Source organism: Mustela nivalis (assembly GCF_964662115.1).
Source record: "Mustela nivalis genome assembly, chromosome: 10".
In the NCBI taxonomy this organism is placed as follows: Eukaryota; Metazoa; Chordata; class Mammalia; order Carnivora; family Mustelidae; genus Mustela; species Mustela nivalis.
In genome coordinates this window covers 26,934,610-27,219,473 of record NC_139029.1, presented here as the reverse complement: position 1 = coordinate 27,219,473, position 284,864 = coordinate 26,934,610, and the positions used below count along the sequence as shown (strand labels likewise).

Genomic DNA, 284,864 nt, shown 5'->3' with positions numbered 1-284,864 from the left:
AGCTCCTCTCTTGGCTTCTGGGACACCTACTCTTCTTGATTCCTTCCCACTTCATGGCCTCTCTTCAGTCTCTTTGGCAAGCTACTCATCCTTTACTTATTGGATGACCACTAACTCCCCACACAATGTCCTCAGCCTTGACTGCCACTGAGACTCATACTCGACCTGTCATACCGCATAGTTGACAGCTCTCCATGGATGTCTGTCAGACCTCTGGGATGGCACATAGCCAAAGCTGAACTCTTAATTTCCTCACAAAAACCTGTGCTCCGTCTTGGGAATGGGATCACCACCCTCCCCAGTTCTCAAACCAGACACTTGGGAGCCACATTTGACTCCACCCATGTTCTGTTCTACAATGAGGCCAACTATGAGTTCCACTGGTTCTACCCAGAAATGATATTTTGGTTCTGTCCGATGCTCCACATTTCTCTAGCCACCAGCTCTAGTCGATGCCATAACATGCCCAGGCACTTATTCCTCCAGTGGCTTAGTCCTTCTCCAGGAATTCCTCTCAGCTGAAGAGAACCCTCTTGCCCAAGGCTGTGTTCCCCCCAGGCCTACATCCCACCATCCAGGGACTGGTTGATTCTAAGGTGTGAACACCTGACCCTCTGTCCTCCATTCAGGACAGCCCTGCAGGGGTCTCCCAGCTCAGGGGGCATCTTTTGCCATGGGCCGAGGGCTCTGCTGTAACTTCTTCACAGCTTGATTTCTCCCTGTGCCCAACCCTGTTTTTCTCACTCCCCTACAGGGGTCACACCTGAGTGCAGTCCCCAGAAAATTACCTGTATGCAAATCACAGAATTCCAGAGTCTGTCTCCTGGGAAACAATCTACACCATTCTAGTCAAGATCACTGACTTTCCCCCACAGCAACCACTCAATTAGTCTCTCTGCTTTGGCCCTTGCCTCCCTATAATCTATTCTCCGTGTAACCACCAGACTGTTCTTCGTAAAACAAAAATTGCATTGACTCCCCTGCTTAAACCTCTTTCCATTCACTGTTGCACTTCTACTAAAATCCATCCTTCCCACAACTGGGCCCAGAATGGTCTGAGGTTAATGACATCTCTAGCCTCATCTCCCACCACTCAGCTGCTCATGCAGCTCTGCTGCAGGCAAGCTGGCCTTCTTTTCTTCTTTAGACATCCCAAGCTGTTCCCCACTTTAGAGACTTTGCATTAACTGCTCCCTTGGCCCAGAATGCTCTTCCCCCGATCGCCCCATGTTTTATTCCTTATTTTCATTGAGACCCCAGCTCAAACGCCACCTCTCTAGAGAAGCTTTCTCTGACTACCTGGTCTAATGTAGGTTCTCTATGTAGGATGCCTTCCCACCCTGCCTTATTATCATCATAATACTTACACACATGAAATCTTACCGTTTGTCTGTTTCTTGACCTAATTTAATCAGTGCCCTATGCCTCAAATGCAATCTTCATTGAGGGTGAGGACTGTGGCCATGTCATTGAGTGTTTTAGTGCTGTATCTACAATACTCACAAGTGTGCAAGGGGTAAAAGGATAAATGAACAAATGAGTGAATGAAAGAAGGACAATTTCCAGGAGCCAGCATGCCAAGATCTAATCACTCTTGAGTCCTCCCAAAGAGGTTTAGATACAATGAATGTCTCCCTAGGACAGAGCTCTAAGCCCCTTTGGTCACCAACATCTAAGGCCACAGAGAAGTTAAGTACAGTAAGGACACAAATCATTCATCAGATTCAGTAACTAGGAGATTATTGGTGACCTTGAGAAGAATAGCTTCAGTGGAGTAGAGGAAGCAGAGGAATTAAATTGCGGCAAAACGAGAGGGCAAGAAATGAATACAGAAAACTCGTAGAAGGAATTTGTCAGGGATGGAAAGTAAAGGCTTACTTGTTTCTGTTGATTGTCTGAGATGGGCTTTGCTTGGTTATAGTCTAGAGGAAATTTACTGACTTGGTACCTTTAGGAGCATCCACTAACACTCACAGGCTAGTGGGCAGTGCCAGACTGTCTTCTAAGCTCTTTATGTGTGTATTTGTTTTCTGTTACTATGGAACAAATTGCCACAAATTCAGCAGCTTAAAACAACACATATCTATCATCTCATAATTTCTTTGGTCAGGAGTCCTTATATGGCATAGTTGGGTCCTCTGCTCTGGGTCTCACCACCTACAACTGAGGTGTCAGCTGGGTTGCATTTTCATCTGGAGGCTCAACTGGGCCAGAATTCACTTCTAAGCTCACTCAGATGGTTAGCATAATTTATTTTCTTGTGTTTCTTATTTATTTGGATTCCTGCTGGCTATTGGCTAGAGACTCCCCTGAGGTCCTAGAGGCCAAGTGCAGTCCCAGGTGACCTGAGGATGTGCAGGGTTCCCTGATGTGGCTGCTTACTTCATTGAGCCAGCAAAGAAAGTCTGTATCTCAAGTCTTCTAAGACAGAGTATTACGTAATGTGACATAATTATGGGAATGACATCCCATCACCTTTACCAAATGCCGTTGGTTAGGAGCAATTCACAGGTCCTGCCCCTACTTCTGGAAGGGGATTTCATGATGGCCTAAATAGTAGGAAGTGAGGATCTTGGGGGACCTTAGAGTCTATCCACTTAACTCATTTAATCCTCCCAAAGCACTATGAAGTAGATCTTATTGTTACCTCATTTTATGGAGGAGAATGCTGGCAGTGAGAAAGAAGGGGTGACAGGCAGAGCAAGACACCTCAGGCAGCAGGGATGGGGACAACACAGAGCATAGCTGGAGAATTCTTCTGTAATTGGAAGAGAAATTCCTTGGCCACTGATCCTGGAGAAGAATGAGGGAAGGATCCAGATTAGTTTATAATATTGGGGTAAATTCCTAGGTGTCTACCCAAGAGAAATAAAAATATGTGTCCAAAAGATGTGTATCAAATATTCATAGCAGCATTGTTCATAGTAACCAAAAAGTGAAAACAACTCAAATGTCCATCACCTGGTGAATAGATAAACAAAATGTGTTTTATCGGATGATGGAACACCATTTTGCAATAAAACAGAACCAACTTCTGTTGCAGGCTACACCATGGACAAGACTGGAAAATGTTATGCTCAGACACAAAGGATTACATATTGTATGATTCCACTTACATGAAATGTCCAGAAAAGTCAAGTCTATAGAGACAGCAAGTGGATTTGTTGTTGCCTAGGGCTGGGGGGAGGGATGGAGCATGACTGGAAGTGGGCACAGGATTTCCTTTTTAGGTGAGGGTAATGGTCTAAGATTAGAATGGGTGATGATCGTACAATTCTGTCAATACATTAAAAATCATTAGATTGTACACGTCAGCAGATTAATTTTATGCTACGTAAATTATACCTCATTAAGCTGCTAAAAAAAAAAAAAAAAGATTGGGGCAATGAGTTGGCAGAGTACTTCCCACCCCTGCCAATTGGTCTTTTTCTTTGCCATGGAAGGAAGGTCATAGGCTGAGAGTGAGGGGTGTGGTGTGGGAGGGGCGGGGGGAGAAGGATTATCCAGAAATCATGAAGGAGTGGCAGGGGCGCCTGGGAGGCACAGTCATTAGGTGCCTGCCTTTGGCTCGGATCATGATCCTGTGGTCCTGAGATCGAGCCCCACATTCGGTTCCCTGCTCGAGGGGAAGTCTGCTTCTCCCTCTCCCACTCACCCTGTTTGTGTTCCCTCTCTCACTGTGAAATAAATAAATAAAATTTTTTTTTAAGTCTAGATTAAAAAAAAAAAAAAACAGGCAAGCCAGGAGTGGAGACAATAGATGAAGCTGATGTGTGGAAGGTCATCACCAGCAGAGCTTAAGGTCCAGCCCTGGGGGAGACAGTCAGTGGTCATGCCCCCGTCTACAGTATATTTTACAAGTCCCTAAGGGGAAAAGCAAGAGTCACCGGATTAAACTGGTGGCATTTTGCTGGATGAGATGGGGAAAAGGACAAGGAGGTTGAGGGCATTGGAAGAAGGGGATCGATATGATGGTGACAGCATCTCAGATAGACAGGGAAGGAAGAGATGCCTGGATTCCAGTAGTAGCTGATGGATGGGACCCTGCGGAGAGTTCAGACATAGGGGTTGCAAGAAGGCCAAGGGCCAAGCACAGTGGGAGTGGGAGTCTGCAGGGGCAATCAGAGGTGGTGTTGCATATGTTTTTCCTTTCATGAGGCCTGGGTGTCCCATCCCAATGTGCTGTAACCCAGACAGAACAGAACAGATGGCCACTTCCCTTAGGATAGGCCAAGTTTAAATAGTCTTTTTGGCAGCCCAAGCAATAGGCTTTGCAGCCAGCTTGGGTATATTTCAAACCCTGCTTCCACCACTTTCTGGGTTCCTTGGGAAAGTTGCTGACCAGCTCTCAGCTGGTTTGTTTCCTGGCCTGCAAACTAGGAATAATATAGTATTGTGTCTTGTAGGGCCATTGTGAGGAGCAGATGGGACTTGGCCAGAAGCGCGGAGTATGATGCTGGCCTGAAGGGCACCCTTACCAAGTGTGTGTTGACACCAAGTGTCAGTCACAGACTCAGAGTTACATGGTGGGGGCTGCTGTAAGCCCGCAGATGGGCTTGGGACCCAAGAGCAAATTGCACACTTATGCTTGCGACATTCATCTTCTCAATCTCAGCCTGTTGGTCCAGCTTCAGGACGTCTGTCTGATCCCAGCTCCTCGGCGATGGGAGACTCCGTAGTCTGCGCAGACTCCCCCTGCCTGCAAGCAGGTACCTTCTGGTCTTCTCTGTCACTGGTGGAAATGCAGGCTCCTGGGCCGCCAGGGCTCTTCATGCTGACTGTGGCTGGGGCCCTTGGATCATCCATCCGAGGAAGGAAAATACAAAAAGACACAAGCCCTTGGATCTTCAAATGCTTGCTTGGGGAATGGGGTGGGGTGGTCTCCCATCAAATGCCTCCCTGGGGCTCAGAATCTCCTCTTGCCAGCCAGCTGGGCTTTGGAGGAGAAGGCAAGTCCACCCAGCCTCCCTTTCACGCTCCAAGTCCCACAGGAAGGAGGATCGATGCTTTTTGCGTCTCCTGGAGACAGACCGCACATTCCTGCAGGCTATTGACAGCCTAGCCGCTCTCTCGTATCTTCCATACTTCATTTGTGAAAAGAACTGTAATTACCCTCAAGGAGTCATTGGAGAAAAGTGTACAAATTGAAAAGGACTGGAAATGGGCACCTCTGGCTGCGGAGAAAACACTTTCCATATTGAACCGTCCTCTCCCGGGCCCGTGTGTTCCCATTTGCTCGGCCCTTAACATTTCTGCCGAAAACTGTGGCAGCCTTTGTGCAGACCCCAACAATGGGCGTTTGACATGGAGGGCAGCGAGATTAATGAAAGACCCGAGTTTTCCATTTCTCCCTTCCACAGCTAACTACTTTCCTTTCAATTCCTACTGCTAAATAGCTCGGACAATTAATAAAGCTCTGGTTGTGCTTCTTTTTTTTTTTTTTTTTGTTACTCCCTTCTTTTCTTCCCACAGAGTTGGTTGTTGACGCTGCCTTAACCTGACCATTCAGTGGCCTTGTTAACTGGTCCAGAGACTCAGGTCTTGCCAAGTGTGGACAGTTACAGGATCTGGGGAAGAAAAGGTCCCTGTTACGGGGGCAGTTATCTGAGGTCAAGACTCTGAGAGTCCTGTCCCAGGTCCTGAAAGGTGACCTTGGGCCAGAGCCAGCCACTGAACTCCCAAGCCAGCTGCCTGGCCTCACAGTGCACTTGGCCTTGAGACTTTTCTGTTTGGGAAACTGTATTTGTTTCCTGGGGATGCTGTTAACAATGGACTGCAAACCTGGTGGTTTACAGCAACAGAAATTTATTCTCCTGAAGTTCTGGAGGCTGGAAGTCCAAAATCAAAATGTCGGCAGGGCTGGTTCCTCCCGGAAGCTCTGAAGGAGAATCTGTTCATGCCTTTCTCCTCACATTTGTTGCTGCCCACAACCTTTGGTGTACCGAGACTTATACCAATCTCTGCTGTCCTCACATCACACCCCCCCTTCCCACCACCTCCCTACTTCTCCATGTTTCTCAGAAGGACATTCGTTTGTGGGTTTAGGGGCCACCCTGATCTAGGATGATGATCCCATCTTGAGCTCATTACCTTCATCACTTCTGCAAAGACCCTCTTTCCAAAGAAGTTCACAATCAGAAATGCCAGGTAGATGTATATTTCAGGGGACATGACTCAAACCATGGTAGAACCCACACAACTCCTGTGCCCCTGGAATTCAGAGATTGAGCTGCTTCCTACTCCATTCCTTGCCTGCTGCCCCAGGCGAAAGCCCATCATGTCACAGCAGCCATCAGTGAGAAAGTGGGGCCGGCTGTGGGACAGGCTCGAAAGGAGGAGTGCAAGTGCAAACCACCACAGTGGATCCCCGTTCCTCCTCCTGCTCCTAGGCTGTCTACACTCCTCCAGCAAAGCCTCCAATCCTGCTAGGAAGTTGCTCAGGAGCCCTCTCCTAACCCTAGTTCCACTTCATCCTCTTTCCCCAGCTCTAAAAGCTCAGCTCCAGGACACTGAGGGCAACCTTCCTTGCTTTTGACTTCTCCCTCATTTCTGTCCTTGGACCTCTTCTTGTAGGCTCTCTGGGCTCTTTCCCCTCGCCCTGTGCCCTCCTCCTGCCCTGGGTGACAATCACAGCCTGAGTAGCCCACAGGCAGCATGAGTAGCTACACCAGGCCCTGTTCTAAGCACTTGGTCTACATTAGCTCCTTGAATCCTCACAACAGCCCTGTGAGAAGGGTGCTGGCTGTGCTGGTCCCATTTCAGTGATAAGAAAACTGAGGCACAGTCATGTTTGGTAATTTGTCTTAAGCAGGGTTTCCCAACCTAATGATTCTTTGTTGTGGAAGCTCTTCTATGTGTTGTAGGATGCTTGGCAGTATCCCAGGCCTCTGCCCACTAGATGCCAGGATTACCCACAATCCCCTCAGTTGTGATGATCAAAAATGTCCCCTGGGGGAGGGGGCGAAAGCACCCAGGCTGAGAACCACTAGCCCAAGGCCATATAGCAGTGAGAGTCAAAGCCGGGATGAAAACTTAGCAAGCCTACACCTGGTTCTCTACTTACCTCTATTTGATGTCCACTCTGGATTTGAATCTGTGCAGACATTCCATGTTCAAGGTCCAGCACCTTAGTTCATATTGCATGAAATCTAATATCTGTCCTTGTCTTTCATTTCACACCAAGACAGGCTAACCAGGCACAGGGAGGAGGGGGGCACACTCTTTAGGACAACTACAGGTCTCCAACCCTGCACAGTGTTCCTAGCTGTGGCCGTGCCCCTTAGCGGCCCAAATGGCTCAGCATTTGGGTGTGAACACCTCAGCTACATGTGCTCCCAAGAACTCGGATTTCCAAGCACACCCCGGGATTCTCCCTCATCTCCTGTTCTCAAGACAGGGTGTAAGGGGCTTTGCCCTAACGCTGGCCTCCTAGGGAAATTCAGGAACTCCACCTGTTCTCCTTAAGAACATGAAAGATTCCTGCTTGTGCTCACTGCGGGAAGGGATGGCCTTTCAAGGTCCCTTTAATCCTGGCTTTTGTTGATTCTAGAAATGGTGAGGGTTTGGGAGTCTTCAGAGAAGGACTAGCGATTAAAAGACAGAGTTAATTGCCCCTGGTGGTCATGACTACTGCCCTTGGCTTATGTCCATTCCTTCTTCTACAAGGAAGAAAGGAAGGTAATAAATGAGGAGAGCCAGAGAGGGTGGATTGTTCTGGGTCCCCTCCCCTCCAACACGAGCGTGTACAGTGATGGCGAAAATCTCTGCATTTCTTTAACAAGAGCTCCTCTCTGCCTGATTTCATAATGAAGGAGAAAGGACCAGATCGTGTCATTCTCGGGGGAAATGTACCCACTCTCTCTAAACATACAGTGGCTCCGAGGCGCTGGCTGCTTTTCATCGTCTGCTATAATCGCTCGTTTTTTATTGGCACATAAAAGGCCTTCCTGTAAAACATATTAAAGCTTCCAATTCTGAATGAAAGGCACTTGATGTAAAAATCTCTCCGTGAACAGGAACCACAGTCAACGGGGGCTGGTGGCATCTCCCCTGTGCGGGAGGGTCAGAGCAGCCCGGGGCATGACCTGCGCCCCCCACCCTCGTCCCAGGAGCTGGGGGCAAGGAACCCATCCTGGGGAAGACACAGCCTGGCCAGGCCCCCCACAAACCTGGGCTTCTGCTCCCTCTCCTACAGCAGAGCCCTCCCCAGAAGTGTTCAGACACGTACCAAGGAGGATCCGAAGCCCCAGGCAAACATGATACATGGCTCCCGGATGCCTGTTTTATTAGAAGATTCAGGGAAAAAAATGTTATTATCTTTATGTGCAAATAAACATGGCAATATTAGGGAGTAGAATACAAAATATGTACGCATTTTTAAGATTCAAACGCAGGATTTCAGAGAAACCGCCTGGCTCTGGGCAATCCTCCTAACTAGAAGGGGCCGTTTAGCGAAAAAGTTTGAGCAGCATTGATGTTTGGGCCCAAGCTCTAATTCCTGAGTGTTCAGAATCCTTTATGGTCTGGCTTCATAGCTGGGGTGGATAAGTCCACTGCCTAGAACAGAAGCTTCCTGAATGCAGGTCTATTTTTTTCCAGTTTAAGAGAACTCTGGCTTGGAGGGAGAAAGAATTCCCACATCACACAGCAAGCAGATCACTGAGCTGTCTCTGCCCTCACTGAGGCCCCCTGCCACAGGCCAGCCCCAGCTTCCCTGGTGTCACAGTTAAGAGCTCTGAGCTAGGGACGCCTGGGTGTCTCAGTTGGTTAAGCAGCTGCCTTCGGCTCAGGTCATGATCCCAGGGTCCCGGGATCAAGTCCCACATCGGGCTCCTTGCTCGGCAGGGAGCCTGCTTCTCCCTCTGCCTCTGCCTGCCTCTTTGTCTGCCTGTGCTCGCTCGCTCTCTCTCCCTCTGTCTCTGACAAATAAATAAATAAAATCTTAAAAAAAAAAAAAAAAGAGCTCTGAGCTAAAGAGATGTTCGGGGATGCCTGGGTGGCTCAGTGGGTTAAGCCTCTGCCTTCGGCTCAGGTCATGATCTCAGGGTCCTGGGACGGAGCCCCGCATCAGACTCCTTGCTCAGCAGGGAGTCTGCTTCTCCCTTTGCCTGCTGCTCCTCCTGCTTGTGCTCTCTCTCCCTCTCTCTGACAAATAAATAAACAAAATCTTAAAAAAGAAGAAGAGGAAGAGGAAGAAGAAGAAGAAGAAGAAGAAGAAGAAGAAGAAGAAGGAGAAGGAGAAGGAGGAGAAGGAGAAGGAGGAGAAGGAGAAGGAGAAGAAGAAGAAGAAGAAGAAATAGAAATAGAAACACATGTTCTCGGTCCGCACCGTGGATCTCCTGAATCAGAAAACCCAGGGCTGGGGCGCCAGGGTGGCTCAGTGGGTTAAAGCCTCTGCTTTCGGCTCAGGTCATGATCCCAGGGTCTTGGGATCAAGCCCCGCATCGGGCTCTCTGCTCAGCAAGGAGCCTGCTTCCTCCTCCCTCTCTGCCTGCCTCTCTGCCTACTTGTGATCTCTGTCTGTCAAATAAATAAATAAAATATTAAAAAAAAAAAAAAAAAAAAAAAGAAAACCCAGGGCTGAGGAGCCGGTGTCTGTGATTTAGAAAGCCACCCCAGTGGTTTCGTTTCCTGCTAAAGTTTGAAAAAAATCACTGCTTTGGAGGGTTAAAATGAAATAATGTTTACAAAATTCTTAGCACAGCATTCAACAAATGTTGGCTATTATCATGACCGGCTTTATTTGATAAGAGTGAAAAAACTGTTGTGGGGAATATAAAAAAACACCTGCCTCCTTGGTAAAGCGCCATAGAAAGCAACTTACACTGGCAGAAAAAGAGGAAAAGTATTCAAGCGCGCTGGGGAAGAGAGAGGCCGACAAAACCATCGTGGCACACCTGCCACCTGGAACTAGATCCAGTCCAGAGAGAGGCAGCCCCTCCAAAGGGGCAGAGCCCATTTTGTCATTTGAAGGACGCCGACGCCTCCTCCGTGAACCCAATGTGATTTGCTTAATGTGCTGGCCCGCTGAATCGCCGGCTGGCTGCGGCGCTGGACCCCAGTCCCGAGTCCCCTCCTGGGCACCCCGATCCCTGCCCGTATGGCGTGCCAGCTCAAGACACGGATGCCACACCCCTTAGCCCCCTATGCTTGCTCAGATATCATGCAGTCCCTTCCCTGTGGGCGTGACCTGTCCCTCAGTAGGGTGATGGGACTTTCTGTCCCTGGGCCGGGTGTGTAATTGGCCTGGCATTCCCCAGCCATCTCCTGGGAATTGCTTCTGTCAGGAGCGGAACAAGCTTATCTGTTTAGCCTGAATTATGTCACCATGTGCTCAATGTAAATCTGACCGCCTTCCCGAAGCGCTGGTCCTGGATGGATTTGTGAATAATTTTGCCACCACAATTATTTTACAATTTTGAATCTTCGCTGGCAACTTAATGCATAGTTTGCAGCAAGAAGCTGCATAAATCAGGACTTCAAACAAAGGCTCTCCAATCAGGCGAGGAGCTCCCAGTGCTGGGAGGGGGACAGGGCGGGGGCGGGTGAACCTCGAAACTCAGGGGGCGGGGGCTGGGCTTCCGGGCCCACACTCCCCCAGAGGCGCCAGGGCGTGGAGCTTCCATGTGCCCATGGGGCCTTTCCAGTGCTCTCCAGACTAGCTTTTTCTTGTGATCTTAGTGTTTAAGTTGATTTCCACTTTTATAAATGGGAATGCGGGGGGGAGGGAGGGTGCCTCACCTTTCTTTTTCCTGCTTCTAGAGTTGCCTTTCCTAAGCTCCTCACCCTCCAGGACAGAACCTAGCCCATAAAGATTTCCAGCATTTAAAAAAAAGAGATTTATATATTTTAGAAAGAGACAGGGGGAGGGGCAGAGGGAGAGGGAGAGAAGGAATCTGAAGCAGACTCCTGACTTGAACTGGGGGCCCGGGCTTGATCTAACGACCTTGAGAGCGGGACCTGAGCTGACATTAAGAGTCAGTCACTCACCTGACTGAGCCACCCAGACACTCCTCCAGCATTCTTAAATGTCTGTCCTCCAAGGTCCTAGAGGTGCCTCAGGGGCTGTCCTGGGGACAAGGGCAGTGGGGGAGAGGCTCTGGGCAGTTCCCTTTGGATTTATTTCACACATTGGGGTTTTGTCTGAATAAAAGTGTTCAGCTGCTAAGCCAATGCTGAAAACCTCTAGTCTAATCTAACCCTTTTGTTTTACAGAATAGGAATCTGAGAAAGTGACATTGCTAAGTGCATTTGCTGTGAGAAGTACGTTCTCACCCAGGGGAGAGACGCAGGCTCTGGCAAAGGCCCCCTCCGCAACCAGCTTCTTCTATTTCCTGGCTTGTGTGACCTTGAGCTCAGGCTGCTTCCCCCACTCTAAGACTCTGTTTCCTCATCTGTGAAATGGGAATAAGGGCAGATTTGTTCTGTAGACGGAAAGACGTCCCATCCAGAGCGCCCAGCCTAGGGTCGGGCATACGGTAAGTAATCAACAAATGGATAAATGTGAGCTCAGAGTATAACTTGGGTGGGCTAAATCCCCACTCCAAGAACACACGTGGGAAACTGTGTGTCAGGAAAGAAGAGACTGGCATGAGCAGAGCACCTGCTGCCTGCGCGGGGCCTGTCATTTCATCTCCATGCCTCTGGCCTGGGGGTCTCCTCTTCTGCGATTTGCCGGGGAGGAAACTGCACTCCACAGGCAGACGGACTGGCGCAGCCTCCTGGACGGAAGTCCACCCTCCTGAGACCAGACATGGGCTGGGCAGGGCTCTGCAACCATTTCAGTAAAAGGATTTGGCTGGCACCCAAGCTGCGTTGTTAGCGGTTTCTTGAAACCCCGTGAGCTGTGCTCCTCAAGTACATTTATTAGCAGACTTCGGTGTCTCTGCCGCCTTCTGACTGTGTTTACTTTTCTAGCATTCTTTTCCGGCAGTATGTTGTTCTACTAGCTCCCTCTCCTCCCTAGTTTTGTTTTGTTTGGATACTCTCTCCACTTTCCTAAGCGATGAAAGAGACCCGTGAGGGGCCTCTCACTGGGGAGGGAGCCCCGGGAGAGTGGATGATGCAGAGGTTTACAAGGTTCAAGGCTGGAGACACAGGAAGGGTATTCTTTCTCCGCACAGACAGAGAAATTCATTCCATTACTTAGCAGGTCTTCGTCAAGCCCCTCCAGATGCTCCTTGCAGGGGTAGACAGAACAGACCTGGAACTGGGGGCCGGTGGGGAGTGGGGGAGGGCAGATAGTCTAGCTGCAGGTAAACGGAGCCGTGTAGCTGGGAGGAGGAAAGTCCTTGGTGTGGTTCGGGGAGCACCTCACGGGGGCCCCACCTCTCACCCAGCTCAGGCATGGACCAGAGGAGGTCTCAGGAAAGATGCTGAACCAGGACTTGTGAGAAAATCCTAATGGCATCAGCTCCTCACCTGTGAGCCCAGACCTTTCCCTGGGGTCCACAGGGGGTGTCTGCTCGGGCTTAGAGGCATCCAGGGGAGCCCTGGATGGATTTTTGCTCTGCTTATCTTCAAGCCAGTGTCCCGTGCTCAGGCCATTCTGGGGACCTTGACTTTCCTTCCCTGGAGTCTGCTGGACATCTGCGAGATCCCAGCTAGGGCAGGGTAAGCCAAAAAAATAAAATTCCTGCCATTTCTCATACATGTAGACACACTTACATACATGTATGCGTCTCTCCTAGCTGCACAGACTTGTCACTTAATTCTTCTTGAAAACCTGCATACACCAGACTCCATTCAAGGCACAGGGAATAGTGGGGTTTCAAAGAAACACGCCATATCCTCACAGAAACAAAGAACAGGCTAGTTAAGGCAGAAATAAATGTACAGTAACCAATGCGCCTAAGTGCCTTGAAGGAAAATAATAGAACGCAATGAGAAAAAAATTGCAGGGACCATGTTCTTTAAGTTGGATGAGGAGGTAAGTAGCAGAGGAAGTATTTGGGGCATGGGAGCATACAAGCAGAGGCCTGAAGAAAGAAAGAGTTCTGTACATCCAAGGGGTCAAAATACAGAATCAGTGTTCATATGAACAAAGACCATGCATACATACGTACATACGTACATAGGAGTCTACACAGGTGAACCTGTGCCCCAACATGGACCACACACACATAGACAAGGGCATGGAGCACTCACGCCAAGTCTGGTGTGCGTGTATCAGTGGGGATGAGCACACGCATCCACACACCTATGAGTATATGCGTGCACCTATGAGCACACGTGTACACACACCTATGAGCACACACACACGCACTCACCTATGAGCACACACATGAATGTACCTAAGAACACACACACCTCTGAGCACACACAGGCACATACCTATGAGCACACGCATGCATGCACCTATGAGCACATGTATGCACATGCCTCTAAGCATGCACATGCCTCTGAGCATACGCATGCACCTATGAGCACACACACGCATGCACCTGTGAGCACACACACACACCTATGAGCACACGTGTGCACGCACTTATGGGTACACAGGCACATACCCATGAGCACACACACGCACACACCTATGAACAGACACATGCACGCACCTACGAGCACACACATGCACGCTCCTGTGAGCACACACACACACGTATCTACGTATACACACAGAGCAGTACAAAGCAGTACACGGAATCAAGTGTGTTGCTGGCCTTGGGACAGACATGCACAAATGGACAGAAGAACGCACCTAGAGATCCTAAGCACATACACAGGTCTGCCCACAATCACCCCCCGCCATGTGACATGCACACACAGGCACACACAATATGTTTGAGGAAAGAGCACGTGCTCCAGAGTATCAGAACGCATGGGGGTTCCCGGCCCCGGGTCACTAACGTCAATGGCCATTAAGTAGCTGATCCCTCATTTAATTCCATGAGCACTTGAGGAGGTCATCGGTGGCCCCCTTCCTTTCTACACAGCTTTGGAAGGATTTTGGAGGGTGGGACGAGGGAGGGAGATTGGGGTCTCAGAGCATGGACATTGGTAAGCCTTTCCCGCGGCAGCTCTTTACCCCCTGCTGCAGGCAGAGGAGCTCTCGTGTTCCAGAGCGGGCTTGGTTCCTTAATCCATTTTCCTTGGCCTTTCTGTGGAGATTAGCCAAGTGCCCTGTTGGCCATCGAGGTCAGCTAACATTCCCTGGGAACCAGAAGCTTTCTTTTTCCAGCTGGGGAGGTATTGCTTGAGCGTCTAGACATCCCTTTCCACTGCTGGGGGTGAGCAAGGTGGAATCTGGGAACCTTGCTTTCTGGGGACATGAGGGACCCAAGAGAGGCAAAGTTCAATTCTCAAGGTCAAAGAAGTGGCCAACGTTTAAAATGAACCTTAACAAAATCAAGTGAGCCCTGTTTGGGAGCTGCGGTAGGAGCGAAGTGTCAGCTGAGCAGCCCAGACAGAGTCCCTTATGCTTCCTCGCCTTGGTTTTGTCCCCTGTAAAATGGATTTCTTCATCTGATACCTTGGCTCTCACCTCTGCTAAGAAGACTGGAGGACAAATGGGATAAAGGACCCCCAGTTTCTTTGATGGACCTTCAAGGACCCTCTATGACCCAACCCCTCTTACTGTCCTCCTCAATCTCAATGCTAACCTCTCCCTCCCACTACAGTCCAGTTACACAAAACAACCTGAAGTTCTGCAAACACACTCTGGTCTTCCTTGGTGCTGCATCTTTGCCCATGTCCTTGGAATGCCCTTTCCTTACGTGTCCCCTCAACAAATTTCTTCTGACTTACCGAGATGCCCCCTGAGCTGAGGTGACCCCCTGAGGTGACCTCTTGCGGGGAACCTGCCCTGATCAACCCACGCAGCAATGGACATTTCCTCCTCTGTGTCCCTGGCCAAATCTCTGCCCCTTTGTTGTAACTGGTCACTGTGTGGGGTGCCCCATGGGGGGCCCTATAAGGACAGAGACCATGTCCTGGCCATCCCCCATCCCCAGGAGTCCATAAGAGCTCATCTGGATGATGAGTGCACTGAAAATGTTGGGGCATGTAGGTTTTAAAAAGAGAGCAACTGATTTCTTAAAAAACAGATGCAGAATTCCTCTAACAACCACTTTTATTTAGCAGTTATGTTTGGGGAGTGAAGGTGATGTTTGGAGCATAAAAAGTGAAGTTCACTGCCATCCTCTTCATCTCAAGACGTGGTCAGAATGGGCTAGAGAGAGAGGGGGAAGAGGGAAAGAGATGAATTGTTTTACAAAACTGAGTGGAAGAATTTGGAGTTTCTGGAGCAGCTAGGAAAGAGGAAAGCCAGGAGCCAGGAAGAGGCGGTGGGGAGGAAGACCTCCCGACACTGTGTGCCGTCAGGGCTCCTGGGAGGAACCCCAGTCTCTCTGATGCTCTCAGAGTGGACTTCTGGTTTGTGCCTGGTGCTGGCCACAACGTAAACCTCCCCAGCCCACCTTCCAGACCTCAGTAAAGTCAGTTGCACACAAACGCCACGTGTTGGTGGTCCTTGGAGGACACCAAAGGAAAGGGGCCGTGTTGGGTGTGTGTGGGGGGGAGGCCAGCAGTTCTAGAAGGAAGAGGATGCTGCAGACACCGTGAAAACCTATCTCCGCTGATGGGCCCGACCCAGGCGAGGCTCTCACCACCACAGTGGCTGGGGGGTGGGGTGCAGGTCCAGCACCTGCTGGGAGGACTTGGGGACACTAGGCCGCCAAAGGTTTATTCGCGTGACCATAGGAATCACTGGTCTGCAGAAGCCCTGTGGCCTGGGGGGTGGGACTGAAGTGGGGGTGGGGGTTGGTGGAGTGGGAGAAGGGACTTCCCGAGGTCACATGCCCAGGCCTGAATGCGCTCTTAGGAGGAGGACCAGAGCAGTCTAGCAACTCCTGAGGATCTGCAGGGAGACTGGCCATGCTGAGCCTGCAGTTAATGGGGTGCACTGGGAGGCAAGCAGGAGCTATGCTGGGGGCCTACACATCTGGGAGAAGGGGAGCCTACTGGGGATAGGCCCCCACATGCCCCCTGGCCCAAATGGGCTGGACCTCCATTAAGACAGCTCCAAGCTGTGCAGCAGCCTCTGTTCCAGCCCCCCTACTGCCGCCTCCCTCCCCAGGAGACTCACACAGCGAGCACGAGTTTCCCAGCATGTTCATGACGCTTGCCCCTGGGGAGGCTGCAGAGAGTACCCAACTCAGCCATTCAGCACATCCATGAAATTAGACTGAACCATCGGGCTGTATTAAAGATATGGGGCAGGAGTAAGTCATGCCAGCCAAGGGGTCCCCATCCCTGCTTACACAGCGAAGCCATGCTCACAACCACAGAGCATTGCGCCTCCCCTGGCCCATGGGCTCTGGGGTCCTGGGAGCTCAGGTCAAGCTGGGGAGAGAACTGTCCGAGAAGGAAGAATGAGAAACATGAACCATGGAGGGAGACAGCTGGAGGCTCTGAATCTGGTTGATCAGAGAGGAGGGTGCAGGGTGTAACCATAACACAGGGAGTCTGTGAGGCGCTCCTTAAAAACCACTCATTTTCAGGAAAGGAAAAGAAAGGGCTTCATTCAATCCCCAAACATTTCCTCGGCACCTGCTAATGTTCCAGTTCTCGGCATCCATAGGAGTTCAGGAGAGCAGCGAGGCTGGAATTTCAATGTCTGCACAAAGAGCAGAAACCTGAACCTGAGCAGCGGACTTGAGCCCCACGTTCACAGGCTCCAATTTCCTCGTGATCCAGAGAGTTCAGAGGAAGAATCCTTGGCTTGATGGGGAGGTGGGGACCAGGAGAGAAGCCAAAGGTGGAAGTAGGAAGTGGACTTGGAGACATCTCTAACAGCCTAAGGAGTCTTCAGCGCCCACCCAGCAGAGGTGGCTGTGCCCGTGGCAAGGCCACGTGTGTGCTGAAGATGGCAAGATGAGAGGACTGGGGGAAATAAAAGCAAAAGGACAAAAGGCTCACTTGGGGCAGTGGCAAGAAATGGAGGCAGGGCTTGCAAACCTTTGCGGGATGAAAACAGTATGGAACCCCCCTTGGAGGTCCCTTTTAAAACCTTGGTCCAGCTCTCCCAGTGCGCCCTCGGGTGTCCCCAAGTTCCATCTACCCCTTTTCTACTGTCTCCTCGCTCCTACCATGACCCCATTACTTTCTCCGGGCATCTCTCCGAGCTCAGCCTTGAAAGGATGTTCTGAAAGCAGAACCATGGGAAGAGGGGACCCCTGAGATGAGGGTCCCACGCTGCACCTCCAGACTGCAGTGCAGGGAGGGCTACTGGCATTCAGTAAAGAGCGCGTGGAAGAATGGCTGTCCCCATGTCTGAAGTTGGTCCTCATCTTTCTCCCACTATCGGCGACTTTCTGATGTCCCCCACAGCACCTTAGTGCCCACGACAGGTTGTGGTCAGTGCTGGGGGGCACTTCTTGTCAAAGATCTACAGTCTCCAAAATTAGAGAATCCTACCCCTCCCCCACGTCCCTGTCCCAGCCGCATCACTGGCTCCTCTTCTAGAACTGCATTGATTTGTTCAGATGCACTTGGTTAGAGTGCCCTTGTGCGCCAGGCGCTGTCCCAGGTGCTGAGAACGCAGCAGTGAATAGAAAAACGCTAACATCCTTGCCCTTGGGGCACTTGTCTTCTTGGTGAAAAGGACATTTTTGGGTGATATATAGGGTAGTGAGTGTTGTGGGCGGGGAGAGGATATCAGGGCTAAAGAGTCAGCTGCCATTTTAACCAGAGAGGCCAGGGATGACCTGTTGAGAAGGTGACATTTGTGTATTGATCCAAAGGAGGCAAGGGGGTGAGCTATGGGGATACCATTGGGGTGGGGGAGGAAACTTCCAGGCAGAGGGAACAGCCAGTGCAAAGTCCTCTGCAGTGAGGAACTAGGGAGGGGAGGCGAGGTGACATAAGAGCCAAGGTAAAGGGGACAGGAAAGGAGACGAAGGTGACACCTGGCAGGGATCAGGAGTGACCTGGACCAGGCTGGTGGCCGTGGAGGTGGTGATAAGTGGTTGGGTTCTGGATGCACTTTGAAGGTGGAGCTCATAGGGTGGCTGTGGTGTGAGGTATAAGAGAGGGGTCAACGATGCTACAGGCTTTTAGTCCTGAGGCCCTGGAAGGAGGGTGTTGTCATACACTGAGATGACAAAGCCGAGCAGGACTGGTCTGAGAAAGAGAGGAATTCCATTTCAGATGTGTCAAGGCAAGATGGCTGTGGGATGTCCAATCCAATGGTCAGTGGGCAGTACGAGGGATAAGTGGGGACGCAGGGCAGAGCCCTGCTTCCAGAAGACTCAAGGTCCCTTTACCAGCCACACCCCCATGGGCCTTGAGGCTCAGGGAGAGCAGGAATCATTGCCTGAGCATCCTGGTTTCTCAGTGCCCACTACAGGGCCTGGCCCATAGGCAATAGTGAATGAATGATCGAATGAATGCTAGAGAAAGAAGATGGTGTCCCCTTGCTGGTCTGACCCACACTGACCGTGTATGGACAGAGAGGAGGAGTTGAAGCAAGGTGTACATAACTACAGGCCCATTTTCGGAGGGGTCTGTCTAGAGACAGTGACCCATTCCCCCTTTGAGGACTCTCCCAGGCGCTGGGGTGAAACTTGACTAGGGGGGTGTCAGAGAGGGTGACAGGGGTCAAGCTGGGTTCGGGGTGCTTGTGCTGACATCATTGCCTCTGCAGCGCCTCATCAGCCCCAAAGAGGGGAGCGAGACCTCTGCAGAGGACCTGGCGTCTGGGCAAAGACAGTGTCTCCTTTCCCCCGAGGTCTCCGGGGGCCTCCCTGCCCTCTTTCCGATGGTTTGGTCCAGAGCAGTGGTTTTCAAACATTCTCTTTTTAAGGTCATGGAGCCCTGTAATAAATCTCTCTGGGAGGAAAGAGAATCCCTAGGGGTGGGGGGATCCCAGGGGGCACTGAGCCCAGTAAAAGGAAAGTGGGGTCCCCAGTGCCGGTCAGGGACCAGCTATATTCTGCCACACAGAGTCCTAGGCCTTGCTGCAGAGACCCTGTGGCTGTTCTTTGCCTGATGGGTAAGTTCTCAGCCTCCGGTTTCCATTCCTGTTCCCCAAGATCCCCTTCTCCACCCTGAGCCTCAGTTTGCTTCTCTTATAAAAATCCAGATTCTGGGAGTACCTTGTTTATAGACAAGGATTCAGCAAGACAAAGGCCCTAAAGCTTTCTCTATTGTGATTCTCAAAAGTCTCCTCCAGGCGGAGGAGCTGGGAAGCCACCACCCCACGGAGGACACCATTGTCAGATTTCATGAAGCATCTCCACCATCTTCAGAGCGTTCAAGCACTTTCCCGCAGCTGCGATGGTCTGCCTCTCTCCTCGCCCTTCCTCCCCCTTCCTCCCTCCCACCTGCCTCTCACCTGCCTCCTCTCAGCCCTGCCCTGACCCTGGAGAGGGACGCAGCCGTTCTGCACAGCATCACCTGTGAGACTAGCAGGTGCTACGGGGACAATGGACTTCTGGCGCGGCCTCCTCTTCCCGAAGCCTCTCAGAAATTGGGGGCAGCTTCTGAAGACGCTGTTTTTGGCCCAGGCACCAACCAGCACAAACAAAGGCATTCTCTACGGCTGCTGAGAAGGCGACAATTGTTTTCATTCAGCAAACGTTCGCTGCTGATGCCAGTGTTCCCTCTTGGAAGCCAACGTTTGGTGGAGCAGACAATGCCAAGCTCAATATTTTCTCTGCATAAAAATCCCTTTAATTTTTTAATCGTTTGGCAAACAGCTCCTTCCTCCCTCCCCTCGCCCTTCTGTTCTTCTCCCCTCCTCTCTCTGTCTCTGGCTGGGTCTCTGTCACACTCAACATCTGGGCTGGAAGGGAAAAGTTCAGTGGACCACACAAACATTTCTAGACCTACAAAGGGTGGGCTTTCTATGGACTCACAGCTGGTTGACATGTTCACATTGTTGTTTTAGATGTTTTATCTGGATAATTGAAGTTGATGCAGCCTTTAGCCTTCTCCCTGTCCCATTCCAGCTGCTTATATTAAGCTCTGGCTAAGAGAGGCCAACCACACAGCGGTGCGGGGTCCCTATGCTGCCAGCCAGGGCTGGGACGAGGGTAGTTCTCCATCACTCTCTGGCTGATGGCTGAAGCAGCTGTGGGTCAACAGGCTCCTCTTGCTTCCCGAGTACCCCCTGGAGAGGATACCCCCATCTCACTCTCTGTGCCAAGATCCAAAGGTTCTCAGAGGTCTGGGCTTCCAAATTCCCTAGATCTAGGAGAAAGAGTGCCCTGCCCTGTGCCCTGCCATGCCTCCTCCCCAACAGCACCACAGCTGGGCCTGGACCATTCTCTCCCATCTCCATCATGGTGTCCGTCCTTCTGGAACTGTCCTCTCACATACCTGGCATCAAACCTCCTCCCCATCCTCTTCAGATTCTAATGTATATCAGGAATACCTCAATTTGAAGTGGACTCCTGTCCCCCCCTCCCTGGAAACTTGTGTGAACACAGCCCATAGGGAGACGTGTATCTGGGCAAGAATGCATATCTGCAAGAATCTTGCAGAAGGAACCGATTAATGGGTGAATAAGTCCAGGAATGGATGGATGGATGAACACGTGAGGAAGTGAATGGGTGAGTGAATGAATGACCCACACTTAGTGTGGGATACCAAGTGAATAAATAAACTCAGCCTTGTGTTTGTGCCCACGGGCACTGTGTGCACCCTGACACTGGAGCTGAGTCCGATAAATGTGAAATTGTGGGGAACAGGTCTCCATGGAGCTGGTAAAGGGCAACTGTGTTTGTTCCTCTTCATTGATAAAGGCTCCACCGTCCGCAGGAAGAACACCAGCTTTGGACACGGGACCTTTGCTGGGTTCGACTGCTGGCTTTGTCATTTTTTTGGCTTGTGACCTTAAGCAACTCGCTTCATTTCTCTGAGCCTCAGTTTCGTCATCAGTAAGACGGGATGAGTGGGTACCTATCTTTTGGGTGGTGTGGAGGATATAAAGATTTGAACATAAGGCACTTGCTGAGTGTTCTGGTCTCCCTAAAGGAGGGTGAGGTTTTCAGGTCAATGGAGTGGCAAGACAAGGAGTAGCTGATCATTGCCTGGCAGTGGGTGAAGACCACCTTTGGCTCCAAAAGAACATCTCTCTCTCTCTTTCTCTTTCTGTATAAAGACATCTGGCTCCAAGGACATCTGATGGAACACAGATATGCCCAGAGGTCACTGCCAGACTCCTCTGTCTTTCCCCTTTCTGTCCTAGCTCCCAGGGGATGTTTAACATCACATGTACTAAGCCAGAGTGGATGGATTTAGGATAAATCCTTCTCGATGTGAACGATGGAACTTCCTAGGAAAAAACCACTACTAAATATTAGCAGGGGCACACCAGACAGAACGTTCGGTTCACTGGGGCTGAACAGGCTCATTGCCAAGGCTTACTGTTAGGTCCATTATTAAACGAAACGAGACTGAGACAAAGTGAAAGTTATTTAAAGCTTTATTTTATGATAAGTATTAGAAGTTAGACTGATTGGTCAGGGGAACGAGACTGAGACAAGGTGAAAGTTACGCAAAGCTCTATTCTAGGCCAAGCATTAGAAATCAGACTGATCGGCCAGGGCCATCTCTGAAGAGAGTGACCACCCCCAGCTTACAGGCTCAAGAATTGACTGACTGAACAGTCAGGGCCGCCTCCGAAGAGGGCGACCCCTCCCCATCTTACAGACTACCTTTTATAGAGCAAAAGTCTGTCCACACATAGGTGGCCAATGAGATTGTAGTCATGTTAGGTCACACACAGGTGGCCAATTGAATTACAATTTACCCTATAGTAGCTGTTTGACCCAGCCTATTACTCTGGTCAGAATTGGTGCTCAAGGTTGGCACCCAAATGGCGGGGTTTACATTCTTTGGTGGTTAGGGGAAAAGTATGTATGTTTCTTACTGATTGGATGTCTCCATCTGGTCCGACTCCTCCTTGTATTCTGGGCTCTGTTATCAAGAACTGACTGACCTGGCCTTGTATTCTGGGCTCTGTTATTAGAAACTAGCTGACCAGGGTGCCTGGGTAGCTCAGTGAGTTAAGCCTCTGCCTTTGGCTCAGGTCATGATCTCAGGGTCCTGGGATCGAGTCCCGCATCGGGCTCTCTGCTTGGCAGGGAGTCTGCTTCCTCCTCTCTCTCTCTGCCTGCCTCTTTGCCTATTTGTGATCTCACCCTGTCAAATAAATAAATAAAATCTTAAAAAAAAAAAAAAGAAACTAGCTGACCATATTTTACTGGGTTCCCAGACTTGCTTCTAAGTAAGTTTCTCTGGGGGGAGGGGGGCAGGGTCAGTTTAAGTTTTACTGCACAAACAACAAAATGGCTTTTAACCAAGATGGAGTCGCTCTGGCTAAATATATCCTTAACACCTACCATCACCATGAGCACCATGATGGAGAGCCTGGACACCGCTGCTGAGGTGCTCCCTGGCTTGTGGCCTTGGCCATGGGATTTCGAGGGTTGACCTCTGTTGACTCGATGCTTGGAGTAGAGCCTGGCACACAGCAAGCGATGTTGCAAGTGTGAGCTAGTACGGTAGATGGGTTAATGTGTCTTCTTGTGAGGGGATCAAACAAGCTCTTGGGCACGTGACTTGTTTTGACCAATGGTGCTTTGGTAGGTGGGACAGTGTCCCAGTTCCCAGAAGAGATTTTGAGAACATCTTCTGACGGCTCTCTTCCTCTTGCCTCTCCCATGAGAACAACATATTCTAGACATTGGTTTTCTTCAGCCAAGGTCCTGGTACAACAAGACACATGGAGTCCAGCCAAGTCTGGCCAAGTGCAGGCAAGCTGCAGCCCCCATGCAATGAAAGCAAGAACAAATGTTTGCTAGGATAAGGCATGAGATATTGGTGTTGCGATCACTGGAGCAAAGCTGACCCGTATAGCTGCTGTTACTGTCATCCCCATTTTACAGACGAGGAAGCTGAGGCTCTGAGAAGTGAGGGTATTTGCCCACAGCCACCCAGTGAGTAAGGGGCACAGATAGAGTTCACACTCAGAATCACTCATTCATTCAACAGCTAGCAACTGGTCCTGCAAAGGTAGGTGGGGGGCCCTGCTCTCGGGAGCTTACATTCGGCTGGGCAGAAATAGAAAAATACAAGCCAACCAGTAAATAAACAAGAAAACTGGGGCCAGTCATAGATGATTGGAAGGATGTAAAGCAGGGTGATGTGATCGTGCATGGAGAGCGGTGAGGGAGGAGCTCCGACAGGACAGTCAGAGAGGATCCTCCATTCCTCCACCCCATAAAAGTCACATCTCCTTCAGCCAAGGATAAGAAGAAGGTGGCTCTGAAGACAGGGGTGCAGGGGGAGAAGAGCCAGTCACCTGTGCTTTGTCATCCCTGCTCCAGAAGGCGGGTGGCAATGTATTCTGAAAGCCTGGAGGATTCTAAGCAGAGGGGAGATGTGTTTGCATTTACATTCTAGAATCACCGTGATTTTGGATGGAGAAGCCTTGCAGGAGGCCAGCTGGAGACTATGGTGGTCGTGTAGGAGGTGCTGGTGGTTCGGCCGGGGTGTCAGAGTGGAAACAAGCAAAGCGAACTGACTGTAGGTACAGTTTAGAGGGAAAGGCTGCTTGTTCTTTGGAGGTGGAAATGAGGTAAGGAGGTAACTCAAGGATGACCTTCAGGTGACCTTGGGTGAGGGTATTAGACTCTGACCTGGGGAAAGCTAAAGTCCAGATAGATCTGGAGGGAAAGCAGTGCCTTGGGGGAGGGGGTGCCTGGAGGGGCCTGTTTGCCACCAGGGAACTGTTAAGCGGGCATTGGGCTGTAAGGGCAGGGTGGGAGTTCAGGTCTAGAGGCACATAGGTGTAATTTAAAGGGACAAGGTGTGGGCGCCTGGATGGCTCGGTGGGTGGAGCATGTGGCCCTTGATCTTCAGGTTGTGAGCTCAAGCCCTGTGTCGAGTGTGGGGATTACTTAAAAATAAATCTTCTTTAAAAATACTTTTTAATACAAAAATAAAAATTAATAAAATAAAATAAAATAAAATAGTTGATTGACATTACAGGAGCCAATAAAACAGTCTGAGAAGGAGAAGCCAGCAAGGTACTTCTGTTCAATTCCAGAAGCGGGGCTCCTTATTCAGAAGCTCTGTGATCCCTGAAGTCTGAGACTACGCCCTGTCTGATCCAGTAGCTGCCAGTCACAGGTGGCCACTGGGCACTGGAAATGTGGCCGGTCCCCACGACATGCACTCAAAGTGTAAAACACCCCAGTCTCCAAAGACATATTGTGACAAACAAAATGTAAGATATCTCATTAATAATTGTTTTATTGATTACATGTTGAAATGTTGATATTTCAGATGTATTGGGTTAAATAAAATATAAGGACACAATAAATTTTACCTATTTCTTTACATTTATTTTTCATTTTTATTATGACTTTTTTTTTACCTGTTTCTTTACTTTTAAAACTATAGTTAACCAGAAAATTGAAAATCACAATGGGGACCCCATTTGTGGCTTGCACTATCTTTCCACCGGGCTCTGTTATTGTAGAAGGACCTCCGTGGAGTGCCCCCCACAAAAAGGCATAATTGCTGAAGCATCGCCCAAAGACGTCCCCAAGACTCTCCTCCTCTTGTCCTCCAGGGTCCCTGGGCTCTTCCAGCCAAGACGAGGTGTCAGGTTTCTCCACAAAGACTGACAAGTTCTCGCTCCAGCCCCTCCGGACCTGGTTCTGCCTAGAAACCACATGCAGTTTCCATCAGAAAGAAAAATACACACAACATGAAACTAAAGAAAGGAGCAAAATTTCCCTGACGCACTGCCAAGCAACTGTTCCATTTCCCACAACGCCCTGCAGTTTCTTCAAACACAAAGACGTTTGCCACATGGTCAATGAAATCATTTGGGAAAGTGTCAAAAGACCATCCACGGCTCTGGGAAAGTTTGGAGCCCTGAGATTTCCCTATTTCTCTCAATAGTGTTGGGGTCATTTACCTAGCTCAGAGCTCTCCCCCGGGGGGGGGGTGTCCCTGAGATCACACCCCTATAACTCCGCACCCCCCTCAAGACCTTGCACTCACAGGGATTGCCGCTGAGGGTCCGCATGAGCCCTGGGGGCACCTTGGGACTCTGAACAATGGTCATTTCTCTTCCATAGGAGGTATTTGAACACAGCAGGGTCAGGCAGTCTTTGAAAAGTGTCATCTTCCATGCCTGCCCACAGCCTAGACTAGATAGGTAACCTTGCCCTGGGGCTGTTAAGGTGGACTCTCAGTAGAGTGAGACAGAGACTTTAATGTTATAGGAGAGAGACAGAACCCCAAGAGATCGCACAAAGAGAGAGCCCAGAGACAGACAGAGGGAACACACAGCAAGGAGGATACCTTGGGTACTTAGGTAGGGTCAGGCCTGAAGAAAGCTCAGAAGGGAGTGAATTCACTCATTCATTCACAAAAATGGAACTGAGTATCTTTTACATGCCAGGCACAGTCCTGGGCATGGCTAACTCAGCAGAGAGCATAGCAGATCTGGCGTCTGACCTCACAGGCTGGCAGACCTGTTGGGGAGATTAAACAAAGGACGTGTGCATGTATTTATAATGAAAGCTGTAAATGCTTTGCAAGATAAAGATAGGACGCTGTGAAATCCCAACCAGAGATGTTTGAGCCAAACTGGGAGACCAGGAAAACCTTACTTGAGGAAACAACCTTTGAGCTGAGATCTGAAGGGTGACTTGGGGTTAACTGCACAAAAAGGAAAATGAGCATGCCAACCAAGCAGAGGAAATGGCATGTGCAAAGGCCCTGTGGCAGAGGGAACAGAGTGAATTTGTGGAACGGACGGCAGAGCTAGCTAAGGAAAGCTTGGTAAGAGATGAATCTGTAGGTGAAGGCAGGGCCCAAGACCACAGGGGACTCACAGAGGCTTCAGAGTCAGGTCAGAAAGTAGAGCTGAGATTCTGAAGCCACAGGCTAGAAAGAGGGAGAGACTTGTTCATTGCCAAGGAGAACAGGTGCGTGGCGACACATGGTGGAAGCAGTGATAGAAATGGGGACTATGCTGGGAGTCGGTTGCACCTGCAGCCAACCATATCTGGGTTCACAGCCCCAAGGTAATTTGTACTTTATGGGGGTATCCTGATGACTAGAGGAAACGATGCCTGGAATGCACTTGGCGGAGTGTTGGCACCTGGTGCATGAACACACTATAAGCAATTACATATTGGTCTATTATTCATATTGTGTAGATGGGATAGCAGCCCTGGACAGGGAGCCCCACAGCAGAGCTGAGAACTAGTGACAGGATGGTTTAGATCCATGGAGGAGCAGGGTTGGTGAGAAACAAAGCAGTCAGGCACAAGGTGCCAGGCAGGGCACTGCCAGGCGTCCCCAGTCCTTGCCACCCTAGTCCAGGGACCTTGGTTCCTGCCTCCCCTTCCCACCCTCCTGGGAGTTGTTTGGTGTTTCCATGAGGGTGGCAGACAGAGGTGATGTCCCAGGGCTCTGTTCTGGCATCTCCCCCTAAGGATCTCAGCCTTGGAGTTTGAATTGGGGAAAGAAGACCCTTGTTCCTCCTGTGACCATCCTGGAACCAGCTTCTTAGTCCTACCCTGGAAGGCAGGCGCCCTTTCCCTTCTGGGTGGAGCCTTCAGGGAACCTGTGAGGTTAGCATCAGGGATGTGAACAATGGCCGGTGAAGCACCCCAGGCTTCTTGAAGATCCCAAACTTTTACTCTGCCTTAAAAAACATTTTTTTTTCAATTTCTAAGGTTTGGGGCTTTTTGGATTTTTGTTGTTGAGTTAGGTCAGAAGAAATCCAAATGAAAGAACCTGGGGATTCAAGAGGCAATTAGTATACATGTAAATTTTTTTGTTTGTTTTCCCTTAATTATAAAAGTAACATATACCCAACCTGGAAACTTGTAAAACACAGAACAAGACAAATTAAAAAATTGACCTAAACCAATTTTCCACAGATACTCACTGTTAACAGTATTAATGTATAATGTATGTGTGTGTATATATATATATATAGAGAGAGAGAGAGAGAGAGGGAGTCAGAGAGAGACAGAGAAAGTTCTTATTACAGGATAGACTACCCACTTCCCTTGGAGCATTTTATGCATGATCTTATTATTTCTTTTTTAAGACTTACTGACTTTATTTATTTATTTGAGAGAGAAAGGAAGAGAGAGCACAAGCAGGGGGAACAGCAGAGGGAGAGGGAGAAGCAGGCTCCCCACTGAGCAGGGAGCCAGATGTGGGATTGGATCCCAGGATGTTGGGATCATGACCTGAGCCAAAGGCAGATGCTCAACTGACTGAGCCACCCAGGCGTCCCAACACACGATCTTTTATTTTGTCCTTACAACAGCCCTATTAGGTAGTAGTAGTATTAGTATTCTCATTTGAAGGATGAGGAAAGTGACTCTCAGGGCTTCTACACCGTTTGTTCAAAGTCATTCACATTAGATGAGGAGAAGTAGGTGTGGAATCCAAACCCAAGCCTGTCTGACCCTGAGCCCCACCCAGACCTCCAGCACAGCCAGCTCCAGACGTGGGTCACGACCTTACTCTCTTCCTTTCTTTCTTTCTTTCTTTTTTTTTTTTTTACTTTGACAGAGAGAGAGAGAGAGAGAGAGAGAGAGCACAAGTAGGCAGAGTAGCAGGCAGAAGGAGAGGGAGAAGCAGACTCCCTACTGAGCAGAGAACAGGACGTGGGGCTCGATCCCAGGACTCTGGGATCATGACCCGAGCCAAAGGCAGCTGCTTAACCAACTGAGCCACACAGGCGCCTGCCACCTTCCTTTCTATACACACACTTAAACACACCTCTAGTAATAGTAACCCTTATACTGATTGCATGACCCAGATTATTTTGCTTTTTCATTCTACAGCATGTCATGTGTATTTTCTCAAATCAATGATATTCTTCTATGGCGCCGTTGCGAATGTCTGGACAGCAATCTACGGTGTGGACAGGAAGCGGTTCTCAAACCGTGGCTCCGGTGTCATCTGGGAACTTGTTGGAAATGCCAATTCTCAGGCAATACCCCCAGACCTACCGTATTAGATACACTGGTGGCAGGGTCCGGAAATCTGTGCTTTAATAAGCTGTCAGAGGATTCTGACACGGCGGACATTTAAAAATAGACCCTTCAGACGTTCTGGGTTTCTCTGAACTAATCCCCCATCATAGGCGTGTTTCGATGATTTCCAGGTTTTGGTTATCCACAGCCAGGCAAAATAAGCATCTTCATTTGCCCACATCTGTGAAGATCAAAAAAAAGCCGTTTTAAAATAAAACAGGTGTTGAAACCAAATCCAAACAAAGGAAGAAACATGGATTACTAGATGTTATGCTCAAAAAAAGGAAACTAAAGAAAAGCACGAGAGGTTTTGGTCAGATCCAGGAAGGACTTCCTTTCCTGGAAGGACGACCTGGCAGGAAGAAGGTCTCCAGAGCACAAGAATTGCCTGTGCGGACAACTCTGTCCCGTGGGCAGCCCAGGAGGCACCGGGCACAGCTTTTCGCACTGTCTCTGGGCTTTGGCGCGGATGGGCAAGACGTTTATGAAAGAGACAGCTGCTGTCTGGGCCCACCCAGTGGAGGAGGGCAGAGGGGCCGGGAGCCTCAAAGACAGATCTGGAGGGCAGGCTGGCCCTTCACCTCCCAGCTGGTGATTTCATTAAGCAGGTGCCTGATGAATGGGCTCTGCCCCATTGCTCACTGCGGCTCGGCCATGGCCACACCACATGGGTGGCTAGCCTGAGTCCAAGCCCAGACTTAAGAAATCAACTCCAGGTTGCTCCCCGGGGTCTCGGAAGACACCCTCCATCTGATGCCGAGTGGAGATCTGTTCTGGAGCGTCGGGCTATCACGAGCGCCTGCCAGTTCTGATTCCTGTCTGCCTTTCTAGCCTGCCTGTTGGCAGGAAAACTTTCCTGGAACCTGATGGGCCTGAAGAATGCCTTAACAAAGAGTTAAGAGAAATGATTTCCCCTTTCCTGGCATGTCTCTGTTTTCTTGCCTGTGATGTGGGAGCAGCAATCACCATCCGGTGAGAAAAGGGACCGCATGGGGGTTGTAAACGGTAAAACTTGCCTATTATGTGGGGTTTGGACGTTGCTGCTGCTCCCTGTGATTCTAGAAGGTGCTGTTGTGGCTGGCTCCTAAGAAAAGCACAGATCTTTGGGGACAGGTTGGCCTGAGGTCAATAGAACTCTTCTGCTTAGTTACTGTGAGACTGTGGGCAAGTCCCGTCTCCTTCCCGAGCGTCCGTTTCCCTGTGGGCGAGCAGAGGCAATGAGGTCTCGCTCACAAGATGACGGAGAGAGCCCCACACAGCAGGATGCTTGGCAGCGTCTGTCCCTCTGTCTGGGAGACGGTGAGACACAGCAATCTGTGTTTTGACCTCAGACATCTGCAAATATTTTTAACTGCCTTTTCCAGTTAGTGGGCAGCTTTGGACGCATTACTTTGCCTCTCTGTGCCTCGGTTTCCCTATCTGTAAAATGGGGGGGAAATCACCTACTTTCTGGGGCTCTTGAAAGAATAAAATGGTATCCTTAAAAATGGGGGTGAATGTTCAGTATCGTTATTACCATTTCTCCAGATGTGGCCCAGCCTGTACCAGCCAACACCTGGAAATAGGGACACCCCGGGAGAGCCCGCGTCTCGTTGGGATTGACGGGACGTTGCATCGGCAGAAATTCATCAGCCACTTACTGATCCCCGGGTACCTTGAGTTTGGAGTTTGTGAAGGCCGTATGGCAGAGAGGCCTCAGGACCGCACAGGTAGAAGGGTACAAAGGGGTCCCTGTGAAGGTCAGAGGAAGTGCACGGACCTCAGCCACCCTCCTACAAGGAAGTGGAGCTCTCTGCTGGTGTGGTTGCGTCTCAGGGTCCGACAGCCCCTCTCCCACAACCTCCAGGAAAACAAGACCTTGAACAATTGCAGGTTAAAAATCAGCCCTCAGATTCCACGGGAGGTTATTGAAGGGAGAAAAAGAATAAAAAATCAATGCGAACCCAGTCTCTGGTTCTGAGAACCAGTCGCATCTTGTTTGTAACCTGAAGGGATCAATAAGAGATGCTTCTTTGGGTCCATTTTTAAGCTCAATACCATGGATGCAATTTGGTTGACAATTATGAGCAATCAATTATCTTGTAGAGCCTTGCTCCCACTGCCAGCCGGCCGTTCAGGCAATCATGAGCTATTACTGGGATGGGAGGGTGGCGCTGGGTTGGCGAGGGGCTGCCTCCTAGGATGCGCTCACCAATGATCACTCAAAAGTAAACAGAATTTGCTGATCAATTAAGTCGTTGGGATGGAGAACTTATGAGTGCTCCAACGCAGAAGCCTCGTTTTTTTTCTGTTCATATCCATTAGCCAAGACTAGGTTGTTATTGATAAAATGATCTGTCTCCTTGGCATTGGCAGTCACAGGGGCCAAGTGTCTAGGTTAGGACTCACAAGAGTTCAGAACATCTAGTGCCCCTTGCTGCCATCAAGAACACAGAGGGATAGTCGCCTTCATGACACAGAGAGATCTGAGTCAGGTGGATAAAAATCTATGGGGTGCCCCTGGGTGTTAGGCTTCCCACAGTGGGGCCTGAGCTACGGCTTGGCAATGCCCTGGTGGGGAGCTTTCCTCCAAGATTCTTGGCTTGTGGTACACAGGAGGTGCCCTAGGCAGAGTGGGTGAGCGCCGGATGAGTCATGGGCTGCTTTGAAAAACGGGCACAGGCTCTTCATCCTTTCTCTAGAAAATTGCTCAGATCACCCCAGTTTTGCATATCAAATTAAGGCAGCCTATGAAACCCGTGATAAGAATGTAAAGCCAAAGTTTTTGGAATCCAATAAATCTGAATAATTCCTTCCCATTTGCAAGCCATGGGATCCTGGGCCGGCAACCTTAGCTCTTCAGCCCACATTTCCTCCCTGTAATGAAAATGATAATAGTATTGACCTAATAGAATTGCAAGATGGCCCATGTGAAGCAGTGATCCGCATGCCTAACCTGTAGTAAGTGCTTAGTAAACATTAACCAGTATCATTATTAACATGAATAATAACTACTATAGGGAGTAACTATAAATCATTTACTCTCTCTAGGCAGCATCTGTAAAATGAGGATATAATGGTTCCTGCCTCTCAGACACATTTAAGGAAGTTACTTAAAGGGATGTGTGGGAAGCACTTAGCCCAGACCTGGAACATTGTAGGTGCTCAATAAATAGTAACTGTTTATCATGATTCTGATTGTTCATAATTTTATCCTAATGAGTAGGGCTGATTATTTCCTGACATCCCCTGCTCCCCGGTCTCCCCAGGACAGGCTTGGGCTGTGAGGGATTCTGTTGAAGGCCTTGGCAGCTGGCCTATGACAAAGATGGTGGTGTTCATGATGGACTGTAGTGGGGGATAGGGAGGCCACAAAACAACCCCATGATGCAAGCTCCCAGCCCCAACTCTGTGATGGATATGCTGTGTGACCTTTGCAAAGCCTCCTTCCCAACCTGGCCAGCACTTCCCAAAACATATGCTGGGCAACAGAAGTTGATGATTTGCAATGGTCTACACTGCAGTTGGCTCAGCCCATCTAGTTAATTGCTGGAGAGATTTCCTGTAGCAGACTGGGTCTGGACCGGTGCGCCCTGATGCCAAGGGTGGACCGTGGGGAGGCAATAACTTGACCAAAGGCAAAAAATGCCCCTCCTTTGCCTTCTTTCCTTGGGAAAAATAGGGCTCACTGACTACAGGTGTCTCTGGAAACCTCCTGGCCATTGTGGGTCATCTCCTTCTATCACATCTAGAAGCTTCAAGTTGGGCCAAGATTGCCCCTGTCACTATCCCAGCAGGCCAGGCAGCCAGGTCCTCTCTCCATTCTTCCCCAGACTTACTTGAGACCAGGAACCAGGGGCTGCCTTGTGCTCAATGCCTCGCCAGGGTGTTGGGATTCCCAGCCTGTGCTGCCTCCACCATTTGCTTACAGATCTCTGACGGCCTTCATTTCTCCTTCTGGGGAACAGGATGAATAGTCCTTGCCTCGCCTTATTTCTGTGGCAGAAAGTCAGGACCTCTCCACGTGGAGCAAGAATAGCAATGTGACCACCCATGAAGCCACCATCCCCCTGACCAGCCCTTGGAGTGAGCAGGTGCATCCCAGCCATCTCTCTTTAGGGTCCGATGGAGGACCAGCTGAAGGTGGTGTAGACGTTGTTTCTCATCCTGGATTTGCTCCCTCCAAGGCCAGCCCCCTACTCTGGAGTGTTTCTCTGCAGGAAATTCCTAATGCTGTCCCTCCGCCTTCCTCCTCTGTCTCCCTGCTAGTCCCTGATTCCATGTTCACCCTGTTAACCTTAAAAATCAAACTGCTCGTTACTTTACCAGGAAAAGATGGGTTTATTCAAGAACCACAAGTGACTGTCAAGAATACACAGGCTATGGTAAAATCACAAGCAAATCAGGAAATGAAGGAGAGAAACTCTCTTTTATAGACGAAAGTGGAGAGTTGGGAGGGGCAGTTCTAAACAAAAAGTCCATTGGAATTAACCTAGGAGCTGGAAGTCTAGTGGCTTTTCATTAGCTGAGTCGTGGTGAAGGGTCATTGGCTGGGTTGTTGCTGGGGAGGAGGAAGCCCGCTTACTTCCTGCAGGACAGTATAGTAATGAAAGTCCTTCCCTTTCTGCTGGGTCTGCCGTGGACTTCTAGTGGTAGGACTTGTGAACTCTAGACTCCATTCTAAATGAGGTTTGCCTTCATGAATTTTCACAATCCGCACCCTTTCCTGGCACTGCCTCAGCTCCCACACTGTTCCTGTTGGCCAGCTCCCGACCTTCTATCTCAGGACCCCTACCCTAGTCCCAGGTCCTTCCTTGGGCACTATTTTCATACATGTTCACGGCCAGTGTCTCAGTCTGTCTTCCTAGGGCAAGTGAGAGCAAGAAGGTCTGGGGTGACTCCAGATATCCTGGGCTGCATTGTTAGAAGCATAGTATGCAGGAGGAGGGAGGTGACAGTCTAGCTCATGGCTCTGATGGGCCACCCAGGTGTTATATTCGGTTCAGATCCCTTGTTACCACTTCCAAAGAACTTCCCTTTAGAAAACACATCTCGCTGTCTGTAATTATTCACTTCAATGACAATTTTTTCACGTATAGCTTCCTCTCTAAACTGCACACTCCACGAGGCGAGGGGCCATATACATGGGTTTAGTTCACCTTGTGTTTACAGTTCCTGCCCACATGTTGCCATGTAATAGGTACCAAATATCAATTTATTGAATATATGAATGAATGGTAAAATGGATGGAGAGACAAGTTCTGTAGAACCAGCCCCATACAGGTGAGTTTAAAGGAAGTTATGTTAACCTCAAACACAAAGCTCTCTGTTATTTTTGGAGCAAAATTGGTTTATTTGGGGATAATAGAGAAAGGCAATTCAAGACAAACAAGCTATGCCAAAACCATAGGCAAGTCCAACAAACATGGGAGAGGAAACTTTATGGAGAAGTGGGAGGAAGCTGTGAAGGGTTGTTTTGATAAGTCCGCTGCAGAAAAGCAAGAGTTCCTGTTGATGATGGTTTCTCATTGGCTGAGTTGTTGGGGTAGTTGATTTCTTCTAGGAAATGTAATCTACATCTCTCCCTCTTAGGACTGCTAATTGATTACTCTTTCCTCCTAATGATTCTCCTGTTGAGCTCTGTAACTAAGAATTCTTCCTGAAATTGAGGCTGAATGGTATGGCTCCCCCTCCAGCCTCCCTGTCTAGCTTCACAAATCTACTTCAGTGAGGTTTCCTTTTTTAAAATGCCATAGTTAGAAGGGGGAGGAGCCCTATATGCAGAGGTCAGTGTTCTGTGCCCGTCTGTAAAGGCAGCCCATCTCTGAACCAGAACTCAGGTCTCCCCTCCCCCAGCTCAGGGCATTGCCAGAAAGAAGAGTCTGGACCACGGGGTCCTGGATATGCTTCTTCCCGGCCCCAGACCACCACCACCACCACCACCACCACCACCACTTTATCCCATGGGATGGTAACCTTGTACCCCCAGCCATCTTGCTTTCAGGAAATTACATGATCCTTTTAGGAACACCTGAGACTCAACTGGATTCCATTCTTGGGGTTATTTGCATTTTAATGACCAGGAGAAAATGACTTCAGTCCAAGGGATGTTGCAGATGGGGTGACAGCAAAAACCCTTGCATGAGGCTCTTTAGGGCTTTAGAGAGAAGTCTCTAGGTAAGGAGGGCTTGATGGCTGGTGGTCTGGCTGATGTCCTACTGGCAGTTTTGTTGGCCATGAAGATTCTCATCCCAACCCCTGTTCGCAACACGTACTGTTCCAGAAACATTCTTTATTTCTGGAACGGGGCTGGTTCCTCAATGGTGGGCATCATGGCAGCCTTTCAGAGCCCAGCTGCAGCCTCTCCTTTTCCTCCTTTCCCCAGGCGAGGGCTCCTCTACATGCCCAGGCCACCCAGGCTGGCCAAAAGCCCCAGTGCAACTCCTCCCAGAGATGCTGGTTCTGCACAGGGACTATAGCTTTTGCAGAGATGGGACTGGAACAGCCAGGCTGCTAAACAACCAGGAGTGGGTTTGCAGCAGCCCCCAACCCCTCCCTGTAATTAGGCAGGCCCTGGTGGGAAAGAGGAGGGGGGTGGGAGCAGGCAAGCAGCACCAGGCATCAGAAAAACAACCGCATGACGTGCCTGGGAATTCTCAATGTAAACAGTCTCCCAGAAGGCCCAGATGGCTATCTGTGTCCCCAGAGAGCACCCTGGGGTCCTCTGGGGGGAGGGCAGAGATGGGTTGAAAGAAAGGGGTTTTTTCCCAGCTCACCGAGGTGGGTGGAAAATGCTCTCGCAATAAAAAGCAGACCCACTTGAGCCTAAGTGGCTGGTCTGTGTAGCACATTCATCTGGCATTCCTGAGCCTGGCATTAGCTCTAATGGCAAGGCCCCATGGGCTGTGATTGCGATACTCAGCACAGCCATGCCACCCCCTTCTCGGCCACTCTGTGATTTCCCATCAATGAAACAAATAGGCAGAACTCAGATGACAGTGGCCTGGATGGCCGGACATGGGCATACACACACACTTACACATGTCCTCCGCACACATAGGCACGTTGGCCTGGGTTCTGACCCAACACCTGGATGAAGAACCTAGCTAAAGATGCTCAGGGACCAGCTTGGGAGCTGCTCCGTCACAGAACACTCGAGAACCCCAAATGGAGAGCAACAGACTTGCAGTCTAGAGAACCGGGTTCGAGTCCCAGCTAAGAGCTCAGAGTTGCCAGGGGTTACTGTACCCTAACACTGTGCCACGGGCCGAGTGTACCTTCTGTCCTCACAGTCTCAAAACAAATGCTCCAGCAAATGTCCTCATCCCATTCTACGGATTAGGAAACTGGGATCAACTTGCCGGACGTGTCAGAGTGAAGAGGCAGCGCTGGGATTCAAATCAGATCTGTCCGAGTCCATTGGGACACAAGCTGGTCCTGTCACTCTGCTGCCTACTCACCCCACACCCTGCCGGAGTCTCAGGCTCCTCCTCGGCATACCAGAGGTACGGACGTCCCCTACCCCCATGCACGGGACTGTGACGACGCTAGCAGGTTCCACACATCCGTCTCCTCACACTGAGCTTGTTAAGTCTCTTGACGCACAGTAGATTCTAGGCCAGAGATTCAGACTGTCTGAGCTCACAGAGACCATTTTCACTATGAAAACTCTACTCTAACAACTCGAGAAACTTGCCTTTCCTCGTGAAAAAGAACGTGCCAGAAGCAGCCCCAGTCAGTCTTGGCAGGGCCTGAGCCCGAAAGGACTCCAGGGGATGAATTTCGGCGAGCTTGCCATTTGGCCTCCCTTATTCATTGTCTCTAGGACAGAAGAAGGAGCCAGGGGGAGGAAGTCAGAGGCAGCTAACCCTCCAGCAAGCTCCCCCCCAACTCTGGCCCACACTGGAAATAGGGGAGCCGCCCCTGCCTTCATCCGTGGAACCCTCTTTGTCTTGGGCTGTCTCCCGGGCCTAGAGCAAAGGACACTTTTTTTTTTTTTTTTTTAAGATTGTATATATTTATTTGAAAGAGAGACAGTGAGAGAGAGCATGAGAGGCGAGAAGGTCAGAGGGAGAAGCAGACTCCCCATGGAGCTGGGAGCCCGATGCGGAACTCGATCCTGGGACTCCAGGATCGTGACCTGAGCTGAAGGCAGTCGCTTAACCAACGGAGCCACCCAGGCGCCCCAAGGACACTTATTTTGTTCATCCCTGAATCCGCAGCCGCCAAGAAAGCAGGAGGGGTCTTTCTGGGAAGAGGGCTAGGTGGCCAGGAGGCTGAGTTCTCCCGTGTCCTGGTGAGCTGTTTTCCCGTGATGGCTGAAGCCACCAGGTCTAGGCTGAACTGACAAGACTGAGGTGGCAGATTCCCATCCCGAACAGCAGCCGTCTTCTTGCAGCGTCCTGAGCACGAGCGAAGAAGCCCCAGCCACCTACGTGGTGGAGTTGGAGGGCTGCCCAGCCCGCCTGTCTGGCAGCTCCACGCCGAGGCGTCCCAGTTACAGGCACACGGAGACACATGTGTGCCGAGGGCCAAAGGCACAGGGAGACACAGCCGTGTGACGAAGCTGAGTTTCTTGGGGAGGCCACGGCCCAGGGAGGGGGTGGGTGCATGCAGCGCTGGGCCTCCAGGAGCTACCATCTGGCAGATGCTGCCCGACTGCTTTCTGCTCGGGCCCCAGAGCAGAGGAGTCAAGAGTCTCCTTGTCTTGCTTCACCGGGAAGCCTCTTCTCACTTCGCTTTGCCAGAGATTTTGCCCCAGGCATGCATCTGGTCACATCTGGTTGTATGAGCCAGTGTGCATTTATGAAAATGTGCATATATACACTTATTTGTGTGTGTGTGTGTGTGTGTGTGTGTGTGTGTGTGTGTGCAGATGTGGGCAGGCTGGTGTGTGTGTGTGGAGTGTGGACACATGGAAGTACATGTGTGTGCCTACCAGTTGTTGCAGACAAGTACAAACCTGTGTGTTTGCACGTGTGCGTGCGTTCTCAGCCTGCCTGCTCCCAGACTCTTCTCCCTGCCTGGGTAGGGGGACCTCCAGGCTGCTTCTCTCCTGGGTCTACACTCGCATAGGGGATCTCATCCTGATCTGTAGCTTCTTTTCCTCCCCCGTGAGGATAAAACTCGCAAATCCCTATCTCCCACCTCCAGTCTCTTTCCCAAGCTCTAAAGCCTTGTTTCCGATGGATGACTTGTGTACCTCTCAAAATCCACGGTCCCCAACTGTCTCTTTTCACCCGTTTCGCCAAACCAGTTTTCCCTCCAGCCCTGCGTATGCCAGGGACTGGCATGGCTACCCTCCCAGCCTCCTTCATCCCTCACGCCTTGTGACAGAGGCCTGTGGCTCCTTCCTGTGAAATCTTACCTTCTGATTTCCCTGCTGCCATCCTAGGCCATGGCGGTATCACCAAACACCCATCCACCCACGAGCCCTTCACTTGTCACCTGGGATCCAGGCTCCGTGGCTCCACTATGCCCAGTTGGGTGAGTGTGGCTCTTTTTAAAAGCACAAGTCTGGATCATAGCACTTCTATTAAAACCCTTTTTAGTAGGTTTTTAGTAGAAAATCTATTTAATTTAATAGAAAACCTGGGTTCCTCTGGCCTTTGAAGTCAGCTATACCTGAACCCAAATCTGTCCCCTGCTACTTGCCCCTGTGGGACCGCATCCACCTTACCAGGGATCTCTGAAGCACACCATGGTTTTCAGACTTACGGTCAAAACTAGCAAGACGACATACGAAAGTGCTGCAAAGTGTCTTTTCTGTAATATATACATTAAGAAATATGTTTATATATATGGTATAAATATGTGTACATATTATATAAAATATGTATTTTCTTAATTCCAGTTCCTTGGTTTGGGGGGAGAAGTAGGCGCCCGTGCATGTGTGAGTTTGCAAATATGTAGGAAAATGAGGGTTGCATAAACTATATGCACACAAACACTCTTATTTATCTCTCTTGTCATTCATTCATTCATTCATTCATTCAGCATGCAAGCATGACCCTACTCTGTCCCACATGTTGGTTCAAACTATAAACAAAGACCCAAGCTCTAGCCCTTAAGAATTTGGCATCACATTTGAACTTCCTCTCAAGTCATATACCCTGAGCAAAGTCCAGAGTCATCTGTCAAATCTCACTTTCCTTGATGAGTCCCAGTTCAAGGAGGTGTGATTCTGTTTTCCAGGAGGGCAGGCCGTCCTGGTCCCTCCATCCCTGAGGGCCCCTCACCTGGAGTTATTGGTCTTGGAAATCACCAGGCTCCACAGAGCCCTTCGGGAACCTGGCCAGCCTGTCTTCAGTCCCGCTTTGCTCTACCTACGGAGAGGCCGCTGTCCATACAGACAGTGGCCAGCACCAAGGGGCAGAGGGCCAGTGAGGGCCCTCTCCACAACCTTCCTGAGAAACTCATGCTTGCCTTTGTTGGGGGCAGGGAGGTGGAGGTCGGCCAGACTCCATCAAATGGAAGGCTCTCCAATTTACTTTCAGGAAGGAGCTCCATTAACGCGAGCGTTTGGGGAAAAAAACAAAAACACTAATCACCATCCGAAATGTACATGCTATTTCCCATCTGGTGTGCGGAATTGGATCGTCTAGGGAGTCTCGGGAAAATGCAGCAGATGGGCTGGGTTTGGAGCTCGTCTCCCCACAGGCAGTGGGGAGAGAAGGAAGAGGCTTGGCACAGGCAACCAGCCTGCATGAGGAATGGTGGGCCCCGCCAGGCCCCCATCAACTGGGTCCTGGAGGAACCCTCCCCACTGTCACAGGCCTGCTGCAGCCAGAGCAGCTGTGTTGGCTGCCCCTGTGGCTTCTGGTCCATTCTGGGAGGCAGTGGCCTGTGCTCACAGTTTGCAGGACCTCTATGGCTGCTCAGGCTGCAGTGGAGACAGGGAACATTTAAGGGGCTCAGACGCTGGCTGGTACTGCTTCCTAGCTGTGCAGTATGGGCCTGTCACTCTCCAGGGATCATAACCGGTGCCTCCCAGAGTCACTGAGAGGCTCCATGGGGCAAGGGCTATCACCCCACACACATTATTACTTGGTTTGGATGCCCCCCAGATGGAGATTTAAGGGTGCTCCAGAGAGGATGGGGGCATCATTGTAGACCTCTTTGGGGAGGAGGCCTCAGCCTCCAGCTCACGGCCAGGTCCCCACGCTGCACCCCACGCGGCAAAGGGGCGTGTGTGTCGGAGACAACAGCTCGTCCTGTGACCTGTGAGTGGAGTCAGGAAGGAGAAGGACAGGAGACTCCCAGCAGGTGGACAGAGAGACACTGGAAGGGAAGGAAGGACAGGGCTGGGAAAACAGAGCTCCTGCAGAGAAGGACAACAGAGAGAGAGCAAAGCATGAGCTATGCTCTCAGAATTCTGCGTGGTGGGGTCCCTTCTGGAGAGGGGTGGCCCCCCTCCTCCACGTGACCCCCACAGATGACTGCTGTCCTCTCCGGTGGCAGAATGCCGACAACACCTTTCTTATCTGCAGTGACTTTCAGTCCCCCTCCCTGGGCCACCCCTCCCTGCAAGATCTAATTAAAAGGAGGAAAGTAATTAAGGAAGGGCATGTAACATTCCCTGTAACACTGAACTTAATAACACCCCCGCCCCTCCCCCACTTCCAATCCATAAATATGACACACAGAACAACTCGCTGCAACACCAAATTGTTTATTGCTTGCTAAGCTGGAAAGCACTTGAATTAACCTCCTGCATAAGTGGAGTTAGGAAAGATCCAGGCATCTTTAAGTGGAGGGAGGATGTGAGCCAGACAGAGTCCTTTTCTGGGAACCCGGAGGCTGAGGCTTCACTCACTCTCTCACGCACTCATTCATACAAGCGTTTGAGTGCCCACTAGGTAATAGAGCATTTGGTCGTGCTCGGGACACAGAGGAGAATGAACCAGCATCATCTCTGCAATTTGACACATGTTGCCTTCTGCAGCTTTGAGAGTGGCAGCTCTGAGCCAGTGAGGGGAGGGGACCCTCCTGGGGTGGGGGCTAAAAGGAGACAGTGGGACAGCCCCTTGTTCCTGGCAGGGCCATTGTTGTTCACCAAGCCTATCCTATATGCAGGCACCGTGGGGGGTCCAGAGATGAAGCAGCCACTGTCACCTAGAGAAGCTCACAGTCAAGTTGGGGAGAGGGATGAGGACTCCGCGTGAATCCCAGCATTAAAACTGCCAACACTTAATTGAGACGTGTGCCACGTCCCAGGAACACAGGGGGGCAGAAGCATCCATTTTGTCTGGGGGAGTGCTAGGAAGGATCCCAAAGGACCTGACATTGAAGGTAGGTTTTGAAGCATAACTAGGAATTCCCAGCGGGGAAAGGGGTGCGGGAAGAGCTGGGTATGAGCAAAAGCTGGTGCAAAAGACTCAGAGGTGTGAAAGGGGAGGTGATAGGCTTGGTTGCTTGGCTGAAGTTGAGGGGGTGGGGACAGGTTGGGGAGTGGGAAGGCATGGAGGTAAGAGAGAGGAAGATGCTCTGTCCTAGGAAGAGAAGTAGGGTACCGTCTGCCGGTCAGGTTGCCTAGATTCAAAACCAGGTTCTGGCACTTCCTAACTGTGTCCCAGTTTCCTCATCGGCAGAGTGGAAAGGATAATAGCACCTACCTTATGGGGCAATCGTGTGGAATAAAGTAGTTGAGACCTGTCAAGTGCCTAGGACCTCACTCAGCATGACACCTACACGACTCATGCCTCTGATTACCGTCTGTTTCCTCACCAGCGCCCTGCCCCACATGATTATCTAGCAGACAGCCGTGGGTTTTGGACAGAAGGACAGCACCCTCTTTTAGCATGTTGCATTTCGGAGAAATCTGTCCTGCAGCGGTTTAGTTACATTGTGTCCCCGAACATCCCTGCCCCCGAATCCCCTAGGAAACGTGCTCAAAACCATATTCCCAGACCCCGCCCCAGAATGACTGAGTCAAAGCCCCTCAGGTAAATGGGCCACCAGGGATATTTTGGGGATGACGGAAATGTTCTAAAACTAGATTGTCGTGCTGGTTGCACAACTCTGTAAATTGACTAAAAACTGTTGAATTGTATTTTTTTTAAAAAAGATTGTTATTTATTTATTTATTTGACAAGAGAGAAAGATCACAAGCAGGCAAAGAGGCAGGCAGAGAAGGGAGGGGAAGCAGACTCCCTGCTGAGCAAAGAGCCTGATGCGGGGCTCAATCCCAGGACCCTGAGACCATGACACCAGCCGAAGGCAGAGGCTTAACCTACTGAGCCACCCAGGTGCCCCATTGTATTATAATCTTTTTTTTTTTTTTTTTTTTTTTTTAAGATTCTATTTATCTGTTTGACAAGAGAGAGAGAGATAGATCACAAGTAGGCAGAGAGGCAGGCAGAGAGAGAGCAGGGAAGCAGGTTCCCCGCTGAGCAGAGAGCCCGATGCAGGGCTTGGACCCAGGATCCTGAGATCACGACCTAAGCCGAAGGCAGAGGCTTAACCCACTGAGCCACCCAGGCAGCCCCCCCCCCAATTGAATTATAGTCTTAAAATAGATGAAGATTATGGTATGTCAATGATGCCTTAAAAAGCCATTGAAAACCAATCACTTACAGGTAATTCTGTAAGCAGCTCTGCCTTGGAGGTGGGGGCAGGCCGGGGCGCAAACTCAGAGCCTGACTGCAGAGCTGGTGGATGAGGTGGAGGAAAGGGACGGAGAGGTCACGGAAATCCTGCAGGCGGCGAGTGCCGCACTCGCCTGGACTTGAGGCCGCTTCGCTGGGCTTAAACCGCTCTCTCATCTTTATCAAGGAAGCCATTGGATTTTGCTGAGGGCTCTCCATCCTCAGGGTTCCCCCAACCCCGGCTTAAGTCTGCCTGCCATGCGCACGTGGCCCCACTGGTGGGCTGCTCTGCTTCCAGGCCTGGTCTCCCTCCTACCAGTTCCAGGAGCTCCTCAACGTCAGGTGCATGGGGGCACAGACTAGGTTAGTCCCCTACCACATAGCGGGTCTCCGCGCCTATGACACCCGGGCTTCTTCTGTACGGGGTGTGGATAGTGCTTCAGAGCTTAGGTGGAAAAGGCACTAAACGTGGCCTTCACATGCTGGTTACTCTAAAACCACTCTCCTCTGGCCATCAGCTTTATCTGTGGCATGTCTCTTCTTCAAGGCCGGGAGCTGCTTGGGGGAGGGGGGGGAGATGTCCCCTCTTGGGTTCCCAACTTTGTCCCCTCTGCTCTCTCCTGAGTTACCACCATTCCTAGCTGTCTTTCTCCAACTCTTGTCTGGGTTCCAAGAGCTCCTGCTTTGGATCTGGCTCCTTGTTTGCCCCTTCGTCCCCTCTTTGGGTTTTCAAGTTCTCACCTGTCCCATCAAAGTGTCCACATGTTACCCTTCTGGGACCCTATGATCTCTGCCTGCATCTCCTCTGTCCCTCTCTGTGCCATTGGGCCTCGGCCACTTGTCGCCATGAATGCCACCTCTGGCATTACAGCCCTCCCTATATCACAACGGCCCTTCCTGGCCTCCCTGGGACAGAGGGTTGGCCAGCAGAAAGGAATAAATGCAGGAATGAGGGGAGCAGCTTGGCAGAAATTTGGAACTAGCTGCAAGTGTGGTTGGTGTAAAAGGGTTTTCCATTGAATTATCTGGAAAATTGTTTCTATTTTTTGCTCAGTGGTATGTGAGAAGATGCAAGCCTGGGCCTCGACACCACACCATGCTCTGTGGAATTCTTGTCCATACCCTTGTCCTTCTGCCTTGGCCTCTGGTCACAGGACAAGAATCAGCAAGATAATAACCACGTAGCTAAGGGCTCTTGATTCCCTGGGGCACATCCCACACATCAGCTCTCTCTGAGGACATCCAAGGAGTGGGTGTCATGGAAAAAGCCATTTGGGGCCCTTTTAGCTGCTCTGTCAAGCTCCTCTCTTCCCTGGGGCATTAAGGACACCATTAAAGACCCAACACATAGGAGCCCTCTTGTCCTCGACATGGAGAGCCTGTGCGCCATGTCACATTCCCTCGTACCCCAGAATGGGCATCAGAACCTTGTTCTCTGGTTCCCAGCTCTCCTGAAGCTGCTCAGAGCTTCTCTGGGCCTCTCTGGGTGTCTCTGAGCATCCTGGTTCTTGGAAGGGACGCAGGCGCATGCTTGAGAGCAAAGGGACCCAGTTGGCAGAGTCAACAGAATGTCATAAAGTCAGATCAAGGAAATGAGGCTGTGGCCACTGGCACCTGTTCCTGCCCAGCCCCATGAATTCAACCCAACCAAACCCAGGTGGGGGGTGGGAGACTGGGATTAACTGATGAGCAGAACCTAGACCCCCTGGTGCCTCAGAAATAACACAGAGCTGGGGCTGGCTCTGGTAGCCAGGCCTCCTCCACCCCAAGTCCAGGTTACTGCCCAAACTTCCTCTCCCTGCTGCATCCCCCAGCTGCACCCATTCTGTCCTCAGCGTTAGCAGCAAGGGAGCTAGCCTGGGGACCCCAGTCCTCCCTGAGGCTTCTGAAAGCTCCCAGTGCTGGATGGGAGAGGCAGGCATTCTCTTCCTAAATAGGATCTCCTGAATTGTTTCTCAGGCCAGAGGCCAGGGAATAGCCCTGGAGATGAGAAGATGTTGGACTGAGATGCAGGGAGAGCACGTCATCTATGTCAGGACTGAGAGGCAGCCCGGGCTGGTAGGGGTCGGAGCTTGGTGGGAAGGAGCCTGGAGAAATGTCCAAGCCTGGCAGCAGGTTTGGGGTACAAGCACCCCTCCTCCTCCCGACGGTAGCCAGTCTGCCCACTACAGAACATGAAGACCCCCCCACCCCCACTGCCAGCAACCCCAGCTTCTATGGGCATTCCATGCAGTGTTGGTGGGTGGGGGAGAGGGGGAGAGGGTCTGGTGGACACAGCGTTCCTTCTGAGCCCTTCCCCACCCCAGGAACCCTGGAAGGCCTGGAGTGTGAGTGATTGTGTGTGTGTGTGTGTGTGTGTGTGTGCGCGCGTGTGTACACACCATTCTTCCTACTAGATGCTTATAAGAGAGGAGGGTTTTCTCCCACAGCCTACTCAAGGCCCACCATGGCCATGCAGCAGAGCGAGTTAATAACTAAGAACACACTCTAACCAGGTATTGGGTACTATTCCAAGCATATCACATGTGTTAACTCATTTAATCCTTACAACAACCCTGCAGGAAAGATATTAGTATCGGGCCCATTCTGCAGACAGGAAACAGAGGTAAATTGCCCAGAGGCACTTAGCTGGGAAGATACAGGGCAGACGGGAGCCAGTCCGCCCTGCTCCAGAGTTCATGCTTTCCAGTAAAACAGGCCTGCCCAGCTCCATTCAATGAAACCTTGAGGAATCCGTCCCTTCTCCTTCCCCCAGAGGAGTCTGTAGCTCTCCCCTGCCCAGGCTGCCCCTGCCTTGGACTAGCTCTCTGAGGATGGTGCTCCGTGTCACCGTGCCCTTGCTGTGCACGGACAAGGCAGCAGGAACAGCCACAAAGCAAAGACATGTCTGAACTCTGAGTGCTGGGTTTCAGGATGAGCTTGTTTTTAGCCCCCGCTGCAGCTGGAATTTTGGCCACCCCCAGCCCTGTTCCCGGCGCAAACACCAACACCTTCTGCCATGTTGGGCAGTTGCTAGAGGAAAATCTCTTGCCGGAACAAGGTCGGGTAGGGGCTCTGTCACTGGGGATCTGCCGCTCCATGGGGTGAGGGCTGGGACTGCCAGGATCAGAGCCCGGGACTAGCCTCCTGGGGAGTTTAGGACTATCCACCCTGGACCTGGAGCAGGGAGGCACTATCTCTTCTCGACAGCCCATCATCCTTATCTCCTTCTGGGTCCTCCTCTGAGCGTCGCGGTCACGTGCTCCTCCTCACGCCCAGCCTGGCTGCCTGCCGCCTTGTCTGTCTTGCAGGCAGAGAAGGGCCATACCTGCGTGCCAGAGAGACACAGGTGTGCCTGCGCCGCTCACACAACGTACCACCTGCTGGAATCTTGGCGGAGGGTGGACTGGGGATGGGATCCACGGGAGAGACAGTCTGTGGCATAATTAAGAGGGAGCAAAACACAAAACAAAACAATGTTTTCCTTCCTCTCTCTTTTCTACCACTTGTTCTAATTATTTTCCCACTTTAAAATTCTACATCAACTTTAATTAAGCTGGCCTCGGGCAGGGAAGTCTGGCAAACTTGGAGAGAAGTTCACTTGTTTATTTTCTTATCACTGAGTGATTGGGTTTTTGAGGCTCTCTCGCACTCTCTCTCTCTCTCTCTCTAAGGGAGGATGATGGCAGCCTCCTGCCCGCGGGGGGACAGGTGCGGACAAGAAGGGCTCTGTGCTGCCTCTGAGGGAGGCATTTCCCCCAGAAAACTGTACTGCTGGCCCGCTCATGCTCTCTTTCTGCCTCACCTCCCCCTCCAACTCTGCTGTTACCCTGCAAGGTTGAGGTGTGGTCGAGGGGAGCAACTGTTGAGCAACTGGGAGAGCACTGGGCCTGGAGCCCAGAAACTTGGGTCAGAAGCCCCGTTTTGCCACTTGTTCGTTGGGCACAAGTCGTTCTTGCAAGTGCATTTGTTAATTCATTTGCTCATTGATGCATTCATTATTCTCCTTTACACATCATTTATTTGTCCATTCATCCCAATCTCCCTATCACACGGAGCCAAGGAATACGCTTGCTTCTGCCACACTCGCCCCTAGCAAGTTATGTGCGGGAACTTGATGCTCTGAGCCCATTCCTTCAACCCGGGGTTGTTTTAAGGATGAAGCCATCACGTGAGTGGAAGCCAGTGTGGTGCCTGTGGCCCAGGGAGGTGGCATCAGGTGACACCTCTAATATTACACCCAACATCAAACCTGGGCCCTGGGTTTTTGTGAGTCCTGGATTTGCTGGCAAGTCCAAACCCAAGACCGACTACCAACTCCACAGTCAGAGGTGTGAGCCGGAGGCTGAACACTGCTGAATTTCGTGATTCAGCGGGGGACAGGAGAGCTGGGGGCCGTGTAGGGGCCAAGAAGCCCGGGTGGCTGACCAGGGAGGGCTTAGGACACCGCGGGGAGCACCCCAGGCCATTCCATGAGGTTGGATGGTGTCGGACACCCAGCCTGAAAAGTGGCCCCAGGGACAGGAGCTGCAGGTGGGTCTCTGCGGGGGCTGGTGGGCAGAGAGTGCATGAATGACTGGGTGAGGGAGGGAAGGAGTGGGCGTGTGTGCGTGTGTGTGTGTGTGTGTGTGTGTGTGTGTGAGTAACTGAGCGAGTGGGTGATCGAGCAAAGGACTAAATACATGAATGAATGTGTGGACAACTGAGTGATTGAAGAGAAGAGTGGATGAGTAAGCAAATGAATGAGTGAAGGCGTGAGCAAGTAACTGAGCGGACGAGGGAAGAATGGGATGAACGAGTGAAGGTCTGAGCGAGGCATTGAGGGACTGAATGAAAGGATGGGTGGACGGGTGGATGATGGAAGAATGGGGAAGGAACTGGGTAATAAATTAATGAACGAGTGAATGACCGAGAGCATGAATAAATCAATTAGGGAACGACTGAGTGACGGACTGACTCTCATCCACTCACCAGGAATCAAGGCCCACCGGACAGGGAAGTGACCCCTGGCTGCGGGCATTGTCCCCTGCTCCCCTCCCCCTCCCCCTCCCCCTCCAGCAGCGGAGCATCGGGCCCATCAGCGGCTGCACGGTTATGTACAAATACAAACAGGATCGCGGCGTGTCATTTACCCCTCCGCCCACTGCGCCCGCGCTCCTGAAACGCACGTGTCAGTAAAATAACATATCTCTGGTGGCTTGTCTACCTGTCTCCCTCACTGCTGAGAAATAACTCACAGCAGCGGGTTAAGCTGACAATAAACACAGGAATTGACTTCAGTGGGAAAGAACTTGCTTGACTGTTGACAAAAATCTAAGGTGATACAACCTTTGCGGGGCTTGTTGCCTGCTCAGGGGACAGCAGGGCCGCTGCTATGCTTCTCCCTTCCTGGGACAGGGACGAAGGACGAGGGCTCCAGGCTGAAGAATGAGTCTTCCGTCCCTGGGCCCAGAGGCAAGTCTCGGTGTCCTGTAAAGAGTGGAGGCTTGGTTTTTGTGGTTGGACCCACTTCCCCGTGGAGAGCATGCTGGCGAGCCAAGCACGGGTTTAGGGATGTTGTCTCCCTCCTCCTCCCTGCTCTGGCAGTTCGCAAAAGATCCGGGGACCGCTGACAGTGGCCTCCTTCTGGTCCAGGCCCCCTCTGGGGTGAGAGGGAGTGAGGCAGCCTGTTCCCTCATCCTCTAGGAGGCAGCCAGCAGGCAGGTGTGCACAGCAATAGCTGGGCGGGTAGTGGGACACCGGCAGGAGGAGGTCTCCAGCATCCAGCCGCCGCCGGCAGCCAGCCCGCCGCCGGGGCAGCCTGAAGGGAGATGACGGGAGGCAGGCTTCAGCAGAGGGCACTCCAGTGCTAGGAATCTGCACTCAACAACCGCAAGCCGGTGCTCTGTGGTTTCCCTGGGAAGCGGAGATCATGAATCTCGGTAACTCGAGCCCAGGGCCTCATCACTCACCGTGATTGTGGGGGGATTGAGGGCTGGAGTGGATCGGTCTAAACAAAATGCACACATAGGGGACTCGTCCAAATGAGCCTGCTTGGCCACCACTGGGAGTCTCCCGCAGAAGCCGGGAGGGGCCGGGAGGGGCCGGGAGGGCCCAGGGCGGGTAGGGCTTCTTCCTCCCCCACCCCCACCTGTGAGCCAGCGGGAGACATGAATCTCGCTGGCAGGGACTTGGGCCAGCTCAGCCATTTTCGGGGATGTTAATGAAATGCGGGAGCACTTGTCCTTTCAGACAGCGGCCCCTTTTATTTTGGAATGAAAAGCTGCATTAGTCTGAATGAGGTTTGGAGGCCTCATAAATCCGGCGCTGGCTGCCTCGCAGGGGAGCAAGGAGCCGAGCCCTGGCTGGTGGGTAGACTTGTTTACCAACAATTCGAAAAGCCAGGACTGGTGGCTCCCAATCCCATGGGATGCAGCTTGAGAGCCTGCCAGCCTCCGTGGCTGCTGGTGGCAGGACAGCCGGGAAGAGGCACCACAGCAAGGGAGAGGGGGCTGCGGGCTTCTCCACCTGAGCCTGGGGGAGTTCTAGTTCCCTCTAGTAAAGGGCCCAAATCCTATTCTACTCTAAGCCTTTCCTTCAAACAGCCAGAAGCCCCAGTGGACCTCCAGCAGAGCTGAGGGGATCTTCTGCTAGAGCCTGTCCCCTGCTCAGTCCAGGCAGGACAAGACAAGGGTCAAGCCTACAAGCTTAGGAAGCAGAAAGGACCACATGCAGACCCAGGCTCCTCTCCCACAGTACCTGGCAGGGATGGCCCATGTGTATTACAGGAAGGAGGGCGGAAGGAGAGAAGAAATGAAGGAAAGAAGGGAGGAAAGAAGGAGGAGGGTGGAAAAGGGGGGGGAGGGAGGAAGGGAGGAGAGGAAGGTCACATACTAGCTGTGTGACTTTGGACCTCTTAACCTTCCCGAGGCTGAGTCTTCCCTGAAAAATGTAAACATCACAAGGATTCTAAACTGCCAGGCTGTGGACAGGGTTAGATGGAGCGATGCACACCCGTAAGGTAGGTTGCGTGAGTACGTAGTCTGGAATATAGAAGACATGTAACAAATACTAGCAGTCATGATTACCATTGCTGCTGTTTCTGTTGTGATAATGCAACCCACCCTTTCCCAGACCAGAAGGGAGCCGGCTGCTGTCAGTTTGGGAAGACCACCATGGTACCAAAGGGCTTGCTTGCAGCTAGGTCCACAATAAGGCCCAGCTCTGGGTCAGGGACAGCCGGCTTTCCTTTAAGCCCAGGGCTCCCAATGGGGTGCGGGCCCCATTGAATTAGCCCCACAGCCTCTGCAGCTGGAGGCTGTTTCCCACCGCAGCCAACGTGGCAGCAGAGGGAAGCCTCCCTCCGCAGAGCTCGCTGGCTAACACCTGCCCACTCTGGGATGTCGCAGGAGTGAGGCCCAGCTCCTGCTGCTTCTCTGGACCAGGCGAGGGTCCAGGGAGGGTCCCGCAGGGGCCAGGGACACATCATGCCCTGGGGCCCTCAGATTCCCCCTCTGCCTTTATCCATTAGACTTCTCTAGTCCCTCTCTGCTGCTGGTTTTCTTGGAGGCTGCTCCTTCTCCTGCTCCCCAGCTTTCATCCCTCCCTCCCTCCCACTGGCCTTTCACTGGCTTCTAATCTAGGGTGCAGATCTGCCCATTCCCCCCAAGTCCCCCCTCTCCCCTTCTGCTTGGGCAGTTTCCCTGCCAGGCCACCTCTTCCCTGCTCCCTACCCCTCTCCTGGCAACAGGCTGCTTGCTGGACAAACAGACAGAACTAGCATCCAGGCTCTTCCCTCCTACCCAACCCCTACCCATCCTGGGGCGCTGTTGGTGGTACTCTGTGAGCCCTCGGTTCCGGTCCCTTGCCTTAAGTTCAGGTCCTGCCAATCCCCATTCCCATCCCCCATTAGGACACTTGGATCTCCTCCTTCCTTAGAGAAGAGCCAGGATTTTTTGGTTCCTTGGAGCAACTAACCCAAGTGATGAGGATGGGGTGTCCCATCTTCAATGAAGAGCCTCCCCCGGCTTTGTCCTGGAGGGTGGGGCCCTCTGCTCGCCTCTCATGTGCTTCCTCCTTGCTGGTGCCCACTGGGGCCCATTACTCTCCACCAAGGGGTGGTAGCTGCCACTTCTCTGGCTCTGGTCTGCATGGCCTTCCTTCTGATCTCTTGGGCAACATTTTCCAGTGGCTGCTTGGGGGAACCAGTGGCTCCTGCTGCCGGGTGAGGAAGGCCCAGGTCTGGCAAAGAAGGTGACTTTAAGGATGGCCTCAAGACCTGTACACCTCTTCCCCTTCTCAGAAGAGCCCCAGGGAAATCCTCCTCCCACCACCAGAGCTGCCTCCCCCATCAGGTGGGAAGGAGTCCACTTGCAATGGGTAGGATTGGCCACGATGGAATGTTCACATCTCCACACAATGCCAACGTCCCTTACTTCCAGAAAGCAAGGGAAAGTAAAGACAGGGAAATTAACAGCCGGAATAGAGCTGGACTGATGGGCTATTTGTAAGAAAATTAAAGATTCAATTTTCAGATGTTGGGGGCCACGCTCTTACCAGACAGCTGGCAAATGGGAGAGATTGGGAATGATGGAATAGATCAAATTATTTAAATGAGAAAAATAAATTCACACACAGCCTAGCCGCTGCCGGGTGACAGATCCGTTTATTTATCTACTGTATCGGCACCGCTTTGTCTCTGTCAAAAAGGTCATTAAACTCGCCTAACTGCGTAATTCCCAGCCTCCTGCTCCAGACTCGCTCCACAGCCCTTCCTTTCCCTCGACACCCAGCGCCACTTGAAAAAAAAATTTATTATTGCTAATAAACAAGGTTTTTTTTTTTTTTTTTTCTTTTTAACCCTTTCTAGTTTGCTCCCCCTGGGTCTTGCTCCACCTCACGGAAATGACAGTTTCTCTTTATTCTTTTCTCAGGGGGGAAGACGAAGGGGGCTAGCCCTTCCTGCATAGTAGGGGAAAGGCGGATGGGAAGTACCAGGGTGCATCTCAGATACCCTCCGAGTCCAAGGATTTAGCCATTTTCCTCCGAAAGCCTTGTCTGTGGCTGCAGTGCGCGGTCAAGTCCTGCCTTCCTAGGTAGAGGGTCTGGCCTGGGCAGTCCCACCCCTATCAGATCCTGCAGCTCCCCTAGCCCAGCGTGCACAGTTCTCTTCGAAATCTGTCTCCCCGGAGCCCCAACCCCAACTGTGCCTCCCCGAGGGCTGGACTTCGGAAGGGCAACCGCTTCCCGGGTCGGTCTCCCGCCGCCGCCGTCCAGCCTGCGCCCGCTGCGTGGGAGCTGGGAAGAGAGACTCCGCAGACGGCGGGCTCCGCATCCCTCTGCTCCGGCGGGCGCGTCTCCTCCAGCTGGTCGGGCCGCTAGGCTGTCGACGTCGCCCAGCTCGCGGTGCCAGCTCTCTTGCTCCACGCCCGGCTCCCAGGCTCCGTGCCCTCGCAGATGAAGGGACTGGGGGCGGCAGGGCGGATGGGGACATCTGGGAAGCGAGGAGAGTCCTCGTTCTCCGGGCGTCCCCCTAAACCGGGTCCAGGGTCCCCTTCCCCGCCCCCTGCGCAGGTGTGAGCGCGCGAGTGTACGCCTCGGCGGGCGTGAGTGTGAAGTGTGTGTGCGCGGGGGAGTGCGCGGAGGGAGCGCGGGCGGCGGGCGGCGCGGGAGGCGGGAGGCAGGGCGCGGGGAGGGGGCTGGGAGGGAGTGTGTGCGCGCGTGCAACTCCACTCCGGGGCTTTGTGCGAGCCCGGGCTATAGCATTGGCGGCGGCTGGAGGAGGAGCGGCCGGAGAGGCGTGCAGCCCGCCCGCCAGCGCCCGGCAGCCAGGGCAGGTGGGAGCCCGCGCGGGAGCCGAGCCGAAGCGAGCCGGAGCGGAGTCCGAGCGGAGCCCGGGCGGAGCCCTAGAGCCTCGCTCGCGGGCGGCCCGTGGGCGGCAGCCGGGCGGGGCGGGCGCCGGCGGGGCGGCCCCCCAGTAAGATGTGCGCGGCGCCGCGGGGCGCCCCCCACTCGCAGCGGCGCTCCGGAGCCGGGCAGCTGGGCCAGGCGGCGCCTCGGGGGCTGCTGCGCGCCCGCGCCTAGAGCTGCCGCCCCAGGGAGCCCGCCACGGCCGCGCCCCGGGCAAGCTCGGCGGCGCCCAACGATGACCGCTCCCTGGCGGCGCCTCCGGAGTCTGGTTTGGGAATACTGGGCCGGGCTCCTCGTGTGCGCCTTCTGGATCCCGGACTCGCGCGGGATGCCCCACGTCATCCGGATCGGTAAGGGCTCCCCGGAGCCGCGGGTCTCTGTGCGACCGGGCGGGGGCGGGAATGGGGGGGGGGGCAATGAACGCGATCCCAAGAGATTTTCCCGATCTCTCCGGGCAGCCGGGGCCAGGTGACCACCGGCAGCTCATCCCGGTGAGGACAAAGTTCCAAAGCCGGGGTCACGGGGCCTTACTTAGTGGGGGAGGAGGCGGCCGGGCCGAGGCGGGCGAGGGGCCCTTGGCGCGCTAGTGAGAGGCCAGACCGGGCTGAGAGTAACGAAGCGTTCCAACCCCAACCCGAGTGGCGGGCGCATTCCCCCGCGACTGCCAGCACGACCGGCTGCAGACCGAGTTCTGGGACCCGGCTTCCCCGCGGAGCGGGAACCCTGGGGAAGGCGCCAACTTCTCTTGCCTTCTGGCTCCCCGCAGACCCCTCGCCCCCACCGAGGACACGGCTCCAGCGGCCGCGGCGGGGACGCGGGCGACGGCTTCGCAGGACGGGGGCATTGGGTCTCCTCTCCCGGCGGCCGCGCACGTCCTCGGGGGCCCCATCCGGCCAGATAGCTTGGGGCAGAGTAGGGGCAGCCCCCCGCCGGTCGCTCCTGCGGTCGCCCGCGGCTGGGGGGAAGGGAGCGACCGAGCCTAGCCGCCGAGGCTGGGAAGGCGGCGGGAGGGATGCGAGCGGCTTTGAAAGTTAGCCGAAATCCCTCCGCAGCTGGCGGCGGCTGGCGGGGCTGCGCGCGGCTTTCCGGGGCTTCCGCGTCTCCGCTCTCTTCTCTTACTCGGGGCTTTAACTTTGTTGCGGCCGCCCCAGGCGCCCTGTAGGCAGCGCTCTGGGCAGTGCGGGGGGCCGTGCGAGGGACCCTCCGGGTGCGAGGCCCGTGCCCGCCAGGGCTGGGCCCGGCCTGGCCACGCGGGAGCCTCGGCCACGCAGGGCCTGCGCCCGCCGTCAAACCGGACACTTGAGCCGCTTGGGTTCTCGAGGCGCCACCACTACTTCTGGCCCCGGGCGGGCCGAGCTCTGCTGAGCCAGGGCCACCTTCCTCCCTTGTGGCTCTTCTCCGGGCGCGGACTGCTAGAGGCGTGAGCGGGTGCAGGGAACCAAGGTGGGGCTTCGTTTCGGTACTTGAGGTTTTCCTAGGAGGCAGTCAGGAATCTGGGGGTGGGGGTCTGTCTTCGTGGCTTGCTCTTGGGCCCCACAATCTCTTGAACTCAACATCGGGTTGGGGGTACAGCGCAGTTCCCAAGCGCTGCCCACGCCGGGGTCTTTCAATCCATGCCGACCGGACTGGCAGACTCACTCAGATCCAACCCAACCCCGAGGCAGAGGAGGCCAGGCACGGGGCTCTGGGGACAACCCTCACGGTCAGACTTAACCCTTTGCAGTTCAGGCTGCTCTTGCAAGCCAAAAAACAAACAAAACAAAACAAAAACAAACAAAAAACCCCACCGTCCTCGGTCTCAGTTCTTTTGCTGGCTCCAGCTCCCAGTCTGGTCACCATTCCAGGGGCAAAGCAGTCCCTTAGTAGTGGGCCAACGCTTCTTTTATTCCATCCTTCCTTCCCTGTTTTTAGGGTGCCCTTGGGAGGAGGGAGGGGAGACCAAAAGGTGCTGTGTGCCCATGCATTGCAGGTTCCTCTTCTGTGGTTCTTCCCTCTGCAGGGGGAGTGGGGGGAACTGGTTATGCTGTAGCCCTGCCTCAGGGATGGAGGTCTTTTGAGGGCCTGGGAAGTCAGGAGCAGATGAGGACAGCCCCTAAGGATGAGCCAAGGAGGGGCAGAATGATGTATCCTTACCTGCCCCCTCTTACTGTGAAATTGACTTGCACTGGGGGCTCCTCCCTGCTCTGAGGGGAAGCCCCAGCCTGCCTGCCCTTTCTTGGGTTCAGCTTGTAATAATGCAATTAAGGATGGCAAAGCCCTCCTCTCTTCTAATCTTCTTCGTATTAAGCCCCAGGATTAATTAGCGTGTCGGCCCAAGCCATTTATATCTGAGAGCCCTGCCCCATTTGATTCCCAGCCCGAGGACTGGGGTGCTGTGCAGATGCCAAACGTGACCACCGAAGCTGTGCCAGCTTGGACGGAGGATGGGAAGGCTCTAAGGCCTCTGGGTTTCTCTGGAGCTTCCTGGGGAGCTGAACTCCCATAGTTCTGAGCCTAGGCTGGAGCCTTAGCTGGAGCCAGGGAACCGCAGTGGACATGGTGTTTGCATGTGGACATGGTGCTTGCACACACACACACACACACACACACACACAATTGTATGCCGAAACCCAAACATACCGCCTTGGCTGGGTCTGACACCATCCTTCCTTTTCTGATCCACTCATGGGATTCCAGGGCTCTGGCTGGGGCTGCAGGAATTGAGGTTCTGGAAATTGGACTCTGGAGCATGCTGGGTGCTTCTGATTCTCCAGACGGGTGCCTGAGCCCCTGTACCTGAGCCTCCAGCAGGCAGGCATCCCTGAACACCAGCCTGAAAGTGGGTTTTCCTGCAGGTGTCTGAGGGGCTCTCTGGGCCAGGGAGCAGCGTACCCGCCCCTCTCTTTGTGCCGTTTTTTTGGGGGCTGAAATTTCCTCTTAGACAAGGAGATGGATAGCTCAGCAGTGTGACAGAGTGTTCAAACAATCCATCTTGAATAGATGAATTGCATTGCTCTGTCTTTTTGTAATTGTGTCTATCAGAGGGAGAGGTCAAGGCATTGATTGCTTGGATGGTTTGCAAGTAACAAAGGAGAGCGAGGGAGAGAGGGAGGGAGAGAGAGTAATTGGATTGTAGTCTGCGGGAAAAAATGATCATTGATTATTTTTTATGAATATGTGGAAGATGTATCTGCGTGTGATTATCAAGTGTTGCTCATTGAAGGTTTTCAAGGCATATTGTTCAGCATTTTATTATTACTGTTATCATCGTTATTATTGTTGAGATGGATTCTGGTCTTAACTCATGGAAAGCAGTTTAATGTACGGGTCCTCTCAGCCAGACGGGCTTTACTGACCTCACGTGGGAACCTGGATCCCCTGGTTACGTGACCTAGAAGCTGAAGCGGAGGGGCCTTAGGGTGGAAGCTAGGAAGCCTGGGTTTCCTGCTCTGTCTTCTGCCCATTTACTAAGCCATTTTGGTCAAATCACACTGTCCTCCCCAGCATCAAGCCTCAGTTGCCTCATCTGTTACCCGTTGGGTTGGCTGTGACAGTTTGAGATATTCTGCGGCTTTGAAGTACGTCTGACAGCAGACTGGTCGGGACTGCCCTGTCCGTGACATTGTAGGTTTCGTGTTTCCCCGAGGCACCCTTGTGTTATATGCACACTGTAGGATCGAGGGCCAGCTTGGGACTTGAAAAGGGAACCAGACAGTGGAGGCAGCAGCTGGGAAGCTCTAGTGGATGATGATGCTCTCTAGCCAGGCAGGGGGAGGTTCAGAGCCAAGTGACTGCAGAGACATAAAGCAGGTGTATGTGTTGGGGTGGGGGTGGCAGGGAAGGGCTGGCTTGGCCTGAGAATGTCTGAGCATCCACAGACAGAGCAGGACAGATGAGCCTCGAACCCCAAGCCTGGGCTGGGGAGCCCAGTGGGCAAGCACAGCAGTCTGTCCCTAGGGAATGAGATCCCATCCCCCAGAGTTCCCCCCACCTGCCCCGTCCACTGTCCACCTCTTCTGCGATCAGTTCACCCACATGGTCCTGAACGTTCATCTCCTGAGTTTGGGAGCCGTGTGTAAAACAATGAGGAATTTCTCACTGTGACTGGTGATGCACTGAGACGTTGCTGCCTTGTAGGAGCAGACAGGAGCTGAATGAAGATCAATAGGGCTTTCCCCCCTGGAAGTAAATAGCTTCAGACAAGACCTGGGAGTGGCCCGAGGGGCCTTGGAAAGCATTAACTTGAGGAATTTCTGCCTCCACTTTACAGCCCAACCACTCCTGTCAGCCCAGGCTTCCCTCCTCCTCCAAGCTGGAGTTTAATTTCTTCTTGATGTCTGCCTCGCACTGCGCTAAACAGTCTTCCGACGTCAGGATGATCTGGGGTTTTTGGAGGTGGCTTATGCAGGGCGAGTCAGGCATTGTGTCCTGCCTGGGCTCTTCCAAGGTCACTTGCATCCCCCTGTTGCTGGCATGACAGCTGACTTCAGAAGTCCAACTCGCTGTGCTATTTTGAAAGGGCTTTGAGGGGCAGCTCTTTGTCCCCCACCCCTTCAGGAAGGCAAGGCTGCTTAGCTGCTTTTAGGATCCTTGCTAGGGCTTGTGAGCCTCCCTGAGTCCCTGTGTTCCACAGACTCTCTGTGTTCCGGCTCTAGGAAACAAAGTCCCCCCAAGGAAGAAGCACAGAGTCTCCTGTGGACGTTAGAAGTCTCCCTCCTCTTAGGGCTGGGCTCCAAGGCCATATATAAGGGAGGTGGCCTGAGGCTGCTTGGGGTGCCCTTTTGGGAGGAGACTCGGTTGTGCTCAGCAACTCGGTTTGTTTATGATCTGCTGAGGCTACACTTCCTCCATCCCATGACAGACAGCTGCCTCTGCCTCCTGGGGCTTGAGCCTGAGCCCCGCCTTGTTTTCTCCAGACCCTCTAGAGGGACAGTGGAGAAACTAGAGCCAGGGCTCCATTTGACTGGGCGGCAGCAGCAGCAGCAGCAGCAGCAGAGAAGAGCCTGGAGCGCTCCAGGCCCTGCCCAGCAACAACGAGGAGCGAAGTTCCAGGAGCAGGGTTTGTCCTCCTGAGGCTGGTGTGACTGGACTGGAGCTCTGCATGGATGGAGGGGCCCTAGGGCCAGGTGCACACAGCGTCGGGGGCTCCTGGGCTGGAGTACCCCTTCTCCCAGTGCCAATTCCCCCTCAGCAGCACCAGGGGGCAGTGTGCCTGTGTTGAGGTATCAGTGTGTGTCTCCTGCCTGGGGCCCCACCTGGGGCTGGAGCGACATCACATCACACACATCAGGGACAAAAGGAGGGCCGCAGGTTACAGAGCACTTACAAGGTTCCAGGTACCGTGGGGTTCCAAACGCTGACCAGCCATGGGGGGGGGATACTAAGCATTCAGTAAATGCAGCTGCTGCAATGTCCCCGCCCCCCGCCCCCGCTCCCCCATCTTACTTAGCCTTCGCTGCCCAGAAGGCATTGTTTCCTTTTTGCAGATGAGGAAACTAAGCTTGGCAAAGTCGCTTACTTACTTGCCTGAGATCCCAGGGCCAGAGAGAGAGATAGACGTGGGATGGGAACCCCTGGCAGCCTGACTCCAGGTCCTGTGTGTCTGACTGTGTGATTGGAAGTGTGAAAGCACCGGGTGGCAGAGGTGCTGAGCGGGGCTCCCCAGCCCCCATGGCTCTGGGTGCTGCATGTGGCCTCAAAGGCTGGGCTCTGTCTGGCCTGGGGTTGGAGAGGGCTGTGTGGATTCTGCGACGTTTAACCCTGCCAGTGCTGGTTTGCAGAGTCCCGCTGTCCTTGCGGATGGCTGCGTGGCAGATTTGCTTCGTCTAGAGGAAAGGATAGGTGGTCTTTGCCACCCCTCCCACCAACACACTCATATGGACTCCATCCCACCTTGTTCGGGCTTCTGGACTCTGTCCAACGCTCCCGTTCAAGCCTGAGATGAAGGATGGCCTTTCCCTTGGGGATGGATGTCTCCCCCCAACCCCTGCCATAGGAATCCTTCTGCTCTGGGGACTCCTGCCTACTCACTCCCTTGGCAGCCACTAGGCTGTCCTCACAGACATCGTCAGAGCCTTGCGGAAAGGGCCTCATGGCTGTGTCTCCCCCCACCTCCATCCTTCAGCCAATGAGCTGGCAAGAGCAGGTGGTCGGTGAATTGTTCTTTGTTCTTCCTTTTCCCCTCACCTCCCTTTACCCTCCCCAATCCCAACCCCTCCCCCTTCCAACATCCTTTCCAGGCTAATAGGTTTTATGGTCATTTGATTTTTTTAAGCAAGAGTCACATTCCGACCTTCTAGATAGAGCCCGCTTGCCAGGAATTGAGACCAGCGGACAGAATGCGGGGCAGGCCCGCTGACGCTGGGCTCTGGAACCTGAACTCTCTCCCAGATTCTCTGGGCTGGGTGTGGGCACCTGCGTACAGCCCTTCTGCCAGGCCACCTCTACAAGAGCAAAGGCAAATTCAGATTTACCTTTCTCATTCACATGTTCCTTCTTCCTGGGGGATGCAGGGAGACTGGGGTGATGGTGGCCACCAGGGATGGAGTGGTTCTGAAAGTGGGGGAAAACTGCACTGCTGAGAGCCCCTGGAGAGGTGACAGTTTTGAAACAGGCACAAGCAGATGGGTCATGTTATTTCCCAGGACCTTGTTTTCTCCATCTGTAAAATGGGGATGATACCATCTGCCTCCCGGAATCAGAGAGGTAGGATGTCTTTGCAGAAGAGATTAAATGCTGCCCAAAGACTGGCCTTTCTTCTTGCTGGTGTTCATGGGGTGTGACAGCATCATAGGGCCTGGATGAGGGGGAGGTGAGTGAGCAGGCTGGGGGCTTCAGCAGGCTCTCACATAGTGACCCTGGGCCAGTGCCCCTGACCGCAAGAGGGGGCCCTTGCTGAAATGTTGTGCCCCTGAGAGCCTCGTGGGCTGGACCAACACCTATGCTTGCTCATGGAGTCTCTGCTTTCTTCTGCTTCTCCCTGTGCCCCAGAGACAAAGTTCTATTAGAGTGGAAGTGTGGAGACTGGGTGGAGGCCCAAGGTGTTGGGTTTGAGGACCACAGGTCCTTCTGATCTTGCTTTTGTTAACCTTTGGCCCCATTCTATGGCAGCCATGACCAGAGCAGCTCAGCACCCCCCCCCACCTGGTTTTATTTCCTTTGGAGTTATGTCTGGGGTCCCCCTGCCTCTGACTATAAGCCTGGCAGTCCCCTCTCCCCAAAGGTCACTCTGTCATGTTCTCCGCCTTGCTTCCTTGGATCTCTCTGCCTTGTTTACCAGGGCTGACCGGCCTTGGCCGGGGTTAGGCTTGTGGGTGTGTCTAGGGCTTTCTCCTGGGCATGAGTGTCCTGCCTCCCCTGTTGGACAAGAAGCTGCTCCAAAGGGTAGAAGGCCGCCTCTCCCCCCATCACTACCAAGAGGTGGAATGAGTTGTTTTGGAGTCAGATAATATATTTCGTTGGTTCTAAGATGGACTTCCTGCCTCCACCTTCTCACTTCCCTGAAATCACTGTGTGTCGCATGTCATAACTGGGATCACATACAGGATTTTTTTCTTTCTTGGCCTCTCAACACATCACGGTGCATCCGGGGTTTGGCAAAATGTGGTGGATCTGAGTTAGGCTGTGAGTCTGACATGTCTGCGCCTTGTGACGTTGGGCAAGTCACGTGACCCCGGAGCCTTTGTTTCTTCCTCTACGAGGTAGAAATACTACTATTAGGCAGAACCGTATTCAGATGTTTTTGACCTGCAAAAATTTCATATGGCGGAACCTTACAGTATCATCTTCCCAGAGTTAGTGTGAGGATTAACGAAGATAAAGTGTCTAAAGCTGTTTGCACGGTGCCTGATGTTTAATAAATGTTAGAAAAGAAAGGATCCTCTCAGGGTGGGGGCCATGTCTCTGCCGTCAGACTATGAGCTCTGAGGCTTATGTACCCTCTGCCTTGGGGCCAACCCTGGTGCCCAGTACTCCGTGCAGCTCAGTACATGGCATTCACCCACTGCCTGCACACCTGTGTGTCCCACAGCGGAAATGGTAGGATCTGGCTGTCTGTGACTATTATCCACGGCATTAGGGAGAGAGAGAGAAAGAGGTGCCCTTCAGGATGCTTCTGCATGTTAGCTCCCAGACTCCTCCTGGCCTGCTATTTATCACATACTTGCAGCCCATGGGCATATTTGCAGCCTTTTCGTTGAAATGTATTTTGCATGTGTTCAGAGCTGAGAAGACCCTGGTTGTGGGATGCTCTGTAGGAATTGATCCCGGGGAGTCCTGATCCATCCTTCTTGGAGATGAAGTTCCATCTTGCATCTTGGGCAGGCAGGTGCAGCCCAGAGAGGGTCTGCGGCTGAAGGCTGGACCTCAGGGGATAGACACTGCTGTCTCTGCTGGGAGACATCAGGTAATGAGGCCACGGCAAGAGCCGGGGAGGAGAGAGTCCCCATGGTGATCATACAGATCGGGGATAATGAGATGGAGTGAGATCCGGGGGGAGTGGCAGCTTCGACTCCAAATCCTTTGGTGCCATGCTGAATGGTGGCTAAGGAAGGCAGGGGAAAAAAGGGAGCGAGAAGGAGCTAAGATTCTAGTTTGTGTGAAGAGGGTTCCAATCCATAGGAGACAATTAAGTCTTGCGCTATTAAAGGGACGGATGTAGATAGGCTGCTGATGGAAGGGGGTTTATAGAGTTCTCAGAACAACTGCAGGGATGAGCTCTTTAAATATGGGAACGAGGGGGACTTGTGCAAAGCCTTCCTGCATCTGCTTTGCAGAACTGAAATATGCTATTCCAAAAAGCCTGCCCAATTGGGCGGAAAAGCAGGAGCAGGGAGCCAAGGACTTCCCAGGGCTCCACGGCATCACAGCATCACATCTCCTGTCGGTGGTGGAGAATCACAGGATTGAGGCTGAAAAGGACCCCAGGGGTCATTCTAGGCCTCTGGTTCTCAAACATCAGCATGCATCAAAATCACCTGGAGTGCTCGTTAAAATCCAGATCGCTGGGCCCCACCTGCAGAGCTTCTGATTGGGTGGGTCTGGGGGAGGCCTGGAATTTTACATTTTTAACAGGGCCCCAGATAATGCTGATGATGCTCATCTGTGGCCTACCCTGTGAGGACCACTGTTTTAAGTCACTGCAGGACCCCCCTCCTTACGGGTGGATCTCTGGTCTCTATTGAATACCACCTGAGACAGGAAGCTCACTACTTCAGACTCTGTTTTGTTCCTGACTGCGAATGTTTTGGCTGATTATCATCTTTGTTGCAAGTTTTCCCCTAAAATTTATCTCCCCGCAGTTCTGGGGAAGGCCACAGAACTTGGATGTTGAGAGTGTAGGTTCGGAGATCTACCTGTCTGAGTTTAAACCCTCTTCGTCCTCCAGACTCTGACACTTTGGGTAAGTCACTTAACTTCTTGGCCTTAGCTTTCTTCACCTGACAAATGGGGATAACAATAGATTTGACCTCATGGGGTCATTGTGAGAATGAATCTGCCTGGCACCAGAGAAGTTGTCCGTGCACTTTCACAGTCCAGTATTGTGGGTCAGTTCGCTGGTTCTGGAATCTGCCAGCCCCTGACTTCAAAGCCTGCCTCCATCATGTACCCCCCTTCCCACCTCGGGTGATCTTGGGCAAATTAATCTCTCATAGTAATGATAATAATAATAACAACGACAATAATAGCATCCACCTCGCAGGGTTGTTGCAAGGCTTAAATGAGTTAATGCTATACGGTGTTTAGACCACAGCCGTGGTGAACACTTAACAAATGCTGTCCATTAATCTTATGTTACAATCCCCATGCCCACTGATTCTGGTTCGTGTTTGCTTCCTGTCCCACCATGCAACCCTATGGAAATGTAAAGGCATTTCTCCAAATTAAAATTTTCCAAATTGAAGATGCTCAGTTCTAAAAAAAAAAAAAAAAAAGTCTTCGTTCTTCCCCCAAAAAAGATGTTCCGTTCTTCCTCCGAGGTGTTGAGAGCTATCCATGGTGCTGCCTGTGAGTTGCATCCAGTGAGTGCACCGCTTCCTGGGGTCTCGGCTGCCACGTCTTCTTGTACAATCCAGACCACCATCTCCAACCTTTCAGCAGTTATTCCGCCTTGCCGAGTTATGCTGAGCTGGTGGTCTCTTAAGATCACCTGGTCTTTTGCACAGGCATCGCTGCTGATCTATAACTTCTCTCATCTCCCCTTTGGCAGTTGATCTTTGGAGACTAAAGGCAGGACCTGTCATTTATCCTCAGTAAATCCTATCACTGAACCTTCAGGCGGTTATTCTCACTTGTTGTTTCTGGACCACCAAAGCCCATTCTGGGCCCTCCATCCTCAGGAGGTAGACATGAATTTCACCCTCTTGGTCGTCCCGCCCCAGGGGTCTGTGGTGGGGGAGAGGCTGGGTGGTTGTGGGCCTACACTACTGTTGGGGCTCGAATCCTGTGCTCTGGGCGGTACGGCTTTTGTGGCTCCCTTTCCGCTCTGTGCCGTCGGCACCTGGGATGAACCCGCCTGCCCTCCCTTCAGTTGTATCTGCCAACAACACGCCAGGCAGGGTATGGCCAATGTCAGAGTCTTGGCTTAATTCAGTGATCTTTGGGCCACTATCCTATACTTTAACCAGCTTCAAAACCCCGCTAGCTTGCTTTTTGCTTTCAGATCCTTCATCTCCTGCTCTGGTTGGCAGACTCAGACTCTGTCTCTCCTTGCCTCACCCATACTCTCTGCTCCCCTCTGCCGAACACCCAGGTTTTCAGGGGTCACTGTGCCTTCCTTCCCACCATGGGCCTCTATTCTTGCTGCTCTTTCCAAGAAACTCCTAGTCATCCTTCAAATCTCAGCAAATGTGCCTCTTCTTGCAGGAAGATTTTCTTGACTACTGCCCGCTTCTGTGGGTCCCCACAGCACCCTACATTCCCTTGTCATAGCATTTACTATACAGGCAGGGACCCAGATGGCTTATTCCCAACTTTATCCAGTGTCTCTACTTAGTACGTGACTAACAACTATTTGTGGAATAGATGAACACATGGGTGGATACAGTCATTTGAACAGAATTCACCCACCTGCTCTGATATTCAGCTCCACACCTTTTCCATCTGGTCAGCAGGATTGTGTGAAAGACACCATTCGATTCTTCTACCAAGTCAAAGTTCTAGTGAAGTCTGTGGTGTCCTGACATGCTAATTCAGCACCCTCTATGCTAAGACTTTTTCCACGTAGTTAGCTTGGGCAGAACTGGACTATTTAGAGGAATAGGTCCTTCTTTTCCCCAGGCCTAGACTGGTCTTTACATCCATTGTCTGGTTTGTATCATGATGATTCTCCTCTTGAGAGGGACACAAGCTGTCTACTTCAAGGAGAAACTGAAGAAGAGCTCACGGTCTCACTCGTCCCTCCTCCCCACTAGCCCCTCAGCATCTTTCCTGCTCCCTCTGGAAAGTGAGCCAAGAAAGGGAACTTTGGCTGTTTGTCCTTACCAGGCAGACCACTCTGGATGGCTGGCAGGCAGGGTTAGGCCTCTCCGTTTTCTGTCTCACCACGTCACTTCCTCCTGCTAGGGTGTGTGTGTGGATAATAGGTCTCCTTGTCAGCTCTGTGTAAAGCGGAGGTGTTGATAGTTGACCTGGAGATTCAGGCTGTATAGACAGTCAGCCTGGGCCTAGGGATGTGCGGCATCTGTGTTCTTGGGAGTGTGAGTGTGTACACATATATGTGTTTGTGTACTTAGAAGAAATGACCACTTGAAGATTTGCTTCTCTAGCATACACTTCCCAAAGTGCAGTTCAATAGCCATTCTTTATCCGAATAAGCCCAAAGAGTGACTGTAGTGACTTTCCTTTGGGTCACTGGGAAACTGAAGACTTCAGTGGTGCTTCCAGTTCCTGGCAGACTGGGCTGATGGGTCTGCCATATTTGTGTAGCCGAGAGTGAGGGCCGGGCCAGATTCGTGCTAGAGCCCTGGGCTTTTCCTCTTGCGCTGCACAGCACTGGGCTCTCTCCTGAGGCCATGCCCTCCCCTTTCTTGCTTCCTTCCCCAAGGAAACAGATGACACATTATGAGCAGAAAGAGCCTGTTGCCTACATGGCCATTTTTCCTGCCCAGTTTAATAGAGGTGACAGCCGTCTATTTTACTTGTCTCGTAACATCGAATCAGTAAATAAAATATGGGTGAACTCTCAGGTTTAGCTGAATTATGGCTGGTCCATGGGGATGGAGGGCTGGGGAGAGCTGAGCAGAGAGATTGAATCCCTGGCTTGTTGCAAGAGAAGCTGAGCCTTGTGTCCTCTTCTGGCTCCAGGAAATCTTTCAGTGATGAAGAAGGCCAGGCAAGGTCATCCTGTTGACAGTCTCTGAGTTCATGGAAATCCAGAACACAAAGAGGGGGTCCCCAAGTGTTGGAGCTAGAAGAGTATAGGACCTATTTTTACTTTTTCCTATCGTAGATTGGGAAACTAAGGACTAAAAGAGGGACATGCTTTGTGCCTCATCCCTTGGGGAGCCATAGGAGAATCAGATGAAAACATGGGTCTCTGACCCCCAAGTCTATTGAGAAAACTCCCTCCCCATTCCTATCTCACACACACGCTCACATGCACATAGGCATGCACACATTTGAAGCTTTAAATTTACAGTTTTGAGATAGAGACTCAGTTTTTCCAGTGCTGAGAAACAGACCTACGAAACATTTTTCCACATTGAGAGGAAATACGAAACCAGATTCATGTGTTTAGAAAGGCTCTTAGATAATTGATACACCCTATGTAGTACCCCAAGAGACCAGGAGATTAAGGTTCACCCCTAACCTCTGGGTTCAGCACCACGGAGAGCAGTCAGGCCCTGGGGTACGGAGTGGGCATCATCTCCCACTGACTCCCCTAGCAGGTGTGATGTGGTTATTGTCAGGTCTTGATAAACAGGCATTCTTTTTCCAAATGCTATTCCTCTAGGACTCTGGTGTTCATAAACCAGACTGAGATGTTTAGCAGGCACACAGTAGGCTAAGAAGAATGATTATCTGTGGTCATTTAAATCAAGTAATTCACAGTAAAAGAAAATGAAAGAGAACAGATAGAATTTTCTCCCTCCTCCTCCCACCCCCAGCATAAATTGTTCCTAAGCCTTTGGTGCCTTGTACGGCTTGTCTGCTAGGGAGCAGTAGCAGATGACAAAACGAGTGAACATTCTATTGTCAAAGATCACACCTGATACCAAACGTCTTTGCTCAGCTTGTCAGCGTCAGCTTTCACATTGCATTTGGTAAGCAGGCTTGTGTTATGTATTTTTATCCTGCTAAATGTGATTCCTTAAAAGTATTTTGTGTGTTATTATTTCCTGAGTTGTGGAACCCTGCATACCTATAATAGAGCCACATTTTCTGCTAGTAAATAAAATTACTCCTCGCTCAGGTGATGGGAATTAAACGTGTCACAGCTTCGTGGTTTTCCCCAAAGAACCCCACAAGTCCCAGGTGCTCCGCCACCTGGATGTGTCTGAGAAGCCTGGCGATGGGGCTGGGGAGTGACAGAGGTCTCTCCTAGACAGGAAAGGCACTCCGGGAGTGGCCTCCACCTGCCTCAGAGAAAGGGAACCTTTTGTCAGTCACTGAGATGCTGGGAGCTGGCTGGAACACCTGGCCTAGAAGCCCAAGGGCACAGGATTCTGAGAATATCTGAGTGACAGAGACAGAGGAATTGGCACTTGCCTCTGAACAAGGAACGGCATTTAAGCCAATGGGTTCCGAGGAGGCAAGATGGCCCCTTTCAGTCAGAGCAGATTGATGTGGATTAGGCAGAGGGGACATGGGCTAAGGTGCCTGCAGAACAGGACTACTTCCGGGCCCTGGCTGGAGAGATCTCAGTGAGAGGGGATGGAGGGGATGAGGGTTTTTTTTTTTTTTTATTCCTCCTCCTGCTTAGATTCACAGAATCAGAAAATTTTGCTTTGAAAATGCGGCTATTTTTATGCTGTTTGTAATTTAGTGTTTATTTCCTGCTGTTTTCACATGGACTCTGGGCTGACTCATTGATTCGCCAAATATTTATGGAGCGCCCACTCCATGGGCTGTGGAGTGCACAGGGAAGGGGGTTGTGGAGGGTCTGGGGGTGGGAGGCAGCCTCCCTAGACCTGGTGGTAACTCGTTGGCCTCTTGGTAAGTCCATGTAGGTGCCTTTCAGGGATGGCTCTGGTTCCTTGAACAAGAAGATACATGGAATGCAGACCAGAGCCCCACACTGAGATCTTCCTCACTCTCCTGGGTGCTGGGGAGGAGCTGTAAAGCTCAGAGAGGAGAAGGAACAAGCTAAAAGTCACACAGCAGAGCCAGCTGGGAAGCCATGTCTCTTCCCTTGCAACGTTCATGCCCATACTCCTGCTTGCCTTGCTCCTTCGAAAGCATGTTACCCCTTCCATTGTTCTGAGACTTCCTTCGCTCCTGAGCTGTCACACCCCATTCTCAGATACCCACTCAAGGCTCATTTTGGCCAGTTCTCTGTCTCATGTCAGAACGGAACCTTCAACTTTTCTAGATGGGACAGGTACATGCATAAGTAGGGAGGAGAGGTAGGGGTAGGGGGTGGCATCCCATTTTTGTCTCCAAAGAAAGGCTTTTCTTTCTGGCTGATTCAGATTCTTGCTGCTGCAATGTAAATCCGTCTCATCCATGACATGATATGGCCATTTGTGGAGTTTGGGAAGGAACATCTCGATTGGGAGCCTGTAGCTTCGGGGACTGTAGCAAAGAAGCTCTCAAACAATTAAGTTGAAATGGCTACACTTGCCCTCATGGGGGCTTGGGCAGATTTATAATATTTTCTTTCTTAAAAAATTGGGATTTTTTTCATGGAGACAATGATTTATGGAATAATCAATTTCTTTATCTACCTAATACATTGGAGCGATCCGTCAGCACAGGCATCCATCTCCTCCAGAGGCTGGAGAGGGCCGACAGCCTTTGAGCCTGACTCACCCAGCAGAAGGTGGCTTTTTCTGTATGCTGCTTTGATCCCAGAGTGTGGAACTGAGGCCTGCAGAAAGGAAGGTCTGGGGCTCTTACAGTCCACTCTTTGAGCACAGAAGCTAACGCTTTCTCCTTCTCCATGTCAGCCCCACCTGGAGAGGAGCAAGGTCCAGCACTCGCTGGCCCCATAGTACAGGTACAGAGACTGAGAGGAAGGTCAAAACCCAAAGCTTGGAGATGTGAAGGCAAGGGTTGTCATCCCTTAATCTCTGAAGGCTGTTGTGTAGGAGGGTGAGCAAACCTGGTCTTAGAAGTCCCAGCAGAGAGAATTGGAGCCAGTGGGAGGATGGCCCAAGAAGGCAGAATTTGGTTCAATACCAGCCATCTCATAGGGCTATTTGAAGAATAAGTAAAATAACCTCAGGGGAAGTATGGTAGTGAGCTTCCTGTTAGGGGAGGTAATCAAGAACAGATTGGCCAGGGATGTTACTGAGGGGCTCTGGATTCCTTTCACTGTGAAACTGCAGGCATCGCTAGCTGGGCAGCTAGAGAGGCTATAAAAACCCAGGCTTTCTAAGTTGCCTGGAATGAACATACCTGGTCTGATGATACAAACTCCTTGAACTCACATACTCTGAGCTCAGAGGGGTGGTTGTGAGGAGACATCTTAAGATCAGACTCTTTTTGTCCTGCCTATCTCCTGGAGCAGTTTGTCCCTTGGCAGTGCCCAGAGGTCAGGAGGAGACTGGTGGCTACAGCCAGCTCCAGGAAGGACCTGTCAACAATTTTGAACAGTCTAACGCCAAACACACTGGCACGCCTGATGTCATGGCGTCTCTGTGCAGTAGGTGTGATAACCTTCTTTTGCAGAGGTAGGAACCAAAGTCTACAGGCGATGGATGGTCCAAGGTCATACAGCTGGTGGGGGTGGGCCTCTGTCTCATTCACATAAGTGCACAGCGGCTATTTCCTCCTCAAGCCTTTACTGCGCACATACTACGTGCCAGCCCTGGGCCAGGTGCTGGGACCATCAGGGTAGCAGTGTAGACATGGTCCTTACCCTCATGGAGCTTGCAGTCTGGCGGGAAAGACAGACATCAAAGAGTCACTGCAGGTTCAAGGCATGTTATAGAAGGGAGGGACAGACTGCACCGGAGAACATTGGGAAAGACTTTCTGGAAAAAGTGATATTTGGGCTGAGACGTGAGGGAGAAGGAAGGCACAGTGACATCACCGTGATGGGGAGAAGTGAAGGCTGTGTTCTAGGTGGAGGGCATAGCCTGTGTAGACAGCCAAGGAACAGACAGTTGTGTTGAGTTGAACCATGCAAGACAATCAGCTTGTAGGTCGAAATGTGGCCAAAGAGCAGCATTTCATGTGTTCCAGACTTGTATTTAGAAAACTCAAGGAAGAGTTTTCTAAATGGAGTGGATAGAATAAAGGGAGGGGGGTGTGGAAATATAAGCCCTTAGTAGTGGGCCACATGTAAGCCTCTATAAGCCATGGGAGAAGGCTAGAATTTATCCCAAGGGTACTGGGGAGCCATTGAGAACTGTCAGAAGGGAGCAACACAATCAGATTTGTTCCTTTGCAAAGTCATCCCTGTGGCTGTGTAGTGTGACTACAGGGGCAGGGGCTTTGAAAGTGGAAGCTGGGGGGCCATCAGGAAATTGTTTAAGTAGTCCAGGTGAGAAAGGACAGGGAGATGTGTGGGCAGATAGAGGGTTGTTTAAGAGATCAGGTGTCCTCATTCCTGGTCCAGGGCTCTCCCCAGAAACCAGCTGTTCCCTTGGCCCCAGGCCTGAACCCAGGAAACCAGGCCATGGTACATATGAATGGACCCTCCACAGAACTATGCACTTGTTTTCTGAGCCCTCTGTCTATGGATATCACAGTCGGTTGTCTGACAGCTCAGCTGGGCCTCCAGCCCCACAGCATGGTTCCCTGGTTGGACCAGAAAACCTTTGGTGTGTTCTGTCCCATGGTGCGCAAGACAATGAGCACTCCATGGGCTGTGGGCTGCTCATAGTCTCTTCCAGCAGGCCGATGGGACTTGGAAATGTGGTCGCCTGGCCAGACCTTCTGCAAATCCTAGGTCTTTCTGACAGCCTGGCCAGGAGGCTTGAGAAAGGAAATCCTGTCTGTCTTCACTTTCCTCTTCAAAATCTATGAGGGGCTGGGAGCTTCTCTTTGGGTGAGCTGAAACCCTTCTCCCACTGAGGACGGAGCCCTCCTTCTCCTTGGCAGAAGATGGAGGGAGTAAGAGCTCAACCTGCAGGACAGACGCCGGGGTCAGTGCCCCCGAGGACTGCAGCATCAGGCAGGGGTGGGGGGTGGGTGGGTAGGGACAGCCACATGCAGATCTGGCTGGGCTGTGCTTCCCTTATAGTTTCCATCTCCAGCCCCAGTTGCTAACACACTGTTACTGTGCTCCTAGACATAACAAGAGTGATCTGTTAGAGGCTCGTGATGTGCCAGACGCTGTGCTAAGCATCTTCCTGACATTCATTCACTTAACACAGCAAATCAAAGAGGTAAGGACTTTGTTCCCACTTTAGAGACCAGGAAACAGAGCCTGGCGGAGTGCATGCAGAGAAAGCATTCAGAAGGGTTCATTGATACCATCATTGTCATCCATCATTAGGGCTGGCAAATAACGGCTCCAGGACCTGTCACAGAGCTTGGCATAAAGTGGGGACTCAGGGGATATTTCTTGATTTTGCTTATACAGATTTGGGCAGAAAATGGGGTGAGTGGCCTGGGTCAGGAAAGGGGGAAAGGGAGATGGAGTCCATCTCCATCTCCCTTTCCAGCTTTCTAGATCATTGAGAATCTCTTGCTCCCATCTCCCACCCCTGGTAGGTGGGGCTGTTTCTGCCTTCTAGCATCTTCTGTGCTTCATACCTGGATGCCCCTCCCTCTGGCCTCCTGCCAAATTTCTATTTTCTCATACTTCCTGTTCTGTCACCTCCTCCAGGAAGCCTCCTCTGATGCACCTGGGCAGAGGCACGACTTCCTCTGCGCCTCCTGGAGCCTCACTCCAGCCTCTTTTTTACAGCCTCTTTTGGACAGTTGCAGAAATGGTCTCCTTCCCCTTGAGCCCCTGGTGGCTCCAGAGCTCACAGGGAAGCTTGGGTATCTTGTGTGTTTGCTTCCAACTGTTTTTTTTTTTTTTTTTTATTTGTTTGTTTGTTGTTTTGTTTTGTTATTAAAACAACAACAGCAACATCTTTGGCTGGTGTGCTCTCTTGAAAATGAACTTCTTTGCCTCAAATTTAAGGAATTCCACTCCTGAACTCTTTTTCTAGGTTCTGCCCTCTCCCACCTGTACCCCCATCAATTTAATTTTAAGCTGAATTAGTTTTCTAAGTTGAGTTAGCCAACATTCCAAAATTGGGATGTTTTATGTAACAGTTTAGGTTTCTGGCTTCTTTTACCCCGTTGCCACATGCCACAGCCCCCACCTGTCCTTACAGCACATCCCCTGAGATAGGGCCATTCACGGTCATGGTCAGGCATGAGCTTGCATGCAGCAGCATTGAGCGGGAAAGGGGAAGCATTCTGTGTGACTGTGTTTTTATTATCAGGAGCAAAGAAGAGGCAGAGCAAGGGGGCCGTCTATTTCAAATGTCTGTGTCTCGCCAGCCCTGCTTCCCAGTAGGGTTCCTTTTGTCTCCCCGCAGGCACTGGGTCCCTGACCCTCACCAGGACCAGGAGCTTCTCAAAGGCAAGGACCTTATCTCATTCCTCTTTATCATGATGGTAAGAGCGAGTGTTCTCAGAGCCTTCCCATTCCCCCCTCTCCATCTCATTTAACCCTTACAAGGTTCCTAAGGTCGGTGCCATTATTCCATCTTTCCAGGGGAGGGATCTGAGCCTAGCACAGGGAAGGACCCATTCCGGAAGGGATGGTTGACGGATTTGAATGCTGGTCTGCCTTGCTCCAGCTTGATTCCCCTGAGTGAGCCCAGCATCTCACCAAGCGAGGCCCACAATAGACAATTCAGTGCCTCACAGATCACACTGAATCCCAGAGTCATGGATGGACTGGAGCCTGGGATAGGTCCTCCCAGCAGTGGGCGGTGAGTGGCATGTTTGGGATGCTCCTGACTCTTCTTTGGGTGCCTGGATGGCTCCAAGTGGTGCTGTGCATCTCGAGGCAGCATTACCCAGAGTTAAGTTAACATGTTCCAGGCAGAAAATCTGCTGCGAGTCCCTTCACATTACCATGTCTCTCAGGCACCAGGAGATGGTGGGAGTGTTCTAATAGCCTCTGTCCTTGCCCACTCCCTGTAGGCCTGGCCGTGGCCACAGGCGCACTGCGCCGACACATTCCCAGCCACTAACCAGGCCTGGAGAAGAGGCCACGCAGACACCCACTCTTTCCCTCCTGCCTCCAGACTCTGAGCAGGGGACACAAAGTAGGAGGCCCCGCAGAGCCTCCATTTCTCCTCGGCCAGGGTTGGGGAGAGCGGGGAGAGGCTGTGCCCACAGCCCAGCAAGGGTATCTACAGGGAGAGGGTGGGCTGGCTGGTGTCATGGGTCAGGCAGCAGCTGCAGAGGGAAACTTTAGCAAGAATGAGGGGCCGGCTCTGCCTGGCAGAGTGTCTGTGAATCTCGCTTTGACCAGACACATTCAACTTGAGATTCTAGACATCTGGCCTTTCTGGGTCTGGCAGCGGGTCCCTTCACGGGGAGGGCAGCCGTGGCTAATGTTGTTAGATAGACATCACGGCAGGTATGAGGCGTGGCTGCCTTATTCCTGCCACCCCCTCAGAGCCTGCCTGAGGTCTCCTGGCTGCACAGTCCAGGGCCTCCGCCCCCCGGCGACTGAGCTCAGCCCCGCCCCACCCCACGGTGGGACCCAAAGGTCTCCATTTCTGGAAATTGTGGTGGCCCTTCAGATCTGATTGTGGAAGTCCGTTTGAGTAGCCTTATTTCTTCCCAGTGCTAAGCAGTCATGCGGGGGTGGTCCAGCCCCAGCACCACGTCAGTGGATCTCGGGTTTCCACCTCCCGGGGTCTTAGGCCTGTTAGAGGAGTGAGAAGACCATGAAATATGCCACCTCCCTCAGGGTCAGCACTTCCCATGCCAGCTGGAAGTGACTTGGGAACATTGTTAAAGGTGAGACACAGCCCCCTTGCCTGGGGTCATGCCAGCCCCTCGGGAGGACATGAGAAGAGACCTGGCAGGGGACCTTCCAGAGCCCCCCAGCTTCCCTGTGCTTTAGCTCATGGTCTCCAGGGAGACAGGCTTCCTCTCCCTTGGGGTGGGCAGCATGGCCTCTGTCATCGACCCATCCCTGCGGACAGGGTCCCACTTAAAACAAAGAAGCAAAAAGAGAACTGATAGACCAGGACCAGGAAAAAAACAACTGCTGCTTACCGGGCGCCTACAGCTCTGGGTGGTATAGAGCAATTCCGAGTGCTCATTCTTTAGTCCTCATCAAGACCCTGTGTGATGGCCCAAGTATCCCCATGTTGCAGGTGAAGAGCTTGTTGGTTCAGGGAGATGAAAGGATGGGCTGGGTTACTCAGCCAGCAGGTGGCAGGGCCTGGGTGTGTTGCGTCCTGGAGATCAGCCTCCGAGCCCCGGCCCTCAGCCATTACGCCAGGCCATGACTACCTCCTTAGAGAAAACCTGGGATACTGGGGAGTACGGATTTTTCCAGATTCCTGAACCTAGAGTCCTGATAAAACCCAGGCAGGAGCTTCCTGGGCTTTAGGATCCCTTGATGCTAAGACAGGAACAGGATGTTTAGACTCTATTTTGAGCCCACTGTTTTCATCCCCGAATGAACCCGTGTAGATGAATTCTGAGCAAGAGACAAAGAGTGAGTCAGGAAGAGGAAGCCGGTGTTTGAGACGGAGACACTCAGAACAGAGGAGACAGGGAGAGACAAAGAGATGGGAGAGAGACAGAGAGGAGAAAGGGAGACTCCGCACGTTCGGTACCGAGACAAACCAGCCCTCAAGTCGCCTGGTGGGATCAGAACGACCTCATAGTCAAAAGGGCAGGTGCAAGTGTCTAGATGCCCACTTGGGATTGCCTCTCTCTGGTGCCCCACCAGTGCCTCAGGCTTGCCTGCTTATCTCCAGCTGCTCAGCAGAGGCCGCTGGTGTGGTTTACCTTCTGTTGGTGGATGGGCACCATATGCAAAATCCTTGAGGTTGTACCAGCCTGGCAGGGCAGGGTTCACTGGGTTACAGACAGAGTTGTCCCGGAGGAAACCGAACTTCTAAATGGGATCTACGTGAAGAGATGTCTGGGAGTCAGCCGGAAAAGGAACTCTTAGGCCTGGAATACACCCATGCTGGTCGGTTCTCAGAAGCTGGTCTGCAGCTCATCTCGCTCGCCTGGCTCCTTCCTGCCTTTCTCCCTCCCCACAGCTTTCCTTCCTTCCATAAGTGCTGGTCGAGCATCACTATGCACCAGGTGCCCCAGGTGCTGGGTCTAGAGGGATGAGGGTCCCTTCTTCATGGGATCTTGTCTAGTCTATCTGGGATGACGAGCACTAAGCAAGTAAATGCACTGTTGGAGATTAGAACAAATGCTTTGCAGGAACGTACTTGAGAGGCCACTCTGTGCTTCTGGAAGCAGGGAGGGCCTCCCTGAGGAGGTTGCATTCAGGCGGAGGCCTGCAGAATGGGAGGAACGGCCATGGGAAGGATGCAGGGGAGCGTTCTCAGCAGAGGGAACGGCCTGGATGAGGGCCTTGAGAGTGGGAAAGAGTGTGGGCTGGCCAAAGAACAGAGAGAAGGCCCGTGGGGAACAGAGCGGGGAGATGGTTTCCAAGGTTCTATGCTCAAGAACCGAGCTGGCACAAGTTCTAGGCCGAGGCACTGGCCGGCTTCATACCACAGACCATTGGTTTCTCTTGGAGAGTGACAACTTTTCCCAGCATGAGGGCTCACCCAGGCCTGCTGGGACAGCAGTGGAGGAGCCAGCACTGGCCCACAGAGTCCCAGGCTCTCTGCTGTTGGGGGCGGGGGGGGGGGTTAAACATTGAAGACTCTGATTGGCTTGTTCCATGCACCGTGTGCCAGAATGTGTACCGAGGCTTGGCCCAAGCCTCGACTGGGGGGGAGTCCCCATGCTCTTTGAGGCATCTGGAATTTTGAGGATGGGTCACCAGGCCATCTGGCTCAAGGCACTGATAAATGATTCAACACATATTAGGGCCTGGATCCAGGCTGGGGGAGCTTTGGGGAACCCTAAGAAGAGGGTCCATCATTTAAGGTAGCAGAATTCTCTCTGGCTTGCCAAGTGCATGCACGTCTGTGTCTTGTTCAGTGTTCCCAGCGGTGAGCTCCGCAGGCAGGGGAAGACGGAGGCTCCCCAGTTCGCTAGGAAGAGATGGAGGTTCTGTGAGGCCAGCTCATTAATTCAAAGTCACATGAGTAACATCAAGAAAACCCTAGTTTAGGTTTGAAGGAGTGAGCCACTCCTTCCCCATTTAGGGGCTCTGCGACCTCAGGAGCACAAGGTCGGCCTCATTTTTCCTCATCTGTAAATGCAGGAGACATGCTAAGCATAAAAGCACGTAGTTGGGGGCCCGGTAAAAAGTAGGAGCTTTGGAAATGGTCAGTTCTGCTTCCCTCTGGCCCTCTGACCCAGCTGTGGGGGCCTGGGCCTCTCCGAGCCCATCCCTCCTTCTCTGCCTCGAGAGTTTCAGGTTCATTGTTGTGACCTTGCACAGAAATGTCTTGATATTTGCTGCCAGGTAGACAAAACATCTGGAAGATTGGCCCATCTTTTTCCTCTCCATCCCAATGTTTTGGTGTCATGAAGATAAAGCCACGGAGACGAAACTGCCAGGGCCCGGTTCCCAGAAGGCCATAAAACACGGGTGGTTCCGCCTGGCGCCATTCCCCACAATCCAGTAAAGTGCTCCTTGCATCCAACACATGGTTATTTTTTACAAAATCGCTGAACTAGCCGTGTTAGCTGTATTGATCAATAAATTACTTTGATGAAAACTCAGTAGGCAGTGTCCCCTTGGCACTCGTTCCTACACAAAGGAAGGGCTCTCCACACTTTTCACTTCTCAAAAACCTTGGTGCCATTTCCTGTCCCATTTCTCTTCTCTGCGTAGGGCTCCCAGGGCCACTGGCCAAGCCGGGACGCACCCAGACAGGAGAGCAAGTATTCTGGGACCACTGGCCGGGCTCCGGTCTGTGGCATGGAGTCTCCCTCATGGGACAGTTCGTTGCTCCATCCACCTAGACCTCCAAAAACAGACTCGCTTTCCAGGGCACGTTGTACTCAGAGCCACCTGCTGCTGGGTGTCCTCCCTTCTGTGAGAAACTCCTCATTAGCCGCCCTGCTGTGGGGATGACAGCCAGTTACAGCATCAGCCTTCTTGCTTGGAAGAGCCAGGAGCCAGAGCAGACCCACGGTCTTTCCTTCAGTTCTCTCATTCTTTCATTCACGTGACATACTTTTGAGCCCCTGCTATGAGCTGGGAACTTTCTGTGTCATCTTACCGAATCATTACCGAAAGGCAGGTGTTGGAAATTGACTTGCCCCCCCCCTTTAGGTGTAACGGTACCTTTATTGCATGTTTAAGGAAAGCAGGTGTTGTCCTAAGCGTGCCTGCATTGGGCGAAGCAGCGGGGCCTGCTAAACAGGAGTCCAGACATGGGGCTTTGCTGCCTGGGTTCAAATCCTGGCTCTTGACCTTGGGCACGTTCTGAACTTCTCCGTGCTTCAGTTTCTCCATCTGTAAAATGAGGATGAGAAAGCGTTTACCTCCTAGGGTTATAGTACAGACTGAGTCACTGTGGGTAAACACCCCGTGCCTAGAACTTCTGAGCCCCATGCAAGTGTTGGCCACTCCCAGCTGGTGATTCAATGGGCTAATATGGCAGAAGTGCTTACAGCAGTGTCTGCCACATAGAGCTTGGAGCATGTAAGCTAAAGTCAGTCTCATCCGATCGCCCCAGCCACGCTGGACCAGGAACACTTAGCCTCCCCGTGTTACAGATGAGGGAACTGAGGCCAGGTAGATCACCCAGGATGTTGGAGCAGGAATCTGGCCGTGGCTGGTCTGATCGCAGCCTCCGGGCATTTTTCTGTGGAGCGATCGTGTGCTATTGTGGGGGCTGGAAGGCCCCTGGGAGATGCTTGGGCCAGCAGAGTACACATGGTACAGAACGGGGAGTCTATCAACTAGAGCGGTAAAGTGACTGGCCCCTCGGGGAGGGGTGGGGGTGACTCCTGGGTGCTTCCTGCTTGCATTGTAGGCAGGGACCTTGTGTCTGGACGTGGGCTGGGCTGTCATGGCCACGCATGCCCCCTACCCTCCAGGAACATCTTGAGAGCTCCCAGCGTAGCTGGTAGGCCAGTAGGTTCTTGAATCAGACTTGCTGGGTTTGATCCCGGTCCCGCCACTTCCCTTCTGTCATGCTTTCTGTGCCTTGGTTTCCCTTGCTTCTAGAAAGGACCGGGCAGGAGAAGATGCCTGGTGTGTAGCAAGCCCTGGGTAGATTTTACCTCATTTTTATTCGTCTCAAGAATAAACACTGAAACAACAAGAATAAACGTCCCTTTGTACAGCTCTAAACATTTACAACTCCTCCTGACCCTTGGACAGCTCTGGAAGATAGAATGGGTACTGTTGGGTCCTTGGTAATTTGTAGCTGAGTGAAGAGAGGTCCAGCTTAGGGGGCTTAGGGGCTGGGTCACACAGCTTGCGGGGGAGGGAGGACAGTATCAGACGATCTGCAGGCCTGCAGAGGAACCTTCCACCTTGCCGCTGCAGCTGCCCCCCTAGCTCCCAGCCACCCCCCAGGACACCCCCCATGGAAGCTGGTCTCCCAGGCCGCTTCTCACCCACCCTGCCCCAGGCGTGGGTGCACTCTCTTGCAGGCACAGCGCCGCCCTGTCACAAGGGGTGGGTGGCCCCACTCTTGCCCCCTCTTCATTATGGGGACATTGGCTGCCTCCAAGCTCTGTCTTCCCTGCTCCCTGTCCCCTGCCCCCGCCCATCTGCATTCTGGGGTCTGTGGCTGCAGGCCAGGGGACATTTTTCCCAATTACTGCTATCACCCAAGTTCCTGATTCAGCCTGGCCCTGCCCAGCCCCATTTGCATACCATTAGCTATGATGCCATGCATTATGGATTCATATTTAATTTTAGTACTTTTTGGAGGCAACTCTAACCTAATTAAAATCTCCTTCTCCAAGAACCTGACATTTCCCCGAACTCTGGTAACATGGTTTCTGCACAAATGGACCACACACACACACACACACACACACACCTCCAGCCATAGACACACACTGCCATTTCAGCCCCCGTTTCTTAGATTCTTTTTTTAAATGAAAAGGGAAAAATGAAAAAAAGTCTCTCTCCTCCAAGTTGATTTGTATGCAGACTTATCTCTGCGAGCCCCCTGGGGCTTGTGCCTGGAGAGGCTGCCTGAGCTGGGCTCTGCAGAGCATCTAGGGCTGGGGGAGTGAGGGGACCCAGGCTCCGGCTCAGCCTCGACCTGCTTCACTCGGAGAGTCACCGTGCCTGCCCATGCCTCAGTTTCCCCTTCTCCTTGAGATCACTGCAAGATAAAAATCTCAAGCACATCGTACCATTATCTTTTGCCCGTTCGCACTCAGGTAATCTGAAATGAAGTATGTGGAATTCTTTTTTCTTAATCGAATGAAAATAAAGTAGTTGGGGGGGGGCGAGGGATGGAGAGGGAGAGATGAGTAAGTGGCACACAGGGGATTTTTTAGGGCAGTGACTGTCTTCAGTATGATACTACAATGGTAGATGCAGGTCATTACACATTTGTCAAAAACCACAGGACATACAACACCAAGAGTGAAGTCACTGTAGGCTCACGATTGTACCAAACCTACCCCTCTGACTGGCATTGTTGATGGGCATGGAGGCTGGACATGTTGCAGGGGTAGGTGGAAACACTCTCTGTTTTCTGCTCATTTTTTCCTATGAACCTAAAACTTACCTAAAAAATACATTTTTTTAAAAAATAATAAATAGCTCAATATTTCTTTATTTAAGACTTATCTATTTTAGTGGGGGAGGTGCAGAGGGAGAGGGAGGGAGAGAATCGCAAGCAAACTACCCAGAGTGTGAGCCGGACACTAGGCTCGATCTCGTGACCCTGAGATGATGACCTGAGCTGAGCCCAAGAGCTGGACCCTTAGCCAACTAAGCCACCCAGGTGCCCTGAGCTCAGCCTTCCCCATATGGTAAGCATTTCACATGCATTAACTAATTCTCGTGGCAACAACTTGAGGTCACTGTATAATTATGACACCTCCACTGGGCAGATGAGGAAACGGAGGCTTGGAGGGGTACATGGCTTGCCCAAGGTCACACAGTGAGCAAATAATAGAGATGGAATTAATTCCTAGTCTGTGGCCTTGACTATCACCCAACGGCCTCCTCCTTTTCACCAAAGAAAGAATCAATTGCTTCTTTGATCCAATTCTGTGGTAATGACTTCCTTCTTGCCTGACTTGGGAGCAAGGGATCAGTCACTCTCCAACTCCCGGATGCTCTTCAGAAATCAGCTGGTCAGAGTTTTCCAATCGCACATTGGAGGTGCTCAAGGTGCTGAAACACAGACCCCACCTGGGTAAGCTGGGCCCTCCCTTGTCTGGGATGGGTGTGGTGAGAGCACAGATGTCCCCAGGAAAGGGGGACCATGCACCATCCCCAGGCTTTCACCATGACCTTCCCACATGTGAGAGAGCCAGAAAAATGCATCTAAGTGGGTGGCTTGGTCTAGGGCTGACCCTAGGTTTGCAGTGTCAGGGGAAGAAAATAGGGTATTGATTTTCCCCCAACTTTTTTTTTTTTAAAAGATTTTGTTTATTTATTTGACAGACAGTAGGCGGGTGGGGGGGGGAGGCAGGCTCCCCGCTGAGTGAAGAGCCTGATGTGGGGCTCAATCCCAGGATTCTGAGATCATGACCCAAGCTGAAGGCAGAGGCCTTAACCCACTGAGCCACCCAGGTGCCCCTCCCCCAACTTTTAATGACAAAATATATATATATATATTTTTTTTTTTGTTTTGTTTTGTTTTTTTGTTTTATATATATATAAATGTACAGAAATGTTGAAAGAGTTTGACGTGAATAGCCAGACACTCATGTGGTATTTCTTTAGTGATCGTCTGCCTTGTGCTCTGGCATTGGCTGCCACTGTGGACAGTCATTTCAGCCCTCGAGCACGACCCGGGGGAGTAGGGCTTCTCACACCCACTTTACAGATGAGGATACTGAGGCTCAGGCAGCCAAAGTTGCCTGTCCAGTGCCATCCGGCCTGGCAAGTATAGAGTCATAACCAGAGCTCTCTTACCCCCAAGGCTGCTCTTTATCACTCTTCTGTCTGTTAACCCATGAGACTCCGAAGCCCCCTTTCTTTCTTTCTTTTTTTTTTTTTTTAATTTTATTTATTTATTTGGCAGAGACAGAGAGAGGGAATACAAGCAGGGGGAGTGGGAGAGGGAGAAGCAGGCTTCCTGCTGGGCAGGGAGCCCAATGTGGGGCTCCATCCCAGGATCCTGGGATCATGACCTGAGCCGAAGGTAGACGCTGAATCAACTGAGCCTCCCAGGTGCCCACGAAGTCCCCTTTCTAGTGGCAGGCAAAGCCATCCTCACCCAGGCCCCCTTGGGTGCCAGGAGGACATATGTGTGGCAGTCAGAGAGCAGAATGGAAGCGGAGGCAAGATGCTGGGTGTTCCTCTCAGGCAGACTTGTGCTGGGCCCATCACCCTCAAGGACAGGCGCTCCCTCTCCTGAGACTCTTTCCCCGGAGGGATCCGGAGCTCTGGAGGGCAGTAGAGGACTCAGATGACGGGGCAGCTCCTGGGCTCCAGGGTTCTCCCACCTTCCCACAGCTGCCGGCTTGGCTTAGGGTTAGGGTTGTGACCCCCTTGCCGCCCTCTTCAGAAGGCTTCCCTGACTCCCATTATGCTCAGCCCTCTATGTGGGACAGCTGTTCTTCAACTGCCATGTGAAGAAGTGATTGTAGGACCAACTGCACCTGGTTGAGGGTGTTGAGGAAATGTGTGGAAAGTGCCTGGCCCGGGCCTGGCACCCAATGTGGGAACTGTTCTTGGGGTCAGCTGGAGCTTCCCGAGATTTGTGTTCCTGTCCCCAGCCAGGCCCGATGGCTCCCCAGTACCACCGCACATGCAGGCCTCCTCTCCTGTGCTCCTTTGGTCCTCCCTTCCTGGAATGCCTTGCCCAAAAACCACCAAAGTCAGATCTCATCTCCTCTGGAAAGTTCTCCAGTGATCCCCTCCCCCTCCCCTGGCATGAATGACTTCCCTCCTCGCCTTCTCCCTGGCCCCTGAGCTCCATGACGATGAGCACAGTCTGGTCCTGGAGCTGTGTGGCTTGACTTTCACCTCTGTCACTTGGTGGTGGCCTGACCTTGGATTAGTTACCTGGCTGTTCTCTGCCTCAGTTTCTTCATCTGCAAAATGGGTGTGATGATAGTCCCTCCCTCCTCATGAGACCTGCCTGAGTTAATGATGTGAAAGAACATTTGCCCGGGGCCCCAGGGAGCGGGGGCGGTGGGGCGGGGGGGGGGGGCGGGGAGGCGGCTTCCCATGCTTCTCTGCAAAGCTGAGCTGACTGCATTCGCCTCCCCACCCCCACCCCATGGGAAACTCCATGAGGAGGAGGCCCCACAGGTAGACAGAAATGTTCCCCCAGATGGCAGAACTCAGGACAGCCCATAGACAGGGGCGGGGAGCGAGCACAGCCAGGGGAGGGGTTGAGGCAGGACCCTCTCCTTGAAAAGGTGGGCTTCCTGGGCTGCAGGACTGCGGGGTGGGGGGTCAGGGCTATGGAACCCCAGCTCCAGTTCCTGTAGGCCCGAGTTCAAATCTGACCTGCACTGCTCTTCTGCTGTTGTAGCCTCGGGCTAGTTCCGTGGCCCCTCCCAAGCCTCAGTTTCCTCTCCTGTGACTGGAAGAAGCAGTCAGACCACCTCCAAGGGGGTTCGGTGCAGCAAAGCCGCAGAGCTTCTCGCCCTTTCCATGACTACAGTTGGGCTCAGGCCCATCTCGACTGCCTGCCTCCCTCACCGGGACCCTGCCGGTGACTGTAGGCAGAGCGCCGATGTGTGACCCACGTGCCTGGTTTGCATGGAGACCGCCCTTTGTCCAGAGGGATTTCGATTTTTAGATTTCTCCCGAAGAAGTTCACCTGAGTCCTGCAGGGCATTGACCGGGAAGGTCTTTGACTCGAACCTCCATTAGCTGCCGCCTCCTCTCACGCTGAGGCTTTTGCAGAAAAATCATTTAATGTTTTCTCTGTGTTTAAAGAAAGCTCCGAGGACCCATCAGGCTCAGCCTGGCTGCCGTGATCCCGAAACAAAGTGCGGTCCCCAGAGGAACAAGCCAACCTCTGCTCTTAAGTAAATTCAGGGGAGCGTTTGTGCACGTGGCCTGGCTGGCTATATTTAGGCCTTGCCAGGCCTTTGAGTTCCTCCCCACTGCATTATTAAAGCCGCTTGGAGCTGAGGCGCACAGGGCGGGGGCGGGGGAGCCCCACCCCCGTGAGCAGAGCTGGCGTTTGCCCGGGAAGGTCTGGGATTCACACTTGGCTCCGACAGGTGTGTGTTTAGAGACAGGAGAGAGGGCCACAGACCCCAAGGAAACAAATGGTCTTCCCGAGGAGGTTCCCCTCAGCATGGGCCTCCTGAGTTCTCCTTTCCCTCCCATTGACTCATTCGCACGTCCTTCTGTTGCTCCGTTTTCATCCCTGCCTCGACCCAGGTCGCCTTCCATGTCAGTGATTCTCAGTCTCTGGTGTGTCTCTGCAGGTCAGCTTATCCTCACTCAGAAACCCTGGAGGGCTCCCCAGTGTCTGCACGATAAAGCCTAGCCTCCTCAGCCCAGCATGCAAGGCCTTCCATGATCTGACCTCCGCCTACATCTACATTCTATGGGAATAACGGCTTTTGTGTGCTTTATTTAACCACAATATGTTAGTGCTTTGAGGACTGCCTGGAACACTGGAGGTGCTTTATAAATATTTGCTGAATGAGAATGAATGAATGAGTGAGTGAGTGAATGACTAAATGAATGAGTGAATGAGGCCGTGATCTGCAGTTTCCCTGCCCTCGTATTTTTGCTCTGCCAGCCATGTGTTGCCAGGCAAGCCTTCCCACTTCATTGCCCACCTGTGTTCTACCCTTTAAAGCCCAGATCAGGTCTGCCTCCTCCAAGCCCCCTTCCTTGCTAACCCAGGCCCTTGGTCCCTCCTAGTAGCTTTCGCACCATCTGTTGTTAGACACCCAGTGCCTTCCTTGTTATCTGGCTTTCTGGAGGCCCCAGCTGCCGTTATCCTTGGCCTCACACCACTGAGGTCTAGGATGGGCGAACAAGCCTCCACACCCTTGTCCCTCAGTGCTTTCCAGAGTTCCTGCATGGCTTTTAGCAGATGAGAGGGAAGGGTGGTCCAATAGGATGAGACCTGTTCTGTCCAGGAGGGCAGAAGTGGAAGGTGGGGGCAGAGAGGCAGCCGCAGGTGGGGAATGGGCTTGGTCCTTTCAGGGCAGAGCACCCTGTCCAGAGGGGTGAGCCACAGACTTCAGGTGGGGAGGAGTCTTAGAAGCAGGTGAGGTCCAGAGCTTCAAGGCTACAGACAGAAGTGAGCCAGGGTTAGGGGGTGCTATCACTGGAGAAACTGTCCTTAGGGGGAAGAGGCTGTCAGGCAGGTGTCCAAGACTGGCCCTGAAGCCCAGGAACTAAGGCAGCAACCCCGTGTCACGCTCGGCGACGGAGGTTGGCGCTCCAGCTGGCCAAAGGGCCGGCTCCGCGGTGGGCTCCCTCTGCCGTACTGGGCTCCTGGGGAGGGCCCCAGAGATCCGGAGAGCTGAGCTGGGAGGGGGTCCAGAAGTCTCACAGCGGAAGGCAAAGGAAGAGGCCCCAGGTAAACACAGTAGGGGTTTTGTAAACGTGGGTTTCAGACACTGCAGATACGGGTCATCTGTCCCCACCCCCATCACCCCCCCCAAACCACACATGGGAATTCTCCATGGGAAGGCATTAAGGGACAAACAGGTGCGCACACACATGCGTCTGCGTACACACAGATATACACACATGTACTCATGTAGAGAGAGACACAGACACGCACACAGACACCCCCCCCCCATAGTTCAGTGACAACAAAGAGACACCAGGCATGGAGCACAGGGAGGGACCAGACGACCGCCCATGCCTCCGAAGGCCCCTTCCCTGAAGCTTGTTGATTCAAGGGCACAACGGTGAACAAAGGGAGTGGGGAAGGGGGCTGAGAGCCTCCTGGACAGGCCCCCCCGACGCCCCTACTCCACTCCAGATCCTGAAACTCAATATTTCCCTGGTTCTTCTGGGGTCACTTAGCTCTCAGAGGCAACAATTCTCTGCTTCTTTGTGTGATTCTTTATCCTTTTTCAAAGCCCTTTTGTGCACCGTTTTCAATTTGATACCCCCCCCCCCCTGCGAGGTGGGCAGGTATTCTTATCTCTGCTCTATAGATAAGGAAATCGAACCTCAGAGAAGGTGCCTGGCTTGACGGGGCCCCTCAGAGGGTGGGCTGTGCAGCAGGGATTAGAACCAGGAATGTGGGCCTTTCTGCCCCCATCGAGTTGGCCTCTGCCCTCTGATGCGTGCCTGTGTCCGAGGGCCGCCTCCTTCGGCTGCAGGTTTCCCTGCTGTTTTTTCCTGGGGCATGTGTGTGTGTGTGTGTGTGTGTGTGTGTGTCCCAGAGAGTGCGGATGGCTGTGCTGGGGCTAAGTGCTCTCCTAAGTATTTTATCTTCCCTCCTTCAAGTTGGCTTTGGGTGTCCTGTTGGCAACAGGGACCCATCCCAGCACCCTCGCCCCCCCCCTCCGCCCCTGGGTGCAGCACTGGGAAGAAGACAGTGGGAGCTGGTGAACCGGTAGGGGGTGACCACAGGGATGGTGGGAGGAGAGATGGCCTTCTCAGCCTGGAAGGGTAGCAGCCGGACTCAGAATCTGTCAGTTTGAGAGAAGCAGAACAGCCCTGCTCTCTAGGAGCCACGGTAGGGGGTCTGTCTTGGAACCCAAAGGACAAATTCCAGGAGAACTCAAAGAAGATGTTAAAATTCTTTCGGAGAGACGTGGGTTTCAGTCAATTGCCTAGAAAGGCCAAGAGTGGATTTAGGGTACAAATGAAAACGAAGTGAGCGGGCATTCTATCTGGATAGAATTCTATTTGGAGGGGCAGCGAGGTGGAGGCTGGGGGCCTCTTGGCCAGACCCAGGCCCCTCCCCCACTCCAGATCCTGAAGCTCAGCCCTTTTCACCTGTTGAGGCTGATCCCATGGACATTAAGCAAACATCTTTCTCTTTCTCCTGTGCAAGGCAGACTCAGCGTCTGAAACTTCATGGTGCTGACCTGGGAGGGCATTGTTGATATTTTATGCTTGGGTCCAAAACTGCAATTTGGGCTATCAGCTGGGATTCATTTTTTAATTAATGAATTAGGAATTAGTCCATCTTATTCCACAGAAATAATTTGAGGCTGTTTACCAGAATTACCTTTAATAAGGTCGCTAACATATTTTTCAAAGAACCCGGGACCAGGAAAGATATGAATTTGAAATTAGATGTGTCCAGGGAAGAATAATGAAAGACTGTTGTTAAGTCGTGATGTCCATGATTGTTACCACAGTGGGGCCAAATATTTGACTTCGCGCTTCCTAGTGGCCAATACTACTGGTTATAAAAATTTTACCTTTTCTTTATAGAAAGATCACCCTGGTAGCTCTATGACAAAATAAAGCATTTGTTAACCCTTCATTTTAGAGTAATGTCTTCTGAGAGTTGCAAAATCCTTCTAGCAAAGGACAGTAGCAGATTTCCTAAGACTGAGGCTGGGTCTTGACCACTCTCCACGTCTGCTGAAGCCACATGACAAAACTCGTAATGACAAGATGAAGCCAGGAGCCTACGTATGCTCCAAGCACACAGCTTGATCAAGGAGAAATGCTAGAACGGCTGGCCTGCCCAGCCTATTCTCCAAAATGCTGTTTTTCCCCACCAGACTTTGGGTTTGTGTTGGGCAAGAGACACTTGATGCCACGTCCCTGGGAAGATCTGACAGCCAGGTGGTTGTTTGGTCGGGGGCTGCTCCATTTCATTGCAAGCAGGGATTGCTAGGATTCTTTGATTGAACACGATCACCCCCTACTATCAGACTTTTGCATGCACCTGGATAAATGTTGCTTATTCTTTAGGTATTGTATACAGGTATGCCCAGCTCTATATGCTATGGGCCTTAAACCTTACATGTGGAAATAAGTAATTGAAATGGATGAGATTCAGATCAATGTAGGTAGAAGCTAATTTACATATATATTTCATATATATATATATATTTTTTTTTTTTGAAAGAGAGAAAGAGAACACAAGTGGGTTGGGGGGAGGAGGGGCAGAGGGAGAGAGAGAATCTTAAGCAGGCTCCCTGCCCAGCCTAGTGAGGATTGGGGCTCAGTCTCATGACCCTGAGATCATGACTTGAGCTGAAATCAAGAATCAGATACTTAACCCACAGAGCCACCCAGGCACTACTAGAAGTTAATATTCTTATTCCTCTTCCCCATGCCTTGTCCGGTGTCCTCCCTGGTCTGGGCATCATCTCCTTTGGTTCATCTGCAAGGCCGGACTGCTTACCCATGACTGCAGCTCTGGCTGGGAGCAGGACCGTGCAGTGAACCCTCCCCCACTGGCAGGCAAGGGCTTCTCATCACTACCCCTGCCTCCTCTCCCCTCCACTGGGATAGCCCTGAGGTGGGCTCCCCGCCGTCTCCCAGATGTTCCCCATGATGGCTGGGTTGAGCCCAGCTGCCCACAGTGGTAATTCACTTGAGAAAGCATCCTCTGTAAGCCACCTCTACCTCTGTCACTTTCCTCTCCCTACCAGCATGGCCTGAGATCCTCTCCCAACTAAACTATTGGCACTCAACCCTGTGTCTTGGATTCTGCCTCTGGAGAAATTCAGATCCCCTCCAAGCTTTCTTTTGAGGGATTGAGGAATCTATCTAGATTTTCCTGGCCTTATTTCAGCATGAAGGGGGGCCCTGAGTTTTTCTTCTTTAAAACCAGTCCTGTGTCTCTTCCCCCAAACGGACAGTCCTAAAGCTGGCATGATAGAATCCGACCTTGGAGATTTCCTGACCAGCCATCCAGTCCCCTTCATGAGCAGGAAGCAATTCTGTAACGTTCCCAAGGCAGGCTGGCGACGGAGCCTTGTGCCTTCCTGCCAGGGGAATCGGTTGCAGGACATCCTCCCCACCACTGCCCAAGTGAGTAAGTTAAGTTCCCAGCCCTACATAGTTATTGAACATAAACTCATTAATTTTAAGAGGACAACTGCCAAATGCAATTGATGTTTGCTTTAGATCCATTGATCTCGGACAATTCCTTCTGACAGTAGGCCCATGAAGGACCCTTGTCCGGAGACTCCTGGTTTGTGATAATATGCTGGAGCCATTGGCTCATCTTTCTGAGTACGGTGGGTGGCAGGGGTCCCCGGGAGACACGGAACATACCTTTCTAACACCTAAAGGTATTTTGACTCTTGAAGTTGGGAATGAAAGTTACTGGTTGGTAATCCCAGGAAAACCCTTGGATGGTTATGGACAGAATTGAAGTAGGAGCTGCAGCCAAAACCACTTTACTCGTTCACCTCTGCAGCCAGGGAAGGCTGCCAGCTTCCCTCCCTGGGGATTCTGTAAAATCAGGGCCACCCCAGCACCGTACTTTGGTGGGTGCCTGTGGATGTTTGTGGAACGTGGATTTTAGAGGTGGAAGAACTGCCCACAGGCATTTTGACCCAAGAAAGGAATTGGGATTGAGGCCATCATTTCCAAAGCTTACCATCTTACCCACTCTGATGTCTATTCCCTCTCGATGTGGTGGGAAGCTTCCTGCCCGGGTGGGCATAGGGGATAGTATTTGGATTCAGAGAGATGTGGAGTTGAATTTGGATTCAGAGAGATGTGGGGTTGAATCTTGGCTGTGCACCTTGCTACGTGGGTGACCTTTTGACAGGTCACTGCATCTCTCTGGGCCTCCGTTTCCTTTTCCATAAAATATAATCATTGCCATGTAAGAGAGTCATAAGCATTAAATGATGTAATGTAGGTGAAGCACTTAGCGTGGTGCCTAGCACGTGGCTGTGTGACCTTGGGCAAGTGACCTTACTTCTCTGAAGTCCCCTTGGGTTAATAGCACTTACCCTCCTAGGGTTGTTGTAAGGATGGCCGAGATTTATGTGTGTACAATAATGATCACTGGACCTGGCACCTAGGAAGTGCTCAATAAAGTTGGCTATTAGCACTGTAATTATTATTCACTCCTATATATAATTATTATTCCCTCCTATATGTGATAGCAGTCATAAAAGGAACACCTGTCTTGCCGACCTTAAGGATAGGAAGGCTCGAAGGCCACGTGAGACAGGAATTCCTGAAGGTCATTCATTCAGCGGGTAGCTCTTGAATGCTTACTGTGTGCCCGGTCCTGTCCTGAGCATTGGGGAGTGAGCGAAGAGCAAAACAGCCAAAGTCCTTGCCCTCAGAGAGCCAACATTCCAGCAGGGACATTAACCGCAAGCGTAGTAATTACAGTAAAATACGGAGTGTGCTTCATCATATCAGGTGTTTAGGAGACAAAATAATACAGGAATGAGGAGGAGGTGGAAGGGGCGGTCACATGAAATCAAGGTCTGCCCCCTCGCCCCCCAGTACCTAGAGAGAAATCTGTCTAAGCAAAGACAGGAAGCATAGAATAGAGCCTCAAGGCGGAGAGGGTCCAGGGGCAGGGGCTGGGCCTTCCCTGCAGATGTCTTCTGAGAGGTGTGGGCCAAGGGGGCAGTCCAGTCCCCAGGCCCAGCCAGAGGACTCTGCCTGGGACTAGCTTCTGGGGTCGGGGGAGGAGCTAGAAAGTCTAGGCTGGTCAGGGCAGGGAAAGAGAGCGCTTCTTAAGGCCCCTGTCCTGCTGCCTCCAGCCTCTTTGGGAAACTGACTTAGATGTGGGGCCTCCTGTTCAGAAAGCAACCCTGAAGGTCAGATGCAGAGGGCTGAGCTCCCTGCCACCTCTGGTGCTCATCTGGTCTGTCACACCTGGCTCCTGACTTGCACTTTCTTTCCTTCCTTCCAAGACGGGAGCTTTGGTCCTGGTGTGGGAGAGTGACCTGCTCCTCCAGCTGCCCTTGCAGCTGTCCCTGTGCCTTAGTGCCCCTGGCCCCCTTCCCCAGACCAGGCACCTCATTCCCCCAGCTCTGTGCTCCTAAGCCTCCCTCTGTGATTCTGGTGTCCCTCCATGTGTAATGGGCTCACCTTCTGCATCCAAGCCCCCCAGCCTCAGGCCTCGGAGCCTTCTGCTCTGTACCCCATGTCCTACCTCTTCCCCCGAGCTGCCCTCATCCCTGCTCCTTCCCTCCCCACCCCCCCAGCACACATACACACATCCACATGCACCCCACTTCTGAGACTCTGCAGAGCAAGCCCAGGGTGGTGGGGATGGAGGAGGTGTGATGGGAGTGGCAGCCCCTGGGACATCCCAGGATACAGCAGGAGGTTCAGAAACCCCTGGGGCTTTAGCAGGAGGGGCCCTTCACTGGTTCTGGGGTCTTAGGGACTTGCCCTGCCCTGCTTCCTGGGAAGGGAGGGGCTCCCTTCACCACCAGCTTGATTTAGGAAGAACAGTGGAGGAGGAAAGGGAGTTTCTCAATAAAATGGAGATGGAGGCTCCTGGGCAGCACAGTCAGCGGTGTCCAACTCTTGGTTTTTGGCTCAGGTCATGATCTAAGGGTCGTGGGATTGAACCCCACATGGGGCCCCGTGCTGAGCACAAAGTCTGCCTAAGTTTCTCTCTCTCTTTCTGTCCCTCCCTGCCTCGTGCTTTCTCTCTCTCTCCCCACTTCACATAAATAAATAAATCTTCATTTAAAAAAAAAAAAAGATAAGCAGACATCACAAAGCTGTCAGGAGAGCCAGGTGATGTGGGCAAGGAAAGCTCTGCGCACAGCGACTGGCCCGCGGTGGCGAGGGTAGCCAGTGACAGGTGCCGCGAAGAGGCTGCTTGTCCATGCACCTCCCTCATCGGGTCCTTACAGATGCCCCTCACAGGCACGTAACGTCTAGATCCTCCCTGATATGGGAGAGTAAAGTCGACGTGGGACCGCTTCTCAGGGAGACCATGGTCTTACTGGGGAGGCGGTGTTAAGGCTCCAGGGCTGTGTGCTCAGGTTCTACTGGGAGTGAGATGGAGAAGTGCCGGGGAGATGGGCAGTAGGGCGAGGTCAGGGAACAGCTCCTGCTTGAACCTGATAGGGAGGGTCCCTCATGGTGGGGTTTAGGCCACTTTACGGCCTTTTTAGGAGGCGACATACCAGCCAGGGCTCTCCAGCCCTGAATTCGGATCAGGCTCATAGCCGCCTGTTTCCTTTGTACCCTTGACTTCTCCAGTCAGAAACCTGGGCTGAAGGGAGTGGGCTCTGGTCCCTATAAGGTGGGCCCAGACACCACTGCCTCCTCCCCTGGACCGGTCAGCTCATGCCTACTGGGTGCCAGGCATTGCTTCGTGCTCCAAGGCAGGGAGCCGAGCAGATCGGGGTCCTTGGCTTAGGTTGGTTCTAGTTTGTTCTAGCTAGGGGAGAGATGGCCAGTAAGTGGGCACAGGTACCCTTGGCTCCTCCCAGCCTGGGTCTGGCAGCTCTTCTTTTCCGCAGAAGTAGCCAGAAAGGCAGGAGCTGACAAGGGCTTCGGACTGAGTCCCTCTGCCCAGGGGCATCTCCGCCGCTCCCAGCATGGCTGCAGTCGGTCCCTCGTGGCCAGCGTCACGGCGATGGGGGCCAGTGGCTCCCCCTCACTGTGTGTGGCATTGAGCTCTGGAATTATATTTCCTGATTTAACAACTGCAAGTGTTTGCTGCGGCTTTACTGCCTTAAAAATGTTTTCTAATAATCCCCAGGTGTTTCTCTCGCATACAATAGCCTGGCTTGTTACAACCCAATTAAATCCTTATTTGAGACGCTTAATTAAAACTCTGAACGGAACAAGCCATAAAGCTTGCTCCTTGCCAGCTTCGTGCCAAAAGTGCCTGTCCCTGCCCCCGCCCCCACCCCTTTCCAAGGCAGGCCTGCCGTTGGCATTGGCAACTTCCGGGTTTGTCTTGGTGGAGGGGCGCACCCAGTTTCCTGTCGGGGGGCAAGGAGGCGGTGTGAGTGGGCTCTGATTCTGAGCTCCTGACCTAGAGACGGCGGGATAGGCTCCTCGAGCTCTTGGTTCCCAGTTCCCCACCCAGAGTCCCCAGACTCAGCCTCTTCCAGCGGCCCCGGAGCTGGGGCTCTCAGCCTCGTAGCTTTGGGCCAGATTCTCCATGATGGGCTGCTGTCCACAGGTTGTACGGTGTTCAGCGGCCTCCCTGGTCTCTACCCAGAGGACGCCAGTGGCACCCTCCCTCGAAGTTGTGACAACCAAAAATGTCTCCAGACATTGTCCAGTGTCCCCTGGGGGCAAAATACCCTCCCTCACGGAGATCTTCCTTTGAGAATGGCTGTCTTAAAGGGAGGCACCATCCAACATCACCGATCCCCAGAAACCAGGGCCCAGCTTGGGAGCTGCCAGAAATTCATTGTCACCCCTCTCCCCACATCAAGGGCTAACAGAATAGGGAGATACAGGCGACAGAAGTGCATCTCTTCCCACTCCAGGACACTGGGAAAGGGTCTCGTGGGGAGCTGAGAGAGGAGGAGGGCCCTGCCTTGGAGCCCGCAGACACACATCTCTGCCTGGAGAACCAACCTGTCTTCACAACTTCTTGGTCTGCCTCTTTTCTCCCGTGCCATGCTCAGCTTGGGACAAAACTGAGCCAGAGCTCATGGAGGATACCCTCAAGGTCAGGCAATGAACTTGCCCTGGTTTGCTGTGACTTTTCCAGTTCTAGCCCTGAGAGTCCAAGGTCCCAGAGACTCCATAGAGCAAAGTGGGATAGTGGGGAAGGTCTGTCCATTACTCATCCCACCATGGGGCCCATCAGGGGCTAAGAGAACTGCCCTGTAGGAAGGAGTTCTTTCTGAGAATCCATGGGCCCTGCAGGCATCAGCTCTCTTCATCCCACAAACTGGTGGGCTACAAGCTTCATCTTCTGCATGGAGAAACCGAGGCCCAGGAACCAGGGGTTCCTCCATGGAGGAAGTGGAACGTCTTTCCTGGTGCTACTGCCCACTGATGCAGAGGCAGGGGTGGTGGGGACAGGGAAGCCGGACCTCCCGCAACAGCTGGGTGAACCCCTGGTTCTGCACAGAACCTTGAGGCAGTTCTAGACCTGCCTTATGATAGTCGCAGCTCCCAGAGCAAAAAGAATGTGACCAGAAGAGCCACTCGGGACCAAATACTCACCCACAAGAAGATGACTAATGAAGGGACGTGATGGGGATCAGCTCTGTTTGTGGTTCCTGGGGAGGCTGCAACCTGAACTTCAGCAAGGAACATATCAAAGCTCAGAGGACACGTGAGCCCATGTCCGTGGCCTGAGTCCGTTGGTGGCGGGGTGGGGAGGGGTGCTCAGAGAACTGGGACCATTGCAGGCTCCTGTTTCTGACATGGTATTTGCAAACTGACCCTAGGAAGTAGAAGGGGTCTGGGGCCGTTCCTAAGGAAACCTGTGTGATGGCTTTGGGAGCATTCTGGATAGGCTAGGCTTACAGTGGTTGTATCCCAAGGATGGAAAGAAGAGAGGTTAATTGAGAAGGCACATCAGAACAGATCTGCTTCCTGGAACCTGTCATTCCCAGGAGAAGGTCAAATGCTGAGACTTGAAGCAGTGTATAGAATATGTTTAGAGACAAGTAATTGTAAGTCATAACAACAGCCATTCTTTATTGAGTGCTTACTGCATGCCAGACAGGATGCTAAATGGGTCATGGCTGGAACCATCCTCACAACAGCCCAGGAGGCGGGAAGGGTCGGCTACCCTGGTTTTTTAGATGAGGAAATGGAGGCAGACAGCGCCTAGTCCGGGGTGGAGGCAAGATTGCAAACCCACAGACCTGGTTTCAAGTTACGATTTGGTCACTTCCTTACACGGTGTGTGGCCTTCACTCAGCGGTGTCTCGTTTCTAGATCAAGGGTTGTTTGTTCATCCATGTCGACGTGTGAACACAGAGATGGGTCTGTAGTCTGTGTCCAGGAAATAAGAGATTCCCTTCCGTGTAAGGGCCATGGGAATGTCAGAACAGCCTCAAGGGGGAGGCCCTGAATGGGCTGTGGAGCAGAAGAAGAAGGGAGCAAAAGTAAGGCAGGAGGAGAGTGCAAGTCTTTCCAATTTCTGTGCAGAGCAAGGGAAGGATTTCATGATCATGGGTGAGAAGGGACTCACAGGTGACACTTCACACCCCTGAGGGGAAGGATGGTCAGCCTGAAGGCGTCAGCCAGACCTCAGGGGGAGAGGGCCCCAGGGTAGTCACGGGCACGGAGACAACGTGCCGCATGCCTCCCCGAACCGCAGATTGCTGGAGAACGGAGGACGGGAGAGCCCTGGGAGACCAGAAATGGCGGATCCCAGAAAGGAGAACGGTTTCCAGAAACTACAGATCAGGGAGCTTGCTCGAGGCTGAGGTTTGTGAACAGTCATAGACCAAAATGAAGCTTTCTTAAAGACCTGTCATGGGTCACATGTCAGGTGTAGGTTCAAGTTCTGCCCAACTCAACTTGCTCTCCTGGGCAGAGACATTAAACTTGAGACCAGGGGCAGGCATTTGTTTGAATTCCCCAAGCATTCAGATAGGCTTCTCAACTGTCCTTGTGGACAAGGCAGAGAGGCTCAGATATCAAGAGGGACAGCTAGGTGCGTGTGTAACTGGCCTGGTGATTGCATTCCAAGCGTGCTTGCTTATCAATGGTTCTGACCACAGATAAGGGGGTTTCTGCTGGAGAGCCTCAGGGCTCTGTCCTTGGCTCACAGGTATAGGGCATGGGCTGCTAGGTTTCTGTGTGCAGGACCCAGGAACTGTGAAAGAACCAGGGGTCGCTCAGTGCAGGGGAGAAACTGAGGAGTGGTTCAGATCTCTGACCAAGATCTGGAAACCTCAGCCACAGTGGTGACGCAGGTTCCCCAGCTTCTGCTCTGTCTTCCTGACTGGCTATTTCTTCCTCCCCTTATTCTCTGGCTCAGAGCCTGTGCTCACGTGTTGTTCCTGGTCCCCTGTGCTTGTCACTTCCGTGTGGTCTGTCATGACCTCTCCCTCCTGTCCAACCCAGTGACCTTTCAGCTCCCATGGGCAATGGCTTCGTGCTCAACACGGCCTTGTTGACACTTCTATCAGAAGGAATCTGATGGGACTGTCAACAGTTCACACGGGGCCCTTGTCGGGGGCCTTGGCCCCACTGCAGACTGGCCTCCATCCTTAGTCAAGCACTTGAAGCCTTGGGGGATGAGGGCTGGAGGGGTCACAGGATGCAAATGAGAGGGGACCGAGGGCTGCCCTTTTGGCAGGAGTGGTGGATTGAACGAAACCACCGTGAACAATAGTGATCAGTTGTCATTAATGGCGGTGTGACAGGTACAAGGATGTTAATTTCGCATTGTAACATGAAATCGTGGGAAATTGCAATTATGTCGGGTGACAGCAGCAACATTCGTGACTCTCTTGATGGCTCTGTCATTTTCATAACCAGTCCTCCCCCCGGAGGGGGCATCTGCACCGCCTGTCATCAGCAGCACATTGTCTGTCCCCACCACTCTGCTGAGGTCACCGGCAGCGTCTGTCCATCTCATTTGTGGGTTCTCTCTGCCATCACGTTCATGAAGGACTTTCCTCCAACCAAATAGCAGAGGCCTGACTGGGATGGTGCCTTGCACGCAGGTGCAGCATCCAACCTGAGTTCAGAGGCAAAGACACGCGATGAAAGAATGTGTGCAAGTGTTACAGGAGGCTTGCGTATCTGTGTCTGTTTTCTGCCAGGAATCCCAGAATGAGGCTCAGTGTGTGATGGCTTAAAAGCCCCATTCTCCAAAAATTCTGGGCAGATCCTTATTCAAAGTAAAGGATCTGAAAGGTAGGTGATGCGCCTACACCTCTCAGCACAGGAGAGACCATGGCCCAGAGTAGTGTGTTTGATTCTGGGTACCAACTGATGAACGAGTTCTGAAAATAATGGCTGACATTTATTGAGCACCTATTGCATGCAAGCCACTGTTCTAGGGTTCTCTATGAGATTGATGCCATTTCGCAACTCTTAAATCCGAGGAACAGAGAGATTATGTAACTGGCTTAAGGTTGCTCAGCTTAAAATAACTTGAAACCTGGGCATTTGTATAATTATCTTGAGAAATTGGGAATGAGAAAATGGAACAAGCAGATGGTTGGAAGGCAGAACCCAGGTTACATAGAAGGCAGGGCAGGAATATCTTAAAAGAACACTTAACACCTATGAGCAGTAGGGGTTACTGGGCTGATTTGATGGAGGAGAAGGCCAACGCTCACCAGCATAAACTGACATGTCCAAGGTCCCAGAACTAAGAAATGGGAAAGGGGGTGACGCTGATGGGTGTTCACCACCCGGCTGGATGATGTGTGGGACCCTCAGAGCGGCCAAAGCTGCTGCCTGTTGGAAAAACCCGATACTGCCTGGGCAAAGCCACTGATGGTCTCGGCCACCCAGGGTGGTGGAATCTCCATCACCGTCACCGATGGAGTGGGCTTGGTGAGCTGCTGGCAGGATGTTTATCAGGAATGGCGCTTGGGACCCACATCTGCAAAGGGAGGGGGTGGGATGCGGGGCTCTGCTGAGAACCGTGTTACTGTGGTGTATTGGCAGCCCGGGTCCCACAAGCCCCACAAGGTGCTCCAGAGCTGGGGTGCCCCTTCCACGGCCCTGCACCCTTGTGTTGATCAGGTATTCTGCACAGGGCCACCCCTGGAGGCATGACCTTGGGCAAGGCCGTTTTCTACAGGAGAGGATTCCCAAAGCAGGCTGCTGGCGGGGGGCTGTTCCCACGGTGGGGGATGATCTTTCTTATTTCTAATAATCCCAGCTGCCCCCACACCCCCTCCTTGTCTTGTACACACCTTGCCCAGGCTCCCATCACATCGCCATTACCGTGAGGGTGCTTATTAATATCCATCAGATTTCCTGTGAACAAAAGGCTCTTCAGTGTTCTGTTGCATCTTATCCTCCCAAAAGCCCCATGAATGGAGTATGATTAACGCCCCCACTTGATAGAAGATGGGCTTGAGTGCTCAGAGTTAAGAAACTGGCTCAAGGATGCGCATCCAGCAGGAAGTAATGCAGGGCTCCCTGCCCCCAGCCGGAGCGCTCCTTGCACCAGGCCCCGGGTGCTCCCTCATGGCACACGTGTAGGTGGCACCTTGGACTTCCACATTTGGTCACTTTGCTGGCTTTCCTATATGGCTGGCCTGTTGACCCCCCTCCCCCGCTGTGGGGCTTCATCTCTCCTGTCTGTGCTCATGTCTCCAGAATTCCCCCATCCCTGCTGAGATTCAGGCACGCATTTTCTCCCTCTTAAGCCACCCGGATGTCCCAGAGACAATTTGTACTTGTACTTGCCATATCCGGCACTGGCCTTATCATATGACCTCAGGGCTGCAGGGCAGGGAGGTGGCAGGAGCTCAGGCCCTGGAATTCAGCTGGGTTCTCATCCTGGCTCGCCGCTTAGGCGCCATGGCCTTGGGAGGCTACTTGCCTTTTTGTCCTCAGCCTTCCCATCTGTAAAATGGGGATGAACATGGTGTGCACCTGCCTCATGGAGGTGTGAGGGTCAGTTGAGCTACTGCATGCAAAGTGCTGACAGCTGGGCATAGCTCATAGTTAATGGTCTGAAAGTGCGAGAGTCATGGTGCTTATAAGTGCTGCCGTCCACCGAGTCCCAGGCAGGAGCAGGTGCTGCCTCGTCCTTGATGCGATTGGTCTCTGCCTCCCATGTCTTGGGCGCAGGTCCCTCCTGGCCTCCCCCATCAGCACTGCCTCAGGGGTAGCCGGCTTCATCTCGCACCTGGACTCAGTATTTCTTCGGAGGCTGCTCAATCCATCCCCAACTATTCAGGTACCAGAATTTGGCTTTTCTGATGTGAATATTTGATCATGACTCTCTTTGGCTTCCAGGCTTTCCATGGCTCCCTATCACTCTTAGGGTAAGGTCCAGCCTCCTGAGGGGGGTGCTTGTGGCTCTCTGCCATCCCACCCACAGCGCCCCCCCCCTCCAGCCTCCTCCTGCCCACGAAGGCCCCCGATCCTGCCTCTTTTAAGTGCCTGGCATCTCTTCTGCCTCGTGACCTCTCTCACCTGGGTACCTGGCCTGGAGGTCAGTCTCCTTTTCATCCCCCTACTCCAGGAAGGGTGGTATATTGTTCGTCTCTGTGTCTTGGGGTCCACTCGTTATAGTTTAGTAAACCTGAGCACCGGAAGAGCGGACAGTGGGAGGGGTGCCGTGTCCAAAGGAGAGGTGGAGTGACGCTGTCTGCTGGGCACCCTCCCCGTCAAGCCCCATCTTTTCCAGATCCCCAGGCCCCGTTCCAGTCCCGTCTGTCTCCCTGGCAAGCCTCACACTCTGTGCTGCTGGGAGCAGCTGAGCACTGGCCACACGGGCCAAGCCTCTTCCACCGCAATGGGATAGGGCCGGCAAGCCTCTTGATAACCTCACTGTTGTGCTCCCCCTTTTGTTTCCTGGGCCTGGGCTGAGCCTTCCGCTGATCAGAGGCAGACGGCCAGATGCTACAACCCTCCAGGATCTTCGGGCTCAGCTGGGAAAAGGCGGATTCCTGGGAAGAGCTCCTTTGGGAACCCGAGAGACTGGGGTTCAAATCCCAGCCCTTCCCCTTGCTGGGGGTGTGCCGAGGGTGAGACAGAGTGCTTCTCCAAAGTCTGGTTTTGTCATCTGTAAAATAAAGGCTGTTGCCAGGAAGCTCGTAAAGCAGCCTCTTGTGGAGATGAGCCCAGGGGGGCAGCCGGGGTGCTGGGGATCTCGGTTTGAGTCTGGCCTTCTGCCACTGATTTCTGTGTGTTTGAGGCTGCTCACTGCCTTTCTCTGGGCCTTCCAAATGCAGGGCTGATTATGATGGTTTCTGTGGCCACTGATCTGTGATGGTCTAGGACTCCTGCAAAGGGGAATTTGAGAGAGGTGAGAGGAAGTGTCAAGGAGCTAACATTTAAGAAGCACCAACAAGGTACCAGCACTGTGCTGGGTGCCCTTGGTGCCTGATCATCTGATGAGCTGAGGGTTGTTATTCCTAGTTTAAAGATGAGAAGACAGGCTCAGAGAGATGTTGTGGCTTACCTGAGGTCACACAGCACGGAAGTGGAGGTGCTGATTCTGGGGCCCATCTGCTTCCCTCAGGTCGCTCAGGAGAATCTGCAGCCCCATTTGCCTGCACACACCCAGGAAGGGGTAGCGGGGAAGTAGGGGGAAGGACAGGTGGGTCAGGACCCAGGACCCAGTCTCCACTACCCACATGGACTATGGAGGCCAAATCATTGTCCCTTCCCAGGAAGCTCATGACCCCAAGAAGGCCCAGACTAGACCCTGCAGCTGAGCACCTTGCCTTCTCTTCTGATGCCAGTGGTCCTTGAGATCATCCTCCCCACTCCCTGGGACTCTGGCTTCCACAGCCCTAGGCTTGGAGGTATGCCGCTGCCCAGCTGTCCCTAGTGACCACGCCCACATTCACGAAGGAATGGTGACATCCATTCCCTTAACAGAACCGAAGATCCTGTAAATGCCTTTATTTGCCATTAAAGATTTATGTATTTGTTTTCGAGAGAGAGAGAGAGACTGGGAGCGGGGGGAGGGGCAGAGGGTGAGAGAGAGAATCTCAAGTAGCGATTCCCTGCTGAGCACGGAACTCCACACCAGGCTCGATCTCATGGCCCTGAAATCATGACCTGAGCTGAAACCGAGAGTTGCGCGCTCAGCTGACAGAGCTGCCCAGGTGCCCCTGTTTCCCCCCTTTTTACGTTGGACCCCAGCCTTGGCCGTTCCTTGGAACTCAAATATTAAAAACAGCAAATTAATGGGAACTTTCTGGCTGGAGCCCTGTATGGGTCCAAATGCTTCCCTGGGACTTCTCGCCAGCCCTCCCAGTGGCCTCCGTCTGGAGCCAGCAATACCTGGACTTCTCCCAGCCACCCGGGATGGGGGCCCATTGCAGGCCCTGGTGCTGCGGGACCAGGTCTTCCCAGCTAGGGCGTCAGGCAGGATCTCGTGATGAAAGAGCCAGAGAGGGTAGCTGTGGCTGTGTGGAGGATGTGCCCAGAGAACGAAGCAGGATGCAGGGGGGCCGAGGGGGTGGGGGGTGTCCAGACTGGTGGTTCCAAGGGCTGGGCAGGTAGCTCAGGGCTCGAGCCCCTAGGTCTGGGCTCTGCAGAGCTATAGTCACAACGGGTCTGGCAGACCAGCAGGGACAGCCTTATCGAAATGTGCTGTTTCCCTAGGGCATGTGCTCTGAAGCTGGGCTGTTGGGGTCAAATCCTTACTTTCTGTTACTTGGTCTAAGATCTTAGACAAATTACAGAGTCCACCTGGATGTCATCGGCTCCCCCCTCTGGAAATTGCAGATGAGAATAAGTATCTGCTTCCTGGAACTTCAGCGAGGCTCGGGGGTGTGCTGTGGGGATGAGGCTTAGCATGGTGGCTGGGATGAAGTCGGGGTTGGGGGGGCTGTCATTGTCATTGTGCTGGGGGTGCCCTATGGGAGAGATTGTGATTTAGGATGACCTCAGGCCAAGACTGTGGTCAGGACATGCTATGGTCCCAGCAGGACATGCAGGAAGAGGACCCCGTGGGCTCCAAAGTGGGTCAGCACGAGGGCAGCCAAGCTTTCCTGGGCCAGGTGGGGAGCTGGCCGGCATCCACAGCAAGGTGGGTGAGGCTGGGAAGGAAAGCGGTGGGGGCCCCGGTTTGGGCTCCCCCGGAGGATCAGAGATCGGAGCATGTGATTCGGATGGGGCCATTTTGCTGACAGCTCCCTCTGCCGCACCAGACTCCAAGCAATTAACCAGCCAGGCCCCTGGGAGGAGTGCTCGGCGGCAATCAGAGGGTAACCTTGACCTCCTTTGCACACTGCTGAAGCCGCCTCCTACTTCCCCGTCTCCAAGGTGCTCCGGTGTTGTTGAAGGGCAGCTCCTCCCCAACTCGGGGAGCACTGGTTCCCCTCTGACAGCAGAGCAGTCGGCACGGGCTCCTGGGCCACCGACACTGGCTCTTGGGTCTCCTACCGAGACAGTGGACCTCATTGAGCTATGGTCCGGGGTGCCTTTCTTGGAGATGCACAGCATCCTCAGCTCTGTGTGTGTGTGTGTGTGTATGTGTGTGTGTGTGCGCACAAAGGGGAGGAGAAGGGATGGAAGATGTGCTTTGGAATGCAGGGGTGGAGGCACCTGTATGCCTTTTGCATGAAGGGAGAGGCTGTGTGATCGCTCCGCTGCAGGAGCATGGATGGAGTTTGTAGGAATGTGGAGGGGGTGTGAGGGATGTGTCTGTGGGGGTGGGTGGGTTGGAGTGGGGGACACGCATTGAAGGGACAGGAGCTGCCCTGGGGAGGCGAAGGGAGTGGGGAGTGGGTCTGAGCATCACGGGAGTTGAGGCTCTGGAGGGGGAGGTGGGTTGAGGGGTGCGCCGGGCTTCGGTTTCAGGATGTAGGGACAGTATGCTCCCTGCCACCCCCTCTCCACCAGCGCGGGCCTGTACGTTTCAAATACTTCATTGTCAGTCCTGGTAAAGCCTTTATTTATAAAGCGCGGGTGTTTCATTCAGCTTAACTGAAAAGGCCTTTAAATCACCGCAGCTGGGATGGGCTAATTGCAGTTAGAGTTGTCAAGGACTCTCTTGTCTGCTTTTGCCATCTGTGACATAGTGAATGCAAAGATCATTTTAAACATAGGCAGTTAATGTAGAGAATAATTTGAGAGCTTTAGATATTTATGGTAAATTATTTAACTTTATAGTTGAGTTTTATTGCCTCATTATTCTATGTGTGAAGAATCTTGGCGTTTTCTGTGACTCTGCACTTTGTGGAGTTTCTCTTTGCGACACTCAGGAGTGAAGTTCCTCTGTACTTAACTGACGTGAGATCTGGGCACATTGCTAGTCCTCTCACGGAAGGGGCTCTCTGATCTTTGCCCATCTGGCCACGGCTGCTTCTGGCTCCACCATCAGGGTTTCTGGGCGGGCTTGGGTGCTCCGTGAAGCTTTGGGGTGCCTCTTGCCACCAAACCAGCCCGACTGCTTCCTGCTGCCCTGCAGGGGGGAGGGGGGCAGGGAACAGCGGCTCTGCCAATCATAGCGTGGCTCTGCCATCATCCATCTGTGGGCTCCACGGTAATGTGGGAGGTGGGGGATACAGGTGGGAGTCCGGGCTCTGGGAGCATGGCACGCAGGTGTAGGTTTTCAATCACTCTTAGGCACCACTGTCCTGGAGCCTTTTGTACCTGCCTGAGTTCCAGTAGGGCAGGCACTGGTCATCTTGATGTCACTGATGGGCTTGAGTTGTCATCGATCGCTGTTTGGAACCGAACCTTCCAATTATACTTAGATTTCTTTTGAGTGTCTGAAACTTAAGACTGCCTTCATGCTGGACGATAGCCCATCTCTCCTGGCCGCGAGCAGTGGGGGTCCTGGCATGGGCATCGCAGTGCACGTACTCACTATTCCAGGGATGCTGGCAGGGTTTGGTGGCCAGCACCCGAGACTCCTCCCCCAAACCAGGGTCCCGGGGTGCAGAGGCTGCAGGAGCAGCCTTCAGCCGGTGTTGGATAAGAATTGGAAAATAAGTACCCTGCCTTCTTTGCTCCTCTAGTGGGATAATCCTGGGGCATAATGTGTTCTGTCTCCCAGCACGGCCCAGTGAGATTGAGCCCAAACTGCCCTTGGCCATAGCCTACTCATCAACACCCCCTTTTTGGCTTCCTTTCCTTCCTTCCCTCACTGCCCCTCACCAATGTTTCCTGGCCTCAGCCCCCAAAGAAACTACTCCAGCTCAGATACACATCTCAGGGACCAAATTTTACAAGCTTTACTAGGCATACATGCACTTGACCCCTACCACTGCCCACTTGATAGACTTGGGGTGGTGATCCTTGAACTCTGCTCCCCTAGCCTGCTGGCTGGGACATAGCATGCCCATTGCTTTGGACTCTGCTCTGACTGTTCAACCTCAATCAGGGTTTCTGTGAGAGGAAAGGAGTGCTTAGCTAGCCCGAGATCAGCTAGCACAGCCCCCTAAATGAAGGTGCTGGGATTTTCACAGGAAGATTATGTCCTTCAGAAGGGTGAGTGACGATTTTTTGCGAGGCTCCAATTCCTAGTTCAAGGTCTCAAATGAGTGCATCAGGTCCGAGCTCAATGGCTGGGGAGGATTCAGTTTGAACCCCAGAGTTATTAGTTGTGGAGCTATAACTGTCACAAGATACCTGTGAGGGATGTTGGAATGAGCTCTCCCCCACATCTCCCGCGAGAAGACTGCCACTCCTTCTTCAAGACTCAGCTGAAATGTCACCTCCCCTGCCAAGCCTTCCCCAGCTCATCCAAGCTCCGGCTGATGTGTTTCCACCACCCTTTGTTCAAGGCTCGCTAATTGTACTTGCCACACTGTCTTGCCATTTATCTGTCTCCACATCTGGTCCCTGATGAGGCTGCGAGCTCCTTGAGGGCAGGGACTGTTGAGTCATCTTTTTTGTTCACAGAGCCCAGGGCTTGGCACAGCCGTAGCTCAGGAAATATGACCTGAATTAATGGATGGATGGGGATGGGTGGGTGGATGGATGGATGGATGGATGGATGGATGGTCAAATGGGTGGTTGGATGACAGAGGGATGGATAAATGGTGGGTTGGACAGATAGATGGATGGACAGGTGGACCGAGAGATGAAAGGATGAATGGCTGGATGGACAGAGGGAGGCCGGGTGGGAAGGATGGGCTTGTGAGTGAGTGAGTGGATGGAAAAGTAGGCAGATTGTTGGGGGGATGTTGGGAAATTGTGGCACTCTGTGTTCAAGTTGAGCTTCAGAACCAAGAAACAACTTTCTTCAATGACTATTCTTTAAGTAGTGGTCTCCTCAGGGTTTTCCCTGGAAACTCAGCGGGGAGAAGGTAGTGAGTCTGGGTCCTTGGGATTAGCATGTGAGCTCCTCTAGGCTGAAGGATGGGGGCCTTTCCTTGGGATGAGGTAGCTGGGCTGGGAGCTGTGGTCCAGGGAGACCCTCCTCCTTCTTCTCTCAGAGCCTGCCTATTTCTCCACCGTCCTTGCCCTGTCCCTTTGCAAAGATACTGCAGGGAGGAGCTGGGAGGAAACTCAGCTGGGAGGGGGCTGCCAGCACCCTTTACTGAGTTCCTACTTGAGGGGAGACCAGAGAAGAGTCCCAAGTGTAGGATGTTCAGCAGGTGGAGAGGGAGCCCACACACAGCTCCAGGGCTGTGGCAGGAGCTCAGGGGGCAGGGTGGGGTGGCTGAGCAATGGCCTAGAGGCAGGAGGCAAGAGTGGCTTTGAAGTTTAATGACAGCCGGGGACTTAGGGCACTCTGAAAAGCTGGCTTTTGCCATTTGATGGTTGCATTGGGTGTGAGGAAGGTGCCCCAGCAGGAAAAGTCATCCCATCGCCATACCTGAGACCCATCCCTGCCGCCTCTGGGGGCAACACCCACACCTCTCGCCAGCCGTGACCCCGGAGGCCAGAGAAGACACAGGAGGCATGCGCCCGTGTGCGCGCCCAGCCTGCGTGTGCCTTTCTGTGCACGGCACTGAGCACGCGGGTCTGAAATTCACCACGCCCGTCCCCGCTGCCTCTGCCCCAGACATCAAGATGCTTTCCATGAAGACTGCCCTCAGGCCGCCGCTGCAGCCCCTGGGAGGCAAGCAGACATGAGGGGCTCGTGGCTGGTGGGGAGCCTCTGCTGCAGGGGCACACCAGGCTTTTAGCACTTCTGGCTGATTTATTAGAGACAATGGGGAGGAGGCAGAGCAGGAGCAGCACCCCAAAGCCCCCACTCTCTCCCCAGGGTTCTGAAGAGGAGGCTCCACTTGTTGTCACCTGTCCCTTGCTCCTTTCTCCCCATCCCGTCCTTGTTGAGTCCAGTCTTTTCCCTGACCCCTCTGGCCATCTTCCAGAGCCTAAAGTGGCCCCTACCCTCATGGGTGCTGGACATCCACTGTGGGGGTGACCCTGTATGTGGAGAGGGGGTGCTCTGAACATCAGGGCCCATCAGGGAACATCTTTCTTCCCCAGCTTCATGGAACCTCTAGCCACTGCACTTGTCCCTGCCCGGCTTTAAGCCAGGTCCCAGCCTCCTTTCCAGCTGTCGCACCACCCCCTCCTCGGCCCCTTCTGTATGTGCTAGGCTCTGCCTGAGATGTCCCTGGATCACCCTGATTAACCCTTGGCCCGTTCCCCGTGTTCACTCCAGCCCTCCTGGCCTGGGCCCCATGCTCTAGTCACACACATGGTCCCATGATTCTGGTGTGGAGGCGCTGACCTTTTAGAGGGGGCACCGTGGAAAGGAAGGGTTTGCTCCCTACCCTTGGGCAGACCCTGGCAGCCACTCACTGCCTTCTGTCTTCCCTCCTAGCTGCCACCACCACCACCCCCCACGTTCTTCCCACCCCACACCCACCCTTCCCACCCACAAAGCCCCTCTTACCCACACGGGCCCATCTTCCTGATCCCCAGAGCCCCTGTGTCCTGGAGTTTGTGCAAACTGGGAAGCTGGGGGCAAGACTCTGGCTGCCCGAGGGGTCACTTCCTGGGACCAGGTGCCCTGAGCTATGACTTTCCTTTCTGTCAGCTGATGAAGTCCTGGAGTCACCCCCCTATCCCCACCAGTGTGGGGGTGGGTGTGTCTGTGCATGTGTCAGGGCACCTGTGAGGATACAAGTGGAGTGATGGCATGTGGGTGCTGAGGCTGAGCGTGATGTGGCCAGTGTGTGAGGCCTGGAACCCCAGCTGTTGCCTGTGAGCCTGTGTGCGCAGACACAAGAATGTGTGGTTGTGGTGTTGTCTGTCTTCCTCATCCTCTCCCGCCAAGTTGCTGTAGAGCATCTGCTCTGGGCCAAAGGTGCCTGTGGGCGGTCTGGATGGAATCTGGATCCCCGTGCGGAGAAGGGGGGGCACCGCTGGGAGAGACGAAGACCCCCCCGCCCAGAACAGGGCCTGGCAGGGCTCTGTCAGTGTTTGTAGAATGAACGAGTAAAAATTAAAACAATCTCATAAATGTACCATTAACTGTGATCATTGACTTTGAGGAAAAGCCCAGAGCGCCCCAAGACCATATGTTAGAGCAATCTAATTTAAATGGGGGGTCAAGGAGGGCCTCAATTTTGAAGGTTTCTTGCTGTAAGCATCAGGATAGAGTCCTGGTCAAGAGCTTGGATTTGCAGGCCGGCTTGGCCCAGTATCTGCTGTGTGATGGGAGTAAATGCCTTAACCTCTCTGGGCCTCCACATCTGTGAAATGGGACTGATGATGGCTCCTGCCTCCTAGAGTCACAGTGAGGAGTAAAGCCACGGAAAGCACTTAGGCTGGGGTCTGGCCTACGGGAAGCTCTCAGGGTTCCCTGGGATTCCTGTCCCCCCCATCCTAGGTGTGCTGGAAGGACTGGGTGCCCTGTGTATGTGTGGGTGTGAGCAGGAGCACGCATGTGACCGAGCATGTGACCGAGAAGGTGTGGGCTTGTGGCTCCATACACCCCAGTGTGTGTATCTGTAGGAACTCTTGTGCATATTGGACAGTGCAGGTATGATAGGGCCGGGGTGCATGTGTGTGCACACGTGTGTGTGCGTGCGTGTGCATGCATGTGTATACTTCAAGCCAGAGGAGGCAGCCATTCTGCTGGTAGCCGTCAGTGTGTGTGCGTGGGTGAGAATTGCCTGCTCCTTGGGTGAGCATGTTCATGGCGTACACTGCTGGGCCATGGCAGGGCTGCCGGGAGGAGCGGCTGTGTGGGAGCAGGACAGAGCAGGACCGGGGGAGGGCTGGAGCCAGAGCCGTGCATGGCCGCAGCAGCAGGTGGGCCCAGGGCTCCCTCGGAGACAGCCAGGTTTTAATTGTCCGTGGAGATGATGGGGCTCTGGGGAGTTGTCAGCAGCCCTCTGAGAGCCACCACTGGGCTCCTTGCCCTACTTGTAGGCCAGTATCCTTCAGCGCTGCTGGCAGCCTCTCCTCTCCTTCCTCCTCCTTCCCCTCCTCCCCCACTTCCTGCTCGCCTCCCGGCTCCCTCCTTCTCCCGGCCTCCTCCTCCTCTGGGCTCTGTGTCTGACCCCCTCTCCACCTCTTCTCCTGCTTAGAGACCCCTCCCCGCCCCCGCACCTTCCGTTCTCCGTCTAGAGACAAGCGTGGGTCCAGGAACAAGAGACTGCTCCCTGAAGACCCTCTTCTTCAGAAAATGACCTCATGGGGTTCTCCAGCTCCACACATGGATTGTTCTCATGCACATCTGCCTCTGTGGCCTGGGGTAGAGCCTGAGACCCAGCATTTCCAACAAACCCTTAAGCTGGTGCTGGGCTGGTCTGAGGTCCACACGGGACAGGAGGAGGACCCAGCCTTGTGCCAAGTGGCCTTTCTCAAGGACTCCAGTGGCCTTTCTCAAGGACTCCATGTCCTCCCCACTCATCCTCTCTGGGTGGCTGGCCTAGCCAGGCCACCTCCTTTGAAAGCTATAGGAGCAGTGGTTGCCCTTGAGACCCTGGTCCTGGGGGACAATACATGTGTGCCTCTGGCTGGCCAGCCTGAGAACCCACCGCGGGAGTCCTCCCCTGGGGTGCTGCCTCTCACCGGCACCACCTTCCCACTCCACCTGCCCCACCCAGTTCCCCTCGACAGCTCGAGATGCTGCCCTCAGGATCATAGCAAACGTGCCTTCTAGGGCATCCAAAGCTGAGCTGGCTGGGGTGGTGACAGCAAGAGTGGGATCCATAAGCTGGGGCCTATGGAGGACTGAAGGGTAGGTCAGGGAGCCTGGGCAGGTTGGGATGACTCCTTCCTGGCCACCACAGTGCCCCCCCCCAGCACCTGCAGCACTTCCACCCCCAACCCCATCCTCCTTGCTGTTTGCAGTCATACCCCAAGGGGGACACAGACATGCTGTTCCCTTGCAGCTGGGCTTGGTGTCATTGGCTACTTGACATTCTATTCTGCATTTATTGGCTGATTGCCTGACCCCTCAACAAGACTCTAGATTCCAGGAGGGACTTTGTTCAATATAACGTCTTCACTGCCTAGAACAGTGCCTGGTACAGGGTAGGTACTCGAAAACATTTACTGCTTGAGTGCCCTGGGCAGCCTGTATGCCCTCCTAGAAAGAATAAACAAAAGTCATCAAGTCAAGGCTGACTTGCCCCTTACCCTCCATTACCTCCAGGAGGAAAGACCAGGCTGGCTTCTGGGAGGTAGAATGGAGCAGTTGGTAAGCAGATTCTGATCACACGAGCCTGGCAGCACTCCCTAGCATGGCCACTTACAAGTTGGGTGCTGTTAGGCAGATTGTCTTAAGAACTTAGTTTTCTCAACTGTGAAATGGGAGCAATGATCTCCAACTCATTGTAGCTGTGAGGAGTCTCAAAGCACCGTTTAAAGGGAGCTTCCATGGGGTTTCCCTTAACCTTCCCTTCGGTCCCCCCGACCTGGCTGGCTGGTTAGTGGCTCCACCACTCCACCTCCCTGGTCACTAGGCAACCAGCTAAGGGGGCATGGTGACGCGGGACCCACTCCCCCTCCGCGAGACCCAGTTCAGAACACTGTGGTGACGGCAGGGGAACACCAGCTGGTCCCTCTCTCTTCGGGCACCCTCCAGCTGCTTGCTTCCTTCCATAGGGAAGTCCCAACTTGGCCTGAGCTGATTGAGGCAGCCCAGATAGTAGAGTGGACACTTGCTTTCCAGCTGAATTTAACTACCTGAATTTAAATCCTATCATCACTTAGTGAGTGGGAAGCAGTTAAAACCTCCCTGAGCCCCAGTTTCTTCACCTGGCTAGTGGGATGTTGTAAGAATGAAATAAAATCATCCATGTCAGACACTTTGCTCACTGCTTGGTGTGTGGTCAACACTGAGTTCCTGCAGCTGTCATTATATCCTTTGGATATAGCTCATTATTCGTCCAGCCAAGCCAATGAGACAGGAAAGGGGAGAAAGGCTAGATAGATGGTAAGAGCTTTAGTTTCCTCTTCCATAAATAAAATAGCAGGACTGTCCTTCATATGATTTCTTGCTGTTGTGGACCCTAAACTTGGCCCTTTTTTATCCATTGCGTGTCCTGACCCCTTTTCCCTGGGATGGGAGAGTCAGCCCCACTGAGAGAATCTAGACCTAACTGGGACTCGGGGTGGGCAATGCCAACTCCCACATAGGTGGGGCCTGAGCTCCCTTGGCCTGTTATAAGCACCTGCCTACTGTGGGAGGCTGGTTCCTGGATCTGCATGGAAGGGTTCGGGTGTCCTCAGGTATGTCTAGTGTTCAAACCACACAAGTTGATCCCACTAGTCAGGGGGGCAGATGGCACCCCAAGAGGAGGCAGAGTGCCAGGTAGAGGGAGCAGCAGGGGCAAAGACCTTGTATGAAAAAGAATATGGGGGTGCCTGGGTGGCTCAGTGGGTTAGGCTGCTGCCTTCGGCTCAGGTCATGATCTCAGGGTCCTGGGATCGAGTCCTGCATCGAGCTCTCTGCTCAGCAGGGAGCCTACTTCCTCCTCCTCCTCTCTCTCTCTCTCTCTCTCTCTGCCTGCCTCTCTGCCTACTTGTGATCTCTGTCTGTCAAATAAAATAAATAAAATATTAAAAAAAAAAAGAAAAGGAATACGACACATTTATGCCAGGGAAGCTGGGCACCTGCGTGGGACCCATCTCTCGGGGGTAGGTGGGCTGGAGGTCTGGGCAGGGGCCAAACCCACGCTGAACTCCATAGGGCTTGGGAGGATTTGGGGTTTATCTTAAGAGCAGTGGGAAGTGAAGTGGGTGAGAGTTTTAAGCAAGACTATCGCCTGATCAGGTTTGAATTTTAAAATATTCTCTGGCTGCTGTATGCAGAATAGTTGGGGTCCATGGTTTGGTCCTGCTGGTTCTGCCACAGGCACATCACCCCCTTCCAAACGGGTTTTGCTAGGACACTGAGAAGGATGTGAGGAGACCCTGATACATAGGAATGTGTATCTGTGGAGTGTGTGCTCAGGTGTGCAAGGAATAAAAAAGCCCCTTGAAGGGACTTATGGTCAGGATGTATGTGGATTTGAACTGAACTGGTGAGCCTTGGGAATCCAGAGGCCTCTGGAAGCAGCCTCCCTTTTGGTCTGGGTCCCTCTCCCACCCACCCTCCTCCCCCACTCTATCTCAGGCTCTGTGGCTTCAGCCCTTTCATGTAGGAGTCCTCTTTGTTCTCCTCCCTCCACCTCTACCCTCTGCAGTCCAAAGTTTCTGCTCCCCATGGAGCCCTTGGCCTCCATGGCCTGTCATGCCCTCTCTGGCCTGACCACTCCTCATCTTTTGTCTGTGGTTCCTGTCACTGAACAGCGAATCTTTTCTGTGTTTCTCAGCTCAGATTCCCAAGAGAAGAAATTTGATTAGATCAATTCTTCTTTATGAGCCGATTCATAGGTGGTTTGTCGAGAGTCTGCCCCTTTGTCTGGTCAGTTGTGTCCAAGGACCAGAACCCAGACTCCAAGGCAGCAAGCACTATGAATGGGGTACCTTCCCTTGGGGAGGGCGTGGGTAGAGCAAGCACATAACCAGCTTTCTCTGGATGTAGACCATTCTTGCACCAGACCTCCGAACTCCAGGCCTCCTGGGTCTGACCACTTAATCGGTCATGCTGGGAAGCCAGAACCTTTGAGCTCTGAGTGACCAGAACTGAACTTAGATCCCCAGCCATAGTAAGACAAAATTTGGCCTGTTGACTGTCTATCCCATGCCATTGGTTCCAGCAAGGGAGTGTGACTGGTTCCTTGCAGGCCAGCCTCAGGGTCAGAGTACATCTTCTAGTGAGGGCTAGGGGATCTGGAGTCCTTTTCTGTCTCAGTGATAGACCCATTAGACTAGGGCTGGATACCACACTTAGAGCAGAGATTCAGTTTATAGAAGTCACCATGGCCAATAACCATTCATCAATCCCTGACCAACCTAGCAATTGGTACTACTCCTTCGTCATGAGATGGTGTCTGACCACGGTCAATGCTAGCCCCTCTTGGTCTTCAAATATGCATTGTCCACATATCTCCGGTAGTAGGTTGATGGCAAATGGCTATAAATTTTCATTCCTTTCTGTTTTCCTGATCTACCTAAGATGACCGCAGCATCTCTCCTCAACAGGTGGTTTGTTTTTGGCCAGTAGAATTTGGCAGAAGGAGCATTAGAACTTCAAGACTTTTTGCATGCTTTTACATTCTCTCCATTGGAATCCTGCTACTGCCATGCAAACACAGCCAGCGTGCTCACTGCATGATGAAAGATGGGTGACCAAGTCACCCCATGGTTGCAGTTGACACAGTCAGCCACCTGCCAGTCATTAAATGAGGCCATCGGAGAGCAACTAGCCCCTGCCTACCACAGACACACAAGCAAGCCCAGCCTAGGATTGTCTAGCTTGGCTCACATCAGTACAACCATCCCCATGATCTGCAGACTCTTGAGCCGTAGCAGATGCTTATTGCTTTCGCCACTGAGTTTTTTTTTTTTTTTTAAAGATTTTATTTATTTATTTGACAGACAGAGATCACGAGTAGGCAGAGAGGCAGGCAGAGATAGAGAGAGGAGGAAGCAGGCTCCCTGCTGAGCAGAGAGCCCGATGCGGGACTCGATCCCAGGACCCTGAGATCATGACCTGAGCCGAAGGCAGTGGCTTAACCCACTGAGCCACCCAGGCGCCCCGCCACTGAGTTTTGTTGTGCTTTGTTATACAGCCATAGCTAGCTGATACACATTCTTGCTGGGAGGTCCTCTGAGGATGTGTCGTTAAGTGCTGTCTAGCTCAGCGTCAGAACCTGGGAGGTTCACTCCTTGAAGGTGAGACGTGAATCGTGGTCGGACCCAAGTTGCAGTGATGACTCTAGTATATTGATAGATGCCCCGTAGTCTGGGTGCGGGGTGTGCCAGGCAGCTGCACTTCCTGCCACTTACAGAGAATTTGCTGTAATGCATTGTGATGCATTAGCATAATAATTGCTAAGCATTCGCAAATGAATAGCTCACTGACTGATGGATTTTGTACAGAATCTGTGAAGGTTACATCGAGGGTGAAAACATTTCACTGTGTCAATGAACATACTTAATTTTTCTGGAAGTGCTATTTAAATTGCGGCGTGCTATGACATTAGCATAACAAAGACATAATGCATTCGTTTATGCTGTAGTAGGGAACACTGCCTTAATCAGCGGACACCATGGAGGGGGGAAGACGGGATGTGCAGAGAGTGGTCTGGGAGCTTCTGAGAGCTGTCCCATTGGATCCCTGTGGCCAGGCAAGGGAGGTCCTGCTCATGCAGGTCCCGCCCCCCAGACGTGGCTCCAGAAGTCCTGGGGGCTCTGGCAGTGGGTGGACTCTGTTTATTGGCTTGTTTCTTTTTCACTGATTTCTCTTCTCACTGTACTGGCCAAGGAGTCCTGCTAATGGGTGGGTGGGTCTTGGCTGTCAGAAGAAAAATCCTCGGAAGAATTAGGAAGTGTTCAAATCTGACAGGATTCACCCGCCCCGCTTAGCAGGGCAGGGTGCCCTCCCCAGAATCAGCTAGCTGGTCCCGGGAAGCTGTGCCTTGGGACCTTGGTCTTTCTAGCTCCCTTCCCTCAAGGGGCCTTCAGAGCAGTCACAGAAAAACCTCACGAGGAGGATGGCTTTATTACCTTAAATTTCTTCAGTTTTCTGCATATCTGGCTCTTCAGGGTTGGCGGGGGGGTTGTTTGGGGAAGAGAGAGCCTACTAATTGAGCATTTACTGCTTGCCAGTGAGATGTCTTTACTAGCTCAGAGCTTCTCCACCAGCTGTGCACAGCTGCTGGGTCTTATGGTCTAGCCCTGGGTTAAACAGAGTGAGACAGATTTCTCTCCCTCCCTCCCTCCCTCTCTCTTTTTGCAGAACTTCTCAGAACCTTTAGTGTAATAATGAATCTTAAGTATTTCCCTTAACAGTATCCCCCTTAAGTATCTCCCTTAAGAGGGAGACAGAAGGGTATCAAACCTTTTAAAACAATGGAACCTGGTTTGAGAGAGACAGACTTGGTTTCATTTGTTGCTTTATAGGGCTTCAGTGAGATAAGGATTGTTAACCCCATCTCAAAGCTAAGGAGATGGAGGCTTCACAAAGAAGTAATTTGCACAGAGCTGGCAAATGGCCCAGGTGGGATTTTAATTCACATCCCTCCCACACTAAAGGGATGATATGGACTGGTTTCCTGAGGGGACAGGAGGGGACTGACAGCCAGCCTTTGGAGGGAGAGACTACACTGAGGATGATTTACAGTTGGTTTTGGTCACACCCACTCAGTTACTTAGGACCCTGACTGTCTGCGGGAGCCCATTCTGGAGAGGTGGGGCTGAGGTCAGGATAGAAAGATGTTTGTCCTGTGTCCTGCGGGCAGGGGTCCTTCTGGCAAAAGGCACACTCTTTAGAAATGTGAGTGACTGAGGAGGAAGTCGGTTGGTCCTCCCTGACTCCTGAGGTGGAGCTCACAGAGGAGAGCACTTGAGTGTTTTGGTGCTTTGGGGCTGGGCTGGTATGGAGTGAAGGAATTGGGGGTGATTTGGAGCCCCAAGAAGAAGGGAAGGGCCAGGAGATCTAGGAGACATGGAGAGAGGAGTGGGACCAGCAGTGTCCCCTTTAGATACAGTTGATTTCACACTCCCCAATCCCAGTCCTCAATCTGGATGACTCTGAGGTCTGGAGAGTGGTTGAGCTCATTGCATGAGCCCTCCACTCTTGCCTCCAGAGTCTGGGGCCAAGTGGTGGGAATGGGGGACAAGTAGTGTGGGGCTCTGTCCAACTGGCTTTTCCCCAGAGCTAGGAACTTCTCATTCTTTTAGGGATGACAGAGTCCTTTTAGAATCTGTTGGAAGCCATGGACACTTTCCTCAGAAAATGTACATTCATGTAATGAGTTGCATACAAAATGAAGGGTCCCAGATGCCCTGAAGACCATCCCCTAGTACGGCCTCCTGTCTTGGGGAAGAAGTAGTTGAGACTTGAGACTCTGGCAAGAGGGAATAGGAGGGGAACCCTCCCCAGGCTTGTAAGGACTCATCCAACTGCCTCAGGTTGGTGTTCGAGGGCCCATGTGGCCTTAAATCCTCTAGGCAACCACCCCAGCATGCACTCCCTCCCACATCCCAACCACCCATCCTCTGCCAGCCCAGCGTGACAGCTCATTGTCTGTGGAGTGCAACACAGGTTGCCCTACTTGGGGATTCTGCTTAGGATGCTCTTGCGCCTCTGCTGCTAGGAGTGAATCTTGCCCCTTTTGGTATCTCTCCTCTTCTGGGAGACGCTTGAGATAGTTTCTAACTCAGTCCTATTCAATCGAATGCTTATTTACTGATGACTTCTCATGTGATTCATGCCAGAATACAGAAAAGAGCAGGAGGGATGGGTCACTGTTCTCATGTGACCTACAGGCCAGTGAGGAATCAGACAAGGAAAGAAGCATTTACAGGTGTAATGGGTGTTATAAAAAGGAGAAAGCGGAGGGTGCTCTGGGCCTATGTGGCAGTGGGATTTCATGGGAGCTTCCAAATGTCCATCATTGGAATTCCATCTTTACAATTGTTGCCGTATCAGCATACTCTCTGTATTATTATTTACTTCTCATCTAAAAAGATAAACATTAAAAGGTTTACTGACTCTCTTAGCCTTGTCCTAAGCAATATCATCTGTGAACTTATGGGGTCTTAATGTGTTATTTATATGTTTTTAGAGTTTTTCTTATTGTGTTAAAATATACATGACAAAGTTCACCATTTTAACCGTTTTTAAATTTATGGTTCTGTGGCCTTACATACATTCACAATGTTGCATAACTATCACCACTGTTCATTTCAACTTGTTCATCATCCCACACAGAAACTCTGTACCTGTGAAACGATAATTCTCCATTATAAAAAAAAAAAAATCTACTTTCTCATTCCCTTCCAGCCCCTGGTAACCTCTGTTCAGATTCCTGTCTCTATGAATTTGCCTATTCGATGTAGCTCATATAGATGGAATAATACAATATTGCCCTTCTGTGCCTGGCTTACTTCACTGAGCAGAATAGCTTCAAGGTTCATGCATTTTATAGCCTGTGCCAGAATTTCCTTCCTTTTTAAGGCCGGATAATATTCCATTGAGTGTATATAGCACATTGTGTATGCATTCATCTGTGATGGACATTCAACTTGTTCTCACCTGTGGGCTATATGATATGTGCCTTTTTGTATTTTAATTTATGTTAAAACATATACATAAATATTAAAATAAAGAGCTAGTTTCTTTGATTTCTTGTCTTGAGAGCAGAGCCTAAGATAAGGACTTGAGAGTAAGCAGTTTATTTGGGAAGTACTTCTAGGAAACAGGAGTGAAGGAGCAGAGAAAATGAAACAGGAAGGGGATAGAAGCCAATGAAATAATGAACTGCTTATTGTGGGCAGTTGGGGGTCCGTCCCATTACAGCCTTCTGACAAGCCAAGTAGAACACCCTTCAGAATTATCCCCCTGGAGGACAGGAGAGTGGGGCACATACCTTCAACTCCAGCACCTATTGCTTTATCTACCCCCAGACTTCCCAGTGGCTCCTGCGGGGCTCAGCAACCTTCCCAAAGTTCAATGAGAAAGGGAGACTCCAGGACCTGTGCTTGAGGTAGGACATGGACCCCTAGGGAACTGTCCACTACAGCTGTGCTGAAATCAGGTGAGCTGAAGGACTCACCGTAAATGTCTGCTGTGTTATCTACAAATATTCCTTATACTTCAGTTGACACTTTGGGAGTGTTGGCCCCTAAAGGAAGCGATGTCTTACACTGTCATCTGAAGAAAGAGTAGGAGCTAGTCAGGCAAACAGTATGGGAAGGCATTCTTGGTGGAAGGAACAGCTCAGACAAAGGTCTGGGGTACAGACATAGCTGGGCATATTTCCAGAAGGCCAGAACTGCTAGAGCAAGGAGGAGGAAGAGGGGAGGTGGGCAGGCGATGAACTGTGGAGGGACCTGAGTGTCCCAGTGATGTTTGTATGCTTTTCAAAGAGCCGTGGGAAGCCTAGGAAGGATTTGAACAATCCTTTGCTTTGTCTTTGTTCCATTCTCTTGGGGCAGAGACTAGACTGTCATGGGTCACTCACTCACAAGACCTGACTGCCTTTCCAAGGGACTACAGTGGGAGCCTCTTAGTTTTCTGCACTCCCAGGGCCCAGCTGGTACCTGGTGCATGCTCAGAATTGATGGTGCTGATGGTGGAGTCTTAGATCTGGTGGAATCTTGGGCCTTGGGCCCTGGGTCTTAGGTCAGACACCGCCCCCCCCCCCCACATGCAGTTCCTTTAGTGTCAGCAAATTCTTCCCTGGACACATGTGTTCAACCCCATCCTTTGTCCTCCAGTGTAGTAGAAAGGAAGGAGTTCCATGGAATTGGTTCCTACCTCTGCCACCAGCTAGACGAAAGACCTTGAAAAATAATCTGAGTTTTTTTCCCCTCATCTAACTTCAGTTTCCTAGTCTGTTAAGTGGGACTAATAATGTCTGTCTTGCTTGGTTCTTGGGCAGATTCCATGAGAAAACTCTACCAAGAGCACAGCAGAGAGCTTGGGAGTATAGTAAGTGCTCAAGACAGGGGGGTTTCCTTTCCTACTATCCTCCATTCATCTTGGTTCTGTGAACATAACCTGGCCCAGCCTGCCCAAGGGAAAGGTCATATAATAGTGGCAGAAGGAACCTCTGGAGGTAGGCAGAACCCTTATTAAGCTAGGGTCCGTCTCCCATTGCTCAAAAGTCTGCTGCTAGCCCTTCTGTCCTCCCCATTAGTGGGCATTGTGTCCTCATCCAGGGACTGACTAGGGTAGGATAGGCGTGGCACTTTGCTCCCAAGGTACTGAGGTCAGGAAAGGCTCAGCTACTCCAACAGGACCTATCTACTTCCAACTTGGGTGGGCTCTTTGGACCTAGAAAGAGTGGCTCCAGCCCCAGCAAGGTTCTCACGGCAATTCCCAGGGCTCCCAAGCCCTGTGAATTCCCTTTCAGAAATAATGGCCTTGTTGGGATGCTGTGCACGTGGTGGCGTCCGTGCCAGAGATGGATCAGGAGCCTCTGCGTGTGGCCCGGCTTGGATGATTACTGCCGCTAAGTAAATTGCCAATGCCTCCTCAAGCCCCCTCCTGCCTGGCTCTGTGATTCATTTCCGTTCAGAGAAGTTTAATAATTAGCAAAGGGGATTTCTAACAACAGATGGTGCCTGGCCCTGGGGAGTGGTTCTGCCACAGACGTACTTTGCAGAGAGGTAAGCTGGAGATGTTCTCCTGCTTCCTCCAAACAGGTGTCTCGGGGGCACTGTTGAGTAGTGGGTCTATTTGCATAATGCAGCTGCAAGAAGAACAGAAGGGAGGGAGTATATCCTCCAGGGGCACAGGAGTACTGGTGGGTCTGCTGGAGAAGGGGACACCAGGCAGTGGTTTCCTTCACCCTGCTACCCATCTGGAGGTCTTCAAAGATAGAAGATCAGAGCTGCCAAGAGTCATGAGAGCCCACTCAAGAGCCTGCATGGGATTGGGGCCAGACAGAGTGAATGGGCCAGGAGCTTCCAAGAGCTCCTAAGAGGCTTCTGATATCCCAGCATAAACTTTCCCCCACAGACCCTCTATGAAAGCAGAGCAAATTGCTCATCCTTTACCTCCCTCCTGGTACAGAGCGAGAACTGAGGCCTTGAGCTCTCTTGATTTTAGAAGTCCCAAATCAAAGCATCCTTGGTAAAAGGGGAATTGGCAAGCCTTCCAAATTGGATAATCTCAGGGTAGATGGGCTTCAGATAGGGGTAGACCTAGAGAATCAGGCCAGTCCATTCCTTGACTTTGCTTCTCTGAGGTCTAGCAGAGGCCTCATTCTGTTCTGCAGCATAGGCTTCCCTCCCTTTGTGCTGGCAAGATGTTGCCTTGCTTGCACTAGCATAAACCCTCCAGACTGGGCTGGACTTGGTCATGTGCCCATCCTGGACTTGATCTCTGCGGCAATGGGAATGCTGATGGCCAGTTTGGGCACTAATCATTTCTCTATGCCTGAGAGAGAGCCCTGATCGACAGCTCCACCAGAATCACAAGGAATAAATTGTTCTCCAAAGGAAGAGCTGCAGGAGACCCAGACCATGCGTGTCCTGGATCATGCAGCAGCAGAGCTGGGATTAGGAAATTATAGTTGGCTTGGCCAGTGGCTTCTCAAGCCTCAGTATGGCTCCCCAGTCAGGGCTTGTTATGATCTTCCTGCACCTACTATGTTCCTACTGGGACTTACCCAATGGTCCGGGATTGTCCTGGGATAACACACAGGGTATTTCCTTTGTGATAGTGGTAGGCTACATGGAGAACAGACATGAAGAATGATTGCAAGACCAAGAGCGATGTAAGATATTGCAGGGTCAGTCTGTAGAATCAAGGCATGATTCATATTCTGGGGAACATGACAGACCCATTCCCAGGAGTTAAGAGTGACAAGTAACCATTGTGTGAGGGGATGAGCTGGGGGAGGGAAGGGTCCTAAAAGGGAGAAGTCTTATGAGTCAGGAGTTCAAGGATAGGCCAGATTTAGATAAAGAGTTCCAGGCCAAGCAAATGGCATGGTGGCAGGACCTACCCAACCATTCATTCACCTATCCATCCTTTTATTCATTCTACAAGATACTTACTGGGTACAATTTATGTGTCATGAACTGAACTAGTAGTGGTGATCAGAACATACAGTGTGCAAGGAGAACAATGAGTAGAATGTCCCAGCCAGATTGGAGAGTAACCTAGTGGAAATGTAGTTTGGGTCTGGGTATGGAGGGGGGGGGTCTCAAATACCAGACTCAAGGTTGTAAGGATTTCCTTGGGAGAAGCCATTCCTGATACACGAAGCTGACCCTCCTCACCACACATGGACACCATGAGGACATTCTTCTAGGTTGGGTTAAGGGTTTCATGAGCAGAGGGAGCTCTAAACATAGTATTCTTTTCCCAAATCACAGAAACTGTGCTGTCAGTTGATAAGATATTCTCAATCATCACAACTCTTACGCATTTTTAAAATTAAACCTTTGCTGCCTGCTAACATGGGTCCCCAGAGAGCAATACCAGATGACATGACAGGGGCTGTTTAGTTCTGAGATGTCACACCTTACTCAGCCTTTTGACCTCAACCTTCACACTGCTGTTGGTGAGATCGGTGTTCTGTGTTTCCCCCTGCCAAGATGGGATTTCTTTTTTTTTATTTTTAAATTTTTTATTAACATATAATGTATTATTAGCCCCAGGAGTACAGGTCTGTGAATCTCCAGGTTCACACACTTCACATACCTTCCCCAATGTCCATAACCCCACCTCCCTCTCCCTACCCCGCTCTCCCCAGCCACCTTCAGTTTGTTTGGTGAGATTAAGAGTCTCTTATGGTTTGTCTCCCTCCTGATCCCATCTTGTTTCCTTTATTCTTTTCCTACCCCCCAAACCCATCATGTGACCTCTCTCGACTTCCTCAAATCAGGGAGATCATATGCTAATTGTCTTTCTCTGATTGACTTATTTCACTAAGCCTAATACCCTCTAGTTCCATCCACGTCATCACAAATGGCAAGATTTCATTTCTTTTGATGGCTGCATAGTGTTCCACAAGATGGGATTTCTTAACAGTACTTCCTATTAGTTTTAATACGATCATGTCTGTTAGCTGAATTGTTCTTAGCTTGTGCAATAGAGTTCAGTTCATACACGTTTTCACAGTGCCCCCATGAAAGCACTGTGATTCTTGGGTATGCCATGCCCTAGATGGGTTTAAGATTTGTGTGGCAGCCTGAAGCCAGGACCCATGATTTTTATTGAACTCTGTGAGATTAGTGTCTCCCCCTTGAGCCCACTGAGCCTTCTAGTACCTGTGCCTATGTCCCTCAGCTCTGAAGTCCTTTCTAATAACCTCAAGAAAGAGTATATATTTCCCCTCCAGAGGCTTCCAGGGCACCTTGCACAAAACTCCATCCTAATTCTGACTATTTCCATCATTAGGACTTTCATGTCGGTACCTCCAAGGCCTCGCCACAGGCCTGGCACATGGTTGGTGCTGAAAAATGTTGAATGGATGAATGAACGAAGCTATCTGTTAGTAATTGTATGTGAGGAGGTTAAGCTGTTGCGATCAAAACTCTGCAGACTCTTCCCAAAAAAGCCCGGCAAAACAAAAGCCAAGTCTGTTCCCAGGCAACAAATATAAACACAGGTCCCATGCTCCTTATTAATGTCTGCCACTGGTCTCCCCAAGGATATCATGGGGTGAAGATGACCAGCCACAGCCCCCTGTATTGGTTGCCAGAGACAGGGTTGATCTCTCTGAGTTGTTTGGATTCACTCCTCCCCTTTCTCCCTGGCTGTCCTGACAGGCTCCTGCCATGGGTGGATCCCATAAACTCAGCCCCCAAGGAAACTCTTGGCAAGGGACTCAGCAAGGACTGATTGAGGAGATGGGCCAGAGGATGCTTGCCTGTTTTTCTGGAAAGGATGCTTTGTCTTGGGAGCCAGAGTAATTTGGGAGAAGGGATGGTGGCATTTGCAGTCAATTCCATTAATCTGGCCTCCTTGTGGGGAACAGAGTGAGTGGAGAGTGGGGGCTGGCTCCACAGCGGGCATTCTGACGAGGCTTTTTAATTAGTTTGCTTCCCTTGGGAGAGGGTTGGAAAGGCTCTCTGCCTGGGTTTTGTCTTTGGGATGAGTCATTGTGTTTGCTCAAATTGTCAACCGTCAAACTACAGTCAAGAGTGCATCTTGGGTAGAAGTGTTGGTGCTGTCTGTTCCTGAGACACCCACAGTTGGGAAATGGGGGCCGTGTTGCTATCAAGTTATTGGCCTGAATGTCTTGGCAAGGGTCCCATGAGGGCCTGGCCAGTGCCATGCGGAGCTATGGTTGGGGGATGGGAAGGTGGGGGTTTCCGGGCTGAGAGAGGATGCAGCTACTCTGACCATGACTCGATACTAATAGACTAGGAGAATGTTGATGTGTATATAAGAGTGGGGAGGGTCTATAAATCAGAGCCTTTTAAAAGGGAAGCTTAGGATATCTTCGAAGCTGTCGAAAGCTTGACTGGAAACAGGTTAAAATGTTCTTTGTTTTGGGAGGAGTATCGATACCTGTGGGAAGAATACCCAATCTCCACCCTTAACAAAGAGCTTCTGACTTGCCTTATGAAAACATGTGTCAATCTCAATGGCCACCAATTATCCTGCCCTGCAGGACAGTGGTGATGATGGGGGTGGGGGAGAAGAAAAATAAAGAGAGAGGGAGAAAAATAAAGCTGGAGAGAGAGCCTGAACAGATGGAGACAAAACAGAAAACACAGGGTTATAGAAAGAAAGACAAGAGCAGGTGAAACTGTGGGGGAAGTGAATAATAGAGCTCCCATGGCTCGCAGTGGAAGTTTCTAAGGATACTCTTAACTGCAAAAGACAGATAAAGATGGGGCAGCTAGGGCAGGGGGGCGGGGTGTCTGTACCATCATAAAATGCCTGCACTCTGCGAGCTCAGCTTTTCAGTGCTATAGAGAGACTGCAGATGAATCTGGGCATTTCTTCCTAGGTGCCTTGGGAGCAGGTCCTTCAGAACAAGCTCAGGAGACAAGCCCATCATTTTTTATCAATGGTTTTACAGTCTTTTATTGAGTGTTTACTATGGGTCATAGATCTGTGATCTCAATTCTTACAAGAAGGATGTATTTTTGCTAGAATTAGCCACATTTTACAGATGAAAAACCTGAGTCTTCCAGAGTTTAAGTAACCTGCTTGTCAGTGGCACAGTTGAGCATCGAACCCAGGCCCATCTGGCACCAAAGTGCATCTTCTTTACCCTTCTGTCTTCTACCACTCATCGTATACCTTCTATGGGCACTGCCTAAGGAACCCTCCTCTTGCCCACACCACTCTGTCATGCTGGATTTCTTTTTTGGTTTTCCTTCTTGCTTCCTCTTCTTTTCCTGTTCCGTCACCTCCCACCTTCCTAGATCATAGCCTGGGGGCTGGACATCTTGGTGTTGGCTTTTCCAGCTGTCCATGGATGACCCAGGATTGTCTGCTCCCTCATTTCTAGTTATATTCTCAAGGGGTCTGAGATCTGCATTGTGGAGTGCAGAGCTCAGGGGTTATCCAGGTCCTCCTGGGTATGGAGATGGGAGCAGAAAGCCAGTACAGGCCAGAGAAAACAAGAGTTGGAAGCACTTCTCAGAACTTTGTGGTGCCCAGCAGAAGGGACTTGGGCCTGAGCCCTGGTCTCTCAGCTATTCATGGAAAAGGGAGGACCAGAGGCTGGGGAAGAGAATGAAGGACCAGAAGGACTCTTGTATATACCTACAAGCCTCTTCCACTCTATCACAGCACGAATTAAACTATACTGTCCTTGTCTCAAGGTTAAAAGGGCAGGCCCTGGAGTCAGGATTCCTGAGTTTAAACCCTAGCTCCTCCTTTTGCTAACTGGGTGACTAGATGATAATGACACCTCCTTCATAGGGCTTCTTAGAAAATAAAATGAGATACTCTCTATAGAGGCACTAAGCACAAATCTTGCTACTTAGAACTCGTCAAGTATTAGTAATTATCTTTAACTTACTTGTTCTTTTTATCTAAGAAGACAAAGATTCGGGATGCCTAGGTGGCTCAGTTAGTTAAGCCACTGCCTTCGGCTCAGGTCATGATCTTGGAGTTCTGGGATCAAGTCCCACATCAGGCTCCCAGCTCTATGGGGAGTCTGCTTCTCTCTCTGACCTTCTCCCCTCTCATGCTCTCTCTCTCTCTCTCTCTCTGTCTGTCTGTCTCTCTCAATAAATAAGTAAATAAAATCTTAAAAAAAAAAAGAAGACAAAGATTCAATAAATTTTTAAATAGTTGTAACCCCCAATGAACACATTGCCTGGCAAACGGTGAGTCTTCATACACAGTTGTTGAATGAATAATTGAGAGACAGAGCTCATCCTGATCTATTATCCCTTCCTTCCCTGGGCCCAAGTCTAAAGGTTAAACCCTCCATGAAGGTGAGTGCCAGGGGGAGCAGAGTGGGGTGGTCTCTACCCAGGAAGAAGGTTCTGAAGATGAGGATCCTCGAAAATAAGCTGCCACTGAAATCATGCTGAACCAGTGGTGTCCAGAGTGGTCCAGGAGTGTCCAGAGACACCCAGCTACATGGGGATGGGAAGAGAGGACTCTTGGTGTGGATGAGGATGAACCCTTTCCACAAAGATTGGGATTTGCCTTCCCAGTCTTGGCCTTTCAGCTAAAATGTCTCTTATCTGCCCTCCCAAGGCAGGGTGCTGACCTGAACCTCATAGAAAGTCAAAGGCTGCAGTCATCCCCAGCCTCAGCCAGCAGAGCCTTGTTGGGAGCTGTCCCCGGTGCTGACCTACCAGCCCCACCTTGGTTCTGGCATAGAGGCTGTGGTCCAGACTGACCTTGCCCAAGCCGGCCTGTTCTACTGAACCTTCCAAGGCCCCTGTTGACTTGGCAAAGTCTTTAGGCTCAGTCTACACCAAATGCTGGCTTGTCTGACATCTGTCTGGTAGCCTGTCTGGTCTCATCTCCTGCTTCAGACGTCACAAGTCTGCCACAAGCTGCCTCAGCTGATGTAGACTGGGTCTGTGGAGAGCAGATTGGGAAAATGACAGGAAAGCTCACTGGTTTTCCTCTGTGCTGTCCTCAGTGCTTGACTTCTGACACCAGATCTGGAAGCTATGCCCCTGCACCAATCAATGTTCCTTTTCTCCGCAGACACCAATGGGGTGTCCTACCATTTCACTTGATTCTAACAGTGTCTTTGCTGGAGATAATGTCATCTCCCACAGATTAAATGCTCAGTCCCACAAGAACTACCCCTGCTGCAGATGCCAGTCTCAAGCAACGGGTTCCCATGTTACCCATGCTTTTGTCTGACTTGGCCTGTCTGAACATCCTCAGGTTCGGTAATTTGCTATATAACAGTTCATGGAACTCGAAGAAACCCCAGTGTTTACTGGCTTATCATAGTATGAAGGATACAATAAAGGATGCAGATGAATAGCCAGATAAAGAGGTATATGGGGCAAGGTCTGGAAGGATCCAAAGACACGAGTTTCTGTCCTCATGGAGTTGGCATGCACCATCCTCCCAACACATGGATATGTTTATCAGCCTGGGAGTTCTGTGAACAGTTTAGGAATTTTTATGAAGGCTTAATCATGTAGACATGATCAATCATTATTTTTTTTTTTTTAAGTAGGCTCCACTCGCAGTGGGGAGCCCAACTCGGGGCTTGATCTCACAACTCTGAGAGTTGTGAGATCAAGACCCAAGCTGAGATCAAGAGTCGGACACTTAACCCACTGAGCCACCCAAGTGCCCTGACATGATGGATTATTAACTCAGTCTTTAGGCCCTAAAGTGGGACTGAAAGCTCCAAGCTTCTAATCCTGGCTTGATCTTTCTGGTGACCAGCCCCCATCCAGGAGCCCAGTCAGAGTCACCTCATTAGAACAGAAGATGCTATCACACTGTGAATTCCAAAGGATTTAGGGGCACTGTATAAGATGCTCCTATCACCTCATCACTGAGGAAGTTACAAGGATTTTAGGAACTCTGTGTCAGGAACCAGACTCAAAGATCAAATATTAGCAGGAACTGGAGGCAGAGACCAAATGTTATATTTCTTATTATGTCACAGGTGATGCCTGAGGACAAAAGATAGGATACATCAGTGTACAGTTGGCTGGACCTGCACCTTTGGCTGATACCTGTCACTGGCCAGAATGCCCTATGGCCCAGTCTTTTGGGACTATGGACCATATTTCTTTCAGGAGCGAAACTTGTGCCATGGGTGGGGCTGAGAAGTGCCATCTCAGCATGATGCTTCCTGGCTAATATAGCAGTGTGAAGGCTCATCTCTGGAAGGGCAGATTAATCATTTCTGCCCTGAGTCACCATCCAGGCCAGATTTATGGTGGCAGGAGCATGGGAGCCCCCGACTTTATGGTCTTGTAAATTACAGAGCCGCTTGTGCAAGAGGAAGCCTGGGCTGTAAATCATGGGTAATTGCTTGTAAATCGGGAAACAAATAGTATTTTTGCTTAAATTACCCTGTTTGCAATGTTTCTTAGGGAACTGCAGTTCCATAGAGGACCTTTAACCTCTCTGGGACCAAAAATTCCCTTTGGGACTCAATATAAACCATCTCAGAGTCTCTCAGAGCCACCGCAGCAAGTCTGGAGGCCTTTGGGTCAAATGGAGAAGAATTGACTGCGGTTGTCATAAATTCCTCTTTGAGGCAAGCTTAATCCACATTCTCCTGGGACCTCCTCCCTCTCTCCCTCCATTTTGAATTAACCCCAAGAGTTCCATCTGGGCCTGGCTGTGCCCAGTCCTCTCCAAGGCTCAAGGAAGACAAGCCCACGTGAGCTCCGGAGAATCCAATTTCATTCCTCCTTCTCCCCCACGCAAAGGCAGTGACTCACTGGATGCTGGTAAGCGTGGCCTCTGTGTTAAGAAGCTATTTGCTGGCTTCTTCTCATTTTTTTCCCATTTCAATGAAATTACATTTATAATCTCTTTTGCCTGCCTTGGTCAACTTTGAAGAGTCATTAAATTCACTGATAGGCAGCCTGGTAAACTTTAATTGAATTGTGAATCACAGGCTCCTAGAAGGTTCAGCCTTCAGGGGACCTTGGGGACCACATAATTCAGCTCCTTCATTTGACAGACGAGGACATAGAAGTCTGGTGTGGTTAAGTGACTTGCCCAAGGTCACACTCTGAGTGAGGGCAGCTCTGGGTTGAGAATGGCATCTTCTTTCTTGGGTGCTGCACCTTTTCCCTCCATCATGCAGGCCTTTGGATTTAGCTCTCTCTTGCTGTGTGATAAATCTTAATGGGATCATAAGCCTATGTCTCATAACTGGGGAAATTTGTATTTCCTTCCCTAGGAAACTGAGTCAGCCCAGGGGCTAGGGCTATGATTGTGGCTCTGGCAGCTATGGGACTTTCCTTATGGGCTCTGGCCTAGGACCCTTGTTAGATTCCTTCAGGTCTCCACTTTTCAGAGCGGCACTTGAGGCTTGCGTTCGATGCTGTTGGTTGTGTTTGTCCTGGTCCTATTGAGTGGGGTAGTTGTGGGACGTAGTAAAAAAGACATCAATAGTCTTGGATCCCAGCTCTGCTACTCTCTGTGGACACCATAAAGATGAGGTGGGAGAAAGCACCCAGGCCAGGGTCTACATGTGGGGGTCCCCCATCCCCACTGTGTCCAAAGGGTGGAGATGTGGGGCTCTTGGTGTTCAGTGACCTGAACTTGCCTGTAGATGCTCTGCGTATAAAGAGGGCAGGAGGGACTATGGTGTGGGGGTCACCCTTGGTCATAGGGAGCCTGTGGTCTGATTTCTTGTCCTCGGGGGGCTTCATCAGCCGTGCTAACAGAGGCTTCCAGGCCAAAGCTCATGGGCACCCTCTAGCAGAGATCACAGGAGCTCTGACTAATCTTGAATCCTCAGCCAGCACCTCTTGAGCAAGACAAGGGGATTACTGTCTGGGGAATAACTTCAGTGCTGTCCACAGAGCTGAAGTATGTCAGCCCAACCTACCCCCATCGTCCCAGGTTGAGCCTGCAGCTTCTCAGCACCTCCCGCATCCGCATGCTTCATCCTGTGGGCCCTCCATGGTCAAGGGTGTTCAGAGAGAAGAGTGGTGGGCTTCTGCTTGAGAGGAGAAGCCTTCCAACTCTATACATCATCTCTTCACTCTCACCAGTTAATTCCTTGTCCCCGGGGCTGGGAGGGGGAGGTGGGCAGGCGATCTAAGACCAGTTTGATACACTGAATGCTTTGGGATGCCCTTGTCAATGACAGCCGTTCAATGCCAAGGTATTCTGGGGGCCACACCAATTTGAAGAGTAGGAAGGGGGATATAGGGGCCTCTTGCCAAGGATCACTTCCTAAAGGACTCTGAGCCTTGGCAGATGGGTTGCCCCATGGAGACCAGCACTCTCTCACTCCTCTTTATAGATCCTAAGGAACAGAAATTCAAAGCAGGGGTTCAGGTCCCGCTTCACCAACTTCCAGCTGTGCAGCTTTGAGCAAGTTCCCATACCTCTCTGGGCCTCCCGTGTTCAAAGGGGTGGATAAGGACACACAGCTCAGGAGGACTCCCTGGCATCCTGCACAGGCAGAGCTTAGCACAGTGCCCCTGCCACAAGTAAAGAGTTCCTCAACATTGTGGTTATTGATGTAGGTCCTCAGCCTCCTTCTGGGCCCGTGGGAGACCATCAGGAAGCGTGACGGGTGTGACTTTCATGTTCAGCCTGGCGTCCTGAGTGTCCTGGTCTCAGGAGGCTGAGCAAGATTGTTTATTCCCGGAGCTGTTTTCTCCACCGCCCGCCTCCCCCAGACATCCTCGAGGAGCCAAGTGTGCAGGAGGCACGAGGGAGACCTGCCAGCCTGATGGAGTGGAAGACTGTGCTCTGATCTGGCTCATGTGGACAGAAGGAGTAGAGGACACTGGACACATGGCTCCCTGCCTTGGACCCCAGCCCCAGGCGTGGCCTGGCCTGGATAGGGATACTCCCCCTCCTCGGCCCCATGGCTGGTTGCTTCTCTCCGATGCTCGCTGGTCCTGTTTCCCTCTATCCCTCTCTCTCGTTGTTCTTGCCCCTCCTCCCACCTCCAACCACCCCAGATCATTTTGGGCTGCTTGTTTGTTTCCCTTTTCTTTTTCCGCTTCTCTGCCTCCCTGGCTTCTTTCTTTCCTTCCTTTTTTTTTAGCCCTCTCTCCATCTGGCTTGGTCCCTCTCCTTGCCTCTCTGTATCTCCCCCTCTCTCTGACCTTCTATTGGCTTCTGTCTCTGTCTCTTGATTTCTCTGCCTCTGTGTGTGTATATGTGTGTGTCTCCTTCTTTTCCTTTCTCTCCATCTCATCCTCCAATATATTCCTGTTTCTTCCTTCCCTGCTACCCCAAACCCTGCACTACCTCCCTCTCCAGCGCCCCCCTGCTCCAGGGTTAATCAACCTCCACTATAGGCGAGCGCAGAGCTCTTCTAGATGAGCTGGTTTGTTTGGCTGTCTTTCTCCTTCCCTGCCCCTTCCCCCAGAAGCCAAAGCATCACTTTAATTCTTTCCTGGAGGGTGGCATTCGGGCTGGGACAGACCTCCTGCGGCATGTACCTGGACAAGACCCTGAACCCCTTGGAGGAGAGAGAGTGGGAGGCACCAAAGGCCTGTGCCTAGGACCCCCCACCCACGGCCCTCCTCAAACCTGACCAGAGCTTCTGATGAAGCCTGCTGCATACCTAGGGCTGTGAGGGGTGTAGGAGAAAGGAGAGAGGGCCTGCTCCCAAGGATCTTTCAAGGAGAATCTAATGGGCGTGAACTGGTTCACAAGTGGGTCGTGGATGGTTAGGGAGCAAAGTTATCCACCACGATGTCTGGACTTACCAGGGCCAGAACTGATGTTCCCATAACCACCTGCCATCCTGCCCATCACTCAGTCCTTCCTCAGGCCTCCCTTCCTTGAGACATCTTTCTGTGCCTTCCCCCAGCAAGCTGGACCCTGTGTCCTTAGTCTGCAGTCACAGTCACCTATGGTCAGACTCTCAGACCAGCCGTAACAGGGTATTGAAATCATAGGCTGGGTCTCTCTGTCCTCCTCTGTCAGGCTGGGAGCTCCCCAGGAGCGAGAGTGATTGGCTGTCCTAGTCCTCACCGAGTCCCCAGAACCTAGCTGGCCCTGGAGCAGAGGAAGTGCACATTCTGGGCTCTTCCTAGGAGGGGTTGAGAGTTAAGCAGGTGCGACTGGACTTAAAGCAGGACAACCTTGCTGCAAGGCTCTTTCTTTGCTTCCTTTGGTGAAACAGTGGTGTCTCGCCCATCCAAGTTCTGCCATCTCTAGGCACTCAAGTCGGAGGTGGTAGGACCTTAGAGATGGCTCTGTCTAGCCCTTCCTGTTTATAGCCGGGCCCTGCAGCCCACACTCAGCATGGCTTGGCCAGGAGCAGAGGAGGGAAAGGCCCCCTTGGGGCTCTGCTGGGGCCAGGGTCTCTGCTGGGGCCAGCAGCCCTGTTCACTCTTTTGGGCAGCTGCTTCCGCTGAGATGCCTTGTCTCCTGGTACCTGTGCCTGTTGCTGTCTCTGTCTGCCCCAGACTGTCTCTCTGTCTGCCATGGTCCTCATCCTCTCTCTCCTGTTTTTCTTCCTTCTGATGGGATAATTATGCTAATCAGCCTGTCAGAACAAAGATAATTGTGGTGGACTATTTCAGACTTCGGAATTCAGGCCGAGACCCCTTTCCTGCTTGCTTCTGCATGCCCTTTAGTCCCCAGCGCGGGGCCCAAACGAGGCAGGTCGGCAGCAGGAACGGTGGGGGACTCTCGGGGGCAGTGGCAGAATGGGGGAGGGAGGAGTGCGTGGGTGTGCACACACATGGACACACACCTGCTCTGCCCAGGGCCCACCTCTATGGACGGGCACACGCCGCCCCGGATGTCTGCAGAAACCAGCGGAGCACGGAAAGGCTAATCAGAGAGTAGCTGTCCCTGAAGTGTGATTGTTGAGGGCAGGTCATCTCCGTGGGTCTGGCTCCAGCTCTGAGGGCACCCTGAGATGCCCCAAAGCAGGAACAGTAGTGACACGTGCCTGGCGGTTCCCTGGTCAAGGCCAAATTGGCACTCTTTCTTCCTTGGGGACTGTCTCCCACCCCCACCGCAGCTCCCCAGCCAGTTGCAGCTGGAAGGGGCTTTGGGGTGCTCATTCTTTGTGCACTGTAAGTCATCACAGGCTGGGGACCGGAGGCGCTGGTTCTATGGGGTCATGGGGGGTGGTGACCCCAAAGAGCCGGGCTTAGCAGCAGGAATCCTGGAGGTGCGGATCAGGAGGGGATAGGGGCTGACATGAGGGTCTGGGCCACCCGGCCTGCTCTCTTGGGAAGCATGGGCTCAGCCCAGGAATGGATTCAGAACCCCTGAGGCCACCATCCAGCCAGTCAGGTCTCTTTGCATACCTCCCTCTGTCCTTGGTGTCCCCTCCTTCTCGAGGGGCCTCCAGTCCCTCACCTGGCCTTTCACTTTCATGCTCTCAACAATATTCTCCAGCATGGAGCAGGTGCCAAGCCCTGGGGTGACAGATGGGGTCCCCGCCCTCACATAGCACGCCGACTTACACCTCTCCCCACTTCTGCCCTGCCCAGGTCCCTGCAGTGTCAACATCTTCTCTTTAGTCCAAGTGCAGGCCCCAATCAGTCCCATGAGGCTTGGGACCCAGCCCAGATTTATTCTGGGGCCCCTTTGTTAGAGCCTCGGTTTCTATACCTGTCCCTGGACATTGTGCTCCCTGCCTCCAGCAATATATACGAGGTGGGGGATGGGGGGATGGTGCCGGGCACACTGGGGAGCTCAAAGTGTGGCAGAACCATGCTCCTTTCCCCCTGCCACCAGCAAGCCCCCCCACCCGCTATCACCCTCTTCCCTGCCCTGTGCCAGGGGCCCAGATCTTATAAAGGACCCATCTAGAAATTTACTGTTAGGCCCAGCCTCCACTGCACTGGCCGACCCCCTGCCCACTCAGCCCCACTCACCCCCATGCTAACAAAAGGCATCAGGTCCCCAAAGGAGCCAGCGTGTCTGCTCTAGGGGCAGGCTGTCACCACCCCCATCACTCTGCAGGCATGTCCTTGCTCAGGACCCCAGACCAGCTCAAGGCCTCCAGTTCCAGCGCAGCACTCTTGCTCCTTGAACCCCATGGGTGCCAGGTCTCAGCCAGCATGTCACAGACGAGCCTACTCGCAGGCCGGTTCCCCCCTAGATGGGGAGATCTCTGAGGGCAGGGCCCCCAAGCTGCCGACAGATTGAATGAATGTGTGATTAAGTGAACCACTGATGAAAGAATATCATCGCTAAGAGAGGAGATCCAAAGCTTAAAAAAAAAAAAAAACCTTTTATTTTAGAAAATTTCAAAACCTACCCAAGTAGAGAGACTGGAAGTCACACGCTCATCAGCCGGCTGTCATCAGTGGTCAGTTGCCGCCCGGTGCCCTTCTGTGCGTCCCCGCCCACCTCTGGGGACCAGCTATGCTCTGAGCCCACTCCACCTGCCTGAAGAGGCTGGCGCTCAGGTCTGGGCTCTGTTCAGAGCCCCTCAGGGCTGGCAGAGATGGTGATGCTGTGTGCCAGCTGAGGGCATGGTGTGGGAGCGGACGTGGCCTCAGGCAGTCCTTTTCCCAAGACAGAGCCTGTCTGCGTGTGTGCCGGCATAGAAGGGGTTAGCCGCGTTTTCCCCTCTCTCGGGTGTGTGCTTGGAATGTCGCCGTCTGGGTAAATTGTGGCCATTTCACAATCGAGGCTTTGAGTCATTTAAATGGCTGTTGGGGAGATGCTACACTGACTCATTTAATCTTCCTAAGTAACTTTCCTCCTCTGCTCTCTGCTTACGCAGCATCTCTGCCCAGCATCGAGCCAAGGCGGCTGCTGGCTGCATGGATCACGCCTGCGTGCCCCAGCCCCAGCCCTGGCCCTTCTCCTCCCGGGGCCTCTCCCCAGCTCTGCCGTCCTGGCTCGGCCGTGTGCGGGCTTGCCTGGAGAGGGAGACGGTAGATGGTGGGAAGGGCGTGTGTCAGAGCGCCCCAGGGACACCGCTCGCGGGGCTGAGGGTGGACACAGTGAGCAGAGAGCCAGGACTCAGGACTCCTGCCCCGAGGCCCTCCACATGCCCACGGGCAGCGAAGGGAGACCGGCTACTTGGGAGAGGAGGTGGCCCCCCAAGGCCCTGCTGCTTTGCCCTGTTACCTGTCAGTTCTGAGAAGTGATTCTGGATGCTGAGCCTTCACTCTGGGGGCCGTGGCCTTGACCGTGTTTACCCCACACGGGCGACCAGCCTAAACCCCAGCCCCTGGCCCTGTTGGCCGGGAGGCAGGGGAGGAGAGGAGACCCTCATGCAGAAGGTCAGGGAGCACTCTGGATGCGCGTGCGAGTGCCCACGTGTATGTTTGCGAGGTGTGTCTGCATGTGTTTGTATGTGCGTGAGTGTGTGTGTGTGTGTGTGTGGTGCTGGATGCCTGGGCGTATTTGATGGATCAGAGTCTGTACGGCACGGGCCAGGATGTTCCTGAACCTTCTATGGCGTCCGTGTACACATGTCCTTCAGTGTGTGTATGTTTCATGTGTTCTGTGTACACGTGGATATGTTTGACCCTTGGGCATGCAGCCTATGTGACAGCTGTGTGTGTGTCTGTGCCGAGGTGCTTGTGTGTGAATGTGTGTGCCTGCGGGCCCTGCTTCCAAGTATCTGGGCTATGTGCATGTGTGCACGCACATGCATGCACATCTAAGGGTGTGTCTGTGTGCAGGTGTGCAAGCCTTGTGTCTGTGCCTCTGTCTGTGGGTGACCTGAGGTCTCTAACGACTCAGGACTTGTGTCTCTGTGGGTCCTGATGCCCTGTGTACATCCATGCCTCTGTCAGCTGCTGTGCGTCCGTCCACGTGTTTGTGTGTCTGCCCACGTATGCACACGTGATGTGTGCTTCTCGGGGCTGGGGAGGCACTGTCACAGCAGTGTTGGGCCAAGCTCCGCCCCATATCCCACACCTGCCCTTCCTCCCCTCCCAGTAGGGTCGCCGGGCCCGTTGGCCCATGGGGCTGTCACTTCCCCGCTGCAGCTGTCCAAGCAAGGGGAGCAGCTGGCTGGTGGGCTGACATGTCCACCCCAGTCTCAGAGAACAGGTAAGCTCATGACCCGGGCTGGGTACCCCCTCGCTCTGCTGAGGGTTGTTTAGAGCTGCCTGGGTCTGGGGGCCTCTGTGGCTGAAGCCTGGGCCCGGCCGTGCTAGAAACACCAGCACCACACACAGAGCCAGCTTGGCCTTCCTGCCTGCTCCTGTGGGCCCCTGCATGTGTGAGTGTGTGTGAGTGTGAGTGTGTGTGAGTGTGAGTGTGAGTGTGCACATGCAGGCTCACACAGGAGTGCGTCCCTCTGTGCATACCTGCAGGCCCTTGTCGTTCTGTGCTTATGTGTTGGTTGAAGTGTCTGTGGCCTGAGCTTGGGTGTCCTGTGTGCCCATCTGGTTTTATCTGTGATGTGTGTATGCACGGTGTGTCCTTGTGTGTGTGCAGATGTACACACGTGTGCTTGGACCTGTGAGTGGAGGTGAGGTGTGTACACTCCTGGCCTCCTTACACTAACCAGGGTAACCCCGGGGGACCTGTCTTTGGAACACAGGCATGTTCTTCTCTGTTTTCCTGCCCTCTGGCCTCAGGCCCTCTCCCACCGCTGAACATTGGGAGTCCCCCGCATACCTTTCAGCACTGACCCCCTCAAAACCCGCAGCTTGCCAGTGCTTACTCAGTATAGACCACCTGCCTTCCCAGCGAGGCTGCTCCAGGCTCCCTCCCCCTGACGCCTCAGAGGAGCTCTCAATCCCTGCCTTCACTTGTGAGTTCCTGCACAGAAGGGCATCTGTGAAGTTTCTTGAGCAGGTCCTTGGGTGTGTGCTGGGCCCTGGGAGATACAAGCAGGAGTGAGTCCCGCCTAGTGCCCAGGGCCTGTCAGGCTGGTGCAGTGACAAGTCCAAGTCTGGGACGTAAGGCATACCAGACACACGAGGGCTCAGCCACGGTCTGGTCATCCCTCTAGGAAGTCCCTCTCTCCATCTTGGCCCGCAGAAGCCCTCTGTCCTTCAGAGTCCTTTCGCAGCCCCTCTTCCCGGATTCTCTTCTGATTCCCCAGTGGCCGGTGTACACTTTGCCCTCCTTGTGCCCACCCAGCGGCATCAGACCTCACATTCTGGGACGTCCTTTGGCTCCTCGGGACAGTAGGTTTCCTGAACCTGGGCTGGGCACAGCAGCCCACACAGAGGAGGGAGGCCAGAGGCTGTCGGACTGCAGACAGAGAGGGGCCCAGCTGTGGTTCCCGTGTCCTCAGCACCACCCTGGGGGTCCTCTGGCCTCTGGTTGGGCTCCTCCCACCCCAGGCAATGTTTCTTATTCAAGCTGTTCTCTTGGGGGTCTCTCTCTGTACTTCCTGCTAGGGCCACCCATAGCTGTTAAGGTAATAAAGCCCGAGTGAGGGTCTCCTCTGAGCTCCAAGTCCTGCGTGTTCCCCGTCCTTGTTCCGCATCTCCATTTAGAGGCCTCAAAAGCACCCAGCTCACAGTGGATGGTTTCTTCACGTGTCCAGTTCCACAGGCTGGAAACCCACGGGATCGCAGGGGGCCTGGCCCCATCCTTCATTCTCTCGCAGGTTTCCTTTTCCAAGCAAGCCTCGGTCAGTGTCCTCCTCTCCCTCCGGTCTGCAGCAGCTCCCCTGGGCCACGCTCATGGCAGTGACGCTGTTCTCCTTGCTTCTGTGCTGGCCCCCACCCCTCCATCCTTTCCATGGTTGGTATCTACAGATTCAGTCTTGGAGCCTCCCCCGAAAGCCATCCATAGCTCACCATCGCCCTGAGCATAAGCCCCGAGTTCTCTGCTGGGCCCACCAGGTGCCTCACACCATGGACTTCCCTTCCTCTGCAGATGTCAGCTCGACTTCCTGTCCATAGCTCGCTCTCCTGCCGTCTCTCCCCTTCCCCCAAGTCGTGCCTCCTGGGGTTCTCCTGCCACCTGCTCTGATCACGCTGGGAAGCCCTCGGCACTTCCAGAATCTGAGCCCCATGCTTATGGTGGATTATTTCCTTCACTGGCGTCCAGCACCCCCTCCCCACCACGTGAGCTGCGAGGCCATGGGGGTCAGGGGCCAGCCCCCCAAACTGTGGCCTCGGGGTCAGCAGGGTAGTACGCAGCCTGTGCATGCGTGGAGTTCAGCAAACGTGTCCTGAGTGAGCAGACACGCGGAGGGCACGCGGGCACCTTCTCTTCCTCCTTTCCCTCCTTCTTCCTCCAAACAGTCCTGCTTCAGTGTGGCTGGGCTCCTTCTGGGCCTTCAGATGTTGGCTTTGAAGAGGCCTTCCTCGATGGCTCCCCATCCCCCACCATGCTCTATCGTGTGTCTTGCCTTTTCCTTCCTGGCACTTCTGCTGTTAAGTAGTTATTCATTCAGATACTTTCTCTTGTCTGTTTGCCCCCAGCAAACTGTAAGCCCTACATGGGCATGGACCACACCTATTCACTCCCTGCCGGGTACCCAGGGCCCCTCACAGAGCCTGTGTGGCACACAGTAGGTGCTCAATAAGGGTACAAGTGAATGAATGGGGGATTGCATTACGTAGTTTATTTTCCAACCCTGCGAGGGATCCATTTCAGAGATGAGAAAACTGAGGTTCGAAGGGGCTGAGAGTCTCACCAGTGGTCACAGTTACCAGGAGGCAGAGCGGAGATTCAAACCCAGATTTGCTTGACCTGAAAGCCCAACTCCGTTCATTCATTCATTCGTTCATTCATTCCTTCATCCCCTCACCGCCCACTCTGTGCCGGGCAGCAGGGCCCGGGAGACGAATTGTCAGCAGGGCTGTCCGGGCGACGTCTCAGGGCCGCAGGGGAGAGGACTCCAGACGTTGGTCAAGAGGGAAGCACTCTTGCAGGTTGTGGGGGTCCCGAGGAGACTGCCCAGAGGAGGGGCTCTTTGAGGAGGGTTTTGAGGGATGAGTAGGTCTTCGTCACTGTGTGGTACGTACTGCGCGGCAGGAAGTGCCCTGGCAGGGAGCCAGCGGGCCTGGGCTCCACTCATGTACCTCCACCTACCCACCCTGACTTAGGGAAAGTCCCTTTCCTCCTGGAACTGGCTTCCACAGCTCGAAAGGGAAGTGGCTGACCGGCAGGACGTTCATTTTCCTCCCCCCTCACAAAAGAGCCCACCTCCAGGAGATCCTGCCTGGGCAGTTTGGTGCAGTAGGAGAAGCAGGGGGGCAGCCCCGAACTTTCTGTCCCCGCTCTTCTGCCCCCTTACTGGCCTCTCCTCCTTCTTCAGTCTCTCCCCATTTCTCCTGCCTTATGTCCCTCCTCCTCTCCTGCTTCATCGTCCTCCTCTCCTCCTCCCTGCCCCCTTCCACATACCCCTTCCTCCTCTTCTTCCTCTTCCTCCCCCTCTCGCCTCCTCCCTCTTTCTCCTCCTCCTGTCCTGCCAAGGGGGAGAGCACAAAGGGTAGTCAAAGTTAATTTAGGCTCAAGTGCCTGGTCACCTGGAAACAAGGCCAGTCCCCTGGTGCAGGGCCTCAGCCGTGGCCTCATTAATCTGCTCGAGACCAGCATTGGCGGTGCCGACGTAAGTAAGTAGGACAGAAGCCTGCTGCTGTGGAGAGGGGCCTTGGGCTCTGGCCACTTGGCCCCCAGCAGTCACATGGCCACCCCCAGGAGTGTGGTGGAAGAAGACAAAGAAGAGGGAAGGAGAGACAAAAGACCCCAGGGTGTCTACTGTCCCTTCCTCACTTTGTCCTTGCTCCTGGCCCAAGGACCCCCCGGGTGTTTGCTGTCCCTTTCTTGCATGTGTCCTTGACCGTGTGTCCTTGCCCTGAATGCAGGGCTGCTTGGCTCCCTCCCTTCAGAGGGCGCTGCAGGGGCTCAGAGTCACCTGCCCCAGCCTCTGCTCACAGGCACTGACCCCCTGGGTCTGGCCCCACAGCTGTGAGCCTCGACAGCCCCACAGCAGGTGTGCTGGGCCACCCCAAGCACCTTGGCCTCCCTGGCCAGCCAGCTTCCTTCGTGAAGCCCCCTCCTCCCAGCTGCGGGCTCCAGCCCTCTCCTTTCCTGGGCCCTGCTCCAGGACGTTTTCCTTCTGGGCCTGAGTACATCTGCTCTGCTCTGGCTTCATCTCTGAGCCCAGCCTGTCGCTGAGGCTCTGATATGCACCCCCACCCCCACCCCAGACCTTAGGCAGCCACTAGCATTAGGGCACCAGATATCCCAGGGGGCTAAGTGTGTAATTGGCAGGTGCGAGCACACAGTCATTCGTGAGAATCTGCTCCCACAGACTGTGACCCCAAAGTCCCAGCCCGGTTCTGGTTTGCAGCAGGGTTTCCAACAAGTGTTTATCAAGACAGTCCCTAGAATCAACAGACCAATCTCAGGGAGGCCCTTGCTTCATGAGAGTGTATTGTGTGGTGGGATGAAGGGTCCCAGCTGGGCCGAGCGTCCCCTGCATGGCCTGCGTGGCCCTTTGCTGGCTGCCCGCCACACAGCCAAGCCCATTCTCGTTTGATCTGCTGGAAATCTGATCTCTCTGAGAGTGGGGGAGGGCTTCGGTACCGAGCTCCCCACCTGTGTGGAGAGGTCAAGGAAATTTTGCAGCCCCCACATGTATTTATGGAAAAGTATTTTATTTTATTAAAAACAGGTATTATTGTATAAATGGGGTAAAGGGTGGAAGGTCCCATACCAAAATATGAACAGTGGTTTTTCTGGATAGTGCAATTATAAGTACTGCTATTTCTTTTTCTTTATACTATGGGGTGTGTGTCTATTTTGTAAGCAGGAATGAGTATATTTAAAAATCCGAATTTGAATGCCAGCTCGATCGAGTCTCAGCTGCGCTCTCTTGGGCAAGCCAGGTCTCCTTCCAGACTTCCAATTTCTACACCTCTAGGACTGGGGTAATAAAAACCATTTCAGAACATTGTTCCGAAAAGGCAAAGGAGATTGCATGTGTGTGTGTGTGCATGTATATGTGCACGTGTGTGCGCACACACATGCACTGAAGCAGGAGCTAGCGGACGTTTAGAACAACTCCAGTATCACGGGCACACACAGGCACTCTAGTGCCAGGTGGTCTGGATTCGAATCCTGACTGTGCTACTTACCAGCTGTGTGTCTTTGGGGAAATTGCTTAACTACTCTGTGCCTCTCTTTCTTGTCTGTGAAATGAGGTTGTTGTTAGGAATAAGGGCATTAATACACGCAAAGCACTTAAGATGGTACCTGGACACAGCAAGGGCTTGATGAATGCTATTTTTCTTCTTCTTTGTATTTTATTACTGCAGGCACGTTCTTTTACGTTCTTTCTAGACCATTAGAATTCAGAGCCCTGTGTGGCTCATGGGATTGCTTTTCTCCAAGAGGATTCTTTCTGCCTGTCTGTTTCAGAGTCAAGGGAGACAGAGGTCCTCCAGCTTCAGTCAAGTAAATTTGGGATTCCGTATAGAGCTGGGGTCCAAGGTCAGGATGAGGTTAAAGTCAAGGTTCAATCTGGTGTCAGAATCAAGACTAACTTGTAGAAAGATGTAGGTCTTCCGGGCAGGGGCCCAGCTTCATCTCTCGCGTTTCAGTGGAAGCAGGCAGGGTCTGGGGTCTGCTCCATGCTGCCGGCTGGACATTCTGGAAGGACCTTTCCCTGGGTCCCAAGCGCACCCTTCAGTGAATTCATCCTCATACTCATTTCAGCCTCCCTAGTGGCCATACAGTATCTTCCTTCCTAAGCAGTCGGAGCCCCTCTGTTGGGGGCAGTGACTCCCATTCTCTTCAGGGAGTCCCCAGGAGTGACCGACCCTCTGTGTCCTGGTCCCCCATCTGCCAGCTTCAGGAGCGGCCACCTCAGCTCTGGCAGGAGGGAGAGGCTCCCTTATCACATCTGTGCCAGGCCTTGGCTGTATTTTTAGACTTGCTTGTGCCCGTCCACCTGGTGGGCAGTGGGCTGGAGGGCTGGAGAGGAGGAGGCTGAATGGACTCTTCCTCTCGGTGGAGACACGTGGATGGAAGGCCAGGCTGCTCCCTAGAGCTGTGCTGGGCTCCTGTGCTGGGCCTTGCTGGTGATGAGCGGGCATGCAGCTATGTGCACAGATGGCCCTACATACACTCATAATTTGCCAGAATAAATAGTTGTTATTAATCTCCCCTGTGCTTTCCTCCTTCCCCTTCCTCTCCCATTTACTGCTTGCCTCGGGCTGATGGTGAGGCGCTTGAAGGCAGGGGCTGGGTTTTCCTTATCTTGCTGCCTGGTTCAGGGCCTAGCACACAGTAGGTGCCCTCTCAGCATGAATCCAGGTAGCATGGGTGCCCCTACCTGCCATCAGAGGAATTCATCCAAACCAGATCTATACGTAGTAGGCTTTCGGCCATCTCAGGCTGGCCTGCAGGAGGTGCTGTCTTGGTGTGGATCCTGGCACATGGTAGGTCTCTCCCAGTATAGGACCTGGCACACAGAAGTCTTTCAGCATGGTGTCCAGCACATAATAGGACCTTAACCAACCCAGGGTTTGGCTGGAGGAAAATCCTTGCTGCATCAAATCTTCTACCTCTGTGCTACACTCAAGAAATAACTACTGACTACCTAGTACATATCAGGCTTGGTACCTGGTATTCTGTGGGGGAACAGTGTAGGTAAGACATGGACCTTTCATTCTTATTTAAGGAAACTATAACCAAGCAATGAAATATTAGCCCTTATAAAGACTCTATCATGTGGCTAACAGGTAGGTGAAGGGGGGGGGCTGCCTGGAAGAGGAGGCACTGAAGATGGATCCCGGGTCCCACTTGAGCTTCAGTACAAAGGCGAGTGGCAGAAAGTGGGTAGGGCCCATCAGGACAGCTGCAGTATCATGAGTCGCTGTGGCCAAGAGTTTGAAGTGTGGGGTGGCAGGGCTGTCATTCACTTGTTCAACAAGCCCCAGATGCCTGGGACAGGCTGGCACAGCTCTGCGCCCTGATGCTAGGGCCACGAATAAAACCATCCCTGTTTTCAGGGGGGCAAGAGGATCAAAAATCCAGTATGTTGAATGTTAGCTGTTGATACTGCTTTGCGGAAAACCTAAAGCAGAGTAAGGGTCTGAAAGCCCAGAGCGGGGTAGGATCCTTTGGACGGTACCCCAATACGATGATATGTAGACATGTGAGCCAAACCCGAATCCAGCAGGAAGGGAGAGCGCATGTGGTGTCAGGGAGAGAACACTGTAGGTAGGCAGAAGGCAGGGAGGGCCCGGGGTGGGAGCCAGACAGGGAAGGGCCTCGCAGGCCAGCATGGGGAACTTGGACTTGATTCTCTAGGCAGTGGCCTGCCTTTGAAGGCTTTTGAGCAGAGGGAGGCACGTGATCAGAGCCTCCGGAGGCAGAGCCCGGGAGAGCTGGGGACAGCGAGGTGGTGGGGGCCACTCTGGGCGGGGGACGACAGAGCCCCGATGCAGGTGGTGGTGGGCAAGAGGGGCAGATGCCATAGGCCATTAACAGTGGAACTGTCTGGGGGTCTGAGGTTGAAGGAGGAGGAGAAGCAAAAAGGCAGATGAGGGTGAGTGGGACCCTCGCGATGAGAAATGGAAACACCAGGCCCCAGAGTGGGCTGGGGGAGCAGATGGTCCCTTCCTTCTGGAACAGTTCTTGCTTCTGCTTCTCTCTCCCTCCCCTCATTCCCCAGCAGCCCCCCATCCTCTGCGCTCCTCTTCCAGTGCCTTCCCCTACTGTCTGCAAACTCCACAGTCCAAATCCCGAGGAATATCTTGCCTTTTGCCTTCCATGCATCTCTTTCTCCTCCTTCTCTGTCTTCCTTCACCCTCCTGAGCAAACCTTCTTGGAGGAGAGCGTGAAAATCAACTAGCCGGGGTCTCTGACAGCCTGATGGGATGTGGAAATATCAGAAACAGCTAAGAGCTCTGGGTTTTGTGCTGGACGGAGTAGGGTTTTCAGTCCCTGCTCTGCTGTTTACAAGCAACGTGACGTGCAGTGAGTTACTGAACATCTCTGGGCCTCCTATTAATTCTCTGTAAAATGAGAGGATGGAGGTGCTGGCCTATTGCCTGGCCCAGAATACGGCTTCAGAAAGCAGTGGCCGTTGCCATTGTTGTGATTCATTATTCACATGTGAGGCCATTCACCCCGACAGGTCCTTCGGGTCCCAGAGCCACCTTCAGGAGAGTATGTGTGGTTTAGAGTCAGGCTGATCTGCTCAAATGACACCTGATGAGGCGCTTGTCCCAGTGTCCATTCAGGCCACCTGGTGAGGGAGAAAGTAGCCACTGTCCTTTCTTTAGTGCACAATAGACGCTAGACCCCCAGGTTCCCCGCAGCAGGTCCCGCAGGTGCCTGGAGACTCCTTGCTGCTTGCTGGGGCTGCGTACCCTCCCTTGTCCCAAGGCCATACACCCAGCCTGCAGTGTGTGACCCCAGGGCCCAGGGTCCCTCAGGCAAAGGACACGTGTCCCATCTTTCCTCTCAGGGTGCAGCCCCGCCTCTCAGCCCCAGGCCGCAGGTGGCCCTGGTGCAGATTCAGCTCAGGTCCCTGGCCGGGCCTGGCCTCTGCTGGAGCCTGGGCTGTAGCTTTAATGATGGGGTTTTTGTTTCCCACTGAACACAGGCCCAGCCAGTCTCCTGGCTGCATTCCCTAGGCTGCCTCCCAAAGTTCTGTCCTCTTCTGTCACTTTCTAGCCTTTCCATATCTATTCCTGGCTTTTCAGCCTGGGCACCTCTCTGCCTCTGCCATCAGACAGGAACTTCTTAGGGCCCAGGGCTTGTCACCTTAGGAAAACAAGGGCACTCCATATAGTGAGACTCTTTGGGACACAAGACTTCATCCATAGGGGCCCAGGGCAATGCAAGACCCATCCCCACCCAGCATGGGGCGGTAAGAAAAGCAGAACACCCAAAGCTGCCACTCCGCTGTGTGACCTTGGGCAAGTCCCTTGACTTCTCTGAGCTTCTGTTTCCTCAACTCTGAAGTGAGAAGAGTCATTCCATCCCTCAGGGCCCGTGTGTCGATTAAATGAGATTTTAAACACCAGAAGCATCTTTGAAGCCGCAACATGCTGGGAAATATGGGTTATGTATTTTTATTTATTTTTTTAACTTTTTTTTTTTAAAGATTTTATTTATTTATTTGACAGACAGAGATCACAAGTAGGCAGAGAAGAAGGCAGAGAGAGGAAGGGAAGTAGTCTCCCTGCTGAGCAGAGAGCCCGATGCGGGGCTCGATCCCAGGACCCTGGGATCATGACCTGAGCCAAAGGCAGAGGCTTTAACCCACGGAGCCACCCAGGCGCCCCCAGGTTATGTATTTACACCTGAGTCCAGAGCCCAATTTGATGGGCAACTGGGAGCCATTCGACTGTCTCTTGGGTCACCAGTGTCTGCCTCTCTCTGTTGCATAAAGGTTCTGTCTAAATGATGCTGCAGGATGCGTTTTAATACTATTACAAGGCCCTCTGCCAGCTCTGAAAGCCCATGATGGACACCTGGACTTTCCCATTCCCTGGAGGGAACTTCGAGGCCAGAGAGCCCATCTCTGCCCAGGCCAGGGGCTCAGACCAAGCCTCCAGCTGCCCAGTCCCAGTCGGCTCCCACCGGCCCCTCCCCTACAGTGCCGCCCCTGCTCCCCTAACCTGGAACCTTGTCCAGAAAACTAATTGCTGTGACTCCAGTGTTTATTTGGAGACAATACAAGTCAATTGAAACTGCCGCATCAGGAGAAATATGTTCCACTTAGATCTTTAAATTAGCTCGGCGCTGGCCTTTGATGAGGCTGACTTGGGAGCGGCGGCCGCCCGCGTGCTCCACTGATCATTGGCCATTGTAGGCCATTTGCTTAATGAACAGTGTGGCCAGCGGCCAGCGGGGGGTGGGGCGGGGAGCAGCCAGGCACACCTGCCCGCGGGCTGGCCAGGCGGGGTGGCCTCACCGTGCCTTTGTCTTCGCCCTGCTCTTGGCAGACAACCCTTCTGGTTGGAGAGAGCACTGGGGTCAGCTCAGCTGCTGCTTCTGGGTGGAAGAGAAAGGCGGCACCAGCCACTGATCACGAGGCTCTGCCTGTGCTCCCTGCCAAGCATGGGCCGAGCACTGGGAGCAACTATATGAGGTCAAGGTTGTTGCTCTCCCATTTTACAGATCAGGAGACTGATAACGGTGGCATCTCTCTGGCTCAGAAGCCAGTGGAGGTCAGGGGAAGAGGACAGGAGGAAGGGGGCTGTGGCAGAGAGTCCCTGCTGAAATGCCAGGTCTTGAGGCATTTCAGGGAGGAAGAGGAGGCCCCACTCATCTTCCCTTTTGTCTCATGGCCTCCGTCCTGTGGGTTCTCTGTAGCCTAGAACAATCTTTGCTGCCTTTCCTCTTCCCCTCCTGCCCCCTCCTCTTTTCTTCTCCCTGCCCTGCCTTCCCTCCCCCTGCCCTGATATCCTGCAACCTTCAGTTTTCTGCTTTGCCCCCAGATTCCTCTGTGTGGGGGGCTGTAGAGATTCATGGAAGGCCAGTGAGCCTTTCAGCCTGCAGGACCTTCCAGCAGGAATGTCCCTTTGCCATCTCTCATATCGATCTCCAGATGATTCTCAGATGCTCAGATTCCCCTGTGCCTTCCAGAGGTTCCGATCAGTAGTGGGGCTAGCTCTGGGAAAGTTCTTCTCTCTCCTTTCTCTCCTTCCGTCTTTGCTCCAGGCCTTCCTCCCTTGGGGTGCGATTTAAAAGTCACAGTTGTAGCCCTTTGAGGAGCCTCTCGTCTGGGCTGGCGGTGTGCATTCCGGGTAGAACGGCATAGGATCCCAGGCCCTGAGAGGGCAGTAGCTCAGGTTTGCTCTGATGCCCTGGGGGAGGGTCCTGAGCTGGCCTAGAGCCCCAGCACTGTTGCACCTATAGGCCTGGCTGGGGTCACTAAGAGCGCAGCCTTCACATGCAGCCAGGTACTCAGCATGTACCGGCCGGGCCCATCACACAGGACAGATCCAATACCCGAGGCAGACCAGCCCCTGATTGAGCAGTGTCAGGCAGAGATAGGCCTCCCTGGCTTCACAGGCCTGCCCCCCAGGACGGGAAGCTCCTTGCGGACAAGGCCTGCACCTTCTCATTCCGGGGCCCCATGACTCCCATCCTGCCGGCGGGAGCAGACCAGGAAGGAGTGAACAGTAGCTATCATTAACTTGACTACTATTCATTCAATTTTCCCTTTATTCATTTGCTCATCCGTTGTCGGCTCTTGCCAGAAATTTTCTGGTCCAGATTCTTAACATGTAATTATCTCCGGGGCCAGGACGAGAGAGAGAGACTAATGAGGTGCCTTGGGCACAAAATTTAAGGAGACACTCGCTCCGGAGGTCATGGGAGTGCCTGCTTATCTCAGCTCCTGAAAATAACCTTGCTGGCAGGTATCGTAATTTCCATTTCAGAGATGAAGACATGAAGCCAGAGAGGGGCTAATTTACTTCCCCTGGTCACCTGGCTGGCAAATATTTACTCCCAGATCTGTGTGATTCCAGGGCCTTTGTTCTTCCCTCTGAACAGTCCTCAGTTTCCCTGCCTCGCCCGACCTCAGAGCAGGGCGCTGGTGCACGGGAGGGAGGGCGAGTTGCCGCCACTCACGTCCCGTGTGTCCTGCCTCCTCCGCTCTGTCTCCTGCTCCCGGAGCACAGACTGGCCGCCTCGGGGCTGGTCCTCTCTCTCTGACCCTGAACTTGAGCAAGTTACTTAAACTCTCAGCGCATCAGTGTTCCCATCTGTCAACAGGGACAAAATGATGGGCCCTTTTTCGCAAGTTGCCGAGAGGCTCCTGACCGGTAGGGGTGTGAAATACAGACAGCACTTAGAACAGTGCCTGCCACACAGCAAGCGTCATGGAATTCTTAGCTATTTTTTAAATTAATTGATTAATTTATTTGAGAGAAAGAGTGAGAGAGAACGAGAGAGAGCAAGCGCAGGAGTGGGGAGGGGCAGAGGGAGAAGGAGAGTGAGAATCTCAAGCAGGCTCCACACCCAGCAGGGAACCCTATGCGGGGCTTGATCTCAAGACCCTGAGATCATGCGCTGAGCCAAAATCTAAAGTCAGACGCCCATCCGGCTGAGCCACCCAGGCACCCCTGTTGGCTATTATATTCAATAGCCGGTAACCTGTGGTCACCCTACGGTGGGCAGTCTGTGGCGAGCCTCAAATCCTCGGTCCACGGAGCCCTCAGGGTTCAGTCCCCAGCTCCTTCTCAGCAGCGCTGGCCCTCCCCTCTCCGGGCTAACAGTTCCCAGGCTGTCTCTCTCTCTCACACACACACACACACATACACACACACACACACACCAGAGGTGAAATGATGGGATGGGCTTTGGTCCCTGACACCCGGCTTGCCCTCTAGATCCATGCAAGGGAGCTGCCTCCCTGGCTCCTTCCAGCTAGAGGTCTCCTGGAACTCGTCGGCTTGCGCTTTGGAGAGAGAGAATTCACACTTCAGTAAAAATGTGTTTCAGACAATTAGCAGGTCTTTACTGTAGGAGCCTTTGAAGTGGAAGCCCAGACCCGTCTCTGTGAAGGATTTTCCCAGAACTGACAGGCTGGCAGACTCCACAGCAGCCAGCTCAGCCCTTCCCTGAGAGCCTTGGGGCTCCTGGCTCTGGACTGGCATCATGGGGCTCCCCTTGCCTCCCTCCAGTCGGGCAGCTCCAGTGTCCTCCTCTCCAGCACAGAGGACTGCTGTGACTGTAGGTGGTGCCAGGGAGCTGGGGTCCTCCTGGGGGCGGGGGGGTGCTGTGTAAGGTCCATGGGATTTTTCTGTCCCAAATCTCCCAACCCACTGGCGAGAGCAGCTAAATCTCTTGACTTTGAACTTGGAGCCCGTGCATCCTTGAACGGTGCCTAAAACTGAATCAGATAAATGTGTGGATTCCTCCAGTGATTGGCCCTATGGTCTTAAGCCATGCTCCATTTCCATGGGCAAACTGGAGACAGGGTGGGTGGGAGAGGGAGGACTATCTGGTCTGTAGAACTCTGAGCTATACATACGGCCTTTCCTTAGAAGGGCTCGTATTGCAGTGGAGTGGAGACCCCATCCTGACTCTGCTCCCCTGTTAGCTACATGGTCTTGAGCAAGGCAGTCAGGGCATCTCGGGTTCTCCATCTGTTAAATGGGTACGCTAATCTCTACCTTGCAGAGCCAGGGTGCAGATGAAAAGAAGTCTCCCCTGGAAAATATTTGGCACAATAAGTGCTCATGATTGATGGACTACTTGCTAGAGTGGATGACTGTTAGCTACGGTGGGAAGGGCCCTTTCTGCATCATCCCTACTTCACAGAACTGGGGGCGAGGGAAGGGTGTTGGGGAGAGCCAGCCAGGACGGAAGCTGAAAGGATCCTGACCCCACTCTCCTGCCCCATGAGACAGCCCCCAGCCTGGACCTCTAGGCTGCTGTTTGATTCCCTTTCCTTGACATTCCATCCATCATCATAATTGCTTCTCCCGAAAAATGAATTTGTAGTTGATTTCTTCAAAAGAGGGAATCAGCCAACAGATAAAAAGGTTGTTTTATTTAATTTGCATGAAGAGACCGCCCGCTGCCACCCAGCTGTGCCAACTGGGCTTGGGGAGGGTGCCTGACAGCACGTATGTGTACAGGTGGACGGCTCGTCCCCAGCTCGGGGTCTCCCTTCCAGGTTGTGGGGATCCTGGCCCCAGAGAGCGGATCTGTGGTGTCCACACTGGGCTGAAATCATTCTAGCGCAGGAGATCAGCCCCTTGCCGCACATGTCATTGCTGGGGCAGGGTGGGGTTTCTAGCTCTCAGAAGCCTGAGGGCCAAGAAGCCAGACACTCCTGAGGACCATGTTTCGGAGGTCAGGGGCTCTATCAGGCCAGGTGTGATGCCCATGTCGGAGGTCATTAGGTTTTCTTAGGAGAAAGGGGTATTTCAATTGCATGTATGTTTGGTTCCAATCAGGAACCCCGGGTTCCTCTCTGAGACATAGCTCACCTAAGGCTATTGTGTTTCCTCTCCAGTTCAGCAAAGACTTGGTGGTGCTTTCATGTGCCCAGGGCATGGCTGATTCTCTCCAGAAGCTTCCATGGCAGTGAGCAGGAGCTCTGGTCTTCAGGAGAAATTCTTGGCAGGGGCAAGAGTCTGTGGACAAGGCAGAGCCATAGCTGGGGGGCACTGGTGGGGCCAGGCAGGGAAGGCCATCAGAAGAGATCTTCAGGGATTCAGAAGCCTAGGTACTCCATGGATGGGGGTGGGGTGGAGTGTAGTTATAATTTATGGTCTTAACCCGGATGCTTTTGCTTGTGAAAGTGGGTTGTATTCGTAATTACTCCAAGACTGTTCCTGGCAAAGCAAACATCCGTGTTCAAGTCTGCCATGTGCCATAGGCAGTGGGGACTTAGGGCTGGGGCACCCTCCCAACTGCTGCCAAAAAGAGGATCGGACATTTCTGGATAGAACCACGGGTCATCCCTGGGGTGGCCAGGGCCATAGAATGGAGGTGGGGAAGCAGCTGGGGGACAGCAGTGTGGAGTGTGGGTTCCATCCCCCTCCCCCGCCCCGGGGCTGCGGCTCAGGGCTAGCCACTCACCTGCTCTGGCCTCCATACCCCCTCCCTGGGTTATTGAAGATGCGAGGGACACCTATATTGATCGTGTTTGTACTGGCTTTGCTCCTTTATTTGTTTACTCTTATGCGTGTGCTCCTGCCTGTCCCAGGATTCTCTGAGGAGGCCCTGCCTGTGTCATTCACTGCTGTGTCCCCAGCTCCCAGAACAACACCTAGCACGGGTGGACACTTGGGAAGCGGCATGTGGACGTGGAGCAGACTGTGACGGCTCTTCCTTGCACACTCGTCCAGGGAGGGCAAAGACGAGTGTGTCAGGATGGCCCAGGAGAGGTGTAGTACACACAGGTGGTAGAGCATCTCCCCAGTGAGCTCCTTCCTGGTCTCTGCCATTGGGTTTTTGGTCCCTTTTTCTGATTCACATAGAATTCTTCTACCCGCCCCCCTCCCATAAGAAGCAGCAAAATTCTGGATGCAGAATCCTGGTTGCAATTATTAAACAGCAGGTTTGGGTGGGGTGGGCTTTATGAGGATGGCAATGGTTAACTCAAAAGGCATTATGAGCAGCAACAGTGGTTCCCCCGAGGCCGGGGAGGGAGGGTGGGGGGCCCTCCAAACACTCATCTCTACGTCTTGTCTTCTTCCTTGAGCGGTGGGTTATTTGCACAAGCTCCGTCCAGCCACCTAAACCGCTCCTCTTCCTGTGTCTTCCCTCCTGTGTGAACTCTCTCCTCTGTGCTCCCCTCAGCTCTAATTCCACCACATCTCACCTGGGAGGGAGCAGCCCCTGTCGCTCGCAGCAGAAGGGGTCTGTCTTCCGCCGGGCAGGTGCACAAAGCCAAGGGCACGACCTTTCCTGTTGTTTTGTTTGGGAGACTTTCTTCTTTTGCTGCAGCCCTCCAGGAGAGAGGATGCCTTTGGACCTCTCCGCTGCCCCCGAGGGACTGGGCTCCATCATGGGTCATGGTCCATGTTGCACGTTCTGCCATGTGTGTTGTGTGTTGGAGGGACAGCGGGGCTGTGACAGAAGGCGGTGGAAAACTGTCAAGCATCTGGCACATCCGTAGAGACATTTACCAGCTCGGGTAGCCACGTGAGGGGAGGCAGGGTGGGCTCAGCCTTAGGGACCACCAGAACTGGGGACAAGTCTGTCTCTCTGCCCTCCCCCCACCCCTGCCATCTTGCTCTGCTCGTGAGCCTTTCCTGAGTCAACTTTCTTCTCTCAGGTTGGCTTCTCCATCAGGTCAGAACTACAGCCTCTCGGAACTCTAGGCTGTCATTCATTCAAGGGTTATGTCAAGAAAGAAGTGTCTTCTCTCCCATCCCCTGTCTGAACGTCCCCAAGAGAGGACTCTTGACGGAGCTTGGGTTGGCTGCTGACCCCCTCCACCAATTTCTCCGACCCGGCAGCTCAGGCCAGAGGACAGGAGTTCCCAGTCAGAAACAGGTCACGAGTAGGGGACCACGTATATGGAAGGTCACTGTCCTGAAAGAGGTCGCAAGTGGTGGTAACAGGGACCTGGCTGTCCAGAGAATGGGGTCAGCTGGGCGACATTATTCCAGTTTATGACGGGCACAGGAGGGCCGTTCTCCAGTTCCTGGCCTTTCAGCGGGAGAAGAACTTTGAGAGTCAGTCTGGGCTGAAAGCACATTTCTCCAATGAACAGAAACACAGGCACCACGGACTTCCTGACTGACATTATCGATTCCTTCCCTGGCAGCACCAAGCCCAGGTTTTACTGTTTAATCACTTCAAACCCTTGCTTTATGGCCAGCGATTCAGCTCAGGGCTCCAGAGAGGCTGTCCAGAGCGGGAAAACTCCCCAGTGCTCTTTCGAGGGAAGGAAACCAGTGTTTACCCCCATTGTCTGGCACAGAGGGGGTCCTGTCTCCCCATCCTCACCCTCTGCTGGGTCTGGGCTAGGAGCCAGCCACAGAGGACCCATGAGGCGGTGCCCGTCCGTTTCCACTTGAGAGCCCCCCCCATCCTACCCCTCCCCCCCCATGCTTCCTGCCCTGTGCTTCACCCTCAGCTCGCGCCCTCTGCCTCGGCACTGGCTCTCCTGCAGGTGTGACCACCTGGGAACGGTGCCTGTCCCCTCCTACCATCCACGAGAGTCTGGAGGGCACAGACTAGGTCCTGCTCCTTGGTTTGTCCCTAAAACATGACCCAGGGCCGGGCACCCAGCCTGTCCTTACAGGAATGATCGTTTACTATGTATTCGTGAAAGGATGTATTTGCGCTTGGAAGGCACACAGGAGCGTGAGGTTAGCAGAGGTGTCTTGCGGGGCGCACTCGGGCCGTCCCGGCTGGCTGTGTCAGAGCATCGTTCTCCGGCTACTAGTTCATGCTGTGGCCCTGGGGTGTTACGGATAGCTGAGCAGCTTGACTGTGCGTTATAAACTTGAAGTGATAGCAGCTGAGAGACCTGTTCCTTAGCGCTCCCCCCTCCCTCCTCCTCCCTCCTTCTCTCTCCTCCTCTCCCCCCTCCTCTCCTTCTTTCCTTCCTTCCTTCCTCCCTCGGTCCCTCTTTTTCTTTTTTTTTCTTTCATCTCAGTCTCTCTCTCCCTCCCCCTTTTTCCCCTCCCCGTCTCGCTCACCTTCCCTCCCCCCTTCTCTCTCCCTCTCTTCCTTCCTTCCTTCCTTGGAGTCTGACTTGTCTCCTCAATAGGACTGTGACCTCTGCAAAGGCAGGAAGTGGCCCTCGGTCACCTCTGCTCACCACCTCTACCCTGACTCTAATCATACAGGGAAGTGAAGGGCAGGACATGGCTCCAGCCCTTTTTCTCTCCCAGGATTTCTGTTTCAGTGAATCACAATAAACTCATTATCTGTGAGGCCTGAGATAGTCCTCTCTCTCTCTCTCTCTCTCTCTCTCTTTTTTTTAAGATTTTATTTATTTATTTGACAGACAGAGATCACAAGTAGGCAAAGAGGCAGGTAGAGAGAGGAAGGGAAGCAGGCTCCCCGCTGAGCAGAGAGCCCGCCCGATGCGGGACCCTGGGATCATGACCTGAGCTGAAGGCAGAGGCTTTAACCCACTGAGCCACCCAGGCACCCCGAGATAGTCCTCTCTTGATGAGGCAGAGCTCACAAGGTCTGAGGGCATCTGTATCTTCTGGCTTCAACTTTTGGAACTCAAAACGGAGCACAGTTCTGTCAGTGCACGCGGAGTAGAGCGAGATATCACCTCTTGCCTCCTAGACTCTCTACTTCCATTAACATGACCACTGATGCCCTGACTTCCTGGGGAGCTGATTCATCCTAGGCATAGTGAGAGCTTGAAAGTGTGTCCCTGTCCCATCCTGCCCTGTGCTCTGGGGATGTGGCTTCAGTGGATTCTTTTTAGAGTTAGTCCATGTTTGGAACTCACTCAGATTCTCCATCTGATTCACAGTGTCATCCCTCCAACTTTGTGGACCTTGTGACACGCCTTCCATTCCATAACAGATTGGGGGAGAAAGAGGAAACCCTCGATTAGGTCTCTCAGCCGAGCTATAGCTTCCAATATAACACTGCCTGGAAAAATCTAGAAAGGGGAAGGAATGGGGGTGCACTGGACTCGGGCGTAGCTACTTCCTGACAAATGGTATATCCTCTCCTTTGACTTCTCTGCTGGCTTGCACACACTCCCTCCACCCATCGGGAGTCCTGCTGATTCTTGCACCTCAAGCCCAAGGCCCTGTCTGCTCTCTCAGCCAGCGTGCAGATCTGGCTCCCCTTCCCCTGCATGCTGGCATGCTTCTCTCTTGCAAGCACAAAAGGAAGTATGGAAGCAGGACTCTGTTCCTGGGCTAGAGTCTGTACTCAGCCAGTCCCGCTGCCTCTCAACTCCCCTGCCCCTTTCTGGGGCTGCCCTGGGCTTAGGGAAACCTTCCCTTTCTTGTGCACAGCCTGATAGATGTCCCTGAGATCTCTGTGCCTGCCTTGCTTTGGTGCCCCTGCTGTCCTTGCAGACTCCCGGGACATGACGCTCTTTTCCTGAACACCTTGAATCTCACTCACCTTCTTCCTGACTCAGCTGGCCATTTTCTCCTGCCCCTGCTGTGATGACTGTTTAAGTTCTGGAGCAATCAGGTCCATTGCCTGTCTAAGGACTTTCATAGTGCTCTTCCCTTGGATGGAATGTTCTTCCATGCATCCATCTCAACTCATTCTTGTCCTTCAGGTCTCAACTCACATGTCCTGTCTACAGATAAGCCTTCCTCCACCTCTGCCCCACCTCTGCCACCTCTGCCTTTTTTTTTTCTGGATAATTTATTACAAGTCGTAATTATACATGAAAACGAAGGTAACAGACCCCACCCAGGGCCACGCTGAAGCAATGCAGCCTCTCCTAGCCCTGTGCCACGCCGCACCCCCCTGCCACACACTGAATGTGGGGAACAGAGCAGGAGATCGGAGTCTGTTCCCCAGCGTGAACTCGTATCACTCTGTCCCCAGTGCTCTAACCCTTTGGCAGCCACCACTCTCTTTCCTCCCTTCTCTCTCCCCTTGTGCTGCTGCTTTCCTACCTTCCCTTCCTGGCTCCTGGACCACCTTTTCTTCTCTCCCCTATCTGGAACCTTCCCTCCGAGGTCTTGATTTCCTTATCTTAATTAGAGTAACTTGGGCCTCCCTCGGTCCTTCCATCCCTTCCTCCCGACTGCCCACCAGCCCAACGAAAGGTGTAAAAAGAGCGAGAGAGTATTTGATGATCGGTTCGTTTTCTGTTCCCCCACATATAGGTATACTTGTTTGATGACCGTCACCCTGAGTTTAGTGCAAGTTCTGTGACACATGGCTTCACAGAGGTTTTTATTCATTACTCTACTGCGTGGTGCCTGGCACGTAGGAGGGGGGTCAGTAAATATTGATGGAATGAATGAGTATCATGTGTCTCTAGAGAAACTCATTATTGATTTCAATTTGAATGTCCAGAGCGCTTGGGTCTCGAATCCCGGGTGCTCATAGACCCCATTAGACTGTCACTGTGGTTTAATGAGAAAGATATTTGGTCTTTGTCCCCAGTTCCTGGCAGAGAGCAAACTCTTGAAATCTCCTGAGTCATGAGGGTGAAATTGGAGTATCTTCTGGTCGAATAAGGCGACTCTCGATGGGCCTAGATAGCTTCAGGGTGGGCACTGGTGGCCTGAAAGATCAAGCCTTGACTGGAAGCCTGGAGCTTTCAGTCCCACCTCCCAAGCTCCTGGGAAGGGAGAGGGGCTGGAGATTGAGTTCAGTCATCAATGGCCAGTGATTCTATTAATCATGCCTACATAATGAAATTTCCAGAAAACCCCTAACAATAATGTTACAAGAAAGCCTAGGTTGGTGAACACATTGGGTGCTGGGAGAATGGTATGCAGCTCCCCGCCCCTCTGCTCTGTGTCTCCCGATGCATCTCTTCCATTGGCTGCTTCTGAGTTGTGTCTTTTTCAATAAGCCAGTAAATGTCAGTAAACTGTTTCCCTGAGTTCTCTGAGCCCTTCTAACAAATTATGGAACCTAAGTGTATGTATAGCCAGTGTGTTAAAACACCAGGTGGCCCAGGGCTCGGAGTTGTCACCTGAAGTAGGGACAGCCTCATGGGACTGAGCACTTAACGTGTGGGGTCTATACTAACTCTGGGTAGTCAATGCCAGAACAGCATTGAATTGTTCAACCCCTCGTGGGTATCAGAGAATCAGAGAATGGGTTGGGTAGAGAAAAAAACCCTTCAAAATCACTGTTAGACCATGTCTAACTCTTTTTTCTGGATCTTAATCTCCTGGTGCAGACATTAGCATCCAGGAGTCCCAACCACATGTGGATTACACTCATCCTATTCAATCAGGGGGCCTCCGAATCTGGGATCATCTGGGGAGCCTGTGGCAGTTCCCCTCCCCCTCTCTTCTCTCCCCTGCCCTGCCCCCACACCCAGTGAAGATGAGAGTGACTGAACAAGCGTGAAAGATATGGAAACTTCCCTCCTGAATGATCACGCTAATGGTAAATTGATGGGATTGAATACATTCAAGTCGGAAATGATCCAAATATATGCTAATGAAGCTGAATATGCATTATTTAGACTAAAACAAACTAACTGCGAGTCAGGAAATAAAGTAGGTGAATTATTAGTTTGGCAACTCAAAGAATCGGAGAACTCAAGCACCGTTCCAGAGACAGGCAGAGGCAGGCAGGAAAATGTGGTTAATGAATTCTAAACCAATTAACCGCAAATTGATGGTGTGCTCGGAGACCCGCCACCCCCGACTCCCTCGGATTGCTTTCTGAAAATTTAAAAGAAAAACGCCATTGCCATGCACTTTTCTTGTTTTCACTTCCTAAAGGTGCTCTCCTGGAAACTTGAGTTTCAGGGGGAAAAAAAAAAAGGAAAAGAAAGAATTACAAAGAGATCCCAGACATGGGAATGGGGCTATTTTGGCCACAGGGGGAGATAAATAATGCAAAGAGAAACCTCTCAACTCTTCTTTGTCAAAGGGAATCATCCTCAGACTGAAGAGCGGAGAGCGAGCCTTAATGAGAGGGAATTAAAGCCTGGGATGAGTGAAGAAAATGTAAGAACATACCATCCTTGTCCAGACTAGAACAACTCCAACTGTCCTGGCTGAATTCCACCCCAGGGCACAGAAGATCACAAATGAGCTCCCCCACCCCTGCCCCAAACACCCACCCTCTGAGACTGAGGAGTCACTAGGAAGGGTTTAGAGACAGGAGGTGGCATTCTGCTTTCCAAAGATAGAGTCTCTACATTCCATGGTATTTGATGGGGATCATAGAAGAACCTCAGGTTCAGTTCATAAAATGCTACAGAGTTTCAGCTGCAGAGATCTTAGGAAGTAAGTAGCGATCAGCTGGAGCCAGCATGGGTTCACTGTGAACTAGATCTTTGCTTCAAGGGCACCTCTGTTGATGAAGGCCCTCTATAGGAATAGCCCCTCCCCTCCACCACGCCTCTCCACCCCCAACCCCACACATCCCTGTGCTTGTTTTTGGCTTCTCTTCCCACTGGACTGGCAACTCCATGACTGGAGCTTTGCCTGATGCAGGGTAGGGTTTCCATAAATATCTGTGGAATGAGTGAGACTTCCCCCTCATTTCACATTCCCTGAGTGTGGCCAGGCCCACAAGGAGGACCGGCCCCCACCTACTCACCCACTTGCAGACCCAGATTGGTGGAAATGAGGACTGGAGAGTAGCCCTGGGCCCTGACTGCTCAGGCCTTGACCTCTAAGGCACATATCCCTTCCCTCTGGGAAATATGGCCCAGTGGACTTGGAATTCTCAGAGTCACAATTTCTCATCCCCCATACTCAGGACTCCCCTGCTCTATCCAATCGAGGAAAGGGAGGAAAAGGACTAGCTTGGGCATTCTGACTCTCAGCCCTGTGCTCCTTCTACTTTGCTTTGCTGCCTGTGAACTCGGAAGTCTTATTGGAGAAAAGTTTAAGGCACAGGAAGGACTGCTGCTGCCTCAAGGCAGCCAAAGCAGGTGGAGATATTCTACCTTTGATTACGATAGAGCCACTCTGTTATCTGCAGGTGAACCCTGCAGCTGCACCGTGGGAAAACACAGAAGACTACAGAAAATAATGGAGGTGGGGCAGGTGGGAAAAAGAGTCCAATTGATCACCTATCTGTAATAACATCTCTCTTTCTGAAGATGCCAGCTCTTCAGAGCTGCGTAGTTATCTTCAGGCCCACATTGTGTTCTTGGCAACATGGCAACGTGCCCCCATCAGCACCCCCTTCAGGCAGCGTGTAGATGGAAGAGAAGCAGGGAGCACACTGAAGCAAATCCAGTCCCGAGCGAGTCTCTGGGACACCTCAGCACCAGGACCTGACACCTTGAGTAGTATGAGGGCACCTGGCAGAGAGTTTGGGGGGGTGGGGCACGGTGTGGGTGGGGAGGGAGGGGCCGCTGGCAACCTCAAGCCCCAGAAGCTGCCGGGCTTGGTCACCGTGGCCTGCGCAGGCTGCCGAGCTGTTTAGAAAGCAAATAGCTCAGCCTGCTCAGTGACAAACCACGTTAGTGTAGGCTTTGTTCTCTATCCACACACAAGAAAGATAGCTCAGATAGAAACAGACAATGTAACAGACCGCGGAATGAATGGTAAATGTGTTTCTACATATTGGATGTGAATGTAACTGAATCAGCTGACACTAAGTGTCTCGTTTGGCATGTTTGGGTGATTAGTGGTAGCAGTGACTTGGGGATCTCTATGACCTTTTCCCCTCTGCATTATCCCAGTATATTCATTCCAGATAGATTTGTGTGCCAGGCGCTGGGCTCGCGATGAAGTGGGGAGCAAACAGATGTGGGAGCTGGCCTCGGACGTTCACAGGCAATCACCACACGGATGTACCTGCAAGAGTGATCAGGTGTACCCGCCTCTCTACTCCTCTTCAAAGATGTTCAGAAGTAAAGAAAAGGAGGGTGCCTTTAAGAAGTGGAGTGGATAGGTACAAAGTGGGAGTTTAGAAAATAATAGGAATCTTATTTGAGCCAAGAAACTTCTTAATGGAGGAGGTATCTCTGGCTGAGATATGGACATCATGGGTGTTAACCCTTTGCTTGGAACATTGCCTTCCTGTCCTCCTTCCAGACCAGAAGGGGCATAAATTCCAAGTGACTCTGGTACCAATGGATAAAGAAAGTCAAGGCAAGATTAGGAGTGTCAAGGTGTCTCCAAAGTCTCCTCCCCAGTGGAGGAGAGGACTGTGACACACCCAAGTCCCTTGAGCCAGAGCAGACTACATCTGTCACTTGTTTAAGAGGGAGGCTCACCGGATTTCTAGAGATTGGGCACCACCCAAAACGCAGGGTCAGCCTTCTATGCCTAGAAGTTCTAATGCATGCTAAAACTTAAACCAAGAATTAGATTGTCATGTAGAAATTATTATCAGACCAATTAGAGTGAAAGTCAATCATGAGAAATTGTCAACATCAGGATTCACAATCCGTGGACCCTTTGTGCCGGGGGTAAAGAGAGAGGAACTGACTAGGAGGCCAGTAGGTGCTTAGGGTGTTAGTCCCCAAGGAAGCCCCAAGCATAAAACAGGTTCATCCAGGAAAGGGAGAGAGTGATGAAGCCAGGCCGTCCAAGCAAGCATCGATGTCAGAGATGGGTCTTATCTCAGGGTGCTGGAGAGGGAGGAGCAGGCTGACATCGGACCCAGCTGGGACCAGACAGGATGAAGATGTGATGGAGAGTCCACTCCTGAGATGTGTGGGCTGACAAGAGCAGGGTCATCAAGTCAGCCCCAGGCAGTCAGCTGGGAACAGTCAGGTCTCCTTTCCAGATGCCAGAGACACAGCCTCTGAGACCCAGACAGAAGGGGATGCATGCGTCTCTCCGTGGGAGTGAGCTGGAGAAGCTCTCATCTGGTCCCAGTGCCAGATTAAGAGCATGGCCTCTCCTCCAGATGTCTTCAGCGATCCGTCAGATGGCAAAGGAAAACAGTCTTCTCTCGAGTCAAAGAACAATCATTTGTAGCATGCCAGTCTTGTGCTGGATGCTGAAGACAGAGTGGGGAACCTAATGGTCCTGTCATGGGTCATGGTCGTATCCCCATGAACCTTGCAGTGAGGGAAATAAACGATAAGGAAATAACTACCTGGATGAGTACAGCAGGTATTCTGCTTTCTGGAGGAACAAAGAGGATTCACAATGAGGAAGGACAGGGTGATGAGACCTTAGAGAAGGGGTCTGAGAAACCGCTCTGCAGAGGGTGAGGTTTGAGCTGAGGCTGGTGGAGGGGATGAGGACCCACACACACCTCTCTCCAGAGCGGTCAGGCATGGAGAAGGAGCTTTACTTTGCTAGTGAGGGAAGGCAGGTGCTTCTGTTTCTGTTCAGCCTTGCTCCTCGTGGTGTTTCTCTGTTTATCTTGCTTTTATTGAGGCATCGCAGGTTCACTATAATCATCTGACAAATAGACTTTATAGAGAAAGAACATGTTTGTGGAAAGTCGGGACAAATACTTGGAGTCGCAACAGAGTGTTGGGGAGACCCTTCAGAACTGGCTCCACTGGCCACTTGTGACTGACCAGAGAGGCCACTCTGTGCCTGGAAGACTATTGTCCCCAGGAACGTGCTGCACAGATCCAAGCCGGGCCGGAGATATGAGGTCAGCAAGCATCTCGGTGCTCACGCTCAGCTCTCATACCCATACAGGTAGCTGCTTCTGCTGCCTATGTGGTTGGCTGAGCTCGGGTTTGGAGAGAAAGCTCCAGGCTCCTGTTCCTTTAGATGGCAGTCACAGAATCACTCGGAGATCAGACAACTAGGAATGGGCTCCCCAGGGCCCACCCCATAATGGCTCTTCCCTACCTCCACCTCCATAAAGTCTCTACTTATACCATCCTTGGTCTGGAGCCCTCTGAACCTTAGGCCCATGTGGTGGGGTCTGTGGAAAGTTCAAGGCTTTCAGTAGGGACAGGGAGCATGCCCGGAATTTCAGGCCAGTAGATGGACCTTCAAATCTGGTTAGGCATGTGTGATGGACAAGGGGCACAGAGCCTGTAAGCGATGGTTTGCCACTGACATGCCCTGTGACCCCAGACGGTGTCTTTGCTTTCACTGGCCTCCATTTCCTTACCTGTGGAATGAATTTGGACTGGCTGGCTTTGGCTCTGACACTTGGGATTTAGGATTCCAAAAGGTCAAGAGATTTAGGAAGACAAGAGAGGCAGCTAAGGAGAACAGGATGTAAAAACACTCCATAGTAGCCACTGGACTGGACTATGAAAATTGAAAATAGAAGTCTGTGTTTACCTGCAGACCTGAGGAGAGGAGACATGTTCCTATCACTGGGGTCCAGAAGTGTAAACCAGAAGGCCATCTGGAGAGCCAGCCTCCAAGAAGGTTCCATGGTGATCCTTGTGTGTCAGTATTCATGCCTTCGTGGGTTCCTTTCCCACATTGTATGAGGGTTGCCTGGTGTGACCAATAAAACATGGTGGTCCTAATAGCCTAGGACTCCTACTACTAGGACTCCTACTACTAGAAAACATTGCCAATTCCCCTTGCTCTCTTGGATCACTCATTCTCGGGAAGACATATCATGGGGACACTGGAGCAGCACTATGGGTGGTCCATATGATATAGAATGCAGGCCTCATGCTGGTAGCCAGCCTGCTATGTGAGTGCGCCATCTTGGGTCTTCCAACATCAGTGAAGCCTTCAGATGACTCAACTGACATCTTGACTATGGCTCATGCAAGAACCTTAGCCAACGAAGTTGCTTCTGAATTCCTGACTTAGAGAAACGGTGTGAGCTAATACTGATTGTGGTTTTAGGTTGTCAACTTTGGGGAGCATTTCTTCCATAGCAGTAAATAAGGACTATGCCGTCCCTTGAAGTCCACCAAATGGGCCTCATAGATGGTGCTTCCCAAATTCGGTTTGCTGGGGCTCTGGTCCCAGGAGATGCTTACCACCCAAAAGAACTTAAAAAGGCCTGATGTAAAGAAGTCTGTTTAGTTTTATCTAACCTGGGATTCTCCAAACTCACTTGACTGTGGATAGCCTTTTGTGCCGACATTGCTAGGAATTCATGCCTGATAGAATGTGTTCTGGGAACTGCTATTCTAGGACAAATGGAAGATTGGATGCACTAATGTACTTAAGTACCAATGTACTATAATCTCACGTACCTGTTACCGCGGGTCTCTTTAGCCTCTGAATACATCGGCCTTCAAATGGATTTCATCCATCCATTCATTCCTCCATCCAGCAACAATCACGGATATCTCATTTCTGCTGGGTACCAGGAGTACAGAAATGCATCCTCCAGCCCCTGCCTTCAAAGGCTTACAGTCCAGGGGTTAGAGTGAGGGTTCAGATCTCATACTGCCTGATTCTGAAGCCCAGTTCTGCCCCTTACAGGCTGGATGGCCTTGGGCAAGTTTCTTCACCTCTCTGATTCAGGTTTCTTCATCTGTGAGTTGAAACTCATTGTTTCTATCCCATAGGGAAGATTTTATGGATCAAGGGAACATAGGTGCTTGACACATACTATGTGTTGAATAAATGTGAGCTGTTTTCATTATGCTTATTATTCATTCTCTAAACTTCAACACAGGTGCATCTCTTCTGGGGAGTATTCTTTGACACCCGTACCCCCCAAGCTGACCGAGGCACCCCCATGTCTTCTTGCTTGAGAAGATCCTGCCCTTACTCCCATCACAGCATTTTCCTGTTGCATAACTGGAGGCAACGAGGGGCCCACTATGGCTCAAGCAGAGGATATAAGGGAGTGAGGCTGAAGACGGGGGTTTAAGGTATTTTTCCCCCAGGGTGAGGTCTAGGTTGGATTCCCTGGGTGATGGGGAACCAGAGGGGGTTGGGGAAAAGGGTGTGGCCAGCTGGTCCTCCGTCCCCAGGCATGGCTCAACCTGCCATCAGAAGGATGTCTCGCGAGGCTGCCCTTACGCTCACAGGAGCAGAATGTTAGACTGAGTCCTGGGTTGGCAGCCTGTGGTTTTGCCTGGCAGGGGGTGACCTCATCGCACCCGCCCCCATGAAACCACCACTTTTGTTCAGGCACATCTGGAATAACAAGGAGTGTCCTTCTTTGTTCCCCGGGGGAGCCACAGTGAAGTCTGAGTGATGATAAGGAACCTGCTTAGGTCCCTGGGGCCTGCATCCCTGGGGTGGAGGGAGCTATGAGCGAGACCGTGATGCTGGGGGTTTCTCATCTTTTTCCAGCTGCATTGCCCGCTCAGAGGGCTTTTGCAAAGAACCACTGGTAAATTCACTTCAGTATCTGCTTCCCCCAGCCCTGGCCTCCACTCACCTCTTCCCTCCCTTCCCCTCGAAGTAGGCAGTTGCCTCTCCACTGAGCCACAGCTCTGACGGAGTCTCAGTGATGACTCCAAGGCCTTCCGGGTCTCCAGAGATGGTTTGCAACCTGCAGCCTGGCTCGGAGGTGCCTGAACCCCCACTCCCCCTTCCAGCCCGCTGGCTCTGAGCAGGATGGTGGCCTTATGCCAGCAGCTTCAGGGGGTCCCGGCGAGGCCCGGCGCCCCCACCTCTGCTCTCTCTTGCACACACGATTCCAGAGGCAGAATGCTAGACAATCTCTTTTTCTTCTCAAATCCGTGAAATCAGGAACCAGAGGGCAAACTGGGGCTCCGGGTCTCCAATTATCTCTCTCCCCCTGCCTCTCAGGGAGCCTCACACTCTCCCACTCGGCTCCAAGCAGTCAACAGCCTCTCGGAACCTGTTGAAATCTATTACCGACCTTTGGTCTCATCACCACAAAGGCGCTTTCTGCAGCGCGGAGGTGGATTAAACAGAAATGAATTGGCCGACAGAGGCTTTAAGACCCTCTCCGTTCTCGCCTCCCGTTTTCCCCCTTCTTTCTCTCTCTCTGTTTCTCGATCTCACTCTTTTTTTTTTTTATATAGAAAACCAGCTGGGCAGAGCCAAGACGAGGTGATGGGGCCCGAATGGACTGAGGTCACAAACACCTGCACAAAATTCGCCTTTTTCAGTCTTGCAAACTAGGGCGCCCGCAGCTCCACGGCACGGGGCCTGTTAGTGCTAAATTCATCGCGTCTGGCAAAAAGGAAAATAAAACAAAATGAAAAGCCCATAAAGTCGAACCGTTAAATATTTAGGGCTCGTGATGAACAGCATGTCATAATATTTGTTGAATTGCATTTGCTATTCAGTGCATCTTTTCCACTTAAGGCCCCAGTTTGGGGAGGTAGAAGGAGAAAACCAGAAGAATCAGATTGTGTCCAAAATGAAACGTGGGCTTTAATTTAACCTCAAAAGACAAACCTCTCTGTCTGCTGGTCCTGGGCCACGTGGCTGTTAGCACTCTCAAGCGGGGGTCTTTGCCTCCCCGGAGCCTGTCTCCTGGTGCCCACACACAGCTCCGTGTGTAATTAGCAGATGCTCTTCGACGTTCAGCTTAAATTATCAGATGTCAGGACATGACACTTTGTTTGTGTATGTTTTCCTTGCTTAGCAATTCAGGCGGTACCTGGGGAAGGGAGATGTGTCGGCTCAGCTCCAGCCAGGAGCTCCTCCTTGCAGCTCTGGGTCTGAGAATCTGCTCTTACAGTTCACTTTTTTGGCTTATGATCTCTTTTCCTGCAGATTCCCCAGGAGAACTCAGACAGGCTCAGTTCCTTGCCCCATCAGAGGGAAGGTTAATAAGATCTTTTCTTGAGAACAAAAAGTGGGCATGAATATAAGAACTGGGGGCGTCTGAGAGGTGGGGAGACCCTGGCTCTGGGAAATGATAGTAGATTCCTTCTTGACAGGCCTGGGAGATTCTGTTAAATAGAAGGGAGTGGCAGGAGAGAAGAAGGCAAAGAGAGAGAGCAAAGGAAGGAGGCGTACATGTATGTACACTGCGTGTGTATTACCAAGTTCACCTGAAGCACAGACCACCATCACCCCCCATGACCACCTTCACTCCAGCTCTGTGGTGCTAATCATCTAGTCGGGGAGTTGCTTTTCTGTCAGGAGCCCAAAGGGCCAGGGCAAAAGCCAGTGTTGGATCTTCCTAAAGTAGAAGTAGGGCCCTAAGAATGTTGGGGGAATGTTGGGGCTGGCCCCAGGAATTACTGTGATCTCAGGAATCCACAGGAAAGGGTCTTAAAGATCTCTGTTCAATGACTACCCAAATCGTTATGCAGTGACCTTGGAAATCAGAGTAGAGATCTGGTGAATCAGAGCCTGTTGGCTCCCAGGGAGGGTGTTCAAGAGCCTGGAGGCAGTAGGTCAGGCCCCAGTGCCTGAGTGGGCCAAGCCAATGAGCAGCTGAGACTGTGGACATTGCTTGGGGTTCCCCAGCCAGGCTCCTGCCACACCAGCACCAAACACCCTTTTCCTTCTCTCAGTTACTAGGATTTCAATAACCTTTTGCTAAGCTGCCCAGAGCTCTGGAGATGTCCAGAGGCCAAAGCTGAGCCCTGCCCATCTGTCACCGGGCTCTTGTGCCAGGCTCGGCCTGGGGTAGTGGCCACACTGGCTTCACCCTCAGCAGAGCCCCAGCCTCCACTCTGCAGGGCCAGGCTGAAGCTGAGCTCCCAATTGCAGCAGGCTTGTTTGTTTCCATACAACATCTGGGGCTTACTGCCACCATCTGGACTTGCTCCCAGTCAAAGCCCACTCTCTCTTGCTAGCTGCCAGGGCTGTTCCCGACATCAGCCAGGTCTCCCAGCCAGAAGCTGGGCAGCTTGCAAGCGAAGGGCTCAGAGGGCATGAGCTGGCTCTCTAGAGTGGTGTGTCCAGGCCCCTGGGGAGCATTGAGGCAGAGGCAATACATTGGCTTGGAGGAAGATGGTCTCACTCTGTGTGTGTGTGTTCATGTGTGCATGTGCGTGTGCAAGTATGTTTGTGTGAATGCACACGTGCAAGTCCAATTTTGCCTTTGTGTGCTTCTGTATCCGTGTCTATGTGTATGTGTCTGCCTTTGGGTGTGTATCCATGTAGTGAATGGTAAGAGCACTAGCTCTGGAATTGGCCTGCTGGAGCCTTAATTTTATCATCTAAAAAATAAGATCATGCTCATAACTGAGGGTTGTCAGAAGAGTCAAAGAGGATAATGCATAGTCACTGCTTGCAAACAGCATTCATAGTAGGTACTCAGTACTGATGCTGTTATCTTATTACCTGAGAACATGGGTTTGTGTGTGCATGTCTACATGTGTGTATTTGTCTGTGGATTGGTGTGTTGTGTGTCTCTAGGTCTCTGTATGTGTCTGGGGAAGAAGTCTGTGTGGTTGTTTGTATCTGTGTGTTGGCATGCTGATTCCTGTGCGAGTAGGTGTGTGCACGTGTGCTCAAGAGCCGGGCGCCTACTAAATATTTGTTTTGCCGGGCCCTGGGGAGTGCAGTTGGCAGAGCTGCCAGAGCTGCGTGCAGTGTTTCTGACAGCTCGAGCGCGGCCTCCAAGAAGTGTGAACTTTCTCAGGGTAAACAGCTAATGATACTGCGATACCAGTGCTGACCCACCCCTGGCAGGCCTCCTCGCATGCTGGGAGTCATTAGGAGTCTTCTGGCTGGCGCCTCCCTCCCTCTCCCCCAACATGGCACCTGGCGGCTGGGTGAGGGATAGGATAGTGGGGTTCAGGACCCAACCCACATTCTCACCACCACCCACACTCCCCACAGCTGGCAAGCTAGCAGTGGAGGAGAGAAACAACTTCTCTTAGCCAATCTCCTGCATTCAGCCCTCAGTACCTTGGAGAGCTCCTGGAGCTTTTGGGGTGGGGTGGAGGAAGAGGCCCAGAAACAGACCCTGCTTTAGCCCAGGTGCAGCCAGGACTGGGGCTCTGGGGCTCCAGCCACTCTGGGTCTCTGGATGAAGGGAACACCTCTTAGGGATGTGATTACCTGGCTAATTTATGCAAAACCTCACTCTTATCTAAATTAGGTCATAGCCTCTGAGAACTCCTGAAACCCTGGTGTGAAATGTTTCCTTGATGAGGAAAGTGGCCCTTGATCCTCTATCCCAGCAGTGCCCTCCCTGTCCCTAACCCCCAGTGCTATGTCTGAAATGGGCCCAAGCTGCCCGTGCCCAGTACCCACCCTCCTGTCTGGGCATGACCGTAATATAGCTTTAGCTTTTATTCGGCTGTGTATGCACGGGTTTGCACACATGCGTGGGAGCTCTGGGTATGGCTGTGTCTGTGCACACTTGCTTGTATACAGACAGGTGCCCAGATGGGGCCACCAGTACATGGGTGTACATGTATGGATATCCACGTGCATGTCACCAGCTGCATAGACAAAGGAGCGCCTTTTTGTGCTTGTGTCAAAAGAGGGGTTTTCCAAAAGCCATGTGAGGGCCGGGCTATCCAGACACATTCCAAATGAGGCTCAGCTCCCCACTAGGTTATCTGCTGAGGGTGAGGAAAAGGTGAGCACTGGGATTCATTCTAGAAGGCTGAGATGAGAGAGAAGCCATCCTGGGAAAGAGCACTGAAGACTTTCATTCTCCTCCCCATTTGACAGATGAGGAAACTGAGGCCCTGACAGAAAGTTTGCTTGTGGGAAGTCTGCAGGGGCAGAGCTGGAGTCACATCCCGTGGTCCTGCTTCCTGGGCAGTGTTCTTCATCTTTTTTCCACACACACCCCCACACACAATTCCCCAACCCCACCCTGGGAGTGCCCCGCTGCTTCTGACTTGAGCCCTCTCTGAGGCTCCAGCAAATTGGGGGCCAGAGTCCAGATTGCTCGGGTCTCCTGTCAGGCCGGAGGAAGCCCTTGTGGGTCTCTCCCCTCTCTACCTCCCCTGTGCCAATCAGTGGAGGTCCCTTTAACAGATGGATCAGGCCTCCCTTCCCTAGACCCCCCGCTGCTGCTGCTGAAGAGAGAGAACCTTTCCAGACAGCCCCTGTCTGTGTTTCATTACAAAGACGCAGCCATATTCCATTAATTCCTCATTTGCTGTGGGCAAAGCGCTGATACGTACATTTTTACCTGGGGTGGTTTTAATCAGTTAATTTAACCAGAAACATTAATAATGTATTTCTTTGCCACTCGACTGCCCATCTGTTGAACAACTTACCTGTTGGAGAGCAATGTCACCTCCCGTGACTCAGAGCCCTCGGCTGCCCAGGAACAAGATGAGATTCTGCATATTTTATGGCTTTGTGGACCAAGGGTGAGGGCCTGGGGTGCTGCTCCCTGCCCTCCATGGGCTCCCAGGCTGTGGGGGCTGCCTGGCCTTCCTTCCCCCCAGGCTCCAGACTAACGCCGTCTCCCTGCCTTTGATCATCGCTTTGTTGGGAGATTCTGGGCTGCAGGAGAGGTTGGAGCCCAGCTTACCGGTGAGGAGTGTGCGCTGGAAGATGCCAACAGACACATCTGGGCTTCTGAGTGCAGCTTACTGCTCCCTGGGCAAGTGGCTGCAGCTCCCAAGCCTCTGTTTTCTCGTCCCCCTCTTGGATCTGTTGGAAGGAGTCAGTGGAGAGGTCTGTGTGAAGATCACGCACAGGGCCAGCCATCAGGCGGGTGCCCCCTATAAGAAGGTTTCCTCCTTTGAGACTAAATAAGCCCAGGGCCCCATATCATCAGGACCAATCCCAAGGAGGCTGAATGTCTGAATTTCCTGGGGGGATGTCCAGGGTGATATTCAGAAGAGGTACCCTCCAGGCTGGGAGGGGAGGAGCAGCAGCCAATCAAAGCCCCCTGTGGGGCCTGATGTTAAGCACTTAGGTTCTGGGTCTTGGGAAGTTCAAGGAGGGGGTTGGAGCAATTGAGGCAGCAGCGTAACCTTAAATGCTTGGGGATGCTGCTTGGCTGAGGAGGTCAGCGGGTGCCTGCTGTAAGACAGACCTGCTACCTGACTTCCCCGAAATTGTGGCTTTCCTGGGTTCTCTGCTTTCTCCTCTTTCCTCAGAGACCAAGAAGCAGCCAGAGCTCTGGGTGCGGGGTCCCACTTCTAAAGCTGCTTCTCAGGGACGGACACCCAGCTGACTCAGGTCTTGTCCTGTCTTCCCATAGTCATGGGGATACCAAGGGTGGCAGAGCCACCGTGCTCCTCGCTGGTGGTCCCAGGGCATGCCCACAGCCTGACCATCCAGCTCTCACTCTCAGCCTGGTGTCGTGAACTCAGGCCTCACACTCGGCAGGGCCCCGGGGGGAGCAACAGAAAGGCAGAGCATCTTTCTCTCTACTTAAGGTCTTGAGAAGGACACTGACCTCATTCCAAGAGACAAGAGCAGGCAGATGTCAGGGAGAAGAGGAAGAGGCGTGGATTTGGGAGGCGGGGGGTGGGGGAGGTGGGGGGCACACAGGTCCCAGGTGACCAGAGAGATTTGTCTCTGGGGCCCTGGAAGTGCCCAAGCAGGTGGGAAATCCTCAGGAACTACAGAGCCTGGTCCTCTGAACTTTCCTTCTTGCCTCCTCTGCTATGATTTCATCAATTCTAAAACACCCTGTCTGTAAGATGCATAATTTTATGTATTTCCCTAAGAGAGGGGGGGGGGGGGAAATGTCACCGATGAAACTATGACACCATGCTTTGAAAGTATGACACCGTGCTTTCTTATCATCTATTACAAACCCATCCCCATTTCATGGAAAAATGTGTGAGTGGGAATCCCTGAAATAACGGTAATAAAATCAACATCCGCTGCTGCTTATCCGGGGTTTTCTGCGTACCGGGTTCTCTGCGGAGCGGAGAATAGCAGCTCCAACCTCACAGACCCTGGGTGTCAAGCTGGCCTTCAGAGAGGTTAAGCAATGTTACAGGGTCACAGACGATCCTAATAATAAAAGATATTTGTCTATGCTTATGTACTGGCAAGATCCCCCTGGGAATCTGTAGGAAGGACTTGGAGACACACACAGCTCCACGAGCTTGCCAGCGGTCTGGCGACTGTTAAGAGGCAGAGGCGCTGGGTTTGACTGACAGCTCCGCCATCCTGTTATCAGCTGGCAGAGGCGGAGCTCCGATCCAGCTCCCGAGGCCTCCTGGCTGTGCTTCTAACCACTAGACTTCATGGCTCCTTTTCAGAGGATTCTGGAGGGGGTGGTTCTGTGTCGTCGGGGTCCACCTTCTCGGGACTCAGCTTCTCCCTGGCCTCCCAAGTGCCCTGGAAGCTGCTCCCCACACGGTACCCCAGAATGGGCGTTTGTTTCCCCTCTGGCTGGCCAACAGAGGGAGACTCCCACCTCTCTGGCCTCCCTCGGAATCCAGAGTGAGCGGGCGCAGCAGGCAGGCGGAGATGAGGCAGGAATGGGGAGAGCGGAGCTGCTGTCGAAAACTCATAAATTGGTCCCAGAGAGAAATGGAGCCTCTATTTTGCCCATCAGCTCCCTTCCCCAACCATTACCAGGCAAGCAGCATGAGGGCCTTGGTTGGAGCAAAACCCAGGCATGGGTGTGGGGAATGGCTCTGGGGCAGCCGGGCCTCCCTTTTAGAAGGACACAGAGACTCCAAGGGCCAGTCTGGGCTCAGCCTCCTCAGGGAAGTGGCCTGGAGCTGGGGACACTTGACCCCAGGGAACCTCAGGTGAACCGGAGGGCCCAGGCCCACGTGGCACAGGAGAAGGGGAAGGTGCTACATGGCTAGACCCAGGGTGACAGGGGGCCCCAAATCTGTGCCCGGAGTAGATGATAGTTCCTGAGAACCCGGCATTGGCAGACGCTGGCTGGCCCAGGGATGGCAAATTCAGGAGCAGGGCTTATTCCAAGGCTCCCGCAGAGAGCCGCAGGAAGGGAGAATCAGGCCGCAAGGTGCGTCAGGCACGGGGCCAAAGGCTTTATGGGCAGCATGGCCTCTAGCCTGCACCGTGGCACGGTTGGCAAGATTCCCATTTCACGGATGTAAAAACTGATAGGCAGAGGAGGGGAGCCGGGGAGTGGCTGAGCTGGGGTGTGAACTGCGCCTGACAGTCTGACTCCAGACCGCTGTGGTCTTAGTCCCTCTGGGGACACTGTGACCTTCAACAAGTGAGCTGGGCAGATGAGCTCCCAGAGCTGGGACGCACATCAGCACAGATGAGTTTCAGGGGCTTAGGGTGCTACAGCCCCTTAACTCCCTTCCAGCACTGTTCAGCTGTGGTTCTAGGCCTGTGGCCAGGTTCAGCCAGGTGCAGTGGGCGGGGCGGGGCGGGGTTGCAGCGGGGTTTGGGAGGGACATAGGGCCTTGCCTTTGAGAACTGGGAACCCAGCAGCATGCCCTGGGCATGCGCACTGCAGCCTGCCTGCTTCTGCTGATGGTGGAACTGGCTAACCGGCTGGAGGGGGTGCTCCATCCTTTTCCTCCCTCCTAAAGATGAGGATGCTTGCCCACAGCAGGCAGGACTTGGGAGGCCCTGGGCACTGTGCCTGTCCAGTGGACTCTCTGGTCCTCCGCTGCAGGATTCCCTGGCCGGCCCAGCACCTATGGGGAGCTGCTGTGGAGACCCATCATCAGGGCATGTCAGCTGTGAGCAGAGCCCAGCAGTGCTGGAGGGGGGAGCAGGAGGGCTTTCTGAAGCAGGGACTGAGAAAAACAGATGCCAGGGAGGAGATGGCCTGGCAGGCGGGGGCCTAGGCAGGACCACATCGGCCTCTGCCCGCTTGCTGAAATCACCAGACTCTTTCATGCTCTGCTCCTGATGTTCCTCTGCCTGGTCCATCTGCTTCTACTCACTCTTCAAGGTCCAGCTTAAACATCACCTCCTCCAAGAAACCTACTGGGATTGCTCCTGGTCATTTTCATTCCTGATGCACTCTGTACTTCCCACAACAGAGCAGTCATCAGCCTTCTGCTTATTGATTCATTTCTTTGATCCAGTCCTGCTTTAGTCTGTGAGGAACCCAGGGAGACGACGGATTTATCCATTCTTAGGTTTCCCTCACACTAAGATAGCAGTGAACCTCCCTAGGAGAGCCAGAAAAACCAGTCCCCTGCAGGCACGGTGTTTACTCCTTTTCTGGCTTTTATGACAAAGTTGGTACCTCAAAGGCAGGGAGCTTGCTTGCTTAGACCAGCACTGTCTCCCCAATGCCTAGAATGGTCCATCACAACATAGCAGGTATGCAGTGACTGCCCAAGATCGGGACTTTCTCCCCGCCAGCTCAGTATGTGGGCCCCGCACTGGGCCCTGGACAACAGCTCTCCTGAAGGGCCCTGCCATCGAGGGACCAGCACAGAAGCAGTGACGAAGGTCAAACTCCCCATACACCGATGTGGTGTATGGGGAGGGCTTACCTGGCCACACCTGGGTTTCTGGTGTGAACTGGAGGGAAGTCACACTCCCTCTGAACCTCTGTTTCCTCCCTTGAGGAACACAGTGAGAATCTAGTATTTAGGGATGTTGTCTAAACAGAAGGATGTTCGTAAAGCCTTTGGCCCAGGATGTGGTGCACGAGAAAGGATCGAGTACTTTGTTGCCGCTGATGAGAGGCATAATGTCATGAGTAAAGGCATGAGGACGTGGCCGTTCTTGGGGCGGGGCTGAGAAAGTGTCCGGGATGGGGCTAAAGCACACATTGTGGAGAGAGGTTTAGAGGGAGACAAGATGCCGGGATAGATGGGGCCAGCTTTATGAAGACATTTGAAAATCAAACAAAAACTGGGACCCTGAACCTCTGGGCAGGTGGAAGCTATAGAGGGCGTGAGGCAGAACATCAGCACCACTGAGTTTGGGCTTGGTGGTCCATGGGGAAGATGCAAGGAGGGCGGACAGGGAAGAGAAAGGGAGGGAAGGGAGGGCCTGGGGAGGCTGGCACCCTGGGGTGGGGCGTGGGCTGGCAGGGGGTACCAGACAGAGCAGTGACAAACCCCAGAGTCATCTGGGGACCTCAGGGTGAGGAGAGGCTTGGGCTGGGAGGTGAAGACCCCAAGGTTTCCAGCTTGGACCCCTGAAGGGCCCTGGTACCCTTCTCTGAGATGGGAAGCCCAGGGGAAGAGCAGGTTTGGGGAGAAAATGCTGTGTTAGATTTCAGCGATGTTGGGTTAGTGGAGGGCTTGAAAGTACATCCCAGGACGGAGAGCCTTGCCCCGACAGAAGTCTGCTTCTCGAGCGAAGCCTGGAGGCTTCAGCCTCTCGGCAAATGTGACACGTGTTTGGAAGCACCCCTCTCTTGGGTGAGGACGACAGACAGCCCACCCCAGCACAAACACGGCTCTATCTGGAAGGGGGCATTTGCTTGATCTTTTTTGGCAAACAAGAGTCTGCTGTTTTATTCTTGTGGCCTAATTCCCTCTGCTTGGAAATACTTGAAGTCTGTTGTTGTTGCTGTTAATTATAGCCTTATAAGGCAATGAAAGAGTGAGTGGGAAACCACTGAACCCAACGTGTGGAATGAGAACCACACACCATTTCCTCAATAGTTAAACATCCGTCTAGCAACACGGAGCCGCAGACTTAAGCGCTGTGGGTGCTGGTGTTAACCTTTCTCAGATGAGACTTGGGGAGGAGATTGCAGCTTGGCTCAGAGCTGGATGCTCTCTATTTTATCACCTGTACTCTCTTTGCAGTCTGAGGCTCCTGACGCAAACCAGAGCACCGGCTAAGTTCTGGCTCTGCAGAAGCTGTATGATTTCGGACAAATCGCTGACTTCTCTGATCTTCCATTTCCTCTTCTGAAAAAAACAAAATGTGACTAAGAGAAGAATCCCGGTCACGGGGTCGTTGCGAGGATTAAGTGAGCTAATGAGTGGAGAAGGCAGAGAACACGGGCTCCTTCCCGTTAGTACAGCTCCTGAACTGCTTTTGGTCCCCCAGCTAATCCACACCAGATGGTTATGCAATTGTTCAAAGTGCAGGGTTTCGTGGATGGTGTCTTTAAACCTTTATTTTTAAAATTCAAGCTGCTTTCTCCACGTTGGCTGAGGGTCCATGCAGATTTTAAAATTGCAACTTTGTTCCCATTCTCGAAGGCACCCGCTGTCCTGCCTGTTCTATATAGCCTTGGGCTTTCGGAGTGGCTGGGACCAGAGGAGATGATGTATCTTTCTGGCTTTTGGCAAGAAACGCTCGGCTTTCTGATCTGGATGCTCCTATAGCCATCTCCCCCACCACTTCAAAGCCCCAAATTACATTCTGAATTTGTGTGGTGTCCCCTTCTGACATATTCTGGTGTGCCCCGCCCGCCCCTGTCACCACAGAGGCAGCCGCCCTGGTTGAAAGCCTCTGTCCATGTGTTACCTCCCTGGGGTTCTGTTGGTCAGTCCTGTGATGCATGCTTATACCTGTAAGTTTCACACACCTTCAGTTACACCTGATACTGACCGAGTGCCTACTCTGTGGCGCGCACTGGAGAGAATGTGAGAAACCAGCTCCATGGGCTCAAAGAGCTGATGTTCAAATGGTGGCAGACTATCAACTAGATGGCAAATACTGGGGTTCATTTCAGCTTGCATTAAGAACTTTGGGGAAATAAACAAGGTAGAGGTCCCCCTTACCCTTGTGGTGCTGTATGCCAGATGCTCCCTGAGTGCTGGATGAAACGAAGGGTTGAGTAGTTGAACACCTCTATCAACAGAGTCAGTGGGGAGCAAGGTCACTTGGAATTCCTTCGTTGGAGCCTGGGATTTCTTTATACAAGCGTAGAGCTTGTGAAAGATGCAAGCAGCCTCATTTGCTAATGATCATAATTAAGCCAGAATCTCTTCTTCCAGCCCCTCAGGGAGAGAGGCACAAAGCATGGGGCTGATGATTTGGCTCCCTGGGTTTCCCTCCCTGCTGTGTCCCTCCCTAGGTGAGATGTTTGCCCGCACCTGCCCAGGTGCACTTGCACACAGCCACAGGCTAATGGGCCTGGCTGGGTAATCGCACCTCGGCGAAGCTCTGTTAAAACAAGCAGACACTAGTGTCCCAGAATCAGTCCAGGAAGAGACAAAATGTGTCACATGGGGTCCCTGGTGTTAAGTAGATCGAACACCTTCAGCGTCATACTTTATCATGCTTTCTTCATTCTTTCTGGGTGTCTGTGGGGCTCACGGCTGGGGACCAGGTGTGCGGAGTAGACCGAGATCTGAAGGCTCGGGCTCTGGACCTCGAATAGCTCACACCTCAGAAGGGGAAAAAAGACCACTTTTGCCCAAAGCACTGTAACGCAGCGATTCCCAAAGCATGTTTTCAGTGAGATGCTCTGCCAAAAAAGGTTTTCACGGCTGTCAAATAAGTTTGGGAAATGTTGCTTATGCTACCCCCAACTCTGAGACTGCACATGAGCAGAATAAATGCCCGGAGAAGTCCTGCAGGAAAGGAATCTGCTCGACCTTATTGAACTTCTAGTTCCCCAAACATACAGGAGACTTTAGCCTCCCTGCATGCAGTGGGTGGTTTCCTGGTGTCACCAAACTAGCAGAGATGGAATTTGGCCTCCAACCAGGCCCGAAGTGTCCGTCCTCCACCCAGTGCGCATAGTAGCTGGACTCAGAACCTGAGCAGGGGGAAAGAGAGAGGGTGAAAAGGAAGTCCAGGCTCTCATGAGATCGAGGCCCCTGGGGCTCTAGCCTGCCCCCACCCCCACACCAGCGATGAGCAGGGAGCCATTGGCAGGACCAGAGCGACCCCAGGGCAAAACTGGGCTGGACCATCTCCTTCTGGGAGGCCAGCAAAACGTCACCAGCCAAGAGCGCCGAGGAGGTCAGGGTCTGTAAGAAGTGGACCTGGAATTGCTTTGGCAGCATTTGGGTTGAGTTTGTGGGGGAAGGTGTTGTGGGGCCGGGGACTGGGCCAGTTGGGTAGCTGGGCTGAAGGCAGCCACCTTCAGTGGATTCAGGCCAGTGGTGAAGTGTGCTTGTATTTTCGGCATCTGTGGGTCCTCCCTCTGAGAGCTCCTACCTGGGAGAGGTGTGTGCCCAGGAGCTCTATCTGGGTGAGCTCCTCCCAGAGTTTGGGGCCTGGCACCTGTGTGTGTGTGTGTGTGTGTGTGTGTGTGTGTGTGTGTGTATGCGCGTGCACGTGTGCTAATGAAAACAACATGTGCTCTTGCCACACCGGGCCCTGTCACTCCAGCGGTGCTGTCAGAGCAGAAACAAAACAAAACAGAGAAGTGGAAGTTGATTCTATAATTAGTGCAGTTTCTTCACTGTTCATTCGGGATCTCCAGAGATCAATTAGCTTGCTTTTAAGCTAAAAGGCATCTGAATAAGTATTTAACCTGCATAGCAATTGATATTTAAAACAGATGAGGATGAGAGTAATAATGCAGAACGGGCTGCTCCTGTCTCCTGCACTCCTTTCCCTGGCTTCTGCGCCCCCTTCCCTTCACCTCTGCCCACTCCACATCCGGTGTGGCCTTCTGTGGGGCCTCCTGACATTCTCGGGGCAGGGCTGTGGGTGGGCAGGTTGGCACTGAGGAGCTGCTGGAGGCAGGGCTGCTGTTCACAGGCTGACTCCGTGCAGCAGGTGGCCCGGGGGTGGGGAGATGATCCCCAGGTAGGGCCGCCAACCCCCTCCCCGCAGGGCAGAGCTGGTCCTTTCCTGCCACCTGCCAAGCTGCCAGGCACATAGCACCTCACCCTCCAGGCAGGGGGCAGGGGGCGGCAAGCATGCTTCCAGAGAACATGTCTGCAGAAGCTTCCTCATCTAGAAAGGGCCAGCCACTGCCAGGCTGGGGGCAGGGTGCAGCCGGGAAACTGCGGAAACTGGTGCCCTCCTGGCTGAGCATCTTCTATCGGGTGATCCTAGGATACCTGTGTGCTTTTTGCTTTGTCACTGAAATATTAACATCCAGAGCTGGAATTTGCTTTTTAGAACAAGCGCTGTGTGTGTGTGCGTGCGTGTGTGTGTGTTTGTGTGTGATGTGCATTGATAAAGGCGTTTATTTAACAAATGGGTCTTGACATCCTCTCTGTGCTAGATAGTGAGTTGGGCACTGGGGGAGGGAAAGAGACACCAGGATGGCTAAGGTCTGTCACGACCTTGCAGAGACCACAGCCTAATTGGGGTGGGGGGTACCCGCTGCATCACAATATGCATGAGCCTACAGAGGATGAATTTGGAGCTCAGGGAAGATGTCTTAGGAACTCCAAAAGCAGACCCAGCAAGGGTTCCGGTTCTGGAGGTGATCCCAGGCAGGTGGTGCTGGACAGGGAAGCAAGTTGGGGAGGGAGGACAGGCAGGGAAGATGCGTCCACCAGTGGGCTATGCTGTGGATACCTGGGACTCAGCCCCTCTGGGGCCCTTCAAGAAACTGTAGCTCATACCTCAGAATTATGCCTCGGAGGGGCAAGGAAACGAATGCACCCATCTATGCCCTGCTTCCTAGGCAGGGATACTACAAAGTTCCTAACTCCCTCGCTCTCATGGCCTGTGCTGGCCATGCTGCAACATTGCTGGAGAATGTTCTAGACACAGAAAGCCCCAGCTGTGCAGAGGGACGTGTCTACAGGCGGCCCCTGGGTGGGACTAGGGCATAAGAACCATGTGACACAGGCTGAGAAGAGAAGTGTGGGAGTCAGGTTTGGATGGGGATGGAATGGAGGAAGCAGGGAAGGTGATGCAGGTGGAGAAAAGCACGCTTGAAGGGACAGGCACAGATGGGCCAGCGAGCTCTGTTGTGGGGGTGGGGGACATGCTATGTAGAAGAGCCGAGGCTGGGGGAGGTCGGACTGGACTGCGAAGGGTCTCAGAGGCCAGCTTGGGGCCAGTCCTTCTGCTCTGGGCATGTGTGTGTGATGGTGCGCTGCGTCACGGCTCTATCCCTCCAGGAGGCGGGCCAGCCTTTCTGGGGTCTCAAGGATTCTGGGTCTTCATTCCTTCGGTCCCTCCGGCAAGGGCACTCACTGCTGGCTGTGCTCCTCTGCCAGCCCTGTCCCCAGCAGCCTGAGCTCCTGTCCCTCTGCCTGCTGACAGCCCATCGGTCATCAGGATCTCTGGGCAGCATTGGAGCCTGCAGCCATCCTCCCGACATGGTCGATTCTACAGTATTTGACTTGCATGTCCCTGAGTTGTACAGACAAAGCTCCACATATTACCAGATCAATTAAAACAACTGCCACCAGGCCCCAGGACTCAATCAGGAGACCCTCCCCTGGGACCCTATGGGGTCTGCTGCTTCTCTGGATGCCCTGTCTCTGGAAAGTGCTCCCCAGCTTCCTTGGGCCCTCACAATAGTAACTTCTTACCCCTCTCAAGGACTTACCGTGGCCCTGAGATGATTTTTGCCATTTAGTCCTCAAAATAGCTCTGTGTTGTAAATGCTGCTAATATCCTTCTTTTCAGAAGATGAATTGGAGACACGGAGGAGGGAGGGCAAAACTGGAGGGCAGGCGAATGGGATCCAGGCAGGAGGTCAGTGAGGAGGTGCCAAAGGGACACGGGGTCTGGGAGAGGGTCTGGATGAGGACAGACATATGGTCAGGTGTGTGGGTGCTGCACTAGATGGCTGGTTTCAGTGGACCTCACCGCTTCCCAACTGTGTGACTCTGGGCAGGTCCCCTCCCTCCTCCTGCCCAGGATGCCCATCTAGGGCCAGTCTCCCCACTCGCCACCAGCTGCTGCACTCCCTCCATAGCTCAGCTCTCGAGCCACTCAGCTGCCACCTCCTCCGTGAAGACCTCCATGGCACTCTTATGAGTTTCACCAGCTTTCTGACATTCTCATCACATGGAGAATTTTTAGCCATATAGTGTTTTGATTTGCACCCCTCCTCTCATCTCCTTTTCCAAGCTGTGAGCTCCTGAAGGGCTGGGAGGATGCCCAGGCACTGGCTGACTCACGCAGTGACCAGCATAGAGCTGTGTCCCCAGCTGTAGCCAATAAACTGCTTGGGGAATGAATGAATGAATGAATGAATGAACTAACGAATGAACATGAGGGGAGACACACCTACTCCTTGCCCCATCTCCTTACCCATAACCTCAGAAAACCCATCCTTGGGCCTTTCCTGCTAGGCACTACTTGCCTTCTACAAACCCCACATTATGCTCAACAGGGAAAGCCAGCGAACTTGTCCCCCAACTCCTCCTCCTGCTGAGACAACAGCATACAGAGGCCCAAAACCAAGTTCAGAGGCACCGTCAGGGTCCCCCAAAGGCTGGCTAAAGTAGAGAGCAGAGCCTGCTTTTTCCAACGCACAGGCTGCACAGAGCCGCAGGGGCCCTGGCAGGGAGAAGAGAGAACCTGATCAGAACAGACAGGGAGGCGGGCCCCGTGAAGAGGCTGTTAGCAACCATCTCGCTGATCAGCGTCTCAATTAATCTCCACGACACCTTGGAAACTTCAGAAAAAGAACAAAGCGGGCCAGAAAAGAAAGAGCAGACTCAAGCCCCGGAGGACAGACAGTGCCTGGGCCTGGTAGTGGGAACGTGGGTGTCTCCTGGGACTCTGCTGCCAGACAGAGCAGGGAGGCAAGCGCAGGCCCCGCCGAATTTCCCGGACTCCCACGCTCAGGGCTGGGCTGCTTCTGCCAGGGCCAAACTCAGGAGCACAGAGTTGTTCAAGAGAAAGGACAAGCTCAACAGGCTCTAGAGCAGCCCTAGACAGTCGTGAGGTCGTGGGCTTAAGCAAAGAGACTCAGCCTTTTACCATCCTTGCCCTAAGATCTGTAACTCTGGGTGTCTCTAGGGCCATCTGACGGGAGGGAATGTGTGTGTGTGGCGGGGTGGGGGGACCGCCAGGGTCCTTGCCCTTAATGTTGCAAGGAGGAGGCCTGGCCCGGCAGCCGTGAAAGTCTTCCCTCCCGTTTTCTGAGGTCACACGCAGACAGTCCTAGGCTCACCTGGGAGGCAGAGAAATTCCACCATAGGGCACATTTCCAGAGATAGAAAAAGGAATTTTTAAAAATAAGGGTGTTTAGGGGGTATCTGGGTGGCTCAGTTGGTTAAGTGTCTGACTCGTCTTGATCTCAGCTCAGGTCTAAATCTCAGGGTCATGAGTTTGGTCCGGTCCCCTGTTGGGTCCCACACTGGACGTGGAACCTACTTCTAAATAAAAAAAGAGGGCATTTTTGCTTAAGGTATTCAGAATTTTTCTCAAAACATACAACAGCACATCTTGGTAGAGGGAGCAAGAAGCAGGTTGGTTCTGGTTGGCACAGCTAATTCAATCCCTCCTTCCCTGACCCCTGGCCCTCAGTATCACACTGGAGATCAGGGGAGGTTTGAACTAGTGGTTTTTGCGCTGTGCTTGGTGGAGCCCTGGAGGCTTGCAGAGCCTTCTCAGGAACCATGCTGTCAAGACTCTAAGTGCCCAGATGGTAGAAAGAAGCTTGGGCAGCGGTATGCTGGTTAAACACATTTTCTAGGGGAAAAAATCCCTAATTTGCAGCATCTGCTTATTTCCGTGGTGTAAATACTCTCACCGTGGCTAATTTCAAGCTGTTGGATCACTTTGAAAATTTCACAATTAACTCTAACAAGCTGGCTTTGGTTGCAGAAGGGAATCTACTACCTCCCGAACCTCCTTGGGCCTCAGTTTTCTCTTATGTGAAATGGGACAATAATACTTTCTAGCTAATGGGGTTGTAGAGGTTCTGTGAGTATTCAATGAAGAGTGTGGAAAGCACTCAACATAACTCTGACACATCAGTTTTATTATTATTATTATTATTATTATTATTATTATTATTTTATCCAGTGGACTTCCACTCAAGGTTTTGTTTGAAGAAAATGTTCCTGTTCCAGTTATGCCCCACCCCTGCTTACATCTTCTGGGACTTAATTCTCTCTCTCCCTCCCTCTCTCTCTCTCACACACATACACACATCCCACCCCAGTTCTTCTGCAGCCCTGGTGTCTCTGCTCCATTTTATTAAAGCAGAAAGCAGTGACAATTATTTTCATAATGAACTGGCTCTTCAAATTAATGCCAATTACACTATGCAATCATGATTAAGATTATGCATTAATCAACGGTGCCAACCTACTTATTAGCCTCTTTAAATAACGATCATGAGGAATGTATGGGAAGGGAGAAAAAGGAGAGGAGCCAATTGAGTGGGGGAACTGTCTCTAAGTGGGGCAGGGTGCTCCCTCCAGAAACCAAGACCCAAAGCAGTTTTTCTTCCACGAATCAGAACCCTAGCCCATCAGACTTGGAGCTTCCAAAGGTCCTGGATCTGTACAGACCCCTGCACAAAAGGGAAAGGGGTCAAGAGGTAGGTAGGGAGAAGGTAGAAGAACCGTTGACATTTTGTCAATTAGGGAGGTTCACTGCTCCCTTTCCCTTCCTTCAAAAGCATGAAAAGATAGAGTGTGATTGATACTTCCCCTGGAGCCATGCCACTCCCATCTTATGTTAGGTCTCCCAGATGCAGAGCCTGAGGCAGGGATTGAGATACACAAGGTTGATAGGGGAGAAGAGAGTTCTTTAGGAAAACCCTGTCAGCAAATAAGCAAAGCAGGGTAGAGACAGGGACAGGGTAGGCAAAGATGCCGCCTTGGGTGAGATCTGGATTTGCCTGACACAGCATGGAGGTGCTAGGGGGGCTTTGGGGCATGCATGCATCCCAGAGGCCAGGGTACCACCCTTTTGAGCCCCAGTGTGCAGGAGTCATCAGTGACTGCAGACTGCCCCCAGGGTCAAAGTGAGTGGGCTAACCTTCTGGGCAAGGTGTCTCCCTTCAGCTGAGAACAATTCTCTAGAGAAAAGTGCAGCCTATGTATGGAAGGTTCAAACCCAGTTCTGCTGCTTCCAGAACCCACTCTCTGAACCTCTATGTTGTACCCAAATATTTGTTGCTGGGGTGTCCCGAAACACTGAAATGTTTGGGGTCACCTGGCCCTTGACATGTTCGAGTAGAATGATGCCTATCCTTGCGCTGGGTTTGGGAGTGGGAGAGGGGCAGTTTCTTCCTGACAGCATCTCTGAGACTGTTCCTGGATTTCCAGTTTCTCTAAATCTCTGCTTATTCTGACTTGTCTTCTCTCTCATCCCGCGTCCTGCACCTCCTATCTTCTTTCTGCCCCAGTTCACCCTGTGCTGGACCCTGCCCTCACTTTCCCCAAAGAGCACAATCTGGTGTCCATTTTCTGTGGCCGAATTTACTCATGGTCAGGTCTCCTGTAAGGAAGGGAGGTGACAGCTCAGTGTGGGCTCACTGGAAAGGAAGCACTAGGCACCACTGTGCTAACCTGGCCCCTTCCTGCCGTGGAGGATTTCGTCCCGGCCTCATGCACCCTTGGCCATGAGTCATCGTCTCCTCCTTTCTCCCTTTTTGGGTCCACGTCCTAGCTGTTGCCTTCATTTTAGGCCCTTCTCCCCTCTTTCTCATTCAAAACTCAACATCACATTTTGGGATCCTTTGCACAGCAGGTTAGTACTATCATAGTCTTACCTTCTCCAGGCCCTCCAGGACTTTTCCCTTTAAGATAAAGGCTGCCCTTCCCCTAGAAGAGGGGATGGACTGCAGCCCACTGGCCCAATCTAGCTGGCCCCCTGCTTTTGTAAGTAAAGTTTTATTGAAACGCAGCTGTACTTGTTTGCAAACCTATTGTCTATCACTTTCACATTCCGAAGGAAGAGTTAAGGAAACCATCTGGTCCACAGAGCCAAAATATTTACTGTCCTGTCCTTTCCAGAAAAAGTTTGTCAACCGCTGGCCTAGAACGGAGAAGTTTAAAATTGATTTTGTTCTTCCAAATGGCATTCTTTTAAGCATTGTCATGAATTAAGCTCTCTCCACATGACGTGCATTTCATTACATTGTTTTCTTTCTTCCTTGCAATGGTCAACCCTTGGAAGTAGGTGCCCCATTTTTCAGATGCAGAATCTGAGTCTCAGAGAGATTGAGTAACTTCCCCAGTGGGAAGGGCTAGGGCTTAGACTGAGGCATAATCGTCACCAGAATCTGAGTTGGGAACAGTTCCGTTTTTGCGTCTAACAGCTGAGCCCCGCACATTGGCTGGTTATTGTCTGCTTGTGGTTGCCCGAGCTTTCCTGCGGGGCAGAAGCCTGATGTTAAGTTTTCTTGATGTGCTAGGACTCAGTGGCATGTTGGAATGTGGCAGAGATTAGTGGGTGTTTATGGAGCTGAATGGCATACCCCCCAGACTGGGATCTCAGTGCCTGAGATGTGTCCCCTAGTGAGCTCCTTTGTAGCCCAACTGCCAAGATGTGAGAGGCCAGGAAGGAGTAAAACCCTTGGAAATGTCTCCTTGTCCCCTGACCTTTGACCCTTGTTGAGGCTGGAGATCTGTAATGACTACACTTCTTCCCTGGGCTCCCTTGAATAATTTTTCTTTTTGTTTTTACATTTTAAAATAATAAAAAGAATGCATATTTACTGTAAATAACCTGGAAAAATCAAGATAATACAAGGAACATGCTACAAAATTTATAAACCCCTTCTATCCAGAAATACTCATTGGTCAAATGTTGGTACAAATCTTTCCAGTCTTTTTTCTATAGATATAGATAATGTGTTTTCGGTTTGATAAATAGATTTCAAACTATAATATAATTTTGTTGCTTTGTTGGGGGCATTTGGGGCATTTTCTGTATCATTAGGTATTCCTTAAGAGCATTTTTTTTAAGCTTTTTTCCTTATTACCAAAGCTCTTGCTCAGTGCAGAGGACTTGAGGGGAAAAGCACTAAGCAAAGCAATCCATTATCTTTTTACTTTCTAGAAAGAACCTCCATTCACATTTTGGTGTATGCCCTTCTGGTATGTCCTTTTTGATTTTAATTGGAATTGCATTAAATATATAAATTAATTTGAGGAGAACTGACATCTTTACAATATTGAGCCTTCTCTTCCAGGAGAAAGTTATGTCTCTCCATTTATTCAAGCCTCCTTTTACATCCTCCAGTAAAGTTTTGTAGTTTCCTTGGTATAAGAATTGCACATTTATTGTAAAGTATTTTATTTTTTTCGTTGTTGCCTTTGTGAATAGGATCTCTCAGTTTCCTTCTAATTTCTCACTGTTTATTGCTGATGTATAGTAAGGCTGTACATTTTTTCTGTATTTGTATGCTGGCTCTTTGAGGAGCTGTCTGGCTTCTAGTAGGTTTCCATCTGATTCTCCTGAGTTGTTAAGAAAATAGTAATAAGCGTCTGCAAATAATATTGTGTCTCTTTTCTGATTGCTCTACCGTGATTTGTTCATTTTGTCTTATTTATACAATGATTTTAAATAATATTTTATTACGGAGGATGTCTGCCATATCACTTAGGGAAAATGATATAATGGATCCCTGTGTACCCATCACCTGGCCCCAGCAACCAGGAACCCATGACCTTTCCAGACCTATTTATATCCCCTTCACAACTACCCCTCCCCTATGATTTTGAAGCAAATCCCAGATACCATGTCATACCATCCTGTACCCTTACTCTTAATGCCTGCAAGTTGCTCTGCCATATGGATGGCTTTTAATACATCAAACAGTCTCCTACTTTGGGACATTAAGTTGTTTCTATTTTTTCAATATTATGTCAAGAATATCCTTTGACATAAATGTGTTTATGTATCTCTAAGTTATTCTAAATTTATATCCCTAGAGATGCTAAATCCTGAGCAGTAAATTAAAATCCCTAGAATTACTGGATCATATGGTATTTTGATCATTTATTTTCCTTTAAACACATACACACCATCACATGATGGCTCTTCTGATTAGAAATAGAACACATGTTCGCTGCAGAACTTTTGGAAAATACAGAAAAACACAAAGAAGGAAATTAAAGTCTCCCATAATCCTGCCACTCAGAGAGAAGCCCTCTTGACATTTTGGGATGTATTCTTCTCATCCTGTTATATGTGCTTGCCCAGCCTGTGTATGCACACCCACGCAGACTCCCATGCATGCACACTACGTGTTACAGATTGTAAGCCTGCTGGAGGACTGGGTTGGGGGGTACATTGATTTGTTCACTTTTTAAAATACTCACTTTAAAAAAAATTTCTTAATGGTGGAAACAACCCAAATACCCATTAACTGGGTGGTGAATGGGTAAATAAAATGTGGTAGAAAGTACTATTATTTAACAGTTAAAAAGGAATGAAGCACTGAGATATGCTACAACGTGGATAAAGCTCAAAAATGTGCTAAGCAAAAGGACCCAAAGACTACCTACTGCATGATTCCATTTATGTGAAATGTCCAGAAAAGATAAATCTCTAGAGACAGAAAGTAAATTAGTGGTTGCCTGGGGCTGGGACTGAAAACCGTGATTGACTGTAAACAGGCTCAAGGGAGCTCTCTGGGGTGATGGGAATGTTCAGAATTGTAATGATGGTCACACAATGCCATCAATTTATCCAAAAATCATTGTACACTTAAAACAAGATGCATTTTGTGGAATTTCTTAACATAAATAATAACGCGATGAAGTCGATTTTTTAAGAGTAAAGACATTAACATAAAGCTTCATTTGGAAAATAAAGAGTAAGCACAGAGAACGAAATAAGAAATCTACCACATAGGACGGTTCGCTTGTGCTGTTTAGAAACCTCTCCTATTTTTCAGTCAATGGCATAGATTCCTCCTTATCTTCCTCTGTTCTCCCTCTTCTAACGTGGAATTGCCCTGCATCTCCAACTTTATAACCTTTGTATTTCACTTAAAAATATGTCGTGGGTATTCCCCAAATCATTAAATGTTTGCTATTATGTGGAAATATATAGCTTATTACAGTTATGGACTCCTTCTCTGGTATCGGACATCCCTAGATCCTCCTTCCCATACGTGATCAGTGTGTCCATTGTTGCTATCAGAGTTAATTCCTAGAAACTGAAGTATTGAATCAAGGAGAAATATTGAATCAAAGACCTAAGCATTTTTGAAGCTTTTGGTATGTGCTGATGGCCACCAAGAAGGGGAGGTATACCAGTTGCCACTTCCACCAACAGTCAAGCAAGTGTCTGTTTCCAAACGCTCTCAGCAAACCTTGGTGTTTTAACTTATTTTATGTTTGCCAGTGGGACAGGCAAGACGTGGTATCTCACTGTTGGCTGAAATGGAATTTATTTGATTTTTAGGGAGACACACATTTCTTCATACGTTAATAGCTGCTTTGTATTATTTTTTCTTTATCAAAATGCCCATGCTTGCCCTTTGCACCTTTTGCTCTTGGAGTATTTGTGGGGTTTTGTTGGCTTTTTAGTGTTTATTTTTATAAAATAAGAACATCAATTTTTTTTAAAGATTTTATTTATTTATTTCACAGAGAGAGATCATAAGTAGGTAGAGAGACAGGCAGAGAGAGAGGAGGAAGCAGGCTCCCCGCTGAGCAGAGAGCCCGATGCGGGGCTCGATCCCAGGACCTTGAGATCATGACCTGAGCTGAAGGCAGAGGCTTAATCCACTGAGCCACCCAGGAGCCCCAGAACATCAATTTTTATACTGCCAAATATGTTAAAAATATTTTTCTAAGTTTGATGTTTGCCATTTAATTTTGTTCATGGTAGTTTTGATATATTATTACTCAATATATATTATTTCTGTGATGTTATCAGCGTCTCTTCTTTGTTTTCTGACTTTATTATAATGCCTAGAAGGAGCTCTTCCACCTCAATATTATGTAATATTCACTTACATCTTCTTTTTTGGTACCTTTATACTGTTTTTTTCCCTCCCTCCTTCCCTTAATTTCTTGCTTTTTAATCTTTAATCCATTTGGAACTTATTTTGATATATGGCTTAAGATTGGAATCTAACTTAAATTTCTCCCAAATAATCGAATAATTGTCTCAGCTCAATTAATGAATAATTTATATTTTACCTACTGATTGGAAACAGCCACCTTTGTCATGTCTTAAATACTTATCTCTACTTGAATCTCTTTCTGGGGGCTTTTTATCTCATCCCATTGATCTGTCTGCATTTTCATATGTCATTAGGACATGTTTTTAATTATTTTGGCTTTTATGATGCTTTTTAAATCCGGCAGTGCAGATCACCTGTCATCTCTTTAGGCTGCTATCTCCTGGTTAGTCTTTCTGATGCATTTTAGAGTCATCTTGTCCAGTAAAAGAAAAAACCCTTCTGTGATTCTGATTGGAATTGCATTAAACTGAAAAATTAATTTGGAATAAACTGACACCTCTATTCTTGAGCCTAACTGTCATGGACAACGCCATGTCTCCTCATCGAAGTCTGCTGTTACATCCCTCCCTTGTAGTGTTTTTGTCATTTTCTTTCTTTTCTTTTTTTTTAAGGATTTTATTTATTTATTTGACAGATCACAAGTAGTCAGAGAGAGAGAGGGGAGGAAGCAGGCTCCCTGCTGAGCAGAGAGCCTGATGTGGGGCTTGACCCCAGGACCCTGAAATCATGACCTGAGCCGAAGGCAGAGGCTTTAACCCACTGAGCCACCCAGATGCCCCAGTTTTTGTCACTTTCAATGCTAAGATTGCTCACTTCTTATTTGTTTTCTTATTCATTGTGTAATATTTTTGTTGATCTTAGAAAGGAGATCTTTTACCATTAAGTTTTCTTACAGTTGTTGCTGATATAAATAAATGGTATTTATTTGTGCTAACTGGTTATTTAACTTGACCCTCCTGCTCCTGCTACTTCTTTTTTTTTTTAAGATTTTATTTATTTATTCATTTGACAGAGAGATCACAAGTAGGCAGAAAGGCAGGCAGAGAGAGAGGAGGGAGCAGACTCCCTGCTGAGCAGAGAGCCCGATGCAGGGCTCGATCCCAGGACCCTGAGACCATGACTGAGCTGAAGGCAGAGGCTTTAACCCTCTGAACCACCCAGGTGCCCTGCTCCTGCTACTTCTTAACTAGTTTTTGTGCTTGGGGATTAAGGTTTTGCAGGAAAATATTTATATAATTTGCAAGAATTTTTTTTCCTTCCAAGAGGTGTGTCTCTAAATTCTTTTTCTTTCTTGTTTTGTTGGTTAATAGTGTAGTGTGAATCTTTACCCCTCCTTTATCTCTTTAATGAGAATGTCTCTAGTGTTCACCATTAGTGTGATATTGAAGGCAGATTTGAGCTAAAGGTGCTTCAAGGTAGTAACTTTTCTGGTGCTAGTTTATTAAGCATTCTTAACAGCAGTGAATTTTGGATTTTATCAGATGCCATTGTACATCTTGTGAGTTGATCATATGTTATTTTTTTTCCTTTGAGCTACTGATGGAATGATATTCATAGATTTATGTTGAACCTCCCTTTCTTTATATTGAACATAACTATACCTGGTCATGGTATGTTTTCCTGGTAATATTCTAATACATTCTACTTGCCAGCACTCTATTGGGAATTTTCATAGCAATATTACTAAGTTGGTCATTTTATTTGGCTGTTTGTCAGTCTGTGGCATCAGTCTCTGTTGCTGGCTGAGTGAAATAAACTAGGAGGATCTTTGTATTTCTTACGCTCTAGTCAATTTCTATGCATGGAATTATCTAGGATAATATTGAACACTTTTGGGGGGGTGAATCTTGTCCATAAAACCTTCAAGCCAAGCATCTTTGTTAACATGCCCTTCCCTTCCGCAGCACACACGATTTTACCCATCTCTTACAGGAGGAATCTTCGAGTATGCGGATGGCCCCAATGCCCAGGTCATGAATGCTGAGGAGCATGCCTTTCGATTTTCTGCCAACATCATCAACAGGAACAGGACTCTGCTGCCCAACACAACCTTGACCTATGACATCCAGAGGATTCACTTCCATGATAGCTTTGAGGCCACCAAGAAGGGTGAGTATGCAGTCTTGACTGGGGACAGAGGCAGTCTTGTTTGCTGTCCAGGGTCCTGACACCGGGTCCCAGCTTTTGGTGGACTTGAGGATCAGAGTCTATGTCTCCTGGTTTGGGAATCTGCCTCATTTCCAGTTCTGCTTAGGGGGAGTCATTCCCCAGGCTGTCCACCAGGAATTTCACTGGCAGGTGCCATGAGGGAATGAGCGGCCATGGGAGGAGGTAGAGAATGAAGCCTGAGATGGGGCTGAAGAGGTAGAAATGTAGAGGTCAGCTCATATCCCCTACACCTTTGAACTGAAGCTGGAATTTTCAAACTTGTTTTTCTTTCATTGAAATCCTACCCAGAATATCAATAATTAAAATATGCAACATTAAGTTGCCATAAAAAGACTTACTAAAAAACAATGGAGCTGTGTCTATGGCTCACACAATTTGACCCCAGAGGCTGTTGGTGATACTTGAAGTTTGACATTAGCCTCAGCATTCAGTCCATTTCCATATTTTGTTTTAGCTGCACGATAGCAGGAAAATTGTGAGTCATAAAAATAAGCTTTACTAAATCCAGTCAGTTTTCCCCACACCTGAATTTTACAAAATAACACAAAACAAATGTCGGGTTGCATCCTTCTTTTTTCGTGATACATATACAATAAGCTTCAATGACTGCACAGAAAGGACTGGAGAACTTTATTCCAAGATTCTCAGGGAGAAAAAAAAAAAAAACAACTTGTCAATACCTGAATGAGCTAGCAGTTTCCAAGGTGGCATATAGCACATTTGAGTATACACATATGCTCCTTCGTTACTCTTTTAAAAATATAATTTATACACACACATATTTAATTGAAATTAATTTAGAGGCTCAGATAACTCTAGAAATAGCTTCCATATATCCCTAGAGTTCCCTGGAACTCCATTTAAAAATCTCAGACCTAAGGAATCTCACTCCCAGGGAAGAGAAGGTCATTTTTCCTACAATTTGCCATCATAACCCCTTGCTTTTCTTCTTCAAGACACTTACCACAATTTGTAGTTAAATAATGGTGTGTATTTGATGTGTTTCCCCTTCTCTCCAATACTACTGGAAGGAAAGCTCTTTCTTGTTAACTGATAAAACCCTAGCATCTAAAAGACTGGTATGTAGTAACTACTCATTGAAATATTTGTTGGATAAAACAATGAATGAATGATGTGAGAATGGGGCATGAGAGCCTGAGCAACATTACTCAGGGCTCCTGTTGGCTGAACTTAATGATAGTGTCCTTCATGCATGTTGGGTAGACTGAGGCTCATCCAAAATACCCCCTTGGTCTTTCTAAGGGGCTCCCAGTAGCTAATCAAGGTCTCCTGGACTCCCAGGTATAGACCTGCCCAAGTGCTCCCAGGAATGGGGGTGGCTCTGTTTTCCAAAGCCCCATTGTGGGTAAGCATCTTAGCATAGAAAAGCAGTGTAGCATGAGCTTGGAGCCAGACTGCCTAGCCTTGCACGTTGTCCATTCTGATATTAGTTGTGACCTTGAACAATATACCTTGTGCCTCAGTTTTTTGTGCCTCCGTTTTTTTTTTTTCTTCTATAAAATGGACCCATTTCTGTGAAGTGCCTAGAACAGTGTCTGGCATGTACAAGGTAATTTTGCTCGTATTACTTTGGCTGGTTTGCTCTCTACCCACTGAGCCATCAGGTTCAGGGCCTCATCTACAAGTACTTTCTCCACTGTTGGTCCCTCTCTCACCTGCCCTGCTCCTCCGTGCCTGGTAAACTGAAGGGCACAGGATCCTTGACATTGAGCACAATACCCCTGACCCTTCCCTGAGTCTCAGAGCCAGCCTGCACACAAACTGGAAGAACCCCACCCTGTTAGCCTTGGAGAGTGGTCCTTTGCCCATCACCCTTCTCCTTATGCTGGCCTGTTGTCCTCTCTACCCGCATCCTCTCAGCTCTCTCTCCGCATGCCTTGTGGCCAACACTTACAGTCAGCTCTCCACCTCCCCACTGAGAGCCCCTGCTGGCATCCTCTGCCTGGCCTCGTCCAGCTAGAAAGTGACTGAACTCAACCAAAAATGCTCAGTGAAAAGGTGAGGACACAGAACAAACGCCTGGAATCAGAACAGAGGTTTACGTGGGCACGATGACCCCAAAGGGCTAGGCTGGGTATTCTGTCCATTTTTTCTAAAAGTCACTAAAATAATATGACGACTCTTCAGTAGCACACTTGCGAGTGAGCGCGGGGGCCTTCCCCAGACAGCAGTGAGCCCAGGGCAGAACCCCAGAGTCTTCTGAGGTACTTCCTCCAGTGGGAACTTAGAGTTCCATGCGATGTGGAACTGTCAGGTAGCGGGTGAGTAGATCTGGGACAGAAACATTCAGTTTTGGAAGTCCAGCCAGAGGGGGTCATGGGACCATGACCTCATGGGGTCCCTCATCCCCCACCACCTGACTTGTTTGCTTAAAACTCCAGCTGGTGTGTCCTGTTGTTCTTTCTCCAAACCATCAGAGCCCATGGGGTCCAGTCCAGCCCAGATGTGAATTTCCAACCACATCTGGCCTCTGGGCTCTAGCCCTGCCTGCGGTCCTGCAGGTTCCATGCTTTCTCCTACCACAGGGTTTTTGCACTTGCTATTCTCTTTGTGATGCCCCTTCCCTATCCCACCCCTGCCCTGCTACTTGTCTAGGTCTTCAGAGGAGCCCACCCCAAGTCCCCAGACAAGGTCCAGTCTTCACCTCCTAAAGCTCTGGACTTTTCCTTTACAACTGTGATCCCTGGATGCCTGTGTGTGTGTGTGTGTGTGTGTGTGTGTGTGTGTGTATGTGTGTGTGTGTGTGATTATATGATTATTGTCCACATCTTCTCCTCTATTATGTCTTTTTGCCTCTTCACTGCTGTCCTAAAGAACCATTGTTCTGACTACCAGTGCCATACATATGCTCCTCTGCCCGTTTTTGAACTTTACACAAATAGAATGCCAGTGTGTATATATTGGCAGTGTGTAGAATATACCCTTGAGATTCATCTATGTTATTGGATATAATAGGAATCTATTTATTGTTGTGTAGTGGTCCAATATACAAATACACCACAATTTTTTTAAAGATTTTGTTTATTTAGTTGTCAGAGAGAGAGAGAGAGAGAGCGAGCACTGGCAGATGGAGGCAGAGGGAGAAGCAGGCTCCCTGCCGAGCAAGGAGCCCGATGTGGGACTCGATCCCAGGACACTGGGATCATGACCTGAGCCAAAGGCAGCTGCCCGACCAACTGAGCCACCCAGGCGTCCCACACCACAATTTTTAAACTAAAACGTATCATTGGATGTTCAAGTTGTTTCCATTTGGGCCCAGAAAGCAGTGCGGCTATGAACATTCTTGTAGATATCTTTTGGTGCACAAACGTGCACAAATGTTTTTTGGTGGGTAGACACGCAGGAGTGGAAGTATGAGGTCACAGGATGTCATGTGTTCAGCCAGATGGCTCTCCAGAGTCCGGGCAGCAGGACCCTGGGGGGCTCATGGCAGTGGGGAACCGTCGACACCATCATGAACACTTGATAAAGTCACTTTTATTTCTGGTGGTCGTGTGGTGGATATCTCATTGTAGTTTCACTTTGTATTTCCCTGGTGACCAGAGGTCCTGAGCATCTTTTCAAATTTTCATAGATCATTCAGACCTTCTCTTTCCTGGAGTGATTTTTGAGCCTTTTAACCATTTTTAAAATGGAGCTGCTTGTCATTTTTTTATTGACTTGTAGGAGTCTTTTACATATGGTGGGCAGGAGTCCTTTGTGGGACTTGTGCATTGCCTGTATTTGCAGCAAGGGAGCTTGCCTTCCCACTGTCTTAGAAACACCTTTTGAGGAACAAAGTTCTTAACTTAAGGAGGTCTGATTTGTCAATATTTTCCATTACAGTTAATGGCTTTGTGTTCTATTTTTGTCTATCTTCGAGTCATGAAGATTTGCTCCCACATCCTAGAAGCTCTGTTGTTTTGTCTTTCATGGTTAGCTCTAGGACCTGTCTCACACTGATTTTCTCTGTATAGTGGGAGGTAGGGGTTGAGGTTTATTTTTTTCTACACAGTGTTGCTGAGAGTGAAAACTGGTTGAACTTCTCAGGGGAGTTTGGAAGTGTCCACTAAAGTGAGACATATGCCTGCAAGAGAGTTCCTGTCCACTTTATTGATAATAGCTGAATGTTACAGGAAATAAATTAAAGGATCATCGACAGGAGAATGGATAGATTGGGGTATAGTTGTTCCATGGAATTTAAGTTAACAATTAATAAAAAAAAAGAAAAAATAATTCTACCTCCACAAAACATCATGGATGAGCCTCGCAGGCATGATGTCGAGTGAATAAACAGTGGTCGCTTCTGGGAAAGGGAGGAGTGTGCAGCACATATTAACTGGAAAGGGGAAGAGATAACCTTCCTAGGTGTTGGGAATGTTTTATATTTTGATCCAAGTAGTAGTTACATGGATGCAATTATGTATAAAATTTCATGGAAGTCTGTACCTAAAACTGATGCACTTTACTATATGATATTACATCTCAATAAAAAAAGTTTAAGAGGTTCCTCTCTGCCATCACTTTCCCTTAATGACCCTCCTATAGATACCATACCCAAGACAGACCCCTGCTGTCGTTAGAACCACCACTGTCTGGTCCTGGAGGCATTTCTGCAGTTGGACCCTGCTTCCCCCTTAGGCATACTCCATCCCTTGGGGAGTCCCTTGTTCCCATGATCTTTATTTTTTCTTTTGATCTTTGGTTTTTGTAAATGTATTCCTCTGAAGCATCATTAGGGCTCTTCTGGGGGATGACCTTGGGCTTAATTCTAATTAACCCAATGAAAATGATTAATCCTGCCATCACAGCTGGATCTGGCCACCTTGGGCCACGTCGGGGGAGCGGGTGCCGTGCGCAGAGCCTGGCACGTCCACCAGCTCCGCTCGAATTAGTCCTTCCCTCCACGGGAGGTCCAAGAGGCCTTTCCCCCATTCAAAGGGACTTTCACTTATTGTCTTTATTTTTAACTGTTTTGTGGAAAATTAAAAGATGAGTGACTGCCAAACAGTGTCTGAGCCAGCAACCCAGAGAGTGCCTGTGTTTTCTTCCAAGCCTGACCAGAGCAGACCTGGAATCGACCCAGCACTCCCCAGGCTCCTCTGCCTTCACTTATTCTCTGGGCTGCTCAATTCCTTTTAAGAAACAAATTGATTGGGGTAATTTTTGCTATAACTACAATTGCCATGGAAAGGGGGTGAGGGGGGCTGCATTCAGGCTGTGGACTCCTGCAATGACTGTGAACCATTGAGCTACTGTAAAATGACCAGAAAATGGATTCCAAATTGAAGCTACAAATAATGTAATTACTGCAGTGTGTGCTCAGGGCTGCCAGAACAAGAGTTGGCTGCTGCCCTGGAAACATCTGGAGATAAAGCTGCTGCTGCTGCTGCTGCTGTTGCTGCTGCTGCTGCTGCTGCTGCTATAACCCCTGCCCTGGTCCCTCGGGGGCAGCAGCACTCTTCCAGGCTGGAAGAGCTTCCGAAGGTGGAAGGAACATGGAGGGGGCAGAAAAAGGGATGAGGAGAGAGGCGAAAGAGAAGAAATAGGTGATGGACAGGTGCTTCCTGGCACCCAGCCATGAGATATAATCACTGTATCTCTGGTAGGATGAACCTCAGCATGGCCATCATCCTCCTATCACCACCGTTGTCACTACTGTCAATGCCAATGCACCATCACCAGTTCCTGTTGTCACCATCAACAGTGGTATCACCTCCACTCTTCACACCATCACCACCACCATCACGGTCACTACTATCATCATCACCATCACTGCCATACATCCACAGCTTCATCATCACCAGTCTCATCAGTGCCAACACCCTCGCCATCATTCCTACTACCATGGTCAGTCATGACATTGACATCTTCAAAACCAATCTCATCAGTGCCAACATCATTATCATCTTTCCTACTACCATTGGCAGTCATGATATTGACATCTTCATCAACACCAATCTCATCAATCACACCCTTGCCAACATCCCCACACCATGATCATCCTCTTCCTCATCCTCACCATTGTCATGGTGCCAGAATCTTCATCATCATCACTAGCCTCATCAACACCAACATCATCACACAATTACTGTCATCACCATCAGACTGTTATTACATCCTCTCTCATCAATGTGCATATCACCATCATTATTCTTACCATCACCGTTGCTATTACATCACAACATTGACATTTTACCATCATCAATCCCATCATCATCACACCATTATGCCACAATGTCAACATTATCATCAGTTCCATCTTTGTCGGTGCCATGGCCATGATCATCAATAGTATGGTCTTCGCCCTCACCGCCATCACTGTGATTACTTTTAACTTTGTCTTCACGGTTGAGGTCAAAATTAAAATTGCCCCCTTCAAGATCATCCTTATAATCCTCTACAGAACCATAACTTGTGTTTGGTCTACTCTCCCTTGCCTCAGCCAAACCAGATACCTAGACCTTGGACCCAGGCAGGGGACCATGATCTAAGAGGCTGGGCTGGGTAGGGGTGAGGGCATAGGAAGAATTTGCCTGCCTGTTTCCAGGCAGTATCAAAGGGGGAAATCCAAAAGGCAGATTCTTGGAAGTGGTAGTGGAGGGAATGAAAGATAATAGTCGTTTGACCAAGTTATCCATTAGAGGGTCCCAGAGGCAAAAGGAAAAAGATAGAGATAGGAGGCATAGGATGGAAACCAAGGATATCAGAGGACAGCTAGAAGGTTCAAAATAGGGTTAGAAGATAGTGCATGAGAGAAACTTACAGATTTTATAGAGTTTCCACAGCTTGAGCGGAGTGACCAAGCCTGGATAGCCATCACTCACTGTTGCTACCTCCTTCATGTTTTATCTAACCTCCATGGCTACACAGTAACTCACACATGATCTCTTCCTCATGGAACACCTGCTCTCAGGGGACAAAGTGGCCAGAGGGACACTCAACACCCAGGGAGGCAACATGAATAAGCAGTGAGTGGACAGGTCAGGGCCTGGCCTCCTTGAGGCAAGAGCCCTTAAAAGAAGACTTCCTGAAATGGGACAAATTATCAACAAATCCAGGGTCCTATTTTGGAAGCATTTATTTTCACTGGGGTTGATCCCACACGGAGTGCTGCTCCAGGCTTATTGACTGTAGGGTGACAAGAGTGGGGACAGCAGCACTTCCCTGACTTGGACTCCAGTCCCACAGCTGTAGGAGCACCAGGGAGCTGCCACGTGCCCCACTGGGTGTCTTCTCCTGCACTTGGTACTGGCCACAAGGAATCCCAGTCACCCAGGAGATGCTCCCTATGTTGGTCTTGCTGCTTCCCATGCACGGTTGCCCTGGCGCATGCTCCATGTGGCTCCAGCAGCCTCTTGACAATAACTAGCTCCCCCCACCAAGAGTGCTGTATCTTTCACCCAAGGCACAAGTGGCATTCTCTGGTGTTCTTGAGGGATGTACAAAGTTCAGGGAAAATACTGTCTATATTTCCTCCTGGTCCCAGGAGACAGTAAGGGAGGAGAGGTTGGAGGGTCAAGGAAGGAAGAGGAAAAAATACACTAAAGACTACCCATTTTGATCAACTGAAAACCACTCCATATCTCTGCATCCACTCGGACCACCATTAGCCCAGGCAAGAGGGCCCCTTTCTCTGGGTCTGTGCTTTGGGCAGGAGGCTGCCCTTGCCCTCCCCTGGTCAGTATCTCCTCCCAGGACAAAGGGTCAGTGGGACAAAGGGCACTTGCTTACCAGGAGCCTGTGCCCTGCCATTTTAGACTTTGCTCCAAGTATCTAGAACCCTGAATTTCCTACCCAGTTGGCCCTGAGCCCACCTCTAGGCCTGCATGAGCCTCTTCCCTGGGCTGTTCTCCAGAGGGAGAGCCATACTGCCAGGGCACACTTCTAGGCCCCTTCCAAGGGGTGAGCAAAGGGCAGCTGTTTGTAGGGGTATGGACAAAGCTCCGACATAGGAAGGGGTATCCACATGGAGAGCAAGGTCCTCCTTACGGATTAGGGTGAGCCAGCAGTAAAAGAGGGGCACAAGCTTGAGCTGGTGCCACCCTTCCCCACATCTCTGTGTATGGGAAGTCTCCACGCCCATCTGATTTTCCAGGTTGCTAGAGAAGTGTATTTGTTAGGGTAGGAGGAAACGGTGTGTTTTATATAACAATTTGTTAGCTTGGCTTATAGTGCTTAAATATTTAGCCATATAATATGTGGTCTGGGGCCCTGCAAACCTTAAGGGTGGCCTGAGACCAGTAGGTCATTCCCAGAGGCCCTCGGGATGGCCAGGGTGTGTCTAAATCCACCGCCCCTCAATGCTTAGGCGATGTCTTGCCTCCTTCTACATGCACCATATGTTCATAAGTGTGCACGTGGCACCATTCTCACAGCCACAGGCTGGTGAGTTTGTGAACACTCTATGGATAGATCGGTTAGGGCTCTTCTGGTTGCGAGGGACAAAACACCAAATCCTATGTGGCTTAAGCAAAAAGAGAACATACCAGTTCACATGCCCAAGGTCCAAAGTTGAAACTGACCAGGGGCTCTTATTTCTTCCTCCCCTTTGGCTCTGTTCACCTGCCTACTGACTCTGTTCCCAGACAAGCACTGCATTTTCTTTGGGAGCACAGGGTGGTTACCACAGCTCCAGATCTTATTCCCACATCCCGTTGCAGAGGGAGAATCCTACCTTCTGGGTGCGAAGTCCCGTGGCTCCCCATTGGCTCTAACTGGTGACATGACCATCCACCAACCCAGTGTCTGGGGCCTGAAGAAGGCCTGTTTCTAAGGCATGCTCTAGCCCTCATAGCCAGGGCGTGGGAGAGGTGGGAGCCAGAAGGAAAATCAAAGTTGCCAAAAAAAGGGCGAGAGCTCCTGGGGAGTCCTTCTCCTGACTGCCCCCAGAAAGGTCCCACTTTAAGGATCTTTGAGGCACAATCCTTAAATGAGCCTGTGTCTGCCCTTGGAGCCCCAGCTGCCTCTCTCTCTCTCTCTCTGCCTGCCTCTCTGCCTACTTGTGATTTCATTCTCTCTCTGTCAAATAAATAAATAAAATTTTTAAAATAATAAATAAATAAATAAATAAATCTCTGCTGTGCCTATCAGGGTTTGCCCTCCCCAGAAGCACCTGCCCTCTGACCTGAGCCCCTCCCCAGGAGGGGAGCGCCTTTCAGGAGCCCCTGGGCTTCCTCCCCCACCCAAGAATGTAAACTGTTTGAGGGCAGGGAGTCAGTACTGGTTCATTCAGCAGAGGCTGGTGAAGCACCTGGTCAGGCCAAGTACTGCTTTGAGCACGTTTAGGTGCTATTCAGGTACCGTTTATTGTTGATAGACCGATAAGCAACATAGATCAAGCCCTTGCTGCCTTGACTTACATTCTAGTGGGAGGACAAAGTCAACAAACCAGACTTCTGGTGATCATTTAATAAATAAAGAAACAAAGCAGGGTATGGGGTTTTGGAGTCTGGCTGGAGGATTCTTATTACAAGTCGGGCAAGTGATACTTCTTTAGTAAGACCACGTGGATGCAGACACCTGAGGGAAAGGAAGGAGGAAGTCATGCAGATATCTGAGCAGAGAGCACTTCAGCTAGAAGGGACCATGAGTGCAAAGGCCCTGAGGCAGGAGTGTGCTTAGCGTGTCTGCAGAGCATCATGGAAACCAGTGGGGATTGAGGGCTGTGAGGAAGGGAGAGAAGGATGGGAGTTGAAGTCAGAAAAGTGGTGATGGTGATGAGGACAGGGGTGGGATAGGGATGGGGAAGAACTGCAGCGAGCAGGGCCTCATCTGTCACCATGAGGATTTCGGCTTTTAGACCAAGTGACATTGGAGCCTCTGGGGCAAACATGTGATGTCACCACTTGAGGCTGGAAGAGGTAAGAAGTAGGGAGGGTCCCTGAGGAAGCTGAGGCCAGCAAGGATGCTCCAGCAGTAGTGCCAGCGGAAGAAGATGGTGGCAGTGGCAAGAAGTTCTGATTCTGGAACATTCTGAAAGTGACACAGCAGGAGTGGGATGTGGGACAACAGAGAACGAGAGGAGTGAAGAGGAAGCCAATGTTCAGGGTCTAAGCCACTGGAATAGTGGAAGTGGTTTACTGAGGAGGGGAGCATGGAGGAGGAAAGGGGGTGGCGTTTGGGACACATTTGGTCTGAAATGCGTCTCGGACGCAGGCACATGGTAGTGTCCTGCAAGACAGGAGATGAGCACGTTGAACTTTGGGGAACAGACTGGGGCTAGAAGTTTCACAGTTGCCACAGAGAGATGTTTCATCCTAGCTGTCTCTTGGCCTTTCCCCCGCCGCCCAGATCAGGGCCGGTCCCAGAGCTAGGGGTGCTCAGCACAGTCAGGACAGCATCAAAAGTAACCCCATCTCTGTTTCATAAGCAGGGCTAAGGGTCTCGTATGCACAATCTCACTCAACCTTCCCAATATCCATGAGTCAGGGTGCTTGTAACCCCAGCTTCCAGAGGAGGAAGCCGAGATTCAGAAGGACCCTTCCTCGTCTGCCCTTGGAAGGTTCCAGCTGCTGTCTCCCCTCGCTGTGTTTATGGGATCACGGAAATCACTGCACCCCTGTGTGCACAGCCCCCAGCTGCCTGACGAGGCCCAGCACTGAGCCCCTCACCATCCCCCCACCCCCGCCTCTGTTGCAGCCTGTGACCAGCTGGCCCTGGGCGTGGTGGCGATCTTCGGGCCATCACAGGGCTCCTGCACCAACGCCGTCCAGTCCATCTGCAATGCTCTGGAAGTGCCCCACATCCAGCTGCGCTGGAAACACCACCCGCTGGACAACAAGGACACCTTCTACGTGAACCTCTACCCCGACTACGCCTCCCTCAGCCATGCCATCCTCGACCTGGTCCAGTACCTCAAGTGGCGATCGGCCACCGTGGTCTATGACGACAGTACAGGTGGGTAGCCGGGAGTGGTTGGACTGAGGGTAGGGGGTGAGGGAGGTAGAGACCCAGGATTTGCTTGCCCAAATCAACTGCCCCTGAGAGAGGGTGCACGCTCACGCCCAAGCCTAGCTGGACGCCCAGACACTTGCCCTGCACTGCCTCGCAGCCCAGGACCCACCGGCTACACTCACCCTTCACTCCGCCACAACCCACCTCACACCTTCCCCACACTCCCACCTCTGCCCCCCTACAGCATGCTCTCAGCCCACCCAGCGCCCGCACTCACCCCTGCACAAACCGTGCCCCCCCCATCCCGCCATACCGCTGGCTCTCTTAGACTCACATTCGCATCTGCAGCAAATGTGGGCGGCCCCATGCTGACTGCGGACACAGGCTCTGGATCCATGGGCAGGGGTGCATGCTGGCTCTGACACTTGCTAGCTGGATAGCACAGGGCTGTTTCCTCTCTTCCTCTTCCTTTCTAAAAACTCAAGTCCCAAGACATTTCTTAGCCTGGCCTCTTAAGAGAAAGTGACCTTGGCAAGTCACTTAACCCATCTGGCCCTTCTCTGGGCACGTGTCAAGTCAAGAGCTATAGCATCTAAGCTGGAGAAAAGCCTTCTTCAGCATTCTGCAGCCTGTGATTCTATGTCAGCTCTTGATTACCTTCTAATGGGGAGTGGGAATCACGGGGAGTGAATCCCTCAGAAAAGCTGTCTGTTTAACTAGGGATTCTACAAGCCTCTATTGTGTTCCTGCTATGCCCACAGTACCAGACAGGAGATCAAGGAAGGCAGGGCCCCTGCCCCAACTCGGTGCCCCCAGCATGAGCTGTCTGCCATTGAGGGGCATGAGAACCCCACACCGGGTCACGGCCAGCATTCCGGCAGCCCTGTTAGATGGTCTTACTTAGCACATTGCCAGGAAGGGCTGTGGTGGCTTGTCCAGACCATGAGCCTTGTGTGCCCGGTACAACAGAGATGTTTTTAAATGCTTATTGAACTGAACTGAATTGAATTGAATTAAAAATCAGGATGAAATCATTAAATATTGCAGGAAGAGAGTCCTGGGCACCGGTAAGGGAAAAGAATGAGGATGTCATAATCCCATCGTCTTAGGAGGAGTGAATCCTATGGTAGGGGTGTGAGCACATCCCCAGAGGTCACTGGTTATTCCAGGCCATCATAGCTGAGAGTCAAGTGACAGGTACATACAGTCAGTGCCAAGGCACTCAGGGAGAGGAAGCCCGGTGGCCTTGGCTGATCTGGGCTGACTTATCAGAGGGAGAGAGACAAGAGTGGGGCCTCGAGGGTGAACAGACAGAGAGAAGGTATGAGGGCATCACCAGTAGCTGGGACAGCCTGAGTGAAAACCAAGGAGGACCGATTGTGCGTGGCAGCCTCCTCAAGAGTGCAGCCTGGCAGGGGGAGAAGATTCAAGTTCAGAAGATGGGAGGAAAAGGTCAGATAAACAGAGTGTATCAGGCTGTGCAAAGGTTCCACTGTCTGACTTCGGAGTTCACACCTGATCTTGGGAGCAGCCAAAGCGCACTGAGTGTTGTTGAGCACAGAAGTAGAATAATGAAGGCAGAGTTTCTCAGAAGGTGGCTATGATGGCATCTCGTGGGGCGGGTGGCCGGGAGACCCAGGAGCCAGAAGTCACGTGGGGCTTGGCCACCTTGTTGTGGGCAGGGACAAAGGAGGCCTGGGTTTGAGGGCCTGCCTAGAAGAGAACTCGGGGCCAGGACGGCAGGAAAGAACTAGACATGAACAGGGTGATGCCGCGAGGGTCACAAAGCAGTGAGAAGAGACACAGGGGCGGACCACAGCCCCGCAGTCCTAGGGTCTTTGCACAGTCTTAGGCAGAGGCTTTGTGGAGGAGGGATGCCCTGCTCTGAGGTTGCTCAGAGCAGATGCTAACGCCTGGAGCTCCCTCTCCTCCAGTGCCTTCGCTCTGAGGATATGAGCGAGCCTCTCAATTATCAGCTCGGAAGGCCTGGTATGCCCAGCCGCCTCTGGGGGTGGGGGGGCACGCACTCTCCTCCAGCATGATTAACTTCGCAAAAGAGAGGGGATCCCATCTTCATTTCTTCACTCTTACCAGTGCCCAGAACACCCTTTCTTGCAGGATTTAATTAGAGTTTAATTCAACTTGATTTTCAATTCGGTTCAATTCAGTTTAACAAACATTTAAACACACGAGGGAGTCTGGGAGGGAGCGGGTTTGGTCAAGAACACACTGGGCACTAGGGATTCAGTCAAATAATAGGAAGACTTTGATGAGTACTGGCGGGTGGTAAGAGGTGTCCTCCCAGAATCAGGATGTTTCAAAGGGACAACGTGGCAGGTCATCAAGCCCCCCCAGAATGGGAGGCAGTTCAGAGCAGGCTTGGGCTGGATTTGCTTTGGGGGCAGCATGCCTTTGGATATTCGGGCTGGACTCACAGACATCCCGGTTCCCACTGACTCAAGCAATGGGCACTTCGTTCTCTGACGGACAGGAGTCTGGAGATGGTCCTACCCAGGGCTGGTTTAGCAGCTCAATAGAGCTGGGGCACTGGCTCCATTTCCTTCCAGGTCTCTTGGCTTCTCTCTCACTGTCAAAATAGAGCTGCTCCAGCTCCAAGCAGCTCATCCTCACGTGCTAACATCCCAAGAAATAGAAGGAAAGAAGAGCCAAAGAGATTGTTCTTAATGTGACTCATGCCTCTTATCAAGGAGGAAAATTTGTCTAGGAACTGTCCAGCAGACCATCCTGGACAGCTCACCGAGTCGGTGGTTACTACCCTGAGCACAGTCGGATAGGAAAGGGAGTGCCCCCTGACTGGCTTTTAAGCAAGCCCCCGTCAGCTATGGGCATTGGCACCCTGCCACCCGAGCCATATCCTGGTTCTCTCAGCATGTTAGAAGAGGGCACACCCATCTCTATAATTAGTGGTGCTGTGTCTGCCAACCACTCCCCAAAATTCAGTGGCTTTGAATACAAAGCATGTGTTTATCTCACAAGTCTGTGGGGTTGCTGATTGGCTGAGCTTGGCCAGGTGGTGGTTCTGATCTCAGCTGGATCCCTCCCCTGCTGGGGGGTCATTGAACTGTTGGTGGAGATGAAAGGCACGAGCAGGCTAGCCTTGGGCACATGGTCATGACAATTGCAGAGGTGCAAAAGAAGAGACCCAGGGTGCCCTTCCGTTTCTACTGTCTGCTTGTGACCGGCCCGCTGATACACCATTGGCTAACACAGGTTTCATGCTGGAGCCCAATATCCTGTGTGAGGCGGGTCACCTGCGTGCAGTCAGAGATCACCTGCAAAGTTACCTGGCTAAGGGTGTAGCTACAGAGTGGGGTGAAGAATTTAGGCGTGCAGTCAGAGATCACCTGCAAAGTTACCTGGCTAAGGGTGTAGCTACAGAGTGGGGTGAAGAATTTAGGTCATCCCTACAATCTACTCTTTTTGAGTGTGCCTGGGGCCTCACGGATGACAATGGCCACATTATGACACAGGGAGGTCAATGGCATTGAGAAAAGAGTTGTTAACAGTTTCTAGAAGGGGGGGGGTGTGGTGTGGTGCCGCAGCCTCATGGAAAAGCACTGGGGTTAGTCAGGAGGCAGGAGCAAGAGGAAAGCATGGGCAAGAGCCTTTCTCTACTCTAAACCCTTTGATTACCTCATGACCATAAGATAGCCTAGATGACAATAGGTAGGATTTGTTCGGTGGGAATGTCCTCAATGCGGCAGGAAGCAAAGCAGAAATTGGGGTTTGATTGGAGGGCTTATTATATGATCTTGTGTACCCATCAAAAACACAGGGACAAGAAGAATGGAAACAACTTTGGCCCATGATTTCAGGAACATCAGTGAGAGAATTTCGCAAATGATTATATTATAGGAAGCAGCAGGGTTTTTGCCCTGTGACCTGTGACAAGTGGTCACCTTTGTAACCTCATCTGCACACAAAGGCAAACTGATATCAAGGGCAAAAGGAAGGGTCTTAGAAAAAGCCGAGGTGAAGGACCCCAACGTAAGAGCCAGAAGGTTGGGTCTCAAATCCCAGTCCCACTGCTAGCGTGCCGCAGAACCTCACCCTCCGTGGGCCTCTGTTTCTTTGTAACCCTGGCACAGTCGGCGTGCCTTCTAGGACAGGGAGATGTTTAAATAGGGTAATGAATGCAGAAGTGCTTTGTAAGTGAAAAGCATGATTCTAACAACCATGATTCACTGTAGATATTTTGAGAGAGATTGATTAGGGAAGCAGCGAGGAAGGAAGGCTCATCTCGGGCAAGTAAGAGCCTCGTCCTCTGCTGGGGTGGGCTGAGATGAGCCTCTGGTCTCCTTCGGGAATACACTGACGAGAAGGAGGTCTGACATTTGCTACCGGAGAATGTGGGTCACTGTGCATTACACGGGGCAATGCACTTAGCTGACAGGAAGACTCCGGTGGTCTCTGCTCCAGCGTGCAGGCTGTCCCTGTCCTCACGTCCTGGATCCCCAAACCTCACGTGCCTGCTGCTGCCGTGCATGCCTCCCAACCCTGAGCGAGTCGGAGCCAAGTGAAGGCGGGGCGCCTCCCAGGGTGACAAGTGTGAGAGGGCAGCATCGTTCAGCCCCACTGAGAATTTCTGGTGCCAGATGGGGAAAGAGGATGACGCTGGTGTGTGTTCCAGAGGAGATGGTGGTCCCTCCCTCCTCGGCGCGGGTCAGCTGATGGCCCCTTCCGGCTCCATCTCGAGTCTGGTATTGGGAAGCCCTGTCGCCCCTATTAGATCCAGACCACTCCAGACTCCAGAGCCCTTCGCCAGCCCGCACACCTGGGTATGGGACCTTCCAGGGGGGGTGGGGGGGAATCCTGAGGCCGGTGGCCATGGCAAAGCCTGTTTGGGAGCTCCTTGGGAAGCTCAGGTCACGGGGATAGATCTCTGTCCTCCCCAGCTGAGGGGAATGGTGTATGCCAGATGGCCTCCCTCACGTCCAGCCCTCCGGAATTCGAAGAAGAAGCTGAACAGATCCAGGCATTTGTAATCAGAAATGGCTTTGGAAACCCAGAGGCTCTGTTGGAAGGCTTTCAAAGTAGGCGGTCTGTGTGAGGGGGACTCCGTCCAGATAGGGGACACTGCAATAGTAACTTTAATCCAGAGCAAACTAGATTCACCAAAAAAAAAAGGGAGGGGGAGGGGATTTGAGGAAGCTCAAGAGTCATTTTAGCTTCAGGTACTGTTAGATCCAGGGGCTCAAATGGGTATCATTAGGATTTATTTGGCCTGACTTCTGCCATGTTGGAATCCTTCTCAGGTTCTATGTGGTGATGCCTAGACTTACTGCCTCCCTATTTGGAGGTAAGTGGAAAAGGGTGTATTTCTTACCAGTTGCTCTGGTACCATTTCTGGAAGTCATCTGATAGGACCACCTGGCATCACCCACCCATCTCTGAGCCCATCCCTATGCCTAGAGGAATGTGCGGGCTGATTGGCCAGGCTGGGGCACGTGCTGGGGATCACATGGTCCAAGCACGGGGGAGGAGTTGCTCCCCAGAGGAGAAGCAGACTGCCGTTCATGGGAGCAGAGCTGAGTGGAGTGTGCAATCGAGACACAGACCCTGAGCCCTGAGCGTGGGCAGACAGCCCAGTGGGACCCCGGCCCCTGTTGGCTCAGCCCCTCCCTGAGTGGGGAGGGGGTATCAGAAGGCTTACTCCCAGGCTAAACAGAAGGGAGTCAGCAAGAATGGACCTTGAAATAGCAACGGAAATCAACTTAATTAGACCTAAGTAAGCCATTTGTCTCCAGGAAGTGACATTCAGTTTTCCCTGGAAGTCCCCAAATTAAGTGGTTTTGCAAAATGCCAAGGTGGAGGATGGATTTTTCGGTGTGGGGAGGAAAAAACAGTAAGTCAGTTCAATTATGGTGATTTGTGTTGAGGGCCTCGTAAGTGCCAAGCCCCATGCTAGGGTCTGTGGGGACCCAACCCATGAGGTTAAGGAGGCCATGGCTGGACGAGGGAGTGAGATGAGGCCAGAGGAGGCTAGTGCTGAGGGAGGAGGGAGGGGGATGGCGTGTCTTGTTTGGAAAGAGCAGTAAGGGTCGGCTTCCTGGAGGAGGTGATTGCGCAGAGCCTGGAAAAATCAGTCAGGTTTACTGAGGTAGGCTGCCCTTGGGTTGGGGGCACAAATACCTCTTTGCCTTACATAGTCCAACAGTTGGTACACCTGAGCCTGCAGCCTTCACTTGTGCCCATGTCCTGGAGGCAGGTTCCCAACTTCCCAGTGTCATACATAGGGTGACGAAGAGGGGTGACCTCTGGTTTGGACTCCATAAAGGCTAGTGTAGAGGGGAGGATGTAGACGTGGTTTGCAGGAATTTGCTGTCTGTACCTACTGCTAAATCTGTACATGTGTCTGTGTGTCTATGTAGGCACAGGCTTTGATGTGCACGTGTAAGGAAGTCCCAACATATGTCTGTGTCAGCAAACATGTCCCTCTTAAAGCATGTGTTTGTACGTGCCCACATATCCAGGAACGTGTGCCGGCATGTACAGCCTGGTGCACACGGCCATACCCAAGAACCCTGGTGCCATGTCTGGACCCACGTGGCTCTGTCCACACACCTGCCCAAAGCTCTGTGGGTCACGCATCCGTGTCTGTGTGTCTGTGTGTGGTCACAGACCTGCAGCCACAGGCCATGTGCTCACCCGAGTCCGTGGAGGGTGACAGCCGTGTTTACCTGTGTGTACATGTGTGTCTTTTGCACCCCGGGGACCTCCCAGGGCTCATCCGCCTGCAGGAGCTCATCATGGCCCCGTCGAGGTACAATATCCGCCTGAAGATCCGCCAGCTGCCCCTTGACTCGGACGACTCGCGCCCGCTACTCAAGGAAATGAAGCGGGGCCGGGAATTCCGCATCATCTTCGACTGCAGTCACACCATGGCCGCCCAGATCCTCAAGCAGGTGTGTGAGTGCCAGCCAGCCCGGGGCATGGAAGGGAGGGGCGGGACCTGCCTGGCCCTTCCCCCTCCCCCACTTTCCCCATTCACCCACAGCCAGGAGGTGACTGGAGCCGGGTGGGGGTGGGGGGAGCCCAGCTCTGCTTCAGTGTGGCTGCGTGAACTGACCCCTGTGTGTGAGTTTCTGCAGCGGCAGAATGGACACGCGTGGTCTCCACGGTCTGAGCCCGCATGAGGACGGAGCAATGCCAGGGCTGAGCCCAGCCTAGTGCCTGGTGGCTCTTGCCTCAGTGCTCGCTTCTGGGCTATGGCTGCAGGTGGGAAGCAGGGGCTGAAGCGGCGCAGGACCAAACATCTCGGGAAGCCCTGGGAGGCCTCGGGGTGGCAGGAACAGTCGCCGGTGGGGGGAGGGGGGACACTGCGTCTTCTGTGATGAGTTCCCCGTGGCCCAGAACGCTTGTGGTTATTCTACTACTGGGAGGTTTATTGAAGTTCCCCGTGCCATCTGCTCAGCTCTGCAGCGACCGTGGGGGAGGGAGATGGCTCTGGGTCCTGGATGGGCCTCTGTTCCTTTCCAGACACAGCCCAGTGTGGCATGCTGGGAACCAGAGCCATCTCTGCCAGCTACCTAAGAAATAAACAGCAAAATCGCCCACAGCCTTCTTGGAGGGTGCCGCAGCTGAAACCCAGAACGCTCCCATTTGAGCCTGTGCTTTGTGTAAAAGGCAATTATACGGTCCCAGAAAGTGGCCTTGGTGATTGAAGGAGGCGTTCTGTAGAGCTCTAAGTCCTGACCTGGCGGGGTGGAACTGGAGAGGAACTGACCTAGCACAGGGGGCTAGGTGCCGTGCCAAGGATACGAGTTTTCAAGTCCCAGATCGGGTTAGGGTGGGGACATTGGTCCAAGTCCCACCTTCCAGTCCAGCCCTACAGGGGGTACGTAGGTGGCCCAGCAGCCAGTGTCTTCCCCCAGACTCCCTCACCCCGAGATAGGTGCATAGCTCACTTGGGGGTTTGAATCTCACTTCTGTGCACCTGAGAGAGCCCCAGTGCCCTCCCCCCCTCTGACAAAACCAGTGATCTCTGCCTCAGACGGGGACGGAGGATTTTGAGATGAAGCAGAGAAAAAGTGTAGCCCAGTGTCGGCACGGTGTGGGCCTCTGTGGGGTAACTGTGGAGGAGACTGATGTCCCCCAGAGAACCCTCACCCCTCCTCCCTGGGCGACGGCCCACGCCTAGTGCTTCCCTTCCCTTCCTGGCACATGTAGCAGAGACTGCCACAGCCCTGGCTGGTGACGCTGAGGAGGGACCATGTGCCAGGTGTCCAGAGCCCCTCAGTCAGCGCCCCCCTGGCAGGTGGCAATGGTTATCATGCTCAGTTTACAGGTGAGGAACCTGAGGTTCCCGGGGAAAGGAAGGGGCCCAGGTCATTCAGCCAGAGAGTGAGAATTTACTCCCATGTCTGTCTGACTTGAAAACATCCAGAATTAAACCTGGAGACTGTGTGCCCCTCTGAACCCCAAGCTCTGCAGAGGTAACCATGGCTGCTGGCTGAGGCCTGGTTTGAGCCTTGATCTTGCTGACATGGGCTGTAAGTCTCCAAGAGGGCAAGAGAAGGAATGGCACTTTCCACGTGTACCTGACCCTGGGACCATTTTCTTCCAGAGCACTTAGGGGGCCTGGCATTCTGAAGAACTCTGTAGAAAGTGCATTATGGTCGTTAGTAATATAGATTATAGGTTTCTAATAAAACACGTAAATGTAGGTAATGCAGGCTTCGTAATGACACCTGGTAATAATTCCATGGCAACGGAGCGACCTGCCGGGTGGTCACCTGGAACAGGGAAGCCGGGCTGCGCTGTCTCCACCCTCCAGGGAGATCAGCCCTAGCACAGCCTCTCCTCCTGGGGCCTGGCTGGGCTGGGGCCAGGGCAGGGGCAGGGGCAGGGGCAGGCTTTCACACACCTCCCTCTCAAGCCAGGACAGTGAGTGCAGCTGGGTGGAGCCAGAGCCCTTGAGAAGACAGTCTGGGGCTGATTCCAACTGCACTTCTCTAAGTGTAGCAAGCACAGAGATGCTCGTGGAAGAGCCAGAAGACTGGGCCCAGCCCAGCCCTGCAGAATTTGGAATCTTTGCATGCAGAGTACAGCCCAAGGTTCTGCATTTTTTTTTAAAGATTTTGTGTATTTATTTGAGAAAGAGAGTGAGCACAAGCAGGGAGAGGGGCAAAGGGAGAAGAACAAGCTGACTCTGCTGAGTGGGGAGCCTGACGTGGGGACTTGATCCCAGGAGCTGGAATCCTGATCTGAGCCCAAGGCAGATGTCTAACTGACTGAGTCACCCAGGAGCCCCGAGATTCTGTATTTGAATGTGTCCCGAGGACTTGGCAGCACATTCCAGGGAAACACCACCACACACACCCCCCGTCTGCCAGCCAGTCATCACTTTGGGGAGGTGGTCTCAGAGGACATCCCACTCCGAGTGGCCCACCTCCCCCAAGCCCCCCCCTCCCAGTCTGGTCTTCACCGTTGGGGTGCAGATGAGGAGGGGGCTTCTGGGTACTCCCTGCACATCGCTGACGTTCTGCTCTCCCGCAGGCCATGGCCATGGGCATGATGACCGAGTACTACCACTTCATCTTCACCACTCTGGTAATGTACCCCTGGGTTCCGACACGGGCTGGGGTGGGACCCCCTCATAACACGATCAGCCTGGTGGGGACCATTGCAACAGCAAGAGGAGACTCAGGGAGGCCTTGCTTCCAAAGGCTCTAGGTATAGCCTCAGGCAAGGGCCCAGAGACATCTCCGTGGCACACCCACTTTGAGAAACGCCCCAGAGCTGTGACTCAGGACAGGGAGTCTAGACCTGTCGGTGTCAACACAACCCCTTCTGAGGACCAGTCAGTCATTAACTTCCTGGCCTCAGCTTCTTCGTCTGCAAAATGGGTGCGACAATGGCTTCTACCTCTTAGAATGTTGAGCTCCGAAAATAAAATGCTGAGGGCAGTCCCTGATGCGGGTGAAGGCGGTAAAAGTATTAGCTGCTCTTATTAGGAAGACTCTCGGCTCCCAGCCCACACGCTTCCCCGAGGATGTGTCAGTCCTCACGCAACAACAGGAAATACTACTTTGGATTCCTGCAGCATCTGTGCTAAGTCTGCCCACTCACTCTCAGCTGGGCCAGCCCACCTGCAGGCTCCAGATGGGTCCTGTCCAAACTTGGAGAACATTGAGGGCCATTTAAACCCATTAGGATAATTAGTTGTGGCCTGAAATCAGCAGAATAAAGAGATCCCTGTGGCAAAGGGGCGCCCACACCCAGCCACCCTGCCTTGGAGTAGATGTCCTAGCACCTCGCTGGGGCCCTGGGAGGACTTTTCCATCCAGCCTGGTTCTGGGGCACGTGGAGGTATCACCTCGGCAGGATTCTGTGTTCGCTCATCCATCTGGCACCCAGGAACCCTCCTTCCCCAGTGCCTGGGCATCGGTGAGGGTCTCAGGACGACTGCGTGGAGGCCCTGCCCTCGAGGAGCTCCCATCCTGTGCCATCCCCACCTTTGTGTCTAGCTCCTTTGGCAGGCATGTGCCATGGCATGCCTGGACACGGCTGTGGCGCACTGTGGAAGGAGACACCGGGTGCAGAGGGGCTGGCAGAAGGTGGGAAATTTGAGGCAGGAAGATAGATGCTTAACTGGGCCTTGAGGGATCAGTAGGAGTTCACTAAGGAGAGAGAGGAAGAGTTTGCCATGCAGAGGGAACAGCATAAGCAAAGGCCAAGTGACAGGTTGGAGTTTCACTGAGGAGCTGACTGATTTCTAGAACCCGTTGTAGTCATCTCCTCCCAAATCCACATTCAGTGATAGCATGGAGGTAGCTTGGAGTTGGCTGTGGTGGAAGGAGTATTCATACCACCAAAGTTGGTGGATATTATGAAGAAGGATTTGCATCCACCCCTCCCCTGAGAGCTGGTTACTGAGTGTTTACCAGCACACCATGGCTTCTTCCTCACCCACTATTCCCTGTGCCCATGGTGGAGCTCAGGACCACCTGCACATGCTCTTGATCCAGGGCTCAGCTCTGGGCGTCTTCCCAGAGTCATGTTGGGAGAAAGGGATTCTGGAAGCTGGTGACTAAGATCAGGCACCTTTTTCCCCAAGTTCTTTCTGGATTTCTGCCCACCCAAGTTGATTTTTCCATGTTGTGCTATATCCTGGAAAGTCATTAGAGGCTGGAGGATAAGGTCCCCAGATCTCCCATATTCTACCTCTTTTTGGAGCTAGGAGCTGGGTAGAGGAGCAAGGCTGAGAAGGTGCAGAGGGGCACATTCCAGGGGCCCAAGGCCCTGTCCCCAGGCATGGCAGCCCTGGGCTTCTAGTGTACCAACTTCTGGGCCCTTAGCCCTATGGACCTTCAGGCAAGGCTCTAGAGAAGGCTCTTCCCATGTTGCTCTCATTTTTTAAAAAATATTTTATTTATTTATGTGACAGACAGAGATCACAAGCAGGCAGAGAGGCAGGCAGAGAGAGAGAGAGAGGAGGAAACAGGCTCCCTGCCAAGCAGAGAGCCCGATGCAGGATTTGATCCCATGAGCCCGAGACCATGACCTGAGCTGAAGGCAGAGGTTTAACCCACTAGCCACACAGGCGCCCCCATGTTGCTCTCCTTAATGCCATTGCCTTCCTGGGGTCAAGGTTAGAGGTCTTGGAGGGAGGCTCAGGGCAGGCTCCTAATGCCGCAGGGCCTCCTCCAGCCCTAGACAGCATCCATTTCTCTTACTTTTTCATCTCCTTAATTCAGGCATCCATTTACTCACTTGCAGCAGGCATGTACAGATCCTCTCAAGGCCTCAGGTACTGAGCTGGGCGTTTGGGTGGGAGAGAGTGTGCGGAGATGGACCCAACAACGCTCACCAGCTGGCAGGCTTCCTTCATGCATCTAGAGATCAAGGACTGTGCCCTGTTCACCTATCCATCTCCAGCACCCAAAGATTGCCTGGTATGCAGTAGGCGCTCATGAATGCTTCAATGAGCAAATGACTACCATACAAAGTAGAAAGTAATCCATGAAGTTATCAACAATCTTGTCATGGCAACAGTTAAGACCATGGACTCTGGGGTCAGCCTGCATGAGTTAGAGTCAAGATCCTTCCACTTCCCCGGACATGCTACTAAACCTCCCTGGGCCTCCTTTTCTCATCTACACAGTGGGTACAGTAACAGCGCTACCGCTGTGTCAAGTGCCCGGTATTTATTTGAGTAGAGTAGGAGGTAAGAGTTCGGTGGGTGAAGTAGCTCCCGCGTAGGTCTTCTCTGTATTCAGCTTACAACGTCTCATCCACAAATCCAGAACGCCTCTCCAAGGGAGGTATGATCGCCCAACTTTATAGCAAAGTAGAAACCGAGGCTCGAGAGGTCACCCAGCAAGAAAGGGGCAGAGGGAGGGCTTTTACGAGCTGGGAGCTGTCCAGCTCCGAGGGCCTCCGCTGGGAGCTGTCATGCTGAAAGCCCGCACGAGGCGGGGGCTGGCCTCCTCTGGCCACCCAGCAGCGATGGGCCAGACGTGGTGACTGACACCAGTGGGGAGGGGAATGGAGCCTCCACAGATCTCAGCAGGGCCCACACTTCACAGGTTCCCAAGCCCTTTCTCACATCGCAGCTTTTCCTCTTCCCAGGGCAGGGTTTTTGCTCCTCTTTGATGGAGGGGCCAACGAGGGACCAGAGAGGTTGAGGGAGCTGTCCAGAGTCTCGTAGCAAATCAGGGGTAGAGGCCTTGGTGCCGACTGCCGGTCTTGTGCATGGCTGTCCTGGCCCCCTGCTCGTCCTCCCCGTGCCTCTCTGAGGGTCCGGGAGAGTGGATCTTCCCAGGGAGGGACAACCCACACACCACGCTCGGCTCTGCTGTCTGCGTGTGTCGGCGGAGAAGGGGTCCACCAGCCTCTCCCCCAGCTGCCCCCTCCCTGCCCACCTTCCAGGGCGGCAGCTGTATCCCTTGGGCCCTCCGCTCCGGCCCTCACCCCGCTTCAGCCTCGGCTCCCGCTCCACGGTCCTCTCTCCAGCCCCCGTTGGCTTCCCAGCCTACCTCGTGATGCTGCCTCCCTGCGCCCATTGGTCCGTCGAGGCTGTATTTCAGGAGGGCGGCGGCATTTGGCATTTATCTCCTTCCCTTTAGGAAACCCACATCACCAGCGCCTCGCCTCTAAAAAATTCTCCAAACTTGCTTCTTTCACGCAGAAGACATTTTAATTACCCCAGCGGCCATTATCTGCTCCAGCCAGCTTCGAGCCTTTCCCAGATAACCCCGCGTTAATCAGCCCCAGCTGAGCCCCTGGTACATGTCATGTGTAGGTAAAAGCCTGGAGGTGAAAAAAGAATTATAATAAATTAATAGATAAGCAATCACAATTAATGCCACTTCCCGGCAATAACAGTTATATCATGGGAAAGATATTTTCATCTGTCATTCCTTAAGGCAATGTTTTCCGAGCTTCAGCTTCTACCCAGTCAGACCCATGGGGTGCTAATGAATTAGTCTATTATGTTATGCTGAATGTTTCTAAAAGGTCCCTCGTCGATACTGAATTCAGTGTGTCAACATTTGGCATCGAGAACAGCAACTTTTTGCCAAGCGGCAAGGTTGCCCACGGTTCACTGTGTACGGCGCTTGGGGTCTCAGGGCAGTGTGGACACAGACTTGAAGCTGGACAAAGAGGCCTCTTTAGCAGCTCCCCGTCATCGCTGCCCTCCCGTCATGGGAGTGGGAACGCGTTGTGCCCCAGGCTCGGGGTGACAGGGAGGGAAGCGATCCCAGCAGTGACGCCCCGTCCCGCCCCTCTCCCTGGGCTCAAATGGCTGCGGACACAGAGTCACAGAGTGAGTGTCAGCAGACCACGTGCTACATCTGGAGATGGGAAGGGTGCTGTCACCAGCCCCCAAAGCCCCCCACCAGGGCCAGAGCTGCCACGCTTCCCACGGAGTCCGGTTGGCCTCTGGTCCTAGAGGAAGGCGAACCGAGTCTCGGACACCCTGGTCAGGCTGATGCTTTGGCACCCTTCGGGCCTTAGCTATTGGTCAGCCCTGCTTTGGAAAGGAGGCTGGATCCTGTGCAGGGGTGGAGTGAGGAGGGGGCCCCTGGGGGTAGAAATCAACTTCTCGTCCATGGACCCACAAGTTAGCTCTGGCCCAAACTCACATTCTCCATTCTGCAGAACAAAATGGCTCCACCTCCCCTTACCTGCCTTCAAAGATGATTTGGGAGAAGATCTCTTGATATTAAAGCAGGCCCGTTAAGGGTCTCACCCTCCTCCACCCCAGGCAGTTTGCCAAACCCTTCCTAGCCTCCAGCTTCACTGAGAACTCCCCCTGAGAGGAGGATGTGAAACACTAGTCCCCCATCCCAGACCCTCCCACTGCTGTTTAGGTGCCCCAGAGAGCTACTCGGCTGGCTGACCTTTCTTTCCATTTGGGGTGACAGGGGTATTTGTCACAGGGGTTCATGGGGGAGACAGACACAGACACTAACAGTTGTTATCGGTGGAGTGAAAGCCAAGAACTCCCAGGATAAGAACAAAAGCCCCCCCTGACTCCCCTCCTATTGTGCATGTGTAAAGGAGAAGTCAGGGGAGGCTTCCTGGAAGAGGTGCCACTTGAATTGAATCTCAGAGAATAGCCCACCCAAGAGGGTTGAGAAGACAGACGGTCCAGCCGGAGGCTAGAACATGCATAAATGCTGGCACAGCGACAGAAGCTGCATGAAGGGGGCGTGGACAGTGGTCAGGGAGAAAGGGAGGGGAACGAACGTGCTTTGGTTCCCGAAACAAACATGGGAGGGTGTGGGAAGAAGAGTGGGGCTGGAGAGGGCTGGAGAGCCTTGTGAACTAATCTAAGGAACTCACATCTCATTCTGAGAAGGCATGAAGGACCCATAAACATGGGAGTGAGGGGGTTGGATCCCAGAGACCGTTCTGAATGCTGTGGATGGAGGGCTGGTCATGGGACAGAGGAGGGGCTCGGGAGCTGGGCTGCCCGGGTTGGACTCCACTGCTCCTCGGGTTAGCCATGAAACCTAACCTCTCTGTGACTCATTTCTTTCTTTCCAAATGAGGTGATGGTAATACACTCTTCGGATAAGGTGGAAATGAGAATTCAGCGAGTTCATTTACAAAAGGCACTTAGAACGCTGCCTGCTGTGCTGGGGTTCACAGGTGCTCAGTAGCTATTACCCATCGAGATTGTTCCTATGTTGCCAAGACGGGTAAGCAGGAAGGACCCAGCTCCTGCCTGCTCTTCTCCTCCAACATCTGGGCATGTCCCTGGGGCCGTATCTCATGCCCGTCACCCAGAGGACTGGCAGCCAGAGAAAGCAGAAGAGAAGCATCGGCCAAACATTCACCTAACGTCTCCCATACGGCACACATGCTCTGCGCACACCCATGAACCCTCTTCTTCCTCATCACAACCCCACCTGCTAGGTCCTGTTATTATCGCCTGAGTTTTGGCATCTGAACCCACGGAGGTAAGGAAGGTCGATGCAGCTGAGACCCAGATGGCTTGGCCTCGCAGTCAGACTCCCCGGCTTTGCCCGGGCTGTCTCTGTGCGCTGCGCTTGGGAAGGCACTGCAGGGAACGAGGCCTCCTTCTGGGCATGCCCTTCCCCGCACCCCTCCGCTCCTCTCTGATTCCGCACCTGTCCCCAGCTCCGCCTGTCAGGAGTCATGACTAAGATGAGGGGCTTCCCAAATCACAGAGTTGCCGGGCCGCACCCCAGACTCTCTGCAGCTTATACGCCCTAGAACAAGCTCCAAAGACTGATCAGGTACATGTCACATGTTCAGCGATCACTGGGGCATAAAGCACAGGAGTGTTTGAATAAGACAGACGGCAGTGTGCCACCGGCTGTCCAAGTGTGTGGGAGGGAAACCCTGGATCTGGAGCGCTGCTAATTTCCATGGTGTAAACACTCCCACCAAGGCTGGTACCAAGCAACCAAGGAGAGGTGCCTGGAGGCAGAGGCAGGAAAAAGTGTGACAGTCAGCTCCCCGAGGCCAGCACGAGCCAGCTCCCCCACCCACTGAAACCGACCTGAATGCAAATTCTGCTCTGCCTTTTATGAGCTTTTTGAGCTCAGGCTGCTCACCTCATGCCCCTGAGCTTGCTTCCTCATCTGTAGAAGGAGCATACTGTTAAACAGCTACTTTGCAGGGGTGTTGGGATGGGATGGTGTCCTCCACGTGCAGGGCTGAGCGCGATGCCCACCCTCCCCTCCCCACTGAGACTGGGGCAAGCAAACTCGGACCCACTCAGTAAGAAATCCCCCATCTGCTGAAGATCCCCCCTTCAAGTCTAGGCCCACCCCAAGTCCTGGCCTGGAATCAGCGCCCTAGTTGTCTGAGCAAGGCTAGGATGAAATTTTCTTGCCCAGGGCTCAAGTCTGCTCCAGATCCCTCCCGGACACCCTGTTCCCTAAACCTTCCAAGAGGAAACCAACACTGTGCCTTCCAGAAGAAACCCATTTTGGGTGTGCAGCTAGAACAGGAGGAATTTAGCAACAGCTGGGAATACCGAGAAACCAAAGGAAGCCAGCACCCTGCGGAAGACTGCCCCTCGAGCTCAGCGTTCCTCGAGCCACCGTTGAGTTCACCGAAGTCTGGACTGTGATGGCCCTGACGGCTGCAGGCGTGCAGAGAACAGTACAGCCCCCTGGGTGTCCTGCCTTTCTCCCAACACAGGATGCTGCATAGGAGTTGAGGGGCCCAGGAAAGAGGATGGACCAGGGGCCAGGACAGAAGGCAGCTTGATGAGGGTAGAACATAGAAAAGAATAGAGAGTTGACCAGGAGGACCTTAGGACTCAGTTTCCAAACCACTAGGAAGGGACCAATCTAGATCGTCATAATAATATGTTTTCTCAAAAAGTAAAAAATGGTTCATGCAAATATAGGATGAACATGTGTCAAAGGTATATCCAGCTCCTTAGCAAGGGAGCCAGAAGGATGGTAAGACAGGCTCAGAGAGCTTGGGAGGGATTTTTTATTGGGAGGGAAAAACACCAAATAAGACGGCTCAGTTGGTTACAAAACAGGTTAATGTCCTGCAAGGGTAATAAAGCCACCACGTCGGGGTTTATCTTTTCAATGGGCCACAATCTCTAAGTTAACTCAGAGTCTGGACCTTCAAGCAGCAGCTGGCCGTGAAGTCAGACCTGGGCCCCTTCTCCCGGAGGATCACAGGGCTGGGCTGGCCTGGTAAGGGATGCTCCCATACTGCATTGAACAGAGATGCTGCTCTCCTTCTGCCTTTTTTATAAGTTTGGGGGGTTTTTCTTAACAGGAGGGAGCTCTGCTCTGCTCTCCCTACCTCCTCAACACTGCCACTTCTCCTAGATTAGCACCTGGCTTCTCCCTCCACACACGCACACACACACACACACACACACACACACATATACACACCCCTCCCCTCAATTCCTCACTGCCGCCTTGCCCCAGGGCTCCCCTTGCCCCAGAGCTGGAGCTGTGAGGTGCTGAAGCTCGAATGCCCCATGCATTAAGGCCAGGCTTCCTGGCCCCTAGGCTGGGGTCTACTCCTTACACCAGACTGGACGCCACCTGATTATGGACAGAAAGCCCGATTGTTAGTCCACTGCTCCCAGGACACAGCAGGTGATGAGTTCTGGCTGGTGATGTTGGAGGTGAGGGGAGAGAAAAAGGCAGCAGCATTCCTTGGGTCCCAAGCAGAAAGACCATTTTTTAATTGAATTATAACTGAGCTACAATATTATGTTCATTTCAGGAGTACCAGACAGCCAATCAGTATTTCTATACTTTACAAAATGATCCCCACAAAAGCTTTGGTTATCATCTGTCACCATACAAAGCGATTACCCTATTGCTGACGGCATTCTCTACGCGCATGACAGCCCCATGACTTACTTATTTGATAACTGGAACTTTGTACCTCTTCATCGCCTTGACTTATTTGACCCATCCCCCCATCTCTCTCCCTTCTGGCATCCACCATTTTGTTCTCTGTATCTAATGAGCTTGTTTTGTGTTTAGATTCCATATATGTAAATGAAATCATACAGTATTTGTCTTTCTCTGCCTGACTTCACTCAGCATAATGTCCTCGAGGTCTAGCCATGGTGTACAAGTGGTAGGATGTCATTCTCCTTATGGCTGAGTTATATTCCTCTGTACGTATACACCACGTGGTCTTTATCCGTTGTCCGTGGATGGACACTTCCACATCTTGGCTCTTGTAAGCAGGGCCATAGTGAACATAGGAGCGCACCTCTGTTTTCAAATTAGTTTTTCTGCTTTCTTCAGATGAATACCCAGAAGTGGAATTGCGAGATCATAGGGAAGTTTTAGTTTTAATAATTCTTTGAGGAGACTTTGTACCGCCTTCCAGAGTGGCTGCGCGGGTTTGCGTTACCCCGACCAGTACATGAAGGTTCTCCACATCTCTGACGACACTTGTGATGTCTTTTGATCTTAGCCATTCTGGCAGGTGGGAGGTGATCGCTTCTTGTGGTTTGGGAAAATGGGCATTTCCAAAATGATGAGTGACAGTGAGCATCTTCTCAAGTTCTTCTCCCTTTCAGCCTATTCATTTGGTTGATGGTTTCCTTCCCTGTGCAAAAGCTAGAAAAAGGAATTTTTTTTTTTTAAATAGTCTTTCGTGGGGGATACAACAGCTTCCCTCTGGGTCACTGGGAGATGCCCAGGCCCAGTGCTCTTGGCCCTCCCAAAGTGGGTGTCCCTGTCATTGGACATGACCTTTATGACCATTATCAAACTCCTCTGATGTTCTGGGCCAGGCCTTTTATGTGAACTGTTGTCCTGGGTCCTATCAAGGAGGCATGAGGCCCATTTTGTAGACGAAGAATCCGCAGAGCCACCTGCCCAGGGGTGGGGGCAGCGGTGAGTCCGTGAGGTCAGCCACCCGTCTGAGGACATTCTAGTTGATTCCCCATCTGGCCCTCCTGTGGATGCTCCACCAATGCTGAGCCTCACCTCGAGCTGGGAAGGGCTCTGCAGGGAGTTGCAGCCTTGGGCTCCCAGCACTCAGAGAAGGGAGTTGGGGGCGGGCAGTGGCAGCCAGGGTAAGGAGTGGCTGGAGCTTACAGCAGGCCACACCTTTATTAACTTGAACCTCTTTCCGTCCAGGATCTGTATGCGTTAGACCTGGAGCCCTACCGCTACTCAGGGGTAAACCTGACGGGATTCCGGATCCTCAACGTGGACAACCCGCATGTCTCAGCCATCGTGGAGAAGTGGTCCATGGAGCGGCTGCAGGCGGCTCCCCGGGCCGAGTCTGGCCTGCTGGACGGCGTGATGATGGTATCCCAGCCAGGCGGGCCACATCCGCGGGCACCCCTTCCTCTGCAACCCCCACTCCATTCCCTCTTCAGTCCTCTCTTTCCTACCTCTGTCTTCCCTGCCACCATTTCCCTTCTTAAGACCTGTCCTGTATCAACCAGACCTCAAGCTGGACCCTGGGAACACAAGGAATCAGACACAGTCCCCCTCAAGGGCAATAGAGGGGATGCTTATAAATGGGGTATTACAGAGTGTGAGGATAAAGACCCGTGGGTCCTGGCCACAGAGGGCTCTGAGCTGTAACCAGCTGGAGTCTAGGAGGCAGGGAAGGAGAAGGTGTGGATAGGGCCTGGGAACAGCAGGAGTGATGGGATGAGGGAGAAGGACCAGGAAGGAGGAGGTCTGAGCTGCAGACAGGCTAGGAGTTGGGTATCGGCTGGACAGCAAGGATGCCCAAGACTAGCCTTCGCTGTGGGCATGGGTGGGGTCACTTTGGGCCTTTCCCTTGTCAGGACCCCATGTGCCTGTTTGGGGAGGGGTCAGAGCAGTTCCCTCATGGCTGGGGAGCTGCTCTCAGGCAAGCCCTACATATCCTGCCCTCCAGACTGATGCGGCCTTACTGTACGACGCTGTCCACATCGTGTCCGTGTGCTACCAGCGGGCCCCGCAGATGACCGTGAACTCTCTGCAGTGCCATCGGCACAAGGCCTGGCGCTTTGGCGGCCGCTTCATGAACTTCATCAAGGAGGTGAGTTCTGCCCCGCTGCCCCCGCCCGGGCCTCCTTGCTGGGGGTCTTCGGTGCTGCAGAGCCAAGGCACAGGTGTGGGAGGCAGGCAGAATCGAGTTCCAGTCCACACGAACCTGGACACATTGATTCACATCTCTGAGCCTCCTTTTCCTTGGGTGAAAATGGGCTGGACAGGACCAATCTCACAGGGCAGTTGAGAGGCTATGGCCCTGGTGCTTCCAAGGGTCGCCATGGGCAGTCTGCATTGTCAGCAGAACCTGCGTGGGCTTTCCAGTGTGACAGATGAGAGTCTCTGCCCCTGGCTGTGTGACCTTGGGCAAGCTGGAGAACCTTGCTGAGCCTTGGTTGCCTCATCTGCAAAATGGGGTACAAAGCATACCAGGAAGCTGAGACGAGACCCCTGTGTGGAAAGCGGGGCAGGGCTCAGGGCAGTGGCGGGGCAGAGGAGGCTAGCCGGATAATCAGCCCTCCAAACCCCTCTTCACATCACGGGCCCCACGGGACCCAGCTCTGCTGGCTCCCAGGCAGCTGAGGAGAAGTCCCATCCTTAGGGCTGATTCAGAGGGACCAGAGAGTCCTGCTGTGAGACAACCATTGACATGCACAGTCATAGCCGATAATTCCGAAGGACTCTCCATCATTCTTGTCCTTGTAAGCTGCAGATGGCAGTTCATCGTTCCCATTTTACAGGTGGGGAAGCTAAGGCCAGGACCAAGCAGTCTGGTGGTATCGCAATAAGCTGTGTGACTTTGGGTGAGAGGATCAATCTTTTGATTCTCAGTTTCCTTGGCTGTAAAATGGGCATAAAGAGTATTGGCCTCGGTATTGTTGAGAAGATGGTATATAAACTGTCCACAGAGTATCTTGCCAGGACATGGGCAGAGTCAAATCCCAGTAAATGGTGAATCAAGAAGGCTCGGAGAGGAGATCGGGGCAGGGTTAGCCCGGGTCAGAGGAGTGACCATGCCCAGGCGACTCCAGGTGCCATGGAGAGAAGCCCTTGGAAAGGGGTGTATGATGATGGCTCCGTGGCAGTCACACCGGACCCGTGAGTCAGGCTGCCTTGAGTGCTCATTCTGTTATTCAGCAGCCGGCTGTTGTGGGCCTGCTGGGCACCAGGCCTGGGGATCCAGTGGGGCCACGACAGATGATCCCCTGCGTTCACCGAGCTCACAGCCCCAGGAGGGAGCAGATGTGAATTGAGTCCTCGTCTTCCGGAACGTACCCCACTTGCAAAGGAAGACAGCTCTAGGAGAGTGTATAGTGAAGAGAACCACCACCTTACATGCAGCAGACAGGGTGGCTTTCCCGCAGGTCCCGGGGACCCCATCCCTGCTTGGGAATGGCGCCTAAAGGAAGGGGAATGGCACGTGGGCTGTAGAGTCTGACGCACATGCCCGTGGAGCTCCTCTCTGCCTCTCCCGGAGGTGTGGCTTCACCCGCGTTCCTAGACTTCCCTGAGCGTCCATTTCCTCCCATGGCAAACATCCTCTCCCCATCGTGGTGAGGGAAGCATGAAGTCCTTGCCACTGGCTCCCCTCGTGCCCAGAAGGGGCTCCATCCGGTGTCAGCTGTGTTGGCATAAGGGGAATATGAGAGTCCCTTCTCACCCAGCCCCTCAAAACTGCAGAAGAAGGCTGATTGTCCAGTGACCTGAGCAGGCCTGGTTACCCTGGGGGATCACCCACTTGTTCTCTGGGAGCCCTGAGGCCTGACTCCTAGCCCGCTGTATCTCCTTCCTCGGCAGGCATCCGGCAGAGGGGCCAGAGGCCAGAGTGAGGGGGTCGGTGACCCAAGCCACAACCCTGGGTCCCTTATGAGCCACACAAAAATACCTTTGAATTTTTACCCATTTTTTAGCTGTGTGACCTTTGACAAGCTCTGAACCTCTCTGTGCCTTAGGTCTGCCTCTGTACTCTGGAGACTTTCCTAGGGTTGTTACAGGAGGAAGTGAGTTAGGGTGTGTGTGCGGAGCACTTAGGCCAGAGGCTGGCACTGAGTCAATACTCAGCAGAGGGGCGACTGCTATGTTCTCTGTTACTATGACTGCCTCGCTGTGGCCTCCCATTCCCAGGTAGGTTTCTAGCTAATGAGGCTCCCCAGGCCACATCGTTTTGGGGAACCCCCACCCTGCTTGCCCCCTCACTTCTTGGAATTTTTGAGGCTCAGTTCTGAAGCCTTGAGGGGACCAGGTTCGTCATGGTATACACCAGAGGAAGGGGCCCCCTTCTCCCTCCCGGCGGGGCTGACCGGCTCACCCGGGTGTACCTCCTGTTTCCTGGCTGCTGGCCAGGTGAGTGGCTCTCAACACTCACGCTCCTTTACAAGAGCCCCTTCAGGGACATCTCCGCGTCACCTGCATCTGAGACAGAGGCCCAGAGCAGCCACGTGGCTTGCCCGCAGTGCCACAGCGGCTGGAGCCTGGGACCCGAGTCGCCGCCTGAGCCCAGCACACCGTCTTCCCTCTGACCATTTCCAAGCTGCCCGTCTCCCCCATCTGACTGTGTGACAGTAAATCATTTTAAAGACTTGGCATTTCCGAGAGGAGCTGGAAAATACCAGGCCGAAGTTCAGAGCGTGTGAAGCATCTTTCATTTAGCGAGTCTTGAGCGGTGGCTGGAAGGGGCAGGCAGGCCGGGAAATGTCACGGGGAGGAGCTGCCAGCGGCCCCTGCCCTGCCCTGCCCTGCCCGCCCGCCCGGCTGCCCGCCCACCGACAGTCCGCGCCCTGGCTGGCATTTCATTCCTTCACAGCTGACAAGGGGGAAGGCTTCTGGCTCTGAATGCAGGTTTGAAGGCACCTGCTGTGATTTCCCTGGGGGGCCGGAGAGAGCCTGAGGGTGCAGAGTAGGGGAAGGCAGCCCTCAGCGACAGGAAGCTGAGCCGCTCTGTGAAGCCATAAACAGTGGTCTTCACCTTCTCTGATCTTTCCATCTCTGTCCCCAGCCCCATTTCCGACCCCCTGGGCTCTAGAAGCCTCTCCCTCAGAACTTGGGCACGGTGAGGCCAAGCTCTTCAGCTCTGTTCCTGCCTCCCGGGCTTCTCCCCTGCACCACCATGATGTGGGACTTTGTGTATAGCTCAGTCCCTCTTTGAGCCTCAGGGTCTAGGACCATGAAATGGGAGTGACAGTGACACCCACCAGGCAGGAATGTCATGAGACGAAATCAGTGCATTCCGGGAAGAAGGTTAGCTTTCTGTGATGGGATTTCTGCTGAGGCCTCAGGCCCTGGCCCCAGTAACCAGCCCTCCTCCCAGCCAAGCGCCAGCCCTGGTCCAGGGGCGCTCCATGAAAGGAAGCAACAAAGGAGAAACAGCAGTATAGACCACACAGTCACGGGTGCGGAGGCCAGGCGCTTGCTACGCACTTCATGCATCTTTTTTAAACACCTAGGAAACAGGTCATTTCCCCTTCCCGAAGCTCGGAGAGGTTAGATCACATTCTGTCGATCTTCTTTGAACAACCTCCCGGACCACTTCCGGGCCCCACCCCTCTCTGCCTCAGTCTTCCCACGCTGCCTTGGAGCTGCCCAAGTGTTTGGAGAGCCCCACAGGCGTCACTGTGGCTCCAGGGATCCATGATCCCATGAATTTGGCTGTCACGCTGCGAGTGTAAGCATGACTGTCATGGGCGTTCGGCCAAGGAGAGGCCCCGAAACCTTTTTCAGAACCTACAGGGGATCCCGACCCGCGTATGGTTAGGCAAGGACTAAGGACGTGTAAAGCTTTTTCCGGCGAGATAAACACAACACCAGGCAAAGTGGGTGCAAGGCAAGATTTATTAAAAACGCTCTCCGGCGAAGTTTCAGGGCTCAGGAGAAGGGGAGCCAGGAAAGTTGCGCTGGGAGGAGGTGGGCACCCTCGGGCGAGGTTCCGCCACTCTGGAAAGCAGAGTGGCGGAAGTCGCGCCCAAAGCAGGGAGGAGGGGGCTTTTAAGGGGTCTTGGGGAAAGCTCAGGGGTCTTTTGGCAAGTTTCCCTTATTTGGATATCCCGCCGCTCATCGGGATCCCATTGGTCCACAGGAGCCCGGGATGGGGGTCTCAGATTCCTGCTTGGGCCTTTGTTCTCCTGTCTGAGCTCAGGTCTCGTGGCGGGAACTTTCACCATCTTTAGTAGCCCTTCCTGCCAGCCCAACAGGACGGTGGGAAGGCAGGGACTGCGATATTCAGGACTTCCCGCACCTTCCAAACCCCCGCATGCTCTGGCGCCTCCTTCCCAGTCCCATCAGCCCCCAGCTCCCCTGGTCCTCAAGGACTCCAGAATGCGTGGGTTTGTTCTCCCAGACATAGAGAGCCCGTGGCATGCGGACGTTCACCTGGGCGCCTGCGGCCTCCCACCTCTGCGGAGAAGGGAGAGAAAGGACATAGCTCCAGCCTGGAGGGAGGTGGGACCCGGGGATCCGAGCTTGGATGACGGGCGCTCTGCCCTCGGGCTGCTTCCTTGTCTGTGACATGGGGATGGTGACCTCACCTGGCCTGCCCACCAGGCGGCAGGTTACATGCTCTAAGCGGTAGGAAATACTTCACAGGTAAACTCTGGGCCCCCCCGGAAGGGTATTTTCGAGAAAGGAGGCCGCAAATCTTTTCTATCATAGGCCAGAGAGTAAATATTGAAGCTTTGTGGGCCAGATGGTCTCTTTGTAACTATTCAGGCCTGCAGTCCCTGGGCCAGAGCCACCAAAGACAATAAGTAAACACGTGGGTGTGGCCACGTTCTAATCCACTGTTTACGGAAACAGAACAGGCAGCGGGGAAATTGGGGCGGTCAGCCACAGATCACCTACTCCGATCTAGACCTCAGCTTGGGTCCGGGGTGTTCTCTGAACCCGAGACTCTCAGTGTTAGCGATGTTGATGGCAACAAAAGATCAAAAAATCTGCCATTTGTCCAGGGCCCCGGGTAAGTACCGCGCACCGTTCTAAGTATTCTACAGAATTTATCTCATTCCTCCTTCGTGGCATTTTGGTACTATTACGGATTCCATTTTGGTACTATTACGGATTCCATTCTGTAGTTGAGGAACCTGAGACAGAGAGGTGAGCGTAATCCCCCAGGTCACACAGCAAATTGTGGTTGAACCTGGCATTCTGTCCCCCAAATTCATAACCATAACCCCATGGAGCAGAGGAGCAGGGGACTTCTCTGTCTCCTCCTGCTCTCCTCCAAGCCTCTGGTCCTCTAGCCGGGGCTGGCTTGGCCCCTAGGCTTTCCCATCTCTGTGCAGGTCTCTCCTGCCCCACGCCGCCCGCCTGCCTCCCTGCCCCTCTCTGGGGACCTGCCGCGGGCTCCCCCTCCTCATGGCTTCAAGGCGGGGGCTCATTTGAGTGCATCTGAGATCGATGTTGTACACGAGAAGGTGCAAATGTAACGCTGGCTAAAGAGCATAATAGAATTTATGGAAATCGCTGGCTCGCACCACAGCCCGAGCAATGATGGAGGTGATTATTAATTAATCATGGTCTTGGGGGAACAGTATCAGTGCAAAGAGTAATTAAAATGAAGCATTGTACAGTTGTACCGAATGATGATTTATGAGCCCGAGGAATTGCCGCTCTGCCCTCTCCCTTCCGGCAGGCTCAGTGGGAAGGATTAACTGGACGGATTGTTTTCAACAAAACCAGTGGCTTACGGACAGATTTTGATCTGGACATCATCAGCCTGAAGGAGGACGGCCTGGAGAAGGTACGGGGTACTCAGGAGAGGGAGGGACCAGACCTGGGGGATTCGACATGACCTGGCATGGCCTGTGCCTTGGCCCTTCGGAGAACCTGAAGGCATGGTTGGGCTGGAGGGGTGCAGAACACAGTGGCCATGGCTGACAACCCAGCGGTCACCCTGTGAGCACAGGCCCCCCGGGGGTGCTTAACCTTGGAACAGTAATGTAAAGCTTAAGGAGGAGGCAGAAGGACAGACCTGACTTTGGGTAACAAACTTCAACAACTAGGAGGTGCCTACCTGGGGAGTAGTGAGCTCACTGTCCCTGGAGGCATTTAAGCAACAATTAAGCAACATGATTGCTTATGTGAGAACCAGAGTTGGTTCTTATCCTTGAAGACAGGTTGAAGCATATGGATTCTGAACACTCCACTCTTGGTTTCTAAGGCCTCAGTAATTCCGGGGGTCTGGATGACGATGGTAGACCCTTCTGGGGCTGAGGCCTCCATCTAGCCACCAGCAAATGTTTATAATGAAGCCAGTTCTGCTCTCTGGGAATCATCCACCTATTCTGTCAAGTCAGGCTGCCGGGTTGAGGAGAAGAGTCCACATTAGCCCCTAATTCTGCACATCCCTGAGACCTTGGCCCGAAGGCTCGGCCACCCTCTCTCACACCAGGGCGACTGTTCAGCCCTGAGAGTGAGGGTACGAAGTGCGGGGAGCAAAAGCCCAGAGAGGGAGGCTCTGATGCTTATGCACCTTTAGGATGCCCTGATTACTCTCCCGTCCCCCGCTGTCTGACCTGGGTCAGGCCTCTCCCTTGGATGATTTCAGCACCCTGGCTTCTCCACCTCCACCCTGAGCCTCCCGCCTTCCTGAGTGTACACAGACACACACACACACACACACACACTCATGGGTGCACAGCTTCCCAGAGCACGACCCTGCCCTGCTCCGCTGGTGTCCGTGGTCTCCCAGCGCCGAGTGAAACCCCAGCCTCTCACCTGGGCCTTTATGGCTCTCTAAGAAATAACCCAATCTGCCTTTCCAGGCCCAGGCTCCGAGCCCCCAGAACATTCCCTATGGCCCATTCACACCCACTCCCACGGGCCCCTTTTTTGCCCTTGGGGCTCCCTGCTTGTATGAGTGGCCTCTGTCTCCTGGGTTCCCTCCGTCAGGCACACACCTGGCTGTGGCTGGGTTGTACCTCATGGCCAAGTTGATTCCATTCACCTCTGAGTCTCCCCATAGACTTCTGGGGGCCCCTGGGCAGAGGCAGCCAGGGAAACCCCACCTCTCCTCTATCACTCTTTCATGCCACATCCAGCATCAGCCCCTGAGGCACAGGGGCGGCGGCCTCTGCTCCTAAAATCAGGGAGACCTCTTGGTCCAAGTTCTCATGGGGCAGTGCTTCGTGCTTCAACCTGGCCGCGCAGGGGGGCCCTTTCGCGTCTGCCAGTGTCGCTGCAGTGATTCCCACTCAAATGGGGTCTCATTTGTGCTCTGTCAGCTGTTGGCCTCTGGGGCTGGCCTCAAATTCTGAGGAGGGCTTCCGGCTACCCAGACACCCCCACTAGGTGCTGCCAGCCCTGCAGCAGACCTTGGCAGTGGACTGTAACAGCTCTCCCTCTCTGAGCCCATCCCAGCAGCCTTCTCCCAGGGACGGAGCAACTACAGCTAACACCCAGGAAGAGCCCTCCCACGGCCCTACTCACAGCCATCTGGACTTAGGGCAGACAGTCTCTGTGGGGGCTGGGGACTCCTCGGTCCTAGCCCTTCATACGTCCCCAGGGCACCTGGTGCCTCACAGTTGGAAGTTATAGATGCTTGTGGGGGACAGGATTCCAGCTGCTCAGGAACCTCTGGACAGATGTTTGTGGGGTCTCCAGGTGGGCTGCTGGGGCCCCTCGTGAGCTCAGCGCACCTGAGAGAAGGGCCTCTCTGACACCATCCTCCTCTGGGCTCTGGGGGGTTCTGCGAAGACAGAAATCCTGCCTGGAGAGGGTGCTAAGCCCAAACACAGCCACCTGCCTCTTGTCCCCTGGCTTCTGTTTGCTAAGCCGGGTCACAGCTGATCCCACCAGCTCCCGCCCATGGCTCTGGGAGGATTAGGGCAGAATTACCCAGGCATAATTACAAGGCCCCCTGCTATCTGCTTTGCGCAGCTCTCTGAATGGGATGTTTGTGTTCGGCCTCTCTGTTTAATTGATTAAGTTTCCTGAGTGCCCCCCAGCTAGGCCAAGGACAGAGTAGGCATGCCAAGACCATCCTTGAGAGCAGAGGAGCAGAGCTGGGCAGCAGAGCACCTTCCCAAGGCCCCGGATATTAGAAGGGTTAGTCAGCTGGCTCTTCCCTGGCCTTCTCCAGCTTCTGGCCTCGTAGCCACCAGGGCACTGTGGGGACACCAACGATGCCACCTTGGCCACCCCACCCCACCTGCCCACTTTACGAGTAAAACCACAAAGCAAACTGCCTCCAAACTTGGCCCGCAGGGAGGGCCCTCCACTCTGGTTTGCCATCCCCAAAACGGCTACAAAGACCCGCTGCTGCCCGGCCTGGCTTCCTGCAGGGGACACATCTCCTCCGCTGTTAACTCATTCTACAAATGCTTAGCGAACATCTCCCTGGCCCCAGGCCTTTCCCGGCTATGGAGGCTGCGTGGCTCTAGGAGGTGGCACCTGAGTGGAGACCCAGTGGGTAAGTGACTGGGTGCCCAGCATCTTCCCCAGAAAGAGGAGGCCCACCAGGCTTGGAGTACCTCTGCCCCAGGACCTCTGATTTCTTAGTGCACCTGCTCCACCTCTGGCTGGCCTGAGGTCTCCAGGCTGTATCTGTGCTTACCTTCTCCTCTGCATTTTCCCACCAGCTGTGCTGGGGTTGCCAGCAAAGGGGGGTAGGTGGCAGAATTCAGGAGACTCGACACCTTAAGGGCCTCCTCCTAGAAGAAGAGAGGCAACTGGGTGGTCTGAAAGGTCAGCTCCCAGCATGTTACCTCGTGATGCTCCTGAGGAAGGGGAACGAGCAGACAGCCTTGTGGTTGTGGAGAAAAGTTGGAAGGCCCTGTTCTCTGTCTGTCTGTCCATCCAGGTGGGTGTGTGGAGTCCTGCAGAGGGGCTCAACATCACGGAGGTCGCCAAAGGCCGAGGCCCTAATGTCACAGACTCTCTGACAAACAGATCGCTCATCGTCACCACTGTGCTGGTAAGAGCCTGCCACCCCTATGTGACTATGTGAGCCAGGGATGGGCTGGAGGGACCCAGACTGGGCAGCACAGACCGGGCATCTCTCGGGGCTGCTTCGAGGCTGGGAGGTGGGGGAGGTGCTGTGGAAACACAGAGGGTCCCTCAGAAAGCCCCGCAGTCATTGGAACACAGTAACTTGTTCATGGTCACAGGCCAAAGACCCCAGGGGGTGGCTGTCAGTGGCCTGCTCCGAAAGGCGGGGCAGACTGGTCCTCACACCTGTCTGAGATCTGCTTGGAAGCCCACCTGCAGAGGCCTGTGTGTTTGCATCTCCCACCACCCACCCACCCCTGAGCCCAAGTACAAACCACGATGGGGTAGACAGGGTAGCTGCCCTCTGCCCCAGGACTCTGGGCCCCCCCTCTTCACCTCAGCTCCCAGGGAAAGGCCCTTCTCAGGGGTCCCCCCAGCTGTGGTGGGTGCTGTGGCCACACCCAGAGAGCCCAGCCAGTACGGGGAGCCCACAGGCCATAGGCCACAGTACCCATCCCGAGAGCTCAGGTCCATGGTCACTCAGCTTGCCGTCCTCCCTCCATTCCCCAAACCGAAGAGCGCCTCCTTCTGCCCCAAGGTGTGGCTCTTGGCATCTCCGAGGTTCTCTGTACCTTGGAACTCAGCATGGGCAGAAGGACACACCCACGTCACTGCCCTCTTAACTGGCCAGTGTTGTGCCCCCTCCCTGTGCACCAGCCCTTTCTGAAAGGCCTCCAGGGGATCCAGAGACTCTGAACCCGCCCTTTCAGAGACGCAACACCGTTTTGGGGGACCCACGCTGGGCCATGCTGGGGAGAGGCAGCCTGATCACCACCCAGTAGCTTCTGACCAAAGATCTTTGGAGGGCAATTTTGGTCAGCTTCTCCTTATAACTGCTTATAATTAAGCACATACAATACAATAAATGCATGAATATGAATAGAGCAAATCCTGTATAGAGTGGAGGGCTCAGCCGGGTTTGGAGGGCTCGGACCAAGTAAGGCTGCCTGGGATGGACCCAGAGAGCAGGGCTGCACACCCGGCTCAGGACCCCTCCAGGGCGCCGGGATACAGTTGCCCCACCTGCCTGCCACTGCCGGGAGGGGCAGCTCAACTGGGCACCACGGAACGGTCCTGTGCCCTCCCTCTAGTGTGACTCACCAGACATATGCTTGGTGACAAGTGGTAGGCACCCCGGAGCAAGAAGGGGCATGGTAGGTAAACCCCATCCTCCCAGTAAGCGGCAGACACCAGGGACACCAGTGTAGTCAACGTAATCAAGGGAGCACCTGTAGCCCGTGGGCCTCACCCCCAGTGTCCAAGGTTGTACCACTGAGAGGATTTGTGTCAAAGGTGATGGAGCCCTCACAGTGGTTCTGGACATACTGGTGACAGAGTCAGGACAGGAGGGTTGGGAGATGCCTGCTCCCCCTCCCCAGGTTTGGGCATGAGCCCCCCTCCCCTCCCCCAGCATTGCCCTCAACACCAACACCTGCCTTTATTGACCAAATAAAAAAAATATAAAAATCAGACTCCTGAGACCAATAAGTCAAAGGATTTCATCAGGAACAGGGGAGAAATTGTTAAAAAAAAAAAAATCTAGAAAGATTAAAAAGAAACAAACAAAAAAGAGCAAAGGGATTAAAGACTGATGAGCCATTGAAGGGGTATTGATGTGAATACAAACAGAAAGGGAACAAAAGAAAAAGGTGAAAGGGAAAATAATAATGAGAAAAATGAAAATAAGGCACGAGATGAAAAGGGAAGCCATCACGGAAGACGAGAAATTAAAATAAATAATTAACAGCTCCAGCTAGACAAGGTAAAAAATGTAAAACCGAAATGTCAGAAAGCAAAAGGATAAAAGTGTGACAAAGCTAAAATATAAAAGGGTAAAAATAAAATAATAAAAAGGTGGTAAAAGATTAAAAACAGAGCTGCATAAAGTGTGAGATATAAATAAAACACTTCGCACAAGACGAGATTAAGAAAGGTAAAATGAGTGTGCTCGGAGAGATTAGGAAGCAGGGTGATGATGTGGGCCGAGATGATTCAGCCACAAAACAATGCCCTCAAGGGAGCGGCAGGCTAGACCTAATACACCGGAAGGAAACCGGATACACACACCTTGAAAGACCATGGACGTGCATTTTGCTAAAATGGCAGCAGCAGCCTGATTTCAAGGGCGTGAAACCCTTCTGCAAAGGTGCACGGAATTTGTCTACACCTGCAGTGGCAGGATCCGGCAGACATCCTATGCCCTTCTGGAAGCCTCTTGATCAACACTCACAGTTTCTTGCAAAGGTCCCAACCTGATGCACTCAGTCCCTTGCTGGAAGTTTCACCGCAGCATTCTGCTGGCTCTCAGGCACCCCTGGGGATGGGGAAAGAGAGAAGCCCCTCTTGGCCCATGGCCCGCACCCAGCCCTATCTGTCCCCGCTGCCCCTCATCCGGGCGAACACTAGCTCAGCAGCCGCTAGGGACTTGCAGTGTGACCGGGGTGCAGGGGCAAGACTGTGAGCACAGACATTTGGGTCTGAGCCCTGGCTTCCCAGTTAATTAGCTGTGTGACCCCAGGAAATTGCTTAACTGCTCCATGCCTCTGTTTCCCCACCTGAAAAAGAAAGGTGGTACTAATTGTATCTACTTCATGGAGTTGTCGGTCTGGGGGATTAATAAATCTGAATGGCACCGAGTGCATGCGGAATGAGAGCTGCTGTTGTTCCTCATGACTGAAATTTGATCACACATCCAGGCCCCAGGGAGCTCAGGTCTAGTACAGTATGCAGAGTGTTCTAGAGAAAGCCTCTGCTTCTGTCCACCCCTGAGCCCTGAACTTCACTGAAGACTGCCCCTTGACCATGACCTCGACCATGACCGCAGAGGTTCTTCCCAGCACAGGGTAGCTCAGAGGCTTCAGACTTGCCTTCTGTAGAACCTGCCACCCCCACCATGGTCAACACTACCCTGCCTCTTGCTTCCTTGTTTCCTGACAGGCCTTCAGGGCCCCTGAAGGCGTTAGGGTCTGTGACCTTGACCTTCTGTGTCCCTCAAATCTCTGGTCTCCCGTTGATAAGACAGACTCCAGACCCAACCACGACCTCATCATCTGCTTTGCTCAAAGTCTGCGCTCCTCGGCCTGACATCATAATGATTCCCTCCCCCACCCTCCCACCCCCGCCCCCGTTGGCCTTGACCTCTGACATCACAGCTCACCCACCCAAGTCGATGTCCCGCGCACTCTTAACCCCATCCTGCAGTGTCAGATACTCGCATGGGCAGGGGGCGGCCCATGATTGCTTTCTGCATTCCCCGATGCCCAGAGCTCACGGAGGGTAGGGTTTGCTTCTCCCTGTGGGTCAGTGAGAGAAGTCCAGTCTTTCCTGGAGGAAGAGAAATGGCCCGGAAAACATCTGGAGGATCCCCTACGGGGACGGGCTATGACACACAGTCTTTGCGCTGGTCTCTGAGAAACTCTCTGTGCCCAGCTGAAAATGTCCTCAGTCTCCCGAGCGAGAGAGAGGCCCACTCCCCCATGGACGGACCTGGGGCCTCCTTCCTGAAAACCTTGAGCTGGTCCAGATGCTCCTGAAAGTCTCAGCATGGTCCACCTGTCTTGGAGTCCTGGGCGGTGCTCTCAGGTTGAGGCTCTTAGGGGCAGGGGCGCCAGTTGTGAAAAGGGGCCTAGCCCTAGCTGCTCTGGATGAAAACCCAGCCCAGCGGTTGGCAGCCTGAAAACAGGGCCAGCATCTCCTGCTGAGAGCACTGTGTGGGGGGGTGGTGAGGGGGGCCAGCCTGCAAGGGTGTTGTCTGGGAAACGGCACTTTGAGTGACAGGCAGATACCAAAGCTGGGTTCAGGAAGATCCGACTGCTTTGCCCCCGGAGAATAGGGCTGGGCCCTTAATGAGAGGGGTTTCTGCTGGCTCTTTTCCCTGGAGTCTGGGCACAGGGGAGGGGCGCAGTTCCCTGTGGGCTGTTGGACACCTGCCTCCTCTTCTCCCCTATCCCTAACCCTGGAGTTAAGAACAAAGGCTGCCTTACCCTGGGCACACAGATGGACGGAGCCCTAACTGCATCCACCCTGGCCCTCAGAGCTGCAGATGGCCTTCCCCGTGTCTGAGGTTGAGAGCCTGGAAGCCTCCCATCTCTCACTCCCTCTCTGCCCAGCCCCAGCTTCTGTTCTGGTTCTGCTCTCCCATGGGCTCATGAAAAATTCATCCACTCCAACCTCAGCTCACATGCCGAGAAAACACACCTGTCTCACTCCTGGGGGCCCTGCCTTTGAAGGTTCAGAGTTCTTTAGGCTGCTGAAGAAAGCAGCGTCTGGGTGCGTGTGTGGGTGCGGGACTGGACCAGCCGCACACGGGTGTCTGGAGTCACACCGGTGGGTGTATTTGTGCCCTGTGCACATAGTGACCTCATAAGACTCAACGGCCAGGCAGGCAGAACCCCTAGCACAGGGCAACAGGAGAAGCAGAGAAGCCAAGGAAGGCCAGGGTGTGTGGGCTGGGAGGGCGGTCCCAGGCCAGGGACTGCTCTAGACCCCACCTCTGGGATGGACAGGACTCCAGTGCTCTGTCCTGGTTCTAACAGGCAGAAGGCAAGGTCTTGGGTCCAGAGCCTTCAGCCTCTGCGGCCAAGCAGGGCCAGGCAGACAGAACATCGAGAACGTGGTACACCCGTGCTGGTAGTATTGTGTATACAGGTGTGCACTTGTGTGAATGTGCGTCAGAGGGGAGCCTGGTAATGCGGGTGCCGGGCAGCTCACCCTTGCATCCTCCTCTCCCCACAGACCCCTTTCCAACTCCACAGGTCCTGCAGCCAGGGGAGAAGCTTAGCACACGGCCCGGCTCTCCCGTTGGTGTAAGTGATCAGAAAGAAACCAGACAGAGAGCTCTGGCCGCGAAAAGTCGGAAAAGGTTATTTTTCTGGACCCCTGTTTCCTGTGACTTGTTGAAGAGAAATATTACCCTGCTCCTACGGCAGTTCTCCCAGAGCAATAGGGGAGCGTGAAGTTATGAAATTGAGGGCACCTTCACCGAGCAATCGATTAGCAGCCGAGAGAGCTTGTGAATTGGCTGTCTGGACATTTCCAGTAATAAATTGTGAAATAGTCCATGAATAAGTAGTTGGCGGAGTTCAGAATTACCCCCTAGGAAATGTTGCAGGTCTAGAGACACATTACTAAGGCGAGCACCATTTTAATGCTCTGGGCTTTGGCTGTTAAATATGTATGCCATCCGCAGAGCACTTCCCGAAATTAATGGCATTTTACAGCTGCTCCGAAGGCAGCGTATTTATATGGAGATGTATAGATTCTGGGGCTGCGTTGGCTTCACAAAGGAAGTGCTAATTTTAGAGAATAGACCCAGGGAGGGGTGTGGAGGGAGGGTCAGGAAGTAAGCCACCTCAGGGACCTTTCCCTGAAATGGTTTTCCAGGGCCAGCTAGGGTGTTCTGTTGACCTTGGGCATGGTCTCTAGGCTGGAAAGGGCACTGCAGGCACAGGCGACCCAGCACACGGAAAGACGGTAACGATATTAACAAAAATCCATCCGTCGATCACATTGGCAGCTTACCTTTGCCAGGCGCCGTTGTAAGTGCTTTTCATAGATTGGTTCCTTTACTCCTCCCAGCAACCCTGTCTGGTGGGGTCCAGGATTCTCCCCATTTTACAGAAGGAGGTCGATTTTGTCCAGGAAGTGTGTTTGGTTGGCCACTCTCCTGGGAGAGACAGTACCTTCTCTCCAGTTCTTTCTTGAGCTCACATCAGGGCCAACTCGGACAGTGGTATACTTCATTCACTGCACAAGAATGTCCGACCAGAAGGATCAGGGGGAGGGGCGGGTTCCTGAGGCTCCTGCCCCCAGGCCGCATGCCAGGGTTGGGGCAACACCCTCCCAGAGACGGATTTGCATAATGACGTGTGTCTGTGCTAACCACAGCCCCCTTCCCTCCAGGTAACCCCTGCCCCTCCCTGATCCACCTGTGCTCTTCTCACCAACTTTGTGAGCTGCCCACTTGGTTGCAGGGTGGGGATGGGAGGCACAGAGATTCAGCATGGACTCTAGCCAGGGAAAGGGGTCCGGTGGAGCGGGCGGGGGGAGGACCAAGGGTCAGTTGCCCAATATCTTCTACCTAATTAGACTGAGAGATGGTTTTTCTCAGAATTCCTGGAGAGGCAGGAACCCCTTGGAGGTTCACACACGCTCCCCCATCCTTCCTCTGAATCTTCCCAAAGGATTGTTGAAAATCTAGAGCAAATGAGTCCTAGAGTGGGACTAGGATTTTGAAAGAGGGTGGTACTGAGGGACCAGGAGCAGAGAATCGAGCCCTCCTACCACAGCGGGAGCCCAGCAGGAGGATGTTGGTGGGTTTCTGCTCTGGAGGATCTCCAGTGAGGGTGTTCTCAGGGCCTTCCATGGCTCACTCTGTCCCCAGGGGCCCATAGTGTCAAAGGAATAGCCATGCTGGTCAACAGATGATGAGAGGCCTCCACAATTGGGTGTGTGCCCTTCTCGTGGGCCTGTGCACACGAGATTCCCAGTACATGTACCCTCTGCCAGCTACTGCTTATCACCTGTTGGCTGAGGACCTGAGGCAATCTGACATGGGTAAGGGGGTAGGGGGTACCAAGGTGACCTTGGGGAAGGTTAAGGCACAGGAGGAGGCCAGGAGCTGCAGACAGGAAGCAGGGGAGCCAGACTCTATCAGACTGCAGTTCAACTCCTGTGTGACCTAGAGCAACTTACTGACCATCTCTGAGCGTGTTTCCTCATCTGCAGCATGGGTGTGATGTCATCTGTCCTGCAGGCCTCGGGGACCTGAATCAAACAGCCTGTGTGAGACCCTGAATTGGTGTCTGGTGCATAGTAGGAGCTCAGAAAGACACTGAGTTGGCTCAGGGGTGACCCATCCACCATGGCCCGAGGATGGGGACTTGTCGGTGAAGCTGGGTGGGTGGACCCCGTAGAAACATGGACTTGTGCACTGACCTGGACTTTGGGTCCTTGCTGTAGGCCTGGATTTTGCCAAGTCAGAGCCCACAGTTCTCACCCTGTGGACCTCAGACTAGACCAGGTCAATGGCAACTTCCCACTGTCTTGTCCTGCCTCTTCCCCCAGTTCTCTGCAGGGAGGCAAAGAGCTTGTTTCTCTGTCTCTCTCTCTTTTTTTTTTTTTTTTTAAGATTTTATTTATCTATTTGACAGACAGAGATCACAAGTAGGCAGAGAGGCAGGCAGAGAGGGGGAAGCAGGCTCCCTGTTGAGCAGAGAGCCCAGTGTAGGGCTTGATCCCAGGACCCTGATACCACGACCTGAGCCAAAGGCAGAGGCTTTAACCCACTGAGCCACCCAGGCTCTCTGAAGAGCTTGTTTCTAAATGAGAAATCAGACCGAGTTGTGCCCTCATCACAGCCCCTTGCTGGCTCCTGGTCGCCAGGCAGGGAGGGAGCCTGAGATGGGACAGGTGGATGTGTGTCCTGGCTACTGAGCTACCTGCCGAGGGCCCCTTACCCACCAGGAGAGGTGCCCTGGATCTTGGGGCCTCTGGCTCAGTGAGGGGGTTACAAATGTGCACTTCAGGGCTACACCCACCTGAATTCAGATGCTCTCCTTGCCAGCGTAATGGTGTGAGCTCAGCTCGCACCAGTCACGCGTCCTCGTGAGTTCACTCTCTGCATCTGTCAGGTGGGACTGTGGGCCCCTCCCCCCGCAGGGTGACATCAAGGTTAAATGAGGCAATGCCATTTGTCTGTCCAGCAGGCCCTTGCTGGGCTGTGGGCTAGGCCCTCCACAGGCGCTGGCAGTTGCTGATTTCCTCGTGCAACCCAGGTCCACATCCCTCACTTACCCAGCAGATCCTCAGGCTGGGGACTGAGATCCTCGGGAGGACAGAAATATATCAGGGGGAGGAGTCAGGGAGCGTACTGGATGGAGGGTCTGGTGTGGCAGGGTTCTCACGCAAGAGCAGACATCAGAATCCCCTGGAGGGCTGCATTTCTTTTTTTTTTTTTTTTAAAGATCTATATATTTATTTGAGAGAGAGAGTGAGTGGGGGGAGGGGCAGAAGAAGTGAAAGAATCCCAAGCAAACTCCCCACTGAGTGTGGAGCCCAACAGGGGACCAGTCGACCACCCTGAGATCATGACCTGAACTGAAATCAAGAGTCGGATGCTCAACAGACTTAAGCCATGGTGGCGCCCCTCCCTTGGAGGGCTTCTTGAAACAGATGGCTGGGCTCCAACCCCAGAGTTTCAGGCCCAGTGGTCCACGTGCAGCAGAAAATCTACATTTCTCACAAGTTCTCGGGTGCCCCTGAGACTGCTGATCGGGGACCACACTTGGAGAACCGCCGGCCTTGCACGGATGGTGTGCTAGAGAGCATGGGATTCGAATCCCGATCGCTTTGAGTCCAAATGCCTGTCCCACCCCTTACCAGCTCTGTGACCGTCAGACAGTTCATCATAAATACCCTCCAAGACCCCCCCTCGTGCCAGGGGCCACGACAAAGTACAGATGAGCAGAGGCTCCAGACCAAGCTCTCCCCCGGACCCACGCCGCCTTTGTCAGCCCCTCTCCCGTCTGTCCCTGCAGGAGGAGCCCTTCGTCATGTTCCGGAAGTCTGACAGGACCCTGTTCGGGAATGACCGCTTCGAGGGCTACTGTATCGACCTGCTCAAGGAGCTGGCCCATATCCTAGGCTTCTCCTATGAGATCCGGCTGGTGGAGGACGGCAAGTACGGGGCGCAGGACGACAAGGGCCAGTGGAATGGCATGATCAAGGAGCTCATTGACCACGTAAGCAGGAAGGGAGCCCCTGGGGCTAGGGACGCCCTGGGAGGCGTGGTCAAGTCCAGTGCATGTTGGGGTGGGGCATCCCAGCAGGTGAGAGCCCTGGAGGCAGGGGAGATAGAGACAAAGGTCCTTGGGAAGGACCCACTCCCACGCACCTTCCTTGCTCGTGCTCCCCAGCATCCAGACACTGGCCTCCGCACAAGCCCACGTGCACTACCCCCCTCCCCTTGTGACTGAGTCTTTCCCGCCGGTATCTGGTGAGCTCACTTGGGAGGACTTCCCCAGCTCCTCGCTGCCTCTCGCTCCTTTGGGGGAGACCAAAGGCTGTCCCAGTCACGTGGGAAAGGCGCCAGTACAAAACACTTCCCAAACTCCAGGACGCAGAGCTAGGTCTGTCCCTGCCTTGAGTGGCTTTGGCTGCAGGGGAGAGACCGGTGGTGCAGGAAGTTGAGGGCTGTACGAGGGGAGAGGCAAGGCTCAGCTGGGAGCTCTATGCCTGAGGTGAGGGAGAGTACTGGGGAAGCAGCCAGGCAGGGCTTTGGGAAGAAGGAGCAGCTGTTGGGAGGGGCCTGGGGCTTGTGGGACCCTGGGAGGAAGACAGAAGCCATAGTGTAGGGTCGCCCCAGGCGGGGGCAGGCAGGGGCCCTGGGTTCGAGGGCCAGTACCCCACTCAGCAGCTGTGTGAGTAGGGGCCCGTGAGGAGAAACCTCTCTAAGTGACTTCCCATCTCTGGAATGGGCGTCATTCCTCAGAGGATTATTGTGACCCTGGATGGAAGGACTAGGAGCAGGGCGTGGCCCACCACAAGGCCTCAGGAAGAGGGAGGCTTGTCAGGTGCCCTGCAGATGCGGTCCGCGGGAACTCAGGTTCTGGCCCCATGTTAGCACCTCGTAGGTGTATGACCAGGAATGTTCGTCAACCTCCCTGAGTCTCAGTGTCTCCACATCTAAAATAGGAGGAAGGGACAACCATCAGAGCTCCCGCAGCTGCTGCAGGAATGGAAGGAGGAGCCATTTGCACAGGCTCAGCTGGCCCGTAGCAAACGTTTCCTGCCTTTCCGCCCAGGCCCCTCAGCTTTCCAGAGGTATCTGTCAGCAAAGAGCTGCTAACGAATGCCAGGACCTGATCTATACCAGACCCCTTATGTTCTCCTCCCTCAGTTATCCTCACAAGATCCTCGTGAGGTAGGTCCTGCTCCCACCACCCATTTTACAGATGGGGAAACTGAGGCAGAGAGCAGTGAGGACCCACGGCTCGTAAGTGGTGTTCAAAGCGGCAGAGTCTTTGGAGGTTCTCTGCTTTCGGAAGCCCTGTGCTCCAACCCGTGCGAAGAGCCATCCTGACCCCAGGAGCCAGGGCAAAGTAGGCTCCTGTAGTGTAGATCTTGGCATGGAAAGTACCAGCCATGGGAATTGTTACTGTGCAGGGGAGATACTCTACAGGGAACCTAGAGCCTTGGAGGGGAGGGAGCAGCGGGAAGGCTCAAGCAAAACCTTCATTTCCTAGGGCCTCCAGAACTCAGTGGAAGGCTGGTGGGAGAGGCTTCTGGTCGGTCACCAGCACGAACTTGGGCTGGGCTTGACTCCCACTCTGCGCACGTCCCCTGGACAAGTTTCTTGGCCTCTCCCTGTCTCAGTTTCCTATCTGTAAAACGGGAATGACAGTCATAGAGGCAGCCCCATAGGCCGTGAGGGCTAAGCTCACACACGTGCGTTATGTCCTCTGCACCCTGTCGGTCCTCTTCTTCTTATTTTTATCTGTATCGTACGGTTACTCCTTCGAGGCCTTCATGTCCCCGGGCTCCTAGGTTCTAACGCAACATCGAGAATACGAACACTGAATATGGACTCCCCACCCTGTGTTCTTCCCAGCAGGTTGAGCGGCTGGGAGGAGACAGCTGGTGGGGAAGCTCTCCTAGATTGTGGAATCCAGTGTAAATGGAAGGGAGTGGTGTTGTCACCATTATTAGTAATAACTATAATTATTATGGAAATTAGTCAGCAGGCCCCAGAGGCATCTCCATTTATCAGCTCCCCTACTCCTGCTTGGTGCCAGGGCCCTGGAATGCGGGGTCCCAGTGGGTGCCAGCGCCTGTTGTTTGCAGAGGTAGGCTGGACCGGGAAGGGGGGCGGTCCCGTGGCGCGTGGGGGCCACCTGTGGAAGGGAGCAGGGCCGGCGCCAGTCCTGGTGGCCACAGCATCTCCATCTCCAGGCTTTGAAGAGCATTTGTGAGGGGGCAGCTCAGAAACACTCAGCAGTAAGCCAGACCTTTCTCAGCTGACCCTCTGCTGGGGAAAAGAGGGGAGGTGGCCTCATCTGCGGCCTCCGTGCAGCGCGGTATCCATCAAGGCGCGGGCCCTGACGGGACAGGCAGGGGACCTTGTTAAACCCGATTCCCTACAATTGATGAGCCTATTAATCCTAGCTTGGTGCCATTTTTAATAACATCATAACCATTTATTAGTGTCGTCAGATAATTAGTCTTCTCGCTAGCTCATAGATAGCGTGGTAAAGGCTTGGCAATATTATTACTTCCTTATTAGGGATCTGAACGCAGACGTAAAAGTGATGAATGCCTACCTTTGTGAGAATCTGCCCCCCGAGGCCCATTTGGAGGCTCTGGGTGGAGCCTCTGACCAGCAGGACTTAAGAGGTCCTTCTTGGGCACTCTGCTTCCTCTGTCCCATGCCACACGGCCTTCCAGGGATCCAGGCTCACGGAGGAAGACGGGACAGGTGGGGGTGTGACCCCTCCTGCTGACACACTCCTCGCACCCCTGTCCCCGCTCAGTGGGCTCCAATGGTGCGAGCAACAGACAGATTGGACGGAGCAGTGATTTCGCTCTCTGTCACCCCGCCTCTCGCAGATTCTTGCTCTCCCCAGCTTTACTGCCCGCTCCCTCTCATTTCTCCTCTCTCAAAGGTATTCTGCCTACGTCCACGTCCGTGCCTTAAATTACTCTCAGGTGTGTTAGTGACCCTGGAATCCAAGAGAGAGGACTTCAGATTCCGGGTCTAGCCCGTACGCAATCTCTCTGGCCTCTCTTTCCACATCTATGAGATGGGAGTAATAAAAAAGCCTTCCTCCCAGGGATTGTAGGATGATTTAATGAGATATGGCCTGAAGATGCTTAACAGAGGGCTTGGTGCTCAGTACGTGAGCAGCCCCTGGGCGCTGTCCTGTGGCCTTCCCTCCAGGGTCAGCCCTGCTGTCTAAAGTACACACGTGGATGAACGCAGTGGCCGGGCCCGGCCATGATCATCCTGGTGGGCCACAGTGACCCGGGATCTAAACCTTGCCCCTCTGATTCCAAACAGAAACCTTGGGAAACTGATTCACAGTGATCAGACTCACAGAGAGCGGAGGCACACGGCAAGGCATCATCCCCCTACTCCCCTTGGGGACGTTGGCCTTTCCTGACACCTGCCATCCAGAGCTTCTGTCCTGGGTGCTAAGCGGAGGCATTTGGGTTTCAGCCTGAGAGCTACAGGGGTGGACACAGCTGGAAGGGAGTGACAAGAGCATCAGGTGGAGGAAAATCACTGTGGTGGGGCTGCCCAGGAGCCAGTCTGGAGGCCGTGGCTGGGGCCCCGGTGAAGGAGAGCGTGGTGGAAAGAAAGAAGGGAACGCTGCTTTGGGAAGGGACGAGTTGGGTGGCTTGGCACGGTGACAGGAAGGGAGAATGGGGAAGATTGGTAGATGGGCTGGATGAGGGAGGTGAGGGACAGGGAAGATTTTTGCACCAGGACAGGTGTGAAATTCCAGCTGGGAAGATGACGGTGTCATCCCCAAATCGAGGAGCGGAGGAGGCACGGAGGTCATGCTGGGACTGAGGGGCTGGGAGGTGGTGACTGGCCATATAACTGGGCCGTCAGAGGAGACAGCAGGAGTTCAGGGCTTGGGAGTCACCAGCCCAACCTTGGAGGGGACCTCAGGAGGCCGAGGACAGATGGGACCCTGGGGAGGACCCGAACGACAAGGAAGCATAAGGAGAGAGGAAAACGAGGACTCCACAAGACGCCGGAGCCACCAAAGCCAGAGAGGAAGGAGGAGAGCCAGGAGAGCAGGGGTGACCGAGGCCAAAGGAGGAGAGGTTCCCGGAGAGGTGTGGGCACAGGGTCACACGTGGCAGGCAGGGAGCTTTTCAAAGGAGAGGCGTGCATGGTGAATGGCATCCGCGTGCAGGCACAAGCGACAGGGTCAGCCCCAGGCTGGGGACTTTCTTCTCTGTGAGCCCAGAATCCTGTCCTGGCTGCTCTCCAAAGCCCTGGAATCAGAGGGGCCCGGTTTGGCAGAGACGAAGCAGGAGCGTGGCCTTAAGGGAATGCGTACAGGCCCTCCAAGTCACAGCAAGCCATGGTTCTCCTCTCTCCATTGTCACATCTCACTTAGAGCAGGTGAGGAGGTTTTCCTGGCTCGTGGATGAGGCTGGACCAAGACAAGGGTTAGAACGGGGAGGAGCCACAGAGCAGTCGTGGGTAGCCTGGGCTTATCATCTTTTCCCTTGTGAGAGAAGTAGCACCGTCCGGACATCCCCTGTACCTCCTGGTCATGCTGAGTGCTGAGCAGAGGGGATGGCATCGCTCCAGGGGCCCATCCCCCCTCCCCACCCTTCTTCCAGACAGTGAGCGCCTGATGAACAGCTCTTGGCTGCTGCCTGAGCACCCGGCGTGGGCCAGGCACATGGAGCAGGTGTCGATGAATGAGGGTGTGTGAGGGAGTGCATGGACTCACACACCCTCCCCAGGGGCGAGGCTGTGGGGTCCTAAGCATTGAACTTCCCATCCTGTGCCTGCGGAGGGTCAGGTGTCAAGGCTATGGCCCCATCACGTATGGTGTCCCCTGCCATTCAACCAGTAATCAGATCTTAGCTCTGGCCTCCATGCATTCTTGGTAGCAGCCACCCCAAGCCCCTGTTCGTGTGGCCAGGAAAGGCTCTGGCGAACCACCTCCTCCAGGCTGGCCAATGCCCTTTAAAGCAAGATGTGCTGGGAGCTCTCTGGGGGCAGGTGGAGGCCTGGGTGGGACAGGGCAGTGGAGGGCAGGGGATTCCCCAAGGGCACGTGATTGTGGACTCCTGGGAGGGCAGCCCAGTTGCCAGGGCAGTGACCCTGAGCTGCCTGAGAAGGGGCAGGGAAGCAGGCCCGGGATGTAGGAAGGACCGGGCCACACTGTGATTCACCAAAGAACTGTTAGCTGCCAGGACCCAGGCAGCAGGGACCAATCTGGGAAACACCTGGAAGAAGCCTGGCTAGAGGTCGGGGTCCAGCCAACCCAGGGCCAGAACAGTCCAGGCACAGGTACAACGGCGCTTCCAGAGTGAAGGGGGATTGGAGGGAAAGGAAAGTCAGAGGGAGCGAGAGTTGCACCCTGCTGAGGGTCAACTATTCCTTCATTCGTTCCACAGACTTTTCTGGAACAGTCTCAGCTGGGCTCCTGGACAGCAGGCAGAGGCTGAGGAAGAGGCTTAGATGCTAACACCTAGCTCTGGGGTGTGGTGCCAGGGAGCGAGTGAGGGCCAGGGACATGGAGCAGGGGTGTGGAACGCCGAAGCAAGAACTTGTTATTGATCCCGTCAGCACTGAGTGGGACCAGTCCCTCAGTCGACACCCTGGAAAATACTTGCAGAGTGTGTCTCAGGATGAGGGGAGATGTGGTGGGGGGAGAGGTTTTTCCACAGGTTCCTGATTTCCAGGCGTTTCTGGATTTGACACGGCAGGCATGGGAACCCCCGGGGACCCTCTCAGCGGGCTGGGCGGGTCGGAAGTGAGTGTCTACTAGTGCCTACATGAGGGTGGTCAGGGCCAGAGCCCACAACTTGGTGCTCAAGGGCAGGGGTCCGAACCCAGTCCCCGCAATATGTCAGACTCGGGGTGGTGACTAGAGAGATGGGAGCAGCCAAGGTAGATGCCCATGGCCCTTGCCCCTCGCCCCTCACCCCCACCCATGGGAACAAACAGTGAATCACCCAAGCTGACTTGTATTAAAACAGCAGTTGGCACCATAGAGCAGTGTAGGAGACTTGGGAGGTATAAGACCAGGAGAGACGACTGGGCTTCCCTGCCAGAGTGACTCTTCAGCCGAGACCGGAGAATGAGGAAGAGAAACTGAGGGACAGCTATCCGAAGCACGGACTGGATAGCTGAGCTCACGGAGGTCCCTGGGTGGAGGCCTGCAGCATTGGGCCAGGCCTGGGCAGACCCCTGCCTTGTGGTCACGCACGGTGTGGGGAAGGGAGCTTCCTCTGGAGGTGGGAACAGACATACGGGCCGCCCCCATCGTGTGCCACAAAGCAGGGGACGTCCGCCCTGCTGTGCCTTTGCTGGCACTTGGGAATCAGACCCTTCTCTCAGGCCTGGGAAAGGCACCGACTTCATTTCTCAGTGCTGGCCGTCCAGCAGCTCGGGGACCCGTATATGAAGCCTGGGTCGGTGACCCTTCCGTCTACACAGGCATTTCCTAGCACCTGGCCTTGGCTCTGAAGTTATGTAGGGGTTTTCCCAGGCTGTTCGTGGCCACGGTGCTGAAGAAGTGTGACATCGGCGTCACACCAATCGATGTGTCCCACACACATCGGTGGGACATCGCTGGTACCACCCGTAACTAAGGGCACCCCTGTGAGAACTGCAGTGTGGCAGGCCAGCAGAAGTGCTTCCTGGGTGACCTTTCCACTCCAAAAGTTGCTCTTTCCAGTGTTCCCTGTGATGAAGCTATTCTTTTGGCCATTAAATGTATTGAGATAAGAGCCCCATGCTAGCACAGAGGATAGGACCGTGGACAAACAGGCAGGATCGCTTCCCCGAGCTTCTGGGTCTCAATTCTAGCAGGAAGCAGACAGTAGTGCATGGACGGATGAATCTGTGTGACTCTTCAGCCTGGGAACGTGTCCTGAGAGACGGGTGTGTCCAGGTAAAGGCTTCCCTGGCTCACAGACCGGTGCCCGGGCTAGGAGCCCTGGGCTCGGAAACCGGTGGGAAGTGGCCACTGATCTATCCCAGGAATCCCTAGAGGAAAAGGCCGGAGACTTGGGAGAGGTGGGAGTAGCTCCTGAAATGTCTTCCCTGTCCTGTGGCTGGCAGCATGCAGAGGAATTGAGGGAGGGCACAGGGTCATTTCCAGCCCCCTGGCATGCAGCGTCAGGTGGCTCATGTGGGTGAATGAAGGAAGACACAGACTTGGGAAGATGTCTCCCAACACGGCCAGTGAGCCCATGCACTATGGTCTCCCAGCCTCCAGGCAGGCTGCAGTGCGACAGGAAGATCCGGTCTCAGATGTACCGGCCATCACCCCCACTGTGTCCCATATTCTCCCAAATACAGAACAGACCTGAACTCTGGCCTGTTTCCAAGGCCAGGGAAGGTTCTGCCCCTGCCCCCACCTCTGGCCCCCTACCCAAGCCTGGACCAAGGCACTTGCGAGCTAGGCCTACTGGGAGCTCACCTGGGGTGGGGCAGAGTCCTCGATGGAGCAGGACAGCTTGGGGGGACCACAGATGAACCCAAAGGGTGGACCCTCCCCAGAGTGGCCAAACAGTCTGGGCAATGACCGGGGCGGGATATGGAGCTTGAAGACGTCATTAGGACCCACCTAAGGATGGCCATGAGGACAGGTGAGGGCTTTCAGGGAACAGACCGGAAGTAAGGGACCCATCAAGGGCCAGGGTGCAAGGAGAGGAGGCCTAACTCTGGAAAAACACTGGTGAGAGACAGGCCTGGGTTGGGGGGAGTTCAGGACCCGGGCAGATTAGCATGGGTCACATGGCTTCGGGGAGAACGGGGGTGCTGAGCAGGGAAACAGAGGCCAGAGCTCAGTCCCCTTAGGCTGTGGTCAGGGTTGGTCGGGACCCTTGGGGGTACTTCATTGCTCAGTCTTGCAAAAGAACTTTACTGAGCCCCTTCTTGGGGCCGGACTTTGAGCTCACCCAAGGGATGCATCAGTGTGCGATCCAGGTCCCTCCCCGACCTCCTAGAGCTCACACACCAGCAGAGGAGCGAGGGAGGTACTAAACAGTGACTTACAAATAAGAATTTAGTTGTGATAAGGACATGGAGGAGCAGCACAAGGGGCACTATGGGAACGTATCACCAGGGCCTCATGGCATGTGGAGGGGGGGGGGTCACTACCCCCAGCGACCTGCTGGGCAGGGCCTGTCTGGGCTGATGCCACCTTCAGCCCATGAGGTGGGGAAAGGGGCAGGTGGTTGGAGATGCAGCTGTGGCTTGTCCCTCCTGGGGCCCCTGGGGTCCTGAAGCAGGGAACACCCGCCCTTCCTTCCTGAAGGAGAGAGGCTCAGCAGCTCTCCTGGGCCAGAGAGAGGTGCGGGCATCCTTCCTCACTGGTGGGCAGTGAGGCCACTACCGCTCAGGAAGCCAGTGTGTGGATTACAGGTGTTGGGGGGTGACCCATCTGTGGACACTGAGGAATTCACCAGCACCGCTTCCCCTCTGTTGTAATGTGTGGGTCGTTGAGGTTGCTGGTTGTCAGGTCAGTGTCCATGGGCTTTCCGGGAGCACTGTGTTTTCTTAAGGGTGGAGTCTGGGAGTCATCAGCAGACACCCACCCCGCCCTGCCCCGTGACTTGCTTTGTCCCCCTGTAAACTACCATGTGCTCAGCTAGGCAGCTCTGCAGATGTGCTTACTGGGTATCTCCCCTACACATCCCCATTCATCCAGTCCCAGAGTCTACAGATGGCGGGCTGTGAGCCAGGCACTGTGCCAGGCCCAGGGCGCATGGTGGTGGAAAGGCACGGGCTCAGATCCTGCTCTCATGAGCTTATGGTCCAGTGAAGGAGAAATCAGCAAGCCTCTCTAAAAACCCAACTGAGGTCAGTGCTAGGAACGAAAATACTTGTGCCATGAGAGGAATCGCCAGGGAGACCTGATGTCACCTGAGGATTTTAATTAATTGATTTAATTGAGCTGAGATCTGAAAGAGAAGTAGGCATTAGCTGGACAAAGCGTTTGTGGAGAAAGAAGCCCCAGGTGGAGGAGCTCACACGTGCAAAGGTCCTGAGGTGAGAGAGAGCTGGAGTTGGGGAGTCTGAAAGAAGCTAGTAGAAAGCGAGCAAGGGGACATGAGGTAAGGAAAGCCTGGAGAGGTGGGCAGGGCCGGGTCTGCACTTGCCGGCTCAGTAGCCATTGGTCATGGGGGTTATTGAAATTTAAAACTTAAATAAAAATAATTTTTCAAATTCTTTCATGTGAAATTAATTAAAGTATGAACTCAGTTCCTCAGTTACATAGCCACATTTCAAGCTCTTGGCCACATGTGGCTAACGGTTACCATATTGGACAATGCAAATAGAGAACATTCCCACCGTTACAGAACGTTCTCTGGGACAGAAAGTTCTCTTAGATCACGAAAGGCTTAAGGAACCCCTAATAAGAATGTTTTATCCTAAGAGCACTTTCTGTATATGAAGCAGGGTTGGGAGTGGGGGGATTCTAGCTGGAGCAACACCACTTTGAGAAAAGACCGAAAGGGGAATTCCAGGATAGCATGTACGTGGGCAGAGAGCCAGCAGACAGAGCCCCGGGGAGAAGTCCTGCATGCGCAGCAGGAGTGAGACTGGCTTTGGGGGGCTGTGGAAATGGAAGCAGAGGGATCTGGAGGGAAGTGAGAGTGAATCTGCATGTTTCTGCAGCCATAGAGTTCAACAGCCCAGCCAGATGATACAAAGTGTATGCTGGGGAGACCTTGTGGCACCCTTGGTGGGCAGCCAGAGTCAGGTTCATGTCACTGGAAATGCAGCCCAGGTTCAGGGCAGGCAGAGTGGGCCTGGCCATAGAGCCTGCTCATTTGAATGGGGTGGTGGAAGGAACTCTGAGCATCCTGTCCTGGCCCCAAGTGGCAGGTGTAGGAGTGACCCAGGGCTGTCACAGCAAATGAGCACAAGCTAGGTGGCTTAAAACAACAGAAATGTTTTCTCACTCAGTTCTGGAAGCCAGAAATCAGAAATCAAGGTGCTGGCAGGATTGGTCCCTTTCAAGGGAGAATGTGTCCCACGCCTCTCCCCTGGCTTCTGGTGCGGCCAGCATCCTTGGTGCTCCTTGGCTTGATCCTGCATTACTCTGGTCTCTGTCTCCAGCATCACAGGGCCTTCTCAGTGTGTCCCTGTGTGTCCTCTTCTCTGCTTACGAGGAGCCCAAAGCCTAGGATGTAGGGTTCACCCGAATCTAGTATGACTTCCATCTTAGCTTGATTACTTCTGCAAAGACCATTTTTGCAGAAGTTCTGGGTTGGTGAACCCATGGAAATGCAAGAAGGGTGGCGCGCCCCAAGAGAGAGAGGACATGGGAGCTTTGTGCTCCTTCCCACATACCTTGCCCGATGCACCACTTCCATGCAGCTGTCCTGAGCTCCATTCTTCTCTAAAAACCGACGACCTGAGGGGTTGCACCATTTTACATTCCCTCCCACAACCCAGGAGAGACCCCGTTGCTCCACACCCTTGTCAGCACTTGGTATTATCCGTATCTTTTTTAAAATTTTGGCTGCTGGGATAGGTGTGCAGTGGTATTACGGGAAATTAAAACCACCTGGGGAGTGTTGCTGGGGACATGGGAGGGAACAACTGTGACACGGAGACCAGATGCACACGGGCTCCCACCAGGAGCCATCGCACAGTCAGAACCCGCAGTGCTGCACGCCCAGGAGCGGCCGTGAGCTCACTGATGAATTTCGGGGCACTCAGCAGGAGCCAGAGAGAGCCTGATCTTTGGGGAGGTGAACACGCCCACTGAAGATAGACTGTGTCCTCCCTCTGCACAGCTCAGGATACTCTCCCGGCAATCTATCCGACGCTGTTTAATCTCAGTGGCAAGAATAAAAGACTGTTTTAGTGGGGGGAGAAAAGGAGACTATTTATTTTTTTTAAGATTTTATTTTATTTATTTGACAGAGAGAGATCATAAGTAGGCAGAGAGGTAGGCAGAGAGAGAGGTGGAAGCAGGGTCCCCGCTGAGCAGAGAGCACGATGCAGGGCTCGATCCCAGGACCCTGAGATCATGACCTGAGCTGAAGGCAGAGGCATTAACCCACTGAGCCACCCAGGCGCCCCGAGCCTATTTCTAAGTAAGGTCACGTTCACAGCTCCTAGGGAATTAGGACTTGAACCTGTTTGGAGGGGGCGCACAGTTCAGCCCCGTACGTGTGGCTTGCGTGGCTGGTTTGAGGTCACGGTGAAGTGGGTCCGAGTACTGGCTTAGCTATTCACCAACATGGAAGGCAGCTATGCTCACTCCTATGCCACCCACACTTGTCACTCAAAGGAGTAGAGCTTGAACAAACATCCTGGCCTTATTGAGTCATGGAATCCTCATCTAGAATGTGGTGGTAACACTTACTGCCACACGGGGCTGTTGGAAGGATCATCTGTGATGGTGTACATTAGCATGCTTAACCATGCTTGGCGTATGGGACTCATTCAGCAATGACCATGCTTCTTACTATTGTAACTGCAGCAGTTCCCAGTCTGAGCAACAGGACACCCTAGGGAATCCCAGACAAGAGGCAGAGCACAGAGATGTGGAATCTGGTAAAGACCATGCCTAGAATGCAATTAGTCAGGGGCCAACAGGGACACCAGACTCAGGTAGCAAGCTGGGGTTCAGGGCATAGACTTTTTCCTCAGGGAGGACCCCTGGCTTAAGAGAAGGCTTAAGATGGGCGCCTGGGTGGCTCAGTGGCTTAAAGCCTCTGCCTTCGGCTCAGGTCATGATCCCAGGGTCCTGGGATCCAGCCCCGCATCGGGCTCTCTGCTCAGCGGGGAGCCTGCTTCCTCCTCTCTCTCTCTCTGCCTGCCTCTGCCTACTTGTGATTTCTCTGTCAGATAAATAAATAAAATCTTTTAAAAAGAGAGAGAGAAAGAGAGAGAAGGCTTAAGAGAAGGCTGATGGGTGGTAAGTGGCCAGAAGTGGGACCATGGTCACAAGTCCACTCTTAGAATCTGAGAGGAGGTTTTCCTGGTTTCACTTTCTGGGACAAGGCTAGTGTCCAGCCAGAAGTCAAGGTGGCTGGACCTCTGGGCTGAAATACAGAGTTGCAGCTGGTTAAGTCCTCCTCACCTTCATTCTGGTTCCTAGAGACGTGGTGGCTCCAAGGGGCCCCGGGCAAGTATGGAGTATAGTATGAGAGGCTGGTGCCACGTGGGTCCAGACAGATTCTTGGGAAGTGGAAATCTGCTTATGGGGATAAAGTAAGGTCCTGGAAGGGTTGCCCTGCCCAGCTGAGAGGGTTAGAAAAGGTATGGAAAGGTCCTCAGGCAGACAGGGCCAACAGATCATCTGTAAGACCCATGACTGTGTTGGACAGGTGAGAAGTTTAGTTTGTTCAAGGACCTGATTACTGTAAATATGAGAGCAAAGGCCTTGGCTCTTCTCTGAGCCTCAGTTTCCCGCCATAAGAAATAGAAGGTTGGAAGAGATGTTCTTAAAGACCTCTCGCCCAGGTCTGACAGCCTCTGATTTCATGAGTCGTCCTCAGAGAAAACTTGCTCAAGTGGGAAGAGCCTGCCAAGGTTGGGCCTTTCATTCTGAGTAATGAACTGACACAGCAGAGACTTGACATCTATTCTGCTCTTTCAAGGAAAGCTGGACAAAATAATGCCTTTTTCAGAGAAATCGTAACCAACGGTGAAATGCAGTGTTTCCGGCCTAAACCCAAATCAAAGTGGAGAATGCCAGCCTTCTTGAACCCTAAGGGAGAAGATGCACCAAAGCTCCCCATGAAGAAGGGCAGGTTGACCAGCTGACTCGCTGCTGTAGGTACAGAATGCTGCGGAAGCCCGCCTCCCGACTTATAAGACCTCCTGATCTGCGAGAGCCGGGAGAGAAGGATGAGGGTGGGAAGATTCAGAAGGTTCCAGGACAGTGCTGGTGAAGAAGGAGGTCCCACAGCCCTGCAGTTGGCTTCCTCGCCAGTCCTGGACCGCTTCTCATGAAACAAACGTGGCTGCAGACACCAAGATCCTCCCGTCGCTAGTCCTTTCATTCAACCTCCTATCAAAGCCAGAGGAAGATTGGCACATTGACTTTGAGGTTCTCCCAAACCAATGTGCTTTGAAGGGACAGGACCAGGGGAGGCCAAGTTCTAGAACAAAAGCCCACTACCCCCCTCCCCAATGCCAACATTATAGAGGATCCTAGAACTCAGGAATCAAAAGAACCTTCCAGGATATCCCAGCCAGGTCCCCACCCCACTGAGTCCTATGGGCACCCCCCCAGTAGGGGCTCACTTGACTGGAAAGTCTGTAAGAGCAGGAACTGGGTCTCCTGCTCAGCCCTGTATCCCAGACTGGAGTACAGTTGGTATCAAGCAGGTACACATTACTCTCTCTGCACCTTCCCTGATAGTTCCCTTCTTTTTGTTGTATTCCATTGTACACACTCTGAGGACCCCAGGGGGCCAGGGTGGCAGCAGCTGGACATTCTCCTTCCTCTGCCTTCAAAGCTAGGCAATTTCCAATGCCCGCATTCAGAAATTGACAAACAGAAGGTCCCAGTATGATGAATGCTTTTTAATAGGCTCCCCCTCCCCCTCCATCCCAAGTCCTAAGGTTCACTGAACGCTTAGGCTCTGAATGTCAATAATCAACTGTGGGGGCTTCTTTTAAAAGGAAAAACATTGGCTTGGCAATGTCAAAGTTGTGTGTCTGCCGGCATCCCCCACCCCCAGCCTGGGGCACCTGCGGAGTCTACCCAGATCAGGCTTCCCTTCCTTAAAGTCTGATTTCAATTGGTTGCTGGTTCCTAATCTAGGATTGGTGAAGTCAGAGTTGGCATTAGCAGCTACCACTTAGTAGATGGTTTGATTAGTGTCCGTCTCTCCGACTAGATTGCAAGCCCTGGGGCAGAAGCCATGTCTTCATGGCTCAGCTCTGTATCCCTAGTGCTTAGCAAAGCTCATAAAATGAATGTATGAATGAATGAATCTGATCCAAGACATTGGGTAGCTGCCTAGAGACTGTTGCCTTGGAAAGGGGTCTCAGAGCAGCCATCCCACATTTGCAACAGGGTCTTTAGTGCTGGTCTTCAGGACCTGGCCTCTCTTTCTGTCCAGCCCATCCCCGACACCGGGAAGTGATAACTCAGTTCACATTTTGATATGTGAATATCCACAGGAGCCATCCCAGAGGAAACTCTATTAACAAATATTACAGAGTTGAGATGGGGCTTAGGAATGGACAAAGCAGTGCATCAGCTATGCCCTGACTGCCCTTAGGAAGACACAGGCAAATAGGCAGGTAAGACAGAAAGTCACATGACCACAGATCCTGGGTTCCAACTGAGCCAGGTAGGACCTTACTGTGAGGCAGAGCAAGCTTCATGGGGGTTTAGCATTGGAGGTTATCAGGGAGGGCTTCTTGGAGGAAGTAGCATGTGCAAAGAAATACAGAAAGCTGGTAAGAGCCAACAGGGAGAGGACATTCTCAATAGGGCATGGGTGTGCAAACCATGGAGGTGAAAAAGGGAATGTGGGAAAAAGGAAGCCGTTGAATGGGGCCTCATGGGGCAGGAGAACAGTGGGGAGACTGTTCATCAGGAAAAGCTCAGACCAAGGAGATAATAGACCTTTAATTAGACCCTCATTAAAATTGTGATGAGCTAAAATTGACCAGCACAGGAACATTCCTAGCCTTCCCCACCCCCTTCCTTTCTTCCTCTTCTTTGCCCTCATCCCTCCCCTCACCAATTGAAGAGGGCGCTGGACTCACTTCTGCCTCCAAAGAGGGTATTATTTTTGTCCAACTGGATTTTAAGGCTTTTAGGAAGTACAGAATATCCAAAACAGGGAGAAGCAGTCAAGAAGTGGCTAGGAGAGGAAAGCAGATTCAAGCAAGGTCTGTTCTGGATTCTGTGTCCTCTTCATGATGTTTGAAAGTCACCAATAAATAACATGAGCTATTTTTAAATGTTTGTAGATTGCTGAACTGTATCTATTTGACCGCGCACCATTTTGAGGATGAACCACACGGGTATAGCTTTCCTAGAATTCCTCTCTGCATGTGGATGCCACTGTCCTCTTCCTGAAGGCCATGAGGCTCGTGGAGGAGAGGGGTTCCATCTAATTCATCACTGTCTCCGCAGCACGCTGGGGGTAGCCTGGCCCAGGAGAAAGACTTGTAAACATTGTGGTCAGGTGACCCTAAGGCTTTGGAAATGACTCCACTTCACTCCCTTCCTTCCTCCTCCTCTGAGAAGAGGTGCCTGTCCCCTGCTAGTCTGAAGCTTTACTCACATCTGTCTCTGTGTGTGTGTTTCCCTCTCATTGCAGAAGGCAGATCTGGCCGTGGCCCCCCTGACCATTACCCACGTCCGCGAGAAAGCCATCGACTTCTCCAAGCCCTTCATGACCCTTGGTGTGAGCATCTTGTATCGAAAGCCCAATGGCACCAACCCCAGTGTCTTCTCCTTCCTCAACCCCCTGTCCCCAGACATCTGGATGTACGTGCTCCTCGCCTATCTGGGGGTCAGCTGTGTCCTCTTTGTCATTGCCAGGTAAGGGACATGCTTTGGCCAGAGTTCTGGCCCAAGGTCAGGGTTTCAGGGAGCCAGACTGGTCCCCACCTCAGCAGTCCTTAGCCACTGGCTAAGGTTCAGGCCACTGCTGTGCCTGCTCCTCTCTCCCTCGCTGAGGCTCAGATCCCTTTATATCCTTCCAGGAATATTCCATAGATCACCATCCCCCCATACAAGCATACATGCCAAGCTTGTATTCCCCAGGCCATCCCCTGGTCTGTGTCCATAACCAGGAGGCAGCAGTCCTATCCCAGCCCTGTGAGCAGCCTTGGAGAGGCTAAGTCATTGCCCAGAGCTGCACCGCCTGGCCAGGTACCCAGGACAGCAGACTTAGGTGTGTTGGATGGTCCAGCAAGTGGACTGAAATGTGCAAGGCAGATTGTGTCCTCCTGGTTCACACAGCAGGAGGAATCGTGTCACATAAGCACACACGGGCACATGTGCGGAAACTTGGCACGTACGCCCCCGTCCCTAACACACGCAGGCCACACCCTTGCACATTCGGTAGTTCACACAAAGGAGACACAGCACATACTTGCTGGTGGATGGTGGGAGGAGCTCACTAGGGCACAGGTTTAGCTCAGTGTTTGCTGAGCACCTGGTGTTTGCCAAGCACTGTGCTCTGTGCTTTAGAGGCATTACATGACATCATTATCTCATCCCTCCACCCCCAGGAAGGGAAGACATCTGAGGCTCACCGAAGCCATCCTAACGACAAGTGATTGGCATTTGATCTCTCACCACCTAGGATTCTGTCTGTAATCCACATCCCTGGCTACCTGGACATTGGTCCTTTGCCCCTGCCCCAAGTGGGTGGCTCCTGGGCCCTGGACCCTCTGCCCCCTCCTTCCAGGCTCCCGCCGCCACTGCTCTGGTTCTTTTTTCTCTAAACCCTAACAAAATATGAAGAGAGACTTCTCTGGAGAGGCAATTTGAGATCCAAGGACTTCGTGTTTGGGCCTTTCCTCCTCCTAAGTCTTCTTTGAAAGCCTTCACTCCCTCCTCCCGCACAGAGAGAGACCAAAGGAAAGGATGTGAGGCATGAAATTGTCCTGCATCCGAAACCCTCGGCTGCCAGCTGGCGGGGGCCGCCTGTCCACCCAGCCCCGCCGGCCAGCCTTCAGGAGATGCCTGTATTCCTCTAACAGCCTAACAAGACTTAGAAAGCAGGAGACACTCTCCAGAGCTCTCGCCATAATTTTAGCAACTCCAGCCCCCTCTGGGCTCCCTACCCCTAGAAAACAGCTCCGGCTTCTCCAGCATGACTCTAATGTGCGCCCAGTCCCCCCTCCAATCCCTGGTCTTTCAGCCTGCTTCCCCCTGCCTCCTGTCAGGGAAGGTAGGGGGACCACTTCGCCCCCTACCTGGGGAGACTTTCTGGAAGAGATGAGACTTCTGCAGCTGCTGGAATGACGCAGGGCACCTGAGGGGACAGGATAGGGACAAGGGACCTAGCCACAGGGCCATGAACAGCGTCACAGTACAATTATCCTATTATGTAACAGTCACTTAATTCACACCCACCCCGCCTGATCCTTACGAAGGTCCTGTGAGGTGGGGATAATTCCCCCCACTTTGTAGAAGCAGCAAATCAGTCTCAGGGAGGCTCAGCCAGTGCCCGAGGTCAGAAAGCTTTTTCTTACAGAGTCAGACTCCCGAGGAAGACCTGTCCAGTTTAAATGGGCGTGGCAAACACCGGTGCCCATGGGGCTGGACAGGAAGCTTGAGGGAGAGGAGGCAGGGAAGGGGAGAGGCCACAGCGGCCCAGAGGACACACACTTGGCCAGAGGGACAGCGGCTTGTTGCCCCCAAACGACTGCTCTGGGCTGGAACGTAGGCCCAGTGCTGCGGCATTCATGGTGTTTAGACAGACTCAGATTTTTTTATGTGACACCTCATGGTTTTTATAGGTAGCCACTAACTCGATTTTTGTCCAAGACTGTCAAGATCAAGCACGACACAGCTCTAGGGTGGCTGTGGCCCTCTGTCCCCCTTCCATGTGGTCTGTGTCCTTCAGACCGCTCCATGCTGGCAGCAGGAGAGCTGGACACCGCTGCCTGAGAGCTGGAGTCCGCGAAGCATGGGCAGGGCCCCAGACTCCCTGCAGGGCGGCTGTGGCATGGTCCCGGGCTGTCTGTCTTGCAGACTCACCTGGCCTGGCCTGTGTCTGTCCAGCACCAGGGGTCCATGCCTTGACCAAGGCCTTTCTCTACCACCGGGATAGTCTGCTTTACACCTGGACACATAGAAGGAGAGAGGAAGGGAGGGAGGGTGCCTTCTCACCACAGAAGGCAGGGAGCTGGGACTTGGGGGAAGAAGATAACCCTACATGCCTACATGCCTAAAACCGGAGGCAGAAACAAGGGTGAACTGCCAGCAGGTCCAGTCCTGGGTGCCCCATTCCAGTCACATCCGGGGAAGAGATGGTCCCAGCCAGCCGGTGCTCTGTCTACACCTCTGTCACTGGCTGGACGTCATCTTCTCCTAGGAATGGAGACTGAGTATCGCTAGGTCAGCCTCCACTAGCTCCTACCGTTGTGCAAGATGGTGACAGTCCTTTGCAGCTGCAAGCCATTAACCCAAGACCATCACTAACCTCGGGGACACCTTCTTTACTGTCCAGCGTCCAGCCCGCTCCTGTTCTCTCCTGTGGCCTGGGGGTTAGAATCCAGACCTTCCAGCTCCCGGATGGCAGGGGCGCCCTCACCTGACTGCTCCAAACCACCTCCCCATCTGTAAAATGGGCCCCCGTTGCGCTGTCTACCTCAAGGGGCAGTGAGGAGCCGGGCCCCTTATATTACTTGATGACCAAGAGGCTCCTTCTAGAGCTGGGTGGTTTGAGCATGAGAAACAGGTCCACCCCCTAGGAATTTAGCCTATTGAAATCACCACTGAGCCCACGTTATAATGCCCCCAAATCTAGAAAGTCTCTCCTCCGAGGATAGGGCCGCCCATCAGCATGGGTGCCCATGGAGGGGTCCCCAGGGCTCTTTCTTCCAGCACAGTGTGCGACAATGGAGACAGGGACAGGCCAAGCCCCGCAACAGAGAAGTGGTTGAAAACACCTCTGAAGTAGTTGCAGAGAGCAAGGAGATCCCGAGGAACCGCTCTGGAAAGAGGCTGGTGACTTAGTAAGAGGAAAAGTCCCAAGTTCTAGGTAGCACTACAGCATGATACTTTCTTGTGTTTAAACACGATCCCAGGTATCGTGTGTGTGTGTGTAAGACACTCAGGACCAGTGAGGTCTCATCCGGAATCATTCTCACTGGGTCTCCCCCTCCCCCAGCCTCCCAGTGTGCTCAGGGCTGAGGCTCTCCTTGCCCCATGAAAACTCAGCCTGGGGTCTGTCACTCTTTGGCTCATATCCAGGTCACAGAAACCCCAGGGGTCTCTCTAATCACAAACACTGTTTCCATTCAGAAATGAGAAGGTTGAGTTCAGTAGAGTCCTCAACATTTCTGCCTTTGATCGCACATCAGACCTCTTACCTGGCCTGGCCCGCTCAAGGGCCCACTTCAGCAGGACCTGCCCCATGGTCTCCCCTGTCGCAGTCCCGTTGCCCTTCTCGGACAGGACACAGGGTAGAACTGGGCTGCATCTCTCTGCTGCTTGGGCCCATCCGGTCCAGGGAAACGCTGTGGGCCTGGTGTCCTCCCACCTGGCTGCGTCTGGGCATGCAGGGGCCAGTACCCTGCGGCAGGGACTCCCCCCTCCTGCGTGCACCTGGGAGGCACGCATCAGCCCAACCCCTGCCCTCCGGACCCCTAGGCGGGGCCCACCTTGTTACAGAGCCGCCCACCAGCTCCCTCAGCAGTCCCACGGACACTCCTCTCCCAGGACGTCACGTGGGGAATGTGGGGACCACCAAAATGCACGGCTCTCCTGAGGCTTTCTCCAGAAGCTTCCCATAGCAGCCTCCGCCTCTCCTCTCTTCAGCCTTTATCTCTTGCCTGTGGATCTGCAGAGCCTCCAGCCAGTTCGTGGTCATTCCCTTTGAATATCCCCGTCTTGGTTGGAAGCCTCACTTTAAAATTTCATATGTGTAGAATCTTCCCACTTTGTGAAAACAAAATTCTTCTCACGCGGGCTTTGGTGATCAATGTATAATTTATTAAAGCTTTTTAAAGGGGGATGGAAGAGTCACAACATCACACTTAAAGCGTATCATACGTTAAAAAAACAAAACAAAATTCCACTGGACATGCCTCTGCTTCTGGGCATCTCATGTCAGCATCCTACCCCACACCAGCTACGCCAGCCACGTCAGCCATGCCGGCCACGTGGGCCTCTTGGGGGGCTCTCTCCAGGGTCCCCCCATCCTCCAGAGCGCTCTAGCTTCCTCCAGCTTCCATATCCCCACCTGGAATTCAGGCAGCAAAGATCCCTCCGGTTATCAGGACTTCTCTTCCTTAGAAGTCAGTGGGGGGCTTTAAGGAACCATCTTTCCCTGTCATACAGGTATTTGTATATTCAGAGAGAAAAATCAGAACAATTACGTAACACGTTGTTCTCATCGGGGGTGGATCCTGGAGTACTTTTGTTTTTTCACTGTATTCTTCTATACTGCTGGAATATTTTATGAAGTGTATGTTTTGCTTTTTTTTTTTCCATTTTAAGTATACAAGTAATTGAAAAGCCCGTTCTCATTTTTAAAAAATTCTTCTAATCCACCTAAAGCAACAGGCTGCCCAGAAATTCCTGCTGCCCTCCTAACTCCCTTCCCCAGAGGCAAACGCTGATATTTTTTAAATTAGGACTCTTTCCAGATTCTTCCAATGTATTTGTATACGCATGTATCTAAAGAGACATAGCACTTTATCTTTAGGAATCTATTTATATAAATGTGATCATATCATTCTTATCTTTTATCACTTTTTTTTTTTTTTTTTTAAGCAAACAGTACGGGTGGAAAATCTTTCGCTGTCAGGACCTCCGGACATCTCTCATCCTCCTATCTGAGCCGTGTGACATTGCAGAACACGCTTCTGACGGAGTTTACTTAATCATTTTGTTGTTGAAGGACATTTAGGCTGTTTCCAGTTTTTCGCTATTACAAACAATGCTTTGATAAACACCCTCGCGCGCTTCGCTTTATGCTCCTGTACGGGCGTTTTTTCTAGGCTGGATAATGAGTCTCAGAATTGCTAGGTTGAAGGGCATGCGCGCTTTTAATTTTAAGAGATGCTGCTGAATTACTTTTACAACCAGAAAAGGGCACTAACAATAAAGAACAAGAAGCAAAATGGCCCTGATTTTCCATTCCCTGCCTCCCCAGCAGAGCACTGAGTAAATTGATGCTGAAGTGACGGCCCAGCGATGTTGGCTAAGCAGGCAGCGCCCCGTGGCATGGGCGCCCCTTCCCTCCTGCCCCCCCCCCCCGCAGCTCTGCCCCACCGCCCCTCTTCCTGTTGCAGGTTCAGCCCTTACGAGTGGTACGATGCTCATCCCTGCAATCCCGGCTCCGAGGTGGTAGAAAACAACTTCACTCTGCTGAACAGCTTCTGGTTCGGGATGGGGTCCTTGATGCAGCAAGGTGGGTGCCCTCTCTCCCCAGGGATCTCCTCTCCGGAGCGCGGGGGTGCCTCCTTTCCTGAGTCGGCAGAGCCTACCCAGCCTCCAGGACAGCCTCAGACCTGCGGAGCTGCCAGCGGGTTGGAGACACCTGGGGACTTGGGTGTGTACCCTTGTCCCAGGTCCCTGTCCTCCACCAGGCCTGGGGCTGGACTGGCTCAGAGTCTGAGGCGAAAACAGAGAAGCCATCCCACCCGTGCCGGGCAGGGCTCTATCCCTAACCTCTCCTGCTACGGCCGCGGTGGATGGACAACATCCTGCTTGCTGGAGCCAACCCCACTGTTGGCCCCATCACCTTAGATGCCAGCTGGGTCAGGCTGAGCAGGGGAAGGGGGAGACTGGAGGCAGGGAGGCTGGGTGGGAGGCTGTTGCAGAAATGAGAGGGTGAGACCTGAACGGGGGTCGTGGCCATGGGGGTAAAGGACAGAGATGGACTACAAGAGCTTTAGGGTGTAGCAGGAGCAGGACTCGGTGACCATCTGGCCATGGGGAGCGTGGGAGCGAGAAGGGTCATGTTTAAGGGGATGGGTGCTTCAGGGATGGTATGCACAGGAAAGTGCTGTCTTACAACCTCCAGAGGGAGGGCAGGTATATTGCACCTGCCCCTGACCAGTTGGCCTGCCCTTTGGCCCGATCCGCAGCTGCTCAAATGTCTCAGGGAGCAGAGCACCTGCACTGGGTGCAGAGACACCATGGGCTGAAGGACAGGTACCAGGAGAGGAGTCCTCCACCCAGGGAGGACCCTCCCTCCCTAGCCTTGCTGAGCAGGAGCCACAAGCTCATTGTTTCTGCCTGTCGAGTCACATGTCCAGAGCCTCTTAACTTGGGGAGGGGAATGGGGACGGAACCGAAGTCTCTGCCTCTATTAGGATCCCACTAAGGGGCAGTGGGTGACAAGGGGGCAAGGAAGGTAAGGGGAGCCAGGAGCCAAAGAACACCCTGTCCCTCACTCATCTGTGTGTGCTCTCAAGGCCCAGTCCAAACCCTGGCCCTCAGTAGACATCCATCAGCAAATGCCAAACGAATGCTATTATCCCAGCGTGTCCTGAGTGACCACTACATCCCAAGCCCTGGTCTGGGCGCTTGAATGAAGGAGGAAGAGGAGAGAGAGAGCTGCCCCCAATTCAAGCAATCTCCCAGCCATGACAGAGGCCAGGGCAGGAGCCTGGGTAGGGGTCCAGCAGAGGCTAGCACAGTCCACCAGGCCAACAAGTCATTCTCCCCTGCGGGGGTGGGAGGACAGCTCTAGCCCTAGCTTGGAGGAATCTGAGAGGTAGCAGGGGGTGGTGGGACAGATAGATGAGGTTGCATGTGGTTGGGAAGGAGGGGACCCTGAGGAGCCTCCATGGTCTCCAGAGCTGGGAAGCGACAGGCAGCTTTCAACGGAAGTGTTCTTTCTGTCCCCTCTACTAATGAGTGTCCCGAAGCCTCACCTTGCTTCTTCGTGCATTTTCCTTTTTCAGTGACAGTAGGGAAAGACCTGACAGCCCCCCAGTGCAGAAATTGCTTCTCCTCGCCCTCCTCCAGCTGCTATATTCAAAGCCCCAGCCCCTGATGTATTCCCCCACGAGGTTTTGATTAGGAGGGAGAAAAATAGTTCTGTATTTGAAAAACTCTCTCCTTTGAGTGATTTCTTTGAGGAGAAAAAAAATCATCCATATCAAAGCAGACACTTTTCAGATTGCAGGTCCAAATATTCTGGAAAGTTCAGGAGTCACTTGCTATTTAAATCTCTTGAAAGCCGCCTAGTTAATTACTTCAGTTAGAAGGTTTCATCTAAATTGTGCTCCACACCCAAGGTCGGGGAGGAAGAGGGATCTGTTTCGGCGACGAGCTTCAAAAAATGTTGATTTTTCTCCCCTTGTAAAGCACCAGCAGGCAATCTTGTGTTTGTATACCGCCTGTGTTTGCAACACACTTTCTCCTCCAATTATGCCGCGGCAGCCTCACGGTATTTGTGTGAGGCTGGGACGGAGGAAGGACGACTCTCCGGGCTTTGTGGGGTCCCAGAGAGGGAGAGCATCTGGTGCGATCACAGAGGGCTGGGAGCAGAAATCCCTCCAGAGCCCCATGGTTTCGACCCCCCTGCGTTCTGAACCACGGGTGACCGGGGCTGACCAGCCTGTGAAACACATGCACGTGTGTGGTCCTAGAGCAGTGGTTTTTCCATTTCAGCCTGCATCAGAACCACCTAGAGGGCTTCCCAAACCCAGATTGCTGGGCCCCACCCCTCAAGGGACCAGTTCAGGGAGGCCCGGGAGGGGGCCTGAGAAGGTGCATTGTTAACAAGATCCCAGGCACTGCAGCCCTAGACCACATCAGGGACCATCTGCCTTTTCCATTCTCCCAGGGTCGGAACTGATGCCCAAAGCCCTATCAACCCGCATCATCGGGGGCATCTGGTGGTTCTTCACACTCATCATCATCTCGTCCTACACGGCCAACCTGGCTGCGTTTCTGACCGTGGAGCGCATGGAATCGCCCATCGACTCTGCTGATGACCTGGCCAAGCAAACCAAAATCGAGTATGGGGCTGTGAAGGATGGGGCTACCATGACCTTCTTCAAGGTGAGAGCTTCTCCCTCCCTTGCAGTGCCCCAAGCTGACCCTCCCATGCCCTTCACTGTCCACCCCTCATTTCACAGCCTCAATGGGTCAGGAATCCCCAGGGCTCGGGCCATCCCTCCCTGTTTGAGACCAATTGGCTTTAGAGAGCTTTGATGAGGATGTGGCCACCTGAGTTGGTCCCAGCACAAATCTTCATACCTGGGACAGGCAGGGTTAGGGGAGGACAGGTGGAAAGATGAGACTGGAAAAGAAGGAAGGGGAAGCATGGCCCAGACACACAGACAGGTGTGGGAGCCAGGGGGCTCTCTGCCCTTGGCTTAAGGTCTCAGTGGCATCTGTGTCCCAAGAGCCTGACCTGCCCTTGGCTGGGAGCTCTCCACCACTGAGAGGGCAGCAGGGGGCACATCCTTCAAGGAAAAGAGGAGGTTAAAACTTAAACAATCATTTAAGAGCATTTCTTCACATGTTACGCTCTTGGACTGCTGATGTCTGGATAAAGACCCCGTCACCTGCTCAGGTCAGTTTCAACGAGGATCTGGCCATGGCTTTCTTGCTCCTCCTGCTTTATAGTGTCCTGACTCAGGTCCCTAAGGTTTTCCACCTGCTAGCGTAGCTAAGGTTTAGGAGACTGACAGACCCTGAGAACTGGTAAATGTCCTTCTGGAAATGAAAGTAAAAATCACAAGAGTCATCACCAAGAGCTCACAGCGGCCCATACTCCTAGCTTGGCCTCACTGAATCTTCATGACCAGTCCTGTGAGGTACGCACTATGATTATTTCCACGTGACACATTTGGGAACTGAGGCTCGGAGTGATGAAGCAGACTGTCCCAAGCACTCACAGCTGAAAGGCCCATGCCTGCTTTCCCCCAAAACCCCATGTTCTAGGCCACGGTTCTCAGACTTGAATGTGCATCCCAATCGCCTGGGAAGCTTGGGAAAACCCAGATTCCTGGGCCCCACCTTCCGGGTTTCAGGTTTAGTAGGTCTGGGACAGGGCCAAGAAAGCAAGTTTCTAGGGAGTTCCCAGGTGCTGCTGCTGCTGCTGCTGCTGGTCCCGGGGCCACCCTGAGAACCTCGGCTCTCACGGTTTCTCTGAAATGGTCAGGATTCAGGAACTTGGGGGCTGTGGGTCCTTTCATCCCTTTATTTATTTATTAGTCACTTGGAAGCCTGGGCCCTGGTTCTGAACCCCCAGCTCTGGTCTCCTTCCAGGCTAAGCCTCGGAGGGATGGACTGAGCCTCCAGCCGGGCCTGATGGAGGAGAGGGGAGAGGAGAGGTCCTCCCTCCTGCATACCAGAGCCCCACCAGCATTCTCCCCTCCCCTGTAACCCTCCTGGAGGGTGGAAGCAGATGTTTAGTGAAGAGGAGAGAGAGAGGAAAGGGGCACCCCTCCTATGACATTGCTGCTGCCACTGAGAAGTAGCCAATGTGGACTTCCCGAGAGGTCACTGTCATGCATTTGGGGCGGATAGAAGCATTGTCACGGGCACGGTAGGAGCTCTCCGGGACCCTGGGTGTGTGTTCATGTGAGCCGTTTGTCAGTATGTGTATGGACGTGTGTGTGTATGTCACAGGACAGAATCCACAGAAACATGCATTTAGGTGTGTATGTGTACACACAGGGACCCGTGGGCAAAGTCTGTCTGGGGGGGGGGAGTATTTGCAAAAATCTATATGTGTGCCAGCAAGCATGTGTGTGTGGGCGTCTCTGTGCTCTGGGTATATAGGTATATGCCTCAGAGTACACAGGTTAAATGCATGTGTGCATGGAGACTGTATGTGTGTCTATCTGCCTGAATGTCCCCATGGGTGTATCTAGACAAGTGAACATGGGGGGATGGGCATCCGTGGGTGTCGTAGCCCAGGCATGTATATGTGTAATAGCCTGTGTGTGTGTGTGTGTGTGTGTGTGTGTGTGTGTGTGATGGCCCGTGCATGCATGTGTTTGCAGGTGTGATGGTTCGGTTCGTGTGTGTGACTGCTCATGCCTGTCCCCAGGCTGTGGCCCAGCCCTTTGACTGAGCCAGAGAATCTCATACATTACACATGAGTCCATCTCAAGGCAGGGCTCCCGATCAAAGGGAAGCAGCATAAATAAGCCCAGTGCAGGCTCATTGCCGCGGATTGGATGCCTTTGCCTCCCTCCACGCTAAGATGCTCAGATTGGCTTCCAGGAGCCTGCTTCCAGCTCCCCACCGAGCTGCTGTCCTCGGTATCAGGCAGCACCTCCAGCAGGCTGCTCCGCCCTCACGCGCCTTCCCTGCAAACAGTGCAGCAAGGAGGGCAGAGGAGGGACACGGTTGCTGTCACCCAGCTGGGATGTGGGGGCACCAGGGCCCCTGCTCACAAGGGCTCCTGGCCAGAATCAGCCACTCCGCATCCCTCTGCAGAACCAACCCCCACTTTCTGGCTCTCCCAATCAGCAGTTAATTTTCCTAGAAGTCTGGCCACATTGTCTCCTGCTTGAATTCAAGTGAAGTTTTTCTAGGCCAGGTTCCCTTTCAGGGACCGCAGCAATGGGACCGCTTCATAAGCAGAGAGGGGCTTGAATTTGGGGATACTTCAGATCATGAGCTACAAGTGTGGCACCTGCCCAGAAGTTCCCTGGACTAGCTTCCTTCCTCCCCCACCCTCCCAGCCCCGGTCCTCCATAGCTGGGCTTTCCAGTCATACGTCCCCCTTCCACTCCCCAGCCCTCTCCCCAGAGAGATGGTAGTCTCCTCATTATCATTTTCTAATTAGAGCTAGAAGAAAACCTGAGGTTAATCTGGAGAAACAGAGAAGGTGGGTGATCTGCCCATGATCACACAGCAGATCAGTGATGGAAGCATGATGCAAGGACAGATAATTCCGTGTGCACACGCAGCACCCTTCTGCACACCCACTCTAGGGTCTCTGGAGGGCTAGTCCTCCCCGCTGCTGCCTGTGAGTGGATATGGCACTGGGGTTGAACAGGGATCAGCTTCAGAAGTAGCCACAGGATGTCCGGGAGACATTGGCCAGGTCAACAGTAATAGTAATATTTGTCTAGCACTGACTCGGGGCCAGCCACGTTCGGCACTCGACCCGCATTCACGCACCTCATCCTCACAACATTGGTTGGTAGAGACCGTTATTATCATTCATCTCCACTCGACACCTGAGGAAGGTGGGATCCGAAGGGACCTCACTTCCCACGGACTTGCCTGCCATCGACAGCTAGTGAAATGCAGAGCTGGAATTCGAACCCCCGCCATCTAGCACCGGTGCCCATGCTCTCTGTCCCTGTGTGCCTGTGGCTTCTGGAAGGAGTCAACCACGGTCCGGGAGTCGGTGGGGGAAAAGCCAAGCCACACAGCCAGTTTCACTGTCTCCCCAATCCAAGCAGTCCTGCCGCCTAGGACGTAGCCGCTCGAGGGATTCACGTCCAGTGGCCACCTTTTCTGAATCAAAGGATGAACCAAGAGGTAGGAGGAGCCAAGGGGAGCAGATGCAGGAGGTACATTAAGGACAGGAAGTGAGCAGGCCGAGTCCTGGGCATCCTGGAGGGCATGGCAGGGTACCTCGATCCTGTGGTTAGCGTGTGTTCCTGGCTAGGCTGCGGCCCCGCAGGCAGAGCCCCTGGCTGAGAGGAGAACTCAAGGGAGAGAACCCACTCCATCCAGAGGCAGCAGCGGAAAGGGGGATGTCAGGCTCAGAGGAGGGCGGGCATGAGGGTGGGGGGGACCAGAGCCCTCATACCCACCCTGCAGCCTGGGAGATGCACAACGTCAGGGGCACCGGTGCTCCAAAAGAAATTTCATTTGAAGAGTTGTCGGGGAGCAGCAGACATCACAAACAGCGTCTCCTGTGCTGTCCTCCCTCCGTCTCGGAAGATAAAAATTAATTAGGAGATGAAAAAGGAAGTCTTTGAAAGCACTGTTTGGCTGTAAAAATATGTAGGCAAAATGTAAAGGAGAACATTGGGGAAGCGTGTTCAGTGGGCAGCTTTGAAGGGAGAGGCTGTCGGAGGAAGGCTTCTCCAAGGATTTAGCGCCCTTCTGTGTTGCAGTGGGGGTGGGGGCCCAATACAGTGGGAGGGCCTGTGGGTGAGGGAGCCCCGCTCAGGGAAGAGACCAGAGCTGGGGCCCAAGAATCCCAGGCTCCCCAGGGCTCCAGCATCATCAAACCCTCCATTCCTTAGTGCAACTTTGTCAGGTCCTAGCGACGGAGCCTGGAAGATGACTGGAGAGGGCTTCCAGTCCAACAATCCGCCTTCCAGGTGCTCGGCAGACTCTTGCCTGAGCGGGAAGACTCACCCCATCTCAGCTTCCAGTTTCTCCTGGCACATCTGCTGGCCAATCCAGCCTTGGACCCCCACCCCTGACTTCAAGGAGAAGTAGGACCCCCCAAATGCAGGGACTGGGTAAGATTCAGTGTCATGTAGCCTGGCACAGTCAGGTCACACCGGTCTTAAAAGTCAGATCAGGACTTGAGTCCTGGGTGTTGGCTCTGCTGAGTGACTGGGGTAAGTCCCTTTATTTCTCTGAGCCTCAGTTTGTCCCCCTGTATGATACGGTTATGGATTCCCACCACACGGCAGTCAGCGAGAGGACTGAGCCCACAGCTGGATGTAAGGTGGTTAGCCCAGTGCCAGGCACACAGGAGCACTCGATTCCCATACCTCTCCAGCTGGTGGACCCAGAAGACTAGGAAGCAGTCTGAACTATATTCTCCTTTACCCGTTAGTCCCCAGAGGACTTAACTAGAGCACTTTGGAGAGGGACCAACTAGTAGACACCTGGAGAATGTCCCCTCCTCTGAGTCTCTCTAGAGGGAGACTAGGGGCTTTGGGAGGGACCTTGGTGCCTCATAGGATGACTGTCTACCTCTGCACAGAACTAAAAACTTAGGAGGAGCCCCGAGATCCTCAGTATAGAAGAGACCCCAAGAGGGCAGGCAGAGGGACAGGGATAGGTGCGGGGCTGGCCCAGGAGTGAGGGGAAGCAACTGAACATTGGAATGACTGTGGACCTTTCTGTGCCTTCCTATGGAACGGGTCTGACAATAGTACCCACCTCGCAGAGTTATCAAGATGGCAAAGTGGGATAATTCGCATAAACGGCTTAACAGAGTCACAGCCGAGCACCTGACACAGAGTACACACTGTAGGAAGTGTTAACCATTCTTGTTGTTTGTTGTTGAAAGTGGTGATACATAGGCCTGCTCAGCCCCCAGACACGGTTTTGGGGACCATACATTGCTTACATTTTCTTATGTGAGTTGCCAGCATTTTAAAATTGAGAGATTTTTGCATTTTAAAAAATTCACATTTCGAGCTTTTTGAAAATGTGAAGGATCTGGCATCACGGAGCTGCTCTCCCGCTGAGCAACAGTTGTGGAAGCCAAGAGGCAACAGCTTCCCTAGGCTCTCAGAATTCTACTCAGCGCTCTCTCCTTCCATATTTGTGGCGCCCTCCCCAGCCCCTGTCAACACTACCCAGGCATTCTACCCAGGGCAGTGTATCATTTAATTTCTGTAGAAACTCTGTCCTGTAGAAATGATTATGCCCAGTTTCCAAGTGAGAAAACAGAGCCTTTGAGAGAAATAACAATGCCAGCCACTTATCCAGTACTTCTTAAGGACAGAGCTCTGTGCTCAGCTAATGCCCATTTTACAGATGCAGAAAATGAGGCTCAGAGATGGGATGTCACTGGCCTGCGGTTGCAGAAGGAGCTGAGCTTTGAACGCAGGTTGGCATGACACCAGGGTCCAAGTAGCAGAGCTGACCCCTCTGGCTGCTTCCAGCCCCAGCCTGCAGCCCTCACCTCCAGACTCGCCTGCACGGGCCAGTCCGCAGTACCCACCTGCCCCCGCCATGCACACACACAAGCCTCAAGGGGCACCTGCCAATAGCAGGTGTTACTGCTGGACTGGAGGGTCTGTCCTGGCAAGGTGGGCTGCAAGGGCAGGCAGAGGCAGCAGACTCAGGGAGGCTGCTGGTCCTAATGGAAATTATCCGAGACATGGTTAACTGCTCAGTATGTGGATCTGATAAGGCCAAAACCTCCACACCCCGGGATAAGCAAGCCAATTAATTTGAGGAAAAGTCTCCTTTCCACCATGGAAGATACCCAAGGTCTCGCATGGAATCACATTGCCACTGCCTCTCTGCACACGTTCCCTGGGATTCAGCTCCCTTTGAAATTGATATATATTTATATATATACCTATATACATTTTTCTTGTACAGAAATGTTAAATTCGCAAGATTAAGTATCTTCAGTTGGGGAAAATCAATTTACTTCTTTGAGGAGGCTGGAATTGAAAGTCGTGAGCCTGAAACTTACTTTCTTGCCAATTTTACTGATAAAAAAAGCCTCTCCATCCTGGCACGTCGCCCTGTATTGGCTGCTCCAGACGATTCCATTAATTGATTTGGGTGACTGGCCCTGAAGCAATGCTTATTAAGGTTCCCAGTGGAGCTGGGACAGGCAGGATGACGTGGGAGCCGTAGATCTGTGGGACTCCGTTCCCTAGGGTGGTGATTATAGCTCAGTCCAGTGACAGGAACTCAGACCTCTGGTGACTAGGCCTAGGAGTTGGGAGAGGGACCCGAGGCTCCAGGCATGGCCCTGGCTATATCCCTCCCTGTCTCAGACCAGCGCTGCTAGAGGGGAGATTTTCGGGGCTGGGTTCTAGAATCACAGCATCACTGGAAAACAGGAGGGAACTTAAAGGGAAGCAGAGACCATGAGTGGATATGGTTGAACATGGGAGCCCCAAGATACAGAATATGCACTGTCAGTGACCATTCTAGGAATGTGGATTTCAGAGCCACCTGCCTAAAGTTGGTGGAGGTGTGACTTTGTTGGCACTGGAGCTGGGAGAGTAGAACCTCTTGGAATCAGCATCGCAGCCAGCTTCACACTCTTCTGTCAACTGGCCCGAACTCTCTGGTGTTCTTCCGTCTTCCTCATGGCATTGCTTCACCCTCTGGAGGCTTTTATGTGTCTTCTTCAAAGCCCATCAGCCTCCACAGCTCCCCAACCCCCAAAAGAAATTTCTGTCTCTATTTATGGTGGGGTGTTATTGGAAAGAACCTATGTTTTAATGTCAGAACCCTGTTTCTGCTCAACATGCTTGTGTAAAGGAGGAATGGGGTGTTAGGGAAGGATACAGGGAGGAGTTTGCATCCCTTTCTGAGACAGAAGTAGTGGGGCAGGACTTCCTGAGTGGTTCATTTTCGAGTTACTTATGCCAGTGTTTGAGGTTTACTGATGGATGACTGGCTTCATGGGAGAGTGAGTGGGTAAGATGGGTGAAGTGGCCAAGTGGATAGATGGTTAGGTGACTGATAGAAGGGTAAGAGAACAGATGGATGGGTGGTTGGACGCATGGATGAATGGATGGATAAATAAGTAAAAGGCTAGATGGGTAGTTGAGTAGTTAGTTGAGTGAATTAGTGCCTAGGTAGTATATGGGTGAGAACATGGATATGACATATGAGACGATAGATGGGTGGATGGATGGAGGGAGGAATGGAAGGATAGATGGATGGATGGAGGAATGGGATGGATGGATGAATAAATAAGTAAAAGGCTAGGTGGACAGTTGAGTGGTCAGTTGAATGAATTAGTGTGTAAGTAGTATGTGTAAGTTGTGCACAAGTAGTATGAGAACATGAAAATAATTAATGAGAAGATGGACAGTTGGATGCATGGATGCCTGGTTGGATGGATGCTTGGATAGAAGCAGGAGCAGGATAGAAGGTTCCTACTACAGTGAGTCTGGGCAGGAACAGTCACAGAGTGAGAAAGTTCTGAATGATAAATGGAGCCAGAGAAGGAGAATCTGGGTGGATGCATGGATGGATGGATGGATGGATGGATGGATGGATGGATGGATGGATGGATGGATAAATAAAAGTCTAGGTGGATAATTGAGAAGTTAGTTGAATGCATTAGTGTGTAGGTAGTATATGGGTGAGAACGTGAATATGATGTATGAAAGAATAGATGGATGGGTGGGTGGATGGATGGATGGATGGATGGATGGATGGATGGATAAGTAAAAGTCTAGGCAGATAGTTGAGTAGTTAGTTGAATGCATTAGTGTGTAGGTAGTATGTGGGTGAGAACATGAACATGATGAGTAAGAAGATGAGTGGATGGATGGTTGGAAGGTTATATGATATGTGCACTAGAAGATGTAAGGGGAGCCCTGATAGTCTCATCAATCCCTAGTTCCCATTGGAGAATTTGGAAGGCAGGAGAGACTGGGATGGAAAAGGGCTCAGGTGCTGGAGCCACCCATAGGGCCATAGTATTTAGTTGTAGTGACCTCGAGGGTTGAGTATCTGAGGAGCATGCGTCCCTGGCAGCAGGGAGTATTGGACTTGGATGATCTGATTAGAGGAATCATTGGAATCAATTATCTGAAAAACAATCATTTGGGGGCAGAGAAGTAGCTTGTATGTGTACGTGGGTAAGAGAATATACTAGCTACCTCTTGCTGCATAACAGATTACCCAAAACTTAGTGTCTTAAAACAACAGCATTCTGATATCACCGACTGGGATGGGAAGCGGCACTGCTTAGCTGGGTGCTATGCACAGGGTCTGGGACAGGCTGCAGTCAAGGTATTGGCTAAGCCTGTAGTCATCTCAGGGCTCTGCTTCCGAGCTCACTCACGTGCTTGTGGACAGCGTTCAGTTCCTCCTGCATGTTGGACTGCGGGCTTCAGTTCTCTGCTCCCTGTTGGCTGGAGGCATGCCCTCTGTTCCTGGCCACGTGGGCCTCTCCACAGGGTGACTCACAGCATGGCAGCCGGCTGCCATCAGAGCAGCCAGTGAGAAGAGCCAGAGAGAGTGTGAGCAAGAGCTGCAGTCTCTTATAACCTCATCTCAGAAGTGACATCCAATCACTCCTAGGGGGCAGTTAAAAGCAAGTCTCTAGACCAGCCCACACTCAAGGGGAGGGGTTACATAAGGGCAGGAGTACCAGGCACAGGCATCATTGGAGCAGGATGGAAAATTGGATAGAAGCTTCCTGCATCTAGGCAGGAACAGTCAAAGCATGAGAAAGGCACTGAGGGATAAAAGGAGCCAGGGAAGGAGAGTCTGGACGTTAAAAATTATCTAGAAAATTATCTAGAAAATGTCTGAGGGGTCAGAAAAGCTGGAAATCTAGAATGCTTTTAAGAGCAAGAGTAGCTAGTGGGGGGAGCATGTCTGGGGCTAGAGGAGGAGCTGGGCGGGGAAGAGTAGCTGGCAAGAAGGAGTAGCTGGCAAGCAGAGGTTTGAAGGTAAGAGCTAAAGAGGCAAGAGTAACCAATGGTAGACTAGTTGGACACAGACCTGGCAGAAAGTAGGATGAGGACAGGGAGGAGCTGGAAGCATCTGAGCTCTTACAGAACTTCAGCTTTGAGGCAGATAAATTTGCAGGTAGGACAGTAGCTGCTTGTCTGTGAAGGTGCCCCAGACCCAGAGGAGGCATCATTGGCCCTTGATGGATTCTGGGTTCTGATAAAATTCCAACTGGGATCTTGCCTGCTGCTTCAGGGCCCCCTGCTCCCCCAGGCATGCCTGGGTCTCCAGGAGCCAGTTTTAGAGAGGACAACCCTTAGCAGAGCTGGGAAGCCCCTGGAGAATAGCTGATACACTTTCCTCCTGGCCACTGCCCCCACCACCTGGACTCCTGGCAGACACAGCTTCTTCCCCATCCCCTACCCATCCCCCAGCCCTGCACCAGCCTGTTCAACACATCCATGCTGTCACGCACACCGGAGCTGGGCTGGGTGCCAGTCAGACAGGCTGACATCACAGACAGGCACAGCTAGACTTGGAAGCAGCCGGGTACAATGGGGCCTGCAGAGCCACCTGCTCCCCTGGGATCCGTGGGAACAGGGTCATTCCCTGCTGGGATCAGGTAGCTGGCTGGCTATCATTTCCAGAGAAATCTCATGAATGCCATGCACCCTCACCTGTCCCTGTCCCAACCCCAACACCTCTGAGTCTCCCCAGCGAGGCAGAACATGCCCAGCAGCCCACCCCCTAAGCCTCATCTTACAGTTCTGCTCATCCAGCAGTGCCCAGCCCAGGATGCTTTGGGGACAATCACAGTAAGGAGGTAAGGGGCCTGCAGACCACGTGCTCTGACAGCCCCCACTTCTCGCCTCTCTTGTTAATTAAGTCCAATGGAGAAAAACCTTTGTCTTCCCTTGGAACACAGTACACGGGATGGGCCCCTCTTTGGTTGAAGTGGGAGTGGGGTCCCAGAACCCACCGAGCTTTGCCTTCATTTGCATCCACCTCTCCCTTTCTATGCTCACAGAGTTTTCTGGGAGGCAGTGCAGCTAAGTGGTTGGGAACGTGAGCTCTAGAACCAGATAACCTGGGTTGGAAGCCTAACTTTGCTACTTAGTGTCTGAGTAAACCTTGGGTGAGTGACTTAGCCATGGCTTCAGTTTCCATAAAATGGAGCTAAGGGTAGCCCCCCAGCTGCTATGATTGTTGTGAAGAATCAGGGAGTTAATGAAAATAAAGTTTTTAGAACAGGGCCAGCACATGGAAACCTTTAACAAATGTTAGAGAAAGAGAATGCAATTTTTTTTAAAAAAAATCAGTCTGAAAACCACCATGCCTTGGCAAAGAGCCAAGGGTGTCTGAATCCTGGCTTCATCCCTTACCAACTGTGTGTTTTGGGACCTACCCTCCCAGGGCCTGTTTCCACAGCTGAGCCAGGGGTGGCCTTCCCTTCCTCAGAGGATTGGAGACAGAGATTGGTGACCAGAGCCCTGTTAAGTGGGGTCTGGGGTGCTTGGCACCCCGGTGTCCTCACTGACCACATGCATTACCCTTCCCCCTCATGGCCCAGAAATCCAAGATCTCCACCTTTGAGAAGATGTGGGCCTTCATGAGCAGCAAGCCATCGGCACTGGTGAAGAACAATGAGGAGGGCATCCAGAGGACCCTGACGGCCGACTACGCCCTGCTCATGGAGTCCACAACAATCGAGTACGTCACCCAGAGGAACTGCAACCTTACCCAGATCGGGGGCCTCATCGACTCCAAGGGCTACGGCATTGGCACGCCCATGGGTGAGCAAGGGGCTGCGGGAGGGCGGAGAGATTGGGGGACAAAGGACGGCCAGGGCCCCTGCAGCCACTCATGCACACCGTCTCCTGCTCCCTCTCCCAGCTCATCCCACTGAGCCTCAAAAGGTGGCATCTCTTCAATCCAGAGACAAAGGAGTAGAGTCACAACCTTGCGAGATCAGCCTGGGCCTAAGCAGTGGAAATCTGAAGCCAACACAGATATGGGGGGGTCAGTTCAGAAGTCATGCCTGCTCTCTCTGACCTTACCCCTGTTGATGCAGCCCTGACACACAGGGCCCTCCAGGGGCTGATGGAGACAGGGACTCCTAGACAAGACTCCCCACCCCCAATTAGGACCTTGCTCTCACCCAGACCCCGTACAAAGATTTAAAGAGGGGCCTGTGGTAGCTATTGGAGAGGTGAGGGAGGGTGGCCGGCGCTGTCCAGGGTGCTGGCAGGGGCACATGCGCAGGGACCGAATGCCCCTGCCAGCCAGACCCCCGCTCCTGCACTCAGGCTCCCCGTACCGGGACAAGATCACCATCGCCATCCTGCAGCTGCAGGAGGAAGACAAGCTGCACATCATGAAGGAAAAGTGGTGGAGAGGCAGCGGGTGTCCGGAGGAGGAGAACAAAGAGGCCAGTGCCCTGGGTATCCAGAAGATTGGAGGCATCTTCATCGTCCTGGCCGCCGGGCTGGTCCTGTCCGTGCTGGTGGCTGTGGGCGAGTTTGTGTACAAGCTCCGCAAAACAGCAGAGCGAGAGCAGGTAAGCCTCAAGAACTGGAGCCCCCGTGGGGAAGGGAGGGAGTGGGGAGCACAGGGTGTGAGCCAGGGGCCCACCTGCCAGGCACACGAGGTGTCAGAGCCCACCCTGCCTCTGCTCCAGCACCTCTGCTCCAACTCTGAGCACACATCCCCACCACTGTGGCTCCAGGCCAGGCCAAATTCCCTCCTCTCCAGCTGGCCCATGCCACAGCTTCCACTCTGGTCTTCCTGCCTCATCTACCCCATTCGCTCCCCAAACACAGCCAGTGCCCTGATTAACACTTCATTCAAACCATGCCAGTCCCCTGCACAAAACCCTCCAGGGTAATTGTTGAAGCTGGGTGATGGTTACGTGGGGGTTCATTATACAGCTCTCTCTACTTCTGCATATAGTTGGAAATTTCCATAATCAAAAGTTTAAAAAAGAAAGGAATGTTAAGAGGTCTGGCCCAAGCATCCAGACAGTAGAACTCTACTCAACCCATCTGATTAATTCCAGTGTGGTTGAGCGGTGGTTCTGGGTCCTGGTAGCAAATTAGAATCACAGGGAGAGAGTTTTTTAAGTGCTAATGCCCTGGCCTCACTCCCAGAGACCGTTTTAATTGGTCTGTGGCAGAGCCTGGCATTGGTGTCTTAAGAAAGTGTACTTACAGGGTGATTTAAATGTGCACATGAGGGCGCCTGGGTGGCTCAATCGGTTAAGCGTCTGCCTTCGGCTCAGGTCGTGATCCTGGGGTCCTGGGATCAAGCCCCACATCGGGCTCCCTGCTCAGCGGGGAGCCTGCTTCTCCCTCTCCCTCTGCCTGCTGCTCCCCCTGCTTGTGCTCTCTCTCTCTCTCTCTGTCAAATGAATAAATAAAATCTTTTTTAAAAAATAAAAATTAAAAAAATCAATGTGCACGTGAGTTGAGGGCCACTGGGCTGGAGGGAGGCGCCTCTCATGGAGAAGTCCAAAGGGACACAGGGCCAGGAGATTGCAGGTATGTCCTATGTGGAGGGGACTGTTCAAAACAGGCACTTTTTCCATCCATCCAGAAATGAAATAGGGCCCTTTGTAATAGGTAAGCCAGAGTCAGCAAAGAGTCAGCAAAGATCATTCTTGGTGTCACAGTTCTCACGGACTTGAGGAAAGGGACACGCTCCTGTCTTGGTGGGAGCCGTCCATGTGAACGTTTCTAGAAGGCAACTTTGCCATGTGGACAGAGTCTTAAAACTGGCCACACGTTTTTGACAGTGAATTTCTGCTTTTAGAAAGGCACCCCTTGGAAGTGGCCGAGAACAGATGCAGGTTTACCAACGAGGATATTCACCGAAGTGTTAATGAGCACATGAAAAATGGAGGGGAACACCCCTCTCAGTGTCCAGTAATAAAGAAGGGTTAAAAAAAATTACAATACGTTAAAAAGAGAACAACCAGATTCTCTAGGCATTGCCATTACCATTGGAATGAGCTCCATAATCCACCTAAAAGCCTACAACAAAATCTGGTCCTGACCCACTAGTCTAACTTCCTCCTTCCCACACTTCCTTCCTTCACTCTCCTCCAAACACACTGGCCTCCTCTTCGATCCTTCATGCACCAAAAACATTTCAGCCCCAGGCCTTTTGCACATGTTCTTCGGTGCCCCTGCAATGTTCTTCCTCCCTGAGTACCATATTATTAGCATGTTCTGGTCATTCAGGTTTCAGCTGAAATGCCACCTCTCAAGTAGCCATTCCCAATGCCTCTCTATCTCATTCCACTGCTTTATTCTCTTAATAACAGTTACTGTGCTCAGAAATGCTTTATTTGTTCGCATGTTTATTACCTGTCTCTGTCACATCATAGACCATGAGCTCCCTGAGGGCTGGGACCTATCTGCCTTTTCCACGTCTGTATGCCTGACACCTAGGACAGTGCATGGCACATAGTAGGGCCTCAGTAAATATTTTCAGAATGAATAATGGCAGGTGAGGAGGGATGCCATTCTGCGTTGAGTGGGCAGACAAGGGGAAGCTCAGAGGGGAAGTGAGTATGAGGCAGAGCCAGAATTGAGAACTCCCTCGCCCTGCACAGCCTGCACATGGCAGCTGTGTGCTCCTGCTCCAGACTTACTGCGTAAATGAGGCTGTCAGGAGCCCCCACTGCCTTCCAGACAAGCTACAGGACAGTCTCTGGTTATGGGTCTCCTAGGAGCCCCTGCCGTCAGATACCAGCCAGCAAAGCTATATTTTGGTATCCCTTTCTGATACCTGTAGAGACCCAGACCAGAAGCTGTTGCCACCCAGCTGCCCTGCAGGGAACTGCCTCCCACTAGCACACCTTGAGAAACACACTGGACTGTCCTGTGTGGGAGCATGGGGAGTCTGCCCTTAATGGGAAGCCCTCCCAGGGGGAAGGTTAGTCATACATTCATCAGGCCTTTCTTAAGCCAGACCCTGGGCCAGGCCTAGTGCTGGGATCTGGGCTTACAGGAATGAAACTGGCCTGTTTCTGCCCTTAGCATCTAGTGGAGAAAAATCAGACAGGTCACCTCCTCAAACTGTAATGTGCATGCCCATTAGAACCACAGTTTCCTCATCTGTGAAATGGGGACAGGATGCTACTACATGCCCTGTCTACCTTAGTCTCCTAACAAGAACGTAACGCTCTGTAGGCTGCTTCACATACTAGTCATCTTGCATGGGCAGAGGGGGGTGGCCTAAAGGTGAGAGCAAGACAGGCAGCCTTGGCATTAGCCTTGGGAGGAAGGGGAGGAGCTAGCTGGCGTTGCAAGGCCGGGCCTCACCCATGTGCCCCTTGCCCTCCCACCCTGCCCCAGCGTTCCTTCTGCAGCACCGTAGCCGATGAGATCCGTTTCTCCCTTACCTGCCAGCGTCGGGTCAAGCACAAGCCACAGCCTCCCATGATGGTCAAGACTGACGCTGTCATCAATATGCACACATTCAACGACCGCCGGCTTCCGGGCAAGGACAGCATGGCTTGCAGCACATCATTGGCCCCCGTGTTCCCCTAGGCATAGGTGGGGTGGGGACCAAAGCCTGGGGGCAGGGCAGAGGAAAGCAAGAAGACAGGAAGGCACCTCCCTGTGCCCACACTGGGCTTGGGGGCCAGAGCTGCTGCCTGCCTACTGGGACAGGAGCCCTCTGCCTTTACCTCCCAGGAAACCAGCAGGCCCCTAGGCCAGCTGCTTGGGTCTCACTTGCCTCTTGTTTCTTCTGTGGGTTTCTAAAGCTGCCAGTTGAGACAGCCAAGGCCAAAGGAAGCACATGCCTCTCTCAGGCCAAACTCACCTGCCCCTCAACTCTCCTCAACAGTCAGAAGTTTCTACCATGGCCTTCCAGAGGCCAAAGAAAATGGGAAACAGCTAATATGTTGTCTCCCCCTCCCCCACAAGCCCAAGCCTCCTGGACCATGGCCGTGAGACCAGAGACACAAACCTTGGGCACCTTAAGGATTGTAGTGTGGCTGCCAGTGGAAGCTGAAGATGGGGCATGGCCACCCCACTTGTCTTGGGCAGAAGAAAGACTTGGTCCCTTAGGGGCTTCTCACATAGCCCTGGTCTCTTGGCACCATGTATGGCAGCCTCCATCTTGGCTAAATTGTAGGCAGAGAGCCCCATAGAAGAAAAGAGGAGTCTGGGGCATGGGAGAGAGGAGAATGCCCAAAGGCCGCCATTTTGAATTCTTATAGATGATGTCCCAGTGGCTCCCATTTCTCAAGGAGGTCTTCAGGAGTATAAGGTAGAGGAGTGGTCAGAGAAAATTTTCTATTTTCTGGACAGAGGCTAAAGACTGCTTGAATCTGCCACAAAGGATGACCAGAGATTCGCCGATATTTGAAGCCAGAGGAACAGTGGATTCCATGGAAATCCTGTAGGCCCTTGAGCCATTGGGTCTTATTTTGCCGGTTACTGAGCTGTATTCTAAACCCTAGTGGCATTTGAGAGCTTGGGTTCTTTGCCATCTACTCATCAACAACTCCCTATTCCTGGCCAGTTGACCTTGACTTCCTTCTGTCACCTTGGAAGGAGAGGAAAAACCAAGATTGAAGTGAAAGTCGTCACCCCTCCTCAAAGAAGGATCCAGGTCCTACTGCACAGGATAATTTGGGGGGTAGATGGGGAAGGCCAGAGGGGCCCTAAAGAACTCTTGGCCTCCTGGACTTACCAGACCTGAAGATGTTCCCCAGAAAGGAAAATTTTTAGGGACAGGATATCAGAGCTCATAGAGGCCCCAAGGATGGGGAAAGAAAAGCTGCCTCCTGGAGAATTAACCAAAGACCCCACATAGAGACACAGGCCATCTAGGTCCTAATCTCTTGTCCAGAGCAGCTTGGACCTAGTGGGGTTTGGGGGTACAGCAAAGAAATAGTACCAGATGAGGTACCAGTGAAGGCCAGACCAGATAAAAATAACCTGTGGGTTCTAGCTAGGTAGAATGGATGCTCTAGAAGTCTAAGATTCTGGAAAAAGAATGAGACATGGAAGGGTTAGGAGCAAAGTGTCCTTAAAGAGAATATGACAGGACCAGCAGGGCTTCCCATAGCCAAGCGCAGAGGGCAGTCTCGGAGCAGCAGAGGGAAGGCTGAAGATTCTGGATGGGGACCCAGAAGACACTTGTATCCCCCTTCCACCTCTCTCCTGTTTCTGCCTGGGGAGTCTGGTTAAGGAAGAGCTACAATTAGATCTCAAGGACCTTCTCAGCTGGGGTGAAGGATAATCTCTAGCTCCCCCACTCCAGGGGCTCCCAAAGCAGGAGAGCGCAGTAGGCTCATGTGATAAATACCATTCCTCCTCCAAACTGTGAGCTGCAGGACCAAACCAGCTGGTTCCCATCCTCCCAGCAGCGCCAACAGGCTGTGTGCTGGGGAGGTGGGAAAAGAGAGCTGGACGCACAGCCTTGCCAACACACTTAATGACAGGAGAAGCCATGTTGTCGTGAGCTTGTGTGTGGGAGTGCGTGTGGACGCACTTATGTGTATCTGTGTGTGTGTGAGCTCTGGGGGCTGGGGGTCAGGGACAGATTTGGACATGAAAGAGAGTCCAAGACATGCAATAATAGAAGCCTTTGGATTCTGAGGTGTGTGCACACACGTGTGTGAATTGGGGATGAGGGAGACAAATCTGGATAAGCAGCAGAGCCCCATACACAGAAAAACAGGAGAAGCCATGTCTTACTAGGGTCCTGGGGAGTATACACATGTATACACCCATGAATGAGTGTGTATGCTTATGTGTGCATGTGTGTGTGCGTGCATGCAGGGGTGCACATTTATGCACCAATGGCAGAGGGCGGAGGACAAGAGAAAACCCACAGTGTTTTCAAATGTTTAAAAGAAGCCATGTCATCAAGAAGTCCACGTGTGAACATGTGTCTGCATGTGGGGGTGTGCGTCTGCAGCAGAGAGCAAGACGGAGGACAGAACCAGAGAGCTGTGCAGTACAGGTCAGTGCACATGTGCAAGGAGCCATGTGGCACTGGAGTTTTTTGGGGGGAGAGCATGCTTACACATGGGTGTGCAAACTCACCCCTGTGTTCCGGCTCACAGCAGGAGCAGAGATGGACAATCAGGACAGCAGGGAATCAGGGTCTGTTTGCGTATCTGTTGTAGGGAGAGATCATTTGTCACAAGGCTTTGCCGAGGCAGGGTGCTTTTGTGTATGACACTCCATGAGCGAGTCGTGTTCATCTGAGGTTGTACATGCACAGAGGCTAATGGGGAAGAAGGAAGTGGCATGGTTTGGGGAAGATGTTGCATCAGTGGAATGAAGATTAGTGGCAATTGGAGGCACTATTCAAATAGGGTAATCCCCCAACAGGTACTAAAATGATTTTTAGACTTCCAAATGAAAGTGGGGTGGCATGCTACCTGACCTCCCCCCCCCCATCCACTCAAGCCTTATGTCCATGTGTGTGGTTCATGTTCAAACTCTGTTTGGTGTCCTTGGTTTGCTTTCGAGACCAGCCCAGTGTTCCAAGTACAGTGGAGATCGCTTCTGACCAAACAGGAGCTGTCTCTCTCCCTAGCAGGGGGGAAGGTGTTTGCATCCTGGCAGATCAAGAGGAATTAAAGGCAAAATCAACCGTGCCAGCAGGTGCACACCTGAGCTGCGGGGGGTGTGCAGGGGCACGCCCACCACAGTGGCACCGAGGTTGGTTGTGGAACCATCAGAGTTGGTTTCGATGGAACAGAAGATGGGACTCGCCCGAGCAGGTGCTGGATTGTCCTTGTCTGACTCCACATGCCTTCTCTTAACAGACGATCGCCCACACCTCTCACCCCCATCTCCCACCTGAAATGCCAGTGCCTCCTCTCAGCCAGCTCAGACTGGCCAAGTTGAGGGGCAACAGTGAGGAGACCCCCCCCACACACACACCGCCAGTCACCAAGGCCCTGGGGCTTTCGAACAATGAACCTTCCTCCTCCCCCTCTCCCCTTGACCTGTTACTCTAAGGACAGATAAGAAAACCCTGACTGCTTGGTCACCATTCAGGTGGCCCCGCTCTGCGAGTGTCTCTCAAGAGGAATCAGGCTCTCGTGGGTGGTGAGCTGACTCCGAATCTTGGAGGGGTTGGAGGGTCGCCCCCCACCTCCCAGCCAAGACGGTCTCAACTAGAAGAGCACATCCTGGCCCCTCCCCAACACACTTGCAGACAGAAGTGCTGGCCGAGGATGGGGAAGGGTCTGTCAGGGTTGGAAGAAGGTTCCACACAGGGAGAAGCCCCTGCGCTCCTTATCCTGGAGGGGAGCATGAGTCCGAACTGGGCACGTGCTCACTGAGCACAGAGGCTCCCTCCCAGCCTTCTTTTCCAGGGGTACGTTGTGGATGGGTACAAGCTGCTGCTTCGTCACTCGGCATGAAGCAGGGCCCTTCCCAAGCCATTCTCAGCTGTCTGCACAAACATCTGGAAATTGGCCAAACTCTGGCCCATGTCTGGACTGGTCCTGTGTGGATGGCCATCTGGAAGGGCCTCATGGTCTGGACAAACAGCTGGATGGACTTAAACGTCCAGAATGGGCCCAGCCCCGTGGCCAGACGCAAGGAATGAGCCCAATTCTGTTGGCAGGACTTGAACGGACACATCTGGAAGAGTCTCCCAGATGGGATGGACACAGCTGGAACGGGCCCAGCTGCTTGCCATGGCAGGAGAGCCCTGCCCCGTGTCCCCGTGCCAGTCTGGATCAAGCTCTCATTTTTCAGTCCTGGATTTGCCCTGGAGTTAAAATTTCAGAGCTGAGGCCATCCGTGAAGTCACAAAACTGTTTTTGGTAGAAGGTTAATGTTCTGTACAATATATATATGAATGTAAAAAGATATATATATATATATGCTGTATATATATATATGCACAGTGTATATATGACCTGTAGTCCCATGTGTATACACACCCCCCCCCGCACGTCTGCACACAGAGTGTACATAACCCAGCCAGTGTGGGTGGGGACCAGGTGAGGGATCGGGCGACAGCAGCCAAGTCTGGAGTGGAGGCCATCTGGGGCAGGGGCCCTGTGGGGATGGGGCACACATCAGAGCTCTGGACTGAACCATGGGGGCTGATGGACAGGCCTTGCCCAGCTGGTGCCTCCTGGCGAAGGACAGGAGAGATCCAGGGGCTGTATCTCTATCCTAGAGCATCTGAGGCAGGACGGCAAGCAGGGACTGTGTCTAAGGAGTTATGTCATGCTGGCATTGGGCTCCAAGACCTGTACTTGTCACAGTGGCCAGGTAGGTGTCAGGCTTCCCTTGGAATATCGTAAAAGTTTGGAACATTCTAGGTGTCAGAGACCTCAGATTCTCACCCACACACAAAGGCACAGTTCACATCTAGGGAAAATGCTTTTTTTAAAAGGGAATGGCCCCAAAGGCATTGTCTGCATGCCAGTGCAATGTCCCTGTGCCCTACTTATGGTCCTGTCGCCTGCCTTCTAGAAGACATCCAGTCACCCTGCAGTGTGTGTCTATTTTCTCTGGGGCCTCCAGCTACAGGGCAGCGGCTGCACTAATGCCAGCAGGCTCGTCCCACTGCAGATGACCTCCCCAGGCCCATCTGACCCAGAGGCCAGCTGTTAGCGAGTGACGGAGGAGCCAGAAATGTGAAGGGCTCAGTTACACCAGGGGGAAAGAGGAGAAGCCAGCAAGGCCCCTCCTGCCCTAGCACAGCCCAAGCCATCTGTCTGCCTTTCCTTCCCCGTTCCATCTCCCCCAGCAGGGACAGTGGTCAGGGAGCACCCCCACCTTCCCTGCTGACCCTGGGGCCCTGCTCTGCCCCTCTCCTCCTGTCTTCACTACCCCAGTCCTTTAGCTAGCAGTCTGGCCCCTGTCATCGGTCAGAGCACCTCTGGAGTCTTGCAGGGGAGAGGACACCTGGAGTGAGCTTCCTTCCGTGTGGTCGACAGCCTGCCTTCTGCTTGGGCCCCACGCGTCAGGCTGGTATGCACTTGATCTGCCTCTGGGCACCCCCTACCCCCGCCGCCAGAGCACATCTGAATCCAGCCTCCTGAGGAGGGGCCTGTCCTGGCTCCTGGGGCCCTCACACCACTGTGCTCCAACCTCCCACCCCATCTCTGCCTGGGCCTCCCTTGTCAGGGACTTGGGTTCCCAGCCCCAGGGCTGAGCCCCCAGACAGCGCCATGTGAGACCCCTGGCCTGTCCCACCACCCAGACCAGAGTGCCTGGATGTCCCCCACTCCCCCTCGACATGGTTCCCACACACTGGTCTCTGGGCCATTCAGGGGATGCCCTTTGTGGACATGCAGAATTTCTATGAATATAGTTTTTTGTAAACATTTTGTAACAATTTGGGTTTCATAGTAACTGTGTTACTTGCCAATCATTCTAGGCTGATGTAAATAACTTTCCAAACAAATCTGATTATTTTCCTTTTTAAGACACTGTGATATATCAAAGTGCACAGTTTGCTGTATGAAGTAATATGGTTTTAAATTTTAAATAAAGAAACGTTTCTAGAAAACAGTGTCCGCTTAAGGTGCGTTTTCTGTTTCGCTTCTCTCTCCTTTAAACCAGAGGGGGCTGGGCAGCTGAGTCACCTCCGGCTGACTGTGCCCCAGGCAGGGGACCCTGGTGATGGGGGGGGTCGTGGGGGGCTCCAGCTCAGGTCCCCGATTCTCATTTTAGATATCAAGGGTGAGGCATCTATCTTTGACATTGTCTTGACCTCTGTCTTCTCATGGGCACATCTGTCCCCAGTGCCTCAGCATCCACATAGCTACCCTACTGGTTGTCACACCCTTATGGGACCCTGTCCTTTTGGCCACAGCTGGGGATGTCAGGTGGGCCTCTTCTCCAAGCTTGACCTATCAGAGATCTTACCGTAGCTTTTTCTAAGTAGAAATAAGGAAGCTCTAAGTCTGTTTCTCCTGGGAGCCAGAAACTGTACACATAACCAGGGCTCAGGACAGGGCACTTTAAGCAGGAAAGGATCAAACACCGGTGCTTACAAAATGGTGGAAGAGATGAGGGAGCAAGGCTCAACCAGGCCTCCAGTGGCTCACAGAGCTGACCCACCCAGGGAGGAGCCACCTCCAAGAGTCTTAGACAAGAGCTGCGAGGCAAAAGCACACCCCAGGGTTGCAATCCGGGGCTCAGCCTGCCTGGGTCAGGAGGCTGCTGCCACCATTACCCCCATCGTGTTGCTTCTCATCACCCTGGAAGCAATCCTGCTGAAAACCTTCATGTTTCCATGACAGAGACAGCCCAAAATGGGGGCAGAAAGATGGCCTCTGCCTCTCATCTGCCTTCTAGATCTCATGCAACGTTGGCTTGGTAGAGGCTAATTTGCATCCAGAACCTTCCACGCCCCCCTATGACACCATCATAATCATAATAAGTCATAGCATTTATTGAGCCTTCCTACCTGGCAGGCGCTATGCTAAGCTCTTGACATACATTATCTCCTTTACTGCTTGCCTCAGAATGTGACAGAGCTCACACCCAGATCTTTTAGTCCAAATCTCCACCATCATTGATTCAGTATCCCAATGTCCCCATTCTCATTCCCTGGAGAGTGACTATTATTGGACCAACTCTGGTTAGTTTGTCACCTGTGATCCAATCAGCTGTGGCAAGTGAGAGGGAAGGATCACATAATACAATCATGGTACCCAGGCTCTTTACTTTAGGAGGATTGAGAAAACCTGGGTTGAGCAGGTCTTGTAAAATATCCACCCTCTTATTCCATCAGTGAAAGTGCCAAGTCAAGGCTCCAGAAATCCCTATAGAAGGGAGAGGAGACCAGGACCCAGGGGATTATAGTGTCTGAGAACTCTGGTCTAGCCTGAAGCCACAACCCAGGAAGAGGCTTTGGGGTTAAGCCAGGGAAGAGCCAGGTAGAGGCCCTGGGTTGAAGGACATCTGTCTGCCATTGGGAGGCAGAGGTGAAGTCCATCACCAAGGAGTGAGCACACTAGGGTCCAGGATGGACTCCAGGTCCAGCAGGGAGTAGGATAATGTGGAGAAGAGAGAGGATAGAGATCTAGTAGGAATGAGGCCCACATTACAGGTGAAAGAACAGGTAGATTACCCACTCATCCATCCATCCATGCATCCATTGACCAACCCAACCATCCATTCACTCATCTGTCCATCCATCCATCCATCCATCCACTAATCTGTCCCCTTTCCCCTGAACATCTTTCTCAGATGCTCAGGGGAAAGGGCTACCAGCTACAGATTCATTGAACACTCCACCCAACTGTCTATCCATTGATCTGTCTGCCTACCCTCAATCCATCCATCCATCCACTCATAGACTTGAACATTTTGTGTATGAGTCCAGCTCTACCACCTATTAGCTATGTAACCTTGAACAAGCAACTTCATGCCCTTGAGCCTTGGTTTCCTCATCTAAAACGCATCGTCATGAAACCCACCCTTGTGAAATAATCATGCGGGCTAAATGAGAAAATGCACGGTAAGTACTTAACATGGGCTGGGCATGCCATAAGCCAACAAGAAGTGACAGCAATTTTCATTAAGAAAAAGGAAGAAAGGAAGGAAAGAATTAGGGCCTACTATACACTGAGCATCCTCAGGGGATAGTCTGGTGAGTAGTGAGACAAGTCTCCATCCCACTGGGGCTTAGAGCTTTGCCCAGAGATCCATTTGACACTCTGGGCTCTCAATGAGGGCCAGCCAGGCCTCTCAGAGTACTGAGGTGGCTCTGATTGTCTCTGGATTGGACAGGGAGAGGACAGAAACTCCCCAGTCTCCCAGAATCTCTGAGAGCCCCTGACTCTACTTCTCAGAGCCTGTCTCTATCTGGCTGGCTTTCCCAGGCACAAGTCTCTGCATGGCCCTGTCTTAAGGAGCCAAGGAAAGGATCCTAGGCCTTGCCTCTCCCTCCCTACCTCAATCCCAAGTGCAAGAGGTGGTGTTCTTCCCCTTCAGAGAGGGTTCTCACTGCTCTCTCCCAAGGAAGGCAGTGGAGCCCATATTACCTGGCACCCATACAGTTCAATTGATATTTTTTAAAGATTTTATTTATTCATTTGACAGAGAGAGAGAGCACAATCAGGAGAAGTGGCAGGCAGAGGGAGAGGGAGAAGCAGGCTCCCTTGCTGATCTGGGAGCCTGATGCGGGTCTCGATCCCAGGAGCCTGAGATCATGACCTGAGCTGAAGGCAGACGCTTAACCCACTGAGCCCCCCAGGTGCCCCCGATGATAGTTTTTATTGTGGAGGAAAATAATAAATGAGTGGAGCCCTCTCCCATCGCAGTCCCAGAACCCAGGCACAGAGGAAACAAAGATGCTCAAATATCCAGTTTCTAAGTTCAAAGGTCTGGGTCCCAGTCTAAGACACAACACATCTGGAAGGATGCATGATCCTGTACCCCCGCCACCAACAACCAAATCTGGCCAAAGACTCCACAGATGAGGAGGGAACCTGGAGAAGAACCACCAGAGAGAAACAGAGTCAGGTGCTAGGGGGCCCTTGGGTCCTTCCTGAGTGTCCACGTTCAGATGCTGGCCCCAGAGAGTGCCAGGGAGTGGATCCCAACCTCTGGTGGCAGGAGTCCAGTGCAGACACGTCCCCCTAGACATCCTTCTTAGGGCCCCCTTAAGGACAACTTCTGCAGCAGCCAGGTGACTCTGCTGGCTGGCTTGCTTGATTGAAGTGCCCCTGTACCCTGGGAATTCCCTTAGACCCCATTCCACCCACCCGCTGTGGCCACGCCCTCCCGCACAGAGTCAGGGCCAGGCCCCTGTCCCGAACACGTAGAAGGAAGGTGGTAACGTGGCAAGAAACACACACACACACACACACACACATCCCTAGCCAAGCGGGACTGCTCTAGAGCATTCCTTCTGAGCTGGAGGAACAAGCCCCTTCTTTATTTTATTCATCATCATCGTCACCGTCATCGTCATTGCTGTTGTGGTTGTTATTTCTGTCGTTATGCAGTCCCTGTGGAGTCCTGGTGGCTTGGAGATGATCGGTCCAGATGGTCCCAAAGCAGACTCTGGTTGGGCTCTTTTCGCCCCTTCTCCCCGGGAAGCCCCATCCCAGAAAACTATACTCTTGAGGTCAAAGGGTCCCTTTCCTTTGACCCTGGTCGTCTCACCCCTTGGAGCACCGGGATCTGAGACCTGTTGAGCTGGCTCTCACCCCACTCCCCTCAAGGTCATGGTCCAGCTCTCCCTCCTGCCATTTCATGTGGCACAGGCCTCCTGTCACTCGTGGCAGGAGACAAGCACTCAGAACTGGAGACAAGCTTCAAGTCCCCCCTTAGCTGAAGCAGGCAGCCTTGGTCTGCTTACTGCCTTGCTTCACTGTCCTGCGCCTCAGGGAGCTCATAGCAAGTGGGAAGAAAGATCTTCCGTGAAAGCACACATCTAGTGTCATGGAGCCGGCTTACTGTTTGCGAGGGTCCTTCTCTGCCTTTCGCTCACTCCCCTTCTCCACGTCTGTCCCCTCCGGGTCCCTCCGGAGTGAGCAAAGAGCAGGAGGAGGCCAGGGGCCGGGCACTCCTGGGGGCTGCAGGTCCCCATTCCGTGAATCAGGCGGCAGGGACACACGGCTCCCCTGGGGCCTTGATGGCACTTCCTTGAGAAACAGAAGCCGAGTGTATAAGAAGCATCTGTCATTATGGAAACAAAGTTGCCAGGCCATTTTTTCTTTTACTATTTTTACTGCGGTTTCATTATCTTATGCAAATGAGGCCGCTGATGAAGCCTTTCTGCAGGGTGGCCCATGCTGGGACCAGCTCCACCGAGGGGATTTATAGCCTGCCTCGGCCTCCAGACAAGATCTGGAATGAGGAGGTCCTGTGGAGATGACTTCCAGAGCATCCGACCTGCCCCGGAACACACGGAGCCTGCCAGACCAGCCCCCGCATCCTGCCTCGGTCCCGTGTCCTTTATTTCCAAAGATCCAGGTGTCAGCTCAGCTTGGTTCGGGCCTCTGTCCCTGATTCCTCAATCGTTGGAGCTCCTTGGAGACTGAGTTGTCAGTATCCAGCAGGATGTAAGGGAAAGAGGGAGGGAGCAAAGGAAGCTTCATCCCCCCAAGGACCTCTGGGAGCTACTTATAAGATGCTACTTGGTTTTTCATTCAAGCGGAGAGAGAGTAGGAGTATGTATACACCAATCTCTGGTCCAGGCAAGTCCCCAGAGGTTGTCAATGCCCAGTACTTCTGGAATGCCACAGATGGCAAGGCGGGATCTGGGGCAGGATGAGGCTTCGGGGACAGCAAGGCAAGTGGTAGGAAAGCAGTAGGAAATGTGGCCATTTGTGGGGAAGTGGTAAGGACAGGGGACGTGGAGGGCACTGACCCCCTCATGGAGATGAGCAGCCTAGGGTTTAGAGAAGCCAAGTAACTTCCCCAAGTTCCAGGGGATAAGCAGCAGGCCAGAGCTAACCCAGGGCTGTTTGCCTTGCCAGCTCAAGGAGCCACCATTGCCTTGTGACCTCCTGGCATCCCGCCCTGGACTCCCCCATGCTCCTCACCCCAGCTCTGGCCTGGCCAAGAGCCCCACAGTCCCAGCCCTGTCCAGCCTGTCCCCCAGGCCATCTCTCCCAGGGTGAAGTGTGTTGCTAAAGCACAGGTTCCCCCAGGCGTCCATGGGCTTCCAGATTTTCCTCCAAGAGAATGTTTCTCTCTGTCCAACCCCTCTGGCCCAAAGCCTTTACATTTATTCTGCCCCAAGAACCAGTTTCCCCCCAGTCCAGCCTCAGACCCCAGCATTTAGTAAAGGCCTTCTGCCGTCGGCAGGTACTTTCCTCCTTGAGGAAGTCTGACTCCGTCCCACATTTCCCAAGGTCTGGGCCGTGGTGAGACCACAAATGTGGAAAACTAGAAGTTTCCCAGCCTCGTTCACCTGTGGGTGAGCCTGAGGGGTCAGAGCAGGTGCCGTCACCCAAACGTCACCTGCTCCGGGCACTCTTTCATAACCTGCCTCCAGGTACCTGCAAAGTCTGAGGGACAGGCCTGCTCTGCACTCAGAATCGCCCTCTGATCAGAGGGCAGAAAGCTTGAGAGCTCTTTGCACTGGTCTCTTTCTCTTTGAGGAGAAGGTATAGGTAATAAAATCATTACCATCATAATACTAGCTTCCAGCCAACTGAGTGGCAAGTTCAGACCCAACTCTGTGAGTGGTGTGCTGACCTCAACTCCCGGCATTCTCCCCATAACTCTCTGAGCTAGAGGACACCATGCCCATTTTACAGATGTAGAAACAGAGGCTAGGAAAAGTAGAACAACTCATCCACAATCACCCAGGAAGCATCAGAATGAGACCTCCAGGCCAGGATCTCCATTTCAGAGATTTGATAAACTGGGAAGTGAATAAATGAACAAGTGAATTGGAAAACAGTCAATAACCAATGCTGTTTACAGACACTGGGGAACATCTATACTTATAGGAGAAAAAAAAAAAAAAAGCCGAACTTGATTGGGCCAAAAATGAGAATTACTAATTACAGTCGCTCACAGGAACGACCTACCATTTATGCCTAATTGCAGTGCAGTCCAATAACAATTATGCACATCAATAAATGTGTCAGATTAACTTGGTTGTAAGTTTTATTTGATTGCAATGCTAAACCCTGTTTGCAGTCCCTCGGACTCAGGAGGCCGTGGCCACCCTGCCTGGACCTGTTGGTCCCTTCTGGAAACGAGGAGGGCTGTTGGTGCTGGAAGGGAAGTGAGAGACGGGAGAAGAAAGAACCGTCTCTCTCCTCTGCCGCAGTGTGCCTGCCCTGGCAGGCTCCGGGAAAGAGGTTTGGCAGGGGGTCTTCGCAGGACGTGCAACGTCATGAGCCTCCCCTCCTTTCCTCGATGCCAAAGGCAGCTTCCTAATTAGGACATCCATAACCCTCAGCATCTGCTCCAAGAGAATTCAGCTGCTCTAAGATGGAGAAGTCCATTAACTTTATTGCACAAAACGTCGGACGTGCTTTTAGACAGAGGATCACTGCCAAGTGAGACAAACTGCCAGGACCTGACGGAGGAACAAGCCAGAACTTTCTGCTGTCCCCAGCTGGGTCCTCGGGACTCCGTCCTCTCCCTGCCCCGTGCCCCGGGCGCTATGGCATCCCGCGGGGAGGCTGGGGCAGGGAAAACGGTGATTTGCGAATGCAGGTGCAGCCTGAGCACCCTGGCCTCCCTCGCAGGAGCCTGCAGCCTGCGGAACGGCCGTGCCAGACAGGCACCATCTGACTCCCAGAATGCATCAGGATTCCCACCCCGGAGTCCGGGCAGTCGTTCCTCTCTCAACAGGAGCTGCGTGAGCTGGTGTCACCAGAAGCAGTGAAGCAAGGTGGCTAAAAATGAGCTTTGGATGCAGAGATTTCTGGGACTGAATCTCTGCTCTGCCATTTACGAGGTGCAGTGTGAGCTTGCAAACACGGTTTCACATCCCGAAGCTATTCTATGAAGTGGGCTGAGTAATACCCACCTCGAGGAGGGTCCGATGAGTGGATGCCAGAAATGGCGAGTGCAGTGCCTGCCACCTCGCAGGCTCAGTAAATGACAGCACCCCTCCCAAGTCTCCAGAGTGGACAGAGACGGGGACCAACCTGCCACCTGTGCCAGGGAGAAAGCACCCTTTTGGTCAGACAGCCCTGGAATCCAATCCCAGCTCTATTATGTGCCTTGGTCCCCTAAGCCCTCAGTTTCTTCATCTGTAGTATGGGGCTGATCACCCCTGTCCTCCTCTCCTCACAGGAGAATCAAGAAGACATGACAGTGCTTTGAGGCCACCGAAGGAATGTTGGGTGAGCAGCTTTATCTTGGTTGTCAAACCTTAAGTCTAGTGCCCCCTGGGAAATGCCAGACCCATGGCTGGCTGCTGGCTGGGCCCTCCCAGCTCCCCAGCCTCCCATCCACATCTGCCTCTGTACCCCGTGCCACAGCCCTCCCACCTCATCCAAGGCACCCCAGATCCCCCACAGGCAGCAGCCGCGGACTTCCCAGTCTTCAAAACTGTCTCACCAAGCGAATCTCCTGGGTGTCCTTTCTCAGATTCTGATTCTTCTTAATATAAATAATTAGCAGAAACGGTCCAAGGGGGGAGTCAGCAGCCATAGCAATCGACCCCAGTGATTTCCAAGCCTCGGGGAGAGCCCAATTTCACTCCAATCCGGGTGCTGTAAATTCCCATCAAGCTAAGAAAATATAGTGCAATTTAGAAACACTGATACGGCAATAAAACACAGATCTCCGGCAAATGGAATTCAGCAACATCTAAAAATGGAGCCATACATTACTCCGCCTGCAAACTCCCTCTGGGGACATAATGCTTGGAGATGTTGGGGGTGCTTTATGTTCAAGTTGATCTTTCTTTTCCGGATGAAGGCAGGGGCCACCTGCCGCTGGGCCCCAGGTGGCCCTCTGGGGCAGGCCTCCTGCATGGTCCAGAAAAGGGTCCTAGGTGAGCTCCCAGCTGGAGACGACCAGTGGCCTGGCCCCTGCTGGAGGGAACATTGTGGAAAGGGTAGGAAAGGAGGAAGGGAGAGAAACTCACCTTATGCCGGCTAGTCCTCACGGGCGGCCTCCAAGGGAAAAGCGATTATTCCTGCTTATCAGATGCAGATACTGATGATGGGAAATAAGGAGACTTGTTCAAGGTCACTCGGGGGCAAGCAGTGGAAGCTGGATGTATACCCACATCCATCTGCCTCTTTCTCCATTCATCAAAAGCTAAAACTGAGCCACACCCCGCTGCTCGCTGCTTCTAAGAGTGTAGATAGGCCACGATCCACACCCAGGTTTGTCATGAACCCCGCTCTATAGTCCGAGAAATAGGAAGAGGTACACTTGTACTGTCCCCTGCCTCCTAAACACAAGGCCAGGGGAAGGCAGACCTACAGCCCTAGTGGAGGCTAGGGGGTTCCGTCTGGTCTCTGGCCTGGGTTCCACCCTCGTCCCCCCCCATCCCACACAGCTTCCTCTAGCAGGCTACCAGGCCCATCTGCTTGCTAAACACATTCCGTCCCACCTTCGCTCGTGTTCACACACATACACACACGCTCACATTACTCACTCCAGCCTCCACACTGTGCCTGGCTCGTGCCTCTGCCGGACCTCCAGCTCCATGGGAGTAGAGACTGGTGTGCATGTGATCCTTGACTTCCCGGATCAGGGACTCCACTAATGCTGGCGATAAGATACTCTGAAGATGGCTTTCGCATGCTCCCCCGGATCCTACCAAGCCCCAGTGTGGGGAGCCCAGGAAGGACAGAAGAATCAGGGTGACCTCTCTGGAGCTTTTGGGTCAAGAATTCCAGTTGTGGAATCTGCACAGATCTGGGGCTGGACTTCCAGCTTGCCATCTACAAGCTGTGTGACAGCTCGTGGGAGTCACTTACTCTCTCCATGCCTCAGTATCCCCTCATCCGTCAGACGAGAGTAAATAACGGGTCCTCCCTGGAGGGGGCGCCACTGGACATAGTGAGAGGATCCGAGTCCAGCACTTCCCGCACGCTCAGCACTCGGTGTGTAATCATCAGACTGGAACTGCGTTGGCCAGGCCGGGCTAGACTCTGCTGTGACGAGCAATGGCCCCAGAGTCATTTGAGTTGGCCAACAACGTCTCTTTCTCTGCAGTCCGGTCACCCCCTGAGACAGCTGTGCTC

General features: G+C 52.6%; 1 protein-coding gene across 2 annotated transcripts; it reads left to right on the top strand.

Moving 5' to 3' along the window:
• The first annotated feature begins 50,204 nt into the window (after positions 1–50,204).
• Positions 50,205–275,742, top strand: GRIK3 (glutamate ionotropic receptor kainate type subunit 3). 2 transcript variants are annotated; one of them, XM_082686539.1, is made up of 16 exons: positions 50,205–51,810; positions 182,512–182,688; positions 193,390–193,647; positions 200,389–200,570; positions 203,164–203,217; positions 212,733–212,906; positions 213,490–213,633; positions 219,208–219,315; positions 222,376–222,489; positions 231,101–231,304; positions 246,576–246,799; positions 252,235–252,353; positions 254,742–254,959; positions 265,800–266,022; positions 266,536–266,786; positions 269,587–275,742. In XM_082686539.1, the coding sequence occupies exons 1-16, from the start codon at positions 51,696–51,698 to the stop codon at positions 269,779–269,781; spliced, it is 2,760 nt and encodes a 919-aa protein (XP_082542665.1). In that variant the 5' UTR covers positions 50,205–51,695; the 3' UTR covers positions 269,782–275,742. The 2 variants fall into 2 exon arrangements, with proteins under 2 accessions (XP_082542665.1, XP_082542666.1); XM_082686540.1 differs by lacking the exon at positions 269,587–275,742 and adding an exon at positions 267,439–267,658 and having other exon boundaries at positions 51,016–51,810.
• Positions 275,743–284,864: the final 9,122 nt, after the last annotated feature.

Bases quoted from the DNA above. Each gene is read 5' to 3' on its own strand.
- GRIK3 (XM_082686539.1), top strand. From the start codon at position 51,696: ATGACCGCTCCCTGGCGGCGCCTCCGGAGTCTGGTTTGGGAATACTGG. The intron at 51,811-182,511 runs GTAAGGGCTCCC...CATCTCTTACAG, and splicing joins GCCCCACGTCATCCGGATCG to GAGGAATCTTCGAGTATGCG. The intron at 252,354-254,741 runs GTGGGTGCCCTC...CCATTCTCCCAG, and splicing joins GGGGTCCTTGATGCAGCAAG to GGTCGGAACTGATGCCCAAA.